At 38.0% G+C, this 270,330-nt stretch overlaps 10 protein-coding genes across 19 annotated transcripts; 6 read left to right on the top strand and 4 right to left on the bottom strand.

Moving 5' to 3' along the window:
- The first annotated feature begins 7,710 nt into the window (after positions 1 to 7,710).
- On the top strand, positions 7,711 to 13,164 carry ndufa7 (NADH:ubiquinone oxidoreductase subunit A7). The gene is made up of 5 exons (XM_079382664.1): positions 7,711 to 7,978; positions 11,494 to 11,754; positions 11,955 to 12,004; positions 12,286 to 12,423; positions 12,987 to 13,164. Exons 2-5 carry the CDS (start codon positions 11,668 to 11,670, stop codon positions 13,060 to 13,062), a joined length of 351 nt encoding a protein of 116 aa, XP_079238790.1. The 5' UTR covers positions 7,711 to 7,978; positions 11,494 to 11,667; the 3' UTR covers positions 13,063 to 13,164.
- A 15,552-nt stretch (positions 13,165 to 28,716) lies between these two features.
- Positions 28,717 to 62,667, top strand: LOC306848240 (peptidyl-prolyl cis-trans isomerase H). Its single transcript, XM_079382663.1, has 9 exons — positions 28,717 to 28,923; positions 44,997 to 45,061; positions 49,750 to 49,773; positions 50,657 to 50,701; positions 51,206 to 51,248; positions 53,869 to 53,961; positions 54,509 to 54,596; positions 54,695 to 54,735; positions 62,193 to 62,667. The coding sequence occupies exons 1-9, from the start codon at positions 28,858 to 28,860 to the stop codon at positions 62,259 to 62,261; spliced, it is 534 nt and encodes a 177-aa protein (XP_079238789.1). The 5' UTR covers positions 28,717 to 28,857; the 3' UTR covers positions 62,262 to 62,667.
- LOC306847919 (putative G-protein coupled receptor 160) lies at positions 37,816 to 42,807 on the bottom strand. Its single transcript, XM_079382162.1, has 2 exons — positions 42,695 to 42,807; positions 37,816 to 39,376 (listed from the first exon to the last, which is right to left on the bottom strand). The coding sequence occupies exon 2, from the start codon at positions 39,358 to 39,360 to the stop codon at positions 38,308 to 38,310; it is 1,053 nt and encodes a 350-aa protein (XP_079238288.1). The 5' UTR covers positions 39,361 to 39,376; positions 42,695 to 42,807; the 3' UTR covers positions 37,816 to 38,307.
- Positions 62,668 to 63,684: 1,017 nt separating the features above from the next.
- On the top strand, positions 63,685 to 72,904 carry LOC306848237 (Y-box-binding protein 1-like). Of its 2 annotated transcripts, none has more exons than XM_079382658.1 (8): positions 63,685 to 64,440; positions 66,501 to 66,564; positions 66,782 to 66,815; positions 66,904 to 66,993; positions 69,768 to 70,085; positions 70,195 to 70,280; positions 71,603 to 71,870; positions 72,578 to 72,904. In XM_079382658.1, exons 1-7 carry the CDS (start codon positions 64,332 to 64,334, stop codon positions 71,832 to 71,834), a joined length of 933 nt encoding a protein of 310 aa, XP_079238784.1. In that variant the 5' UTR covers positions 63,685 to 64,331; the 3' UTR covers positions 71,835 to 71,870; positions 72,578 to 72,904. The 2 variants fall into 2 exon arrangements, with proteins under 2 accessions (XP_079238784.1, XP_079238783.1); XM_079382657.1 differs by having other exon boundaries at positions 64,145 to 64,440; positions 70,195 to 70,292.
- On the bottom strand, positions 72,568 to 86,086 carry LOC306848236 (rho guanine nucleotide exchange factor 16-like). Its single transcript, XM_079382656.1, has 15 exons — positions 85,936 to 86,086; positions 83,722 to 84,307; positions 82,200 to 82,251; positions 81,513 to 81,673; positions 81,187 to 81,243; positions 79,704 to 79,864; positions 77,922 to 78,074; positions 77,690 to 77,819; positions 76,478 to 76,552; positions 76,062 to 76,154; positions 75,205 to 75,359; positions 74,642 to 74,779; positions 73,550 to 73,617; positions 73,305 to 73,406; positions 72,568 to 73,145 (listed from the first exon to the last, which is right to left on the bottom strand). Exons 2-15 carry the CDS (start codon positions 84,220 to 84,222, stop codon positions 73,006 to 73,008), a joined length of 1,986 nt encoding a protein of 661 aa, XP_079238782.1. The 5' UTR covers positions 84,223 to 84,307; positions 85,936 to 86,086; the 3' UTR covers positions 72,568 to 73,005.
- A 407-nt stretch (positions 86,087 to 86,493) lies between these two features.
- Positions 86,494 to 162,297, bottom strand: LOC306848742 (espin-like). 2 transcript variants are annotated; one of them, XM_079383483.1, is made up of 14 exons: positions 161,472 to 162,297; positions 154,913 to 155,106; positions 139,008 to 139,194; positions 137,710 to 137,892; positions 128,760 to 128,891; positions 126,628 to 126,859; positions 123,306 to 123,580; positions 111,971 to 112,132; positions 107,922 to 108,150; positions 103,944 to 104,015; positions 99,622 to 99,767; positions 98,489 to 98,845; positions 88,986 to 89,081; positions 86,494 to 87,866 (listed from the first exon to the last, which is right to left on the bottom strand). In XM_079383483.1, the coding sequence occupies exons 1-13, from the start codon at positions 161,763 to 161,765 to the stop codon at positions 88,998 to 89,000; spliced, it is 2,547 nt and encodes an 848-aa protein (XP_079239609.1). In that variant the 5' UTR covers positions 161,766 to 162,297; the 3' UTR covers positions 86,494 to 87,866; positions 88,986 to 88,997. The 2 variants fall into 2 exon arrangements, with proteins under 2 accessions (XP_079239609.1, XP_079239610.1); XM_079383484.1 differs by having other exon boundaries at positions 86,500 to 87,866; positions 89,002 to 89,081.
- On the bottom strand, positions 92,908 to 94,818 carry LOC306848267 (espin-like protein; the record flags this gene model as incomplete). Its single annotated transcript, XM_079382724.1, has 1 exon — positions 92,908 to 94,818. One exon carries the CDS (start codon positions 94,816 to 94,818, stop codon positions 92,908 to 92,910), a length of 1,911 nt encoding a protein of 636 aa, XP_079238850.1.
- Positions 162,298 to 174,251: 11,954 nt separating the features above from the next.
- On the top strand, positions 174,252 to 175,170 carry LOC306848075 (transcription factor HES-2-like; the record flags this gene model as incomplete). The annotated part of the gene is made up of 4 exons (XM_079382403.1): positions 174,252 to 174,344; positions 174,453 to 174,548; positions 174,656 to 174,743; positions 174,854 to 175,170. The coding sequence occupies 4 exons, from the start codon at positions 174,252 to 174,254 to the stop codon at positions 175,168 to 175,170; spliced, it is 594 nt and encodes a 197-aa protein (XP_079238529.1).
- A 13,889-nt stretch (positions 175,171 to 189,059) lies between these two features.
- Positions 189,060 to 190,349, top strand: hes2.2 (hes family bHLH transcription factor 2, tandem duplicate 2). The gene is made up of 3 exons (XM_079382404.1): positions 189,060 to 189,269; positions 189,372 to 189,459; positions 189,564 to 190,349. Exons 1-3 carry the CDS (start codon positions 189,087 to 189,089, stop codon positions 189,884 to 189,886), a joined length of 594 nt encoding a protein of 197 aa, XP_079238530.1. The 5' UTR covers positions 189,060 to 189,086; the 3' UTR covers positions 189,887 to 190,349.
- A 938-nt stretch (positions 190,350 to 191,287) lies between these two features.
- LOC306848687 (cytosolic acyl coenzyme A thioester hydrolase-like) lies at positions 191,288 to 257,574 on the top strand. 8 transcript variants are annotated; one of them, XM_079383385.1, is made up of 10 exons: positions 191,532 to 191,748; positions 200,200 to 200,317; positions 200,916 to 201,072; positions 217,300 to 217,391; positions 218,816 to 218,930; positions 219,398 to 219,412; positions 219,612 to 219,698; positions 240,770 to 240,886; positions 243,616 to 243,800; positions 257,186 to 257,574. In XM_079383385.1, the coding sequence occupies exons 1-10, from the start codon at positions 191,702 to 191,704 to the stop codon at positions 257,282 to 257,284; spliced, it is 1,032 nt and encodes a 343-aa protein (XP_079239511.1). In that variant the 5' UTR covers positions 191,532 to 191,701; the 3' UTR covers positions 257,285 to 257,574. The 8 variants fall into 8 exon arrangements, with proteins under 8 accessions (XP_079239512.1, XP_079239511.1, XP_079239510.1 ...); XM_079383381.1 differs by lacking the exon at positions 191,532 to 191,748 and adding an exon at positions 192,319 to 192,709; XM_079383383.1 differs by lacking the exon at positions 191,532 to 191,748 and adding an exon at positions 192,340 to 192,512.
- Positions 257,575 to 270,330: the final 12,756 nt, after the last annotated feature.

Genomic DNA, 270,330 nt, shown 5'->3' with positions numbered 1-270,330 from the left:
AGTATATACAGCGAATAAAATAAGTATTGAACACGTCACCATTTTTCCCAGTAAATGTTTCTAGAAGTGATGTTGACATGAAATTTTCACCAGATGTTGGCAACAACCCAAGTAATCCATACATGCAACAAAAACAAAACAAATACGTTCAGAAATTAATCATATTGAAAGTATTGAACTACTGACATGTATTTAATACTTTGTACAAAACCCTGTGTTGGTAATGACAGCTTCAGGCCTTGTGTTTGGAGAAACTAGTCGCATACATTGCTCAGGTGAGATGTTGGCCCATTCTTCCACACAGTCTTTAAATCTTGAAGGTTCTGTGGGTCTCTTCTATGAACTCTGATCTTTAGTTATTATTTTCTATTGGATTCAAGTCAGGTTATTGGCTGGGCCATTATAGCTGAAACCAATTGATAGTTTCCTTGCTGAAATGTTCACCCTTGTTTCATCTTCATCATCCTGGTACTGTAGGTGTTGGGACTGAAGCAGCTAATATTCATTTCCAATTACTAGGGGCAGGATTGCTTTCTAATTACTGATAGATTTCAGCTGGTGTCTTGGCTTTCCATGCCTTTTTGCACCTCCCTTCCTTCATGTGTTCAATACTTTTTCCCTGTGTCATTCTGTTTTATTACACATAACTTAATTTCTGAACTTGAGAATTATATTCACTGAGAAAAATGGTGACGTGTTCAATACTTATTTTACCTGCTGTACATAAATCCAAATAGGAAATAAAATAAGCATGTGTTCTATACTGTGTCCCAAACTCCTGATGTCTCATATATAGAACAGTCACAGCAATTTATGAAAGCAATCATTTAAATCTGTGTGTGGGTGTGTGTGACAACAAAAATCAGATATAACCCCCTTTGTAATCATTAACATTTTCATAAGTAACTACTTTAAATTACACATTTGTCTCAGTAACTGTAACTGATTACTATTACATTTATTTTGTAATTAAATTACGTAATTTAGTTAAATGTAACTATTACTTCCCAACACTGCATATGATAGCCATCAATAGACAAGCTGGCATGGAGCCCAGTCAGAATAGTTACAGCAGGATACAGAGACATCAAATCTGTGGATGGTTATGTGTATGTGCACAAAAAAGGTCATTTAAAAGTAGACTAATCTAAAAAGTAGTCAGAATACATTACCTAAAATGAGTAACCTAGATTATGATACTAACTACATTTTGCATCATGTAATAACGGATTACAATTTGTAACCTACCCTAGCTGTTGTTACGGAAGCAGGCGGACACGGAGGTAAGTGATAACAATGTGCCTTTATTTACAGTGAATGTGCTGGAGATCGTGCTGAGAGGTGAGTAGGTGAACTTGAGGTTGGATGCCAGGGGATCTGACGACTGAACTGATATTGTCCTTTGCTTCACAGGTATGACAGGACGAGACTTGAGAGGATAGCTGGAGCCAGACAAGATGAGTCCCCAACAGTGGCGAGACTGCAGACAGGGGAGACAGACAGAACGGAGAACAACAGGTTAGACAAACAGGTAAGTTGAAGGTAGGTATACTCATCGGCTTCTGGAGACGTAGGAGAGGAGTCCACATTGAAACAACGAGATCGGACGCTGGGGTGAATCTGGTGAGTGTCTTTATAGTGCTCCTGATGATGACAGTGATGAGGTGCAGGTGTGAGTTCAGAACGCAGGTGAGGCTGATCGTGGAAGTTGAGTGGGGGGAGAGCCTGGCCGTGCTGTTACAGCTGTATAGCATATATATATATATATATATATATATATATATATATATATATATATATATATATATATATATATATATATATATATAGTCCCCTCCAAAAGTATTGGAACAGTAAAGACAAAATTGCTCTGTTGGCTGTGGAGTCAAGACATTTGCAAATATGATTAAAAGATGAATATGAGACAAAACTACAGAATGTCACATTTTATTATTAGCCGTTTCAACACAAACACGTTTTACCAGCTAAGAAGTTCAACACTTTTAGAGTTTGATCCCTCTATCTGATGTCACCTTTTATTGATATAGTGCTTTTAACAATAAAGATTATGTCAAAGCACTTAAAAGTATCAAATTGGAGGACAGAGTGTCAGTAATGTATAATAATAAGATTAAACACTCAATTTTCAGTTAAAGGCATTTCATTATTGAATTCAGTGATGTCATTGTCTAGCTCAGTTTAGTTTAAATAGTATCTGTGAAATCAAATTTACGATAATCGCTAGAAATGAAGTGTCCCCAACTGAGCAAACCAGAGGCGACAGCGGCAAGGAACCAAAACTCCCTCTGTGACAGAATGGAGAAAAAAACCTTGGGAGAAACCAGGCTCAGCCAGGGGGGCAGTTCTCCTCAGGCCAGGAGATTGTTTATTTATTGTTTACTTATTGTTTTAATTAAAATTTTAAATGTATAAATGTATTATATTTCTATTTTATATTGTTGCAATTTCTAACAATAATAGTATTATGTAGTTAGGTATTTTATTATATTTTTTTGTTATTTTGTTTTATTTTTAGTTTCATTGTATTTGTAGTCGAGGTCTTCACTGGGGATATGTCCAGTTCCAAATCAAGAGTTTGGAAACCACCAGCAACCAACAACGACCCGATCGGCTGAGAAAACAACAGTAGTTGATGACAGACAAATCATAAAAGCTGTGAAAATGAACCCTAAAAGACGTGTCTGTAAAATCACCAACAACTTCCAGAAAGCTGGGGTGATGCTCTGACAATCTACTGTCCTCAGGAGACTTTGACACAGAATTACAGATGCTACACAGCAAGATGACCTCTGACCAGCACCACAAATAGAAAGGCAAGATTAGAGTTTGCATAAAAGCACAAAGGTGAGCCAGAAGAGTTTTGGTTCTGTGTTTATGGACCGATGAGACTAAGATGAACCTTTATCTAAGTGATGGGAAATCAAAAATGTGGAGAAAAAAAGGGAACTGAAATGATCCCAAGCATACAGCCTCATCTGTAAAGCATGGTGGAGGTGGTGTCATGGCATGGGCATGCATGGCTCTCTCTGGAACAGGCCCTCTCAACTTTACTAATGATTTAATGTATGATGACAGTAGCAGAATGAATTTGGAAGGGTACAAAACCATCTTGCCTACCAATATTCAAGAAAATGCCACCAGATTCATTGGGAAGTGCTTCATATTGCATCAGAACAATGACCCAAAACACCCTGCTAGTTCAGTCAAGGAATTGATTGTAATATTTGTGGGGAAATAATACACACGGAGACAGAGCCAAGGGTGTGGTGATTTACTTCCTAGTCACTCTCGTTCTGATACAGGAAAGCAATGCGCAGACTGGTTAATAGAACTACCGTAAGTACACTACTATCACAGCCATCATTACAAGGCAGGACATTCCCTATCAATCACTACACTCCTCCCCTCTAGATTTTAACCCTTATGACTAACAAACAGCCTGCTATAACAGCCAATGCAGTTATCAGATTTATGACATTCACTTACCCTAGGTATCTGCATAACTTATCTGCATGAATTACAGGAACTATTTGGAACTCTGAACTTTCTTACTTAACTAATGATCTCTACATAATACTTAGAGATTGAGTCTTTTTGGAGCGGTATGCTGTCTTTCAGGATAGCGGCGTGCTGGTAGGACAACTTGCGGCGGACCAGCAGCAGCATCTTGCTGTTCTATGTCTTCTTGTTGTTCCTCAGGATCTACATAGTCCATGAAATCTTCACTATCCTTTCTGCTCGACCAGCTTGAAACTTTGGATGCACGCAAATGATCCACATACCTTGACTTGACGATGACCAACTTGAACGTCATAGGTCAGAGGTCCTCTTTGCTTCAGAATTACTCCTGATATCCACAGCTTCTTGGGATGTCTGAAGTCTCGAACTAACACCCCCTCCCCGAGACTGAATGTCCGGAGTGACTTAGCACGCTTGTCATGAGCCTTCTTCTGCTGTAACTGATGCTTGGCCACTACTGCAGACATGTCAGGCTTAACTAGTGACAGACGAGTGCGTGGCTGTCTTTTTAGAAACATTTCAACTGGAGTGCGTTCGGTGACTGTGTGAGGAGTGTTTCTGTACGTGAACAGGAACCGAGCAAGGCGTTGCTGTTGTGACACCGACTGAGCTTCAAGTCTAGCCCATGCTTTCTTGAAAGTTTGTACAGCTCGCTCTACTGCCCCATTGGATGCAGGGTGGTAAGGTGGTGACAGAATGTGGCGGACTCCGTTGTTCTTGAGAAACTGTTCAAACTCTGCTGATGGAAATGGAGGGCCATTGTCTGACACAAGCACCTTTGGTAATCCATATGATGCAAAGAGGTTCCGGAGAAGTTGTGCAGTCTTCTCTGCTGATGTCTGATTTATGGGCAGTACCTCTAACCATTTTGAGTAAACATCTACTACCAGTAGGTAGTGCTGCTTGTTGATTTCGGCGAAATCGACATGCACTCTTTCCCATGGTGAAGTAGCCCATGACCAAGAATGAAGGGGTGCTACTGCAGGTCTGTTCAGAGTGATCTCACATGCAGCGCACTGACCTACGTGACTCTCTATCTCTTGATCTATCCCAGGCCACCACAGGAAGCTTCTGGCTAAAGCCTTCATCCGTGTTATTCCTGGATGTCCATCATGCAGATCTGACAAGAGTCTCTGTCTGTACTTGGGTGGTATGATTACCCTTGAGCCCCAGAGAACACATCCCTGGTCTGTAGACAACTCATCCTTCCTCACATGGAAAGGTTTCAGATCTAGGTTGGGCACAAACTTTGGCCATCCTGACAATGTAAGATCAAGAACCTTGGAGAGGACTGGATCGTGTCTTGTCTCTGTGGCAATGTCAGTCGCTGACACAGGTAAGTCATCCACATATGACACACAGAACTCTCCACTTCAATCAGTGCTCCCATCTGTGTCACCCCTGCATGGGAGACGCGACAGTGCATCTGCTTTTGCATGGTCACAGGATCTTCTATACTGGATGTCGTAATCATAGGCTAAAAGGATCAAAGCCCAGCGTTGCATGCGGAGGGCAGCCAGAGTGGGTACTGCAGATTTAGGGCCAAGGATTGTCAACAGTGGCTTGTGATCAGTCAACAGCACAAATTTTCTCCCATACAGATACTTATGGAACTTTTTGACCCCAAATATTATGCTCAATGCCTCTTTTTCGATTTGAGCATAATTTTGCTCACTTGATGTGAGAGTCCTTGATGCAAAAGCAATTGGTTGCTCTTCTCCCGAGGGTAGTACATGAGAAATTACGGCTCCAACACCATATGGACTGGCATCACAGGCAAGCCGGAGAGGTTTCTCTGGATCATAATGCGCGAGGCATTTACTGCTTAGGAGACGCTGCTTGCATCCCTTGAAGGCGTCCTCACATTGTGGAGACCATTTCCACGGTGTGTCGACTTGTAGCAATTGGTGAAGTGGGTGAAGCACTGTGGACAGGTTTGCCATAAACTTTCCATAGTAATTTAGCAGCCCCAAGAAGGATCTTAGTTCGGTCACATTCTGAGGGGCTGGTGCGTTCACAATGGCATCCACTTTACTTGCTGTTGGGTGAAGCCCCTGTGCATCTACTCTGTACCCCAGGTACTCCACTGAGTCCTGGAGGAATGCACACTTTGATTGCTTGATTCTCACCCCATACCTTTCCAGTCTTGTCATCACTTGATCCAATATTTTCAGGTGTTCTTCCTTCGTCGGTGCTGACACCAGTATGTCATCCATAAAGCACACGACCTTGTCCATTCCATGCAGTATCTGGTCCATGGTGTGTTGAAACACTGCTGGAGCTGTAGAGACACCGTAGGCAAGACGGTGGCATCTGAAGAGGCCCTTGTGTGTATTTATGGTAAGATACTGCTCTGACTCCGGGTCTAACTGCAATTGCTGGTAGGCAAAAGACAGGTCGATCTTACTGAACACCGTCCCGCCAGCCAGAGTGGCAAACAGATCCTCAGCATTTGGAAGAGGATAATCTTCTGGCAGTATGCATCGATTTACAGTCACTTTATAGTCACCACACAATCTCACCGCTTTGTCTTTCTTAGGTACTACGACAATAGGCGCCGCCCAATCACTCCTTTCCACTTGAGTGACAATGCCATTCCTCTGAAGGCGTTCTAGCTCTTTCTCCACTGATTCTCTCAGTGCGTAGGGCACTGGTCTTGGCTTGTGGAAAATTGGCTTGGCGTCACAATTGCACTCTTATGGTTGCTTTAAAATCCTTGATCCTTCCATAGCCTTCTTTGAACAGCTCCTTGTGCTTTTCTAATACTCCTTGCAGTGAGAGGTGTTCATCTCCTTTGTTGTCGTCAAGGCTGAATATTCCTTCCCAGTTCAGCTTTAGCTTCCGCAGCCAATTTCTTCCCAGTAATGGCGGTTTATTTCCCTTTACGACAACGAGAGGCAGCATCCACTCCCGTCCCTCATGTTTCACTGGTACTTGCATTTTTCCCAGCACCGGTATTGTGTCGCCAGTGTATGATGACAGACGAATGCCTGCGGGCTGCAAAGGACAGCTTTTCAAGTGCTCCTCATAGAGACACTGTGGGATTAAGGACACTGATGCTCCAGTATCCACTTGCATTTTAACTGGCACTCCCATCAACTCTAATTCAGCGAAAATGCCATCTTTGTTTCCTTGAGCAGTGTACACTGTGTACAAGTCCAGTTCGTCATCTTGGCAGTCATCAGAGTCATCAGTTTCACCATTCGCCGTTACCATTTGAGCTTTATCACTTTGTTTTATTTTCCTACAGACTCTTTTGATATGTCCGCTTTTCCACAGCCGTGGCATGTTTCGGTGCGGTAGAAGCATTCATTTGGCCGGTGATTGTCTTTCCCACATCTATAGCATTGCTGCTGTTTCCCTCTGAAGGAATGCTGATTAGTTCTTGGGTCCCCCTTGTGGCTTTGACGGGAGTTGTTTGTCTTTTTGTTACTCCACTTTTCACTCACAGCCTTGGAGACCTTATTGACTTCTCCTTTTTGTTTCTCCACATGCTCCCTCAATTCCTTAGTGTCTTTCATTGCCAACTCAAGAGCAAGCGCCATATCACAGGCCTTTATGAAGGTAAGATCCTTTACTGATAACAGTCGCTTGTGATATTCTTCTCCTGAGAGACCGCAGACAAACTGATCTCTCAGAGCATCATTCAAAAATTGTCCAAACTCACAAGTGCTGGCTAATTTCTTAAGTGCAAGAATGTATTCAGTCACTGTTTCATCTGGCTTTTGCTGTCTTTTGTAAAACCTGAAGCGCTCTGCAATCAGAATAGGCTTTGGCTTGAAATGCAGAGACAGGGCACTCGTAATGTCGTCATATGTCTTGTCTGAGACCTTATTTGGAGCAATTAGATTTTTCAACAGTCCATAGTCAGTGGCACTTAGCACACTCAAAAACACATCCGCTTTCTTTTCTGCTGGAATTTCGTTTGCAGACAGCCATCTTTCAAAACGTTCCAAATAGGAATCAAAATCTTCTTTCTTATTGTCAAATTCAGGCACTCTTCCTATCATTGACATTTTCTTTCACTTTACAATTTCCCCCTTCCAGTAGAATTCTTTAATTGACTCTGTGTTAAACTCCGTTTTGCAATTACAGTCTATTTCTTTGCGTAAGACTGCTCTTCATTTCAATTCTTCCGCTCACCACAAGATGGCTACCTTGCGCTTCCGCAACGCAGCAAGAACACAGGTTAGCCGTTTTCGATTTCTTCCAAGCTTGAAAACAAGCGAACTGCTGCAGTTTTGATGAATTTCATACACCGGGAATCTGCAGTAGTTGTTACTGTCGTGGATTCCTTACTTTATTTCCTCGTCGCCAATGTAATATTTGTGGGGAAATAATACACACGGAGACAGAGCCAAGGGTGTGGTGATTTACTTCCTAGTCACTCTCGTTCTGATACAGGAAAGCAATGCGCAGACTGGTTAATAGAACTACCGTAAGTACACTACTATCACAGCCATCATTACAAGGCAGGACATTCCCTATCAATCACTACATTGATAAGGGCAAAGAAATGGAAAGTGTTAGATTGCCCAAGTCAATCTCCAGATTTAAATCTGATTGAACATGAATTTCACCAGCTGGAGAGGAGAGTAAAGGCAGAAACTCCACAAAACAAGCAACAATTGCAACTGGCTGCATTAAAGGCTGGGAAAAGTATTTCAAAGGATGAGACCAAGAGTCTGGTGATGTCTATGGGTCACACACTCATTGATGGCCATTTCAGAACTCTCCAATGCTTTGTTTGTAACCATTTCTGAGTGCTTTTTGAAGTGCGTTTCAGGTCATTGTCCTGCTAGAAAACCCATGACCTCTGGTGGAGACAGCTTTCTGACACAGGCCACTACGTTGCGCCCCAAAATTCTTTGGTAATCATCAGATTTCATGATACTGTTCACACTGTCGAGTCATCCAGTGCCAGAAGCAGCAAAGCAACCCCAAAACATCTTTGAACCTCCACCATGTTTGACTGTGTTCTTTTCTTTGAAGGCCTCATTTCTTTTTCTGTAAACAGTGCCATGATGTCCTTTACCAAAAAGCTCTATTTTGTCTCATCTGTGCACAGTATGTTCTCCCAGAAGTATTGTGGTTTTGTCACATAAGTTTAGACAAACTCCAGTCTTGCTTGCCTTTGTGTCAGCAGTGGTGTCTTCCTGGGTCTCCTACCATAGCGTCCCTTATCATTCAGATGGCGATGGATAGTGCGAGCTGACACTATTGTACCCTGTAGATCAGCTTGAATTTGTTTGGAAGTTAATTGGGGTTCTTTATCCACCATTCGAACAATCCTTCGTTATCATTTTTCATTAATTTTGCTCCTCCGTCCACGACCAGGGGCTGTAAACCTCTTGATGATATTGCGCACAGTGGACACAGGAACATTAAGATCTCTGGAGATGGACTTGTAGCCTTGAAATTGTCCAGGTTTTTCCACATTTTTTTCTCTCGAATCCACCACTCTTTACACTTCTTTCTTTTCTCCATGCTCAGTGTGACACACAACACAAAGGTTGAGTCAACTTTTCTCCATTTTAACTGGTTGAAAGTGTGATTACTATGTTGCCCACACCTGTTACTTGCCACAGGTGTGTCTAAATACAAATTACAGGAGCAACACATGCTTGAAAAACAATTATTTCTTACAATTTTGACAAGGTGCCGATAATTTTGTCCAGTCCATTTTTGAGTTCTGTGTGAAATTTTATCAAGTTTGACTTTTCTTCTGTTTTTTTGTGTTGTTGCAGTGCAAACAAAAACAATAAGCACATGAGTACCAAAACATTTGCAATTGGAACAATTTTCTGAGAGAAGCGTTGCATTTTCTGACAGAATTGCAAGGGTGCCGATATTTTTGGCCATGGCTGTATGTGTATATATATATATATATATATATATATATATATATATACACACACACACACACAGTTGGGCAAAAAAAGTATTTAGTCAGCCACCAATTGTGCAAGTTCTCCCACTTAAAAAGATGAGAGAGGCCTGTAATTTTCATCTCAAAAGTTCATCTCAATACTTTGTTATGTACCCTTTGTTGGCAATGACAGAGGTCAAACATTTTCTGTAAGTCTTCACAAGGTTTTCACACACTGTTGCTGGTATTTTGGCCCATTCCTCCATGCAGATCTCCTCTAGAGCAGTGATGTTTTGGGGCTGTCGCTGGGCAACACGGACTTTCAACTCCCTCCAAAGATTTTCTATGGGGTTGAGATCTGGAGACTGGCTAGGCCACTCCAGGACCTTGAAATGCTTCTTACGAAGCCACTCCTTCGTTGCCCGGGCGGTGTGTTTGGGATCATTGTCATGCTGAAAGACCCAGCCACGTTTCATCTTCAATGCCCTTGCTGATGGAAGGAGGTTTTCACTCAAAATCTCACGATACATGGCCCCATTCATTCTTTCCTTTACACGGATCAGTCGTCCTGGTCCCTTTGCAGAAAAACGGCCCCAAAGCATGATGTTTCCACCCCCATGCTTCACAGTAGGTATGGTGTTCATTGGATGCAACTCAGCATTCTTTCTCCTCCAAACACGACGAGTTGAGTTTATACCAAAAAGTTCTATTTTGTTTTCATCTGACCATATGACATTCTCCCAATCCTCTTCTGGATCATCCAAATGCTCTCTAGCAAACTTCAGACGGGCCCAGACATGTACTGGCTTAAGCAGGGGGGCACTGCAGGATTTGAGTCCCTGGCGGCGTAGTGTGTTACTGATGGTAGCCTTTGTTACTTTGGTCCCAGCTCTCTGCAGGTCATTCACTAGGTCCCCCCGTGTGGTTCTGGGATTTTTGCTCACCGTTCTTGTGATCATTTTGACCCCACGGGGTGAGATCTTGCGTGGAGCCCCAGATCGAGGGAGATTATCAGTGGTCTTGTATGTCTTCCATTTTCTAATAATTGCTCCCACAGTTGATTTCTTCACACCAAGCTGCTTGCCTATTGCAGTTTCAGTCTTCCCAGCCTGGTGCAGGTCTACAATTTTGTTTCTGGTGTCCTTCGACAGCTCTTTGGTCTTGGCCATAGTGGAGTTTGGAGTGTGACTGTTTGAGGTTGTGGACAGGTGTCGTTTATACTGATAATGAGTTCAAACAGGTGCCATTAATACAGGTAACGAGTGGAGGACAGAGGAGCCTCTTGAAGAAGAAGTTACAGGTCTGTGAGAGCCAGAAATCTTGCTTGTTTGTAGGTGACCAAATACTTATTTTACTGAGGAATTTACCAATTAATTCATAAAAAATCCTACAATGTCATTTCCTGGATTCTTTCCCCCCATTCTGTCTCTCATAGTTGAAGTGTACATATGATGAAAATTACAGGCCTCTCTCATCTTTTTAAGTGGGAGAACTTGCACAATTGGTGGCTGACTAAATACTTTTTTGCCCAACTGTGTATGAATTATTATTATTATTATTATTGTTGTTATAGGAATAACTTGGGATTTTGACTACAAAAAAAAAAAAAAACATTACGAATTTCAAGCATTTCAAAGTGAAAATTGTGACCCTGGAGCAGAAAACCAGTCTTAAATCGCTGGGGTATATTTGTAGCAATAGCCAAAAATACATTGATTGGGTCAAAATTATCGAATTTTCTTTTATACCAAAAATCATTAGGATATTAAGTAAAGATCATGTTCCATGGAGATATTTTGTAAATTTCTTAGCATAAATACATCAAAACATTTAAGACTGGTTTGTGGTCCAGGGTCACAATTGCAATGTTAAACCTGTGACTGGTAGGTCCAGCCATATTCAGTTTATATAGATTTAATCTGTCCTATTCATGTTAGATCATACTCATATATATATATATGTGTATATACATATCTCTCTCACTCTAAACGGTTTAAATTGGTTAAAAATGGTGATAGTTTGTATGTATTCCAGCTAAGTTCATTAGGCAGTCGATTTTTGGTCGTTTGTGTTTGATGCGACAGATGGCGAGAATGTGTGTAGCTCTTGCGGATGTGAACCAGAGAATAAGAAAACGACTTCCGGTCCGCTGGTGCGTCCTTTCGTTGCTGCTGTGACTGACCCAGGATCAGCTTCACTCACCTCCACTAGCTTCATTATGACGAGGCCTCGTTCCGTCAAAACTGATCCCGCGACAGATGCACAGCAGACGGCGCGTTCACCTTGAAGCGAGCATGGCGTCGGCGACGAGAATCATCCAGAGGCTCAGGAATTATTTGTCAGGGGTGAGATGAGGGGGATTTTAGTCGTTTATCAGTCGTGTCGATGTAAATGACAACGGTTAGAAAAGCGTTTAAATCTCCATGTATATGCATTTGCTTGCTTGTCTTTGCGTTAGTAATCAGCAGTTGTTTTCATGTCTAACGTTGGATAATATTGTGTTTATTATACAATAACTTAATGAATCTTTCTCTTTCCTTAACAGCAAGATCTCCAGTCAAAACTACAGCTTCGGTACACTGAAATATCAAAGAGGTACATATAGTGTATATTTCACTAACTGAAACCAGCGTTACGTGTTTTCTTATACTAATATAAATCGTATTGATCATTTTAATGCTTCTACAGTAAGTTACACAAATTAATTTCTTTGTCTTTGCTGTCTAGAAGAATAAAGGCTGACCTTTTTCTTTGAGGACAGTTCAGTTGTATTGCCCACAGCATACTTCAATGTTTAGATTTAATGCAGTGCCCTTATGATGTCATTGAATGCAGTCATTAATCCATGCTTCATATTTATTTGTGATTGACGGTAGGACTCAGCCTCCACCTAAACTTCCCGTTGGACCGAGCCATAAATTTGCAAATAACTACTACTGTCAGAGAGATGGACGCAGAGAGTCTGCTCCACCAACCGTGCTCATGTCTTCACAGAAGGCCCTGACAGCTGGAAGGTGGACTGGCTTTGCTTATACAGTGCATTTATTTTATGCTGTTTGCAGACACTTCTTTACACAAGTCACTTCAATAGAAAGTACCATGATAGGCCGCTAAGACACGGCTGCAAGAAGCCCTTATGTAAATAGTGTTATTGGCCCTTTGCATCTGCTATTAAAATAATATTAATTTTATTTGCTATGTTCCTTGACAGTGGATTGTATTACTTGTTTCATGAAGATCTCTAGCCCAATACATATAATAATTCTAATGCTATTTACAAGTTTGTGTTTTTCCAGGCATGCATTTTGTTCTTTTTCTGCACACATAAAAGAGAAAACTAAACCGATTGTTCTGGAAGAGAATTTCTTGACACATTCTGTGCTATCATGATAATGCTATAATATTGGCCAGTTGGCAAAATAATACATGATAAAATATTAAATAAAAGGATTCTATTCATGTTTGAATAACTTAATACTACATATTTCTACATTTCAGTGGTAAGTGAATGAGGTTTAAATGCCACCTAATTATTCCTGTTTCTGATGACCATGTCATAAATCTCTTCTGTTGACAGTGAGGCTTCTGGAAAACCCAAACGCCCCGTTCTTCCAGGCTCGCCACCGAAGGAGCTGCCACTGAGCGTCGACTAGATTTACAGAGTAACATGTGTTATTCTCAATAAAGGATGTGTATATACAAGAAAAACATTCAGTGCACTTGTTCTGTTTATATTATGAGAAATGGATGATCATAACAAGAAAATAAATAAATAAAACTGTTTTCTTGTTTGAGTAAGACAACCCATTAACACTGTTTTGAGAAGAAGAATTCTTCACTTCATTAAAGCACATCTATATTTAAAATATAATTAACTACTGGCTCTTCAGCAATACACAAACACTAAATATGATAAGCATTTTGTACGAAAAACAAGTTAAAAAGATAAACTTTCAAAACGCTGATTTGGCCAGCTGACATTAAATTGTATATAAATGAAATAAAATGATCTAAAACAAATAGTACAAATTGCCCCAGATATAAATATGACTTGCCTGAACCAAATGCCTTATTGTATTTCATTATTATGGTTTTACTGTGATCATTAAAGCCACATCTCTAGCAAAAATAGAAACAGATTAGAATTTCAGTTTCCATCTAGATGCTTAAAACTAATATTTAAAAAACTGCTGGAGACAACAAGCACATGTAATCAAAGATAGCTTAAATGTATAATGCATAATTTTTTACAAACACAATCTGACTGAATAACACAAACAGCTTGTGTCATTGAGTAATTCATTATTGATTGAAAAAGTAAACCCATGAACCCAGTTACGTTTCTGAAATCTTAAATCTGACAATGATTTAATGGTTCTAAAACATGTAAATACAGCTGCTTAGGACTCGGCAAAATTAAACAGAAAGGGCCTGCATGTGCATTAATTTTAATAAAGGGCCAAATAAATATGTGCGCTCCATCCTTTTGACCACGAGGTGGAAGTAACTGTGCACCGTCTAGTACAGCTTCAGGCTTTTATCCCACCTTTATACACATTATAGGGTTATTATACATGTTAAAGGCTACTCATTTCTGGTGTTTGGCCCTTTATTAAGATTAATGCACAGGCCCTTTCTGTCTTGCTCAGCTCAATATGTTAAATGCAACGATAAGGAATGAAGAGATAATATATTATAACATTAACATTATTTATTCAGTAAAGCTGCTCTGAAACAATGTGACCCTATAGGACAAGCGGGTCGTACAAGGGATGAACACTATTGAGGCAGCAACTGACATCTGTTACTTTTATCAGTAAGTCAGTCACACTCGTTTGCAATGAGTCTAGGGCAAATCATGCAATAGTTGTATAAAACGGTGGAATAATTACACTTCAGAATGCTATTTTTGGAAGGGATTTAAACGATTTTACGGTCTGCGTACAAACGTCTCTTCCTGAGAATAAATCCAGAAGCCAGTTGTTCAAAACAAACCCCCCCCCCCCAAAAAAAAACAACGGGATTATTCTGATCCCAGCATTTCAGGAGCAAAAATGTAATAAAACTGGTCCAAAAAATACAACATGTGTAACATGCCACATCAGTCATTCTTGAGACATGGGACAAAACATGTCCAGCAATAGTAACTGCTATCAGGTTTAAAAAATAAAAATATTTTCAATTGTAAATGTAATGGGGATTAATAATAGAATGCATTTAACACAATTATCCCCTTCAATTTGATCAGTATTATGTGAAATCTAAAACCGTGTGTCCACAGAGAAGGGTTCAATCATTAATATGCTATAAAATGGATAAAAATGTTTTTAATGATAAAAAAATAGCTTGTTTTTATCAAAAGCAACACTTAATAATGTCTCATATCAAAGCAAGGTTATTTTTCAGTGACGCATACATGTTTCATACGGATTCAAAGTTGTGTCCTCACTTTGTGTCAACACCGTCAGACATTTATTAAAATGCAATAAAATCAGGGAATATCAGGGGCAGTTGTCACTCTAAAGGACCCCCTTGCCACAGTCTTCCTCTGCAGAGTACATCGGCGTCAGACAGGCTATGGTCAGTTTTATACTTTTAGAATATCTCAATGTTAATATTTCCTGGTCACAGTCATGATGTCAACACCTCCTGCCAATTTCTGAGGACATTATTTGAAATATTTAGATAATTTTATTCTCCTGAAGCAGGTTCCATTAGCATCAACAGAAAAAAATTAAATGGCAACTGCATGAATGTTTGTTTTGTGAAAGAAATGCCAAATTTGTCAACACCGTCAGATTTTGTGTTCCAATAATATATCAAAATACTCAAATATGAATCTTGAAGAGTGGCGTGCGGTGGTGTTTTAAAATGAGGAGGCAGTTTATATATATAAAAAAATATATATGTATATTTGTGTGTGTGTGTGTGTGTGTGTGTGTGTGTCTGTTACACTTAATGTTGTCACATTTTCCTGGGTAAATAAATATTACATAAAAAAAAGAGAACAAATATAATTATATTTTGTATTTTATTCATATTATTATTATTTTTTATTTAATTATTTTAATACTAATTATACATTTAAGTGTTTTTATGCATTTTTATATTTATTCCAAAATAATAACTAAAGGCAGTAACAATTTGAACAGTATTCTGGAAACAATAAGGTAGTTAACATGAAACTAAAAAATAAACAATAGCCTAATTCTACAGCATTTATTAGTCTTAGTTATTATGAATTTCAACATTTACTAATGCATTATTAAAATCAAAAGTTGTTTGTTAACAGTTTTATGCACTGTGAACTAACATTGAACTGTATTTGTATTAACTAATAAACAAAGATTAATGCTGTAATAGATGTCATGTTATATTAAATGACACCTTATTGTAAAATGACTTATATTTTTAATGCCATATTTAGTAATATTTGCGATTTATGTTTGTAATATTGATTATTTCTCATCTAATTTTTTGAGGAGACACTGCCTCCCTTGCCTCCTCGGAGGAAACGCCCCTGATCTTGCATCAAAGCTTTATAAACAATAACACTCACTGTTTGTTATGTTTGTTTTAATACAGTAATTGATTGATTCAATGTATGGGATAGTTAAAAAGACTACATATTCAGGTTTTAGTCACCACCGTCAGATGGGTCAACTCCGTCTCTTTATTATCTATATATTTAGATAATATTTCATTATGATATTTTATATTTGTTGAGAATGTGCTGCTAACAAGAGAATGTGTTTTGAAATGTTAAAATCATCTTGAATGCTTGGGAGGTTGAATCAAAGCATAGCTCAGTAGATTAGTACATATAAGACACATAAATGTAGTTTAATTTGTCTGAGAACAAGGTTTTATTTGTTCAGTTTCCCACTTCTCAAGAATAACTGGCATGTAACATGTTTTGGTTACACCAAATCCCCAAACAGCTGTCAATATCAAACAAAAATATTACATTTAAACGGTTACTTTCATTCCCAAAATGAAAATTGTCATTAATCACTTGCCCCTGCTTTACTTTTTGTATGCAAAGAAAACAAAAATAACGACTTTATTCAACAATTCATCTCCTCTGCGTCAGCATAGCTTATTTTACTGCGGTCAGGCCAGCCTCCACGGTAATAGCGTGTAAAAACTCAAATCAAAGGAAAAGCATTCTCTGGCATTCATTTATTCAGCCAGTTTCTCTGTCAATAATGAATAAATAAATGAATGAACGAATAAATAAATACATTTTAAATAATACAAATGTTAAAAAAAAACAAAAAAACGGTCTGATAAAATGAATGACTTCAAATGTTGAGAAATATTAAATGTAGAATTAACAAATAATATGAAAATAACTGATGAGAAATAACTAAATAAAAGCCTTTCATGAACTTGTAACCATATTTATCTGTAAATTCACATAGTTATAAAAAGAAAACTCCCTGTTTCCACAAAAAAAAATTCACTTTTGATTAACAGTACACCACTCCAGATTGTCATTTGCCCAATGTCAGGAATGTCTGATTTTCGAATTACAATATAAAAGCCCTCCAAAATCTCATATATGACCAGTTTTGGCTTTAATTTTAGGTAGCTCTAAAAAGGAAACTCCCTGTTTCCACAGACCAGTTTCAATTCAGATTAATAGTCCACTACCCCAGGGTGTCACTCACTCAGTTTCAAGACGATCTGATGTTGCATTACAAAATTAAAGCCCTCCAAATCTCATATTCTACCTGTTCTGCCTGTGATTTTAGGTAGCTTTAAAAAGGAAATTCCCTGTTTCCACAGACCAGTTTCAATTCAGATTAATAGTCCACTACCCCAGGGTGTCACTCAACCAGTTTCAAGACGATCTGATGTTGCATTACATAATAAAAGCCCTCCAAATAGTATTTTGTCTGTCAATTCTGATTGGTATAAGAGATTCCCTTTGATTTTATAAAATTAAACTCCCTGTTTCCACAGACCACTTTCACTTCGGAGTGAGAGTACACCTGCTCAGAGAGTAACTCACACAGTGCCAGGACTATTTTATGTATAATTCCAAAATAAAAGGTTCATATTTAAGATGCTCTGTCTACACTCTAAAAAAATGCTGGGTTAAAAACAACCCAGTGCTGGATTATTGGACAGAACACATGCTTGGTTGTTTTCAACCAACAACTGGGTTAAATGTTTAACCCAACCTTCTGAGCAGTAACCCAGCCGCTGGGATCAAACAACCCAATCGCTGGATTCGTCCATATTTTACCCAGCGCTGGGTTATATTTAACCCAGCATTTTTTAGAGTGCATCTATTTGGATTGGTTTAAAAAGGAAACTCCCCGTTTCCACAGACCACTTTCACTTCAGATGACTAGTACACCTCCTCAGTGTCGCTCCCACAATGTCAGGATTATCTGGTACAATATTACAAATTGAAGTCCTTCAAAAACTCATAAGATGTTTTGTATAGCAGTTTAGATTTGTATAAAATAGAAACTCTGTTTCCCCAAACCATTTTATCCATTAAACCATATCACTCACACAATGTCAGGACTTTCTAATGATTCAGATAAGTAGAAAAGAGTACCTCCTTGTTCACACAGACTACATTCACATCAGATTGATAGTACGCCTTCTCATGGTATCATTTACACTACTTTAGGACTGTGTAGACAAAACAGCGTGTATAAAAGTTTTGGCGGGCTCTTATTTTGGAATTCAACATCAGACAGTCTTGAAATCGTGTAAGTAACAATGTGAAAAAGTGTACTGTTAATCTGAGGGGAAACTAGTCTGTGGAAATCAGAAGTTTCTTTTTTACAACAATCTGAAATCACAGACAAAACCAAATTTATTAGATTTTTTGGAAGGCTTTCGTTTTGGAATTACACATCATATAGTCCTGATATTGCATAAGTGACATTCTGGGGTGGTGTGCTATCAATCTGAAGTGAAAACAGTCTATGGAAACAGGGAATTTTCTTTTTAGAGCTATCTGAAAATATGGCAAATATAGGTTATATGCAAGTTTCTGGAGGGCTTTTATTTTGTAATGCAATATCAGACCGTCCTGGCATTGGCCTAGTGACACCCTGGGGTGGTGGACTGTCGATTTGAATTGAAATTGGTCTGTGGAAACAGGGATTCCCTGTTGATACTCCACTTTGTACTGCGTCTTGTCTAAAGACGCTATGGGAAAAGTTTTTTTTCCTTCTGACTGAAGCATTCATTCGTGCAGTGTGTTAAAAACGGAGCCATCTGGCTATATAAGTGACCGTTTCGCCATAGGAACTCAGATGTCTTCTTCTACAGCGACGACGACGACTTCGTCTCTCACTGATCCAGGAAACCTGCTCGCCGTTGAAATGCCTCGCAGCTGGAACCAGCGACCTCTGCTAGGCTGGATGCGCCGCCTTCTCAGCGCCATCAGCACTGCAGCAGTTTCCGGTCCCACTCCCCTGCAGCCATCCGGCGAAGCTCACGCATTCTTTTCTAAAAGAGCAAACGGCGTTGTTGCAAATGCCGTGCCATTACTGCGGTTCGTGCAGGTCCTCCCTGCACGCCGATGATGGCCACAGCGAGTGTGTGTCCTGTTTGGGGAGATCCCATGCAGATGCCGCGCTTGCTGGATCTGACTGTTCTCACTGCGAGAACATCAGTCTCGCCTCTCTGCGCTCGCGGATAGCTTTCTTTTCACAGAGCGACACCGCCCCTTGCGCCCTGCCGTTTTCTTCCTTGCAAGGACCTATGAGGAAAAAACAGCAGGGCGGAGGATCTCAGCGCACGGCCACACAGAGAGGTTTCTCCCGTCTTCTAAGGCTGGGATGGATGCCGATCTTCTCTGCATCCTCTCGAAAGCGGTGGAAGAGCTAGGTCTGGAGTGGTCTCCACCGGAAGAGCCATCTCAATGAGTGGTGAGTGGTTCCTGCCGGGGCGCCGTCAGGCCCCTCGTCAGCGATCGTCACCGTTCTTCCCTGAAGTTCACGATGAGCTCACAAGATTATGGCGCTCCCCCTACTCCGCTCGCCTTCGTACTTCCGCTTCACCCGCCCTCACCACGGTTGACGTGCTGAAGAAAAAAGGGTACGAGAAGATGCCTCCTCTAGACGAATAAGTGGCAGCGCATCTCTGCCCGTCCTCTGCTATCGGCTGGAAGGCAAAGGCTGCCCACCCATCTAAGCCATGCAGGACCACTGCAGCGCTCGCTGGACGCTCCTACACTTCGGCTGGACAGGCGGCTTCAGCGTTCCTCCAGCTCAGAACGAGTCAGGCTTCTACAGCTATTACTTCCTCGTCCCCAAAAAGGATGGCGGCCTCCGGCCCATCCTCGATCTCAGATGCCTAAATTGCGCCCTCATGAAGAGGTTGTTCAGGCTGATCACATCGAAACAGATCCTCTCGCAGATTCTGCCAGGGGACTGGTCCTTTTCTTTGGATCTGAAAGACACATACTTTCACGTCCAGATAGCCCCCCCATCACAGACGATTCTTGAGATTCGCCTTCGAGGGAGTGGCTTATCAGTACACAGTCCTTCCCTTTGGACTGTCTCTGGCCCCCTGTACTTTTACAAAGTGCATGGACGTGGTTCTTTCCCCTCCGAGACAGATGGGAGTCCACATTCTCAACTACCTCGACGACTGGCTCGTTCTGGCCCAGTCAGAGTTGGAGCTTTTATTGCACAGAACCCTCCTCCTCTGCCACCTAGAGTGCCTGGGACTCAGGGTCAACTTCGCCAAAAGCACGCCGTCTCCCAGCCAACAAATATCGTTCCTGGGAACAGTTCTCAACTCGACTCAATTGAGAGCCATAGTCGTGCCAGAACGTGCTTTGGCCATGCGAGAACTCGCGACCTCCTGCGAGATCGGTGCCACTCGCCCTCTCAAGACATTTCAAAGGATGCTGGACCTCATGGCCGCAGCGTCACCAGCACTACAGTTTGGTCTGCTTCGCATGCGACCTCTTCAGCGCTGGCTGAAACCACAAGTTCCATCACATGCGTGGCATCACAGACGCCTGGGTATCAGGGTGAGCCAGGCCTGTGTAACAGCCCTAGCCCCCTGGAAAAACCCTCACTGGGTGGAAAAGGGCATGGCCATGGGAATGGTTTGCAGGAGAAAGGTTGTCACGGCAGATGCCTCCAACACAGGTTGGGGGGCGCTGTGCGAAGGCAAACCGACTTTAGGCCATTGGTCGAAAGCGGAGAAAAGGCTTCACATCAACTGCTTGGAAATGCTAGCAGTATGTCGAGCCTGCCAGTTCTTCCTGCCAGACCTGAAGGAACACCACGCGCTAATCCACTCGGACAGCATGTCTGTGGTGTCCTACATAAATCACCAAGGAGGCCTCTCCTCGAAGCGCCTTTGCCTACTGGCAAAACATCTTCTGGAATGGGCTCAACCCCATCTGCGCTCACTGAGAGAGGCGCACATTCTGGGCAAATTGAACCAAGGAGTGGACAAGTTATCTCGGAGCAATGTTCCCTCAGAGGAGTGGACGCTCCATCCACAGATCTTTGGCGAGGCCGAGGTAGACCTCTTCGCCTCAGGAGCCAACTCTCACTACCTGACTTATTATTCGAAGATCGAGGATGCGTTGGCCCACGTATGGCCCAAACTCCTCCTTTACGCGTTCTCCCCGATCGACCTGATTCCACAGGTTATCAGGCGAATCAGGGAGCGGGGACACAAGGTCCTCTTGGTGGCCCCCCTGTGAAAGAATCAACCTTGGTTGTCAGTGCTGACTCAGCTGCTCATAGCAGCCCCGTGGCCCATTCCTCTGAGACGGGACCTCCTGTCTCAAGCGAACGGGACAATTTGGCACCCTCTGCCTGATCTGTGGGACCTGCACCTTTGGCCGCTGGATGGGTGCCCGTGAGCTTCTCAGAGAGCGTGTTAAATACCATTTCTGAGGCTAGAGAACTGTCTACGAGACGCCTCTATGCCCTTAAATGGTCTGTGTTCTCCACATGGTGCCTAGACCGTGGTGAAAACCCGTCTACCTCTGACTTATTGGTGGTTCTGTCCTTCCTGCAAGTATTACTGGATAAAGGACGTTCCCTGTCCACACTCAAGGTCTACGTAGCAGCTATAGCGGCCTCACCCTATAGCAGGCCAGGCAGGAACACTTCGGTTGTCTGCTTCTTGAGGGGTGCCAAGAAGATGAATCCACCTCGGCCCCTCACAGTCCCTACATGGGACTTGCCCACGGTGTTGAGGGCCCTGAAGGGCCCTCCCTTTGAGCCACTACAGTCCACTACCCTTCGGTCACTGTCACTAAAGACTGCTCCGCTCTTAGCACTAGCATCGGTCAAGCGAGTAGGAGACCTGCAGGTGCTCTCCATTAGCCCTGCCTGCCTGGAATTTGGGCCTAACGACTCCAAGGTCGTCCTGAAACCAAGGCAGGGTTATGTGCCCAAAGTGCTTTCCACTCCATTCAGAGCCCAGGTCATCACGCTCTCCGCGCTTCCTCCCTCTGATGAGGACCGAGAGTTATCCTTGCTCTGCCCTGTCAGAGCCTTGAGAATCTACTTTGTGCGTTCCACCCCCTTTAGGAAGTCGGAACAACTCTTTGTTAGCTACGGTAACCGTGCCAGAGGGTGCCCGGTTACGAAGCAGAGCCTCTCCAGATGGATAGTGGATGCCGTTATGCTAGCGTACTCGTCCTTTTGCCTACAATGCCCCATCGGAGTACGAGCCCATTCCACAAGAGGCATCGCCTCATCGTGGGCGTGATCTAGTGGTGGGTCTATTACAGAGATCTGTGCGGAGGCCGGCTGGGCCTCGCCGTCCACATTTGCTAGGTTTTATAACCTGGACGTACCGGTCTTAAGGGGGTCGCACACCGAACGAGAAGCGCAGCGCCGCGTCGCGTCGCGCCATGTCTTTAAAATTCGAACACATTGTTTTCTATGTGTGTACGCACACCGGCGGCGTCATTCGGCGTCTGTCCGCGGCGCCCAGCAACGACTCAGGACACTGTTCAAATTCCTGCCGCGCCACAGCGCGCCATCTGCATTGTTTTATATTAAATAACATCATATTTGTCTCAAATCGTTGTTAATACATTAGCCTATACCAAGATACCACTGCTGCTAAATACTGTACAGCTTATATTAGTTTTACAGCTTGAATAAAATGAAAACATTAATTAACTGTATAATAAACGTAATCCTTTTAATCTTTTATATTTCTCTTGAGACATTTTTATATACGCAAAATATTACATTCACTGTCGTCGGCTGCCACCTACTGGATTTATCAGGACACAACCGTTACAACACACTTCAGGTCATTTAAATAGCGGAGTAGCGGACCGCAATGGACGACGAAAAACTAATCAACGAAGTAGGGAAATACCCAGAATTATATGCCACAAACCACAGAATCTTCAAAGACAACATAAGGAAGTCATCAGCGTGGAGGAAGATTGCCGATGTCATCGGGTTTTCAGGTAAGAATGTTTAATTTACGATCTGAGGTAAAATGTTCAGTGACAGTCTAGCAACAACTGCATGTAATTGTACAGTACAATCATAAAATAACGTACAGTACAGACATTGTCTTAACTTCATAATGTCCTTAAAAATAACAATAATGTTGACCACAAACTGACAATTGTTATTTTAAGTAAACAATCGTGTTGAATTATGACAACCTAACGTTACCTCAACAGGAATATGATTATAATTGAAGTTAACAAAGAAATAAGCATACCTTACACACAAAAATGTATCATCTTTGTTTTTATTGAGAAAAAAAATCATATTAGTAGCTACAGCATAAGAAATGTTGAAATTGCCTAGTCAACAGATACAACAAAAAAATAACAGATTTTCATAACACAGATACTTTTCATTGATTAACGTTGAAAACTCAGCTATTATCAATTAAAATAATATGTTTAAAATAATAATAATAATAATAATAATAACAAATGACGTTAAAACTCACCCATCTTGCAGCTCAGAACATGTTTCGAATTATAGAATGTACGCGTCTGGTGTGCGATACCTCGAGTTGTCCTAGACGCGGCGCTGCGCGGCGCTGCGCTTCTCGTTCGGTGTGTGACCCCCTTTACAGGCCAGGGTCCTCTCTGCTTAATGGCACATTTTTTACATGGGAACTTTCTGACAGAGAACTCTTGGCCGCACGGCGCTCAAGCTCTCTGATTGGTATGTTTCGGCCCAGGGTGCCGAAATGCAAGAAGTTCTGGAACGAGTATCCAGGCCGGGCGTGACCTCTTTGAGTTTAGCCTGCTTTAGCCTTGGAGTTATTGTTATGCTTGATGCTGGAGGAGGTATAAATTGAGTCATTCCTCTATCAGCACGGCGTGATTGAACTGTGTTCCCATAGTGTCTTTAGACAAGATGCAGTACGAAGTGGAGTATCTCAGGGAACTGAGGTTACGACAGTAACCGTGCACGGTTTCCTTTTTAGAGCTATCCAAAATTAAAGACAAAACAGGTTATATGAGATTTATTATGGATTTTATTATATTATGACACATCAGACAGTATCAGCATTGGCTGAGCGATACTCTGGGGTGGTGTACTATCAATTTAAAGTGAAAACTTTGTTTTTGTAAACAGGGAGTTTCCTGTTTGGAGATATCCAAAATCACAGACAGAACAGGTAGAATATGAGATTTTATTATGTAATGCAACATCAGATCGTCTTGAAACTGGCTGACACCCTGGGGTAGTGGACTGTCAATCTCAATTAAAATGGTTCTGTGCAAACAGGGAGTTTCCTTTTTAGAGCTACCTAAAATCAAAGACAAAACTGGTCATGTATGAGTTTTTGTAGAGGTTTAATTTTGTATTGCAACATCAGATCGTCTTGAAACTAGTTGAGTGACACCCTGGGGTAGTGGACTATTAATCTGAATTGAAACTGGTCTGTGGAAATAGGGAGTTTCCTTTTTAGAGCTATACAAAATAAATTGTATTGTAAAGCTGTAAAGCCAGAGAAACTGAATGAATGATAGAGATCGCTTTTCCTTTGATTTGAGTTTTTACACGCCATTACCGCAATGCGCGCACCACAAAATAAGGTGGTGGCTAGAATGACCGTGTTTTTCAAAGTGGAGGCTGGCCTGACCGCAGTCTGGAGAATATCCGTTGGACGCAAACTGCGGACGCTGTTCATCTATGTTTATTTACGCTCTGATTTGAGCGAAAACAGCTTATCTGCGCGGTGCGTCTGAAACAGAACAGCGTACACTATTTGCGTCCAGCAGATATTCTCCAAAATATTGCTATGCTGACACAGAGGAGACAAATTGTTGAATAAAGTCGTTACTTTAGTTTTCTTTGCATACAAAATGTATTCTCATATCTTCATACCCTGATAGCAACAGACTCCGGGGAGGATCCGCAGCTCTGCTGTACAGTCAGACTCTGTTCGGTCATTCACCCAGAATATGCCCCGCGCTGTCATTTAGCGGACTCATTACGGACACTGCGCGGATTCTCCATCCGAACGCGCTTTTTTTTGTACCGGCGGTGCCGTCTCAGTCAGAGAAATCCTCCTCAGAGTGGAGTGGCTGCAGCCAGGTTGAAGAGGACTGAACACGGTAAGAATACTGTTAAAATATTCTTTATTTGTACAGTTGTCAGTAACATTGACTTTAATAAAGCAGTTCATTGCTTTGTTGGCGTTTTTAATTTTTTGAAATTGCTTTGTGTATTGTCCAGTTAAGGTTAGCTCTTTAGCATTATAGCATTAAAGTAGATTTGAGTAAAAACAGGCCTATTTGGACCGGATCTCCTCCTTTCTGTGAGACGGGTAACTGCTAGTTTAGTTGGCTAACTAAAGCTAAATTTTAATCCAGTCCTGATCGTAATTGTAACCTTAGGTAATTTTTCACCCCTCTTCAGGAATAACTGCAGGCGAGAATAAACTTTTTTTCACTTAAATTTGGTTCTAGAATATTATTTCAAGTCTATTTTTGCTTGTATTTCGTCAAATATATTCCCCACCTCTCCTCCTAATGTTGTTTTAGTACATATGAAATAAACTAGCGGACTTGTTTTCTAACAGTCGAGTCTCAGAAAATCAATCCTCCTCAGAGTGAAGCTGCGGCCGGCAGGGGGTAGAAAGACAGAACACAGTAAGAATACTGTTTAAATATGCTTTATTTGTACAGTTTCCATTAACATTAATAAAATAGTTAATTGCTTTGTTGTCATTTTTAATTCTGAAATTGCGTTGTGGAAGGTCGAATTACGTTAGCTCTTCAACACATTTGCATTATCATAGATTTTGAGTAACAGGCCCATTTAGACGGGATCTCCTTTTTGTGAGACAGGGTAATTTTTCACCCCTCTTCAGGAATAACTGCAGGTGATATTATGCTATTTTTTTCATTGATATTTAGTTCTGGAATATTAGCTCAAGTATATTTTTGTTTATATACATCTTGACAAATATATTCCCCACCTCTAATGTGGTTTCAAATAATTTATATGAAATTGAAAAAAATAAATAAAACGTTTGTGTATTTTGTGTGTGTGTGTGTGTGTGTGTGTGTGTGGTCTTTACAGCTCAAGTGCTCCAGACTGTTTTTTGATTCTACTTCATCCATCAATGTTCTGCTTCATCTTTAAAAGTAAGATTAAATATAGTTTTGAACTTGATTTAGCCAACTATTTTGTCAAATACTGACAATGATCCACACTACAGCTTTTACATACATGTGCAATGTCAAAAGATTCATATCAGTAGAGAATAGGAATGTGGTTGTCACAATGGCAATGCATTCTGGGAATTTAGGACACGGGCTACAGCAGAGACTGGATAGTATTGAATGTAGACGTTGTATGTCATTTTATGTTTATATTATTTTAATTAAGATTGCGTTGGAGCGGTTAAGGCTTACTGTATCATCAATTGCCATAGCCCTTCTCACAGCCGAGTGAAAAAAAAAAAAGCTTTTTCCGTGATAGAAAGCTGAAAAAGCAGAGGTATTTCATGCAGACATAGTCAAGGGCTACGGCAATTAATGATACAGTAGGAGTTAATCATTCCAATGCCATCTGTTGAGTCATATAAACATAAAATATTATAAAAATGTCTACATTTTACTATGAAAATTAAACTAAAATAAAATGTGGCCTTATAATTGATATCTAGAGATCTATTATATTATAGATGCAGTGATTTGCATTAAACTGTGAGTGCTCACACCACAAATAAAGAAAGAAATCATATGGAAAAGCTATCCGCGGCAGCTTGTTGATACCTGACCACTTGTTTGTTTGTATGTATTAAGCTTATTGATTTATTTTTCTACTTTTACATCCTACATTTAACAGTAATCTTTGCTATGAGATGTCATGAAATTTGTATGCAAATGTGCTTGTCTGATTACAGGTGCTGTGAGAAAAAGTCAACACTGATACTTGTTACTTATTTCAATGTTTCTGTATCACTCTTGTCCTAAGGTTATCATACTCAGCCGGATGCGGTCCGTATCCAGACCAGATGATGGACCTGCACCTGGAGAAGACCACAACGCAGCCCTGAATGTCAGCGAAGACCACGACAAGTGAACATTACGACTGGACAGACATCAGCACAGATCCTCAGCAAAGACAAGTCCTCTTCACAGACCCCTACGGCCAGCAGTGAACGTGTCAGGCCAGGAGCTGCTAGGACCACATGTGCAGTTTTATCACGTTTACAGTCACTGTTAAACCAGTCGTCCACTACTGGCTAAACAGCAGCCCTGCTGGACAAACTACAACTTCTCCTCTGATCAAATGACAGTGTGACGTATCCTGATCTGGATGCAATAATCTGAATGACATCAGTCTCTAGTGATGCAGCCTGAAATCATAAATCACACCATCGGTGTTCATTTGGCCAGAGGAGAGCTGAGCTGACTGCTCCTGGTTTCTCCCAAGGTGTTTTTTCTTGGTTTCAGTCACCTGCTGAAGTTTGGGTTTCACTGTCACCCCTGGATTGCTTAGCTGGGGTTTAAAAGACACTGAATATTCAGGAATAATACTGATTTCATTGTATATATTTTAACTGAATTGTTGGATTATGATATTACCGTTTTCTCCAGAGCTGCTTCATGGCCGAATCGACTTTCATTATCTATTAATTTTGAAACATTTTAACTGATTGCGTTTTATTAAAATCAACATCAAGCTGACACAAAGTGAATAATGAAACTTTTATATGCTATAAAATTCCTTATAGCTGAATTGAGCTAATTCATTCATAAAGATTAACTTTACCAAGTTATTGAACTTAATTTTCTTTTTAGAGGTAAAGTTTTTCATTAAATAAAACAATGTTTTTGTACAATATGTGGTTGCATTTTATTTTTTATTTATCTTCATGTTAATGAAACACTATATAAAATGCAGGGCTCTCAAGTTTTGAAGACAGGCAAGAGTGACATCAGGCTGTAAAACTGTTGGCTAAGTAACAGACACTCATGAAAAACTGATGTTAATTATCTGGGAAACATTCTCTAACAGCAGTCAAGTTGTCATAATATTTTTTGTGTCAAACAAGTTGTGAATTTGCTGTAACAGGAGATCATTACTTACTTTGTGCTCAAAGTGATGCTTTTTCATTGGTTGTTGCGTTAAATCTTACCCAGATACAATAGTGCTATTTTCTGATTGGCTATTGTGTAGCCTATTTCTTTTTTTTTGATTGGCTGATAAGTGGCAGGCTCGACTAAGAACTCCAGGGGAGACGCGCTTGAATCCTGCCGGTTCCATAGCGAGAGCGGCGCGGCCAGAGAAATGTTGGGCGCTGCGGTATATTAAATATATTATAAATAGTTTTTTCTGCGTGAGAAATACAATGTGTGGCGGGAGTGCGTGACAATAGACCGAAATGAGTGACTGTCACGCTCAATGCGTGACACTTGAGAGCCCTGAAAATGTAGGTATTTTGTTCAAGTTGTTTAATTATTGGCAGTAAATGGGACAGTCACAAGCATCCTGGTTTTCATCCAAAACATCTTAATTGTGTTCTGAAGACGAACGAAGCTTGTACGGGTTTGGAACGACATGGGGGTAAATTATTAATGACAACATTTTCATATTGGGGTGGAGTAACCCTTTAATATAAAGTGTTTTTTTATTTGTTATCACTGATTGTAAACTACATTGGCACAATCATCAGAGATGGAGCAGTCAGAAGTAATTATTTGTGTAAATGCAATGCAAAACATTGGCTGAATCAGGGTGCTCCAATCCAAATTTGCTATGAAAAACCGGCACAAAAGTAAACGTGCAGTGTTACCTGATCCTGGAGAAACGCAGCTGAGGCGCAAATGTCCCTCGGTCGCTTCCGTACAACGTCCTTCTGGTTTCCGTAGTGAAGTCGCGCGTGCTCATGTTTGAATCGTCCTGTGAAGCTCATGGTGTGAGAACTGAGAAAATATAATAGCGCATATTTCTGCTGTCTGGAGTGATACAAGCCCGAAACCAGCCATGAACGTTCAGCCTTCAAACCCTAACAACCCGATAGTGTTTTTCGACGTGACCATTGGAGGACAAGTGAGTTTACATCCCGCTGCTGTTTATATTAGCAGACCAGCTAACTGACGCTAAATCACGCACAGCCTGTTTTATTTCCCTCACTGACTTGCTGATTGCTTTAATAGCATGTAAGTGAATCAGAGAGCACATAAGGCCGAGTTAAGGCTGCTCTGTGCCTGCTTAAACTTCAGAGTAAAGAGCCAGGCTAAATGATACCTGCTCTGACCCTGCTCTGCCTCTAGCATCAAACTATAACCTACAGCTGTAAATGCATTTATGAACCATATTAAACGGTGTAAAGACGCCGAAATGCCTCTTCAGAAGCATTTCTGTGCCACATTTGCAGTGAATTTGGCATGCCAGCTGTCAATATGGCCCTGCTTGATTCCCAAAAGTGCTTAAAGACAGCAAATCTGAGCCATATAAACAGGTTTAATCCCAGTTTTACTGTTTGATTTTCATTGGGACGTCATTCCATCCCAAGTGGTCCAGAAATTAAGATGGTTGCTTGAAAGCATTTATTTAGTGATCTGTAATGTTTTGTCAAAACCACTATTTTATTAGTTTATTTTAGTAGTAGGCCTGGTTTCACAGACAGGGCTTAAACTAAACCAGGGTTAGGCCGGAGTTCAATTAAGACATTTAAGTAAATTTTTATAAACGTGCCTTTGAAAAAAAACATTACTGGGGTGCATCTTGAGACAAAACAGAGGCATTAATATTTTAAGATCAGTCGGTACAAGTTTCTTTCAGTTGAAATCCGACTTGCATTTTAGTCTGGGACTAGGCTTAAACCTTGTCTGTGAAACTGGGGGGTAGTATTTTGCTTTACTTGATTAAACCTGGGCTTGTTGTTGTGTCATGACCCAGTTATGTGGTTGTTAATGGAAACCTCAGTATCTCAGCTGAGGATGATCTTTAGAGCACATTACGATGTAAATATATAGTAATTTAGCACATTGTTGTTGCTTAGAATGTAATAATCAGGATTATTTAGGGTTCCATATTCAGGTTCAGTTTATAATGGGGGAATCATTAGAGTCTCAGCCGTAATGCTTGTTTGAGACTTCAAGTACAATTCAAGGACTTAAAAAAAAAAATAACTATCCCTCACTTTTAAGTTGATTATATCTGTTACAGGACCACATAGTAACCTGGAATATTGGTCCTTTATCGCAGCATTCTGCTGTAAAAATGTTGAGATTCCACTGGATAAAAAACTTGGCTAGTTTAAATCTGGGGAAAAGCATACTTTGTGTGTTCTGAGAAATGAATGAGCATAACAAATATTAAAATAGAACAGTTTTGTGCAATAATTATGACTGACATACACTACCAGGCAGACGTTTTTGAACAGTACTGAGATAAGATTTATGTTTTTAAAGAATGCTCACCAAGCCTGCATTTATTTAATCCAAAAATACAGCAAAAGCATTCATATTGTGAAATATTTTTACTATTTAAAATAACTGCTTTGTATTTGAATATATTTTAAAATTTAAGTTATTTCTGTGACCAAAGGAAATTTTTCATTCTAATATGCTGATTTGCTGTTCAAGAAACATTTATTATTATTATTATTATTATTATTATTATCAATATTTAAAATTACCAATTTTTTCATGATTCTTTGAATGATCAGCATTTAACTGAAATAAAAGCTTTTGTAACATTATACACTACAAAATTCAAAAGCTTGGAGTCAGTATAATTTTATTTTTATTAATTATTTATTTTTATAATTGTATTTTTGGGGTTGTAGAAATGAATACTTATTTAGCAAGGATGCTTTAAATTGATGAAAGGTGTTGATCAAAACATTTATAATGTTACAAAAGATTTCTATTCAGATAAATGCTGTTCTTCTGAACTTTCTATTCATCGAAATAAACCTGAAAAACCTTGACTTGGCTGTTTTCAACATAATAATAATAATATATATGTTTTTTTTAGCAGCAAATCAGAATATTATAATGATTTCTGAAGGATCAAGTGACTGGAGTAAAAATGCTAAAAATTCAGCTTTGAAATCACAGGAATAAATTACATTTTAAAATATGTTCAAATAGAAAACAGTTACTTTAAATGGTAAAAATATTTTTAAATGACTGTTTTTGCTGTATTTGGGATCAAATAAATGCAGCCTTGGTGAGCCGAAGAGACGACTTTGAAAAAAAAAACCCATTAAAAATCTTACTGTAAGACTTTTGACTGGTAGTGTACAAAAGCTTGTGCTCGTCAGGCGAGGTGAGAAAAGACTAAAAATGAGGTGAGAGTAATTAAAGTCATCAATCTCCACTTGTTAAATGAAAGCAAGACCTGCTGCTTGTTGCCTAGAAGGATGTGAATCATGGCAGGAATTTACACGCATGTCACAGCATGTTGTGCTGAGATTAGCATTGTTTGCAGTCCCATTGACATTTGTGCTTCCCCTACCTTATTATATTTTCCTCAGATTATTTTAATGTGTTTCTCTGATGTAACCAAAACCGGCAGAGAGGTATATTGATGCTTTATCTCTCTGCTACACAATCATGCACTTTCAGAAATGTGCCATTTATCTAACATGATTTCAGTTTGAGAAATTCTTGTTTTTAATCTGTATTAATTATAATTATAGGATTAGAAAGGGTAATTATGGAATGCTTTAGTGTTAAAAGGTTAGTTCACCCAAAATGAAGATTGTCATTAATTACTCACCCTCACGTCGTTCCAAACCCGTAAGACCTTCGTTCATCTTCAGAGCACAAATTCAGATGTTTTTGATGAAACCCGAGAGCTATCTGACCCTCCATAGACAGCAACGCAACTGAAATGTTCCTAGGTCCAGAAACGTAGTAAATGCATTGTGACATCAGTGGCTCAACTTCAGTTTTGCGACGCTACGAGAATACTTTTTTTTTTTTTTTTTTGTGCAAAGAAATAACAATTTACTCAACCATTCTTCTCCCCCAAGTTACATCTTCCGCCATTTTGGAGAGTACCCAAGAACGTATTTGATGTAATCAGCGTTTGTTTATGTTCGGAGGGAAAGTGTGCGCATGAACGTAATCTGCGTAATAAACGTTGTTTACGCTTAGGGGAAAGCATGCGTATGCGTTGTGATGCGTCGTCCGCCATTTTAAAGAGTAACTCGGGGAAGAAGAATGGTTGAGTAAATTATTTTTGTTTTCTTTGCACAAAAAAAGTATTCTCGTAGCGTCGCAAAACTGAAGTTGAGCCACTGATGTCACAATGCATTTACTACGTTTCTGGACCTAGGAACATTTCAGTTGCGTTGCTGTCTATGGAGGGTCAGATAGCTCTCGGGTTTCATCAAAAACATCTTCATTTGTGTTCTGAAGATGAACGAAGGTCTTACGGGGTTGGAACGACACAATTTTCATTTTGGGGTGAACTAACCCTTTAATGAGTGGTTAGTGTGTATGTATTAGGTGCGAGTTTAAAAAGGGGCTTTGAAACAGACCATGGGAGCTCAATACAGTAACAACTGTGTTGACGACAATTAGTTTTTTTTTTAGTTTTTTTTTTTATGTCTGCTCCACAAACCAAAGTTTTGGATAGAGTTGCTACTTAAGTTAAATACTTGGTGTTATGGGTGGGTTCAGACAATATTTAAGCAGTAGTATTGTGGCCTTTGCAAACAATATAAATCAAAACCCTTAAATGACTCAGACACATGACTCAGTAAGGATTATTTTGTTGCTGTATTTGGTGTCTTGCCTGCTATATGCAGTGATGTTCCTTTGTGTTTGTATGCTTAAGGCTGCATGTAAAGCAACACTTGTCGTCTTTTAGCCTTTGGATGCATCTCATCAAATATGAGGACAAAGTTCATTCAAAAAGAAAAAAAAATGTTTCTTGAATTAATAAAATGAATCTTTTTTACAACAGTAAATACTTAAATTGTTGCTTCACTGCAAACAAATGTTTTATTTTCAATATGTACTCGTTTATTCTAATTACTCGTTCCCACAGAGCTTTAGTTTAGTTAAATTGCTGTAGTACCTTTTGCTTAAATGCAAACCTATAATTACAATTTAGAATGTTTTTTTTTTTTTTGTCTCTAAAGACCATCTGCTTGCGCAGAAAGCTTCATAAAGCTAATCTAATAGCAGTATGTTATTTATACATCATTCTTTGTGAATAATGATAATTTGGCTTTTGAGTGTTTTTGTAATTCTTCTCAATAAAAATCAATGTGTAACTACTGGTAACCTATTAATACATTAAAGCAGTGTCCTGCAAGCCCCCCTGCCCCTGTACATTTAGCATGTCTCCATTATTAGACACACATTCATCAACTCATCAGCTCGTTAGTAGAGACTGCAAGGCCTGAATTGGGTGTGTCTGACAAGGGAGACATACAAAATGTGCAGGACAGGTTTGAAAACCACTGCATTAAAGGAATGTTCTGGGTTCAGTACAAGCTGAGCTCAATCAATCTCATCTGTAGCATAATGTTCTCACAAAAAATGGTTTCAGTTGCTGCTTTTATATACAAATAAATAAATGAATGAATAAATAATCAAGGCAAAGTTCTGTGTCATAGTGAGACCCACAATTGAAGTAAATGGGGCCAATCAGTTGAAATACTATTTTTAATAGTATAGCCTCAAGATACAAACAATATGCATGTAAACAATATTATTTTAATGTACAAGATTATATCCAATTTTACAGCTTTACAATGTAACACCAAAAATCCTACAATAATTGTAAAATTGACGAGCATCTTTACAGTTCAAAAGATTTATTAATAAATTTCAAACTTTAAACCAAAATACTACTAATAATAATTTGTGTAGTAGACAGTGTAATAGTTAAAAACATAAACGGCACACGTCACAGTCAAATGTTTATTGATGCTTTTTTCTGTGGAATTACATTTAAGAATGTTAACCATTTCTCTTGACTTACCTGGTTTGTTGCTTGTGGCAATTAATTCTGGGATTGCATCCTTTGTGAATGCTTGTTATAGTGGCTTTGAATTTGGATTTTAAATGAGGTGTCTTAGAAAGTAGGACCAATTTTTTCAAAATTCTGTATTAGGGCTGCACGATTCTTGCTAAAATGTGAATCACGATTTTTCTCCATGGGAATTGAGATCACGATTCTCTTATACGATTGTCATTTTTTCAACCAAAATGTATTGCACTCAAGTACAAAAATAAAAAAACACAGGACATTCAGTATAATAAAGTGCTGGAGTAACAAAAAAATGTCTCTCTTCTTTATTTTAGACCCCTTAAAGTGAATAATTTTAAAGCTTTAAGTTGTTGAACATAAGAGAACATTAACAATAATAAATACAAATATTCACATTCACAAGAATGGTCCACAAATGGTCGCCTCTCGTTTACTTTGAATGGAGTGACGTCAAGCGTTGCCTCACTGGCATTGCACGCGGCAGAAGTTGAAAACTTTTCAACTTTTCAAGCGCCAATGCAGGCGTCAGCCAATCAGATCGCCTTATGCAAATAGTCAATAGTTCCAAACAACCGATAGTTTCAGCATTGAAGCCCATTCATTTCAGTGCTTCTCAAGCACAGTCGCCAGAAAGTTGAGGAAATTACAGCATTTTTTGCCATTATAACGCATTAGTTTACCTCTCGGAAATCTGACCAGTAGTTGTATTTTATGAAACGCGTTATAGTTAATGTTTATTTTTAGATAATAGGCAGTATATGCTATATTTGCAGTTAGACAACGTGGATATATTATATAATAAAATATTTTGATGAATACAGTTTGTTGCCTTTTTTATTTTGAAGTATTTGGAAAACTTAAATTTACATTTTTTTCATTTACATTTAGTCATTTAGTAGATGCTTTTATCCAAAGCGACTTACAATGTTGAAGCAAACAGACCAACGAAAGAGCAACAAAATACAAGTCTCAGTTAGTCTAGCACAGTTCACATAGCATGCTTTTTTTTTTTAAATAAATATAAATAAATAGAATAGGTAAGTGCTAGTATTAATTGGTCAGATGGTGGTGAAAAATTTTTAAATTGTTATTTTTTTTTTAAATGGCTAAAACGAATTAATCAATGGACGTTTTGTGTTAATATTTGCTGGAAAATGCTGCAAGTATACTCGCTGTTGTTGTCTGACCCGATTAATCTCATTCAAACCTATGGACAGCGCGGAGTTGTTTGGAACTATTGAGAGCTCCATGAACCACGTGACAGCGCGGCGGCGAGATCAAAGCGTGTCGCAACTCTGTTTCTCAACGGCTCTGGTCAGCACCAAGCTTCAGACACGCCCTCCGTCAAGCGTTCATGCTGACGCCCCGTTGAAGCAGCGCTGCGCAGAATGATCACCGTATGACATCAAAGTACGACAAGAACGATTTGAATGCAAAGGATCCGACTGCTTTCTTATCGCTTTCGTGGTACTTTGATGTCATACAGTGCTCATTCTGCGAACGCGCCTATTGACTCAGTTTAGGTCTGACACCTTGTTACGTCACGCGAGTGACAGCGGAACGTGGCCAATGAGGGAGAGGAGAAAAGTGATCGAGATTATGATTGATTGGTGAATTAATCGTGTTTTGTTACTGTGTGAGTGTGACCAATAACGCGTGAATGCAGCATGATCTGACTGCAGGGAAATACACGGAAGTGAATCGGCGTCATTTAGAAATGAGATCGCATTTATGTATGAATCGAGATCATGATTTTTATTTTTTTCGATTAAAGTGCAGCCCTATTCTGTATGTATGTTGCATAGATCTCACTGTAAATGATCCATGTATGCATTTAGTTTACCATGTAGTAAACCATTTTTTGACCTAGTCGTAATGTTGAATCAAAATGACTTTTCTTTGGTGACGTATGCCGGACAATCCAATCATTTAGTCTGCTTAAATCAACCCTTCCTTCATTTTTAAGTAAAAACCCACAACAAAATCCAATCACTGGATAGAAACAAGTCTTCATCCTACATTTTTTTTTTTTCCCCCAATAATTGTTACACTCAGATGTACACTGCTGTTCAAAAGTTTGGGATAGGTAAGATTTTTAATAAAGAAGTTTCATCTGCTCATCAAGACTGTATCTATTTGATCAAAAATACAGAAAAAAAGTAATTTTGTGAAAATATTTTTGCAATTTAAAATAGTTTTCTATTTTAACTGTGGCGGGAGGAGCGAACGACAGACACAGTGGGTGTGGCGTCAGGCCTCGGAGAGGTTTTTATTAAACAAAATTATCAAATAAAGTGTCCAAAAGGGGTAAAAGTGTCCAAAATAAACAGGGGGTCTGGTGTCCTCATCGTGCTGCGGGGTTCGTGAAGGAGGGCAGTGTTCGGAGGGAAGGGTGCAGGTAAGGGGCGGAGTCCGGTTGCCGCACGCGCTCCCCACTCGGGACCGGGGCGCGAGGGTGGCGGCTTCTTCTCAGCGGCTTCGTCCCTCCTAGGCGTCGCGGCACTTCCGGTGGACTCAACGGCCCGGCATCCTGGCCCGTCAGCCATCTCACGGGTGCAGAATTCCATCCAGACTACGGGTCCGGCAGCTCGTGTCTTTGGCGGTGCGGGAGTTCCTCGACGCTCCCTTCCTGGACCCACGAGGACACCAGTGTGCATGCACGGGGAAGAGACCGGTCTCTCGAGGAGAGGCACGCTCGGCATCTAAACAGCGGCGGTGATGAGGCTCTATTCACATCAGGTGCGCCTCATCACACGCCGCCAGCCCTGGCTATTTCAGCGCCCCTCCTCTCTCACACACCCACTCCCGTCGGGAGCCTGGTGAAAGGCGGTGAATACGGGAAGGGGTGGTGATGATAATAAGGAGGGAGGCAGCCGACTCGTCACCCCCCCCCCCCCAAGCGACATCCCCGTCTTCAGGTCGCCGCCCACGCAGGAGTGCTACCTTCCTCAACCAGGCTCCAGCGGTCGGAGTGGGGGAGGGGCAGGAATTCCTCTCCGGGCAACTCTCCCTCTCGCACCCCGCCGGAACTGGGACAGAGAAACCGAGTATCAGTCGACAGCCTCAACCAACCACAGGGTAAAATGACAAATAGACGGAACGTCACTTACCCCTTTGGTGGCTGGGAGGCTGTCCCCGTCGTTCCTCTGTCCCTGTGCGGGTTCCACGGCTTCTTTTGCGCGCGAGAGGGGATGGCGTCGTCAGGTGTTGCCCAACTGCGCTTCTAGCTCTGCCTTGCCCGCATTCTCCACCACTGTGGCGGGAGGAGCAAATGACAGACACAGTGGGTGTGGCGTCAGGCCTCGGAGAGGTTATTAAACAAAATTATCAAATAAAGTGTCCAAAAGGGGTAAAAGTGTCCAAAATAAACAGGGGGTCTGGTGTCCTCATCGTGCTGCGGGGTTCGTGAAGGAGGGCAGTGTTCAGAGGGAAGGGTCCAGGTAAGGGGCGGAGTCCGGTGGCCGCACGCGCTCCCCACTCGGGACCGGGGCGTGAGGGTGGCGGCTTCTTCTCAGCGGCTTCGTCCCTCCTAGGCGTCGCGGCACTTCCGGGGCACTCAACGGCCAGGCATCCTGGCCCGTCAGCCGTCTCACGGGTGCAGAATTCCATCCGTACTGCGGGTCCGGCAGCTCGCGTCTTTGGGAGTTCCTCGACGCTCCCTTCCTGGACCCACGAGGACACCAGTGTGCATGCACGGGGAAGAGACCGGTCTCTCGAGGAGAGGCGCGCTCGGCATCTAAACAGCGGCGGTGATGAGGCTCTATTCATATCAGGTAATAATTTTTGTCAGGTAATAATAAAGGAACTTTGCTGCCGTACCATGGGTGCAGCAGGTGCAGTGATATTACGCAGCGCCTGAAAGTAGTCCCCAGCTATATCATAACTGGTTACCCAGCTGGGGACTACTTTCAGGCGCTGCGTAATATATCAAGGATTTGTTAAATTGATAAAAAGTGATAGTAAAATGTGACTCCTATTGTTAGAAAAGATTTTTATTTTGAATAAATGCTGTTCTATTTATTCATCAAAGAATCAAAGAAAAAAAATACCCCAGGTTTAAAAAAATCAAGCAGCACAACAGTTTCAGCGCAGATAATAAATCAGAATGATTTCTGAAGGATCGTGTGACAATGAAGACTAATGGCTGATGGAAATTCAGCACTGCATCACAGAAATAAATTACATTTTAAAATATTAAAACAGGAAACCAATATTAGAAACTGCAATAATATTTCACAACATTACTGTTTTTGTCTGTATTTTTACAGCCTTGATGAGCATAAGAGACTCGTACTGATCGCAAAGTTTTGAATGGCAGTGTATGTCACACAAAAGAAAATATCTGTCTCTTCTGTTTAATTTGCAATCTCTAGCTAAGCAGCTCACAATGTTTGTAACAAGAGCTATAGATTTGAACTCATAACATGTATGATTGCAAGACAGAGTATCATGCCAGCCTTCAAATATTTAAGGCTAGACCTCTTGAAAAGGCACAGCAGGCTTGTGAACCATTTTGTATAATCTCGTAGTAAGCTTTCCATCCACAGTTGATGTAGTTCCTTTGCTCAAGGGCCAGTAGGTGTTCCACAAACAAGCTTCATCTGGGAATTTTCTTAATGGTCCAGTCCTAGCACCCCTAAGCCAAAAAGCAATGCCAACCAGCACACTGTTGGCACAGGCCATCCACAGAAGATTGACACTGGCATAAGCTGGCACCACGAAGCCCAGGAAGGTGCACACCAAACACATTAGCAGGTAGGGTATCCAGTTCAAAGCGAAACCTAGAGTCAGACTGACAAAGAGAGGAGGGGAACTTTCTTGAGTTTCAGAATTTCCCCGTTCCTGGTTGAAAGGGAAGTGTTGATCTTTCTCTGGAGCAAACGCCAGTTTATTGGCTCTTCGGATCCAACCAATCGTCGTCTTAAAATAAAACAGAAGTATGAGACCCACTGCAATAGATATCTGCATACTAAATTGAAACACTACAGTAGATCCGTAAACACGGCACACCAGGACTCTCGCGTTGTCTTTGTAAACCTCCATCGATTGCGTGTCCGTGTAGTTGTAGGTGTAACAGCATGCAAATGCCCACAGAAGCACAACCACGATGCAGTAACATACAGCCCTGAGCCGAGAGCTTGAGCTAATGTCTAGGTGTGGGTAACTGGCGTAATCAAGCGCCCCAGCGACGAGTATGGGCAGAGGAAGCAGGGCGTAGACGGCCGATCCATGCGCCAGGATGAAGCACATGGAGGTGGAGGTGGGTATGTGTTCTTTGAAGAGCCACGCGCCGATGACTGCACTGACCAGCAGCAGGTCTGCCACATACATGGAGACGCTGCAGAGCCCCAGCAGGGACTTGAGAATGCTGTGCCTCCAGAAAGACAGGATAAATGTGTTCAGAGCTACTTTGGAGCACAGAATGAGCAGGTACTGCAGCGTCTCGTCATGGTGGAAGTTCTCATTGACCCTCAGTGACCAAACGATGGCCATCATGATCGCTGATGATGTGTGCTGGATCACCATTTGGTCTCCGTTCAGCCTGAAAACAAAAGATTGGTCAGAGCTGATAAAATACACAGTGACACTAAGCATTATACATTTTTGAATGTAAAATGCATCATATACACAAAAATGTAGACCGCATGAGTGTTACTTTGTTTGATAAAGGTGTGTTGTAGTTAGCAGACATGGAGAAGGGAGTGTTTGTGGTGAGCAGCATTAGGTTTCGATGAGATAATTGCTTTTGGCACTCTATGGTTTGAAAAGCTATACAAATATATTTTTTTGTTGTTCTGGCTAGTGCTGTCAAACGATTAATCACGTCCAAAATAAAATATTTTGTTTACAGAATGTGTGTTTTATATTCATTTAGTTTATATTGTGTGTATATATATTTAGTTTATATTGTAATATGTTTAATATATAAACAAACTTTTTCTTAAATATATACATGCGCGTGTGTGTGTATTTATACGTAATAAATATACACCGTACACACTCATATATTCTGTAAGCAAAAACTTTTATTTTGGATGCGATTAATCATTGGATAGCACTAATTGTGGCACATAGATGACAAAAATGGGCCAATGCACAGGAGAGCATTGGGAATAGGCTTGGCTCCTTTTGCAGTGACCAAATCGTAAGAGAAGCAAACAAAGACTATGAAGGAAGAAAAAGTGTTGCTGTTTAAATAAATGATATCCCCTTGTTACTGAAGATCGTTCTTATGGATGAATTCAGCAATATGAGAACCAAAACTTAAAGATGTTTGGCCTGATATGCTGCCACACATTTACTATTTGCATGATATATCATTAATATGCATTTTTATTTATATTTGCAAAATAACTTCAGCACCTTCATGATGATTATTGATAAACGGTTGTGCACCATTTAGCTTTTATTCCAATATTAATGCTTAATTTACAACATAAAATACATCAGTAGTAGTAGCCTACCCTTTTTTTTTTTTTTTGTAGCTTGTACTTTTTTTGAAAAAGGTGGTTGCTAACAAGTCACTAAATGTGACTCCAGAAGTGTGGTGAAGTTTATAGCCTACGTTTAGCTTTTTATTGCTTCTGGCAGATGTATTTGTGTTTCAAAATACAAGTCATGTTCATTTATCCATTTAAGCTTATCATGATGAACAAAACGTGAAGGAATCATAAACTTTTGCTGATCACAGATATTATTATCTAGCTTTCTGCAATAATCCAAAAGCCAATGGTAACCTATTGTTTTTTTTGTCGAGGAATCAACAAATTTAAAGGGGTCATATGATGCCATTTCAAGTATTTGCTATTGACTGTTCAAATGCGGAGTTTCGCGTTTTTGCGTGTTTCGTCTTGACCATGGCTTGTGTTCTGCAAATACATACAAGCATCATCCCTGTGTCTGTCTGTCACTCTGTTCCCGTCTCGGGCTTGAAATCTTAAAACTAACTTGAAAGCTGAAGCTTGTGATTATGGTAAGGGGCGTTACATTTCCGACGTGTGCTTGTGGTGTTCGGCCAATCACAATACACTGGGTCAGTTGACCAATCAGAGCAGACTGCGCTTGTCGGAAGGAGGGACTTTGTAGAAAACAACGCGTTTGAGAGAGGCGGGGCATAGAGGACCTACAATAATGTACAGTATTTGAAAAATGTGTTTTTTTTTTACATTAAAGGATGTCAACATGTTGTTACACCAAATGCACAAAATAATGATCTTTAAAATAGCATCATATGAGCCCTTTAACAGCAATATATCAGTTATCCTGGCTTATGTGTGTGCACAAAACTATAATAATAGTCTGTTTATTTGTTGTCGTTTTTTTATCTAGACTACCAAAACTAGACACATTGATTGTTAGCTGGAGATTTTAGCTCAACTATGTAATCTCCACTGTCAAAACTAGTATCTCACACTAATTATACCTAGACACATGGGATATCTAGAATTAGAGCTATATCCCTGTTTAGTTATTGTGAATATCAAACTAATTTCTGATCATCCTGCGATCAGTGACGTACCAATTACAAATCATATCACCCTGACGCATAAATACTTTAACAAATACTTCCATTGGAAAAAAGCATTAATCAACCAAGATAACAAAAGCCCAGGAATGCCCTTTTCAGTTAAATGGGAAGTGTTTAAGAGAAGTAATATGCAAGAGTTGCCTGGCCTGACTTAAAGAACTGGCAAAATGAAATTAGATGCTACACTGCCCCTGATATCATCACCCAATTCACACAAACAACGATTAAACACAATATAATATTTTAAGTAACAAACATGGGAACTTTTATAAACAACTCTATTTGATCATATGAATATGGCGAAATGTCTGGGGGAGATTTGGATCATCAATGGACACAAAAGATGGCCATTCACAGATCAGTCATTGCTTTTATGAGTTCTATTCAAAATTGTAGACTTCTGAAACCCAAAGATAACAACCCATTTACTTTATTCTTTGTCAGTACTCCAGAAGGCTATCATCAAACTATTTTTGCCAGCCAATGTTGACATAGAGAAAATGGATCCAGTGCATTTTTATTTTTCTTTCTCTTGGTTTTTTTTTTATACCTGGACCTGTAAGGCCAAAATTATGTTATACAGCATTACAACATTTTTTTTTTTACTCTAATATTTTTCTTATCTATTTTGGAGCAAGTATATCGGTTGTTTTGCTATGTCATTATTATTGTTATTATAATTATTGTTTTGTGTAAAATAGCATAAAATGTTCTGGCTATGAGAAGTCTTTTATGTGCATCTCATTAGTTATATATAATAACATTCATTAATACCATTTACAAATATTATTTGTTATATATGTACAGGTCATTTGCCGAAAAACATTCAAATGGTTACAAAATGTGATTGAAATTTGATTCATATACTTGACGCTTTATATTACCCACAAATCTTACCATTACAAATTAGATTTCCAATAAGCTTAATGTTAAGTCTCAGTTTTCCAGTGCTTTTTTTTTTTTTATTGCATTGTAAAATTAACGTCCCTGTAGCTCAAACAACAAACATAGAGATGTTGTATAAATGTAAACTAACATTAGTCAAAATAAAAAAGACGAAACGTAACCAGTACTCCTAGTCAAATGTTGAACTAGCACCCTGCTGATGAGTGATATGAACCGTACAAACCTGACCAGCAGGTTTTGTGGTCTGCCACTGTAGTTACATTCTTTGCTACTCACAAATGTAGTTGAACAGAGGCTGCTTTAAAAGAAACTCACAATAGCCTTGCTTGACGCGATATTTGTTTCTTTTAAGCTTTCCAAATAGGTCTATCCCAGTCACAGAAAGATGTTCACATGACAGCAATATAATAAAAACCAGTGCGATACCTTGTGAAATTGTAGACATTGTGATCCCGAAACACATGAGCTCCATCGCTGTGATGAGTGTCTGAAACCGAGTTGTGTCTGGTGAGAAAATGAGCACATTTCTGTCAGAGCACATTCTTAAAACCACACCTATTCACCTGTAAATGCATTCTTGTCCTGTACAATAAAAGGCGGTCCTGACTTCTGTGGACTCTGCCCATGTGCCCTCTCTTTAAAACCAGTCAGAATTTACTGCAAGTTGTTGCCTTTTTTTTTTTTTTTTTTTGCCTCACTCATGTCTGCTTTTGCTATTTACATGAGGATTAACATCAAGTGATAGTTTTTGGTTTATGCTTTTCGTAATGCACTAAATCATAAAATAACACCTGCTATTTAGATAATTAGAGTGTGTGACTCGACTACTAACACAACTTGTAACGCGACTTGATGTCTTTGTATTTCTGTTCAGAATATTATGACGACATATCATATTTCAATGTTTTTTAAAGCTATGTTCTGGATAGTATATCATCATGCTGTAGTAGTACTTATCCTGAAGCATATAGAGTTTCATAGATCAAATTAATTTTTGGAAAATAACACGCATGGCCAATTTCCGAGGCAGAGTTACACCTTCAGTGTGTGTTCATTAACAAGATTTCAGTGATTGTCTGCAGTTATGTGGATAGACTGTGTGTGTGTGTACCTTACCTGCGTCTGTCCAGCTCTCAGTTGGCACTAAACTCATTACTGAGAAATGAAAGTAGTGCATACACTTCTGTGAGGTCTGTCTGTATGTATGTGTGTGTGTGTGTGTGTGTGTGTGTGTGGGAGAGACCGTAAGTAAAGGTGTTTTGGAACCTTGTAAGCAACTATTAAACAGTTCTTATGCATCAATGAAGTTTTCTGAATGCTTAACAATACAAAACCTTGTGGTCTTTATGCATTTAACTTTGTTTTCACGCATAAGTGTTAACGTGATCAGTGAATCAAATATTTACTGTATTTATACAAAAGCTTTTTATTTTGGTAAAAAACAAACGACTTTTTGGTGACACTGAACTTGTGTGTGCATGTGATTATTAACTGTACTATAAGTAGACATTTATATTTTAATAACGTTATAATGGTTTGTCATTATTCCCAATATTTATCTTTAATATTAATATTTAATCTTTCTTTTTCTTTAAAGTCAAAAATCAAATACACTTTTCCCCTTTTTCATAATTTTTTCATTAATTTTTAATCAATCGTCCTTTATGTAATTTTCTACAGCCTTTCAATACAATCTTTAAATCTTTCCAAGACATGTTTGACATTAAAACAAAAAGTAGATTTAAGTTTTGACAACATTTCTCCAAACTACAGCTCACCACTGCTTCTAGTTAGTTTAGAGAGATGTTTTTCTCCAAATTGCCCACAAGTGAGTTAGAGTTTGATCTAGTCGTGGTGTGGTGCTTGTCAAAAGTATAAACATATAGCTTTAGAGCAGGGGTCACCACACTCGGTCATTTTGCAAGAACCACTCACATTTCCTTCAAAACAAAAGTTTTACAAATTTCTCTTGATTCTCAGCTTCAGTGTTCAGAATTCTCTTTATATGAAGTGCCCATTTTTCACGGATGGATTTACTTACTTATAAATATAAGTTTTGGTTAACAGTCCATGCACATGCATTTCTTTGCTTCTGTGAGTTAGATCCTCACCAAATGACCAAGACTTATCAATTAGTCAGTTACCATTGACCGTTTTTAGTTTAGTTTAAAATCCATCCTAGTTTTTGAAAGTTGTACCTGTTACTGTTCCTGATTCAACGCCTTTTCGATGAAACCCCTCTTCCTTGTGATAAAACTGCACAGGAGAAAACACCATAACGTCAGAAGCATTCTCAGGCTTGACTATCTTCATGACTATCACAAACATCCTCAGAACAGACAAGTGCTGCAGTAAAGTGGCAGTGGATCATCCATTAGTTGAGTCCAAACAAGCAGCTCTTTTGCAACACGATGGCCAGCCTAACTCAAGCTCCAACTCGCATTTCTCATGTGCGCATATAGGACAACAACAACCTGCATGCATTCATTCCTCAAGCACACAACAGATCATCCATCCGTGGTTAATGCCTCACATCCTTAGATTGAAATTCTGTGTCTTTGTTTGTTTGCATTTAGTTTTACATATGACTAAGAAGCTCATCCTGTTTGTCACCATAGCACAGAATGCAACAACTTTGATTTGAATATCAAATTTAAATTTTTACGGTCAATGCAATTTACCTCTTTGTTTGTAACCAGCTTTTGTTGAATTATTTTTTTTTCTCCAGGAAGTGGGCAGAATGAAGATAGAGCTTTTTGCAGACATTGTTCCAAAGACTGCAGAAAATATTCGGTGAGATGATGCCGCAATCCTTTCATGCATAAACCAAGAAGTCCCCATCACCCCCCCCCCTGTGTGTGTTTGTGTATGTGTTAGGGATGAAACGATTCACTGAACTCACGATTCGATTCACGATTTTTTCTACAAAATGAGATTTAAGACAAATTATAAATTAAATGTCATTTTATTATTGCTTGGACAAAATGGTCCACGTTTCTTTGTGAAATTGAAATATAACCCTATAATATACTGATATGCAAGAGCTACATTATTGCTCTTTTGTTGGTTTTGATTGCGTCTGTTGTCCTCATTTGTAAGTCGCTTTGGATAAAAGCATCTGCTAAATAACTAAATATAAATATAATGTAAATGTAAATAACACTAAATTGAAATTTTAAAACAAGCCCCAAATCAAATAAGTAACACAAATAAAAGAAATCTCTTAATATAAACAAAAGGCTTTATCTGTGCTCTTTCCATTTAAAATTAGAGGCAACCACTACATTTTAACCGTGATCCAAACAAAGATGCTGCATGCATGCAACATGAGCAGTTTTTAATTTAAATTAGACTGTATAATTTCGAAAATTGAAGCAAAAACAGAATGCACTGTTGGACATTTCAAAGGGTTTTTAAGATTAAGATTTACAGTTGCAAACTGTACTGTTTTACAGTAAATTACTGTAAAAAATCAAATTCATCAGTATTCTACTGTAATTCATTTATTTTAATATAGATTTAATTAGATTTGAATTTATATACAATTCATTTTATTTTTTACTCTACATAGGTATTACTGGCATTCAATTAAAACAGACACAATAATTACAAAATATCAAATTCTTTGTTTAAAACATTGCATGTATAACACTTCAAAATACAGTCTTCCAATGCTGGAACAGTGCATCTTCACCATTTCTCCTGTCTTGGGATGTTTTGCAGTGCATTATGTTGTCTCCTCTGGATTTATCCTCACAAAGTCCTTGGGTAACAGAAACATAATGGGGAAAAAAGACAAGCAGCCAAAGAATGCATAGCCATCTGCAAAACCCAGGTGCTGCACCATCCACTTTGTAGTGACAGAAATGTCTTCTCTGAGAAACAAGAAATAGAAATGACACACTAAAAGGCAAACCCCATGTAGAATACCCAAACCTCTCAAAAACATAGTTGTTCTCTTACCATGAATGATCAGTCTCAGGGTGGCTGGCATGCTCATGTCTTTCTTGATGCTTCATTGCAGTTGCCTTTAAAACACAAATGAAAAAAATAAAATGCTTGCAGGTCATATTCTCTGCATCGATACACAGCGCAGATGTTCTCCGGAACTCTTCCTTGAGTTCATCCACGAGCAAAACCCGCAGCGCTGCTCCGCTGCTTCCGTTTCTTCCTCGGACGCGAGTGGCGTGGCACGACTCGATCATTTTATATATTTTATTTCTATTTATTTTTTTGCGTGAGGCTGCCCAATTTATACTTCTGCGTCGGACCTACGCCGTAGCCTCTACGCCGTAAGCTGTGCATCGGTTTTCATTTATAGTTCTGCGTCGTCGTCCGTGTCGACGTGCAGTACACACGCGGACCGCTAGTCTGCCGTGTCCACGGGCATGTTGCTGGTGTAGCCCGCAGTACTATGGCAAAAGCAGAAGAAGCGGCTCGTTGGAGAAGCCGTGACAGCGGTATATAAATAGAAAATCATTGTTAAATCATTATTTAAAACTATGAAAAGGGGACAACAATGGAAAGGGAGAAGATAGCATTCTTTCAATCTCCACAAGGACGTGTACCACGGCAGATCAACATTGTTGGTCGCGGACAACTACTTATGTATGATGATGTACTATAATAATTGAAGTTAGAATCAAAGTGTGGTGTGAAGGGAAAGGAATATGTGTTTAGTTTGTCACTTTTTTCACCCCTGACGAGTTTGCACCCCAGCGCTCGCGCTGTTTCTGACACGAAGGACAAACGGATTTTCCAATCATTACATGCGATGCAACACATCCAGTGTAGTCAGTCCCAAGCTGTTGTGGCATTGTAGAAACAGTGTAGGGCAAATCGTGTTAATCCAAATGCAAGAAATGAGGAAAATAAAGCAACCTCAATAGAATGGTGCCAAAGAGGCAAATACAGCAAAATACAGCAAATACAGTAGTATACAGCAATTAAAAAAAAAAAATACAGTAAGTCTGCATGTGGGGTCTTGACGTCAAAGAAAATTCCCATGATGCAAAGGGTATTACAGTTATTTACTGTAAAGGGAATTTGCAGTATTATACTGGGTGATATATAGTAAATAACTGCAGAAATTAAAGAAATGTATAACAGTGTGGTTTGACTTCAGTTTTGTGAAACTAAAATATCTATATGAAACAGAAACAACAGACGAACTGAATGAGATGCAGGTGGCGCTTAAATCATTTCCTTGGTTTGCGCTGTAAACAAAGCAGCGCTGCACTTATGAACTTTACATGCATTATACAGAGGCAAGATGAAAAGGGAAAAAATGCCATCTAAACTTTTCTAAAGACAGTAAGTTCCCCTCAGACTCACATTCATATAAACCCCTACCCCTAATTGAATCACGATTTGTTACACATATTTGAATCGATTTTCAACCGGCTCGCGGTTAATCATTATATCCCTAGACTGTGTGCGCAGGGATGTACCGATGCACCCCGAGTAGGGATGGGCGATACCACTTATTTTGTTTTCGATACGATAGATACCAAAGCCAGTATCGTGGATGTTGATACCGATACAATACTTCTAAACTTTTAAATTATGAAGTGTTTATATATGCTTGCTTTAGTGGTAACCATGGAAATCTACAAATATTATAGTTGAACTACGGTCACTTTAGTAAAACCATGTTTCATTTTCATAAGGGACTGCCAGTGACCGGCTGCTGCACGCATAAAATGCAACCTTTTTTATTCAGTGACAGTGTATGATTTATATTAACATTACAGAATAGAAAATGATACTAGGGGGGTAGGAGTTTATATGAATGTGTCTCTGACACCGTGTCTACACCAGACATGTGCGTCGCGACAAAGTACAATAGAACCCATTATAATCAGTGATGCTGTCTACACTGGATGCAGCGCGATACGACAAAACCCAGAGAGTAAACGGCTGCCTCATTATATTTATAACTATTGACACAAAGTTCAAATGATTTTCAACTGTCGCTTTGTCGCATCCAGTGTTGACAGACTTTAGCTATTGTGGCGCGACATGACAACTGTGTGAGGGTTGGTTTTCAAACCTTTTTCAAAGGTTTCTTTTCATCTTACCTCTGTACAATGCGGTGACCGGGAGGGGACACGTTCGGTTCACATAGTTTTGCATTAGAATGCAAATTCGAGCATGGCACTGCATCATTACATCACGTCTGTAAACATAAAGAAGTTGTCCCGGCTACTAGGCTATATCGCATGTGAGGATCCTGCAGGTGGATGATCGTTTATAGCCTTTTCTCACAGCAGCTAGAATAATTAAATGTGTCATTTTAATGTCATTTTGCGGATTGTAATCCAGAAAAGTTTGTGTTTATGAAACACATGCAAATTAAATTAAATTATATTCCAGTTTTAAATGTGCTTCTGATTACAGATAGCCTGGGAATACACAATATTTTCATTTTAAAGAAAACCAGCTTGAAGGGAGCATAATTTGCTTTTTGGGTTAAAATAATTTCTTAATATGAAATTCGAATGGCATGACTACAGAAATTGAAATCTACACGCTGATGTTGTTAACATTAATAATTTGACAAAGTATAATAATAATTTGCAAGGTTTGATGTGATATGAGCTAACCGATCTTTAGATTAAATCATCATTGGTAGCGCAATTTATTGTAATGCTTTTTTCCTCAGTTGGTCAGAACAAACGTGGCAGACTTGTTACTTGTTCAGATGGCAATATATGGTAAATTCTTATTCGGGTCATATATTCCAAGACGTAGGCTAGAATCTGTGATTGTGAAGTACAGTAAACATCCACACCGGTGCGGCGACTGACAGACTGACACAGATTCCTCAAAACATTAGATTCATCCGCGCTGGAGCCGTGCCGGAGCACAACCCCACATGAGGAAGATAATTCCACAAGCAGCTGAAAATCCAGGTTTTCAAACAGAGATAAAGTCGTGACGTATTGTCAAAGATGGCGACAAAGAGGCAAAATTTACGGACTGCAGCTTTAAATGAAAAACTGCTTGTGCTGCATGTATGCAGCATCTTTGTTTGCATCGTGATAAATACTGGTTGCCTCTAATTTTAAATAGAAAGAGCACAAGCAAACCTTAGTTTGTTTATATGATGAGATCTCTTTAATTTTTATTATTTACGTATTTGATTTGGAGTTTGTTTTAAATTTTCAATTTAGTTAGTTATTTGACATTTCAATTTAAGACGTGCAGCATTTTGTCCAAGCAATAATGAAAGGACACCTTTTCATTTATAATTTTAAATCTTATTTTGTTAAAAAGAATGAGGAAATTTGTATCGCGAATCGTATCGCATCATACGTTGAGTGAATCATTACATCTCTAGTGTGCGTTATGCAAAATTTGTTCACTACTTGCATGCTAATCTATTGTTTCTTCTAAATGTCTAGATTTTGGTGGAATTGCTTGCAGGCGTGAGATGTTTAACAGAGATGTAAATCTGTTTGTCTTTCTGTGTCTTTCAGGCAGTTCTGTACTGGTGAATTCAAGTAAGTCAGATTTCAGTCAATTTAAGGGATAGTTCACCCGAAAAATGTGCAGTTTTTTGACTCCCCCTCTGGCCATCCAAGATTTAGGTGACTCTTTTTTTTCATTAAAACAGTAAATAAGACTTTTAACTGAAACACTGGTCCTTGGTGATTCATAAAACTAAAGTAAAAACAAAAGCATACAGGCAACGCAAAATGAATGCCTGTGGCTTCTGACGATATATTGAGGTCTTGTGAAGTGAAATTAGTCTGTGCAAGAAACTAAACATTATTTACAGTGTTATTACCTGTAATCCACACTATAGTCTGAAAGTGAGTTTTGATGGAATAACTTGTAAATCTGTTCTGCTCGAGCCATGAACTATTTCACATGGTTCAGTAAATAATGTTCAGTTTCTTGCACAGACTGATTGTTTCACTTCATAAGACCTCAGTATATCGCCTCAATAGGAGCCACAGGTATTCATTTTGTGTTGCCTGTATGCTTTTTTGATTTCCAAAGTGCTTGCATTTGATCACCAGGGACCATGTTTCAGCTAAAAATCTTCTCTACTGAAGAAAAGTCTACATATTGAATGGCCTAAGCGTGAGTAAATTAACAGCAAATTTAGATTTTTGGGTGAACTATGCCTTTAATAAAGGGCTGTGCTGCTTCAACTACATGTATAGTTGAATCTATAGTACCACATACTCGAATTACATTTTAATGAGTTATTGGGACTAATGCTTTTAAGGATGTTGAGATCCTTCTATAGAAACGTGAATACTGGATAAGGTTACAGATTAAACACAGCTTGTATTTAATGGAAGCATGTCGTCTTTCTTCCTGCTCCTGCTTTTATTTGCATATACCTTGTTTATGTGCTGCTTTTATTCACTGTAGGAAGGACGGTGTTCCTGTAGGCTATAAAGGCTGCACATTTCATCGGTGAGACACTTTAGTCAATATTGTTCACTGTTATATTGTATAACAATGGTTAGTTGTGTTGGCTTAATCAAGCTGTTGCTATTAATTAGACTTGGAGCTCAGATCCATAATTCTAAGTATAAAACTTCTCTTTTATGTTTATGGCCATTGGACAAGTGTTGTAGGTTTTTCATTAATCAAAGGTTCAATGCAAATGCACCCTAAACCTTTGCAATTCAAAATGCACTGATATTGTCTATACAAATAATGGCTTTCACTGGAACGTTACACTGCACTGAAGTCGGTTCGAAGGCTTTGTATGTTTATAGTGACCAATAAAAATGTTGTATATCACAATCTAATAATATAATTCACAATTGCATATTTACAGGAATGCATGTCTTGCTGCACATTTTACTCATAGAAGTGTAAGATGTTATTACTAAATATTTGTTTAAAAAAAACAACAACAGAAGCTTGACTTTTAATTTCATCCTGCTCATGTGTGCTGTTTTCTTTCGGCAGGGTGATAAAGGACTTCATGATTCAGGGCGGTGATTTTGTCAATGTAAGTTTTGCTTTGTGATCCAGACAATGGAGCTGAATTGATCTTCCAGGTGTATGGCTCTTGACATGTTTCAGAACATTGTGTGTAAACAATGTTCGGGGTCTGTTTGTATATTGACTGGCATGCATGATATCCATCTTTTAAAACAAGGATGTGCCCTTATATTTGCACTTGCAGTCATCAGCTTGTGTACTAGTTTGATTAATTTACAGTAATAATGTTCCCTTTTCCTCTCTGCTAATTAGTTTTAGAAATTAGTTTAGTGCAGTGCCTTATCCAGAGCTTTTTAAATGTTAAAATAATTCCAGCAGTCAATTTGATGCTTATTTCTGGGGCGCTCAACTCTTTCAAACCCTTCTTTTGTTATCAGACACCAATAAACAACTAGAAGGACAAATGAATACTGCAATAAGGCTAACACAAATAACTAAAGAAAAACACAGAGCTGTATAGATAAAGCACCGAGCTGGTGGAATTACCCTTAATAGTGATTTCTGCCCAGGGCTCTGAACAAATAGCGGATAAACGGCAGGAGTAACTATGACTCTCTTAAGAAATATTCTGGGGTTTTAAGTCTCTGGTGAGGCAAATGGTAATTATATTGTGGTTACAATTATTTCCTAAATAAACCAATACCCCATTTCTAGACTGCATGGTTGAGCAAGGCCAAAACAATATACAGAAATGACTAGCTTCCCTTAAAGAAAACTAAATTAAACTGGGGGGAAAAAATGGTGTAGGATTTACTTTAAAACGGGTTTCTACATAGTACATTTCACAAATGATAACAAAGAAACCGCAAATAATGTGTTGAATTAAACATTACATTTTACAGTAAATAATGTCTTCTTGTAAAATGTACTCCAATAATATGTTTACAACTTCTAAAAACATTTTTACAGTGCATCTAAAATAGAAAAGCGAAAGGAAAAATACAGAGGACTATATGGTAGTTCTCTCTATTTTTACTTTCCCTTTTCTGTCAAACAAGAAAGAGGCATTATATACGTCCACTGTATCCCCAGAATATTGATGTTTACAATACTTAGGTTTTTATGATACAGAACACATTGGTATTTAGTAGACGAGTGGTTCTCATTCCTGTTCTTGAAGCCCTCAAAACTGCACATTTTGGATGCCTCCGATACTTGACTCCCTCGACTGTGTTCTTGGAGTCTCCACTAACGAAGCTGGATGAGGTGTGTTTGATTAGGGAGACACATGCAGACTGTGCAGTGCTGGCACAGTACTTCTCCACACACTCTTTAACACACAACAGCTGTTCGAAATGTGCAGAGAGCTCCCCTCAGTGGCCTTGAAGCTGCCCGAAACTCTCTTTTTGCTTTTGGAAACCAGGGGGGTCTAAATACTTTTGTAGTAGTTAACATTATGCTACAAATGCTGTTGACTGAGCTTGACTTATTGAACTCTTGAGTATCCCTTCAAATAAAAGTTGATATCATAATAAGCAAGTTACACAAGCTACTGCTTCGTTTTAGTTTTAATATGAAATTGATTAATAAATATATTTGTAATTGTTTAGGAAGTAGACAAATATATCCATCTTAATCCAAGATTAAGTGTTCTGTTTAGGATACCTTCACTGAAATGATGAAAATAGTGGCGTACAGCTCAAACACTATATTTTACTATGAGTGCATTGATGATTAGTAGTGAGAGAATCCAGATAATCACTTTGGCCCATTTCATTTGACTTAATTTCTGCCATTGGTCCTCCCTCCTGCTCCCCTCGTGTCTGTTCCTGATCTACTGACAGCATCTGAATTCAGATGTTCTAATTTCAAATATTAATGAATTGTAAGTATATTGTGAAAAATAACTTTGAATTAATCATGTCATCTATAAATTATAATATTATTTGATATACAGGATTTTACTGCAGTAAACATGTCTGTATTAGAAAAAAATATAAAAACATTGAAAAACCCATGTATTGTTGGACTACATATGAAATGCTTATAAATATGATAAAGAGTTATGATTGGTTTGAAAGTACATAAAGACTCTAATCTTGACACTTTATGACAGCAACCTTGACTGCAGTTTTTACTTAAATGGTGTAAATGATTAAAAAAAACTGCATTTGTCTGCCTCTAGTGGTCATGGGGCCCTACTATATATACAGTGGGTACGGAAAGTATTCAGACCCCCTTAAATTTTTCACTCTGTGTTATATTTGTCACCATTTGCTAAAATCATTTAAGTTCTTTTTTTTTCCTCATTAATGTACACACAGCACCCCATATTGACAGAAAAACACAGAAATGTTGACATTTTTGCAGATTTATTAAAAAAGAAAAACTGAAATATCACATGGTCATAAGTATTCAGACCCTTTGCTCAGTATTTAGTAGAAGCACCCTTTTGATCTAATACAGCCATGAGTCTTTTTGGGAAAGATGCAACAAGTTTTTCACACTGGATTTGGGGATCCTCTGCCATTCCTCCTTGCAGATCCTCTCCAGTTCTGTCAGGTTGGATGGTAAACGTTGGTGGACAGCCATTTTTAGGTCTATAATGCCTACATGTCTTAGAGTTTGAGTGATTCAGATTTTCTGACTGTGTGAGTGATTTTTAACACTATATTCTTGGCCATCAGGGGGATGGCACTGGTATCTGCAGTATCTACAGGGGACCGTTTGCAGATGAGAACTTCAGAATGAAACACTCTGGCCCAGGACTCTTATCATTGGTAAAGCTTCTATACGCACTGGCACTGTCAAACCCTTGATGTACATTTACAGTGTGCTTTATGGTAGCATATCAGTGATTTTAGATGAACAGTGCTAAAAATCCCCGTAAGTTATTACCGGTGTTTAAAATATGCATCTCGTGGGGAATATTTTCAATTCACACTTTACTCCACAATCTAACGGGAAAAAAGAAACCAACTTTAAAGAATACAAAATGTTACATTTTGTCAAAAAATTTCAAGATTATCTGTATTAAATTTCCACTAAGAAAAATAGTTTTATAACATAGTTTAAATTAAATTATTTCAAATATGAAATATTTTCATTTTACTTATGTTCACAAAAATGGTCAACTGTTACTAACCAAACTATCCAGTATATAGTTTATCACACAACCATGTAACCAGCATCAAGTCATTTTCTTCTGTGGTGGATATTTTGAACACAATACATTGATAAAGGATAAACACACTCCATCTAGCCCTCAGATTGTTTGTTCACTGCTGTTTCCAATCAATAATGTGAAATATTATTTTTCCCCGGCAGGCAAACAGTGGACCGGGAACAAACGGCTGTCAGTTTTTTATCACCTGCACAAAGTGCGACTGGTTGGATGGGAAGCATGTGGTGTTTGGTGAGTCAGACCAATCCTGAATTGATTCTGTCCCGAGAGAACTTGCGTTGTAGTGAGTTGCTGCTCACGTCATTAACTGCCCGGGGTCTTTCTTACAGGAAAAGTGGTGGATGGTTTGCTTGTTATGAGAAAAATTGAGGTAAGACAATATTTTAGTTTGTACATTTCAAAATGATCACAAGTGTCAATTCTTCAAGGAATTTATTAGTGATCATATTGATGATTGCTCAGTTATGTGACAACTTTTAGAGATCTGTCATGCTTAAAGTATCTGAAGAAACGGGATTGTCTGAGAGAGAATTCATGATGAGAGAGATGGAAGTCTCAAACTTCTCAGTATTTCATTGGTTTCTTTTGAATGATCAACTACGAAAACAGTCCAGACTGTTTTGTTTCACATTTCTGCTGACTTTTAAAATAAATTTAAACAACTTCTATGCTTTATTTATTTCTTAATCCCATTCTTTTCTAAGTGACTTTTCTGAACAAAGTTTGAAACTTTGTATTGCTAGTTTACTAGTATTGTGCTAAATATGACAGCACTAATATATATATATATATTAGTGCTGTCAAACTCTTAAAATAAAAGTTTGCATCCAAAATAAAAGTTTTTGTTTACATAATATGCGTGTACTGTGTATATTTATTATGTATATATAAATACACACACATGCATGTATATATTTAAGAAAAAATTTACATTTATATATTAAACCTATTTATATATGATATAATTTATATAAATATATACATGTAAATATTTTCAAAATGTATGCTGTATATGTGTGTCTTAAATATACACAGTAAACACACATATACAGGTCCTTTTCAAAAAATTAGCATATTGTGATAAAGTTCATTATTTTCTGTAATGTACTGATAAACATTAGACTTTCATATATCTTAGATTCATTACAACACAACTGAAGTAGTTCAAGCCTTTTATTGTTTTAATATTGATGATTTTGGCATACAGCTCATGAAAACCCAAAATTCCTATCTCAAAAAATTAGCATATCATGAAAAAGTTCTCTAAACGAGCTATTAACCTAATCATCTGAATCAACTAATTAACTCTAAACACCTGCAAAAGATTCCTGAGGCTTTTAAAAACTCTCAGCCTGGTTCATTACTCAAAACCGCAATCATGGGTAAGACTGCCGACCTGACTGCTGTCCAGAAGGCCATCATTGACACCCTCAAGCAAGAGGGTAAGACACAGAAAGAAATTTCTGAACGAATAGGCTGTTCCCAGAGTGCTGTATCAAGGCACCTCAGTGGGAAGTCTGTGGGAAGGAAAAAGTGTGGCAGAAAACGCAGCACAACGAGAAGAGGTGACCGGACCCTGAGGAAGATTGTGGAGAAGGACCGATTCCAGACCTTGGGGGACCTGCGGAAGCAGTGGACTGAGTCTGGAGTAGAAACATCCAGAGCCACCGTGTACAGGCGTGTGCAGGAAATGGGCTACAGGTGCCGCATTCCCCAGGTCAAGCCACTTTTGAACCAGAAACAGCGGCAGAAGCGCCTGACCTGGGCTACAGAGAAGCAGCACTGGACTGTTGCTCAGTGGTCCAAAGTACCTTTTTCGGATGAAAGCAAATTTTGCATGTCATTCGGAAATCAAGGTGCTAGAGTCTGGAGGAAGACTGGGGAGAGGGAAATGCCAAAATGCCTGAAGTCCAGTGTCAAGTACCCACAGTCAGTGATGGTCTGGGGTGCCATGTCAGCTGCTGGTGTTGGTCCACTGTGTTTTATCAAGGGCAGGGTCAATGCAGCTAGCTATCAGGAGATTTTGGAGCACTTCATGCTTCCATCTGCTGAAAAGCTTTATGGAGATGAAGATTTCATTTTTCAGCACGACCTGGCACCTGCTCACAGTGCCAAACCCACTGGTAAATGGTTTACTGACCATGGTATTACTGTGCTCAATTGGCCTGCCAACTCTCCTGACCTGAACCCCATAGAGAATCTGTGGGATATTGTGAAGAGAAAGTTGAGAGACGCAAGACCCAACACTCTGGATGAGCTTAAGGCCGCTATCGAAGCATCCTGGGCCTCCATAACACCTCAGCAGTGCCACAGGCTGATTGCCTCCATGCCACGCCGCATTGAAGCAGTCATTTCTGCAAAAGGATTCCCGACCAAGTATTGAGTGCATAACTGAACATAATTATTTGAAGGTTGACTTTTTTTTGTATTAAAAACACTTTTCTTTTATTGGTCGGATGAAATATGCTAATTTTTTGAGATAGGAATTTTGGGTTTTCATGAGCTGTATGCCAAAATCATCAATATTAAAACAATAAAAGGCTTGAACTACTTCAGTTGTGTTGTAATGAATCTAAAATATATGAAAGTCTAATGTTTATCAGTACATTACAGAAAATAATGAACTTTATCACAATATGCTAATTTTTTGAAAAGGACCTGTATATTATGTAAACAAAAACTTATATTTTGGATGCAAACTTTTATTTTAAGAGTTTGACCGCACTAATATGTATATATGTATATATAATACACAGTGCCCTCCAAAAGTATTGGAACAGTAAAGACTAAATTGCTCTGTTGGCTGTGGAGTCAAGACATTTACAAATATGATTAAAAGATGAATATGAGACAAAACTACAGAATGTCACATTTTATTATTAGCCGTTTCAACACATAGATGTTTTACCAGCTAAGAAGTTCAGCACTTTTAGAGTTTCATCCCTCTATCTGATGTGAGCATAAGTATTGGAGCAGTTGCCTCTCAGGTCTTTCTAAGTGATCAGCTGTGTCCTGTTGCATTAATTCTTCAGATATTAAAAGCAGGGAATGTGTCGTATCAGTTATATCCATTACTTCTGTATTCTGAATCCTGCATTCGACGATGACACACACAAACCAGGATGAAGACGAGGGAGCTGACTTTGAGAGAAAAGCAAGCAATTTGGATTAACCTTTAACCTTTAACAATAAAGGTGCTTCACGATGCCATAGAAGAACCTTTTTGTCTAACTGGTGCCATAAAGAACCTTTAACATCTGTTTCACAAAAGGTTCCTTGTGGTGAAAGATGGTTCTTCAGATTATAAAAAGTAAGGAAGAGATGGTTCTTTAAAGAACCTTTGACTCTGGTTCTTTGTGGAACCAAAAATGGTTCTTCTATGGCATCGCTGTAAAGAACCTTTTGAAGCACCTTTATTTTTAAGAGTGTAATCCCAGCTGAACATCTCTGGTGTGACTTTAAATTAGGGATGCACGATATGAAAAATTTTAACCGATAATTAAGTCGTTCTCATGGCCGATACCGATAAATTCATATTTTTATATTATAATTTTCATATAATCTGCAGTTTGTGCACCCAGGAGAATACAAAATCTAAGATTCACTGATTAAACTGATATTTTAGTAGCTCTGGCCTAACTATAGCAAACATCAGTCCTGACTCTTCAAATGTTTTTTAATTTTTGTGCAAGGCACCACAATACTTTGTAACAGAAATGGTTTAACAGGATTATGACAGAACTATGGTTTATCTGCAATTAACAACTCATTAACAACAAATTTATATTCAAATATTTAGGGCTGTAACGTCCCAGTCGATTAGTCGATTAATTGGTCGATATGGTCTGGTTCGACCAAAAATCTGATTGGTCGATTTTTTGCCGCGCTCATTTCATCAGTTTGGCCGCGCTCATTTCATCAGGTGGAAAGCACTAATTGCTAATGGGGGTGTTTTCAGAGCACCCCTGTTTCACAGGTAACAGTCTGTTTTCAGAACACCCCCATTGTTTTCACTTTTTTTGGATTAGCCCAACCCACTGGAGAAGAGAGACAGATAAATAGGCTTTAGAAGGTTTGATGCTGAATATTATTTATTTAATAACAAGCTAGTGTAAAAACAAGAAGCTGTCTCCTTCCAAAGAACCAGTGTTAATTTCGTTAACGAAGAGGACGACGAAAAATATTCGTTAACGAACCTTTTTTCTGTGACTAAGACGAGAAGTTGACGAGATAAAATTAATATCTGATGATAAAAACTATGACGAAATGTATGCGCGTCTTCGTTAACGAGACGGGACTAAAATGTTATTTGAGGACTACCGGACATTCAAAATACATCCTATAGGCTAAATTGACTGTCTTGTCTTTTAAAATGTGCGTCCCTGTCTCTGGATCGCAATCAGATGAGGGGCGTTTGTATATCTCACAGTATGGCAGCCGCAGTGGGCGGATACGCTACCAAAACGCAAACTAGCGATCTGAAACAATGGCCTCAGCAACTGAATGGTTATAGGGATAGGGTGACCAGACATCCCGTTTTTCCCAGGAGTCACAATTCGTTGTTGATTAACTTAAAGTTAGTGAAGGCGCGATAGGCGGAATCACTCTGATAGAAGTGCTCCACTTTCTCAGTTCTCACACAGCGCGCGATCAGTTCTCAGTTCTCACAATATTGCGCAATTGCGCTGTGCCCACTGTTTGTGATAGTTTTGAGCCTAAGATGCTTTATTTTTCAGTTATGCACTTTATTTGGTTTCTGCTCTTGTTTGTTTAATAAATATTCTTTTTTTATTAAAGTGGACGCGCATTTTGTGTTTATTAAGAGTAAAAGCTTTAAGTCTATTCGTGTCTCAGCCGCGAAGCTGAGCTCTTATGTTCAGCCTCGCTCTCGAGCTGCGCAGAGCGGCTGAAATGATAGTGTCTGACAGTTATACTTATAACATATGACAAAAATAATTTTCTAAATTATGTTGCACATTCCTCAAAAGTTCTTGTGATATCACTAGTTGACAACATAGTACTGTTTTCAGAAATCACAGGCTATGATATTGCGCAGGTGCATCTGATGCACCGCTGTCAGAGACGACAGACTCGTGTGTCAGACTCATTTCAGTGCAAAATAATTAGGTCAAAAACGATTTAATATACTGCAAATAGCCTATTAGTTTTTTATGTTTATTTATAATTAATTTAGGCAGACAACAAGGCTACCAAGTACTGAGCACAGTGCGTATCTAATTAATGTAACGTACGTTTTTTTTTCTCCACAACGTCATTTTTAGTCGATTTTTAGTCGAAAGTTTCAGGACTTCAGTCGACCAAGATTTTCTTTGGTTGATTACAGCCCTACAAATATTTCATGCATCTATTCAACGTTTTTAGTGCACGAGGATGAGAAAGTTATATAGTGTTTAAGCAGTGTTGGGAGTAAGGCGTTACAAAAGTAATGCATTACAGTAACGTATTACTTTTTGCTGTAACGCAGTAGTGTAAGGCATTACTAATCAATTTTCAGTAATATTTTACTCGGTACATGTTCAGTAACGCTTGCATTACAACACACTTTTAGCCCCCAATTATTATTATTATTATTATTATTATTATTATTTTAAATTTAATTTAAAGTCGGGCTCCTACTTTTTTATGCCCCTAGGGCCGGGCTTCGGGACAATTTTAACGTCATAGTTCAGACGCGGGCCGGGCCTCGGGCCTGTTTTAGGTTTCTCCTTATCTTTATATTTTAGACATCCATCAAATATTGATGAAAAAAATAGCCGTGCTGGTGGAAATAACATGAGTCCGTGCTGCCGCTACTGTCAAGAGCGACTCGACGGTGTTTAGTGTCCCGCAGCAGCAGGAGTCGTCAGCACAGATGAAGAGTTCTGCTTCAAATACACACAATAAAGAAAAAGCCCCAGCAAAAGTCATTACCATGAATGCGTCCGGGGGGAAATAGTAAGGATTCACCATCTCCTCGTTAGACGTGCCTTTAGAGAGAAGTGAATCTTCACGGATAACGATTGTATTAAATAGTTTTTGTTTTTGTTTTTGTTTTTATTTCTTTCTTTAAGTAGCAATTTAAAGCTTTCTTTAGATATATTAATCATGTCTGTAAGGCATGTATTTCGGTTCATTTTTGTGAACGAACGACAGTCGCGCATCACAGATCAGATTTAATTTATCACCTGAGGAGAGTGAGTCGAGCTGACTGACAAGAGTGAGGTGAAAAAGACAAGACGAGAAAAGAAAGCGCCTGTTTTAAAAAATATTTTTGAATTTTGAAAAGCCTGTTGACCTGCCATTTATCTAAGGTGATATTGGAAGGTCTATTTATTTATTTATTTTTTAAACATTAGTTTCTCATTTAGTCTATTTGGTTCCACAGTATTTGCTGATTTTTATTTGATTTAAACTGTGACATTTTTCCCATTATTTTACATCAAGGTGTATGCAGTCCGTGCCTCAAAACTTTCCATCTCACTAATAAACGCTCTACGTTTTATAATTATTTGTTCCTCAGTCTTTACTGATTTCAAATTTGTAAGTTATGTTATTTTATATTAGGCATATAGAATGGTGCATTTTTATTTGTTTTGTTAATAAAAGTTAGCTATATGTTGTAATTGATGCCGAATTGCCGTTAATTTAAAAGTGAAAATAAAATACGCACTGTGCTTTTACAAGCTATTTAAAACCGAAGGAAAGCGAGGAAAAGAGAGAACCCCCCATCCACCGAGGTGATACCGGTAAGGTGTTGACACACGGCGATTAACCAGTGAGAAAATTTCCTCAGTCACAACCCTACTTGATGCCTTTTTTTCCTCCTTTCGGACCCTTGCTGAACACGCGTTGAAATAGCAATGGCATTGTCCTCCTCTGCCACCGAGAAAAACTTCCAGACCGGCGAAGACATGTTCACAAATGATGACGTAATGAGCACAACACATGCTGAGAGTCACTGCAGTTTAAAGCTGCAATCACTTGCACTCGGAAAGAAGATGAATCTCAGATAAATCAGACTGATTGATTGATTTACCAGCAAGCATACTTTATCGGATTTAATTTATTTATCGGAGCAATAAAAATTACGTCATTTTCTCTCATATTGGTCGATAATTTATCGGTGCGATAAATATCGTGCATCCCTACTTTAAATGCAGACCTTTAGCCAAAAACTCCAATGACTTGTACATAAGGGTGCTGTCATTTTAGACACGTCCAAAACTGTTGCAACAGAGATGGAAATATAATTTTTAAATACATGAATTATGTTTCCATCTTTGTTGCCATAGTTTTGTTAGTGCCTTTTTCTGTTCTAAAGAAGGGGGTGTCCCAACACTTTTGTTCTTATAGTGTCTATACAAGTCATTGGTGTTTGGTGATGAGTTTTTGGCTCAAGATCTGCATATAAAGTCACACCAGAGGAGTTCAGCTGGGATCAGGACTTGGCTTTCTGCAGACCAGTCAAGTTCTTCCACACTGACTCAATCAATCATGTCTTTTTGAACCGTGCCTTATACACAGAGGCACTGTCATGTTAGAATAGAAAAGGGTCCTGTCCAAACTGTTGCTATAAAATTAGAAGCACACAATTCCCTAGAATATCATTATATGCTTTAACATTAAGATTTGTACTCATGGAAATTACTAAAGTAGCCAAACCTGTTCATTAGAAGGGAGTGACCCAATACTTTTGGCAATATAGTGTATGTATATGCATATGTATGTATGTATGTGTATGTATGCATGCATGCACACTCACACTGTAGACCTGTGATCTGGGTAGTTTTTGTGATATATATTTTTTTTCTTATTTCTCCCATACAGAATGTACCAACAGGACCCAACAACAAGCCCAAGCTGCCCATTGTCGTTGCCCAGTGTGGAGAAATGTGAAGTATTACACATGAGAAAAGACATATGACATTTGTTTTAAAGAAAACAGACAAGCCATTCTGGATTTTGGACTAACTAATCATCATCTCCATTGGAAAACATAATTTTTTTTTTTTATAGGTAACCTTATGGAATTGCCTGATTATTTGTGAAAAACTCTTGGCTTAACAAGTTTGTAGTTTTATATTGTTCAAAGTAAGTTACAACAAAATTGAATTTTGTCATGATTAGCTTATCTGACTCTTATCAACATTGGCATATATGACCAAACTTGAAATTCAAGACACATACATGTATTCTTTGTACATTCTGAAGGACAAGGCTTTTATTTTTGTCTTTAGGAATGGCCAGTTGAGGGTTTTCTTAACCTTAAATAAATATTGACCCATGTTTTGTATTGACCCAAGTCACTGTGGAAAATTCTTTATTACACTTCAAATTCAGAGAGAACTGAAATCAAGAGACGTTTCCTGAATCGTCAAGGGCTTTGAGTTTATGATACTAAGCCAACACTTAAAGGACATGCCACTTAATGCAAATTCCTTATGATTGTACTCCCATTGTCGTCTTATTGCTGCTTACCCTAACCCACATCCTAACCCAGAAACCCCTTCCCCCATCTGCTGGACCGTGTCCCACGCACACAAAAGGGCTCTTTCAGCTGAAGTGCAGGAAGAGTTTGGGCTCGGTGGGAGGCTTCTGGGGTCAATGTTAAAGCCCGTCTTTGTGTGGGACAACAGGGCCAGACCATTAACAATAAAACCACACTTCAACCACGTCTCCTCGACAGTGCCAAAACATATTTACATGACAAAAGCGAAGGGGGTAGTGTGGGTCTGTCTCATGTATGGTCGTTGAGTGCTTCATTTCTAATGCTGTGGGAGAAGTCAGTGATGGGATTTGTCCTTCCTGGATTGATTCAGGTTATGATTCGCTCACTGACGCAATGCATTTAATAATTCCACTCTCGATTCAATTTTATAAAACATAATTGTTTACACAAAATATTGTCAAAGAATTATGACAAGAAAGAAACAATATAGTAACAATAAGTGCTAAGTGATTTTATATATAAGTGCAGTCAAACAATTAATCGCATACACAAGTTTTTGTTTGCATAATATATGCGTGTTCTGTGAATATTTGTTGTGTATATATAAATTCTCACAGTATATATTTTGAAAATATTTACATGTCTATATTTATATTCATATAATTTATATTATAAATATATTCAATACACAAGCATAAAATTTTTCTGAAATGTATATATACATAAATATACACAGCACACATGCATGTATTATGTAATGAAAAACTTATTTTGGATGCGATTAAACGCGATTAATTGTTTGACAACACTATATATAACAATTTATATATATATATGTATATATATATATATATATATATATATAACCATACATACTGTAAATAAATGTAAATCCATTAAATTCAGAGTAGCTTTTCTGGAATGTCTAGAGAAGCAATGTATATACAAAACCATAAAACTAAAACCATAGCTGATTTACCTGCTTTTCATGTATTTATTTAATATGTAAGCCTACCATTGTACCAATATATGTCTGTTCACTTTAAAAACTCTCCATAAGGGATTCAGAACTCTGTCAAATATGCATTATCTTTCAGCTTTCTGGGTCAATATTTTCCTTTTGTTTGGGATATAGATCTGCCAGTATGTCTGGAAGGTTAAATCGGGTCTTCAATTCTGGGCGGTGCTAATTGTTTTTGTAACCAATCATGAGCAGACTTGATGTGCTTTCCGTATGATTGACAGTAAATAGGACCAATGAGCGTCAGTAAAATAATTGACGTTGACTGATCGCAAGTTAATCGACCAATTGGATTGAGGGATGGGTGGAGAGAAGTGACAGAATATTATCCGGCATCGTTACTCGGTCCGTCCAGTTCGATCGGCAGCGGGAGCGAAGAAAGCAAAGCGGAGAGCCTGAAGGCAGCAGCCCCCACCACCGCCGGCCCAGGTTACCATCTAGCACCGGGAAAAACACACTAGAGAGTCACCGCCGGCTTTACCAACAATAAAACAACATGAGCAGCGAGGCCGAAACACAGCAGCAGCCGCCGCAGCCTGCCGCCGACGAGGAGAGGCCATCCAGCCCGGCAGCCGCAGCTACCGCGGGGGATAAGAAGGTCATCGGTAAGCCTTTCAGCGACACCTCAGTTTTTTTGGATTGGGGATTCGTTTATTCAAAAGAATATATTTATTTAATACGTCGCCGCTGTAAGGTTTAATACAAATGAACGGTAACGGATTTTTCAGTTAGGGAAAGCGCTTGGCCTCACGGCAACCGTGTGGTGTCGTTATCCGGCCACCGACTTAATATTAACGTTACTGTATTGCCTTGGCTACCCGGCCAGTGCTTTTGTTATGGAGTTGTCTGTTACTTCATATATTTAAGGATGTATGTACGTTAAATTTGAGACGTTAAACGGTCTCAGTCAGTTTAAATGTTCGCTCGCGTGCCGCGTTCCATCAAACCGCCATGACGCGTGCTCGAGTCCGAGGCCTGCTTCAGTGAACACGAGTCTCAACGCGCTTCTCGCTCCGCAGAGCCGCTAGCGTTATTTACTGCCCATAAACCCACGATACGACTACTATATTATATCTATACATGTATGTTTACGGTGAATGAAGCGGACCCTTGAGCTTGGCCTTGATCGTGACATGACCCAGATCATAATTAGCTATTCGCGTGAGAAACAACGTTAAGTTACACTCCTCTATTATTCGAGTCAAACTGTCGTGTTCGGTGTGAACCGCGTCGGGTTTATACTCGGACGATTATTTCGAAGGCCGGTTTCTTGGGGGGAAGCGAATATAAGCCAGGCTAAACTCTCTCCCTTTGTTCGCGTGGGGCGTTTGACGCGTCGCGCATACGTGTCCTCATCTCCATTAACACCATCAACGCCGTCTCCTGAAGATCCCCTCAGCCAAGAGGCGATTTAAGGTTATAGTACAGATTTACATAACGATCGTTAACGGTAAGATAAGCGTCGTCTACTTCTGCATCGCGACCCTTGATATAAAATGTCCGCCATGGGGTTTGGATGATGGACGCTTCTTTTGTCTTATCTGCTGCTACAAGCTCATAGCGCTTCCAACGATTAGCCAGAAGCGCGAATCACTTGCCAGTCGAGATCTAAACAAACGCATCATCTCGTAATGACTGCTGTGTGCTGTAGTGTGGATGGAGACTCGAGACTGTTTGGCTTCGATCCGGCCACATGGCTGATGCTAGCGTGCTAACTGCAGTTAGCGTCTCAACAGCATCACTTCCTACTTAAGCTCCACATTGGCCAAATGAATGCGCTTACTAATAAACTACAGCATAAGCTATATTTTTAACCAACACCAGGTAATCTTTCACCCCAAGATTTCGTTTTTATTTTATATCCCGTTTTAGTTGTTTCATGACATTTAAGAACGTTTGTTGTTGTTGTTTTTTCCTTTGTAATTCCTATTATTCTAGGTGGCGACTACCGTTTTATATATATGAGAGATTATTTGTGTAATACTTGGTCTCTACTGTTATATTGCATTTTCCCCCTCACTCTAGTAACCCTGTCTTGTACACCCAAAAATAAAAATGGTCATTTGTTTACACTCAAGCTGATACAAACCTGTATGAATTTCTTTCTTATGCCAAACGCGCACAAAAGATATTTTGAAGAATGTTGGTAACCAACATTCTTATGCACTGACTTTTTTCATACTGTTGAAGGGAATGGCTACCAACAGCTGTATTGTTAAACACATTCTTCAAAATATGTTCAACAGAAGAAAGAAACTTAAAGATGACAATTAAAATTGAGCGACCCGTCCTTTTAAACCCTGCGTTATGTCTTGATTACTTTAAACTCCCGCATGAATATTTGTTTTCTTCATAAGATGGGTAGGGGGTTAATAATGTGAACTCTGTGGGTCAGGGCCTTTCATGGTGATGGAGGCTCTTCTGATAAGAGCAGCTGCCTTTGCATCACAGTCTATTAAAAGCACCACAGTTGGAGGTTATCAATGGAGACAATTTACTCAACTTGCCAAGGATGGCATTTTAATTGACTTGCTAATGCTATGCATCTTTATCTCAACAGTTGGAGCTTTACTCAAAAACAGTACTTGTGTAGAACAGTGTCTGATATTTCAAAACAATCTTGGTGTGGTTTTGAACTTTTTTTTTTTTTTTTTCTCTTTTAAAGCAACAAAAGTCCTGGGGACAGTGAAATGGTTCAATGTAAGGAACGGCTACGGTTTCATCAACAGGTAAATAACATTCTCTAAAGACTCTCTCTAATATGATATGTGGGTCAGGGAACATCCGCAATCCTATTACAGCCGTTATGTGCTTACAAAGCCAGACCTGACTTGCACTACCACGCTATTATTCATTCAAATATTTAACTCGCTCTTCAACCCTGCATGCTTGTTTATTCTCCATCTGTTCTCAATTATTAACATTTCACTCTCTGGATATTTGCAGGAATGACACAAAGGAAGATGTCTTTGTGCACCAGGTAGTTATTTTCTATAATTGTCACCATGGCATAAAAAAAAATGTTTTGGGGGAAATGTGTTTTCTGATTGCTTGTGCTTTATATCCAGACCGCCATTAAGAAGAACAATCCAAGGAAATATCTTCGTAGCGTCGGGGACGGAGAGACTGTGGAGTTTGATGTCGTAGAAGGGGAGAAGGTGAGCTTCAGTTTTTGTTGTTTATAGAGTTCAACTAGTTTCGCACTCCTGTGGCTTAATTAATAGTTTAAGGTTCTCATTTCGAATGGAACGATGTATTACTTACTATTATTATTATTACCTAGTTATTTATTAATGCACTACCAGTCAAAGGTTTGTGCCTTTTGTCTTTAAAACATTATGATTGATCAAAAGCCTTGACTTAAATGTTTGAATTTTGTACACAAAATTGTCTGAATATCTTCCGAGTCTTGACTGAATTTTTTGGACCTAAAGTGTCCATCATGCATGTGAACTCCTTATGTCACACTCTGCTTATTCAAGAAACTTCATATTTAAGATACTTTGCATTTGTTTGTTCACTACATAATTCCAATATCTTCATTTATTTCATAGTTTGACTTTTAATCTCGTATTAATACAAATAATGTTGTTAACTTATTTTTAAATTATTATTTTGACGTGTAGCTAGGACTATTTACTAGGGGCTGCTTCCTTAAGAGTGTTAAAAAAAACTTAGTGGATCCTAGTGTTGGGCGATATGCTCAATTGTCATATCGTCCCATTATCCGCCTATGAGATTGCCGATACATGATATTACCGTGTAATTTGTTCAAATATTTACTTTACTTGGTTTCATTGCCGGAGAGTGAACCAACTCCAGCGTAAGGCTAAAAGCAGCCTAATATTTTTAATGACTGAATTTGTATTTAAGTTTAATAGAAATTTATTAATGTACTAATTATAATGCTTACAATTCCTCAGTTATTCAAACAGCAGCTACAGAAAACGAGCAAACAGCATTTACATTGCATATACTTGTGCTAAACTGAAGTCATGATGATATTCTAGTTTAAAAACACTCCCGCTATAATCAGTGAAGCTCTCTACACTTAATGAATACATATCTTATCATAAAGTGCACAGGGTTTCCGCGGGGTCTTAAAAAGTCTTAAGGCCTTAAATTGTACAAAAAAGTCTTAAAATTAGTTGCATCACATTTAAGACTTTTTATGATTTCAAGAGGTCTTAAATTTGGAGATGGAAAGCCTTTTGAAGTTTAATAGTCATATTCAGCCATATCGCAATTCTGGTCTATGATTTCATTAAATAAACATGAGCGCTGCAAGTTCAAAGTCCGGTTCTGCGCTGCTTTGTGTTCTGTCTTTACCGGGAAAACCATTATATTTCTGCCGAACACCTCACCTGCTGGCAGAGAATGAATCCGTTAACAGGTTAAACTGGTTAAACCGGTTGCAAGATTCAGTCTATTAATGCATTTAGAATGATCACATAATTTAAGATATGGGGGAGGAAATGTATAGCCTACATTTCATATTGTGAATATCACACGAAGAGTGCCTTATTTAATTTTTTTTTTTATCAGCATGATTACAAATGTGATATTGATTTTATGCCACAGTTCAATAAACAAGAAATTAATATTAAGAGACTTGCATTTTAGACGCCATATTTCCAGCTTTTGCTCTGTCTCTCTAACAAAAATCATTCCAAACACAGCCACAGCACTGTTTTGCGTCTCTGATCAACATGACAGTGATTCGTTCCTGAACGAATCAACGTTTAAATGATTTGGTTCAATCGTAATGACTTTCTTATTAACGCTGACTTACTGCCACCTATTGGCTGTTTTAATATCACTTTTAAAGTGTCTTAATTTTTATGAAACGTTAAACGGATGTTTGAAATTGCTTCAAATATCAAAACATCATTTTTCAAGTCGTCACCTTTATTTATATAGCGCTTTTAACGATACAGATTGTCGAAGCACTTAACAGTATCCAATTGGAGGATAGAGTGTCAGTAATGTATAAAAATAAGATTAAAGGCATTTCATTATTGAATTCAGATGTCATTGTCTTGCTCCATTTAGTTTAAATAGTATCTGTGAAATCATTGACGATAATCGCTAGAAATTAAGTGTCCCCGTAATCAAGTGTTTATGCACTTGTAACTGCAGTTTAGCATTCTATGTGCCTCTGAGCTGCATTAAAGTGTGTGAATGCGTCTAAATGCCACTTCAGATACATTGCAAAGAAATTGTTGATACTGATTTAATTTGCTTGGTAACAGCCCAAATGCAAGAGTTTGACTCAAAAGATGATGCACACTTTTAGAAAAAATGGCTTAAAGGTAAAAATGCCCATCCAACTTGTTGGAAAAGATTAATTTCTATCACTGCTGTGAACTGACCACACAGAATATGAAGAACTTATTAAAAAGAATTCAGGAGTTCCTGACATGGTAATCTTTAAGATACCAGCACAATAACACACTCCGCAAAATATCGTCTAAAACTCATGACTCATCTGAACACCTCTGATTGGCCATTGCATTCAAAGTCAACAGAATCGAGTGTGACTGGTTATAACATGCTACTCTGTAAAAACGTGGAAAGAAATTGGATGGAACAAATAATCCCTAATATTTAGTATTACTAGCTTGATGATGATGATGATAATAATAATCAGGCAATAAGGCATCAGCCACAGGCGATATCGCTGACTATCGTCGATACACAATACTATTGTCTATCACAACCCTAGTGGATCCAGGGTAAAAAGAGTTAAATTCCTTACTTAAACTGTATTAACAAGATATTGATTTGAATGAAATTTCTGTCCAGACTACTGTACAGCAGCCTTTTCGAAATGACTTCCAGGAAATTTCTCCATTCTGCATCCATTATCCAAACTAAATGTGTCTCTATTGAATTAGGAGATATTCAATATACATTGTCTTCGTTCTTTCAGGGTGCTGAGGCAGCCAATGTTACTGGCCCGGGTGGTGTTCCTGTGCAGGGCAGCAAGTATGCGGCTGACAGGAACCGATACAGGCGGTACCCACGCAGGAGGGGGCCCGCCCGTGACTACCAGGAGAACTATCAGAGCGATGGAGAGACACGGGAGAAGAGAGAAGAGGAAGAACACTCCCCCGAGGGTGAGATGCAGCAACAGCAGCGTAGACCCACCTACCCCGGCAGACGGCGCTACCCACCATACTTTGTGCGCCGACGTTACGGCAGACGCCCTGCATACACCAACGCACCCCAGAGAGGAGAAATGACAGAGGTAGGTGAATCTGTATCCATGAATTGAATATTACATTATATAGTGTTTCGAAACTAAATTAATGTTGTTAGAAGCTTTTTGTCTGAGACATGCTCCTCTTGATTTCTAGGGTGGGGAAGGTGATGAGAACCAAGGTGGTCCAGACCAGGGCAACAAACCAATGAGGCAGAACTACTACAGAGGCTTCCGACCAAGGTTCAGACCCAGGTTTGCATGTTGTGTTTGCAGACGTGAGTGAGGCTGCAGCAGTAAGATTAACAAGACTGCAGTTAGAGCCAAACGATATTTCAGATATTCACAATATTTGAAATTAAAATTAGGCAATATTGTGAATACTACTTAGTTTGGCTGTTAAATCTCCTAAATGAGGGTCCTTAAAATCTGGCCCTGGAAGGCCACAGCCCTGCGAAGTTTAGCTCCAACCCTAATCAAATACACCTAAGAAAAAGCTAAGTTTTCCAGTAACTCTGAAGACTTGAGGTAGGTGAGTCTGATCAGGGTTTGAGGTAAACTCGAGACCAGATTTGAGGAACCTTGTCCTAAATTTCAGATATACAAGAAGTCTGATTTAAATTTCAGTAACAAAACAGTAGTTCAGTGTTTGCTCAGGTCTGCATGGCATCTTGCATATTAAATTGTTTTGGTAATAGCATTTTGTGTAACTGATGCATGCTCTTGTGGCCCAAACTTAACTTATGGTAGACTTCCACAAAGAATCGATCACTAACAGTAGAGTCCCTCTAGAGTAGATTATTTCTGATAACAAGAAAAATAACGTAAATTGCTAGCAAGTTAAAACGCTTGGTGTGTTCAACTTAAAGCAGACTGATCGGTGTGTGACATCAAAGTACCGTGAGAGCTTTAGAGAGCACCGTTAGAGAGATTTGAAAGCACAAACACACCTTTTGTCTTGCCTTTTAACTTTAACTGCATTTGTAGTCGGTGCCATTACTAGCCGCTGGCCAGACCGATAAACAAACCAGAAGTTAACTTCGGGCCAGGTGTGTGCATCCAATGAAACAGTCTTATGAGTGTGAAGCAGCATGATTTTTTTTTTTTTTTTTTTTGAATTACATTGAAAACATGCCTATATATGTATAAAAACACAAAAATAAAGTATTTATTTTTTTGGTGAAAATGTAGCTGTATTGGCCAGCTCGAATTGAAATGTAGTTAAGCATGACTGGTCCCTTTAACGGCTAATTCTTTGCTTGATGTTCCTCTGAGAACTTGATCCTGATGGATTCTCTACAGCAGGGGTTCACAAACCTGTCCTGGAGGACCCCCTAGCCCTGCACATTTTGTGCGTCTGCCTTCAACTCATCTGCTCGTTAGTAAAGGACATACAAAATGTGCAGGGCTAGGGGTCCTCTAGGATAGGTTTGAGAAACATTGCTCTACAGCATCTTCCTATTTCGAGCAGGTGTTTTTTTTTTTTTTTTATAAATAAACTCGAGCCTTTAAATTTTTGGGGATCTTTTAAGCTTTGCATGTAAGTGCATTATCCTATCCTGCAGGGGTCCCCCACGCCCACGGCCAGAGCGGGAAGAAGGGGAGGAGGATAAAGAGAACCAGGATGAGGGTGGGCAGAACCAGGAGCCCCGTCAGCGACGCTACCGCCGCAACTTCAACTACCGCCGCAGACGGCCCCAGACAACCAAGCCTCAAGACGGCAAAGACAGCAAGGCAGCCGACGCATCAGCCGACAAATCAGCCGCTCCCGAAGCTGAACAGGGCGGAGCAGATTAACTGCCACCGGCTTGAACATCTAGACCATCCGGCCGGGTGGGTGCTGTTGTCATTGCATATGAATGAATGTACTTGCTTATGTTGGGCTTTTGACTGGCGTGCTTTCTTAGTGAACCGTTCATGAGTCCATCCTGTAGGTATTTTCTTTGTGTTGTTTGTTTATTTGGAACATGTCCTGGTCACATTTCATGCCCCAAAACTCAAATGCAAAAGGTTTTTTTTTTTTTTTTGCTTTAAGAAAATAAAACCTATTTGTTGAAGCAAAATAAATCAATGCTTTGCCTTCGTTTTCATGATTCATTTTCACCTTATTCTCATTACTGTGTAAAATTTAAAATGTATACATCCTGGAAATGTTTTTTTTCTGATTACAAAATTATTCTAAATTTACTGTAACAATGCATAATTGCCATAAATGCTTTATAAAAGAATTTAGCATTTGTAATTTTTATTTTTTTTAAATGAATGCACTTTAGAATGAGCTATGCCTTGGATATTTTTGTGACGTTTGCTTTCTATTTGAATTGTTTTATCGGCACATAGTTGTGTGGCTGTCGAATGGGAGGGGGTGGACTCTATATAATGGATGTTTCAGCTTCACTTTGCACTTTTCATTGATGAAAGGCTAGATGATAATGCTGTGGATTTGATTTAGCAGACAGTCTGGCAGTGTGTTGTGCTACTGATTGATGGATCGTTTTAAACATGCTAACCTCTTCTTTTTTTTTTGTTTGCATTTGCAGTTTTGCCAAGCAGAAACATCAAGATCTGAGCAATAAGAAACCAATATGACTTCGATCGTCTAAGCTTGCGAAAATGCATTTCGACCAGATTACCACCAATTGCCTGCAGACTCTATGCAGACCTGTTTTCTTTTTCCATTATTTTTGTGACAGCTAAAAATTTTGGGGAAACAGCAGATGTTTTTCTAAATCGGTCTTAAGTTTTTACACCAAATGGTTTTTAAAAGTAATTTGATATCTGGTCAGTTTGACATTTTTAAATAACTTTTTATGTATCCAAACATGAATTTTAACAAAGGCGAGCTGAAATAAAAACCAGAAACCGTTCCTCTAGTATGAGTGGTGTTTGCCGTGAACCAAGAGTTCATGAGGTCACTTGTTTAAAATCATGAGTATCTCTGTAAACTGAGTGTCCTTCAGTGTATCGCTCAGACGTCGGTCTCCTTGCGCAGTCGCTCCATACGCTGTATGTTGTTCTCCATGGCGGTGCGGTTTGTGATCTGAGTGGCACAGTTGGCAGGAAACCAGCCCCTCTCACCATCTCTCATCCGTTCTCCGTGACACCAGCCTACGGCAAAACAGAGACTTGCACATTGACCTAATTCCTCTGTATTTACATATTCATTTAGTAGACTCTTATCCAAAGCAACTTAGAAGAAAACGTCCATGTGAACAGCAGTGAAGTGACACGCTGAGAGGTTGACGCCATTTCAGCTTCCATGTTTACCTTCCACTTCCTGTAAAACAATGACCAGTTCTGCCTGCTGTAGGCTCAGCTCATCTGGTGCTTTTGGCATGTAGGCTTTGGTAGCTTCATATTGAGGCAAGTCTTGGAGACCCAAACAAAATGAAGTGTTAGTGATAGAACATGCTAAACTTGAGCAGAAAAGTGGTTACTGAGAATTAATGTGCATAAAAATTATGATGCAAGGTTATTTTAATGACAAATGACACTGAATGGCTCAGACTCACCATCATTAGCGATGCTCCTGCTTTTTTTGACATCGTGGAGTGCGGTGACCCATCGAGCTCTATCCAGCCTAACAACATTTCAGAGCAATAATCTATCAATTACAACAGAAGTAAATAAGGGCAAAAACTAAATATTACGAAGTAACATTTAGTTTGTCATAGCTACTGTTAAACCAGTCTTTTTCAGTATAATTAACTAACAGCATAATTCTAGAAACATGCCCTTCAGGCTGTGCTTCATGTCTTTTTGCTGTGAAGTCTTTACATTTTTAGTAATATTTCAAGAAGACTGAAACAACCTAGGTTTACTTGATTTATCCATGCATCATTTACAAGAAAAGTCATGTTAAAATGTCTATGACAATAAATAATAGCCTGATTTTTCAAATATACTCCCCCCAAAAAACCCACATATGCAAACCTTTTTAGATTTTGTGTAAAGTTTCACTAACTTCAAATTGTGACTTATTTTGTATGTCAGGCTTTACAGGGTTAATTATGACATCTCATCACATATGTGACCTTGGAGCACAAAAGCAGTCTTAAGTCGCTGGGGTATATTTGTAGCAATAGCCAAAAATACATTGCATGCCAAAAAATCATTAGGATATTAAGTAAAGACTTAATATCATGTTTCATGAAGATATTTTGTAAATATATCAAAACTTTATTTTTGATTAGTAATATGCATTGCTAAGGACTTCATTTGAACAACTTTAAAGGAGATTTTCTCAATATTTAGATTTTTTTGCACCCTCAGATTCCAGATTTTCAAATAGTTGTATCTCTGCCAAATATTGTCCTATCATAACAAATCAATGGAAAGCTTATTTATTCAGCTTTCAGATAATGTCTAAATCTAAATTTCGAAAAATTTACACTTAAGACTGGTTTTGTGGTCCAGGGTCACATATATTGCTTTCCCATCAAAACTATTCTAACATCTATTGTGCTTTTCTGAAGACAATAAAGGGTGAGAATCACCCTAAAAAACAGTCTATGCTGGTTGTGAACCTGGAATATTCCTTAACATGTTGTGTTTAAAAGAAGAGCTCCATCTGCTGATGAACAGGTGTCTCATGGAGATCTTACTTGTTTTCCGCCACGAGTATCATCTGCTCACTGCTGGCATGCATCAGCAGCTTCAGATTGAGTTTGGAGTCCGTCGTTTCCTCTTCCGCCTCAACCTTGTCCACAGTGGCGTAGTCCAACACAACATAACTCTCCTCACTAGATAAACAGTGTTATTGAAACCAATTAATATCAATTCATACATCAGTTATGCAACATGAACAAAGTCAATGCCACAGTCACATGACGGCAAGAATAATTGGATTCTGACCTACATTTGTCAAATCACTGTGTGCTGTATCCCACAATGCAATGGGTTCGATCGATCATTAACACTGAAAAATGAACCTCCGGTATTATCAGCCATACTTTTTGTTTTACTGTGTTTATATGTTAAATAGTACAGGGTTCAGAAAAGTTTGAAAAAAAATCAGAGTTGTGTTGCCAGACTTTTGCCCCTATTTAGTGTTTTTTGTTTTTTTTTGTAATAATAGAAAATTAAGAATTTGTGCTGTGGTATGATAGAGCGGATGCTGAATACAGCTGTTATGTGGTCCGAGACTGCACGGCGTCACAGGTCTGACCTCTTTTTCTTGGTGACGATGAGCACATCATTGAAGAGGAACAGATAGTAGCTCTTAATGCTGATCGCCTTCCGGAAAATGCTCAGATCATCAGTGTACACCGCCAGCTCACCGCTCTTCTTCAGCCAGCGAGATGACGACACTAACGGGAAAGGCTAAACACATACATACACAAGCATTGAGATACTAACAGAAAAAGCTGAGAAACAATCCTTTTTATCTTAACACACATCCGTGGTCTTTTGTGTTTTTCTTTGCAGTCATCTATTAAAATGACTTATTCTTCAACTAAACTCTTGACATCTGGCAACCGCAACCATGAAAGCTTGAAGAACCTTCACTTTCAGAAAAAAAAGCTGTCACTGGGGCAGTACCGGTACCTTTTTCAACTGCTCACACACATTTTCAAAACTTTGCCTCTGAACGTTACACACAAATCCAAGAATTGCACATGCAAAATGCCTCGCACCTCTTGCAAAATATATATCACAAACCCATCTCAAAAGCAAACACCTTTACCATAATATTAATTCCTGTTAGATTTTGTGTGTGTTACATTGAGAATTATGTGTTGTGTTTTGCAAAAAGTGTTTTATGAAACTGAAAACTGAGTCAAAGGCTGATAAGTGTATGGTTTTGCAGATTTGGTGTGAGGTTCTGGTGTTTGAGTGTCAGGTTTTGTGTGTAAGTGGTTGAAAAAAACTGTAAAAGGAACAATTTAATAACTAATTCATCCAGAGTAGGATAATTATTTTATGGAAAAATACCTAAAAACCAGGCCTCATCGGAGTCAGAAACGTGAATTGCTTGCTTTAAATATGTCTCCTAAAAGTAACCTAACATGCCTAAACATGTACCTTGATTTTGCCGAACTCCATCTGTTTCTGGATGGTGTACATCTGCTCCGTCCGCTCCATCCTCCGCGCTCCATCATTACAGCACTTCACCAGCTAACAGGAGAAAAGGGAGGAAAAAAGCATTTCGGTCAGCTGTGAAAAGCTGCTTCGAGTACTAGAGCTACTAAACGTTTCTGAAACACATTCAAGAGCAGAGGCAACTTCATCATATATGGGAATATAAGTAAGTTGCAGTCACACTTGTGTACATCGTGGCTTCTACAAAAGAATATGTCATTCCTGAACCTCTGAGGTTTTGTTAAACAAAGATAGTTGTGTGCCATAAAACACTTTCATATTTATCCATCCAGATCAACTAGTTTTGAAAAGGTGTGTTTTACACATCCCTAGTTGATGTATAGTGAGTAGCATCGTACCTTACTGATAGCTTTAAAAGCCCAACAGGCAGCAAAGTATTCAGCGGTCTCTTTAGGGGTCTTCTGACAGATGGTCTGCGTAGATGTGGAAAGACAAAATATAACACACAGTTTCAGTACAAGTTCTAATGCTTCAGAACCAATCAAACACACCGGAGCCAGCCAGACGAGATCTTTAGGGTCTCTGGGAAATTACAGGAAGTGTGTTATTGTGTCATGCGCTTTCAAGATGAACATCACTGCATTTAAAGGAATAGTTCACCCAAAAATGAGAATTCTGTCATTATTTACTCACCCTCAGGTTATTCCGAACCTGTATGAGTTTCTTTTTTCTGTTGAATACAAAAGAAGATATTTTGAAGAATATGAGGGGTTACCAAACAGTTAATGGTCCCCATTGACTTCTATAGTATGGAAAAGACAAATAATTCGGAAGTCAGTGGGAAGAAATAAACTTATACAGGGTTGAAATAACTTGAGGTGGGTGAGTATATGATGACAGGATTTTCATTTTTGGGTGAACTGTCCCTTTAAGAGTTGAGCCTCAGATTTCTAATTTGCCTGTTTCTTTTATTGGACTGCATATTAAATATATATATATATTTCTATAGTTCATTAAACTGTATTAACAACATTCTATGCAAATGTACAAGTTCTAGTTATGTTGAATGCTGGCTGTACAGTTATTATGCAATAATGCTTGCAATGCAAAAATATGGGAACATGTGAAAAAGGCATTACATAAGACATTCATTACACACCTCATTTCTAAAACATTAGCAGAACAAACCATTCATAAAATCATGCTTATGTAAATAGTCCTATAAAGGAGAAGAAAAATATCCACAAAATATTCCATTAACCTCTTAAGACCCTGCGGCCTCATGAGAGGACATTATGTTTTAGTGAATTTCTCTGAGACTTGACAGTTTTAATGTCCTGTACAGAGCTCATGTCGTTTTATTTATTAATTTTTTTGAAGAAATTGAGTCCCGATGTCCTCTGCCAAGGACATAGCATAACTCATGAATGAAATATCTTTTTTTTTTCCTCAGGTCTTAAGAGGTTAAGATATATATAGCTATAATTTTCATTCCAACTCCTAAGAGAGCTTGAAGGCAGTATTGCAGCAGAGGTGGAACTGAACTCCAGGTTGGATGACTTAGAAGCTCAATATAAAGCTGCGGTTTACAGGAGGATTGTGTCTCTTACATCCAGAAGAAGTGGCAGGCGAGTGATTCTCTGCATGGGTAAGATGAGGAAGGAGATCATGGGCAAACCTCCACAAGCTTCACTGCCTTCAATCTGCTTCAGAGTCTCTCGAAACACATTGTTACTTGACCTAAACACACAAATAAAGAACCATTAATTCCTATTAACAACTGTTTCCCAATCAAAAGTGCTTGGTTAGCATCTGTTCATTATTGTATGTATGGGTGCTTACTGTAGCTTCTGGAGCGTTCTCTGCTGGAAGGTCTCATTGGAGCAGTATACAATGTACGGCTCAAAATGCTGAGTCGCATATTTATTCACTATATCACTGATGTCCTTGATCACAGGGTGTTTTTGGTGACGTGTATCCAGATCCTCAAAAAACCTAAGAAACATAGTAGCCTATAAGTGTATATTATATGCCAAGATAATTTCTCATTTAATTCCACATTTAAAAATAAAAAAGTTATCAATATCATTATCAATAGAGCGGAAATGCATTTGATTATTTATTTTAGGCAACTGACAAAAGGAAATACTAGGATGTGTAAACAGCGCCATCTGACTAGAACCAGACCACCAGGGGGCGCAAAAGCCTCATGTAACTCTCTGCGGCTCGCTGTTTGGGGAAACTCTCCAGCATTTTAAAATTAAAATTAAAAAAGATACAAATGAAAGGCATGTATCATATCTATCATTGTCTGGACTGTCTCTAGGCCTGAAATCTGGTCTCATTAGTTTGAGAAAAAATGATTTCTCCTACCGCTGGTCAACTTTAACACCGCAGCTTCTCTATTTTCAGTATGGCAAATACTCTTTAGGTAACACAAATACAAAGATTAATTTTACCCCCGAGACTTCCTCCATAAGCTCCTATCAAACAGAAGATTTCGAGCCTGTTATGTCCCAGCCCTAATGGCAACTCCCAGACTGGAAAACCTCACTCCCACAGTCCAGCTAATTGAATGCGCTTGTTTCATAAACAAGACCAAACCTCATGACACAACATGCTCTGAAAGCTTTAGCATATCTTAGAATCACTTCACTTTAACCTGTTTTAGAGCCACACCATTGAATGTCTCCAGAAGAATCATGCATTCACAGTTTCTGAGAAACAGGTATAAAGTTTCATTGTAAATGTGTGAAAGACCCTTTTTTTTGTGAAACATGAATCCAGGCAGTGGCAAGCTGCTTAACCAGTTTAACCAGCGAGTCTGAACACGTCCAACAGTGCAGATACTGCAGTCACGTCTGCTGGAAACTCTTGCGTGATCCTAGATGCAGCTTTTTAAATGACCTGTATTAAATCTGGCTCAGAAAGAGGCTGAACCTGTCTTTCCAGAATTAATGATACACTATACACAGTAGTTTTCTTGCTACACGTGTCATGCATGGTATAGCACTGAAAAAGCACCAAATGACTTCATGTACTGAGTAAATAAAATAGAATTATTATTGGTCCGCTGCAGTTTTCCCATGGGCTACTTTTATACTGGTTGCTTAGGGAACCCTTGAAAAAGATAATGACCGAGGAAAACCCCCCAGGAACATGATTTTAGAGCAATTTATAAAGCCAATTTCCCCCGGTTTTGTTACACAGACCTGGCAACCCTGACCAGTTGGCTGATAGGAGCTGCAACATGATTTAACTTGCAAGAACAATAGTGTGATTTAATTGTGCAAATCAAAGCAATTAAATCACACTATAAGAGAAATCTCTTGATTTGCATAAACACAAACTTTAACTACTTTCTAATATGGGTCACACTATTTAATGTTTCATGGTATTCACACATATGTAAATGCTGGAGACCAGAAACGTAAGCTCATGCAAAGCTGATCCACATTTTGTTGCCTTCTAGATTTTAAGTTTGGTGAATGAAATAGAGGATTAATTGCGGTGGGAGCTCTAGCTGAATTAAAAGAGCTAAATTCACTAAAATATATTTCATTTTTCAAGGGTTGTCATGTTATGATCCACATTAGAATTTATAAGATAAGAGAAAGTTTGTACCGTTTGCTGACGTCCTGGATGACGGATATGTTGGAGAACAGATGATGGTGTTCGGTCGTTGTCATGGTCTTTTTCAAATCTGCACTGTCTTTAAAATGAGTCGCCAGGATATTTAAACTGTGCTGGTAGGAATATTCTGACGTGAGGATTTCAAAGATGGCCTGCACACACACACACACAAATAAATAAGTACACAGTGTGACATGTGATCTGAACTTGTTACAGAGAAACCCTCTTATTATTGAGCCCACTCTTAAAACAGCCTCAAAGATGCCAGAAAGCAACACCCTGAACATAGTAACATCAAGAACTTTTCAAGTCGGCAACTCAAAAACCCTAAAATATATATGTACAGTATATAATATATAAAACGAAACCAAAACACTAATCTGAAGAAACTTCAATGTGACATCAATAACTTTATAAAACCAAGATGAAGAAACACTGCCTTATTAGTCAATGGTTGTCTAAGAGTTAACTGTGTGCTAATGTGCAGTTCTGTTAGAGGTGCTTGCTTAGGCAAGCATTACCACTTCTCAAACATAAAGTTACTTATTTAAACAATTAATCTTTGGCATGTAAGCTGTTCCACCCCTTCTGTGCTTGAATGCACCTCAGGTCATGTGGCTTAAGGAGAAGTGTGCCATTACTTTTCTAAGAGTCAGATGTGTAACCTTCACCCAGTGGACGATGAAACCACACAGACTTACAATGTAGGACGAATCCAACCATGTGTTCATATACAGTATATCTATAAGAACTATCAGAGATCTGCCGTGCTTCTCTTTCTCTCCTGAAAAGACCTTTTGTTTCAGTAAATCATGGTTTATAAGACATGCTTTAAAGTTCAAACACGCTTTAGGAATGAATGGCCTTTCCGTGAAAATCCACAATACAGCCTCATTTAAAGCAGCAGGTGGAACAAATGATCAGTTAAGAGTCTGATGTCTGGGTGTGTCTGTGTGTGAGTGTGCACAAAGTGAACTTTAGTATTTACACAGCCATTTGAGTGCACTCATATCAACACTACAGCCATCTGACAATGACTACATGAAAGGACGTCAGTGACTAGTGCCAGTCTGACACACGTATCTGTGTGTATATATAGATATATATAGTAACATTGTGGAATATGATTACAATTTACCGTAACTTTTCTGTTTGAATATATTCTAAAATATAATTTATTTCTGTGATGCAAGCTGAATTTTCAGTAGCCATTACTGCAGTGTCACTTCCTTCAGAAATCATTCTGATACGCTGCTAATAACAACCATTACTAATATTTGAACAGCAAATCAACATATCACAATGACTTGTGTTTTGCTACATAATAAATATACTACATTTTATAATATTAAACCTAATATTAAAATATGAAAGTTATTTTAAATTGCAATATTTTACAATATTACTGTTTTTATTGCATTTTTGATCAATAAATGCAGCCTTGATGAGCATAAGAGCCCTGAAATAGACTCACTTCTTGTCTTTTGCGTTCTTCAGGGGAGATGATATCCAAAATGCCCAAATCTTTCACCTAAGTTTGAAATAAAACAATAAATGTGCTTATTACGAATCAGCAACACTCTTTTGTAAATATGAGCCTATTTGTATTTAATACATGTAATTTTTACATTTACATGAATAATTTAATGTACTGCATCTATGTCCTAATCACAAAATAGTTTCTCTGAAGTCTCTAAATGTTATATGCTCATGCTCATTTGACACTTCTCCTCTCAGAGGTTTCAGCCACAGCTCGATCTCAAGCGAGTGGCCCTTCAGCAGGGATTTGGTCCTCATCACCTGTGGCAGTTGACTCCATGTCATGTACGCTGCCTTATAGTTCTTCACCACGATGCCCTGATCCTCTTCTCGAGGCTCGGTCGGTGAGAACTCATCGTCCTCTGTGCTCAGGTTGCTGGCATTCAGGCCTCGCTCCTTGATCTCCTGGTAAAACCGTGGCTCTGTAAGAAGATAATGAACAACGTTCAACCCGCTGCGGTTCATATAGTATCACTTTTGAAGTTTCTGGCTTTAGAAGTTCTACAACGATTATTGAAGGAATAACAATCCATCTCACTTTACCCAAAAATATAATCACTGGGATTCAATCTACGCTGGTAACATTTACAATAAGGTTACATTTGTTAATAACTACATTATATTTTAAACATTTACTAATACAATAATCAAATCAAAAGTTATAGTAGTTAATATAATTTAATGCACCTGAGCCAACATGAACTAACAATGTAGGGTTTATGTTTATTTAATTTTAAATGATTATTTCATATTTAATGGATGAACTAATGGGATTATTGTAAGGTGTTACTGCTGCATGTATAGTTTTTTGAGGTGCATATGTTCATCGAGGCAAACTTGGAAAGTTCACAATGCTATCAGCTTGGATGGATGGATGGATACTATATATAGTACACTATCTTATGCATTTAAACAAATTTTTTTTAGGAAAAACATTGAACAACAAACCATCTTTAAACGAGCCAGCTTGCTTCCTGTTCCTGATCCTTCCCAATGTCCTCTGTAAGGAAAGACAGCAGAAATACATATGACAATGTGATATTTTTTTTTCTGAAGGGTGAAAAAAACGTAAAAGGTTCTTTGATAGTTTACAACTTGAGAAAAACTGCATTAAGCTTTTATCATATCATTCCATATAAACCCCCATGATGTTATAAAAGTCTTCTGAAAGTTTGAATATGGTTTGAATATTTTTGAATTTACTGAAAGAAGAGTATAGATCTGAAAGGACCGCTGAGGGAGAGATATTGGGATTAGGGTCGGGACACGACCCACCAGAGTCACTTACGCCAACAGTTTAAACGTGTCTTATATGAGCACATGTGCTACACACTCCAGCATGCATTTATGATTTTTTTGTCACCATTTTGAGTCACCATTTGGATTTAATAAGCAAGCAAATACTGAAGAGTCATTTCTTAACCTTGTCGGAAAGACATGTCCATATTCCAAGATGACAAAGGCAAGATTCACCAGGCTTAATTCGTGAAATTGTGGTTCAGTGGAATCATTTTCATGTATGAATTGGCCTCCACAGAGTCCTGAGCCTAACCTTACTGAAAGTCTTTGGGATGTTCTGGGGTTTACAAAGTGGTTTAACTCTCCCCCTGTCAATACAAGATCTCAGCTGAACAGAAAACCAAGTCCTGATCCCAGCTGAACTCCTCTGGTGTGACTTTATATGCAGACCTTGACCCAAAAACTCATCAGCAAACACCAATGACTTGTATAGAGACTATAAGGACAAAAGTGTTGGGACCCCCTTCTTTAGAACAGAAAAAGGCAACAAAACTGTGGCAACAAAGATGAAAACAGTTAATGTATTTAAAAATTGTATTTCCATCTCTGTTGCAACAGTTTTGGACGTGTCTAAAATGACAGCACCCTTATGTACAAGTCATTGGTGTTTGCTGATGAGTTTTTGGCTCAAGATCTGCATATAAAGTCACACCAGAGGAGTTCAGCTAGGTTTCGGCAGACCAGTCAAGTTCCTCCACACTGACTCAATCGATCATTTCTTTTGAACCTTATAGAATAGAAAAGGGTTCTGTCCAAACCGTTGCTATATTAGAAGCACACAATTCCCTAGAATATCATTATATGCTTTAACATTAAGATTTGTAATCATAGAAATTACTAAAGTAGTCAAACCTGATCATTAGAAGGGGGTGAACCAAAACTTTTGGCAATATAGTAGTGTAGGATTAAATGAATCGTTGCCAAACATACAACATGCCAGAAACATATTATTTACTGCAAACCTAAAATCTTATATATTTGCTTCTTTAAATCTAGATGGCTAGATATAAGATGTTTTTAATAAGATCTAGAAATAAATGTGTTCAAAAAATAACACTCCAACAATACATTTCACAATGTCTTATAAAATCTAAATCCTGATTGTGGATTCAACAAACTATGTTCATTTGAAAGCATCCAGAACAGAATAAACCGAAAGCAAAACACTTGCCTTGCGTCCTGATTTCTGTGCTTGCTTTTGGTTGACATCCTTCACTTCACTGACCGGTGTCAGCATTTCTGTTTGGAGTTCGCTTGGCAAAGCATCAAGATTCAGACTAGTGACGGCAGCACGATACGATTTATTCCTGCGATTTCTCCTCTGTGAAAACGCACCGCCCGAATCACTGTCACAGTCCTCCCAGGAGACGTCTGAGGGCTGCAGGCTGACAGGCAGGGTCACCACGGTGGTGTGGTGGCGGTTTTTTGGGCGGCTGCTCACAGCCAGGTTCTTGGGGATGAGCTGCTGAGTGCCCTGCCTGCGAGCAGCTTCGCTCTGGGTGCTGAGCACTACAGCTTTCCTCTCATCCTCTGGGGAATCCACTCTGGACAGGTCGATGCTCGAGGACGAACGTCCAGATGGCTGGCCCAGCTGAAGGACTGAGCTGAAACGGCTCTCCGGAAGAAGGAGAGACTGGTTCCCCGTGGAGCCACAGGAATTTCTGTGGGACATGGCACCTTCACCCGGTTTCCTGATCGGCTGGAGGAAGTGTTTGTTTCACATCAGTTTGGGGTCACCAGCAGACCACAACACAAACCTGTTACAACAGAGATGGTGGAGTGGCAGAATGAAGCACAGGCTGTTCAGCTGTAATTCTGATATAATGTAATTTGAAACTGTAAGGATGGAAGCCTTTTCACGGTAAAAGATCTCAACGGAAGAAAAGGGCAGGTTAGGAGCATTTACAACACCTGCAAAGAAATATGTGACCCTGGAGCACCAGTCTTTAGTAGTATGGGTATATTTGTAGCAATAGCCAAAAATACATTGTATGGGTCAAAATTATCGATTTTTCTTTTATGCCAAAAATCATTAGGATATTAAGTAAAGATCATGTTCCATGAAGATATATTGTACATTTGTTTTACCGTAAATATATCAAAACTTCATTTTTGATTAGTAATATGCATTGCTAAGAACTTAATTTGGACAACTTTAAAGGTGATTTTCTCAATATTTAGATTTTTTGCACCCTCAGATTCCAAATCTTTAAATAGTTGTATCTGAGGTAAATGTTGTCCTGTCCTAACAAACCATACATCAATGCAAACTTGTTTATTCAGCTTTCAGATGATGTATAAATCAAAAAATGTACACTTATGACTGGTTTTGTGGTCCGGGGTCACATTCACTACCTCTTTGCACTCATTAACAAAGTGCTCAGTGAAGTCTAAATGAAAGTTATAATGATCTAGACTTTGCTAAGATAATGTAATTATCACCTGAAGATAATGAAACAAGTCCAGCTCACATATCACTCCAATTCTTGACTGCAGTAAAAATTGCATTAAAACAACGCCCATTACGTAGCATTTTATTCTTTAGAAATTCAAATCAGCATAAATGATTAACATCATCATAACAAAAACTACTTCAAATTATATATTGCGTCAAGTCACATTTATTTGGATTATCCTTGAAAGCAGCTTCACATTAAGAACCAGGAAAATAACATTTAACGTTATAAAATGTATAAATTACGAAACAATTGTAATTGTAACTGTAAAGGACAAGTTCATTATTTACGAAATGAGCAAGCAGCTCTATAGGAGGAAGCTGTCACATTAATTATATTAACTCTCTTTTAAAAATTATTATTTAATATATGCATTTGTAAATAGCCCAACATATGAAAATATAACAATTTTAATGATAGAGTTGTAATGAAATAGGCAAGTATCATTTCGGTTATATACTACACCAATGTGTGTAATATTAGATTACAGCATAACACATAAATCATCTCATCTAGTTTCATATGTTGTCTGTTTTAATTCTGTGTTTACCATTGTTTACTGTCGCTATTAATACCGCCTGTTATTTTTCCGGGAATCTCTCTCACACCTGTTTGGAATGTCCCTTGATCACGGAAACAGGTGCACAAATCATGTTCAGTTTCGTATAATACTCATATAATTATTCAAAAAATAAAAATGATAATAATAATGTATTTAAGAGGTTTTTAACGCAACCACACATGCCAAAAAAAACTTTATTTTTAAGAGACATATAGCTGTTCGGGAATATTTTAACATATAACTGCTCCTAGTCACCTGGATAAACAACTCACTGTAACTGCACTTCACGCCCAGATTGACAAATTATCAAAACAAGAGCGCTTTTTTGTTCTTTTAAAGGCCATACTTAAATACAGGATTGACTTACCCGGCTAATATCACATGCACTGTGGTTCTGAAAGTGTGCGGATGTCAGATTTCCCTGCACGGATCCTGAACATATTAAATGTTTAGCAGAACTTCAGCGCATACCTGCACCTACACGACCTCTGTCTCGCTCGCGCTCCGTCGCTGCAGGTGAGCCCGGCCACGCCCACCACTTCCTCTAAATCACACGCAGTATTGCAAACGTCTGTATTTCTGCACATACAAACGAGATAGCTTTCATTTGTGCACTTATGGCCAGACAGAAGACGTGGAGGTGTTTTATTCGTTTTATTTTTATTATAGTGGTTTTCTGGTACTGTAATTATAAAAAAAAAAAAAAAAAAAAAGCACATTGCTCCATCTGCTGGTAAAGTGTCACTACATAAGCTAAACCTTCATTGAAGTAGCTTCTATTATTTTACGTTAAATTATAACATGAAAAGAACAGTTTAAGCATGAGGAACTGGACTGTCACGTCATACAATGCAATATAATGTATTGGATGTGTTTTTGCGTAATAATTATTTCACAGGCACAGATTGTTGTTTTGATTTTTATTGCATTACTGTTGCCATTGGGAAAACGAAAGTTTACAATAGTCTGCCAATGAAAGCCAGACTGAAAACAGGAAAAACATGTAACTGACCATGATATTATTGGCCAATAAGAGTATTTCTAAATGGAGTAATTATGAATAGAAAATGTTCTAATGGCAATGACGTTCACATCTTTGTTTTCAGCATCATTATGGCATCTGATAAACGAAAGCAGAATGTTCCCAAACTCAAGGAGGACCATGCTTATCACATATACGTGTAACTTATGTAATCTTTTTTTTTTTTTTACAGTTGTACAGAAAAAAAAACACTCAAAATACATCATCTCTACCCATCGCACAGTGAAAGACTCAGGATAGACATATTGCGTTTATATGCATGTGTAAATATGCACACACATACACTTTCTCACACATCCACACACACATACAGATTCACATCCGGCACTTTTCTGATGTCTAGTTACTCTAAACACATTAATAACAATAAAGAGCAAGCTACAGTTGCCAAGCAGGGAAGGAAACGACAGCTTCATATTTGGGGAGCACAGCATGGCTGAATACACTGTAATGATTTCATGACATTTTAATCGACTTCCCTGCCAATGTAAACGTCCTGTGTAAATCTCAGTATAAAGGGTGACAGGGATTTTTTTTTAGACCATCAGATGCAATAGAATATTTAAGACATTGGCTTCTCTTGTGCAGTTATGGGTTTCACTCTGATCTTTTTTCATTAGTGTAGGCCTGAAATACATTCTGTGCTTGTTATCTGGGAAGACTTATATGGCCAATTCTAAGTTGTGATCTCTAACGCCACCTTTTGGTGAAACGTATATATAGTGCAAAGAGACTATAGGTAAAATGCTTCTTTTTTTGCATTTGTTTCTAACTTTGCATTTCCAAATTGCAGTTTTTTTTTAATGTAAGAAACATAGATGCACCATATATATGGACAGGACTATCATATCTAGGACTATCAAAGTGCCCCTATTGTGGATTTTGGAGAATTATGTTTCGTGCAGTGTGTAACAAAGCTCTAAGTGAATGAAAACATCCTGCAAAGTTTCAGAGCTTCAGAGCTCAATACAGTGAGACTGAGACGAAGCGATGCTGAAGCGGTCATCGAGCAGAACGCTGTCTGGTGACCCACGCCTGGTTTCTGGCAGATTCTGAACAGTGTCCTACAGAGAGTTGTGCGAGAGTGGAGGGGATGACTGGGAGTTTACTACTGTTTCGTTATGTCGCCTTTCTTTAAAATAATCTGCCGCTGCCACGGTGCCAGCTTGGTTTCATCATAGCCTAGCGTTCGTAGTCGCTCCAGTTCAGACTTCTCCTCATTCTCCTTTTCCATTCGCCGCCGTTCCTCCTCTTTTCTGCAGGGACGAGGAGAACAAAAGAAAGAGAAAAGCAGATGCAGTCACGTTTTTGATCAAATGACATCATGCACATTAATACAATCAAAACGTCAGAAATAGGATGTACTTCTACAACTATCACTAGTACTGCTATCACTAGTCAGTGTCTTACCGTTTCTGTTCCCTGTCCATCCAGGAGTGAATAAAAGAAATAGAGGATTACATGTATAGATGTATATGTTTACATTTTTGTACATTTGCTACAACAAAAAAAAAAAAAAAAAAAGGAAAATACAGTTTTACTTACATCTTATCACTTTGGTTTTATAATCCACACAAGACATTGAAAGGAAAAGACAGAAATTTACAGATTTGCATGGAAGAAATGTCAGGCATACTAAAGGCAGTTCTAGGCAGTTAATCTTAATCATTAGATCAGTTATGAATGATATAAATAAAGCTATTACTTGTATATTACTGATAATTGCAATATAAGTACTATTACTTACTTATGTGACCCTGGACCACACAACCAGTCTTAAGTATCATTTTTACACATGAAAGCTGAATAAATAAGCTTTCCATTGATGTATGGTTTGTTATGATAGGACCAAATTTAGCTGAGATACAACTATTTGAAAATCTGGAATCTGACGGTGCAAAAAAAAATCAAAATATTGAGAAAATCGCCTTTAAAGTTGTCCAAATGAAGTTCTAAGCAATGCAGATTACTAATCAAAAATTAAGTTTTGATATATTTACGGTAAGAAATATCTTCATGGATCTTTACTTAATATCCTAATGATTTTTTGGCATAAAAGAAAAATGCATATTTTGACCCATGCAATGTATTTTTGGCTTTTGCTATAAATAAACCCCAGCGACTTAAGACTGGTTTGTGCTCCAGGGTCACATATTACTATTACCGGTATTTGAAATTGGCAAACAAAACAAGACAAAACAAAAAACTTTATTGTAAAGGTTATGTTCATTTTTCAAGCTAAACACTAAGTTTAAATATAAATGTGCCACATATATAATCAACTTTACCATAGTAGTAAAAACTAGAGGGAATAGAAAACAGTAAAACTTGAGGTTGACGGTAAAAGAAGCACACAGAAAGACACAATCAAGAGCTCTGGCTTTAACTTACTTCTCTTCTTCCATCTTTTTCTTCATGATATCTCTCCTCCAGGCAGGCAATGAAGCCAAACGGGCCGCCTCTTCTTCAGCCTGACACACACACAGAGAAGAAGAACAAATAGCTGTAGATGAGATCAGAAAAGATTTGTTTTCACTACAGTGCCAAAAAAAGGGATGAGTCTATAAATACTCTGAATTTTTTTTTTTTTATTGAATTTACTAATTTTTTTTTTTTAAGGTAAGGAGTTGCAATCAATTTATTTTAGCTACTTTACTTTAGCTAACAAATTTAGTTGACTAGCTTTCAACATTTTTTTAATTTAAATGTAGCTAAAATGAATTGTTCGCAACCACTTACCTTAAAAATTTTTTTCAGTGTACAAACCACAAAACACTGTAGTGCATACCAGTATGAAAACATATCTTTACTTGTGGAGTACTGGAAATTACACATAATTTGTCTGGATTTCAAAAAAAGACTGTAGGGTGTCACTTCATAGGCCTACATGTGAAAAAGTGTTTTTGTGTACTGAACATATTCACAATAGCAAAGCCACTCTTACTATATTGCTTAAGTGCAGTTTTGAGCTGTTATATCTGTTATAATGCGACTAGACTCAAGTGCTCCAGCGCAAAACATCTTTGAAAAATGTCATGGTTATTGTGCCAAAACACTTGATCATGCTCCTAAAATGTAGACAGTTTCTGCTCTCAGACAGGCAGTGTGTGCACACAGTGTGAAAAGTGATCTTCTTCCTCCATTCAGATGTAACTATAGCCCAGTGGAGGAGGTGGCCTTCTTCAGCTTCTCATTTCCCCTCGGTGTGGATTGATTACCTCAACTGTTACTGTGAAGCCACATCACTGGTAACAGCCCAAGTATCTATGTAAACTAATCTGTGTCTTAATATTTCATTATTCCCCTGGGAATTATATGCCGATAAAAAAAAAAAAAAAAAAGATAAAATATAATAAAAACAGATAGATGAAGATGCTTATATGAGAGTGTAACTAGGAATGATAAAACACACTGATGGCATTTCTTTCCATATAAGAATCAGATTAAGCAATTGGGTGCTCTCCCATTAATAATGTAATACTGCAATGATGCGTTGCCTTCAGATTTTGATCAATAGTTCAAAAAATGTAAATGACCTTCTGCATCAGCTCACTTAAAGATACAATATGTCCATAAAGAAGGCTTTACTGAATCTATAGAAGGAAAGACAATCCAATGTTTTAGGGTTATTGAGTCGAAAGGTTTGTAAAAGTTACTAAAAACTGCATTCAAGAAAGATATTGCAAGAAATTCTCCAACGGAGAGATACATCTATGCATCTCGTGAAAATGATATGTTTTAAAATAAAGATATTGCATAAAAAAAAAATATTGCATATTTTTGTACCATTATACACGGTTGCATTATATGACTGCTTCCCCCAAAACTGTCTGTAGATATTTTAGAGTTTATTTGTCATTTTCATTAGACTCTTACTAACGAATCCTGTCTGGACACAATGACAAATAAACAAATAATTAGTGTAAGAGTAAAAAAATAAGCCTAATGTTCTTTGTTCAGAATAAAATTATTCTTTTCATTTTGGTTGTGGAAATATGACCTGAAATATAGCTCTGTGAAATTAACGCATTTGGGCACTTTATTTTAAGATTCAATTCAAAGTAACTATTAACTATGACTTTTGCCTAAATAAAGTGCTAATTTGCTGCTTATTAATAATTAGTAAGGTAGTTAAGTTTAGGTATTGGGTAGGATTAGGGATGTAGAATAAGATATTAATATGTGCTTAATTACTACTAATAAACGGCTAATATTCTAGTAATATGCATGCTAATAAGCAACTAGTTAAGAGACCCTATTTACTTTTACCTGAAAATATACAACACATGCAGCAGAACAAAGTTTTAACATGGTGCTTATTTAGTATCTGCAGTTACATACTTTTCCACTTTAAATTCTTTCAATGCTTGTGGAGCTGAAATCACACTTCGACCACCGTCCTGCCTTCTTAAGGAAATGCAGCTAAATGCCCTCTGGAACACAGCTTGAGCTTGACTCCAAAAATAGCTTTGATGCCACAGTTAACTCTCTAATTCTTATTTAACTCTTTAGCTAATTAAGTTCATGGAACCTGACTGCACTCTTAAAAATAAAGGTGCTTAAGATCACAGCGATGCTATAGAAGAACCATTTTTGGTTCCACCAAGAACCATTCAGTCAAAGGTTATTTAAAGAACTATCTCTTTCTTGCTTTTTTATAATCTGAAGAACCTTCTTTCGCCACAAAGAACCTTTTGTGAAACAGAAAGGTTCTTCAGATGTTAAAGATACTTTATGGAACCATTTAGACAAAAAAGGTTCTTCTATGGCATCGTGAAGCACCTTTATTTTTAAGAGTGTAAAGTTCATTATTACTGTACTAAGAGATACTATTGGTAACACTTTATTTTAAGGTCTAATTGCTTATTAGCATGCATATTACTAGAATATTAGTAGTAATATTAATGCCTTATTCTACATCCCTAATCCTACCCAATACCTAAACTTAATAACTACCTTACTAACTATTAATAAGCAGCAAATTAGGAGTTTATTGAAGGAAAAGTCGTAGTTAATAGTCAACAAGTGTTCCCTATTCTAAAGTGTTACCGCACTATTAAATGGAAACAGTGGCCTTTTTAAATATTTGTTCTTCTTATAAAGGCGTTCAATCATTTTATTAATATTAGAATAGGAAATCACAAATGAAATGATGACTGAAGTGTCCAATCATAAACTTAAGATTTATTTAATTTTGTAAATATTTCTCAAAAACAAACAAACCATCAAACTGACACGTCAAACGTGGCTAGACAGAACAAAAGTGTACCAGCTGAACAATATAAACGTCAATGTTATGTGTAAAAAAACCTCTTATGAATACCAATGGCAATAAAAACCCATTTCTAAGTAGAAATTTCTTTTTAAAACCTCTTAAAAACAACATTGCCAAAAACAATTGGTAATAAAAGACAATCAAACTGAAAGATAAACAAAAGGTCAAGAATACACATCTACAAATGTGTCATTGTTGAATGGATAAAGGCATTGATTATGTTCAGCTGTGTGTTCTTAAATAACTCAAAACACGGCAAGAACACTAAGACGTTCCCGCTTTTCCTAAACAACAACTCTGATCATTTCCAAATAATTATGCAACATGCAGAATAAACCATTTAAAACAGATGATGCAAAAACATATCGTATTGGTAATCTATGTCTGTGATACGCTCAACTGTAAGTCATACAAATAAGAAAGAACAATAGTTAAAGTTACAAAATTCAAATGGCTTTTAATAAATGAATCTGAAAGAATTCCATTAATAAACAAAATGCTAGTTTTAAAAATGGTCAGAATACTTTTATATTTAATTTCAAGAAAATGCATTTTGCGCTTCATTGATGGATGATTTAAAGCACTTTGAACAGATAGATATTACTGTTCAAATGAATTAGCACACTTAAAGCCTGAGTGTATTATTGGACTGTTTGAATCTTACACACTCAGTGAAAAGCTGATATTCTGCTTTTCTGTCACTTCACCTTGTGAGATGTAGTGCTTTCTCTGTATTTATTGTTTTATCTGCATGAAAGCAATTTACTAAATAAATACATTTTAAACAGCTGCAAGGCTATTTATTTGCCTCTGTGTATTTGTATCTCTAAAGCTTTTCATGGCTATTAAATAGATACATATTAAATTCAGCATGATGCTATTAACTTGAATTTCAAAACGATTACAGCTCAACTTTTGATTGCTTCTTCTGACATTTCCGGCTGCCTCAAACCGCTTGCTAAACTGCTTAAAGCATCTCCTGATAATTGTGTTTCATCCTTCAAATAAGTTGACCTGATTAGTCAGATGTCAAACATCTCAGCCTCCTTCTCTTTCCAGAAGGCGAAGCTTCGATCAATGTATCGAATGATTTCCTCATTGCTAAACTCTTTAAGTTCATAGATAAGCTTGATGGAGTCCTCATTGGGCTCATCTTTAATATTTTCTGGGCCCTGTTCGTTCGCAGTATTAATGCATGGGGCTTGTGTCTGGGGGCTTTCCGCTGTTGCGGTCGCTTGCGGTACAGCGTTTTCTGACTGCGGTGCATCCTGTGCTGCATGTGGTAGTTGAACTTCAGTACTACTCTTCTGTATTTCCATATCATTTATAATAGTCTCAGCTGAGTTCTCAGAAGTGCCCTGCTGGGTGGCCGCTGCAGAGTCGTCTGGGTGTCCATTAAGGACTTCTGGTGGTGAAACACTTGGGAGATCTGCATCAGCTGGAGCGTCTTGCGGTATATTCACAGACGCCTGCAGAATCTCCGGAGGCAGAATGAGCTCAGCCGCTTCCAGCAGCCCGCCGTCCTCCACAGAGTCACCGAAATAATTCACCTTGATATCTTCGAAGCCATCCGACCAATCGCGTTTCCCGCTCTCAATGCTCTCCATGACCTCTCGGTGGAACTGGCGGATCACTTCCCACGGGTGACTGCCTAGTCTGTCAAACATCTCGTAGCAAAGCAAGTGGCGAAACTTCCGTTCAGTGCGCGACATGTTCATCTCCAGAAGCTGGAAGTAGCCTAGCATGAAAAGGTCAAGGGTTAGATTCTCATATTGAACCGGAGACCCATTGATGTGGGGAAGGAAGTGCTCGGGCCAGTAGATCATCTGAGCTCGACTGAGTCTGCGGATTTGTCGCGTGGGCACCTGGCTCATAATGGTCCTCCAGTGGCCAAGAAGATTTCCCACCACCTGTCTCTGTTTCATGAAATACAGCAGTTGGTCATCCTCCATTTGCATGGTGCCTTCGGGCTTTGCCAGGTTGTGATAATACAGGGAATGGGAGTCGTTCTCCTCGACACTCAGAGTCTTCCCTCTTCCTGAGCACTTGTAGGCTTCAGTCATTGTGTACTTTCTCCAGTGCTCCAGGAACAGAAACACAATCCTCTCCTTGCGCATCTCGATGCACTCCTGGACGTAGCTCAGGTCCGTTTGCACTTCTAGACTGCGGGTGAGATGCTCTGAGGTTAGTGGGTTCATAGGGTTCTCTGAGGTTAGTGGGTTCATAGATGGTCCAGACCCAGCGTACGTCAAAGGTACATGGGACTGCGTTATAGGTTCCTCATTCACCAATGGTAAATCTCGATCTATCGGCGACACATCTCCGGCTTGCGAGAGGCTCTCACTTAAAGAAAACAGCAACTCATCCTCCAGGATAGGCTCTGATGGGTAGCTGCATTCACTAACCGCCGGCAAAGACCTCGTCCGCTTGTATATGCGGTTTGTTTTGTCGTCCTCGTACTTTGACTGGCTATGAATTTCGTAATTGGCTTTCAGGCTCTTCACAGACACGCCACACTGCTTAATCTCCTTCTCCACCTCCTCTCGAGTGGAGAATGATTGCGATCGGCCAATGTTTCCAGAACTGGAGATCCCCGTCTGGCCTTTTCCGCTCTTCAGACCTTCATATGTATATCCTTCATTGATCATTTCCAGAATATCGATCTCCTTTCCGCCCAAAGTGGCGAGCAGAATAGCCATGCTTTTTAGCAGCGTGGAGATCTTACTGCACCAGGCAGGCAAGTCTTCTGCTTGCCCATGAACCTGTTTGGGGTTGACAGAGAAGTGGTCTTGGTTCAAGGCTGCAGACACAGGTAGGAGTTGCTTCAACTCTTGCTCCAGCTGTTCCAGGTCTTTCTCCACCTCTGTCACTTTGTGCATGACCTGGAGGTTCTCGATCTGCTTCTCAATGCGGATGAGGTCGTCCTCTGTCATCAGTTCTCCAAAGGGACCCAGTATAGCATTGTGTACGTGTGAATAATGCCAGTCTTGGGCTTGATAGTATCCACTGGCAGCGAACTAAAGTAGGTTCAGAGGAGGATATAGAAGGGAACAAAAACAGAGGTGGGGTGCTCTTCAGCCTGTGGATCCGATGCGTTACATACACGCCTTTAAAAGCCTCTTCACCCCAAACGTTTCAAACTTTACATGAATTTAGTGGTGCGATGATACTGCCTTGTTTTGACTGAGTTGACTTTATTTGCAAAAGAAGCTTGAGGGGGGAAAAAACGTAGCTGAGTCTGGCAAGACTTATAAATGTATTGTATGAGTTTTTGTTACGATCGACTAAATATATTAAAAATACTCTGGGTTGCTTTTAAACGATTGCCTATGGACACAATCAGTGACATGCTGTTGGATTTTACAAATAATAATGTCAATGCAATCCTCAGTTTGTAAAAAGTAACAGGAACTATATAGTAAAACACTTACTGTAGATGTATAGACAAGCGGGCCAGTGGATTTAAAAGCTCATAGTTTGTGTAAAAGCACTTGCATATCTCATTAGTTACTATTTGAGCAGTGAAGTTACCTAAACTATCCTTTTGAGTTGGGACTACTTGGAGTTACGAGTTACCAGCATAATATTTGTGGATAGAGTGTGCATAACGCTCCATGTAAATATGTTTGTTTATGCATGGAGCTGATATGTTATGTCTCTTGCTGATATGGCAATCAAATCAAACTGAGGTTACGTTTTTTTTTTTTTGTCATAGCATGAATTAAAAGATTTTGTACAGAGAGAGGGTTGGTAAGCAATTCTGTAACAACAGTTTCATGACACCACAATGTTAAAGAATTATGGCTATACCACTGAAACTATGTGATAGCTATATATTTTGGAGTGCTGGCCACTTGTTTGCTAGTCTTTCATTGTAAGTGTATTTAAAGTAAGTCTTGTATATTGCAAGTGTATTTACAGTATGTTTTTCAAACTGAGTACAAGTCTAAATTTAATTCCTGTAATTGCACAGCCTGCCACAGATGCTGTCCATATAGACATTCATTTGAAAGTTACCCAGATGCTTCCTTTAAGTGTGAAATTCATGTGTACTTTATCTGTCAATTATATTTAGCTCATGTTTCCAAGGGACTTGACTAGATGCACATGGTCTAAACAAATAAATAAATACTGAGCCACTTTCAGGACGTTAACAAGATGTATGAAGGTATAAGATAAAAATAAAGCGCTTAATGAGTAGAACGAGCAAGACGACCAACTGCACTTCATGCCGTAAGCTCCAGTTGCAGTGTGAAGGGGCTTTGCATCACACCACTGAATCCCCATGTAAAAACTTAGAGCTGTCATGCACCATCGCCAGTAAGCCACATTCAACTAATACTTCCTTAGTAAATGTCAAACACACTTAGGCTTGTCTTGAGATGGTCACAACAGCCCCAAATTAAACACTGCATCACTCAACACAGAGTAAAGGAAAAGCCAACCAAATGTCACACTGCGAAATACTCTCTTGAAACCCCACACTGTGAAACCCAGACCAAAACTGAAAATTGAGTTTTATTTTTGGTTTTCAGACGGAGACTTACCATAAGCTGAAAACCTTGATTGAGCAGTAATATTAAACTCTTAAAGGTCTAGTTAGACCAATCAGAGCCAACTGTAACTGTAACAACTGTGTGTTTGTTTTACCTGCCATATGACTTTGCCGTCAAGTACATGCCAGAGGGACACATCGATGTGTTCACAATTAAGAAACATATATGCAAGAACAGAGTAGACAGCAAACGGGATTCAATAAGTAATCTGGCCTATCTTACTGGTACCTGATGTCATGATAAACAATGTTCAAATGGACAAAATATATACACATATACTACTCTCATATTATATTGTTCATGTCATTGAGAAATAATATCTCACCCCAACACTAATTATCCATCCTTGCATCTATTAACAACAAATTTCTAAGATTTATGTGCTGACAATTCCTGCTAACCTGAAAATGTATTTATGAAATAATTCAGAGCTGCGTAGATGTTCGCTCATTCACACCACACTGCTTTAGTTACCCTCAGATATCATAAACTTATTATACAATTTATCATTCATGGAGAAGTGAAAGATCACATGCATCATTTTTGCAATTAGTAGCTCTTGCATATAGTTTTTTAAAGGAGAAAACTCAAACAAAAATCCCCATGCAGACACCCACTGCTCCTCTATCCTCCATGTAGACAGATCAAACCTCAATTTCACAGCTATAATTTACATTTGAAATCATAAGCATTTTTAAAATCCAAAGAGGAGATAATATAGCTCACACTGCTAAAACTACAGGAGGATAGCGCTGATGTCAGAAGCTGAGAAAGTGCATTCATTTCATTTATTCATTTTAAAAGTTAAATTGTTAGAGTTCTTTTTTTTATAAACAATTAAGGTGCATTGTATGTATAAAGACAATATGCATACTGTGCGCAGAATACATCTGCTGGAGAAACCGTAGTATGAACAGTAGAATGCTAGTACGTGATTATTTAACATGCTTAAGGACCCCTTGAAATGCCTTGACATAATTTCCTCCCCTGCATTGATGGATATCCTACAGAAACAGGAAGTGGGGCAATATTGAGGAGTTTAATAGTGAATATGTGTTCCCTGATCTAAAGTGCTACCAGACACACTGATGAACTATGATTTGCTTCTTTCTAATGCTAGTCAGTGGCACATATGATTGTTTGGGAGTGGTCATTTTCATTCTAGCAAGCATTTTATGGGACAAAAATTTGTCATAAGTAATTTTTTTTGTTTGTTTAACCAGATAATAACGATTATTTTGTGCATGCATATACATTTTGTCGGCTCTTAGGAATATACAGCCCGATCTCACGGCAATTCGTACATATTTTACGAAGTGGCTAATTCGTACGAATTCGTATGACCTCACTCGTACAAATTCATACGATTTTTGCTTAATCGTACGTATTTTACGAGTTGCCAATTTGTATGAATTTGTACGAATGACCTACACCTAACCCCGCCCCTAAACCTACCCGTCACTGGGGTTTAGACAAATGGTACTAAATCGTACGAGTGAGGTCGTATGAGTGAGAATTAGCCACCTCGTAAAATACGTACGAATTGCCGTGAGATAGCGTTGGAATATACTAGCATATAAATGACCTTAAAGGAATAGTTCACCCAAAAATGAAAATTTTGTCATCATTTACTCACCCTCAATGTTGTTCCAAACCTGTATAAGCTTCTTTCTTAAGTTGAACACAAAAGAAGATATTTTGAAAAACATTTAAGAACCATACAGGTGTTGGTCCCCATTGACTTCCATAGGATTTCTTTCCCTCCTATGGAAGTCAATGGGGACCAACACCTGTTTGGTTCTTAAACTTTTTTCAAAATATCTTCTTTTGTGTTCATCATAATGGAACGATATGAGGGTGAGTAGATGATGACAAAATTTTTGGGTGAACTATTCCTTTAAACGCATGGACTCAAAGCCACAAATGTCCAATTTTAATTCTGTGGGGTCTTTAAGTATGTTATGAAGCTGTAATAATGTTGACATTTTGGATAAGAGATGCACTGCCCCAGCTTATGTTTAAAACACCCAGCTGCTTCATCACTCACCTTTCTCTTGTTCTCATCCTCCTCCTGCATCTTCACCTGTAGTTTCCTCACCATCACCTGTCTCTTCCACTCAGGGATGGCTCGGCCCTGCTCGTCATGTGTGGGCACCAGACTCTCCACGTCCACCACGCTGGACTTGCTCTGGACAGCAGGAGTATTTCCATTGACGGCCGTTGCGAGCTTCTCGCTGCTCTGTGAAGTGGGCAGGTTCTGGGGCGACCCGCCGCTGGTCGTGGGAGCGGGTGGAGTGGGTGGCGTGGGTGGACAAGCAGGCGGTGGAGATTCTGGCTTTGCAGACTGCGTGTTGTTGGGCTGGGGTTTTGGCAGAGGCTCTGGCGGCGACGACGGACGTTCCTCCTAAAGATCAATCAGAAAAGAATATTCCAGACAAAAATATAGACATGTTCACAGTTGCTAAAATGGAAGTTTATCAATGGTTCTTTATAACATCTAATGAACTCATCTAATCAACTCTCATCTTATAAAGTTCACTTGCAATGAGGATAATGATTTTTTAATTTTTTCTCCTTTATTTATACAGCACTTTATACAGTGCAGGTTTGTACAGTGCTAAACAGGAAAATAATGACTCATTGATGCAAACAGAATTTAGTTCAGCTGTAGAGCAGCTCTGAAAAAACAATCGTAAACAATAACGAGTCAGTTGAATTCAGTTCATTGTTGATTCGGTTTGGTTCAATATAACTGAGTTAAGTCCATCAACTATGAAACGAGTCTAATTCATATATAAATAGATCGATGGATATATAGAACAGCAATAAATGTGTGCTATTGTATTGCATCTCCCATACTGATTTACACAAGCCTCACACTGGTGGATAATCATTAGCGTTTCTAATGCAAACACTATTATGTCACATCTCAAGCCAAACAGTGGCAGTCACACTCAAACGAGAGATCAAAACTCGTTTCATGAGACAAAGTACTTTTAATTGATGAGATTTACCATTAGGAATAAACATAAAAGCTTAAAGCAAGCTCAAACATTGCAATAATAACAATGTCCTTGACAGACTTCAGGAAATGCAGCCTCATATTGAAAGGCTCTCCAAGAAATGCTTTCATTCCATAAGTAAGAAGTAAATTAGTGAAAGAAAGGGAGTGTGACCTACATTGTTCCCCGCTGTGCCGCTGTTAGTGTAGACGGTCGTGTAGCCTTTACTCTGAGGTGTTGGCTTCAGGCTCCTCCCAGCTTTAATTTCGGCCAGAAGCTCAGAATTATCTCCAGTGGGGGACATCATGTTGAAGGATTTATTGCCTGTGATAAAAGACAAGAGGGAAACTGAGCCAGGATGGATGGATGCATGATGAGAAAGAGAGAGACACACCGGACAAGCTTCTCTCCTAAATATTTAATTCAAAACCCCAGACGTCTAAACAAATGTCTAAAGCAGTCAGTAACTCGTGTGCTGGTACTAAATAGTTACCAATGAAAGGAATCCACTCACTGAATGAAGTATTAAAACATAGAAAAGACTCAGGTAAAGCTCAATTTGAAGAAAAACGAACAAAGAAAAGATCAGGCCTTTGTTGAAGCCATCAAAATGATTTCAAATCTATGACATATTCGATTGCTCTGACCCCTGCTATAATATGTATAATCCTTTACAGCAAATTAGAATGACAGAGGCTGGCAAATGAGGACAAACGGGATTTTATGAGACTCGTGATGTGAAAATATTGAACTTATTCATTTAAAGATTGTTATATAACATCATCTACTTGACCAATAGCGGCCTGTGCTTTAGTCCCATAATACATTACAGTGCCAGGAAACAAAAGGAGATCTTTTAACAATCTCTAGAAACAAACACACATTCATTTTGCTGCTTTAATGTGATTTTATCCACTTTATATTTACAAATGTAACAACGTGAACAAATAATAATAATAAAAAAAATTTAGATAAGGGAGAAAAATTACATTTACGCACAACCAGGATGTTTAATCCACCAGAAGAGCACAAAAGACTTTTTAAATATAATAGCTACAGGTATAAATAGAGCATAAATCTACCCTGCAGAAAACCCCTTAAAAAGAAATAATTAAATTAATGAATTAAAAAAGAAATATATACATGTATAGAAAAATAAGTTAACTACCCAAACTCTTAGCATAATTTATTTTCTTCTTCAACATATGAACTGAAATAAAGGAATATACACAATACTGCTAAAGAAATAATAAAATAAACGTACATCACCTGTTGTTTCTGATTTAAATCTCCAGTGTCTCGTAACAGACGTGCTATTGTTTTGTCATAGCTGTGGTCATGAAAAAGCCTTCTCAGACCGAGAGAAGCGTTTAGATATACAAACTCTCCTCTCTTAACGCAAGAACAAAAACCTCTGCGTTCGCTTACTGCCGGTGGCTCATCACAGAAGTCTGAACGGATCAGCGGTAATCAACTCTGACAAGAGACGGCTGCCAAACTGGAGCTGGATTTGGAGTCCGCTCACTGACCTTACGTCCTCTCCTTACTCTCACTGACCCTCCTCCTGACTCACACGTCTTCCTCCGACCAGCCGTCCTCCAGCTCACGGCCGGGTGAGTGAATTAACAGAGCTGAGCCACACATAAACGTGACAGAACCACAGGCCATTTCTGTTAATGTTCTGTTCATAAGATGCTTATAAATCCATTCATATCCTGACCATGCAAAGACATTCCCCACTAAAAATAAATAAATAAACCATACTAAGATGACCTCTCAGCTGGTTAAAACTGGTCTAGTCCTAATTAGCTTCTAGAAAACCTCTTCAAAACCAGCAAACAAGATCAGCTAAGAAAAAAACTAATGAAAACAATCAAATGGAATTAGCTATAAAATTGTGCACACAATAGCAAAACTATATGTTTATCAACTTTCAAAGGGATGTGTGTGTGCAAACTCATCTGCATTTATTTGATTGAAAATCCAGTTAAAACTGTAAAATTGTTACATATTTAAAATAACTGTTTTCTATTTATTCCTGTGATCAAAGCTGAATTGTCAGCATCATTACTCCAGTCTTCAGTGTCACGTGATCCTTCAGAAATCATACTAATATACTGATTTACTGCTCAATACACATTTCTGATTATTATCGGTGCTATTATCGGTGCTGACATGGACAGGTTGTGTGATATGCCCTAATCCTCAAAAACCATTAGCAAAACAAGAGAATATGGCCAGATTACAAATACACAATTTTGCCACTGTGTGGGCTCTCCGAATATATATATATATATTTATATATAAATTATTCAACACTGAAGAATCTAAAGATTTCTGCATTTCTATCAAATAATTTTTAGGCAAATATTGTTGGTATTTACTATATAGTGTAATATTGAGGCATATAAATGAAAATGATTCACTGTAAAAAAAAAAAAATAGTAGTTTCAACTTAAAATAATTTGTTACCCCCCTGACTTAAAATTTTTAGTTTATACAACTAAAATTTTCCAGTTGTCCCTTAAATTAACATTGCGTAACTTAAAATTTCAAGTTGACTAAACTAAAAATTTTAGTAAAAAAAGTCAGCAGGGTAATAAATTATTTTAAGTTGTAACGACTTTTTGGAAAAAATTTTTTTTACAGTGTTGTATATTATTCTTCCTTGTGTTCATTTAGCCACTTCAGAGTAAATAAGCATAGAAAGAAAATAATAAAAAACCTGAAAATATCTAAACATAATTTATAATATTTTAAAATACTTTGCCCAACATGACCTATTACTAGTTGAAATAAATCATCATATAAACACAATATGCGTTACCTTCAACGTTGACTTGGCAAATCTTCATTTATGACCTGTAGCTAAATATCACTTTAATATAACTTAAACAAAGGCAATCAGAAGAACTTGTGCCTGCATATGAGCAGAAAAAAGAGGATCAGGATGTTCACAATAGCTGTGCATTGTGAGGAATGATGTGGCGTAGGATGAAGGCGCTGCGTTGACAGCAGAGCAAGTCAATACGGCCGCCCACTGTTTACACACCTTTATACTCATTCATTAAAGCATGACTCACTATACGCAGACTAATGTCAAAACATGGCACTTTAATAGATGAACTGCTCGTAAACTCAACAGTTTATTCAAAATTGTAAATGGTTTTAATTCCACATGGATTTTTAACGAGGATGAGTCAACATGAAATCAAAATTCACACCATATTTACTTAATCTTATTGTGTATTTCATAAAATTAACTATATTTCTAAAATATAATATATTTCTCTGTGTCTAAAACAACTTTCCTTATTTTCTGATGTCATCAAGCCCTCTTAGTTGTCAACCAATCACCTGGCTTCATTCTGGTATGGCACGCCCACTTTTTTACAGTCATTTACAAAATAGAAAAGTTCCATCCTGCCGTTTTTATCGCCGTTTCACTCAGAAAACAGTGTTATGTGAGTTACGTAATCAGATTACATTTTCAGTAGTGTAACGCATATCTGAGTTACTTTTTAAAAGTTACTTTGCTTTCCCTTTTATTCACTGACTCTTCCCATGTTGAGAGAAACCGGGAGTAACTGGTGCAAAGTTTCTTCCTTCAGCCTGAGGCTTATTCATTTCACTTTTGATGTGAAAGGGCCTTTACAGTTGCCAAAAATAAAACTTTTTTTTAAAATTAAAAATACAAAAACAAGCCCAGCTTAAGTACTAAGTATGCTAAGTACCTTTAATTATATTTTCATATGTATTCTTTTAAGCATTATGGATCGTTTGTGTTTCTGATGAAGAACCAAAAGTTATTTATCTCAATTTAATGCTGTGTTGAGCAGCGAACGAAGTAAAAGCCTTATACGAGATGCATGAGCTACATTAGGAAAAAATGCATTGTTGGTCAGCGCCACCTAGCGTGCAGGCGTGAATTAACAGAAGGTGATCAATCGATTCATGCTCGGTGTAAAACGTCCTTTAGGAGACAAAATGTAAAGAAAAAGTAATGTAATGCAATACTTTTTTATGGAGTAACGCAATATTGTAATGCATTAGTTTTAAAAGTAACTTTCCCCAACACTCTCAGAAATACATCAGTAAAATTGGCTGTGAATGTCATTTCATGTTGACTTCATTGTTTTGTGATAAAGTGGTTTAGGCCACAAAACCACCTCACTCGCCGCACAATTTCATCAATCAATGTAGCTACGCTATATAAACAATCACAGCTGATGAGTCCCCGCAGCATCTGGGAAATCTGTGGGCTGATCGCAACCGAGATCACAGAAAAATCACGCTGGGTGCTGTGGTTTCTTTGGCTATCTGAAGTGAGAAGTATAAGTGCATGGTAATATTGAAAATACTAGATTTACTTCAACTTGTGGTCCAGTAGCCAAATAAACGACACACTCAATTCTCTCGATGAAGGGAAAGAGAAGAATTGGAGTAAAGAATGAGACATAAATACAAACACAAATAATGAGGCTGGGGGAAAATACTTACTCTTCCTCTGCCGGAGTGTTTCTGGAGCAGGGGTGACAGAGCGAGACAGATGCGTAGAGGAGAGATCCCCTTCTTTAGAGCGATTGCGTCATGAAAAGAGAAGAATATGGAAAGCCAGAAAGTGCCCGTGCAAAGCAGAGAGAGAGAGACAGATCCAGGCAGACAGGTGTTCAGTGAGACAGGTGTGGTGAAGACAGACAGGATGAGAGGATGACAAATACAGGAAGGAAAGAGAGGAGATGAACAAACAAACACAATGAAACACAATATTGTTTTGGCAACCTGTTCGCCTCTTACATACAATCATGTAGTTGTGTCTTTTTTATTTTTAAACTTGTGGTCAAGGGTGATATATAGGTAACAGAGTCGTATACTTTGAAAATATTTGACTGAAAATGGCAATTAAACACTAGATTTTTACATGATCTAAAGTGCTTGCTTTTTTTTGTGTTGTTAATGATACAATGGCATTGCTAAGTGGCTGCAAGGATGCCTTGGGTGGTTTCTAGCAGGTTGCTGTTTTAGAGGCTTGCTTACTGGCCCAAGACATTTTTACCCGTTTTATCATCGGGTGGGTAAAAAATGGCTTAGAAAAGGAATTGCACATCTCTTCTCAACCAGTAATACAATATAAATAAAATATGCATTATGAGTCATGCAATGAAGTTTAATAAATAGGGTTATGAGTACTACATGGTCAAAAATTTGGAATATTTATTTATTTAAATTAAATATTTAGTTGTCACCAATACTGCAATAATTTGTCTAAATATACAGCAAAAACAGTCATTTTGTGAACAATTAGATTTTATTTATTTGAATATATTTTAAAATGCAGTTTACATGTCAGATGCAAAGCTAAATTTTCAGCAGCCATTGCTCCAGTCTTCAGTGTCACATGATCTTTTAGTGATTATAAAATAAAGTATTAATAAATAAATAGATAAATAAAACGTTTTACCGGTAGTGTATATGCAATAATAATAGTGATGCTTGTCTCATCAAACAGCACTTACTGGATCTATCTTTATCATCTTAGCTGCCTTAAATATGATGATTGAATTAAGAGATTCCTGATTTCATTTTTGCAAGAGAAAGAGGAAATCAGGTGGCCAGCTAGAACGTATTGGACTTTCTGTTTGTGTATTATTCGCAGGCCACAACAAATGTGTAAAAGGACGGGGTAATTCCACAGCCAGCGTTACATTTCCCTGACATAACCCTGAATTGTACAACACATCACGGATATTGTCTTGTCCCAAAGACATGTCAAGTATCCCTTGGAGGAAGAACAATTAAGTAAATGGCAGAACACAAAACCGATTCAAAGTAACAATAGCCCATGCGCATTAATTCGTAAACAGACTTTGGAAGGAGCAGGCCGCCAGATCTCATGTTAACAGACTGGAACTTTGTGAGATTTACCTTGCGGCTGTTTCTAAGACTTCCATCTTGTGCTCGCGGAGAGCATTTGGTGATACTGAGAGTTGGACTGAACATGGACAGGTCTACTGATATCCAAAACATCTGCTTTAAATAAACGGTTTAGGATTGCAGACTAAACAGCATGAATATTTTACATTGGATGTTAGATTGGTTGCACATTCACCCATGACTGAAGATCTAAGCAAATACCGAAACGTAAACTGAACGAAATTTAGCTTGTATTTTGTATTGAGCTCGAAATATTTCTTTAGGATTACAAGTACATCCTGGATGTTGCATGCTGGGCACAACTAGATTCCTTTAGGAAGTTTTAACTGTACTAAATAAGGCTGTGGATCTTGGCCTAATGGATCATCAGGTGCTTATGAAGTTTATTTGCACTTTTGAGAGCTTCTGAAGGCTTGCGTGCATGAAAATTGTACTGTGGTCAACTGACTTTTAAATAGCAGGTTTCAAAATATCGACTGGCTTTTATAAAAAAAGGCGAAAGTAAAGTATCATGTACACATCCAGTCAAGTGTCTTTGCTCAACTAGGCTGCATTTATTTGATTGAAAATACAGTTAAAACAGTAAGATTGTGAAATATTGTTACATATTTAAAATAACTCTTTTCTATTTATTCCTGTGATCAAAGATGAATTTCCAGCATCATTAATCCAGTCTTCAGTGTCATGTGATCCTTCAGAAATCAGTCTAATATGCTAATTTACTGCTCAAGAAACATTTCTGATTATTATCGGTGCTGAAAATAGGAAACTTTGGGATAAGTAAGTGTTCTTTTGAAATTTCTATTGAAGAAAGATCAAAATAGTACGAGAAAAATATTAAGCAGCAAAAACAGTTTTCATTATAAGAACTGAGTGCCAATAGTAATTGACAATAATTGAGCACCGAATCAGCATATAAGAATGATTTCTGATGGATCACGTGAAACTGAAGACTGGAGTATTAATACTGAAAATTCAGCTTTACATCACAGGAATAAATAGCATTTTAAAAAATATATTAAATTAGAAAATATTTATTTTAAATTACTAACATATTTCACAATATTATATAAGAAGCTTCTTTCAAAAACATGAAGTATTCCCAACCTTTGACCGGTAATGTATTGTGTGCAATCTGTCAATGCCGTGGCACAACACAGATGTATCTGTCATCTCTCTGTGACACTAATACTCTGCCCTCCAGGGATAGGAGAAGATTAAAGGGGTCATACTATGAACAAAGGGTCAAACGAGTGAAAGGGTCGAACACATAACCCCTAAGCATTGTTTCACAGATGAAGAGGTCAGTCGATTATAACTTAAGGCCTTTACAAGTCTTAAGTGGTGTTCACATTGCCAACGGTTAAATTCATAAAGGTCGGGCCAAATCTCTGTGCTGTTAGGCTAGCAGGTGTTTCTCCATCAGCGTATCCAACTGTATCAGGTGGCAGATCACTGTCTACACTCCCATCAGTAGCTGCCACATTGCATCACTGCTCGTTATGTAACGTGATTTGCTTAAAGCCGAGCCTTGGTCAACCTCAAATCGCTAACTCTCTCCCAAAAAGGGTTTCAATCACTTTTCACTGCAAATTGCTGTTAGTATGAATGCCATCTAAAAGGCACCATGACAAAAAAATATATTTTTTTAAGCCCAGTTTCACTGGATGGCAGAGTACAGTGGTGGCCAAAATGATTATTTTTACAATCTAAAAAAATGGTTTGAAGTCAGTTACTTATTCCTATCTTTTGCTGTACTGTGTCAGTAGGAAATATCAGTTTAATTGTAATAATCCAGTGAGATTTTTGTGCTCCACACAGAGATCTGATCTGATCATCATCCAGTCAGTCTGAAATTACATGAAGAATAAACTGAGACAGACTAAATCCAGAAGAACTGTGGAGAACAACGTCTCCAAGACGCTTCAAGAAACCTGCCTGTAAAGCTACAGTACAGTTAAAAGTTTTAGGCACTTGTGTAAAAATGCTGTAAAATGAGGATGAGGTCAAAAATAGATTTTCTTTATCAATTAACTTCTATTAACTAAATTAAATCAACATATGGTGTGAGCGTCTTTGCGTTTAAAGCAGATTTTGCCCTCGGTGCACTTGAGAGCTTTGCAGGTAGGTTTCTTGAAGCATCTTGGAGACACAGTTCTTCTGGATTTAGTCTGTCTCAGTTTTTCTGTTTCTTCATGTCAGACTGGATGGTTCTCAGACAAAAATCTCACTGGATTATTACAATTAATGGCAAAATGAATGTTTGGAAATGCAAACTGATATTTCCTACTGACACACTACAGCAAATGATAAAACCATTTTTAGCTCATTAAAAATACTAGTGTTGTAATCATTTTGGCCACCACACTGTAACTGCAAAAGCAGGCTTGTGTTATGCTTCCACATTTACACTATTTTGTTACGTGGTGTGAAATATGCAATGGAAATGACTAATTTCAATGCATGTCCTCTTTAAATGCTTTATACTGGCAGAGAGTGCAAAAGAGGTGCTTAAACAGCATACTGTGGATGATCAGTACTCACTGCTGGAGGAGGAAGACATGCGGCGCTGGGCAGGGGCCGGTGCGGTGGTGCTGGGTGGAGGAGGAGGGGGCAGCTGTGATGGAAGAGGTGGAGGAGGAGGTGGAGTCGGGATGAAGGTGCTGGCGGGTGGAGGAGGTGGTGGAGGAGGAAGGGGTAGATCCTCTGTGTTTCCCGTCCCGTTCTCAGGTGCAGGCGCTGTGCCTGCTGCTTCCTCCAACAGTGCAGAACCCTGTCGAGAGAACAGGTAAGAGTGCCGTAGATTTTGACAGATGACCCAACAATGAAAATGCCCTTATATTTACTCAACCTCATGCAATTCTGGATGTTTGTGACTTTCTTTCTTCAGATAAACACCATTTGTACAAAAAGAACCTCTCTGTGGGTCCACATATTGCAAATGAATTGGCTGGCAGAATGTTGAAGCTCCAAAAAACACATACAGCCATGACAGTGTGACAATAATATGACCTCAGTAGATGAATCAATGTTATAGAGTGAAACAAGAAGTGTGTGTAAGAAAAACACAAATATTATAAACTTCGAATATACTTTTCCACTATAAATCATCACCTCTGATGAACTGCCATAGTCACAGTTACGAGAGAGTTGAGTTTATGTTTGACTTACTGTATGTGATTACTGTATGTCAAGCTTCATATCATGCTTACATTTACACCAGACACACTCTAGATCCTCTCTTGAATGTGCATATGAAGTTTGTCCGGAAGCAATTTTTTTATACACACCCATAATTTCGCTTCAGAAGACACTGATTCATCCACTGGGGTCGCCCTGATGTCGATGTGCGCTTTTTGAAGCACCAACATTCTGGCCCCCATTCAGTTGCATTATATATGGATGCACAGTTATATATTATTTTGCTAAAAAAGATTTGTGTTCATTTGAAGAAGGAAAGTCATACAGTTTATATAGATAGATCACTGTAAGCAAGTAAGATAATTGTCCAGCTGTTTCTTCTGAAAAGTGTAAACACTGACATACACTGGTTTTATGGAAGGAATATTTGTTTGTCAAATCAATGGCTGATTGGGCAAAATGTTTGAGAAACTTGTTAAATTAAAAGCATTACTTTTTATTTTTGCATTTTGATGGCATATCAAATATCACTCTATATTTTTTTATTATAAAGCCAAAATACAAAGGCCTCTAAATGATCAACATAATTAAGACTTTGCTGAAAAGCCTGTTGTACGCAATCTTTTACACGATTTTTGACCATAGTTCACGGTTTTTAGCAAGTAAAAGTCCTTTTAATATAATTCTAAAACATCCCTCTTCACTTTATTATCCGTACATCATTTTTTTTTTAGAATAGTCACGTGTCACGTGTATAATCATATTGCACGTGTTTTGCTGCCCACAATAAAATCTACAGAGCTTATATCATAAAACTAAACATTTAAATATCTTACTGGGAGATACAGCCCTGGTTTCACAGACAAGGCTTAAGCCTAGTCCTAGACTAAAATGTAAGTCTGAGCTGTTTAAACTGAAAGAAACTTGCACTGACTGATCTTGCAATATATTAGTGCTTTTGTTTTGTCTCAAGATGCACAGCAGTGATGTTTTTTTCTAAGCAAGTTTATAAAAATTACTTAAATGTCCTAATTGAACTATGGCCTAATCCTGGTTTAGTCTAAGCCCTGTCTGTGAAACCGGGCCACAGAGTGACAACTGACATTTATAAGCATTTTATTTCAAATAGTCTGTTATAAAGATTTCATTGATTTATAAGTAATCAGAATTTCATCTGAACTTTTTAGTCATATTAATATCAGCAACTGCTCCACATTGCATATTTTTGTTCATTTTAGTCCTCCGAATATGCAAACTGTTCCATTTCAAACATTTGATTGATTTCTTTCAAATGTCAGGCTTTACAGGCATTAAAGTCAATTTCAAAATCACATTTTGGACACTAAAATGGCCATAGGCAGAATAACATAACAAATACACTTCGCCAAAACACTTAATCTGACCCACTGCGCCCCACCATATGCATTGCAGCTGGTAATGAATACATAAATAGATCTAATTGAGTGGTTTGCTGGAATGAAAGGACATCTGCTAAGAGCCACAATCCTTCACACTCAGCATCTCCAGAGACCACCCCTACAACTGACGCTGCGTAAACAAGCCCTGACCTTTCACCCCACGCACCCCCGCCTCCTGGACGCGTGCCACACACGTGCCCCTTATCCCCTCCTCATCATCACTGTCTCCAGCATATGGTGCGTTTCTTGTCGCACACATGTCTGTGTTAATGGGTCATTACCCAGAGGGACATGTGGAGTGCCATCTGGTTCAATCAAGTGGCCAGACGCCCCACTGGGCATCTAATTGGCTCAATGAAGATTAGATCTGATAGCAGAAAGGGGCTGTATGAAATGCTGATATGTATTCTGGATCACATCGTGCATGTTCATTACAGAGGTAATGGTCACACTTTATATTAGGTGGCCTTAACTACTATGTACCAAAATAATGTACAATGTACTTATTTTGTTCATATTGTATTGCAACATACTTTTGCTGCTATTGAGGTGGGATACAGGTAAGGTTAGGGACAGGTTTGGTGGTATGGGTAGGTTTAAGGGTGGGTTAAGGTGTGAGGGATGGGTCAACAGTGTAATTATAAGTGTAATTACAGATGTAACTACATATAAATATTTAAAAAAAAATATAAGTCACTGTAAAACCCAACAAATCAAACCGTTTGAGTAAACCGATTGCCTTAAAAACCTGTTTCTCTTTTCTTCAGTGATTCTGGTTGTTAACAGCAGGTATTCATCAATAATGCTCAATCAGCACTTAATTAATCACTTAATTGGTTATTGGCTATTTCTTGTTATTTTGTTTTATTACCTGTGTCCTGTCCTGTTACTGTCTTTCTGTTGCACTGTGGCGCTTCTGTCACTATAACAAATTCCTTGTATGTGTAAACATACTTGGCCAATAAAGCTCTTTCTGATTCTGACATTACTTCTAGGTCCCAGCTGTCAGACTTACATAACACAACAAAGAAAGACTGAGCACTGTTTACCCTGAACTACAGTGCTAACTCTGGGCTGCCACACCTTGCATGGATTTGTGTTGTAATGTTACAGGTGAGGGAGTGAAGCTAGCTTGATTCAGGCTGAAGAGAGCTGGCTGTCCCCGAAACAACTGCTTTCTGTTTGGCAACCATACTATTGATGGTCCCCATTGACTCCCATATTATGGAGAAAAAATAAAAAATACCGTGGAAGTCAACTGGCACCATTAACTGTTTGATTACCCACATTCATCAAAATGTCTTTTATGTTCCACAGCAGAAAGAAACTCATACAAGTTTCGAACCTTTTGAGGCTGAGTAAATTAAACTCTCATTTTTGGATGAACTATCCCAATGGTTCACCTGACAGAGCCAACAATATTGATCTTATTTTGCCTCCAAAACATGATTTAATTTCATAATGTTCATGAAACATGCAGATGGTTGCTCTGAGTACAACAAATATCAGATGAAGTGAGTTGTACTGTTTTTTCAACTTTTAACTTTATGTCCACCCTTTGCAGAAATTACAGCAGCACATCTCTCTGGCAAAGTGTCAATATATTTCATGAGAAATTCAACACTAATGTTATCCCATGCTTTCTGCAACTCAAGCCAGCAGTCTTTCCTTTGAATGTTCAATAGATCTGTCCAGTTTATTTTCCAACTCACCCCAAATTTGCTCCATGGGGTTGATGTCTGGACATTGAGGGGGCCAGTCCATCATTTTCAATGTTCCAGCAGATTCCTTCCGTCACAGGCAGTTCACGCAATAGTTTGTTTTATGGGTATTGTAATGGCCAATTCAACAAAAACAACTGAAACCTCTTAAATATGCCAAGTGTTCTAACAATTTTGGCCACCACTCTATACCTGAGATCACTAAAACACCAGTCCAGAATCCAGCCTTAAGATGCACCAGCATACTGATAATCATTATGGATTCATACTTTTGGAGGAGATACATGACCATGAAACAGAATCTGATATTTACCTCCTCGTTGGGTGCCATGGCTCTGTTGGGGTGCTGGTCTGCGGTATCGCTACCCAGGGTTTTGTAGTAATCCCCAGTGCTGGGCTGTTTGCTGAAGCTGCGGGACTTTCGATTAGAGTCGACTCTTCGAAGTCTTTCGTGGCCCTCGCCAGGATTCAGCTGCTGGAGAAATGAGCAGCACATGTTTATAGTAATAGAAACAACATAAGCATGCTTAAGTTTACCAATCAGCCATTTAAAAACTGATTAAAAAATATTGATCAACCACTTCATCTCATCTACAGCTCTCATCAGTGGTATTAGCTGTAAAACCCAGTGAGTTAGGTTAATAGGTAATTGCTTTAAAACATTTAAGCAGTGTTGAGTGTAATGCGTTACAGTAATTAAATTACTTATCCGCTGAAAATGTAAAGTAAGGGATTACTGTTCATTTTTAGGTCATTTAATTACAGTTACTTATAAAGTACTTGTGTTACATACTGTAAATAATTTCAACAGTCCTAAAATCAATATTGAATTTGAAATCTAAATTTCTAAAGATAAAATTGAATGCAGCGTCTTTAACCCTCTGCGCGCCGACGCGTTCACTTTCAGTTTTTCCTAATTCACAGAGAAACCTTACATAGTCAGATACAGACAAGACTAAAATCAGTTCTAAAATCTAAAAAGGGCCTACTTTTATTTGTGTGCACTGACAATAAGAACAAAACTTTGTGCTTTTGTAAAATAAACAAAACAAACAGGTTGCGCGTTCTGCCATCTAGAGAATATCTAGATTTAATTATCTACATGATAAATATGGGGAGAAAAGCTTGAAGTGTCTACTTTTAAATGAATGACTTCAAATCGAAAATGAATATTATCTGATTATGTAATCCATATGAAAGCGAGGCACAGTCTTTCCCGTATCTGAAAGCTTAGTGTCTACTTTTAAATGAACGAATATAAATCGAAAACGGACATTCTTGATTATGTAATCCGTAGGAATTAAAGCGAGGTACAGTCTTTCCCATATCTGAGCTAATTATATGCAGTCACCTGCACGCAAATACCCTGACCTAGATACAAAAAAATAGATAAAAAAAATAAAGATTCATCTAATTTTTATTGTTTTTGAAAAGACCTGCTATGAGGAATAAGCCGGAATTGACCTTAGAAGAACAGCACGATTTATTCAGTGGAGGAAATCATTTCTGTAATTTATTCTTACCTACATTAGTTAACGTGTTATTTTTACATAAACCTGTACGGATTTTACTAGTTGGGCTTTTCTTGAACATCTTGCCAAACTAAAATGTATTGTTTAACTTAAGCTTTTTTGTTATTCAGATATTTTGCAGAGTATTTCTATTTGTTAACCAAAGAAGGTTACATTTTTCATAAACAATTTAAGTATTAGAGTTGTTTTAAAGCTAAAAGGCTAAACTATTCTACATTTGACTCAAATTGAAAGGATAAAGACTTTAATTACTATTGTCTATGCTTTAATATTTATAGGGATTTTAAGATGTAGCCTAATTAGCGATTTGAATAATTAAGTTACTTATTGAGTAAGTAAATTACTGTTCAGACAGAGTAATTAGTAAAGTAATTTAAATACTGGTAATGTAATTAGTAATAGTAATTACTTTTAGAAAATAACTTAACACTGCATTTAAGCTTAAGAACTATTTATGAGTGCTGTGAATTTATTTCAGGATCCTACTAACAATAGTATTTTCTTTTATTTTATTAAATTACTCTATGGACTGTAGTCAAATACTTTGTGCAACTAAAATCTGAACTGAAATGGAACTGAACTAAGCAAAAACATCATTAAAATTCGAGACATCAAATGAACTTTGCATCAGTTGCTAGCAGTAGTGCACACGACTGTGTTAATATAATATTATCACTACATTGGTATGTGTACAGTTATTGTGTTTTATATATGAAGCAGCATGCAGCATAAATAAAGTAATGTTTTTGGCCCTTCTTTGACGTAATCTAGGCTCTAATCTTCAGTGCAATGATAACCCTCAAACTTTAACACAGAAGAAGCAACTTTAAATCCTGACAAAACAGAACATTATCACTAACACATTTTTATTTATATAATTCTTGTGTAAAAACACATTTCATAACACAACATTTACTCTCCTCATACAGTCTAAAGCAAAGCATTATGGGAACTAGGTCAACTTTTTTAAAATTTACTTTATGATGATTATTTTACAGTGAATAGGTAACAAAAACTATGGTTTATTTTCAGTACTTTATTAGCTTAGAAAAACAGAAAATTGATTAAACATTTTATTGAATATATCAAATAGATGAAAATACACTAGAACATGGGTAGGTGACAAATAATGTCTACAAACTGTTTTACCAACATCACAATTTTAGGTTTAATTTCTTATATATGTCGGGGAGTGTATATTTTAGACATCTAATGACCATTTTACACCATCAATTTGTAGCTTATTTTCACTGTAGCAAATACATTATGTAGTCTCTCAAATATCATGTGCTTATAAAAACAAAACAAAAAATGTGTTATAATACAGGAAATGTTTAATATATGAATTATAGCATGTCACACTGAGGAAACTACTGTTACTGAAATGTCATGTCACCTTCACATATTTGAATACCGCCTTCCTGCCCACACACAAACACGCCATACAAACAGGTTATATTGACTTTTTATGAGACAGGCATAAGAAATGTCAGTGTGAAATTTGTCAGAGACGATTCTCCTTGAAAATGGAACAAACCACTGCTATTTTTAAACACAATTCAAGGACAATAAATCAGAATTTTCATCCCATATTGCTTCAGGCAATCCTGACACATTAAGCCACATAAACTCTTAATAATTCCTATTGTGTTCATGTGCCAAAGCCTCATGTGGCTCCAGCTGATTTGCCTGAAAACAAAAAGACTTTTCATTGCACAGAGCTGAACTTAACATAGATTTCTAAGCTTCACAGAGGCAAATAACACAGAGAGGCACCGGCTGACCCCTTGAATGCTGTTTCAGTGTCAATGCACCGAATGATTTCACTTTCTGCCGCTGTCACTCACTTGTGCATGATAGTGATTCTTCATCACCGATCTAAAACCAGTTTTCTCCACCTGCCTTTAGGAGTACAGAAATTTCATTACAGCAATCACAGATGCGGTTTCGAGAGTTTCGAGAAATTTCCAACACAAAAAAGGTAATGCTTGGTTTTCCTGTTCTTAAGATTTTCCTAATGCAAAGTCCTTGAATTTGCATAGTAATCAACCTTATGCAATGCCTTTCTAAAACAAATAAAAGTCACTGGATAGTGAAGCAAAGCAACAAATGGCTGTCAATCAGCTGTTTAATGTGATGTTGTCATTTAAAAAAAATCATGGTACCTTTCGTATAATAATAAATAACAAAACCATCCATTTCGGGCAAACAAAAGCAATATTGACTTCTCTATTGATATCGATCTCTATATGAAAGCAAATACACCCAATAACAAAAAACATCCACGACAAAGAATTTGAATTCTGTCATCTGTGGCTTTTTATTTCTCACGCCGGCCCTGAGGATGGTATTATCCATTCATGTCCTCCCAGCATACGATTTGCATTGTTGTCTAAAGCACTGTCCTCTCTGCAGAGTTACTCCCAGTGTAACTCGAGTCAGCCCGGTGCAGATGGTTTGATTATTACCTCAGGGAAGTCGCTGTTTGAAAGGCTAGCTGACCTCTATACAATGTGGATGGACCCGAGCCTATTTCAAACCTGCTGAATTTTTCATCACCAGTCACCAATACGTATTCTTCAGGCTTCTGCATCGTGCAGAAAGATCTAAAGCGTGTGCAGTAACGTTAGCTGAAGCTCACTTGAGTGAATTAAACGAATGCAGTGCTATTCATGCATTTGAATGTTTATCTGATTCTGCATGCAATGCATTTGAAAGGTTTTCTAGGTTATCGCAGTAGGCAAACAACCTGATCTTACATAACTCAACACAAATAATAAACATGTTCAGGAAGCTATAAAAAAACCCACAGCCGGTGCATAGACAATTATATAATCACAAACAAAGGTGAATTATCACAAGTCAACCAAACCAGCACAGTTTAACTTCTTATTACTTCATCTCAAAATAACACTGAATTGCAATCTCACCCTTTCCGACTGCCCTTATTTCTTCCCACAGCGCTGCCACCCTACGCAAAGCTTTAAACCGAGAGCCGGTAGATGCACAGGTGTCACTAGATCTCCATTCTGCTGCGCGTCACTCTACCTGACGCTCGCTTTGCCTTTCCCCGCCCCTCAGCCTCCCACCAAACAACCGCATCCCAGAGCGATGACTTCACTGCTCACCTATTATCCAACCACAGGTCACAGTGCTCGTGGTTTCTTATGCAAAGCATTGTGACACAGTGGCCAAGCATGGTGGTCGAAGAATTGCATTATGCAGACCGGCCACCAAAGAGAATCTGATTACAAATAAATGTGGAGATCGCGTTCAAACTAGCTGATTTACTGTGTGGAAATAGCAAGTGGCAGTGGGTGATAAGACTGCAGCAGAGCCGTGTGGATTAAATATGAAACCCAAAAGTGAATCCAGGTGGACTTATATAACATTCTAGTGTGTGTGGAGCGAATCATAGCCTAATATGGGCCTGGTGTGGTATTCAAATACATTAGAGCTCTATAAACAAACTAACCTTAAATGACTCAAACTATTCTAAACACAACCCAGAATTGTGCCAGTATGCGGCTGCTATGCATACTTATGTTTCCATGGTACCCAAAGAAGAGGATGTTTTTCCTTGAGCACAGTGTTTCTTCCCATGTTCTGCCCTCTAAATAATGATAGTCGATATTTGTGTGAGAATAAACTCACACAAATATCTATATTATAGTCTATTACACCTCTTCATGTAACATGAGCATTATAAATCTCTATATGTCATTATATTTTTTTGTATCTATGTTGATGACATTCTCATTTGATGAGAAAAATGTTCAAATTCTTGGAAAATTGTGACATTGTTGAGATCTATTATAAGACTAAAGATGCTAAACATTCTCTTTGCTCTGCATTTAATCCTATTGTGGTCTCTACAAGAAACAAATAAGATGAAGAAATCTCTGTGATGTGCTTACACCACCTGAAAAGAAAGCACATTTAATCTATTAAACTAGTGTTTGATTGACAGCTCTAAATCCCGCCTCACGTTCAGCCCCACCCAACAGCATCACAGCTGCTCTGCAGCCTTAAGTCTTTGACCATAAAAGGAAAAGCAGACTGCATGTGGTTTGAGTCGACAGATTCTAGTAGTTTTCTTCATGACTTATTGAAGTATTCCTTTTCATTAGAAGTTGAATGTATTTCAACTTCAATAAAGTTCATTATGGATGGGATTATGTCAGTCTAGGTCATAAAATATCACTATAATGCACTTATACACTGTAAAAAAAAAAAAAAAGAAAAAAAAGCTACTACATATTTTTCAGTTTACAGGACCTTTTGAGTAACACAAACACACACGTATATGTATAAATTTGTACTTGCCATGATGAATTCTAGGCTGAATCAGGCATTTTGCATTTGGAAAATGGACAAACTGGCAAAACAGAGTAGTGTTACTTATAATTATTAAGACAGAAGTTGAAAGATCTTTCAGACAGAATCTGCATTATGTTTCCTTGACTGATGCACAGTAGTGAATGACTGTAAACGCCACCTTTTTTAGGCTGCCGACATATTTATTTTTATTATTTTATTTCTGTGCCATTATGATATGATCATGATCATCTGCTAAAAAGAGGGGAATTTTCTAAAGTTATGAAAGCTGCCACATGCTTAGGTTATGCTAAACTTATGGGGACACTTTTCTTCAGGAGACTCAACATTGTTCTGTGTCTCAGTGGAAGAGATACTGTCTGAGAGAAGACAGTGGGTCGTTCCGGGGGTCAGAGGTCGTGGACAGGGTCTAGCTGAAGGTCTCATTACACCTTGAATAAAGTAATGAATGACACTTTACCTGCACTGCTCAAGTGCTTCAAATTGGAGAGCTGAACTCATCATACAATGTGTGGTGAAGCAAGCCAATGAAAATGAATTAAAATGACATTCAGACGTTTTAAGAAGTCAAGATACTTTTGGGGGCCTCTGAATACTTATATTAATTGCATACTAAGTGAAGTGTTAAATTCTGCTGTGTTTCTCATCAGTTAGTCCAGCGATCATCCAAACAAGTTTTGATGGGAAGATCTGAGCTACTACTTCAAATACTTTGCAAACACAGGAGACAAAAAGTGCATTATCTGCTCTTCATACTCCAACAATAGTACTGCAACACAGCTGAACTCCCTGTAATGATCAGAGAATGTGTGTGTTGGGATGTGCTGCATATCTGACAGTTTAATTAGTTAAATTAATGTCAAGTCCATCATGCAGCACATCATTAGAGCTTTTGGGAGGTCAGCTCGGCTAATGGAAGCCCTCATTAACGGGAACACACAAGTAGCATTGTGTTTTTGTCTATATGAGTGTGCACACCACCTCTGGGCTGTGATTAGCGTGCACAGGGCTGTTTTTTAATGCACAGATTGAGGTTTGTTGGCCAGACAACAGAAGATACATTGCTGGTCTGATTCTTTCTAATGGCCGCTGTGCACCACTGTGTGCTATTTATGAAAAACCGCTGTGATTAAGTTCATGTACGATTAATTAGACCATATTTTGCTGCTTTACTGTCAAAGCTAATCGAGGTGTTATTTTACACCTACATATGTATTCCATGCCAATTAAAAAAGGATGAGCTGACGGTAAGTGTGTGTTAATTAGACGTTTCAGTGTTAAATCCACAGGGAATGTTTTGCTATTATAGGCCTATACACAGAATGACTAAAGCTCTATGGAATATTTAGTTACACAGGACTCAGATGGGATGAAAGCTGGTCTTTGCAATTAAGTGAGCTGTATAATCATCATATCATATTGCCTGAATGCACTTTTAACTTTTTAAGACGTTCAGTCATTAACATCACAATGGTGGTTGATATTTCAAAACGGCATTCACAAACCAGTTTACTTCTGTATTGTGATGTATTTTACAGAATGCATTGTGAAAAGCTAAAAACATAAATAAATAAAATAAGGTCACACTTTAGTTTGGGGACCAGTTCTCACTTTTTCCTTAATAAACTCCTAATTTGCTGCATATTAATAGTTAGTAAAGTAGTTGTTAAGGGATGCAGAATAAGGCATTAATATATGCGTTATAAGTACTAATAAACAGCCAATATGCTAATAATATGCATGCTAATAAGCAACTAGGTAATAGCGAGAATTGGTCTCTAAACTAAAGTGTTACCAAAAATAAATAAATAATTAACAATGAAGGATAAGTCAAAAGTAGATTATAAATATACATGTTGTTTCAAAGCAGCTTTATAGAAAATTATGCTAATGTTTATAACTTAAATATTGTCATGCCTTATAGTCTAATTTAGCAGATCAGTGTTGGACGATAATATAGTTTACATGATGCAAGGATCAAATCAATCAAGCACGCCCTACATGAGCACAGTCAACCGTATGCATGCAGATACTCACACAGGGCGATATATATTTGACAAAGCAAGTACTCTACCGCAATCAATTCTGTGAGTTATGTCTCTTGTGCACTTCACATGAGTAGTGCTATTTTGCGTCCCATGCAGAGCATGCCTATGAGCTTTTGAAATCTGTCTCCATTTCAGCTGGACTGTCTTTGTGTTGTGGTAGAAGTCATTTGCAGTTGTGTTCTGATCATGAGCCTGACACGCATGACAGACAATACGACGCAGTCCTGGATTTAAGCAAACAGGATTATAGACTGATTCACTCTTGTACAGCATTTTCTGTAAAGGCTTTTATTCTATACTGTCCATTAATATGATATGATTCCTTTATGTTCTGTGAATAAACATTGTGTTTCAGGTCTTTAGTCGTCATGGCTTCATATCTGTTTGGTCAACAGCAACACAGCAGATGATGACTCACTAGAGGCCATGTGCGCTGCATTTATGCTGCTCAGAATTCAGCGCAGGGATTGTAGGTGGGGGGAGTGAATGTCCAGCGCTCTCTCCACCCTCAATACCACGACTAAGGTGCCCTTGAGCAAGGCACCGAACCCCCAACTGCTCCCCGGGCGCCGCAGCATAAATGGCTGCCCACTGCTGCGGGTGTGTGTTCACGGTGTGTGTGTGTGTGTGTGTGTTCACTGCTGTGTGTGTGTTCACTGCTGTGTGTGTGTGTGTGTGTTCACTGCTGTGTGTGTGTTCACTGCTGTGTGTGTGTTCACTGCTGGGTGTGTGTTCACTGCTGTGTGTGTGTGTTCACTGCTGTGTGTGTGTTCACTGCTGTGTGTGTGTTCACTGCTGGGTGTGTGTTCACTGCTGGGTGTGTGTTCACTGCTGTGTGTGTGTGTTCACTGCTGTGTGTGTGTGTTCACTGCTGTGTGTGTGTGTGTGTTCACTGCTGTGTGTGTGTTCACTGCTGGGTGTGTGTTCACTGCTGTGTGTGTGTGTTCACTGCTGTGTGTGTGTTCACTGCTGTGTGTGTGTGTGTGTTCACTGCTGGGTGTGTGTTCACTGCTGGGTGTGTGTTCACTGCTGTGTGTGTGTGTGTGTTCACTGCTGGGTGTGTGTTCACTGCTGGGTGTGTGTTCACTGCTGTGTGTGTGTGTTCACTGCTGTGTGTGTGTTCACTGCTGTGTGTGTGTTCACTGCTGGGTGTGTGTTCACTGCTGGGTGTGTGTTCACTGCTGTGTGTGTGTGTTCACTGCTGTGTGTGTGTGTTCACTGCTGTGTGTGTGTGTGTGTTCACTGCTGTGTGTGTGTTCACTGCTGGGTGTGTGTTCACTGCTGGGTGTGTGTTCACTGCTGTGTGTGTGTTCACTGCTGTGTGTGTGTTCACTGCTGGGTGTGTGTTCACTGCTGTGTGTGTGTGTTCACTGCTGTGTGTGTGTTCACTGCTGTGTGTGTGTGTGTGTGTGTGTGTGTTCACTGCTGTGTGTGTGTTCACTGCTGTGTGTGTGTGTTCACTGCTGTGTGTGTGTTCACTGCTGGGTGTGTGTTCACTGCTGTGTGTGTGTTCACTGCTGTGTGTGTGTTCACTGCTGTGTGTGTGTTCACTGCTGGGTGTGTGTTCACTGCTGTGTGTGTGTTCACTGCTGTGTGTGTGTTTACTGCTGTGTGTGTGTTCACTGCTGGGTGTGTGTTCACTGCTGGGTGTGTGTTCACTGCTGTGTGTGTGTTCACTGCTGTGTGTGTGTTCACTGCTGGGTGTGTGTTCACTGCTGTGTGTGTGTTCACTGCTGGGTGTGTGTTCACTGCTGGGTGTGTGTTCACTGCTGTGTGTGTGTTCACTGCTGTGTGTGTGTTCACTGCTGTGTGTGTGTTCACTGCTGGGTGTGTGTTCACTGCTGTGTGTGTGTTCACTGCTGGGTGTGTGTTCACTGCTGGGTGTGTGTTCACTGCTGTGTGTGTGCACTTTGGATGGGTTAGAGCACGAATTCCGAGTATGGGTCACCATACTTGGCAGTAAAATAAAATATATATATTTTTAATAATATATACCTAATTGAATATCTTGTTGCTAATTATAAAACTTACAGCTATATGATAAACTATATAATATCATGTTAAGAATAATTAAGAAAAGAGTGTGTTGCAAAATGATACAAACAAACAAAAACGGTAACACTTTATTTGAGGGTCTCTTAACCAGTTGCTTGTTAGCATGCATATTAATAGAATATTAGCCATTTATTAGTAGTAATTAAGCACATATTAATGCCTTATTCTACATCCCTAATCCTACCCAATACCTAAACTTAACAACTACCTTACTAACTATTAATAAGCAGCAAATTAGCACTTTATTGAGGGAAAAGTCATAGTTAATAGTGAGCAAGTGTTCCCTATTCTAAATTGTTACCACAAAATCATTTTTGTTAAATCACTCGGGCAAAAAAAATAAAATAAATAATAATAATAAAAAAAATAAAAAAATAAAAGATAAACTTCATCCATGCATTTCTAATAGATTAATCTTTTCGAAGGGTATGCACAGTTTTTGGAGTCTCAGTTTGTCTACATCCAGGGACAGAACGTGTCTTGCTCTAGTGATTGATTGACAGACATGGATTATTAAGAGCACACTACCGTGATGTACATACACATGTTAAGGGGAGTGTAGAGGACAAACGTGACATCATGAACAGAGTGATTTCAAATCCTGGCATTTCAGAAGGGTGGACAACAAAAACATTGTATTTTAAACCGGAATCAAGGATAATATGTTTCGTTAAATCTACAACAAGTAAATCCACTTCAGCTAATTACTCTTCAGCAGTGATATTACAGATCTACCGCAAAAACTGAAGTTCAAAGACCAAAGGAAGAAATTCTGCACACTTGTTTCTCTGACGCATAAGGTCTATAGACAACATTAATCATTCTTAAATGTGTCAATGTTGAATGAGAATTTTCAGTTACACTTTATTTTGAGTCCACTTTAGACATTTTACTAACTATAAGTAACTTTGTAACTACATGTCAACTAATTCTCGTTAATTCACATACTCATGTCTACTAACTCTCAGAGTACTGTTAGGGTTGGTTTAGCGTTAGTAGAATAAGTTGACATATACTCTGCAAAGTTTCTGATAGTCAGTATGTTGTGGACCCATCAAAAGTCTACTAATACTGAAATGACTGCTAGCTGACATGTAGTTGCAAAGTTACTTACTGTTAGTAGAATGTCTAAAGTGGACTATCGAAAAGTGTTACCGAATTTTCCAATACTGTATATTTTATTGTGGACTTTTGTTTTCTGCCTGTACAAGGCATAATTATTGTGAATGTAGCAATAGCAGAGCTGTGTGTTCATTAAAAAAGGGAAGGAGACCACAAACAGAAAAAGAGAGCAATCATAACATTCAAAATTGGAAAGATCCGGTTCTTTGGGCCAAATTGGCTTTTTGAATCTAAATGTATTTGTTGATCTTTTATAAGTACACTTGCAAAAAAAAAAAAATGCCTTTATAGTTAAGAGATATGAACTTGAGTCACAAACTCCAATTTTGATTTCATTCATACAGCAGTCACAGATTTCAGGAATGAGTCGTTGGGTACTGGGGAGGAAACTCTAAAAGTACATTTTATACTTTAGTAAGTGGAATAGAACTCTTATATTTTTATAAGATGAAAGAAACTCTTATATTTTTATAAGATGAAAGAAAATGCAGGATATTACAACTTTATGACTGATGTTTTAAAAAAAAAAAAAAAAAGAAAATATATAGCATACCTCTTTTTTGACTACATCATTGTCCACTCGGCGAAGGTTCCTCTTCACCTTCAGGTACTCGGCGGACACCTCCTCCTCCGGTGGTTTGGGTGGGGGGTAGGCAGGTGGAGGAGGGGGGATGTGGGAGGAGGCTGAGGGAGGAGGGGGAGGGGGAAATGTTGGAGGGGGCGGCAGGTGTGCTGGATGTTCCTTTGCATTCTGGGAACCGTCTGCTACATCAGGGTTCAGCATGTCCATATAGGCCTGCATGTCCGTAATGGCCGAATCTTCACCTCCTGCAATAAAACACATTTCATTAATCATTTATTAAGACAAACATCACCCAATCAGATAGATAGATAGATAGACAGACAGACAGACAGACAGACAGACAGACAGACAGACAGACAGATAGACAGATAGACAGATAGATAGATAGATAGATAGATAGATAGATAGATAGATAGATAGATAGATAGACAGACAGACAGACAGACAGACAGATAGATAGATAGATAGATAGATAGATAGATAGATAGATAGATAGATAGATAGATAGATAGATAGATAGATAAAATGTTGAAAAAATGTAAAAATGAGATTCCACATGTGTCTTTTACAATCGTCAATAAATTAGCTTGAATTCAATGTAGTTATTTTTATACTTTTTTCATTTACCTGGTTTTATTTCAGTTTTTGTTTAATAAAAGTACATTTCATTAATTAATGAATTAATTCATTCATTCATGTAGGTTTTGGAGTGTTTCACACTTGAAAAATCTCATTGCCTTTTATTTTAAAGACCAGCTAAATGTATGGTCTATTTATGAATGATATTCACAAGTGCTGCTCCAATCTTGAGGTCATATACTCTATAATAATCAAAAGTCTGGGCACACCTCATTTGTTATTATTACAACTGATCCACAATTAAGAATAACAATCCTGTTAGAATGTTAGAAAAAAGATTCTTTGATCATTGAAAGATTAAAATCATAACATATTTCAGTCAGGTGGGTCTGCATTTTTGACTGGTAGTGAAAGTATAATCATGTAAGGCTCTGCTGTATGTGGATGTCCTAAATGTGTCCACTAGAGGACATTACTGGGACGCCTCACAGCAGGTTGCCTGGACAATGCTATTGCAACATTGTTCTGAATGAGTTCTGCTTCAGCGAGCTCAGCTTTTCCCACCATTGTTAATATAATGCTTCAAACACACTGCATTGAGCAAACTTATGTGCTGAGACGGTAGCTATTGTCAGTTTAGAGCGGGGAGAGCAAAACACACAGGGATGCAGGAAGAGGACATTTTGTATCAAGTTATTTAGGAGATTTTATATGAATGAATTTTAATTAATTGGATCAAAAATATAGTAAAAATAGTAATATCGTTACAATTTAAAATAACTGTTTCCTGTTTTAATATATTTAAAAAATGTGTTCCTGTGCGGACAAAGCTGAATTTGTCTCCAGTCTTCAGTGTCACACGATTCATAAATTATTCTAATATACTGATTTGCTGCTCAAGGAACATTTCTTATGAAAACAATTGTGCTGCTTCATATTTTTGTGTAAACCATGATACATCTGTTCAGGATTCTTTATGAATAGAAAGTTCAAAAGAAAAACATTCAGTCGCACTTTAGTTTAAGGACCAATTCTGTCTATTAACTATGACTTTTAAGTCATTAAAGGATCATTAAGCGATCTAAAATATGGTTACGCAGAATAAGGCATTAATATGTGGCAATATGCATGCTATTAAGCAACCAGCTAATAGTGAGAATTGGTCCCTAAACTAAAGTGTTACCCAGCATATATTATTTGTTTTATCAAAAGCAACACTTAATAATATCTCAAATCAAAGCAAGGTTGTTTTTCAATGACACATGCATGTTTCATAAGGTTTCAAATTATTTGAAATATTTAGATGATGTTATTCTCTTGAAGCAGGTTTTATTAGCATCTAGCAACAGAAAAACAAAACTAAATGGCTGCTACATGAACTCCATTTGTTTTCTGAAAGAAAGGCCACATTTGTCAGCTGTCACCACCGTAAGAGTTTCTCTCTGATGGTGGTGAAGGGCCAATGACAGAGTTGACATTCAATGTGAAGTCAAGTCATTTTTAATCAAATATAAAATAGTGTTTAATTTTTATAATGTATAAATACTAAATATGTGACCTGACAGCATATATTGCTTCTGTGGATTGATAGTCACTTCTAGCAGGGTTAGGGTTGAGGAAAAACATAACACTGCATAAAACATATCTATACATAATACAGTTCGTACTCTGATGATTCGTATCTGTTCTGATTATTTTTGGATAATTTGTTAAGATGTTGAAATTTGAGTATTAAGACGCTGGTGAATGTAAATGGATAGAGGTAACGACGATTTGTTTTATTTGATCATTTAACTGTTTGAAAATGTTACAGAAAAGAGAAAATAGATCATTTCTGTTCCAATGATATATCAAAATGTGAATCTTCAATAAAAGCTTTATACACTGTTCGTTGTGTTTGTGATACAGTAATTGATTGATTACCACAAATTCAGATTTTCGTCAGATGCGTCAACTCTGTCAGATGAATATTTTGATAATATTTCATTATGATATTTTATATTTGTTGTGGAATTGTTCGTCACATGTGAAAGTGAACTGCAAAAAATAGCTTATCTTAGTATTTTTGTCTTGTTTCTAGTCAAAATCTAGTCTACAAATTCTTAAATCAAGATACTTTTACTAGATAAGCAAAATGACAAGATCTTTAGTCTTGTTTCCAGGGGGGAAAAACTAAATTAAGCGCATTTTGCTTAAAACAAGTAACATTACCTGCCAGTGGGGTAAGTAAAATATTCTTAAAACAAGTCATTTCATACGGAAGCGTATTGCATTCACTTGAGGAAAAAAATCTACTCTGTTTTTCTGAATTAACGAGTTAATTATCTCAGAATTACGAGATAATTAAGTCATTAATTCAGAAAAACAGAGCAAAAACTTTTTTTTTTCATTAAAAATTATCTCGTAATTCTGAGATAATTAACTCTTTAATTCAGAAAAACAGAGCAAAAACTTTTTTTAATGAAAAATTATCTCGTAATTCTGAGATAATTAACTCGTTAATTCAGAAAAACAGAGTAGATTTTTTTTCCTCAAGTGAATGCAATATGCTTCCGTAATTTCATTTGTCTGAGTACAAGGCTTTATTTTTTCAATTTTGCACCCTGTTTTGTCCCACTTCTCAAGATTCGGTGATACATATATATTAGCATAATATTAGCAAAAGTAGCGCAAATACAATTATGCCGAGATCTCATCGGTGTGTTTCTCTGACCTGTCGGTACTCGGGAGGGAGGCGTGCCGCTCCTCTTCTCTCCAGTACTGGATTGGCTGGAGTTTGCCGAGTCGTAATTGGACAGCGAGCTGGAGGGTGAGCAGATGTCGAAATGGGCCGCGGTGGGGGCTGGGGTGGGCAGGGTAGCATTCGGAGAAGAGAGGCCTGAGTCTGGCTGCTTGTACTCTAGATCTGCTGAAGGGTCCCGGGACAAGACTCGGTGCTCCACACTCTGAGACGAAAGCTAGTGTTATTGACAGGTGTAGAAAAGTGTCTCTTATTTTGGCATGTTGAGCTTAAAGGGATAGTTCACCTAAAAATGACAATGTTGTTATCATTTACTAACCCTTGTGCTGTTCCAAACCTGTATCAATTTAGGTAACACTTTATTTTAAGGTGTCCTTGTTACACGTTACATGCACTTACTATTATAATAACAAAAAATGATGCATAATTACATGCAAGTAACCCTAAACCAAGCCCTAATCCTAACCATAACCATATAGTAAGTACATGTAGTTAATTAATATTACTAAGTACTTAAATGTACAATTACACTGTAACAAGGACACAAATAAAGTAACCAAAATGTATTTTTTTGAAGAATGTTGACCAAATAGTTGACAGTAGCTACTGAGCATGGGGGGGGGGGGGGTACTATGGAAGACAATGGCTACTGTAAACCAACCTGTTTGGTTACCAACATTCTTCAAAATATCTTCTTTTTTGTGAAGAAAAAGAAAGAAACTCATACATGTTTAGAATAAGATGAGGGTCAGTAAATGATGACTATAATTTTCATTCATATAGTCATCTTCATGACTATATTTTCATTTTTGGGTGAACAGTCCCTTTAAAGATTTTTTTGCAATTGCTTTCATTTTTCATTTTTGCATTTTGCTTTCATTGTGATTAATGCTGCATTCATGTGCTATCGCAATTAGCATAAGTACAAGCTTCATAGTCGGAAATTGGACATGCACGGTCTTAGAGAGGCCTTATATGGCCAAATTCCCACAAGGAAACTTGTATTTACAATAACTGCGATAGCACGTGAATGCAGCATAAGGCAGAGAATTTCTTTAATTACACAAAGGTTAATTATAGGCAATAGTAACAAATGAGTAACAGCTGATGAGCACTACAGCGGGGGCATGCAATTCTCTACATACTAACAACAATCTACTGAACCTAATTAAAGGTGCACTTAGTTATTTTTCCTCATTAAAGTTTTACACATTAAGAAGTAAACAGTACTGTAAAAATGGATTAACCCTGTAAAGCCTGAAATATGAAATCATAGATCTAACACTGTAGCAGACTACTAACGTAAAATGCATTAATATCAGTCATCACTCAATAACTCCTCTTATGTCGTAGCAAGATGATATTTCAAAGCATAGTTTTATGATCAAAGCCCTGTATTTATTGTAGGGGCAAAACATATAATGCAATGCAAAACAATGATGACTGAGAGATGAATAAATGATCCTCAAAAATCTGATGTATCATATTTAAGAAATGTTGCATGATTTTTCTAAAACAAAAAGGAGGGTGTTTTATACACAAAGTCCTTATACTTGCTAAAAATAATAATAATAAACTATGAATCACCAGTCATGACAAAACACCAGCAGGCATATAGTAGATTACGTACAACAAGTGTTTCAGCAAAGTTTTGATCATGTTCAATTTAGAGGCCGGACCTTGGAAATTTGCTAATCAAATCAAATATGATACAGTAGAGTCGACTTTATAACGTTAAAACCTTGTACACTAACACAGGATTAGATGAGATGTTGGTAATCCCCATTACTGGACAATGAGGGGAAAACTGACTGCATTTCTACAAGATGATATCAGGCGGCTAAACAATCAGAAAATGACAGAGTGCACCTTAACACTTGCCACTGTAAATGAAAGAAATCCAAAATATTAAACCACAAACATTATATGCAAATATTAAAGGCTAAACAAAGCAAATTACAAAAAACAAACAAAGAAAACATTGAATTAACATATTTTGTAGTACTGAGAATGTAAACAGAGATAAGTGAGCATTTATAATAAGAATTTAATTAGCTTTTGTTGTAAAACCCTTGCTTTATGGTTGTGTCTGTGCTGTTTCTCACCATGTTTTCCACAGTGCGGATGTACTTGGCACACTGCTGATGCCCGTTGTATTCAGCCAGGTCTGCCGCTGAGAATCCATCCTGGTCCCGTATCCCCAGATCCACTCCATTCACCACCAGAATCTGACAGCACTGCACAGAGATACAGACATTTACAATAACCACCAGATAGACTAATCTTGGGCTGTGTTATTAAATATATTTACCGCTGTCTGCTTGTCAGGGAACTGTTGTGTGTCTGTCATGTGTTCCTGCCCCTTGTGCCCATATTTGGTTTGTTTCCTGTCCTTGTCATATGTAATCATCAGTTAATTCTTGTCTAGCCGTGTTCGTCTCATTAGCGTGTGTATTTAAGTTCCTGCCTGTTGAGTTTCGTGCTGTCTGGTCTACTCGTTACTCCCCGGTGTTTGATGTCTGTGTCTTGCCCTGCCTTGTCTTGCCCTGCCTTGATGTCTGAAGTAAAGTATGTTATTTGAGTTTACATCCTCGTCTGCGTGTTCCTGGTTCCTCCCTCGTGTGTGCACCGTGACAGAAGACCAGACCTAAACAGTAAGCGGCGCCCCTTCACCTCGTTTTGTTTTCCGTTTTTTAAAAAGTCTTTTGTTTGTTCCTGTTTGGTCTGTCCCTCGCGGCATGGAAGTCGCCACTCCTCCTTCTGCCCTAGCCCGCGTCAAGTGGGCGTGGGAGTTCGGCAGGATTACCGCGAGTGCCGCGAGTCCGCTGGCCGCGAGCCCTGCAGTCTGACGATCGCGGGAGAAGTTCGCCGTTGTCCGCGGCTCATCCAACCCGCCGATCGCGGGAGATATCCGCCGCTGTCCGCGGCTCCCAACCTCGCCGCTCACACCGAGCCCGCCGTTCGCGGGAGTTCACGCCGCCGTCCGCGGCACACCGAGCCCGCCGTTCGCGGGAGTTCACGCCGCCGTTCGCGGCACACCGAGCCCGCCGTTCGCGGGAGTTCACGCCGCCACCTGCGGTTCACCCAAGTCCGCCGTCCGTGGGGAAAGCCAACCCACCGTCTGCGGCTTCACCGTGCCCGCCGTTCGCGGGAGATAAACGCTGCCGTCCGCGGGGAAAGCCAACCCGCCGTCGGCGGCTCCCCCTGTTCACGCCGCCGGTCCGCCTCTGACTCAATGCCCGCCGGTCCGCCTCTGACTCAATGCCCGCCGGTCCGCCGCTGACTCAAGCCCACCGGATTGCCGCTGACTCAAGCCTGCCGGTCGCCGATACCCTCTCCGTGGATCAAGTCCACATGTCACGGCCAGGAGAGCCGTGTTTGTGTTCGTTGTGCCCACAGGAACATTTTAAACTTACCTTGTCGTGTCATGTCTTGTCCATGGAGACTCGTTTGGGGCAGGCGGCTCCTTGAGTTGTGGCCATGGAGGCCAGTCGCAGCCGCTTGCCCCCCCTGTCGCAGAAGTGGAGGAGGTCGCTGAGGGACCCTGTGAGGGCCCCTGACTCCTCGTCATGCCCAGAGGAAGACTCAGCTTCCTAGCCAGCCCAGGAGGGCTTCTGGTTCCTGTGGGATGTCCTGTCGTGTTTGTCTGACCCTGGAGGGTTTCTGTCGTGTCTTGTACTGTTTTGTCTGTCTAGCCCCGGAGGGCTCCTGATACCCCCTGGATTCCCCATGGAAATTTTGGGGGGGGGTAGTAGAGCTCTGGGTGGAGTGGGTGGGCCGAAGAAGGATGCCATGGCCACAGTTACCACCTGCCATGGCCTCCTGAGCTCCCTGCTCCGCCATGGGTCCTGTCTGTCTGTTCCGCTCTGGAGGTCCCCGTCCTGTGGTCCGTGTCTGTCCTGAGAGGCCTCCAGAGCGCCCACCCCCCCTCCCCGATGGAACTGTTAAGGCTCGGGACGAGCCTTTCGGGAGGGGGGAGTTATGTCAGGGAACTGTTGTGTGTCTGTCATGTGTTCCTGCCCCTTGTGCCCATATTTGGTTTGTTTCCTGTCCTTGTCATATGTAATCATCAGTTAATTCTTGTCTAGCCGTGTTCGTCTCATTAGCGTGTGTATTTAAGTTCCTGCCTGTTGAGTTTCGTGCTGTCTGGTCTACTCGTTACTCCCCGGTGTTTGATGTCTGTGTCTTGCCCTGCCTTGTCTTGCCCTGCCTTGATGTCTGAAGTAAAGTATGTTATTTGAGTTTACATCCTCGTCTGCATGTTCCTGGTTCCTCCCTCGTGTGTGCACCGTGACACTGCTAAAGCAAGCATTACTATTCCTATTGCACATATTTATGACTAAACGACATCTGCTGAAAAAGTGTGCGCTCGTCCTGAAGGGTGTAAATAGAAAGAGCTTTGAGTAAAGTATGAATGGTGTTCATGAATGCTGTAAAAGGGTACTTTGTTAATGACAGCTGTCATGCGTTTGGCCCTCAGGTGGAGAACAAGAGACAATACCCTCTGACTGTTTCTGTGGGCTGCTCTTTCTGTCAGCAGCCTTCAGATGGATAATGTTACAAACCAATAAAGGTGACGCAAGTCTGTGGAAAGTTCCAAGCAGCTCTAAAGTTTACAGCACTTTCACAATAATCTCATACAGGTTATGGTATAAATCTTTTTTTTCTTAATTCTGTATTAAGAATGTATTAATTCTAATTATAGTAAATTCTAATAAAAGTGTTTTTCTGATTAGTGAAGGATGAAGGTGAATATAAATGTTATATCATCAAAAAAATCAACAAAGATCACAAACCAGGCATCATTTAGCCATTGAACAATACGACAAAAGGACAGAATAAGGCTCAGGCTGCTGAATAAATAAATGCTACAAATAAGGGCTATAACAGTTATTAAATATAACATAAAAATGCATAATAATTGCAATAATAATTCTTTATAATATATTGTACATACAAAAAGGAAAAGTAATTTCATTTTTATCTCAACTAAACTTTCTATTGAATTACTATTGACTTGCTGAGAGTGTATACTGTAACGGTCGGTGGTTGTAGAAATCAGAGCGCTCGACGAAGAATAACAAAAAGCGACTTTATTAGGCATCAACACACATAAACCATTGTAAACTTAAGATCCGACAAGGATTGGGACAAAACTGAATGCATATAAAGAAACGGGAAACAAAGGAGCAAACTAGATAATTAATCAAACACAGGTGACAAGACTAAATGATGATTACTAATTAACTAAATAAGAACAGGAACTACCAAATAAGGTCAAAACAGAACTGAAAGGAAAACCGACATGTGACAGATATCGCCCCCCTCCCGGTAGGTGCGTCCCGCACCGTAACAGTAACATCGGGGAGGGGGGGTGGGCGTCCTGGAGGCTGGCATAGGATCAGGACAGGGAGGAGAACAGGGAAGCCTCCAGGGCGGATCAGGGGCCTTGGGAGGCCATGGCGGGACTGGAGATTCGGGAGGCCATGGCGGGACTGGAGACTCGGGAGGCCATGGCGGGACTGGAGATTCGGGAGGCCATGGCGGGACTGGAGATTCGGGAGGCCATGGTGGATCTGGGTCCTTGGACGGCCATGGCGGATCGGGGTCCTCGGACGGCCATGGCGGATCGGGGTCCTCGGGCGGCCTTGGCGGATCTGGGTCCTCGGGTGGCCTTGGCGGATCTGGATCCTTTGTGGCCTTGGCCTTTGGCCTGGCCACACAAACTGAGGCTATATGCCCCCCCCCCAAAATTTCTTTGGGAAAGTTCCCCTCAGGCGGCCATATTGGAGGAGAGGGCTCTTGGGGGCGCTCTGGAGGAGCGGGCACTTGAGGGCGCTCTGGAGGAGCGGGCACTTGAGGGCGCTCTGGAGGAGCGGACTCTTGGGGGCGCACGGGAGGCGTGGAGCTGGACGGAACCAGCGGAGACGAAGGAGAGCTGGACGGGACCAGCGTAGATGCAGGAGGGCGCTCTTGCAGCGCGGACACTTGAGGGCGCTCTTGCAGCGCGGACACTTGAGGACGCACGGGAGGCGCGAAGCTGGATAGAACCAGCGGAGACGAAGGAGAGCTGGACGGGACCAGCGGAGACGCAGGAGGGCGCTCTTGCAGCGCGGACACTTGGGGGAGCTCTGGCAGCGCAGACACTTGGAGGCGCTCTGGCAGCGCGGACACTTGGGGGCGCTCTGGCAGCGCGGATTCAAAAGGACGCTCTTGTAGCGCGGACATTAGAGGGCGCACGGGAGGCGCGGGGCTGGACGGGACCAGGGGGAACTCAGGTGAGCTGGACGGGACCAGCGGGAACTCAGGTGGGCTGGACGGGACCAGCGGGAACTCAGGTGGGCTGGACGGGACCCTCTTGCGAGGTGCAGGGATAGGAGGGCACAGACGAGGAGCAGGCACTGGATGGCACTGGCGAGGAGCAGGCACTGGATGGCACTGGCGAGGAGCAGGCACTGGATGGCACTGGCGAGGAGCAGGCACTGGAGGGACTGACATGCCCTCAAACTCTATCAAAATCCCTACCGGCACCTGTTTTTCCTTCCTCGGTGGTTCGGGGTGAACCGTTATAGGCGGCGGGATCCTCTTCAGCGCGGACGGCGCAACGTTCATCGCCCCTTGCGGCGGAATCCTCCTCGCCGTGGGTGGAACATTCATCGCCGTGTACGGCGGAATCCTCTTCGCCGCGGACGGCGCAACGTTCATCGCCCTTTGCGGCGGAATCCTCCTCGCCGCGGGCGGAACATTCATCGCCGTCTCAGGCGGGACGAATTTCTTTTGGGCGGTGGGTATGGGCGAGAGGCGAATGGCGACCCGTTCTCCCCAAAACGGGTGGCCTGGGTAAGCCGCGACAGGCAGCCCAACATCCCACGCAGAATGGGCAGGGGCGAGCCGCGAACGGCGGCGTGAACCCCCGCAAACGACGGGCACAAGCTCAAGCATCTTGAGCGTTGATCGCGTCTTCGGTATGTGGTCGGATCTTCTGTAACGGTCGGTGGTTGTAGAAATCAGAGCGCTCGACGAAGAATAACAAAAAGCGACTTTATTAGGCATCAACACACATAAACCATTGTAAACTTAAGATCCGACAAGGATTGGGACAAAACTGAATGCTTATAAAGAAACAGGAAACAAAGGAGCAAACTAGATAATTAATCAAACACAGGTGACAAGACTAAATGATGATTACTAATTAACTAAATAAGAACAGGAACTACCAAATAAGGTCAAAACAGAACTGAAAGGAAAACCGACATGTGACATATACTAACCAAACCTTATATGAAATGCTGTAATGTCACTTATTTCTCATAAATAATCTATTTTATTAAAGCTATGTATTATGCCAAGAGTTCACAAATGTCATATTTATGAATCTTTCTTGATTTTTCAAGTCAAAGTCAAGACATAGATGCTGTTATAAAGTAAATCACTAAAACAGATGTTTGATAATATTAAACTATACTGCAAAATACTGCTCATGATTGTTGCTCATATAGCACACCTGGCTAAAATGATGCATCTCTAGTTTGTAATGCCAACAAACAGTTTTGTGCAATGTTAAGTAATCACATAGAATGAAGGATAAAGCAGGACTTCTAAAGAACTAAAAGTATCCAAAATGTAAAGTTTTAGTTACACGTGATTGTTAGATCAAATCTCCACAGCAGAAATATAGACAGAGTTTTTTATTTTATTCAAGTAATAGTCAAGATATAGCTTCTCTTTTTATATACAGTCATGGCCAAAAATATTGGCACCCTAGGTAAATATGATCAAAGAAGGCTGTGAAAATGAATCTGCATTGTTAATCCTTTTGATCTTTTATTAAAAGAATTCACAAAAATCGAACCTTTCATTAAATGTTTTTCTCAAATACACGTTGGACACAATTATTGGCACCCCTAGAAATTCTTATGAGCAAAATATCTCTGAAGTATATTCCCATTCATATTCACAATTTTGAGCACTCCAGGGTGATTATGAACATGAAATAATCCAGCCATGGCTTCCTGTTTCACAGAAATATAATTAGGAGGGAAAACAAAACCCAAATTGCCTTAATCATCCATCACAATGAGAAAAACCAAAGAATATATTTCTGATGTGCAGCAAAAGATAATTGAGCTTCACAAATTAGTGAAGTGGCTTTAAGAAAAGAGCTAGAGCAGTGAAAATTCCCATTTCCACCATCAGGGCAATAATTAAAAATTTCCAATCAACAGAAAATGTTAAGAAACTGCCTGGAAGAGGACGTGTGTCTATATCGTCCTAATGCACGGTGAGAAGGAGAGTTTGAGTGGCCAAAGACTCTCCAAGGACCACAGCTGGAGTCTCGGGGTCAGAAAACCTTAAAAAATATGGTCAAACAGCACCTACATCACCACATGTTGTTTGGGAGGGTTTTAAGAAAAATTCTCCTAGCTCATCCAAAAACAAACTCCAGCATATTCAGTTATCAGACACGACTGGAACTACAAATAGGACTGGCTTCTATGGTCAGATAAAACAAACAAAAAAAGCTTTTTAGCAGCAAACACTCAAGATGGGTTTGGTGAACACAGGGATAAAAATTTCCCCATGTGCACAATGAAATATACTGCTGTATTTTTGATGTTGTGGGCCTATATTTCTGCTGGAGGTCCTGGATATCTTGTTTAGACGCATGGCATCATGGATTCTATCAAATACCAACAGATAAAAAATCAATAAGTGACTGACTCTGTTATAAATCTTCTAATGGGCCATGTTTGGATCTTCCAGCCATACAATAATCCAAACACAAACATCAAAAACACAAAAAATGGGTGACTGAGCACAAAACCAAGCTTCTGCTGGCCATTCCAGTCCTCTGACCTGAACCCTGTAGAAAATGAGTGAGGTGAACTGAAGAGAAGAAGCACCGTCATGGAGCTGTGAATCTAAAGGATCTGGAGTGATTCTGGATGAAGGAATGGTCTCTGATTTCTTGTCAGGTGTTCTCTAACCTCATCAGGCATTATAGGAGAACATTTAGAGCTGTTAAACTGACAAATGATGGTTTCAAAAAGTATTGAATAAAAGGGTGCTGTTAATTGTGGCCAATGTGTATTAGAGAAAAACATTTATTTCATAATGATATTTCCCCCCATTTTAAATTCTTATTCTCCAATGAAAGGTTAGATTTTTGTGAATTTTTTAAATAAAAGATCAAAAGGATTACTATGCAGATTAATTTTCACAGCCGCCTTTGATCATATTTACCAAGGGTGGCGATATTTTTGGCCATGACTTGTAATTATACAATACATTACTAAAACAGAGATTTGCTTTATATTATAGATTAATTAGAACATTAGCTCAGTTTATTTGTACATCTTGGCATTCCATCTCAGATGAAACGGTTTGAGTTGAAGATCACATTAAATTATTTGTACGACAATGACTCTGTTATCAGAATCAGAAGAATTCAGATTCAGAATCAGAAAGAGCTTTTTTGGCCAAGTATGTTTACACATACAAGGAATTTGTTGTAGTGACAGAAGCTCCACAGTGCAACAGAAAGACAGCAACAGGACAGGACACAGGTAATAAAAGAATAATATACAAATATCCAAATAGGCAATGTACAAAGCAGCAAAAACACAATATATAATATAGACAACTATGTATGTACAGGTCAAGTATGTGCAAATTAGAAATGAGAAATAAAAATAAAATTAGTGAGTGTGGTGAATGGATAATGTATTATAGTTGTGTGTTCCACGTTTATTGTTGAGTGTTCATGAGATGGATTGCCTGAGGGAAGAAACTGTTCCTGTGTCTGGTCGTTCTGGTTCTCAGAGCTCTGTAGCATCGACCAGACGGTAACAGTTCAAAGAGGGAGTGTGCTGGATGTGAGGGGTCCAGAGTGATTTTGCCACCCCTTTTGCTCACTCTGGATAAGTACAGTTCTTGGAGAGTGGGGAGGGTTGTACCAATGATTCGCTCAGCAGTCCGGACTACCCTCCGTAGTCTTCTGAGGTCAGATTTGGTCGCTGAGCTGAACCAGACAGTTATAGAAGTGCAGAGGATGGATTCAATGATGACGGAGTAGAACTGTTTCAGCAGCTCCTGTGGCAGGTTGAACTTCCTCAGCTGGTGAAGAAAGTACAACCTCTGCTGGGCCTTCCTGACAATGGAGTCAATGTGAATATCCCACTTCAGGTCCTGAGAGATGGTGGTGCCCAGGAATCTGAATGACTCCACTGCAGTCACAGTGCTGTTCATGATGGTGAGTGGGGGGAGTGCAGGGGGGTTTCTCCTGAAGTCCACAATCATCTCCACAGTTTTGAGCGTGTTAAGCTCCAGGTTGTTAAGACTGCACCAGACAGCCAGCTCCTTAACCTCCTGTCTGTAAGCAGACTCGTCGCCGTCCTGGATGAGGCCAATCAGTGTGGTGTCGTCTGCAAACTTCAGGAGCTTGACAGAGGGGTCTTTAGATGTGCAGTCGTTGGTGTAGAGGGAGAAGAGCAGTGGGGAGAGTACGCAGCCCTGAGGAGCTCCAGTGCGGATGGTACGAGTGCTGGATGTGAATTTACCAAGCTTTGCTAATAATCATATGCTGTATATAGTCAACATTAAATCAGTTGACCCCATTTACTTACTTTCTTTATTTACCTGATCTTATTGCGCATGCACAATTTTTGTTTTCTTTGTTTCTAAAAAAAAATAACTGTTTTTCATTTGTCTTTGAAAAGAAATATTCTTTTGGCAGTGAAAATATTTTGGAAAACATAAATAGGAAAATATATTGACCAATAATAACTACAATAATAAAACATTGTTAAATGTACTGCAAATACATTTTCCTATTTTAACCCTAAATACTTTATACTAAAAGCGTGTTCACAATTTATGATGTGTTCACATTTCACAAATACTGCATGGAGTTTTATATTCCTATGGTTGTAATATCACAATATAATTTCTCACTGATGAGTTTTAGATGTCAGAGCTGTAATTATAATTGCAATTGCATTTGCAAGGCAAGAGAAATGTAAGAAACATTCACATACTGTAGTCTCTCTTACATACCTCCAGCTCTCCGTTCTCGGCTGCGTCATGAAGAGGTGTCCCACCCCAGCTGTCCATCACTATCTCTCCGCCGTGAAGCAGCAGCCAGCTGAGAACCTTGGCATGGCCGCGGCTGGCAGCAAAGTGCATGGCAGTGGCCCCATCATTGTCTCTGTCAGACAGGCTGATTTCTGTGAAACTCATCTATACAAGACAAAAAGTTATAAGTAGTTTGTACAGATATGATAAAATGTTTCCTTTCCCTGTTTGTTGACTTCTTAATATGCAGGTCATGTAAACATACAACAAGTCTGATCAAGAACCTACAGATATTATATTAAACTATACTGCAAAATATAGCATATAACTCATATAGCACGCCTGACTGAAATAATGCACCTTTAGTTTGCAGTGCCAAGTAATGTCAAGTAATTAAACAGAATGAAGGATAAATCAAGACTTCTAAAGAACTTAAACGCTCCAAAATGTAAAGTTTCAGATCCTGCCAGGAGAGATCTGTTTTTGGATGAGAAAGCCAGGAAAGAGCAGAAGCAGGAGACAAATGATAATAACATAATGGCATTAAAACAATGAGCAGATTTTATCTATCAATATTAATTAATATTTATTGCACATGCATCTGATCAACAGAAACAAGTGTTTTTACACCAAATTGCTTCACATTAATATCCCACTCCATTAAACCTTGAAACTGTGACATTTTGCCTTATCTTTTATTCGTGAAGATAAACACTCCATGAAACGCCAAAATCACAGACTGAACAACAATAACAAAGAAATTAATAAATATAAAAAAAAAACATAATAAAAATTATGATAAATGATATAAATGAAATGATAAATTACATAAACGACTAAGGATTATAAATTTAATGATAAATAATATAAATGACTAATGATTACAAAACAAAAGAAAAAAGAAAAATCAAACCAAACAAGTTTCTGGTTGCTCTCTTGAAGCTACACACACATAGGTTGCTACTGAAACAGATCCTTAGATCTTTCAACATTAACTAAATTATTTGAAATGCTCACAAACTTGGACGCTTTTCCGTAACATTTGGTTGTTGTTGTTGATGGAGAACTTGCATATGTGCTATTTATGTTTCATTTTTGAAAATTATTTTCTGTGACAATCAACATTATGTTGATGAAGCTTAACTTGTGTTAAACCTGGGAGCATTCCGTAGAAAAATACTGGAAATCGATTGCTTTAAATCATACATAAAACATTACGTTTGCAGTACTATGCTCATCCATTAAGGCCAACCTGTGAATAAAAGCTGTTTTTAGCTCACCAGCCAGACAATGACAGTGTTGTGTCCCATCTGGGCAGCAGCGTGCAACGGTGTCATCCCATCATTGGCTCTGATACTTGGCTCCGCCCCGCAGTCCTTCACTAGGTACTGGACGACTTCCAGGTGGCCCTCCTGACATGCAAGGTATAGTGGTGTGGCACCATTCTTAGTTTGGAAATTGACAACTCTAAAACACAAGCAAAAACATCCTTTTTGAGTGTAAAAACATGGAACATGAGCAAAACCCTGACCCTTCAAAATCATATCATATTACTGCTTTCAATTACAGCATTGCCTTGTGCTTATACTGTAATTTAGGTAACACTTTATTTTAGGGTCTCGTAACTAATTGCTAATTAGCATGCATATTATTAGAATATTAGCCATTTATTAGTAGTAATCAAGCACATATTAATATCTTATTCTACATGACCTTATTCTACATCCCTAATCCTACCCAATACCTAAACTTAACAACTACCTTACTAACTATTAATAAGCAGCAAATTAGGAATTTATTGATGGAAAAGTCATAATTAATAGTGAGCAAGTGTTACCGAAATTGAATGATAATGTGACAGCAGAAAGAAGCTAACTTGCCTAACAGAACCCCTGATAATATTTCATATTATCTCACCACCATGAGACAATGGTGTTTTCAGTGTTGAGCCAATATTTGCTAAACTGTTAGCATCTTCCTGTCGGGTCACTTGGGTTTTTGGCTTGTTAATGCACTGTTATTGTGGTTTCTTGGTGGATGATTTTTGTCTGAAGTCAAAAGAAGCCACCCTCAAATCTATGATATTCAGGACCAGTATTCACAAAACATCTTAAGGCTAAAACTATCTCATAACTCCCCGATTTTGGAGAAAATCTTTGCTCTAAGAGTATTTCACAAAGCATTTAGTTTAGCTCCTAAATCTGTGAAACTTTAGGAGTAGTGAAGAGGACTCCTAGACCGAACCACAAACTATCCTAGAATGGCTGTTGCCGGCAATCTGCCTTGGAATGTAAACATTTTAGAAACATTTGATAATAATGAGCTTTTAAAAATGAATCGCCTTAATCGCGGGGGTATTATGTCTGTTGTAGAACTTGTCGGGAACAATTTTCCTTTGATTACCCTATTTCCTTGCTTTCATTAACCAGTTAGGCAAGAAGTAACAGCTCTTCTTGCGTCCAGTTTGGTTTTCTTATTATCAGCCATGATTATTCCACTCTGTTAATTAAAAGGCTGTTTATATGCATATCCGCTAATTGTTTACAAGAAGCATACATGTAAGAGGCTGACAATTAGCTGAACATATACTTGTTTAATTAGTGACTCTTAGCATGCATTTCAAAATATTTATTTGAATGTGGCAATTAACATTTTTATTTTTAAACATTTATTTGAATATGGCAACAAAAAAATATTGCTCTACAATATTTCTATGAATACATCTCTGACAGAGACCCCTCCTTTATCAGCCAATCAATGTGCGCATAGCTAATAAGCATGCTGACATCATCCATAGCAACAAGGTCAGCCCCGCCCCCTTTGTATTAGATTAAGATTTATCTCTATACCTCAGTAAAAGTTTGTCTCAGCAGCTTTGTGAATTGGTTTTAAGAGAAAGCTCTTAGCTAAAAACTCTTAATGGTAAGATAAAATGTCTTGTGAATACGGGCCCTGGTCTTTAGATATGACTCCGATGCCTCCTTCAGAGTAAATCTGTCTAATCTAATTTCCTAATCTTTACCTTGTTATATCATCATGGCGGGTCAGACAAAGATGAGATGATGTAGATTAAGGTGCAGTTTAATTACTTTAACCAAAATAAAAACAACAAAGGCAATCCAACTTAATAGGAATCAACCTAAGAGCTTCACAGCTGGTGAAGACAACACCAGACAGAGAACTAAACCAAACGAGGGAATATAAAGCTGCGTTCACACCATGTCGTAATTACCATAATTACGAGATTACAACACGTGACATTCTACTCGGAGCTGAATTATGTGTTTCTATAGCCAAAACACAATAAATGCTGTCATCGCTTTCGGAGATGGATGCCTGCTATTTGGGCAGTTGTGTAACAGTTCTGGGAGGCAATAATAAAGAAATACTTTGATGACAGACTTCGCAGACTTTCAAAATGACCAATACAACATTTCAGATGTTGATCGGTCCGCTGGTTAGTCAGGATTTGCCATCCCATAGCGCAAAGTCACATGACTTTTTTTGATGCGCATGGAGGAATTTACTTGGCAAATGCATTTCCATCTCCCATTATTCACATTAACCCTTTTTCACACAAGTTAAAAACCACCTCAAGCGAATGTAAAAACTTTTTTGCGAATTAAGGGATTTTTTATTCGAAATTTGGCGTTTCCATCACTCATTTCTGATGCGATACTTCAAAATGTGCATAAAAACAGGGTGATAGAAACATAGCTATGAATGACTGAATGATGCATTTATATAGCGCTTTGTGTATTGCTGTACACCCAAAGCGCTTTACAATCATGTGGGGGGGGGGGGGGGGGGGGGGGTTCTCTCCTCAACCACCACCAATGTGCAGCATCCACTTGGATGATGCGACGGCAGCCACAGCACAACGGCGCCAGTGCGCTCACCACACACCGGCTACAGGTGGAGAGGAGAGAGAGATAGAGCCAATCAAGTGTATGGGGATTAGGTATGGGGATTAATAGTGTTGCTATTGGCAACACTATTAACGCCAAAGCCTTCTCATGCTCCAGAACTTGCAAGATGGGAATGTTCTGAAAGTTACGTCTTGGACCAGTGACAGCTGTACCACCTGACCACCGACAGATTCATTTAGGTGCTACTTAGGCGTTAACTCAGAGTCCGAGGACTTTAAAAGCTATGAGTAAAATGTCACGTGTTGACATGTCAGAATTACAGTAATTATGACATGGTGTGAACGCAGCATAAATACGGAAGACAACAAGGAGTGAAACAAGGCATAGGTGGAACTGATCAATAACCAAGGCAACAGATGACATTCTCACAGAATGGAGAAATTGTGGCATTAATCTTCCAACTATGCTTGGACTTTTGTTTTTCCAGTGGCAGATAATAACATATGCAAACATGAGTCTCATGCACATACATTGAGGGAGAGGCCCAAACCACACAGCCAAGAATATCAGAGACTTAAGAGAGGACTTTTGACTATAGGAGACCACAAAGATGACAAGCACCACTCAGAACATGTCCAACTGTTTGCGTTTAAAGTGTACAACAAATCTGACACGTGTGTGCACTTAAAATGCAAATCAAATTTTTTCTGTCTATTTGTATATCTGCTAGTTCAACCAACATTTAACAGCAATTCTCTAAATTTTTGCACCTTGATCAAAAGGTAGTTCAAAGAGTTTCAATCCATACTCCAGATTAAAACGGGTTTACTGGAGGATCGCATATTAGTGTAAAGATTCCACTGAAGGCACGCGCAGTAATGAACCCAAGTGCAGTTTATTTACAAACAAGAAATCCAAAATTCAAACATTCCAAACAGACGAAGGCTTGACATGAAACAGGCTTGACTTGAAACAGGCTTGACTTGAAACAGGCTTGACTTGAAACAGGCTTGACTTGAAACAGGCTTGACATGAAACAGGCTTGACTTGAAACAGGCTTGGCATGAAACAGGCTTGGCATGAAACAGGCTTGACATTAAACAGGCTTGGCATGAAACAGGCTTGGCATGAAACAGGCTTGGCATGAAACAGGCTTGGCATGAAACAGGCTTGGCATGAAACAGGCTTGACATTAAACAGGCTTGGCATGGCATGAACGGACTAAACTCACCGACAGCAGGTTACAACATTAATACACGACAAGAACTAAAAGCAAGGGCATGGCTACTTATAACAAACAAAGAGGAACACATGACATGAACAAACCAATGGGAAACAAGACACATGACTAGGACAACCAATCAAAACATGACATGAGGGCAAGGGACGCATGAAACAAACAGGAACTGTAACTAACTTCAAAATAAAAGACATGAAAACAAGAACATGAAACAAAACCCAAAACAGACCTTACAATTAGATTCTAATTATTGATGACATTATTATTAAGACTCGTGACACCCCTATACTCTCCCCCCAACACCACCACCAAATTCTCCTCTGTGATCTGAGATTTTCTTTAGTTTTCCTGACCAATTCAACTCGAAACCTAATAAAATATTATGAATCCTTATTACGAGGTCCCAGAGACATTGTTGACCCTCTGAGACAAAGTGATACAGTGTTTGTTGTTCCTAAGGGAAGCATCCAGCATTAATATGTCTGTCCCAGATCCTTCCTCAAAGTCACAGCAGGAGTTCTAGAAGAGAACGGGAGTCTTCCTATAAATACTATAAAGCTCAGCTTTATTTGGACACAGACTGAGGAGGCATCAATGCGTCTCTTAAGAGGATCAGTGCTGCTTCACTCGCTGTATTCTCTGGCTCTGTACAGGAGACAAACTATGTGGAGTCTTACTAGAAGAAAAGCGATTGTTTTTCTTTATGGCTTGGATCCAACCTTACATATTTTGCTCTTGTATCCCCTCCTCCCTCTGGACAATCTTTCTTTTGATAAGTAATGCAAAGAATATAGTTACAGTATGTATGTTTCATGTGGTTACTCTTAGTATTTCAGCAATAACAGTATGTATACACTCTTAAAAATAAAGGTTCTATATTGCCATAAATGGAACCTTTTCATTCCACAAAATGTTCTTTACAGTGAAAAAAGGTTCTTTAGATTATAAAAATGTTCTTCACACTAAGATAAAAATGGTTCTTTTAAGAACTGTTCACTGAAAGGTGAGTTTAAGAGTGTATACTGTGCATAGTATGCAAACTTTATGGTAACACTTTATTTTAAGGTGTCCTTGTTACACGTTACATGTACTTACTATTATAAAAACAATTAATTATGCATAATTACATGCAAATAACCCTAGACCAATCCCTAATCCTAACCCTAACCATATAGTAGTTAATTAATATTACTCAGTACTTAAATGTATAATAAAATGTAACCAACTTTATTTATCACTATAGGCTAACATTTCCAATGTAACATATAAATAGTACTATGTTAAGCATTTTTACACAAAATTGGGTTAAAATTGCTAAATAACATTTCCAAGATGATAATCGGATGAATTTACCTCTGTTTAAAAAGTTTATCAATGCATACTTTCATTTACTCAATGTTTTGTCTGTTCATCGCAGTAAGGAGTACACTACTGTTCTATTCCAAGCTTTATCATGGCATGGAAAATTTATATCACATTGATATTTTGATATTTACTACTGTTATAGTCAACAAAGGCAACTATATTGCAAGTTCACAACTTCCCATTGCAGTTTTGTTGAAGTTGTGCACTCACAATGCAGTCTTGCTGATTATAACAGGAATGTTCTAGTTTTGCCAGATTGCATTGTGTTGCTCTCTCGATCTCTTTGCACACACACACACACACACACACACACACACACACACAGTCAAACACAGGATTAAAGAGCAGAGTTAAAACCTGCCAGTAACCAGGTAAACAGTCTGACTGCGGGAATCATCTAATTCAACAATCAGACAAAACAAGGCGGTCAATTTAATAGCACTGCAAATAAATTCTGCATACAATGGATATGTTTCACAGTAGATATTGACATTACTGAATGACTCAGATGATGTGTTGTTAATCTAATAAACACATCAAAATAACAAACACGTGACTGTGGTGGAGAGGTTTCCAAATAAAAATAAAGAGATGCTGAATTTTTAAAACAGGAAGAGGAATTAATCAGGGGCTCAGTCATTAGGAAGTGATCAGACATGTGAATCTTTCATGAGTGTAACCCTAACAGGCACAGTCACCCGTGTGCTGGGGTGTGGGGGGGCAGAGCACCACACACACACACACACACACACACACACAGAGAGAGAGACAAACCTATAATGACTACAAATAAAACACACAATGAAACTTTGGTTATTTATATGGCTATAATATGGACAAACTGAAATACATTACATTTAGAATCATATTCAAGTGAGAGTCACCAATGAAGCCAATGTAGCGTATTGATGGTGTAACATGTTATTTTCATAATTTACAGTCTAGACTCGTGGAGCCTAGGACTTTCTCAACTCTACGGAAACAATGTTTGTAATGACATCACGACACTATTGTATGTTCACAAAGGTCCCTGACCTGATACAGCCTTATTTGCGGCACAGCTGTCCTTCCTGTATGAATAATTTAGGCTCCAGTGAAAAGGTAACAGAAGCAGCTGTCAGAAGATGTGTGGCAGAGCAAAGCACTTCAGCCAACAAAGTCCCACTTGACCTCTTATTCACAAGACAGTCATGCGGCTTTTTTGATGGTTACAGTAGTGTTCTTATATGAGGAAGACCTTGATAAACAAGAACAAGTCAACCGACTGTAAATGATCATGCAAAATAATGGAAACAGGCTGAAGTTGGACAAAAGGAGAATTTGGAATAATGTACCAGTAGCACTTTTCCATGTGCTCCAATCCAAGTCGGTAAACTGAATTTGAGAAAAGCACCAGTCTTGAAAGAATAATTCAAATTCTGTGAAGTGGATGAACAGATTCTTTGAGAAAAATGAAAGAAAAAAAAAAAAGAATCGGATGCTGCTTCTCTCAGAGGAGGGCTTAGAGAAAGTGCTGAAGGGAGAGTCACATATTCACATATACACAATACCTTTAGACTGAGAAAAATGATGAAAATGCCCCCTTTTTACTGCTTTACAGTCCCATCTAATAAACCGCTCTGTATTTATAGCTGATATGCACTGAAAAAATGGTAGCCTAAAAAGTAACATCTAAACTAAAAATGTTATTTAACATTACTCGACCAACCTAAATATATTAGGTTACACCAAAAAAGTGAATTTAAGGTGAGATCAGGTAAAAATAGCTCTTTAATTGCAGGTTACCACGTTTTACAGTGTATCATGGTGAATATTCAAAACAATTCCTAAATTATACGGTAATAGAAAATCCTAAATGATACTGTATATACATTAGTAAATTAACACCTCAGTAAAAAATTACTAAATTTCAAAATAACTAATTACAAACAATATAATTTTTTTTAAATAGATTATTAATATTGATTGATTGAAATGTAAGTAGTACTTTCTATTTCCTTTTGGCTTAATTAAAAAAAACAAGATTGTAAGGAATCAATTTTGGTCTGTTTCTCATCATTTGGTAATCAATCTAAATCATATTTCACAAAAATACACCAACAAATCTGTCACCTTTGATTCTTACAATTTGTGCAAATAAGAGTCCATCCTCCCATCTCTGACACATGAGGTCATTGAAGCGAGTTAGTGCCCCTAATCTGCATTAGCTGGTTGTGTAAACTGCCTCCCACCCCCTTTGTGCACCTTATGTCTACACTGAGTTTTATGACCAATGCATTCATGTGAACCATTAGCTTTATCACAACAGAACCACAGCATGTCCTGCATGGCCTGTAAGAACAGGATACGCATGAGCAACACCCCCATTTGAGCTCTTCTCATAAATCGCTGGTTCATTCCTTTTTATCTACATCTGTCCCGGCACATATTCTCCTTTCACAAAAGACACTGATACCCTAATGAGACCAACAGTGCGCTCCATTGAGCAGTCAGTCTGACCGGAGTTGATAATGCTCGGTGTGTCCCACCACGGTCAAAAGACAGTGAGATAGCAGAAGAAGACAACATTTCTCACGTGCAATCGTATTATGCTTTTTATTTTCTATTATATATTACAGGGTAAATGCAAGTTGTCACTGCCACAAGCTATTTTGTGTTCATTTAACAGGTAACAGAAGTATTAGTGCCTTTAAATTTGATGTAATAACTCTTTAGGGTAACACTTTAGAATAGGGAACACTTATTGACTATTAACTACGACTTTTCCCTCAATAAATTCCTAATTTGCTGCTTATTAATACAAACCCGATTCCAAAAAAGTTGGGACACTGTACAAATTGTGAATAAAAACAGAATGCAATGATGTGGAAGTTTCAAATTTCAATATTTTATTCAGAATACAACATAGATGACATATCAAATGTTTAAACTGAGAAAATTTATAATTTTAAGGGAAAAATAAGTTTATTTTAAATTTCATGGCATCAACACATCTCAAAAAAGTTGGGACAAGGCCATGTTTACTACTGTGTGGCATCCCCTCTTCTTTTTATAACAGTCTGCAAACGTCTGGGGACTGAGGAGACAAGTTGCTCAAGTTTAGGAATAGGAATGTTGTCCCATTCTTGTCTAATACAGGCTTCTAGCTGCTCAACTGTCTTAGGTCTTCTTTGTCGCATCTTCCTCTTTATGATGCGCCAAATGTTTTCTATGGGTGAAAGATCTGGACTGCAGGCTGGCCATTTCAGTACCCGGATCCTCCTTCTACGCAGCCATGATGTTGTAATCGATGCAGTATGTGGTCTGGCATTGTCATGTTGGAAAATGCAAGGTCTTCCCTGAAAGAGACAACGTCTGGATGGGAGCATATGTTGTTCTAGAACTTGGATATACCTTTCAGCATTGATGGTGCCTTTCCAGATGTGTAAGCTGCCCATGCCACACGCACTCATGCAACCCCATACCATCAGAGATGCAGGCTTCTGAACTGAGCGCTGATAACAACTTGGGTTGTCCTTGTCCTCTTTAGTCCGGATGACATGGCGTCCCAATTTTCCAAAAAGAACTTCAAATTTTGATTCGTCTGACTACAGAACAGTTTTCCACTTTGCCACAGTCCATTTTAAATAAGCCTTGGCCCAGAGAAAACGCCTGCGCTTCTGGATCATGTTTAGATATGGCTTCTTTTTTGACCTATAGAGTTTTAGCCGGCAACGGCGAATGGCACGGTGGATTGTGTTCACCGACAATGTTTTCTGGAAGTATTCCTGAGCCCATGTTGTGATTTCCATTACAGTAGCATTCCTGTATGTGATGCAGTGCCGTCTAAGGGCCGAAGATCACGGGCATCCAGTATGGTTTTCTGGCCTTGACCCTTACGCACAGAGATTGTTCCAGATTCTCTGAATCTTTGGATGATATTATGCACTGTAGACGATGATAACTTCAAACTCTTTGCAATTTTTCTCTGAGAAACTCCTTTCTGATATTGCGCCACTATTTTTCGCCGCAGCATTGGGGGAATTGGTGATCCTCTTGCCATCTTGACTTCTGAGAGACACTGCCACTCTGAGAGGCTCTTTTTATACCCAATCATGTTGCCAATTTACCTAATAAGTTGCAAATTGGTCCTCCAGCTGTTCCTTATATGTACATTTAACTTTTCCGGCCTCTTATTGCTACCTGTCCCAACTTTTTTGGAATGTGTAGCTCTCATGAAATCCAAAATGAGCCAATATTTGGCATGACATTTCAAAATGTCTCACTTTCAACATTTGATATGTGATCTATATTCTATTGTGAATAAAATATAAGTTTATGAGATTTGTAAATTATTGCATTCCTTTTTTATTCGTAATTTGTACAGTGTCCCAACTTTTTTGGAATCTGGTTTGTAGTTAGTAAGGTAGTTGTTAAGTTTAGGTATTGGGTAGGATTAGGGATGTAGAAAAAGGTATTACAACCAATAAATTGCTAGTATTGTAGTATTATGCATGCTAATAAGCAGCTAGTTAAGAGACCCTAAAATAAAGTGTTACCCACTTTGGTATAGGGACCAATTCTCACTATTAACTAGTTGCTTATTAGCATGCCTATTATTAACATATTGGCTGTTTATAAAGCGTGTAGTCTGCAAGACCATATTCTACATCCCTAATCCTACCCAATAGCTAAACTTAACAACTACCTTACTAACTATTAATAAGCAGCAAATTAGGAGTTTATTGAGGCAAAATTGTAGTTAATGGTTTGTTAATAGCGAGAACTGACTGTTCGCAATCGTTGCTATCTCCAACAAACAATGTCTAACAAATCATGTTCTCAAGCAGTGAAAAATACATCGCAGAGCAAAGACGAAACTGACAACGTGCCGACAGACAAGACAGACAGGTTACTTGTGGTATGAAACAAGGTCTCAGGACTCTAAGCTTTCAAATTTAGTCATTTTTAAAGAAATTCAAACAATAAATACCATTTTGTGGCTCTTTAATGTGTTGAGATGAAGAATTCATCTACATATTGATGGCCTGATGGTATATAAATGTTCAGCAAATTTTAATTTTTCGGTGAACTATTCCCTCAATTATTGCTTACACTCTTAAAAATAAAGGTGCTTCAAGATGCCATAGAATAACCTTTTTTTGTCTAAATGGTTCCATAAAGAACCTTTAACATCCGAAGAACCTTTCTGTTTCACAAAAGGTTCTTTGTGGCGAAAGAAGGTTCTTCAGATTACAAAAAGGTAAGAAAGAGATGGTTCTTTAAAGAACTATGCTTCTTTGTGGAACCAAAAATGGTTCTTCTATGGCATCGCTTGAAGAAGCACCTTTATTTTTAAGAGTGTAGTTTCATTATGAAACAGTATACAGTTTTTTAGTAGTACACTGGGAGGCATTGAAGAGTAGTTGATTAGCTAGTAAACTACCAAAATGTTCAGTAACACTTTATTTTACAGTGTCCGTTACATATGATACATGTACTTATTATAGTAATAACAATGAATTATGCATAATTACATGCAACTCACTCTAAACCAAGCCCTAGATAGAAAGACAGAAATCTCTTGAATTGTTTTTTTTTTATTGTTTTTTGTGTTCTGAAGATGAAAATTTGGGTAAAATATTATTTTAAAATGGTATGAAATACCTTATTCAGTCAGGGGTGTGTTTTCCATACAACAGCAGCACAAGTTGCTGATTAACTACCATTGTATGCATCATTAGACCAAACTAACCAGCTAGTCATGAGTCATGACTCTGTTATTTAAACCACATTGATTCAAAAATACAGATCTGTCGTTAATGATGTCACATGCAGGTGGTGGAGTAATTACTTCTACTAATTAATTGGTTTGAAATCTTCGAGATGCTGCTGTAACAAACATGGCACCAGATGACTACGTTGCAATTTTTCCTCTATGTCATGCTTCATGACGTGACCACGGGTCGAGAGCTGTAGTTCCAAAAATGCAAGATTGCAATGCTAATTTGAACCAGTCAGTCATCAATCCAGGCAGCAATGCCTTGCTTCTCATAACATAAGAGCTTGGCTATAAGCATGCTGTAAAAATGGAAAAATAGCTAGGAATCGGTTACTGGGTTCACACACCCTGAACTAATCTATACATCTCCTTTAATTCCTTTTGTCAGATTTAGAAACCTCTTTCAACAGTGTCATTCTCTGCATATCCCATTAGACCAACCATTGTGACGGAAGACTGTCTATAAATCATCCCACTTGCGTAATGTATCATTTTAACAACTATGTCAAGATTCATGACCCTTGACCAAGAGACCTTCCCTGTAACAAGAAGAGAAGATAATACCCAGTTACAATACACGTGCCCTGACCCCTCTGCTATCAGAATGCTATCTCTACCCTCCAAAAGCAAGCCTATCATAACAATGCAGAAAACTCCCACACAGCAGACTTCTATTCAAGAGTATTTGTTTACCTCATTAGTTTATCACTTGTGTGATACTGACAGTCTCCATTGAGACGAGAGTACACAGTGCTGAATGAGAATAAGCAATATCTCTCTTCCCGATTAAACTTTCAGAGGGGATTTACTAAGAATCAATTGATAGCATTGTTTATTTTCACTCACGGTGTGTGCTGTTTTAGCACCCGGTTCGCAAAAGAAATTGTTCAAATCAGATAACAACACAAAATGCTGAAATTCAATTTACACAGCACAGTTCTCTGAGGTGTGTTTTAGGTTGTGCGGTGTAAGAAAAAAAAAAACATTGTCGATAAACGGAAAAGGTACTCTGCCAGGACTTCATCTATGAAGCATACAGACATTTCCTTTTAACCTAAAACACAGTGCAATGTGTAATTCAAAATATGAATTGGAAAAAAGACCTGGGGAAATTTATATGGAAAAGTCTTTCATACGTGTTAATATTTTTACAGATTTTTCTTAGAGTGTGAAGGATGCAGAGGACTACATGATCTGAAATGCTTGCTCTGTATCTGCATCATTTCAACATTACTTCCATCCTTCTGAATCAGCTCTTCAAAACTTACACTAGCAGAAAACTTTGACCTTTAAGGGTACAAAGACAGAAACTACAAAGGATAAAAGGTGTGGAAATAGTTTAGGGACCAATTCTCACTATTAACTAGATGCTAATTAGCATGCAGTTTAGATATTGGGTAGGATTAGGGATGTAGAATAAGGCATTAATATGTGCTTAATTACTACTAATACATGGCTAATATTCTAGTGATATGCATACTAATAAGCAACTAATAGATGTAACCGTAAAATGAAGTGTTACCCTACCCCATACCAAAACTCAACAACTACCTTACTAACTATTAATGAGCAGCAAATTGGGTGTTTATTGAGACAAAATTCGTATTTAATAGTTAGTTTATAGTTAGAATAGTCACACTATTTTAAGGTCCAAATCTCGCCATTATTATTAATGACTTATGACTTTTGGCTCAATAAACAACTAATTTGCTGCTTATTAATAGTTAGTAAGGTAATTGTTAAGTTTAGTTATTGGGAAGTATTTGGGTGCAGAATATGGTCATGCAGAATATGTACTTTATAAGCAATAATAAGCATCCGATATATTAATACTAGGCATGCTAATAAGCAACTAGTTAATATTGAGAATTAACTAACGTGTGACCAAAGCTGCATATAAGTCCCATAGAGTAAGGGATCACTACGGCCCTAAATACTGTGTAATAAGGGTACTGCCCTATTGACAAGCAAGATTCATGCTTTTTGTCATGTGCCTGGATCTGCTGAAAACTTTCACTTGGTGGAACTCACTCAAACTTTGTTTAATGCAAAAACATAGCTTACATTTTCTATCGACATTATAGACAGAACAATTTGTACCACCACAAATACATCCAGCAGTAATAGCTGCTGATGCTGGGTTTAATGATAGAGGACATTGATCTTGGCAGCAAGCTCCAGTGCAGATTGTCTGGCAATAAACATGGCAGTCCTCATATACAGCAGGAAATGAGGTGTAATCATATCTGTCTTTAAAAATCAATTAAAATTAGTATTTATTAGTGTTTACTAAGCAGTAAACACTGTGCATATACTATAAGCATTGCTTATAAATATGCACACAAAAGCTCATATTTAGGTAAACACGCAAATACAGATGTTTACCTTTTGGATGATTAAATGAGCAAAAATAATTCTCATTTACTGCTATTGCAGGAAACCAGAGCCATGTCTATATAGAGAGACCAGCAGAATATCATCGAGTCTTAGTGGATGGACTCTTTACTTGGACCAGCAAGTGACCACCTAGCAACCACCCAAAACACTCTCTAGCAACACCCTGGCAACCACACACCTCAATATGTTTTGCACAAACATGCACAACTCATGTTTTCTGCTTCTTAAAAAGTAAAAATCTCTCAGATGCTGCTGTTAAATTGGTTTAGAATAAATAAAAATGTTAACATGAATCTTTCCTTTATTGTAATCAATGAATTGGCCCTAAGCTTAAAAAAACATATCAGAATCTGTTTGAATATTTAGCTTGTATACCTCTGTCAATAACAAGGAACATGAAAGAATATAAATGTGAAACAATGCCTGTGTTATCTACGACAATACTGATGGTTGTACATCATACATCGTGTGTGTGTGTGTGTGTGTGTGTGTGTGTGTGTGAGAAAGCACGTGTTTTCACCAGATTTCAGCATTTCGTACGTCACACCATCAGATCCACTTGCTTTATTATTTGTAAATTAATAATCACTTTCTCTACCTCACCAACACTGATTGCTTCTTCCCCTCTCCCCATAATGATGAAGATCGAGGCTATCAGATTGATTGCAATAGCCAAAATTCAACATCTGTTTATGAATGTTCATATTCCACAATGTGCACTTTCAATATTGAATGATGAAATGGTAAAGCTAGTGAGAAAATGGCTCTGTCTCAATAGCCATACAACTCGAGATATTATTTTCCAGTCATGTCGAGACGGAGGTATAATTTGTATGATTAAAGCACGACTACAATGTATTCCAACTATGTACAATTTGTCAATATGGTACCCGTTAAAATACAACTCCTACTGTCTGCTACATCAAAATCAACAGGAAAACAAAACAGCTGCTCAAATCTTAAATGGATGTTGTTGTGTCTAGACACGATCGCCTGGTTGATTTGATTTTAAAGGATTTGAACAACAATATATAAAGACAGTAAGATTTACCAACATACTACTGTTGAATTGACCTGGTTTTATCATAACACATCTGACAGAGACTATTTTAAAAACATTCCAAACACTCCTGACATTGTGATTGTAAACGAGGCTTTGAACTCTGTATTATTGAAGTTGGCTGTTGTTTTGACTTGTATTTGGATACCTGTAATCTTTCCAAATTGTTGAAATATCAGCCATTGGTTAAAGCCATCCATCAACGTGACTACTAGTGTAAATTAATGATCCTAGTATTTGGAAGTTTAGGTCATGTGCACAAGAATGTGATTAAAGGACTGCAGTTGGGTGGATTGCAAAAAAAGAAAGCAAAAAAAAATAATTTTGTTCAGTTTCAGCCATTATAGGGAGTATGCAAATATGGAAACGAAGATGTTTTGTCTATCCTTGAGTGTTGATTGTCATAAATATAAGGACTTGTGAATGTATGTTAGCCATGTGTACCTGTCATCTTGCAAACTGACTTCCCAAAGTATTTGGATTCCGTTTTTTGTTGCTTGTCTTGTGGATCCAAATAAAAGAAGAAAATGTGTGTGTGTTAGTGCGTGTTTTTGTCACACAGTCCACACAGATTCTAATAAAAAGAGTATCTATAAACTTCTAATTGTTTGCCCTACTTTTGCTATATCTTTATACATTTCCACTATGTTATTATAGTTGTGATTTATTTTCATGAATTTCAATCATTTGAGAGAATGTGGTAATTTGTTCCAGCGTGAAAAGCCAGGCTGGGCTTTTTGTTTTTTTGTAGGAAAAGGGGTCCTGTAGAAACAACTGAATGACAAACAAAGGAACAACCGAAAACAAACGTTGTGACCCAAATGACTTACTATATACTATGTACTTATTCTATGCACTATGTATTCTACCGTCTAGCCCTCCAGTACGTTTAAAGCAAATGAAGTGTCCAACATTCCACACTCTTTCCACTGATTTTTTTTTCCTGCACGTGCAACATCTAGGCCAGGAGGTCACCAAGTTCGGTCCTGGAGGGCCAGTGTCCTGCAGAGTTTAACTCCAACCCTAATCAAACACACATGAAGCAGCTAATCAAGGTCTTACTACGTATACTTGAAACTCCCAGGCAGGTGTGTTGAGGCAAGTTGGAGCTAAACTCTGCAGGACACCGGCCCTCCTGCATCAAGTTTGATGACCCCTGATCTAGGCATTTGAAGAGCACTTTTACTTTTTGGAGTTTTCAGTGTGAACACAATGATCACAGTATTTATAATAAAGTGGCATAGAATAGTAAAAAAGTATGCAAATATGATGCACCTAGAAAAAAACCTGCTGTTATTTCATATCCAAAACTTACACCTAAGGATCGTTTAAGAACACTCATTTAAAGATCTTAACATTCACGAGTCCTGTATAGTTGTGACATGGTTAGGAAAGTGTTTGAATGATTAAAAAAGTTGAAAAAATGAAAAACAAGTTCCCGATACTTTGGTTAAATTACACCAAACAAAACTGTCTGCACTGTATGATCTTACTGTGGGCTGTGTTCCAATAGCAGCCTGAGCGATGGTAAGTCCCCTTTAGCTGCAGCATAATGAACAGGCAACGCCCCCGTATCCGTGGCAACAGTAGGATCCCCAACCCCACTTTTCAGCAGCCAATCAATGATCTCATGATGGCTGAAGCGAGAAGCCAGATGCAGGACAGTGGCCCCTGAGCTGTCCTTTTCCTGTAAACAACACAGAACATAATAAATAAAGCATATTTAAATTATATCATACGATAACTCACATGTGACTGGAATACAGAAATATCAGTAGATTTCTAAATGTTTCAAGGGCAACAATGTGCATGTTACATGCTATAAAGCACTGACAGGGAACATGGTGCATTTTAACAGATTTACTTATTCGGAGTGTCTATTTACACTAAGTGCAAATAGCCCGCCTTGTTTGGCAAAGGCTATTTACACTAACTCCGCCCACTAATGTGTGATTGGGTTAGTCAGCATTGAAAAAAGACACAGCAGTTTCAGTGGTGTAAATGGTAAGGCGCATGCTTTTAGACGCAATCGACCAGAGTTCAAACTCGCCTTTTGCCAAACTTTTTTTCTACCTTTCCAAATATCATATCGCATCAGAAAGGCATTTATTTTCAATAAAAATGAAAATACTTAGTGTAAATAGCATCGATAGCTATTTACACAGTGCAAATAGCTGCCGCCTTATTTATACTGTATTAAAATTAATCATTTTTAGTGCATAAGTCTCTGCTGCAGTGGAGGGTATACGCAGGTATATGGCGTATACCCACTTCTTTATCAGTCGGCTTTGCATATACCCACTTCTAAATACCTTCTGATGAGCAACATTCAGTAGCCAAAATCATGACAGTTCACCACATGAATAGCTAATCCAATCGCATGTGAATAAATGCAAATATTTCCTAAAAACACCCAGTAAAGACGGTCAGGACCGTGACGCCGGTTTCCTTGTATGCTTGCGCCCGCTCCCGAGAGAATGCTGACAGAGACAGAAATGCTGCCTGCTCATGCGCGAGAGCATTTCAGGGGATGCACGCAGAGTGGTAATAAATTATTACTAATTTGAATCAGTACATTAGGGACTATAATGAAAACAATCTTAAAAGAAACAGGTTTTCACGATCAGAAATTTCTTAAACTGGTGATCTCCTGTAAACGTTTCATTCAAGGATCCAGTTGTCGCGAAACAGGATAGGAGACACAGAGGTATGTGGCCAAAGAAGGGTATTTATTTGAAAGAGACTGAGGAGGAACGAGAGGTGACTGAAGCACAACGTGACAAGGTCCTGATGACTTAGCTTACAGTGACTAACTGTGATCTCTTGCAGAAATCCGGGGAGCGGTGAAGAAACTGGAACTTCTGAGGTAAGAAAACACACGCAAGTACAAAGGGGTCTGGCTTGGTTCAGGTATGTGAACGGTAGACTGGACGAGGAGGGAGTGTTGAGAGAGAGCAGATATAGACGGGCTTGATGAGGTGCAGCAGGTGCGAGGAATCAGAAAGCAGGTGAGGAGCAATATCAAGGAGATCGTGAACAGGTGAGTGTGGAGACTGGGCTGATAACAGAGACTCCCTGACGGCACGTCCCACGCCGTAACAAATCCACCGGGGGGTGGGCGCCCTGGAGGCTGGAGCAGGCGGATCTCGGGGGGCCATGGCGGATCCAAGGCGGAGCAGAGACCTCGGGAGGCCATGGCAGAGCAGGGGAGCTTGGAAGGACATGGCGGATCCGGTGACTCGGGGGGCCAAGGCTGAGCAGAGGACTCGGGAGGCCATGGCGGATTGGGGAGCTTGGGCGGCCATGGCGGGTCTGCCTCCGAGAACGCAGCCCCCTCCTCGGTCTCCATGGCAGGAACTCTACTACTCCCACCCAAAAAAATTATTGGGGGGGGGGGGCTGGGGAGAGAGAGTAGGGGCTTGATCCGGCTGGCCTTTTGGAAGTGTGCGCTCGGGCAGCGCAAACTCGGGATGGACTGGCTCTGGAGAGGTGGACTCTGGAGGGACTGGCTCTGGAGAGGCGGACTCTGGAGGGACTGGCCCTGGAGAGGCGGACTCTGGAGGGCGCTGTCGAGGAGCGGGCACAGGTTTGGAGGGAGCTGCGACCGACAGGCTTGCCATACTCTCTGCCGGCGGGCTGGGGTTGGCCGCGAACAGCTGCGGGCTTGCGTTGGCCATGGGCGGCGAACTTGCGTGGGCCGCAAACGGCGGCGGGCATGACTTCGGAGCCGCGGACAATGGCGTTGTTTTTCCCGTGGACGGCGGGCTAGAGACAGCTGCGCCAGACCTGCTTGACTGGGCAATGGCAAACTCAGGAAGAGCTTCCTCTACAGTATACGTGAACCACACAATCTCAGGATATAATCGAGAAATTTTTTAAAAGAACCTGGAGTGGTACTTGCTGGAACTTGCTGATACAGGTGTTCATCCAAGCCGCACCAGAAAACGGTTTTTAGTATGTCATCGTTCCTGGGTACTTGATGTGAGAGCTCGAGGAGCTCCTCCACATAGTCCTCAATCGGGCAGCCATCCTGAACGCAGGAGAAAATTAGGGTTGCAGAATCTTGAGGGGTGAGGAAAATGCTCATTGTGTCAGACAAAAGTCCTGGTCCGGTCTTCTGTCACGATACAGGCTAGGAGACACAGAGCTATGTGGTCAAACAAGGGTATTTATTTGAAAGAGACTGCGGCGTAACCAGGAGGAACGAGAGGTGAGTGAAGCACAACATGACAAGGTCCTGATGGCTTAGCTTGCAGTGACTGACTGTGATCTCTTGCAGGAGTCCGGGGAGCGGTGAAGAATCTGGAACTTCTACGGTAAGAAAACACACAGGTAAGTACAAAGGGATCTGGCTTGGTTCAGGTATGTGAACAGTAGACCGGACAAGGAGGGAGTGTTGAGAGAGAGCAGATATAGACGGGCTTAAAATTGTTCCAAACAAAGATCACTGCAGAACAGTCACGCATCTCAGAGCAACACACCTTACTGAACTAATAATTTGAGTCATTGATTCAGTAACCCATTCATAAAGGCGCTTGCTTCATTCTTGAATGAATCAGTTATCTGATCAAATCGTTTGAATAAATAACTCAATGACTCACTCATTAAGACAGTCGCTTGCTGCCACCTACTGACGGTTTACTTTCATATTTAAAAGTAGCTTACTGTATTTTCCCCAACATTTCATATTTGTATATTAAAAAACTAATTTTAAAACACATAGCATTATTTATGCAGTTGTAATTTTGGAAAAAGCATTCATGTTACATTTCAGTGTCATTAAACTGTCTGTAAATGCAAATAAATGCCATTGACTTCTGCTGCCTCTATTTTTTCTGCAGTGGAAAGATCAATTTTTGTGGAGGCTGATTTCATTTGATTAATGTCTTATATTAACTGGTAATTATTAATAAAATGTAAAAAAATGTTGTGAAACAATGGTTGATTAAATAATTAATAAGGTTAAGAAAAACTGCCCTTTATATATGTTGTTGTAGGCTTTCCTGTAGCTCAAATAGTACAGCATGGTGCTAGCAACGCTAAGGTCATGGGTTCAATTCCCAGGGAAAGCAAGAGCTGATAAAATGTAAAATAAATCTGTAATTTCAATGCAATGTAAGTCGCTTTGGATAAAAGCGTCTGCTAAATGCATAAATGTAAATGTTTCTTGGCTAGTAGACGTTGTGAATGGCCGGTAACTTAAAAATGTATTAGCCAAATTGTCTGGTGAGTGAAAAAGTTAATTTCAAACCCTGTTGCAGACCCCTGGTATAGTAGCATGTACGGGCAGGTCAAGGCAACAGGTTTAGTTGGCGTTTCCCTGGAGGATGGGGGAGTATACCCACTTCTCCAGGCACCACTACACCACTGCTCTGTTGGATCACATTTAACTGGCCAAAGTTTTTTGTAGTCATTCAACTTGCAGTGCAGGTATGAAACACAATAATGTAACGTGACGCCCTGCTGTAGACGTCGCGCTCCACATCAACGGCAGAGATAACTCCACTACTGCAAGTGCACAGAAGAAAAAAAGGACAACAGAAGGAGCTCTAGTTACTTGTTCATTGCAACAAACACTTTTTTGAAGTGATGAGGTGAGGTGTACCACTAGACCTAGAACTAAATCCTAGCAAATCTGCAGAATATTGTTTTAAGTGTTTCATTATAATACCAAAAGACAAAGGTTCATACTTTCGAATGAGGACTACTAAAAGTGCTTTTTGAAACCTTACTTCAGGCTTTAGATCCTGCTTCAACTAAATAACGATTTATGACAAATCCACTATATTTGAAACAGAAAATATGTTCCACCTACTGAGAATGATATACAGTATGAACTAGCTATCAACTCTCATGACTGTATCCAAATTATTTACGGTTTACAACCTGAATAACTACGCAGACACGCAAATAATTTACTGACAATTTGAATGTAGTGACAATTTTATTTAATCTTACAATACAATACAGTAATCTTCCCCTGAGGTTTTTTAAACTTAAAATGTCCTTAACTTGTAGTTCATGGTTATCCTGATTATACAAAACACATAAAAGAATGCAAAACAACAGTTATATGTATCGCCATGAATTTAATCTGTGTTTTTATTTTTCAAAGACAAGCAAGTTGTTATTCTATTTACTTTTTAAGGGAAAAAGACAAGGTCACCTTTGTAAAAAAGAGATACACTGTAGCATACTTTAACAAAAATACTTTTTAAAGTATTTATTACAGATATAATATACATTACAGGATCATTAAGTGTGAACTGCATGTAATGTTTTTGGACACTTAATTACAAGCTATTTGCAATGAAATTAAAATAGTGTGATATAGTTTAGGATTTAGATTATGTTCATTTTAAATGCAATTAGTTGAAGTTGAGTCCTCCTCTCATTGTTTTGCATGGGCAGGATAGAACTGTCGGCTCTTAGCACTAAACAAACATACTGGCTTCATTCCATAATTATACTCACTGCATGAATCACACTCTTGACTCCAGCAGGACGGTATTATCCACGGCTCGGGTCAAGCGGCTAAACTGAAGTCACACTCTTAATAAGACCTCGGAAACACTGTTGAGTAAATTCTCTGACCATGAGACTGAAGGGTAAATGAGTGTTATAAGGATCTGCTACTAATGAGATGAGATTTCTTAGCATATAAGGTATGCCATGGAATCAGTTTATAGTGCTGAGCATACATTGATGGGCGTCTTTCAATGTCTCCATTAGACTGGTTTATTTATGTTTTGTCAGGTAAGCTTAATGATTTTGGCAACACTTTATTTCGATAGTCCACTTTAGACATTCTACTAACAGTAAGTAACTTTGCAACTACATGTCAGCTAGCAGTCATTTCAGTATTAGTAGACTGTCTGCTTAACACTTTATTTTGATGAGTCCACAACATACAACATACTGACTATGAGAATCTTCGCAAGTATATGTCAATTTATTCTACTAACCCTAAGACTAACCTAACAGTCTACTCCGAGAGATAGTAGACATGTAGTTGCAAATGAATGAGAATTAGCTGACATGTAGTTGACATGAAGTTACTTATAGTTAGTAGAATGTCTAAAGTGGACTATCAAAGTAAAGTGTAACCATGATGTTAAAAGCCAAATTAAGCATGACAGCAGGGGCGTCGTTAATGAGGGTAAAGGCATTTTACATTGTACTTATATTTAAAAAAATACCTGCATGTAATTGCATATGTAACTGATTTCTGTAATTACATTTATAATTATATTGTTGACCCATCCCTTATACCTTAACCCACTCTTAAACCTACCCATACCACCAAACCTGCAATACAATATGAACACAATAAATACATTGTACTTATTTTTGATGTAAGTACATAGTAGTTAAGGCCACCTAATATAAAGTGGGACCGTCTGTTTTCATTAAATATGCATGTACTTATATTGCATAGCTCCAAAATATACAGTTACAAGAGTACTGTACATGGTATAAAAAGACAATATTCACTGAAAGTAACCAGAAATTGTACACCCTTTGCTCAAATGAGTGTTTCTTTCTTCTTTTCTTTCCTTTATTTATTGTTTTATCCATTCATTCATTTTCTTGCTATATCAAAAGTATTCACATTAGGTGACTATTTTACTCCAAGTTTGCAAGTTTACATAAAAGCAGGCTATAGCCTATATATCATCCACAACACATTTTCCACAGAGCACCCACTGTACCTTACTTTATATGTGCACTCTTAAAAATAAAGGCTCCAAAAAGGTGTTTTTGCATTGATACCAGAACCATTTTTTGTTCCCCAAACAACCTTTCAGAAAACAGCTCTTAAATGAATCATTTTGAAGAACATTTTAAAAATCTAAAGAACCTTTTCTGCATTTGAAAGGTCCCATGGATGTTCAGGGTTCTTCGTGGAATCATCAATGCCAATAAAGAACCTTTTTTTAAAAAAGTGTAGTGTATTTTGTTACTGTTACTGCTACTGGAACTGGAACTGGAACTATTTACACAGACGCGGACGTTGTTGTTACCCTTTAAAGAGTGCGTAAAGATACTCACTGCCGCTCGACATCCTCCGTGCGTCACGAGCCACTGAAGGCAGCTCAGGTTTCCCGTGGCTGCGGCGTCATGCGCGGGACTTGCGCCGTTTCTCGCCAGGCTGCTCGCCGGTAAACCCGCTTCCTCAACCAAATACCGCAGACAGGTGAGCTTCCCCGCTCGCGCGGCGTGATGTACGGGAGTCGCTCCCAGCACATCTTTCACATCGCTGTTGAGTACTTTCTCCGCTAACTGTACTTTCAGAGTTTGCACATCCCCTTGCCTCGCTGCGAGAAGTGTCCTCTCGACCACCATGATGATGCAGCGCCTCCAAACAAATGACAATTAGCGCACCATTAAGCGTCAGCTCACAGAAGTCCACGACGCAGAACGCGTATTACTTTGTTCTGTCCATCCCTCTTTGTTTGAATCACCATAAAGGTATCGACCTATATCTAAGAAATATATTCTCTTGATCTATTATTATTCATTATATGGCATTTTAACAAAATGTTACCTCCATTCACCGCGTAGCTGCTCCCTAAAGAAAACCAGCCAAGCATTTCGTTACGGTCTTACTAGTCGTCTTTGAACGTATCCATTGGCTATACTGATCTTGCCTGTACACTCACAGTAGCCTATATTTCACCTGTCACGTTCCTTAACTAAACACAAACTAACAAGACAATAAGCGTAAAAGCAATGCGTCCGCTTTGGATGAAGTATATGGCCTGTTGTCAAACGGTTCGTTCAGAAGTCTTGAGGGACTGAACTTGTGAATAATCCATTAAGGGGAGGAGAACTGTAACATGTTGGCCCCACTTAAATCGGCTCAGATGTTAAAGGGACAGCGCATCATGATGGCGTTGTAAGAGTAGGGTTCTCTTGTCTGGTATAATTGTTTCTGAAACAAGGTTATTAGGCTTTTGTGCATCATGTATGCATATTTTTTATTTTATTTTATTTACGTGTCTTTAATCTACATTATTTTTGATTTGCAGAAGAACGTTTATTTTTCTCTACTTTCTCTTATTTAAAATTGCGATTGCTACAAAATGCAAATTGCGAACTCTAGCGTTTTACTAAATCTCATCTGTATTCGATATCAATATTGTGGAACAGACAGGTGCAACCTGTTGATTTTATTACCCCAAAGGCCTTACACTATATTACCAATAGATGGCAGGCTCGCGCAACACTTGTATATCACTGTACACCTGTAGAATCTTTTCTATGCGTCTGAACATGAGTGTTATTGAGATTTGATGTTAATTGATTGTAAGTAATTAATATATATATATATATATATATATATATATATATATATATATATATATATATATATATAGTAGTTCCTCGTGGGCGGTATTCTAGACCCTTTGGGGCCCCTGCCCCTTTAATCGCCGCTAAAGTGCCCTTTAGGTGCCAGTGGCACAGTTGTTGAAAATATTATTTAATTTCAAAAAGTATACTGAATTTTAAACATATTTCATTCAATCATTAATTTTTCATTAAATCTCAAACCATGGTTTTGCTATAATGAGTTTTACTTTTAAATAAAATAAAGATTAATGCATAATTCATCATGTGATTCTGTTATTTGATTTTACCTAAATTATTTAAATGCATCATTTTACATAGAATGCGGTTTAATAAATAGCCTACATTAATGGCATTATTGTTTTTTTTTTTTTTTTTTACATTTATATCTTAAAAGCCTACACTAATAAAATTCAAGGCATTGACGTTTGCCTCCAAAACCAGCACTGGCTCTCCTCCCCTTTACCTCAATTCACTGCTTCAGACTTATGTGCCTCTAGAAGCTTGTGCATCCCAAGAAGACACTAAATCACTCTCACGGACTTTTACATTTATTGTTCCCTTCTGTGGAAATTGGAATGTCCTACCAACTCAATCCCAGCAGCTGAATCCTTAGCCATCTTCAAGAAACGGCTATCTCCTCCATCTTTATTTGACCATCTAACTCTATCACTCTCTATTCTATTTCTATTATTTGTATTTATGTATTTAAAAAAATAAACACTTCATCCTTTAACACTTGCACTCTTTACAAACTTGTTTTCTTTTTATTTAAAAATGATCCTCTAACACTAACGTTCTTGAGATGGCACCAGCATGGAGCAAAAGGCCCACGGTATTGATACAAATACTTCAGCTAAAATAATGTTTTTTAAAACAATCACTTTAGCAAAGTTTGTACTATTGCTTATTTTGAGATATTTTTTTTGTTCAGTAAATATACTGTAATTAAAATGTTAATATAAAAAAATATATTTTAAAATACCGAAACAGTATTTTAATAAGAAAGGTTTCTGAAAGCATTAAGGAGATCCAATAATAATTGAATATACATTTACAGTAGTAACAACAAATTATATTTTATTATATGATATAATGATTAACGATGTTAGAATTATAGATATAATGAATATTATTAATAGCATGTTTTTAAATATGATAGTTTTATTCTAAATATGGTGGTTATCTCTAATATGGACACCCAACATAATATATGATATTTACCATCTGAATCTAACCATGTCATGTCAACAAATGGAAAAGTCAGCGATCTATTATGATGTTAATTACTGCGTCTTTAGCTCCAACAGCGGGGGCACTTTTTACCCCAAACACCATACTTTTACATATTCTTTCGTTATTTAAAAACTGTTGCTTTAATTATCTTAAACAAAACTGAAAATTATAAAGACCTATGTCTCAAAATATATGCATTAATTTTAGCGATTCTTATTTGCTACTTAAATCTACAATATAAAAAAACAAAAAAAACATAAAATATCAGATCAAGTAAGCACAGAATCAACTTTGCGCTGCTGCGCGCGATCGCGTCAAAGATCAGATAAATATACACGTGCATCTTGAAAAGCGAATGTTTTGGAAAGTCCTATGCCATGTTTTTGTGCCATCTAGTGGTTTAGATGAAAATAATATCAAATGCGTTTTTATGCCTTTTACCCCGGAGCGCCTTTAGCCTCGTTGTACCCTACTTTTAACGTTCTAGACTTCTTTTTATGTAACCGATACGCAACACCCATCGTCTCCATATGCGCAACAGCAATTGCTGGAGCTGGCGCGTGATTTATGCTGACATCTCCCATATGGCGTCAGACGCGTGCCTGACGCGTGCCATCCTCGTCTATTTAACTATACCGAGAAGCACGAGCCAGGCTTATTAATGGATAATCCCTCAGGGGCTGTGCGGGACAAGTCTCACAGGACATCTTATCTTTGGCTGACTGGTCGTTTATTGTCGAGCAATGCTTACAAATAGTCCAAAACGCATAAAAATAATCCTGTTACTTTTGTCACATTTGTTGTTTTACAGCTTTAAAAAACTCATATATATGTTTTTTTAATGTTTTATTAAAAAGGAAAGTTGCTTTTACCTTAGTCTATCGGATTTCAAATTCAAAATGTAATATTTGAAAAGCATTTAATCATACTTAATCTTAGCTACTACGAACGCTTTATAATATTTTTTCGTAAATGAACTATGCTTTATCGTCTATATCAACTTTCTAACTCAGAATATTGTACACAAATTGTAACCTGCAATTGTTTAAGAATTTAAGTTTAAGAATCTATTTCTGACTGATAGCTTTAGGCTATTTATTATGATCATATTTTGGTCAAGAGTAAAATAAACACATTTAGGCTATGTTAAAATTTTTCTGTGTATAGGCCTACCCTGTTAGATAGTTTAGGCATAGGCTATAGGCCTATTAACTTGTCACAATTATTTCCGAATGCATATTTTAAATGGGGTGTTTTCTGTGACCCGCGTTTACTTTTTCACTTTCATTTAACATCATGTTGTCAACATCTTTGTGTGGCTTATCAAAGATCTAGGTCACGCCAACAGTTAAATGAGCTTTGTCTCATCTTTGTCTAACGGATATATTCAAATTCCTCACATTACTCGTGTGAAAGTAGGCTACCAAGTGCAATTCAGAGAGATAATCTAACGGTCATTCCCTGAAAGGAAGAGAGCATGGGAGGCTGGAAAAAGTGGCATATAAACTGCACGCGTCGTACGTGTGACAGTTATTCAAATTTCCCTCCAATTAGACCAACCGAAACTCCATTGTAGTGGCCATCTGCTGCCAATCCCGCGTGGGACTGCTCCAACACAGTGTTTGAGCTCATCCGCAAAGAGTGGGAAAATCAGACAGTGCACTTTGGCATGCGCAATCTGCACTTTGACACACATTAACATGCATCACATAAACTACACATTGATTACTACTATTCCAAGTTTATTTTTTATGAAGGACAGACTATTCCAGGACAGCTAATGAATGAAAAGCTATGCAAGCTATGCATGCATGCACTGAACACCTTTCTTTCTTTCTTTCTTTCTTTCTTTCTTTCTTTCTTTCTTTCTTTCTTTCTTTCTTTCTTTCTTTCTTTCTTTCTTTTAACATGGATGCAAAGTGCCAGCGCGTCATGATGATAATTGTTTATTAAACCATACATATATGATTATTATCGTTATTTATTATTTATTATTATTATTATACAGCTCTAAGTATATTTTGGTAGTGCGTTTTTCTGCTCCATCTCAAAATTCCTGCGCAGGTTGTTTATCTGCCGTTCCTTCACACATGGCGGGCTGAGCCCATCTGCCACCCCTGCGCGTGCCGTTCATTAGCACCGGTTCAGCCTCAAGATACGGGAATTAATCTAGAAGACTTCGTGGCTGTGTTTATATGTATACATATGACCTTCTTTATTCATCTCTTTTATCACTGTTTGGGTAGTTGTTGAACAGGTTTATATGTATATAATACAAGTTATTGTATACGGTGTTTATATTAGGCTATATGATAGTTACCTCAAGGAGCTATTTCAACCTAGCCTGGCTCTAATAAATCATTGGTGTATTTTCCCTGAAGTAACATTCACCACATGATGTTATCTGGCTGACATTTTGACAGAGCATTGAGAACAACAACGATTAAGATTACAGCAAAATATATCTCAAGGACACAATGAAGCAGATATTTAGATCTAAATGAAATAAGACAACACAGAGGAATGCAAAGTCGCTTTATTTTGTGTGCATGTGTGTTTAAGGTCTTAATGAAGACTCAGAAGCCAGGTGGTAAAATTCCTTTATTTCGCATTCTCTGTTCACGCATGCCGCACAAACACACACACACACACACACACACACACACACATGTTGGTTTTTGTGGTTTATGGGGACTCTCCATAGGCGTAATGGTTTTTATACTGAACAAACTGTGTGTGCTATTGCCCTACACCAACCCTACACCTAAACTTAGCCCTCACAGGAGACTTTGTGCATTTTTAGATTTTCAAAAAAACACCATTTAGTATGTTTTTTAAGCCTTTTGAATCACGGGGACATAGGCAGTGTCCTCATAAACCACCTTCATATTGTAATACCTCTGTCATACCCATGTCATTATACAAATTTGTGTTCTCATAAACCACATCATCATGCACTCTCTCTCTCTCTCTCTCTCTCTCTCTCACACACACACACACAAACACATGCTTTTATATCATTAGGCTGACTTTCCATATAGGCTTAATGTTTTTTTTTTTTATACTAAGCTAATCATATTTTCTATCCCCCATCCCCACCCCCCACAGAGAGCTTTCTGCATGTTTACATATCCCTTACATACGATGTATAAGCTGTTTTCCTTATGGGATCCAAAATGCTCATGATTGTGGGGACGTTTGAGCCTCACAATGTAGGTTAAGTACACACACATGGTGGGTTTACATGTTTTATGGGGACTTTCCATTGACATAATGACTTTTATATAGTATAAACTATAGGCCTATATTCTATCTATTCTATCCCCTAACCCTACATCTAAACCCAGCACACACACATTTACTTACCTAAATGGTCAGTGCAAGTTCCGTGGTCAGGGAAAACACTGACTTAATTCCTGTGACTGATTCTGGCAAATGACGGATAAAAAGGTTTACTGTGTTTGATTGCACAGCACTTACGAAAATTAACCATGGGTTTACTAAAATAAAAGTGTAGTAACCGTTATTTTTTTGTAAGGAAGTGCAACACTGGAACAGCATGTTAGTGACTTTTACCAGTCTGCTCTGTACTCCCCTAAAACAACAGGCACGCCAGTGCTGGAAGCATCGCAGTGCACACTAGAGCGCTCTTATGCGCAACAGAGCAGGAATGTGAGATTGCCACTCACTCTGAATTTCATTTACTGTTGTCTGCAATCAAACAATCCAACCCGATCTCATGAAAGTGCGTATTTTATGTATCTATTTGACGCACTATTTATATGCAGAAATGGACTTTGGCGTGCATATAATATGGAATGGGATTAGGGGTGTGGATGCGTGTTATATGTACGCGAAAACTGCGTATCATGCACGCCAAAGTCAATTTTGCATATAAGTAGCACCCCCAACTACAAACGGAAAACCGTACTATTGATAATAGGCTTTTCCCAAATTCGGTGTATACTTAATGTGTTTGCTTTATATAACTGTTCATATTGTTAGGTAGGTATGGTTATAGGCTAAATTATTAATGAAAGTAAATACAATATTAATACATGTATTTTGATATTACAACCATAATGTAGTCACATTGCAAAAAGTTACGAGTCATAACATAATTCAGTTTAGATGTTTTTGTTTTTTTTTGTCCTGTGGGCCACAAACGATGCACTTAAACACCCAGAAGTTACGGCTCTATTGGGAAAATGCCAATACTATTTCCCTAAGCTTACGATGCTTTATGGAAATGCATCACACGTGACCACAGCCCCCAATTAGTTTAAAAGAAACTAAAAGAGTACTTTCATACCGTGAATTCGTAACAGTGTCCTGGTAATTCAATTAATATCCAAAGATACAAATAGAGCGCTTCTGACTTCTATGATCCTGCATAAGTTAGAGTTGGTCTCTTCAAAACACCGAAAGACCAGTTTTACTTGGTTTTAAACTAAAAAGCAGCAAGGTTATAAAGACAGGTTTACATGCAGAATTTGAAGTCTTACATTGAAACTAGATAGCAAATTATTTCTTGCTTAACATAACTAATAGGCCTAGTTATTACACGCGAACATAACTAATTTTGAAACAATGTACAATGTTTTATGATATTTAACACCTGTAATAATCAAAGATTAAAATACTTGATCCTGATAACGTCACATGCATGCAACATTGTTCGGCCACGTTTAAATCGATCCGCGAGTAACGTGTTGGCATATTAAATGTTTTCAAAGCATAACGATATATAATACCTTTTAGATTGAGGAGATGAGAATGCCATGATCTCACAAGACAACAATGGTTATGTTTATATGAAAAAGAGATTACAATTAGCCTATAATTTTGGCTACGATTTGAGACTAGAATGATCATTGAAATCTGGCCATACGTTTCTAGTAAACGTTCATGGTATTATGTACATTATATAGAAACAATTTACAGTAATCCGTTCAGTATTTACAGTCGTTGGACATTGTGGCTTCTAAACAACCAGATCTCATGAAAGTGCGTATCAATAGCACGAGTTTATGTTTCGATTTGGCGCAGCCTACTGTTTATACGCAGAAATGGACTTTGGCGTGCGTATGATACGCAATGGGTAGGATTAGGGTCGTGGGGTATATGCATATCATATGTACGCGAAAACTGTGATTTATATGCACGCCAAACACGTGCGTATCATAAGCACGCCAAAGTTTTTTTTTTTTTTTTTTTTTTTTTGCGTACCAGCAACACGATTTTCAGTTTTTATTTGGCGTACTATTTATACGCATTTTCATGAAACCGGAAGATTACGCCAGAGAAACATTTTTACTAAAATCAGTTCATTTAGATGCTACTCGTGAAACACATTTTAGGTTATCAGACAAAACATTTTAGAGTCAAGTGACAATGATCTGAAAATTGAAACAAAGGTTAAAGTACTGCAGCGTATTAACAAGTTTTCTCTCTTATCAACAAAACTTTAATTGAATTGAGGATTAAAACGCTTACCCGTGCTGTAACGTACCTGCTGTCAAATACGAAAACATTATGCAGGTTGTGCTGAAGCCTCTATGCAAGCGTGTTGTGAAAGCTCAGCTTGTATTGAGCGCCCATTTACTCAGAAAGCCTGCTCTCGAATGAAGAGGAGGCACGCGTTTTGTGGGCGTGGAGGGTGTCCGCCCTTTCTGAGCTCGCCACGCTATCAAACTCATGTAAGTGTCTAGCTAGAACTGAACAATGCAATTTTTTAAGCACACAATATGTACAATTTAGCAGGTATTCGTATCATTGCACTATAAAACATATAGCCTACTCCTATATTTAACAATCAGATTTTAAATATGATTCATAATGTAAAATTCAGCCCTTTCGTATATAATTCATTATAATTGCACAGCCATCTGGCCTTTTGTCCCCATGGCTCGTGCCGTTCTCGTGCCTAGCGCGAGCGGGTACCCTAAGGGCCCCGTGCGCACATTTACAAAAAACGCGCCTTTGTCCCTGCATTTCTTTTGGGGCTGGGGAGGTTGCTAAAAATCATATATCCTAGTTTAAGAAGACGCACTTGAAACATGCACACCTCACATCTACCCTCCATCTAATAGACTACATGTGCAGATGCAGTTCTCACTCACAATATTAAAACGGGGAAGCTTTTCACGTACTGCTACGTCACAAATACGTGCATCATAGGGGAAAAACAAGTTCCATCACCAGATGTACATTCATGGCTTGGCTTTTAGCTTGGGTATTTGAATTAAGACTGAATGTTGTTTGTGCTAGATATATTATTGATGGATTTTGCAATATTTGGGTTGAGATTCATAGCCTAATTGTTTGGCTGATAGACGCGCAATGCTCATCCTTCAGCTTTTGTCTGGGTTTTGATGGTTGCAAACACTTTTGAAATAGCTAACTCTAGCTACTACTAGCTGATTTTTACAATCAAGGTCGTAAGTAAAGTATTTGAAATAGAAGTATATTCAGGTTTGGCAGAATATACCTAATCAGAAATATAAAGAATACGCATTAAGATTTGAGTAACACTTTACAATAAGGTGTCATTTGTTAACATCATAGTTACTAACATGAACGAACAATTAACAATGCATTTATTACACTATTTATTAACCTTTGTTAATGTTAGTTAATGAAAATATGGTCGTATTCATGTTAGTTTACAGTGCATTAACTTATGTTAACAAACACAACGTGTATTATTAATAGTGCATTACTGAAATTAACATTAACTAAGAATAATACATGCTGTAGAAGTATTATTCATTAGTTCATGTTAACTTGTGTAGTTGACTCACCAATGATTTTAGTCATTTCTTATGTAATGACTCGCCAATGATTTTAGTCATTTTACTATTATATTTGGGCTATTAAACTCACTGGATTAAATCGACTTCGCTTGCACAGACAAACAAATACTCGGTCTGCAGTATCAGCGTGATGCTGAGAGAGACGCGCGGCTTTGCGCAGCTCCGCATGTCCGCCCATCCAGTCCACATGCACTCATTTGGGTTTAAGTTCCAAACAGCGCGAATTACGCAGCAGTATAGGCTAGCAAGTCTATGCAATATTGCATGTCAACAGCTGTTTGCCAGCAGCGTTGGTTTTGGCTTGGGAAGCTTACTTTATTTGGGCTTTCGTATGTCTGTCTGTCTGTTTGCATGTTTTTCAGGTGAAATAAACAGTATATGATTCAATCCACAATGTTCCTTGACGCATAAGCTTTACAAATTAATGTTTAGTACTGTTAGTATTCTAACGTTTCCCTATATCTTCAGAAGTGATTGTTTTGAGTGATGAATTAGATTATTAAACATAAAACATAATTTATGTTTTTTGATTAAATCTCATCACCTGATTATAAACTTACATTTTTCATTAATCTAATGTAAATAAATGAATATGTCAAGACAAAAGTCCCCATAAATGACATTAGGAAGCAATACGTATATTTAGATAATATAAGTTGATTAGTATATGGAAGCATGCGTCACAATATGGTAATAAAAGATCCTCACACTAAATAACTTTACTTTGTAGAAATGTAAATGTATATCAATATAAATGTAGGCTACTATTTGTATACATGAGGACATTCATTAAACCATAAATGGTAAATTCATGGTAAATTGTTGTTGTAATGCACTCTAAAAAGTACATTTGTAAAATGTCTAAATGTTAAGTGGCTTATAAACGAGTAGAAAAAAAAGAACCTTAGTATTTTACTGCATTCATATTCATATTTGTCTGATAAAGACACAAATGAGACAGCAAACCTCTGAGCGAAGAGGATTTCAAATCACCATCATACTTTTAACTAGAATTCTATCTTAACTGACCTACATCATATGAATCATTATTAAAATAGTTTAAAACGTCTTTATGAATACGTAAAATGCGTAAAATCCATTATGCTTCTTTTAAGTTTCCGAAGCAAGCTCTGTTGATTGGTTCTAAAGCATAGTGCTGTCACTGTACAGCAAGACAATTATTGTTTTATTTTCAAGATCCATTGAAACCACGATGTTTTTGAACCGGAGGATAATCAGATTTGAGAGACTACTCAGAAACATAAAGAATTATTATTATATAAGCATTTGCTTAAAGATTCATCTTTAAATAAACTTTAAATCATTAGCCAAGTGCAACCATCTCGTTGACTGTTGCTGCATTCATACAGCCTTAATCTAAAATGTTTTTGACTCATCAGTGATTTATATCTAATAGTTCAAATTCTTCAGTTAAACTCGTATGCCATTAAAGCGACTATACGATAAACATATAGACTCGATCTGCTGCTGCAGCATCGGTGTGATGCTGAGACACACGCATTCCACACTGAAAAGGTCATACAGAATTGAAATGTTAGTGTTAGATTGGAGACTATAATTATTACAAAACATGACAGACAGGGTCAACAGGCTAAACTAAGAAGGAATCAAGCACACCTCACGGTCAGCATTGTCAAACAGAAAATGAGGGCTCTGATCATCTGTAGTAGTCTGCCCTTGCAATTGTCTTTCAGGTTACCTAATGATTTATCAGCAAGTTTGGCCTGTAATTCACTGAATGTGTGTCATGATATCAGTCGAATGAACCATGAAGACAACACTTGGCTATTTTTTTTCTTCTTCTTTTTGGACCAGCACAAGCCTACATTGGAGGTTAATTGATGCGCTCTTGGAGACTGTGACGCGTGTCTGGTCCATTGAACATTCAAAAGCTCTTCAACTCAATCAATAGTTTTTACTCTTATAACTTGCATACCGTGTAAAAAGTAAACACGTTATTTTATTTTATTACACACTTTTAGTTTCACTAGTTAGTTTGACTGCAACACCTCAGACAATAGCACACCAACAGAGAAGGAAAAAAACTGTCGCCATGCATTTTTGATGGTGGTAGGCCTATATGATTGTCGGATAAATTTTTTATGCGTGTCACCCTATTCCCTACGTCCCCACCCCCACCCCCAACCCCCCAGAACCCAGAATTAAACAAAGAGAAAGAAAATAAAAAAATACAGTTATTTTTGCGTCAGTCTGTGATGCTTTATTGCCATATTAGTCAAATGGCTCAGACACAGACGCCAATAGTTTGGAAAGACACGCTATAAACGAAGCAACGTGATAGGATGATAATATAGCAAACAGGTTACTGAAGAGTTTGGCAGTCTTGACTCGAGGGGGTTGGGATTCAAATTAGTGGCGCGCTTTGGTGTGATTGGAAGAACAGACATCCATCTGTTACATTGTAACGCGCGCGTGTCAGACGCGTGAGATCACCGCTGCTTTGAAACCAGGTGTTTAATAGAACCACCGAACAACTAAAATGTCAGGTCACTGGAAAATACAAATAGAAAAAAGCAGGAAGAAGTGTTTAGGAAAAGAAACATGCAAAAGCGGTTTAACCTCCTTTGTATAAATACAACCTTATTTCTAACATTTTTATTTTCATCTCTAACCTTATCCTTTATATATTGGTGATTTGTTTTTTTTAAATTATGTTGTATTCCAACCCTTCCCACTCCTGCTTAATATGAACTTAAATACAGTCTACATAATTTTCCAAGGTATGGTTTTGGAGTAATAAGAAAGTCGGCTATATCGAACATGGTCCCAATGTAAGCAGCTGTTGACACTAAAGCGTGGCTTGGTTAATTATCGCGCGGTCATCATGCTCTGTATTACTTACTAGATTTCCAATATTAGGCGGGTTTCATAGTGAAACAAAATATTTTAAAGCACAAATTGTAATAAAACAAAGACAAGTTAAAGTAACCCACAACTTTAAATGCCTTTTAGCAAATAATAGTTTATTTAGCAATAAACATTAAACCAAATTGCGAAATAGAAATGAACTTGTATTTTGTAAATTATTGTGCTTTAATTTCCACATTTTATTGTGTATATATGTATACCTATATGTATATGTAGGCCTATAGAGTTTATAAAACACATGTGGAGGTCTACCAGACAATAGAAATAATCATCAGTCACATGCGCATACCAGTGGTTTTGGATGATGCTGACATCAATCAACAGATGGTAACTTTTGGGACAGTCAGATCAGATCTTCTCCCTTTGGCATCCCCCTCTGCGTCCAACCGAAGACACAATAGAATAGAAGCCCTCCCTCCACGCCAAAGACCCCTATAAAAGACCCCTCTCACACACCCTGACCACAAAACTCTCTGCTCCTCTCTCAAGAGCACATCTAGAGACACCACCCGATCAAATCATGACTCCAAACATTATTAGCGAAGCTCATTCCCACTCATTCGGTTCTCGAATGACTGTGGCTCAGAGAAAAGAGGCACACGAATTGAGAAAGGTGAGGATGATTCTGGGTTCCTTTGAACACCCCTGAAACATTTTAACGGTTGTGCTTGTGGTGTCTATAAACTCACACTCACGTTAACCGATTTCTGTCTTTTTCCAGACTCTCAAGCCATTGATGGAAAAAAGAAGACGGGCACGCATTAACGAGAGCCTCAATCACTTAAAAACACTTATACTCCCTCTGGTCGGCAAAGACGTAAGTATCTTTGGCACTTGCATGGTCATACATTACTTACATTCAAACATAGACTATGTTAGTGTCTGAACAATACCGTAATGTGTCGAATCACTTTCGATTTGTAGGCTTCACGCTATTCAAAGCTGGAGAAAGCTGACATTCTCGAAATGACCGTGCGGTTCCTCAGAGATCTGCCTTCCTCATCAGCTAAAGGTGAGTGCTTTCATTTACTTTGGTTTTCACCATTTTCAGAGTCTAATTGGCAACTGTATTTATTTTAATTGGTCCAAATGTATTTAATATTTGTCTCTCTCTCTCCAAAGGTCAAACAGACAGCTGCAAAGAGGGATATAAAGTCTGCTTGCAGCGCATCTCTGCAATGCTGCCGCAATCTAACCTCGAAACAGAAACCCGTCAGCGCGTCAACGAGTTCATCCGACACTCGATGGTGTCTGCGACGTCCTCCTGCCAGAACTGCTGTGCTCAGAACTCCAGAATGATTTCACAAATGCACCATAGACTTGCGAGCTTGAGAAACAGCAGCTGTTCAACGGAGAACCACTCCATCGGTACCGCGTCCGCTCCCAGGCAACCTCAGCCTGTGCCACAGGCAGCTGTGGACATGTGGAGACCGTGGTGACCAAACACGCAACAGAAGTCTTCAGGGATTGTTTATAATTAACTTTGCATATTATTTATTTGTCATAGTAGGTTTTAGTTCAAATGTAAAGCCTGAGACGGAGATGTAAGGTATTTAAGGAAATGTTGCGGCTTTGTAAATGAAGAAAGCCAACGAGCACAGATCATGTTGCCTTCTATGAACATAACATTATGCAATCCTCGCTGGGGGTTTAAATACTATGGGTTGTAATCAACAAACTTGTAAACCCCAAGGGTTAAAATGTATTTCTGAGGTTTGCACAATTGACTTTATTTCATTTGGTCTGTGCAAAGAAATCGTAAACACTGTGTGTTAATAATTAATGGCAAATTTAATGTCCCTGAAGGAAGCATAATCACAAAATGTTATTGTGAATCAACAGAAGAATAAAACCATTTTGCTTTGAAATTCTTGAAATCTTGTTTGTTTATTTGTTGGAAATGGTTTTTCAGATTTCTCACTAGAGGAATAAAGCAGCTGGAAGTTGTAGACGGAAAAAAAAACTACAGAAATGACAAACAAAAAAAGAACACATAAATAGAAAACTATTAGGCACACATATGTACTGATTGATCTGGATAAGAAAACTGAGAAACAACAGCAACAATTTCCCATTTAGCATCTGTTATTGTAAGAGGTCTCCTGAGAGACCATAGAAATGATCTTCACTTTAGCATCACTTACAGCTCCCTCAGTCTTTTGCGCGGGAAACAAGGGTCGCCAAAGATAGTGTTAAGTCTGTTTCATGAAACATTAAGTGGAATCGTAGCTATTTCTATCAAAGGAACGTTAGCATCTTTAGGAACAGTGAGGAACAAAGGAACAGTTTCTTATTGACAGAGGCACGCGCAAAGCTCCCTCAGCTTGGTGTATTGCGCGAGAAATAAGGGTCGCCAAAGATACCACTTGTTTAACTTCAAATCTGTTTCATAAAAGCGGAATAGAAGCTGTTTCTATCAAATGAATCGCTATGTTGCCAATGTTTGACATAACACATTTATAAAGGAATGACCATACATCGCTGATATAGGAACCGCTGAACACTGCTCTGGAAATTGTAAAGATAATAAATTATTGACCATAAAATCTGTTGATAAATAAAATAATTGTGTGCAGGCGCAGCAAAAGCCATGCAACCGCTTTTTATAGCTCATCCACATTGAACGTTGTTCAACAAGATATCAAGCCCAGTAATGTGTTTATAATGTGTTTAACATAATTCTTTGTGAAAACCACCCAAAGCTGGTTATACAACTGTGGTTTGACGGTCGTTTAAGCTGGTCTCCCAAACCAACAAACCAGTTACCAGACCAATCTGGCCAGCAACAGCAAGCATCAGCAAACCAGCATATACTGTAGACTTGCTGATGCTCCCCCCAGCAGGGTGTTGGTGCCTTCTTTGTAAGTCTATGTGGCTTTTTCAGGTCTATTGTTGTCCACAAATCATAACCATATTAGCTAAAAGAAATAATAAACAAATAAAATAAAACTAAATAGTAAGATACTTCTCTTCAATGAGCTGTATGATTTCAGCCATGTCTGTAATCCTACTAGCCCAAATGGTGTGGAACAAGGCAGTTTAATTCATAGTGTCAGGGGTTTGTTCAAATCATTTAAAAAAATGATGAAGACCCTGGTGAAGATCCATTAATTGTCACAGTTATGCACATCTGAGAATCAGCACTCACTACTACTCAGACTCACTTTGTGTTCTAACAAGAACTCCAGCATATTGATTGCATGACTGTAATTAGAGCTTGGCCAAGCATCATAATTATTGTTGATCATACTTAGGGATTTGAATAACTGCCTAACTATTAAGCATATGGTGTATAACTCAACCCACTCTGCTCCCACAAGACTGATATAACAAATCATGCAGCTTGTTGTCACGCTATTGTGGAATGAGGAGCGCACGAAGAAAGAGTTGAATTCAAACAGTATTTAATATAATCCACATGAGGGTAAATCCACAAAGACAGACAGGAGACACACGTAGCACATCACATACAGCAACATCAGACATTCGATACCAGACGAAAACTAACGGAACAGACTGGACTATAAGTACAGAAGCTAATGAAGATAATTAATGACACACACCTGAACTAAATGACACAATCAAACATGAGGGAAAACTAGGTCACAGAGGAAATATTTAAAGAGGAAATAAAGGCCTGGGGTTTTTATTGTTGCATATAGGTTTTGGTGAGTAGCTGCTGGTCCTCTTGAGAGAGGGGGTTGGGTTTGCTCATTGAAATGCTTGGGTTGAGCGAAGCTAAGAGAATAGAGAACAATGAGTTCAGAGTTTAGACAATTTTGGTAAGGAGGTCTTGTCCCACACAGCAACATGTCAAAAGCAAGGAGGGAGGTTGATTTTAATACAAGCTACATCTCACAACCACCCAATACTCAAAAACATGCACAGTTTGTATACATCTGTATGAAATGCGTGTCTGCAGAAGAAGAGTAAGCAATTGGGGGATTTTTTGTTTTTCAGAGTTTATACAATGAAACTTGAATTGATGTCAAATGACTACTGAAAACTTTTAAGAGAATACATAGAGATCGCACAGTGAATTTAAAACACCACAACATTAACCATTGTCTTACAGTTTTTTTTTTCAACTGCTTACACACAAAATCTTCACTTGTCACACAATTTCTGAAAGCTGACACTCAAACAGCAGAACCACACACCAAATCTGCGAAACCATACACTATTGGTCTCTTTATTTCATAAAGCACTTTTTGCAAAACCCAACACACAATTCTCCATGTAACACAAAATCTAACAGGAATTAATATTATGGCAAAGGTGTTTGCAAATGTTTGCTTTTGAGATGTGTTTGTGATCTTTTGAATGCAGTGCTTCATTTTGCAAGAGATGTGTGTGCAATTCTTGGATTTGTGAGTAAAGTCTTGAAAAAAGAGGCAAAGTTTTGAAAAACTGTGTAAGCAGTTGAAAAAACTGTAATACATAATAGTATGACGGTGAAACCACTGGTTCACACAGTTTCCAGGGTTTCTTTATACAGAAAACAGACAAGTATACCAGACTGGCAGAGTGTACTTACTGAGAACCTTTCATTAACAATGATTCAAACTAATACGTAACAGTTAACTCTTAAGAGTTAACAGGGTTAAGACTCAAAGAATCAAAGCAGTAATTAATCATTCAGACAGATGATTCATCATCCCTTTATACACAAAGAAGTAACTGCATGATATGATGAACTAAATAAAGAAATACTAAATGTCATGACATTATGTATTAACAGGGAAAAACACTTTTTAAAATGAATATTCTGTCTCTTGGCAAATTGAACTTGTTCCTGAAATTGGTACCATGAAGCAATTTCAGGCTTGGAAAAACAGAAACAAATCTTCAACATATGGTCAGCCCTTTCAAAAAATATATACAAGCCATCTGGCATGCAGCGTGAGGGAATATAGAGAAGCAAACAACATTCAGCTCTGCCTTTTCATAGATTGGACTCCTTTTGGTTTCAATTTGACTATTTTCATGAATTCTGAAGAACTGGTGCTGTATTTATTTCAAAATCTCCCAACTCACTGTTATGAGAAACACATATTCAAAACAATTCATACTGGAAATTGTTTGACGTGCACAGCATCAACAAGCTCACAAAGGCTGAGTATGTTTACCATTTCATGCTCAGGCTGTAACATAAATGTGTCCATTATGACTCCTGATCATCTTTGGGCAGAAACGTGGACAAAGAAGCTAAATCCAAGCAAAAGCTTGAAACTGTCAGACTAAAGATCCAAAATGCACTGTTGAAATATGGGTGAATTTATCTTCAGATTCAAATTGTGGAATGATAAAGCGGTCACACTTTATTTTAAGGTCCAATTCTCTCTATTAACAAACTATTAACTATGACTTTTACCTCAATAAACACCTAATTTGCTACTTATTAATAGTAAGTAAGGTAGTTGTTAAATTTAGGTTTTAGGTAGGATTAGGGATGCAGAATAGAGTCATGTAGAATAAATACTTTACAAGTACTAATAAACAGCCAATATGTTGATAGGCATGCTAATAAGAAACTAGTTAAAGCTTTAAATGACATAAATAAAATTCTATAATATAATTATATTCAAAATTTATATCAAATTACTATACAGAGGAAAAACGTACTGTGCCATGGTACAACAGTTATACCCATTCTCTCAAGAAAGAAACTCGTAATCTTGAGCGCAAATGCAGAAAAACTAAATTGGAAGTTTTTAGAATTGCGTGGAAAAACAGTATGTCCAGCTATAGACAGGCTCTAAAAGCTGCCAGGGGAGAGCATATCCGCAAACTCATAGATAATAACCAAAATAATCCAAGTTTTTAATTAGCACAGTGGCTAGATTAACAAACAAACAGACACCACCCGATCTAAATATTCCCTCACAGTTTAATAGTAATGACTTTATGAATTTCTTTACTGATAAAATAGATAACATCAGAAATACAATAACAAATGTAGATTCTACTGCGTCTAGTATTTCAGCTTCATTCATCGCACCCAAAGAAAAACTGCAGTGCTTTACAACTATAGGACAGGAAGAGCTAAATAAACTTATCAGTGCATCTAAACCAACAACGTGTTTATTAGATCCTCTACCCACTAAACTACTGAAAGAGTTGTTACCTGTAGCAGAAGAACCACATCTCAATATTATTAACTCATCGTTATCTTTAGGTCACAACCATTCAAGCTGGCGGTTATTAAGCCTCTTATTAAGAAACCACAACTAGATTCAAATGAACTGGCAAATTACAGACCCATTTCAAATCTTGCGTTTATGTCAAAAGTTTTTGAAAAAGTTGTGTCTGCTCAATTGTGCTCCTTCTTGCAAAAAAATGATCTCTATGAAGAATTTCAGTCAGGTTTCAGGCCTCACCATAGTACAGAAACTGCACTTGTTCAAATTACAAATGACTTGCTTCTTGCTTCAGACCAAGGCTGCACCTCATTGCTAGTATTACTTGATCTTAGTGCTGCGTTTGACACTATAGACCATAATATACTCATAGATCGATTACAAAAATATATTGGTATTCAAGGGCAGGCTTTAAGATGGTTTAGATCCTACCTGTCTGATCGCTACCACTTTGTTCATTTAAATGGGGAGTCATCTCAATTATCACCAGTAAAGTATGGAGTACCACAAGGATCTGTCCTAGGTCCTCTGATATTTTCGATATACATGTTGCCTCTTGGTAATATTATTAGAAAATACGGGATTAGTTTTCATTGCTATGCTGATGATACTCAACTATATTTCTCAACAAGACCAGATGAAACTTCTAAACTAGCTAAACTAATCGATTGTGTAAAAAATGTAAAAGATTGCATGACCAATAATTTCCTCCTATTAAATTCAGATAAGACAGAGATATTACTTATTGGACCAAAAAACAGTACACAGAATCTCTTGGATTACAATTTGCAACTAGATGGATGTACTGTCACGTCCTCTAAAGTCAAAAATCTGGGTGTTATATTGGACAGCAACTTGTCCTTTGAAAATCATATTTCCCATGTTACAAAAACAGCATTCTTCCATCTTAGAAACATTGCCAAGCTTCGAAACATGCTACCTGTTTCTGATGCAGAAAAGCTAGTTCATGCATTCATGACCTCTAGACTGGACTATTGTAATGCACTGCTAGCTGGTTGTCCTGCATCTTCAATAAACAAGCTACAGATAGTCCAAAATGCTGCGGCTAGAGTTCTTACCAGGTCAAGAAAATATGATCATATTACCCCAATTTTACAGTCTCTGCACTGGCTACCTATTCAGTTCCGTATAATTTACAAAATATTATTACTTGCCTATAAGGCCCTAAATTGTTTAGCTCCTGCGTACCTGCGTTTCTCTGTTTCTGCCACGGGATTAACATTAACATTGAAACTCTCCCTAACAACATGTGGGGATGTAGGTGCTGTTTGACTTTTTTTTTTTTAAAAGGTTTTCTGACCTTGAGACTTTCTGCAATTCTTCAGCTGTGGTCCTTGGAGAGTCTTTAGCCACTCAAACGCTCCTCCTCACCGTGCATTAGGACAATATAGACACACGTCCTCTTTCAGGCAGTTTCATAACATTTTCTGTTGATTGGAAATTCTTAATTATTGCCCTGATGGTGGAAATGGGGATTTTCACTGCTCTAGCTCTTGTCTTAAAGCCACTTCACTAATTTGTGAAGCTCAATTATCTTTTGCTGCACATCAGAAATATATTCTTTTTCTCATTGTGATGGATGATTAAGGGAATTTGGGCTTTGGTTTCCCTCCTATTTATATTTCTGTGAAACAGGAAACCATGGCTGTTCATAATCACCCTGGAGTGCTCAAAATTGTGAATATGAACGGGAATATACTTCAGAGATATTTTACTCATAAGAATTACGAGGGGTGGCAATAATTGTGTCCAACGTGTATTTGAGAAAAAAAAAATGATACCCCCCCCCCCCCCATTTTAAATTCTTATTATCCAATGAAAGGTTAGATTTTTGTGATTTTTTTTAATAAAAATCAAAAGGATTAACAATACAGATTAATTTTCACAGCCTTCTTTGGTCATATTTACCAAGGGTGCCAATATTTTTGGCCATGACTGTATATACAATATATCTACAAGTCTTGTAAGCGCACTAATCTTTTAGTTTCCTTCTTATATCTAATAATAAGGAACAATCACTATTAATTGTTTTTTAAGTAATTGGAGGAACAGAGTGCCAACACAGTCCATGAATTGCAAACAATGAGTAATTATTGGGCATTATAGCTACATTTACATCATTACATTCATGGCCTTTTATAGATGCTCTTTTATTTAAACAAGGTAACTTACAAAAACACAGTGCACATTTCAAAACCAGAAAACACTTAAATCGGCCTATGAAAAATGAAAATTACATCATAATTTATTCATGCTGAGCGGTGACTGAGAGGGTCTGAGCCATGTCAGGGCCTCTGGAGAATAAATATGTATTTGTTTTGAAATAATTCATCTGAATTATTATATAATCTAATGTTGCATTTTATAGAAAAAGGGTTATACTGTAAGTTTGAACTTTGTTCTTATTTATTTTCTGCTCTCCTGATGAGACATATAAAGGCTAACTCTGCCTAGGGCCATGAAGGTCACTGACACACTGTGTATACACTTACTCTTATACACTTAGTCTTATGTATGCTTAACATTTATAATTATTTTATATTTTTATTTTAGGGTTTATAGCACCATTAATTGCTATATGTTAAACTACGACAAAGGCTCATGTATGTCAGTGCTCCATGTGAACAGAGAAAAATTCAAATTCAAATTCAAATTCAAATTTTATTTGTCACATACATATACATACGTAGTACGACATGTAGTGAAATGTATTGTACGACTGTCCAACAAATTGTCCAACAAAATTAAGAAAAACCTCAAGTTTACAAAAATACAAATAGAAAAAGTACAGTAAACATATATTCAGAAATAAACTAGCAATAAAATAAAATAACAAATAGATATGAGAATAAAAATAGATATGAGGAATAAAAAATAGAATATGATTCTATATAGATTCTATAAAAAGTAAAGTGTATGTCAGTGATAAAGTGTCCGTGTGCTGTGCAGTAAAGTGTATAGTGAGTAAAAGGAATACTAAAGACAAAGACAAATGGTATGTAAGTCCCACTCATTTATCCTTACGTAACCTTCTACAAATTAGTGCAGATTGTACTTGAAAAATGTGCAAAGTGGAAGTGTGGGGTGATGTGATTAGAGTGGAGAGAGGTTAAGACTCCGAATGGCCTGCGGGAAGAAGCTCCTCCTCATTCTCTCTGTGTTCGCCTTCATGGAGCGGAAGCGTCTCCCTGAACGCAGCAGAGAAAAGAGTCCATTGTTGGGATGGCTGAGGTCCTTCACTATCTTCCTGGCCCTGGTCAGGCACCGCTTGCTGTAGATCTCCTGCAGGTCAGGGAGCTCGGTGTGAATGGTACGTTCCGCTGAACGCACCACCCTCTGGAGGGCTCGTCTGTCCTGCATAGTGCAGTTCCCGAACCAGGAAGTGATGCTGCCCGTCAGGACGCTCTCGATGGTGCAGGTGTAAAAAGTCTTAAGCACCCGAGAGGGAAGTCTAAAGTCCCTTAAGCGTCTCAGATGGTACAGACGCTGCCTGGCCTTCTTCACCAGGGTGCTGGTATGACAGGACCAAGTCAAGTCCTGCGTGATGTGAACACCCAGGTATCTGAAGCTGTCCACTCTCTCCACTGGAGTCCCGCTGATCGTGATCGGCTGGTATGACCGCTCCTGCTTCGTACTGAAGTCCACTATCAGCTCCTTAGTTTTGCTGATGTTCAGGTGTAGACTATTCACCTGGCACCAACTCTCCAGGTTCTTAATCTCCTGTATGTAAGCCGTCTCGTCGTTGTCTGAGATCAGGCCCAACACAACAGTGTCATCAGCAAACTTGATGATGGTGGTGGAGTTGGAAGTGGCCACACAGTCATAAGTGTACAGTGAGTACAGCAGGGGGCTCAGAACACAACCTTGAGGGGCTCCAGTGCTTAGGGTGATGGAGGATGAGGTGTGTTTACCCATCCGTACTGCTTGCTGTCTGTCCTTCAGGAAGCTGGAGATCCATTGGCACAAGGATGTGCTGAGACCAAGGACCTCCAACTTGGAGGTGAGTGTGGAGGGAATTATGGTGTTAAACGCTGAACTGTAGTCCACAAACAGCATTTTTACATAATTCCCTTTTCTGCAGTCCAGGTGACTTGTTGTGGTGTGGAGGAGGTGTGAGATGGCATCCTCCGTGGAGCGGTTATGCCTGTATGCAAACTGTAGTGGATCCAGTGTGTCTGGTAGTGATGCAATGATGAAGTCTCTGACCAGTCTCTCAAAGCACTTCATCACCACTGATGTGAGGGCTACAGGGCGATAGTCGTTTAGGCAGGTGGGCTGCGGGGACAGGCTTCCTGTTTCTTGGGGACAGGAACAATGGTGGACTGCTTAAAGCATGAGGGGACTATGGACTGTTCCAGGGAGAGGTTGAAGATCTCGGTGAACACCGGTGCTAGCTGGTCAGCGCAGGCCTTCAGAACCCGACCTGTGATGCCATCTGGTCCTGCTGCCTTCCTGATGTTCACTCTCCTGAATGCCCTCCTCACGTCATGCTCCGTGATGGTGAATACGTTGTCCTCACCGGCTTCCTCAGCGTGCATGCAGTTAGCACTGCTAGCGCCGTTAGCGTGATTAGCTGCAGCCTCGAAGCGAGCATAAAAAGTGTTCAGCTCGTCAGCCAGAGAAGCGTCCGCATTCCCCGATCTGGAGGGTGGTGTTTTATAGTCCGTGATGGTTCTAAGTCCCTGCCACAGGCTCCTAGAGTCGCCATGTTGGAATTGAAAGATATTGCCTATGTTTTATCTAATGGCGTATTGTTTAGGAAAATGACAGGCAAATGGCCATGCCAAAGGAACAGTCATCAGCTGCCCAGATGAAAAGTACAAATATGCATGCTAATAAGCAACTAGTTAATAAAGAATAGGGTTCCCTAATCCAGTGTTACCAAAAACAAAACTAAAACTAAACTGAAGGTCTATAAGATTATAATTTTCTAAAATGGTATAAGGCATTGATAATGTCAAACCTGCTGTTACATGTGTAGCTTATACACAAAAGAAAATAAAGTTGAAGCAGACAGAGAATTCAGGTGGAAAATGAAGTGAATAATTCAAGAGTGAACTTGCTGAATATAGAAATAAAATCTGGTTGTACCAGAAAAACACTAAATTAGTTTTGACCACAGGTTAAGCAAGGATTGGCTGGTTTATTAAAAAAAAAAACATTCCCTATCACCATTTATGTTGATAAAAGCATTTGATTAGTAAATGGCATTATTGAAAATATAGGCTCATATAAAGTCCTTTGAAATGTACAATGTAATAATATACAGTGTCCTCCACTAATATTGGCACCCTTGGTAAATATGAGCAAAGGTGGCTATGAAAATAAATCTGCATTGTTTTATCCTATCTAAACCTGACTGCCTCTGTTAGAAATCGTATAATGGCTTGGATCTTCCATCAGGACAATGATCCAAAACAAACATTAAAATCACCTGAGCACAAAATGAAGCTTCTGCCATGGCCGTCTCAGTTCCGACCTGAACCCTGTAGAAAATGAGTGAGGTGAACTGAAGAGGAGAAGCTGTGAATCTGAAGGATCTGGAGAGATTCTGTATGAAGGAATGATCTCTGATCTCTTATCAGGTGTTCTCCAAACTCTTCAGGCATTATAGGAGAAAACTCAGAGCTGTTATCTTGGGAAAAGGACTTTGCAATAATTGGGTGCAAATAATTAGGGCCAACGTGAACTAGATAAAAACATGTATTATGAGACTTCCTCTCCACTTTCTCTTGTTTTACTTCAATGATAAAATTTAGTGAATTTCTTGAATGAAAGATAAAAAGGATAAACTATGCAGATTTATTTTCTCAGCCGCCTTTGCTCATATTTACCAAGGGTGCCAATATTAGTGGAGGGCACTGTACATTAATATAGATTAAGAAGCATAATATACATATAATATAAACTCTTTCACTAATATAAACACCTTCTTATGCTTCTTATTCCTGTGCTCTTTAATTATAGTATGGAAAAATACTATGGAAGTCAAGGGGGACCATCAGTTCAGCTGTTTGGTTACCCACATTCTTCACAATGTCTTATTTTGTGCTCAGCAATGGAACGAAATTCATAGCCTACAAGTTAAAACAACTCCAGGGTCAGTAAAGGATGATATAATTTTCGGGTGAACCATGCTTTTAATGGCACTTTAGTATTGTAATGATATATTATTATAATATATTCTTGTGATCTTTGCTGTTTTGTTATAGTGACCCAGTCAGCTCCTGTCATTAGTTTTCTGCTATTTGCAAATAATATTTCAATGTATATGCAACTCAAGGTTACACTTTTTATATTTTGCAGCTGACATCACCTTACTTTGAGTGGGAAACAATTCTGTCAAAAAGAGGAGAAAAGACAAGGTTTACAAGAAATCAGTTAAGTAGAGCGTCAAACCATAATGTTGTAGTAGGGTAAAGAACAGAAATTAGCAAATAATTTTCCAATATTATGCATATGGTTGATATGTCGAGGAGACACCCCCCTCACAATGTGGAGCGCTTTGAGTGCTTAGAAAAGCAGAAAAGCGCTATATAAATGTAATGAATTATTATTATTATTGTTAATATTTGTCTCCTTAATCATAGCGGGGGGAAAAAACCAACAACTTCAAATACAGTTTCTCACACATGCTGTATTTTGTTTTTCTTATTGTAGTAGAAAGGATGAGATTGGGTAATAACAACCCGATCTCATGAAAATGCGTATAAAGAGTAGGCTGTTGTGGGGTAGATGCGTATCATATGCACGCCAAAGTCCATTTTTGCATCTCAATACCACGAGTTTTCGTTTTTATGTGGCGTACTATTTATACACATTTTCATGAAGTGTGTAAGATGTTGCATATCAGATTTCATGTGCACCCTTGATAATAATGGAAGGCATACTAAGCCTAACAAATGTAAAGATATGTTTATCAAAAAAGCCCATGAAATAGTACTGCACATGTAAACCAAGATACTTCTTCTAAATAAAAACATATATTTGAAAAATGTTTTTTTTTCATTGGCTTTTTTTAATGCAACAAGTTACAATGTTAAAATAATCGGCTTATTTAGGCTATGTAGTATGTAGTAGAGCACAACCAGACCACAATCCAATTCTAATAAGTAAGCATAATTTACAATATAAAACCAGCAGTCAGTGTTAATGGAATAAGATCAGTGAGCAATTATCTCTATGTAGACTAGCAAAACCAACTAACAAAAAAGTAAAATGCTAAATATCGTTAGTAACCTCCCCCTCTCGAATTCAAAGGGTTTTCGAGCAGCGTTTTGTGCATCTAGCTATGGGCTCATCTTACTCGAATTTGCTCCTAGAAACTACTTTGTTCCCACGTACCGGGATGAGTTTAGACAAAAGGTCTCTGTTTGAGTGTACGCTATGAAGGCACAGATGGGGCACCCACGCTAAAATTCAAAAAGGAACAAAAAGAGTTGTAACTGAACGCATCTTAAGTGAAACACTGGCTGACACGCTCCCTAAATAAAGGACCCATGGGGAACGGGACGCGTGCAGGGCACGTACTGATTACCAAAAGCGACATCGCACTCTGACGCTCCCTTGTGTTCAGTTTCTCATTCGCGTAAAGCTCAGAAAACAATAGTGAAAATAAAAACGCATACACAACGGGAACTGCATATCAATATTTTACAAACGTGTACATTTTAAATATGTTGACGCGTTTTGCATTCCTGGTTTCTTCCCGCGTTAGTCCTTTGGTCTTTAGTTTATTTTGCACACGTTCTGCATTAATTTACATAACATTGCTACATCTGTTATAAATTCTGCAACAAGACGCGTCTCAAACAACAGGATATTAATGGTGCTTTTTATATTCACCAAAGACGTTCAATAATATATGGAAGCGACGGGGACTCGTCTGCGCGTAAAATAACTGAATCCCTTTTGTTTGACTATTTGTAATTCAAAACCATTGACGTGGCGCCTGCAGATGGGTCAACGACGCCAAAAAAATGTTTTTAAAAAACAACGAAAGACTAGGAACTTAAGGGAAGATGAGGGGCACAAGTTACAGCATCATTAAAAGGGGGTTGGTAGAGGCCATCTGGAGACCTCTCCATGACGCGTGCTGAACGCGTGGATCCCATGGGGCTCCGAGGACCCCTAGCTGAAAATATTTGACAACCTATCAATGCTCAAACGTCCTTTTGTGTTTTCATGCAGTTAAACAAAAGTTCAACACAAACATACAACAGACATACATACGCGAAACTACATGGGTTTTTGCATAGCTCGCGTCCCATTACGCTATAATGTAAAACAAACTAATTCATGTGGATTCTATGTGTAAACACAAACGCTATACATTCAAACAGTGTTTGTTGAATGCAGTGATCCCATATTGGTTTGCATGGCAGTTTGTCGGTCTGCTGGGGGACGCGTGCACGCAACCCCTCCCCATAAACACCAGAGGTACAGGTGTAAAACACACGTCATCATAAGAGAGAGAGAGAGAGAGAAAGAGAGAACTATTGTTCTTCACAATTTACAGACAGATGTTAGGTTAAAACGGCGTGGCTTGGGAATCTGTCTGTTTAATTTAAATTATGAATACTTATCCCGCCCTAAAATGGATCCCAATCCCGTGTCCTTAATGCGTCACCAGCATCCCTCTTCTTTTCATTAACATGCTTTCTTCTCTAGCATTTATTTGAAAGAATAATAGAAAAGTATTGACGTTATGGTGTAGCGTAAAATAATAGACGCAAATTGTTCCAACACAGTTTTCAGACTTATTTTTTTACCGTGTTCAGTAGTGAAAAGCAGATGTGGAGAATGGCTATTCAATATGCATTAATATATGTTAAGTTTGGCCAAATTAGTAAAATAATACATCTAAATAAACTATAGTAGTGTAAAAGCATTCAATTGATGAACTATAGTAGTGTATAAACTGACTGTCAAAATTAACCATCAGGGAGGAAGGAATGAGCAAAAAATTAAATATATCGGATATAAACAATATGTTGGTTTATAAAAACTGATTTAGAGAGGAGTATAATTTATACATGCTACAGACGCGTCCTTTTGTTCGTCAGTCTGAAGTTATTTGAGCAGAGGAGTTGTCTGAGGCGTGGGGGCGTTCCCATGACGCGCCGGACTGGAATATAAACCCTGCGCGGAACCTCAGCTCTGCACAGACGACCTCTACCCACAGCAAGCTCAACATGACTCCTAACGCCACTGCTGTATCTGCTCTGACTTATGCGCCCCGCACCGTGGCCATGAGAAAAGAAGCAAACGAACTGAGAAGAACTTTAAAACCCTTACTGGAAAAGAAACGACGAGCGCGCATCAACGAGAGCCTCGACCGATTAAAAGCGCTCATTCTCCCTCTCACTGGCAAAGATGTAAGTCCTTTTCATAGAATAAACACGCTGTTTTTGGATAGTCTGTATGAAGTGCTCATGCGTTTTACGTTTGTTCTTACCGTTGCCTGTTTTTCATTTCAGAATTGCCGTTACTCTAAACTGGAGAAAGCTGATATTTTGGAGATGACCGTCAGATTCCTGACTGATACTCAATCCAGTCCGTCTAAAGGTCAGTATTCTTCGGATATCTTTTCTATTCTATCTCATATTATGGTCGTTTGATGTAAAATAGTGTCTAAGCAAACTAAGTTGTATATATATTTCTATTTACAGATAGCGCTGATAGCTTTAAAGAGGGGTATACAGCTTGCCTCCAGCGCGTTTCAGCGCGCCTACCGCAAACCGGACTCGACACAGAAACTCGCCATCGCATCAACGAGTTCATCCAGCATTCAATTATGCCCAAGACCCCAGCCTGCCAGAACTGCTGTGCACAGAGCTCCAAAATGATGACACAAATCCAACAAAAACTCCTGAATTTGAAATCTAGCAGCTCAAAAATCGTAACCCCGGAAAAAAGCAACGCTGCGATTCCCAGTCGACCTCATCAGCCACTGCCACAGATCACCGACGCCAAAGTCTGGAGGCCTTGGTAGATCTACCTGCTGTTATGATCCTTAAATGCAAGCTTTTTAGAATTGTATATATTTGCAAACTAGTCTTTTAAATTTGATGAATATGTGTCATCAAATCACATGTGAGTATTATATACTTGGTTTCCAGCGTATTGTAATGGAACAGACCCGTTCAAATCGTTTAGTTTGCATTAAGATCCTGCGCGTAACCTGTACATAACGCGGTTAGATTTATGCCCTTCTGCGGGTTAAATCGTCGGTGGCTCTTGTAAACCGAAAGGGTTGTTAATTGTAAAATATTTGCACTTCATGCTTTATTATTCTGGATTGGTGCAGATGCTTAAATGTAAACACTCTGTGTTGTTGTTCACTGAAATATCTACTTTTATTTTTATTTCCCTGTTTATACAATGTGTTGTGCTACATTTATGTTTATACACTTATGTGCTATGCTACTTTTTATAATAAAAGTTGTAGGCTACCCAGCTAGTTTCCTTTCATTATTCTCTCTGAACAAATGAAAATAACAGCGCCAGTGCGCACAAACACAATGGAGAAACGCGGACTTACTATCAAATATAACAATGACATGGATTTGGGCGCGCAGATGTGTGGCGGCGTGGTGATGCTCTATAGGCCTATAATAACAGGGCACAGTGCACACACATCCTTACGAAAATTAACCATGGTTTTACTGTAGTAAAAGTGTGGTAACCACAATTTATCAGAATCGGAAAGAGCTTTATTGCCAAGTATGTTTGCACATACAAGGAATTTGTTTTAGTGTCACAGCTTCCAGTACACAGAGAAAACAACAACAACACAGATAATAAAAATAAGATGTGAATAAAATACAGACACACACACATGTTTACTTAGCTATCTAAATGGGGACATCCCGTATGCGTAATGGGTTTTATACTGTACAAACTGTATGTGCTATTGCCCTGCACCTAAACTTAGCCTCACATGAGACTTTCTGTATTTTTACAATTTCAAAAAAACTTTGGTTTAGTTTATTTGTAAACCCGTTTTACAAATGAGGACGTCCCTAAAGGGAGGTTTTTAGAGATTTGTCAGGTTTACCTCACTTTTGGGTACAAATTTGTCCCTAACATATGGTTAAGTAGGTACACACACACACACACATATAAATAAACCACAATAAAATAAAATAATATATATCTACAAATAGCATGGTTAAACTATGGTTAGTGTAGCAAACCCATGGTTCATTTGTGGTTGCAATGGTTTATAGAGTAGCCATGTTTTTAACCATGAATGCAATACATTGAATGCAGTAGGCTACGTTGAGGAAAAAGCGTCTGCCAAATAAATAAATGCAAACATAATCACTGACAGCGTCCTTTTTATTAATGTGAAAGGTGCAGGAAAAGCTGGTCTCTGCTGACACCTTCCGGTGGTTCAGTCACAGCGTGAATTAAACGAGTGAAGTGTGTAGATCATTTGTAACCAATTTCAGCGATTGATTAACATTTTAGCAAACCTAAGGAATAAAGTCTACAAAGCAGAAACGGCTTTTGTTGTTGTTTTATTTTAAATAAAAAGTTTTATAGAAAAACAGTGAAGGGTCAGTTTATGGCTGTAACCTACTTCTGTTAATAAACGGAAGTGAACTATCTGCAATCGATAACCTATTCACGCCCCTGCCTTTTCTTCAATGCTCTACAGCAGGATCGGTGTGTGATTTTCACCACGCATTTTACCAGAGTACTGAAGTAGTCTAGCCAATCGATTACCCTCCAAACCTGCAGCTCCGCCTGATTCAGTTCATTTCATTACGACAGGCGGATCCAGCCTCGACGCAAGAGCACGATGTCTATTTCTAATGCACAAGAGACACCATCCATCCAGATCTGCAGGTAAGACTCTCTAATGAAGCGCTAACCTTTTTAATGACTCAACGAATGGATCTTAGTTCACGTGCGATATATGAAGCGGCCCTATAATCCGAAGCCTGCTCCACAAATAGAATAAGATCCTTTCCGGTCATCACTAATGCGTTTCACAATGAACGGAGATGTTACTTTTGTTCGTTTAAAATGACTTAAAATGAGGTTGGGATGCTGGGGCATGTTTTCACACCCGGTCACACGTGTGTCGTATGTGATGACCTCAACAGTGATGCAGATGCAGAGCAGTGACAGGAACGCAAGGTTATAAAGGTCGTCAGGACATAAATTATATATATTCAAGGCTTAAATATGTTAGATTCGGTTATGATGATAGTTTAGAGAAGCGGATCCTGTGATAACGGGGTGAATAAAAAGTAAAGAGAAAATGAAATGTCGTGCATGATGTTTTCTTAGCATGGATTGTTGCGTTCATTTGTTAATCGCTTTATTTCAGGATTAAATGTTAAAACAGGCTGGCTCGCGCAGAATGCTCTTGTTTTTCGATGCTCCGGCGACTGCCCTCTGGTGCTTGCATGCATACGCGCAAATTACGCCATCGCGTTAACCACGTGCACCTTTCGTGAGACTTTTGTCTGTGTTTGTAGTTGTCGCGTAAATCTGCAGATCTAACCTGCATGTCACTAGCTAATAATGGCGCTGAGACAGAACCAGCTCCTCCACCATCTGTGGAAACAGAACTGCGCGGCCAGAACGCGGAATACTACATCGAGGTCTGTCCTTCGGCCGTTTTTAATCTGCTGGAAACTTTCTGATGCTAATCAGTCGTTTGATTGAGTTTATTCCGGTGGCTGGTACCTGATTTACAAATGAAAATCCGCTATGGTAATCTCTTCAACATAACTTGGTCTGCTGCTAAACCGAGCGACTGTGATTGGTCCATCCTGATCAGCGCTGAGAAAATTAACAGGTATCACGTGACAACACTAATTTTGTGCTTCAGCATAGGTATGGACAGTGACAATAACAATGAGAGACTTTAATAGTTGTTTACAGCTGTACAGAGATTTAGACTAGACGATTAATTGGAACTTTGCATTTTTAACATTCACATCCATCCGACTCAAAAAGTTGTCCGGTTGCATTCTTGTAAACTGACAGTCGTCAGCTCTGTTAAATCACTAAATCTCTTTTTCATGGTTATATGTTGAAAGAAAGCTTTTCGACTTTAAGAGTGCATTCTTGGATTGTAACTGTGGCTTAATCTCGACAAGTTTTGACCCATCACTATAAGCGAGAGTAAACAGTTAGTGCTTTGCATCAATGGCACATGCTTCATAAGAAGTGTTTTTTATTATTAATTTATTAATTTTTTATTAAATATGTAATAAGCTTAGATTCAACCATATGAGAACTTTTCTTGAAATGCATATTTCAGTATACTGGTGCATTAACACACGTTTACTGTATTTTCCTGTCTCTGACCTGGACATCCAGGGCTACTGATTTGGCATAAATGTTCCTATAATGCCTTCAGTTTTGTTTTTTGCTTTGTGTTCGTAAGAAACCACATTTTCAACAATAAACAAATATTACAGGCATATATCTTTTAACCTCATCATTGTGTGTGGCATTTATTTTAATGTTTTATATGGTTCAGTATGGCATTTTCCCTCATTATACTCAAGTATTATTACTATTAGTATCAAATGGAGCCAAGCAGTGTAACCACACTTACACATTATATTCACATGCTATTGTTGCGCAGATACCAAATTTACTCAGAGGTTACCAAATTTACTTGGTTACTTGGCAGCCAGGGTGAATCGCTTACGGGGCGAGATCCATTTTGTTGGTGCTTAACAAATTGGGTGACTTCGTTACCTTCTCGCTGCAAACAGGACAATATGCTACATTATTTTATTGAGACTTGCGTTTTGTTTCTGAGAGAGATCAGATGTATTCCTCATCCTCATATTCTTAGGTAGGATTGTTGTTGTTGTTGTGTTTTTTTTGGTTTGTTTTTTGAAAGATGCCATTTAAAGTATTAGTGATTAAACACCTTGTATCAAATTACTTCTAATATTTTATATAACGTGTCCCTTTTTAGCTATTTTAGTTAAGTGATGCAAACACAAAACACTTTTTTGATGCAATGTGTTGAATATAGTTAACAGTACATCATAGAGACACAACATCAAGAATTACTCGATCTTTGATGCCTTGGTACTTTTTAAACTTTGTTAATTTCTCAATATTCAAAAGTGCACAGTCCTATCCGCCATCTTTTAATACAGAAAACTTGTTTTAGGTAAATGTTTTAGTGTAATGAAAAGGGAAGGTAGAGAGAGATCTTGTTTTTCCTGTTAATGATAAACTCGCTGTTGGATGCAGTCAGATAACAGAAATCTGACAGTTATCTTTCTCAATCTTGTGGTAACTTAAAAAAACAAAACCCTGTATATCTGATGTTATGATGTTGGTTTTCACATAAATACAATAAATATTGTGGTTGCACTTTATTTTACCATACGTGCACATGTACTTACAGTGTACCTACCTAAGAAAGTACTGGTAATATAAGGTTACCAGTACTTTCTTAGGGGTAGGTAACATGGGGTAGGTTCAGGGTTAGTAACTGTTGTTACATGGCAAGAACATATTGGGATACAAAATCACAACTTAAAGGGATAGTTCACCCAAAAAGGAAATTCTGTCATCATTTACTCGCCCCTCAACCTGTATGAATGTCTTTGTTCTGCTGAGGAAGATATTCTGAAGAATGTGGGAAACAGAGCAGTTCTGGGGCACCATTGACTTCCATAGTATTTTTTTTTTCCTATTATATAAAATATCTTCCTTTGTGTTCGGCAGAACAAAGACATTCATAAAGGTTGAGGGGCGAGTAAATGATGACAGAATTTCCTTTTTGGGTGAACTGTCCCTTTAATCTTATTTTACCTAAAGAAATTGAAGCCAGATAGTTTTTTCCCCCCTTTGAATTATGACTTTATTTACAGAATTGTAACTATTTTAGTTGAACACATTTGGGTAACAGATTTTAGACTATTAGTTTTGTTCATTTTAGTGTGTTCTAGAGCCTTACATATTCAGGGCAAAACTGTGAATACTGTCATTGCTAGCTCTGAGAGTCGACTGAAGTCCTGCAAAATTGAAAGGAAAGTAGGCGGAGTCTGAGTCAGTGAAACACTCACACTAGAGGGTGATGTCATAAGTGATGCGTGTGCAGTGATGGAGGAAATGAATGAAAGACTGTCACTGTCGCCGAGACACTCACTGTTGTGTTGGGAACTTCTCAAGTCTCTGTCGTCTCACTTTTAAGGAGTCATGGCGTCTCATTTTGAACTCAGCAGGTAGAGTTGTCTAACGAACACATGTCATCATAGGCGACTCTTTTAGACAGACACATAATTTCATACGTTTCATTCATAGACACACATCCTCATATTGTTCCAAACTATTAGATTTGCGTGTTTGTAACATTGTGTTTGATATTGATTTGTATGCTCAAGAAAATAATTCAGTGAATTAGTAGTTTGTTGTTTCATGGTGGTTTTAGGAAAAGTTTGTTATGACTTGGCTGTTCAAAATTTCTCACCAAACTGGTTGTGTATGCTATCACGTCTGTTTTTGTGTTAACTAATGTCGTGTCATCATGTCTATTTGTGGTTGTTTTGATTTATGATTGATACAAACAACAAAAAAATTGGAAATGCCGCTCAGCCAATCGAATTTAAGGATGTGAACTATTATAAATATAATTACTGGCTATAGTAATTCTATGGAAGCAGAATAATGCCAATAGTTTTTGAAACATAAAGCATGCTGAATTCCACAAATCGAAAAAAAAATTAACATAGTTGTTTATTTAAACTGTGAATATTTCAATTCTAAATATTTCACACACATTTTCATAATTAAAAATTCAATAATTCATATTCACCTTACAGAATTCACTTCCAAAATATTCAATCTGTTTAAAAATGCGATGTATAATATTCGACAGGCACATTTCGGTCATTTTATTTCACTTTCCGAATTCGCTGCCACAAATTCAGTGGTTAAAATTCGGCAGAAAATTCGGCGTTGCACATCCGGGACCCGCAGGAATAGCAGTAGAGCACCGATGCATGATCTCCAGCTGATGTCAGCCGCTCACCAGCAGGTGGCGCAATCGGCTGTTGATGAAGGCCATTCATTCACAAAAACTGATTTGCAGAAATGGAGCAAGCTCTAAGTAGAAGTTTTGATGATTTTTAATTCTTTATTTCGGTTGCTTAGCTTCTGTAGCTTTGTATCATGGCTTGTGTGGCTGTGCTGTAATACTGGGGTTCCCCGTCACACTCCAGGATTGCGTAACCGCCTCAGTGATATATAACTAATACAGTGATACAAGACCTCAGATCTCAGAACACTTTACTGATGATTATGCCAACTATATACAGTGAAGCAGATGAGGAATATGAACTAACGTGCAAGGTTTCACGCTGTTTCCCTCAGAAATCGGCTAAAGAAAACACGTAGCAATGACAGCTATTATTAGGCTTGTTTGCGATCAAAGACGGATATCGCGTTATTCATGTGCTGTGCTGCTGATAAACGTGATATCATTTCAGTTCTGTTGTTTTTATATGTGTATAGATATGATGAACAAGACACTCAAAGTGCTTGCTATTTAATCCCATACGAAAGAAAGGCGTATTTATCATCCATTTCTACTTTAATACAAATTTTTATAGAAATATGATAACAATCACATCTCACACAGAGTCATAGTGTTTGGGAATATTCAAGAATAATTTAAAATACACAATCACAAGAAATCAGATAAATAAATAAAACAATTTAGCAGGAACGCAGCATCACAGTTGTGTGAACAATGAGCTGTGTCTCAGTCAGTGGTTTCCCATCATGCTTTAGAGCTCAGTCGGTGGAGAGCAACCCGACAGCCGCCTCGTCGTCACTTCAGCATGACATCAGAGCAAGGCGGAGTAACTCGACACGTTTTATTTATTTATTTTAAAATGTGTTTATGGTAACTTATTTATTTGTTTTTCTCTTTATATTTCTTTTTTGTTATTACTATTATTTAGGTATTTACTGTTTTGTATTCTGGCTGTGTATGTATTTATTGACTATTTCCCTTGTGAATGTTATATGTTTAATAATAAAAAAATACGAGTAAAAAAACTCGGACACTTTTCTAACTGGCATGCATCTCGCGGTGATCAATGGTGATGCAGATTTTGCTCATCTCAAACAAGCCTATTAAAAGACCAAACTCAGATCTTACTGATCATGCAAACAGATGAGGATATGAACGCAAGCTACTGAACAAAACCGCGGGTTAATATCCCATAAAGAAAAAACTTAATGTGGTTTGTTGCCTCAGTGATGATTAAATTCAGCATCTAATTAATCAAATTTGTTACTGTATATTATGTACATTTAAGCAGATGAGCCTAGAATATAAGCCCCACAACCAACAAGTTTCACCAAACTTTTTTTCTCCCACAGAAAACCAAGCGCGGTAGTTTAAGGTTTGATATTCGCCAGGGACCGTCTGCACATTTATCTCACAGTACAAAACGAAGTAATTTATTTAATTTAAATGTAATTATTAAATTTCAATCATTTATTCAAATTATTATTTATTCAAACATGTTTACAGTAAATGAATAATTTACTCAAACTGACTAAATAAATATTGCAAGTATCTCACCTTAGACAATACTTTCCCTAAGTATGTACACTACACAAATATTTAAGAAAAAATTACAGTAATTCACCAAAATGTAATTTTCCTGCTCCAAATGTTGTATGTTACTAGTAACCAGACTGACTTACTACAGTTGAAATTTTGCCAACATCTTCCTCGCTGTACATGCAGTATATAATTATTCTTAAGAAATTACTGTAATTCACAAAGCTTTTTTTTTTTTTCTCCAAAGTTTGTAGTACACTCCTAGTGACTAGACTGATTTACTATAGGTGAAATTTTGCTAATACCTCGCTTAATGTAAATAAAGTACATCGATATTTTATACTACAACCTTTGGAACATGAACAATTCCTTTTTTGGGTTCTTACTGATTGTTTTTGTTTTAAATAATTGTAAATTGTACATACAGTAAGGGAGATATTGGCAAAATGTCAACCCACTACAACCTGTGGAACATGAAAAACCCTTATGTAGTTTTAAAAAATATATATATTTGTGTACTGTTCATACCATATGGGAGATATTGGCAAAATCTAACCTGTAGTATGTCAGTTTTGTACCTAGCAACGTACTGCTGTTGGAACATGAGAAAAAAAAAAAAATCTTTCCAGGGATTTTTTTTATATGTAAATAATTGTGTACTGTACATATATAAAAAGGGTGGTATTGGCACAATCTCATCTGTAGTAAATCACTATGAGCAATACAAGCTTTACAGTTTGAAAGCGTGTTATTTTAAATGTTAAGTCATTTTAATTGAAATACATTGGACGTTTTAACCCAGTCGGTGGAATTGTCAGACGGCCCCTTACGTGCGAAAACGCGTCAATGCTTTCTCCGGTTTACATTTGCAGCAACAATACACCTAGGTGGTTTTGAACTCCTTTTTTATGTTGATATAAAGTGGTTGCTTACTGTTAAAACTAATCGTGGTAGTGCTATATTTGTAGGACTGTCGACTCTATAGATCAGTGGTAAGGGAAAGCAACGAAATGCAGCGCGTTGCGTTCTTCTGACCTCATCTGCTTGCCTGTATATAGTTGGCATAATCATCAGTAAAGTGTGTTCTGAGATCTTGTATCACTGTATTAGTTATATCACTGAGGCGGTTACGCAATCCTGGAGTGTGACGGGAAACCCAGTATTACAGCACAGTCACACAAGCCATGATACAAAGCTACAGAAACTAAGCAACCGAAATAAAGAATTAAAAATCATCAAAACTTCTACTTAGAGCTTGCTCCATTTCTGCAAATCAGTTTTTGTGAATGAATGGCCTTCATCAACAGCCGATTGCGCCACCTGCTGGTGAGCGGCTGACATCAGCTGGAGATCGTGCATCGGTGCTCTACTGCTATTCCTGCGGGTCCCGGATGTGCAACGCCGAATTTTCTGATGAATTTGTGGCAGCGAATTCGGAAAGTGAAATAAAATGACCGAAATGTGCCTGTCGAATATTATACATCGCATTTTTAAACAGACTGAATATTTTGGAAGTGAATTCTGTAAGGTGAATATGAATTATTGAATTTTTAATTATGAAAATGTGTGTGAAATATTTAGAATTGAAATATTCACAGTTTAAATAAACAACTGTTAAATTTCAGGACTTAAAAATGCAAGCCCCGGAAATACAAGGCATTCAAATGCAAGCACTGTTAATTGCAATGCATCTTTTTTTTCGATTTGTGGAATTCAGCATGCTTTATGTTTCAAAAACGATTGGCATTATTCTGCTTCCATAGAATTCTTATAGTCAACTGACATTATATGGATCTTGTGTCAGTGTGACCTATGCATGTCAAATTAATGAGTATAGTTTGGTGCCACTTTATATTAGATGGCCTTTACAACTACATGTACTTACTTCAAAAAAATAGGTACAATGCATTTATTGTGTCCATATTGTATAGCAAAACATGGTAACATTTTATTATTATAATTATTTATTTTACACACTATTTCCCTGTTTAATACTGTAAAGCTGCGTTGAATCTGTATTGTAAAAAGCGCTATAGAAATAATGGTGACTGGACTATTTTAAGGTGTCTTTGTTACACAAGACATATACTTACTATTATAACAACAACAAATGAAGCATAATTACATGCAAGTATGCGTCACCTTAAGCCAAACCCTAATCCTAACCATGTCGTAAGTACACGTAGTTAATTAATATTACTCAGTAGTTACATGTGTAATTACACAATAACAAGAACACCTTAATATAAAGTGTAACCTCAAAACATTTTTGCTGCTATTGAGGTGGGATACGGGTAAGGTTAGGGCCAGGTTTGGTGGTATGGGTAGGTTAAAGTGTAAGGGATGGGTCAACAGTGTAATTACAGAAATGACAGATGTTTTTTTTTATTATTTTTTAAAGAAGTACACTGTAAAAACATGTATGAACATAATTAAGTGCATTGTATACATTTAAATGTGAGTACATGGTAGTTAAGGCCACCTAATATAAAGTGGCACATATACAGTTTAATATTATTGTCAGATGTTTTTTTGATGATTTGTGAGCACTTGATTTGTTAGTCATTTAGCATAGGTGAGAAAGAAGTTAAAAACTTATACTTCGAGATTTAAAATATACAAAATATTGGTCTATATGGCCAATACTGAATATGGTTATAAATACACTATATCACGCATCCCTATATAAAACCTGGAGATTATATGCAAAGTTTTCTTTTTCTTTAATATTTCAGGATCATGCGTCCTGATGATGCCAACATTGTTGGCAATGTTCATGGTGGGACTATCCTAAAGATGATTGAGGAAGCGGGATGCATCATTGGCACACGCCACTGCAATACTCAAACCGGGGTGAGTTTTAGTCTTTCAGTCCGGAAACCAAGGCTTTCGACACTGTCGTTTTTTAAATATAAAGTGTGCTGTGTTTTTCTAGAACAGATGAACATGATAAAGATGTAACTGAACGTACTGATTGATTTGATAAGTGATAGACAAAACTCACCTAACCTGTCAAAAACTGAACGGTTATATTTTACTGCTAAATCTGAAAGAAATAAAAATAAACATGGGCATTTTTAAGACCATTTTCATTTGCTTTTTACCACAGATTCTCATTACATTCATTCAAAACACTATCTATTACTGTAATGTGAGAAATGTATATATTATTTAAATTGTACAGTATTTGTCACAGAAGTATAAAAAAATACAAATATTGTGTATATATATATATATATATATATATATATATATATATATATATATATATTTTGTCTTTGACCTTCTGCTTAAAAATGCCCATTGTCTAGTGTAGCCAGTAGAGGGCTCTGCAAAATCATAAATGTAGCACAACATACACACAGTACAAATGTGTATGCAGCTATGAGCTGTAGTATCCTGGTAGTAATGCATAAAGTGCAATTAAATAACAATTTATTTTGGCAAATAGGACCGCTGTGTAGCTGCTCTGGCCCGGGTGGAGCGCACAGACTTCCTGCACCCAATGTTCATCGGTGAAGTAGCCCACGTCAGTGCTGAGATTACCTACACCTCCAAACACTCGGTGGAGGTTCAGGTCAATGTTCTCTCAGAGAACATAGTCACAGGTCAGTGAACGGTCATAACGGATTGTTTAATGGAATGGTTTCTCCAAAAATGCTTTGTTTTTCATGTTCATGCTGCAGTTTCCCATACAAGGAAAGCCTGTAGTGAAGGAAGGATTAAGAGCCTCAAACAATACAAGTATCTTTAGAGTAGTCCATATGATAAATGCATTGTATTTCAAGTCTTTAGAAGTCATGCTAGTGATTTAATAACAGCTCAGCCACAGCTCTCGTGCCTCATTCACAGTTTAGGCATAATCAAAATGGGCAAGCCATGAGACGCGTGAGGACCAATGGCGGTCCATTTTTTTTTATTATTATACAAATGAATACATATGTAATCCACAATTACTGTGTAACATAAATCACAATAGATTCAACTAAACAAGACTCTAGGAGTGAAACCTAAAAAAACCCACAAAATGCAAGGAAGTTTGTTTATAATGATAACTCTACAATGACTTCTTCATGAAGTGAATTCATCAAAAGATTGCATCAGACATCAGCCTGCATGAATAATTGAGATTCCATTGAAGCTGATTAAAACAGGTGTGGATGGATGCCATTGTGTACATTCATTTTTCTGGGTTAAAGGTCGGCGTTTATTTTTCAGGAGTTCTGTGTCAAAGTTCATTGTGGTTTGGGAAGCTGGCAAATGTGTGAATGGTAACATCCTGTGGCCTTAACATTATCAAAGTAAAATGAGCTTCAATTACTGTTTCACATTAAAATAAGAATTTATAATTTAATTTCAAAACTGGCCAACACCCTATTGCATAATTTCCATGTTTAATGCTGTAAAACAATTTGCATTGTATAAAGCACTAGATAAATAAAGGTGACCTGACTGCAAACATTGGGCGCTTTGCCATATTCATATTTGCCATATGCGTTAGGCAGTTTATCAGCAGCCTACGATTATTTCAAAAGCTGATGCTGCATTATCCCTCTGTCTCTGATCTCATCTCAAGATGAAGCTATAGCTCAATAAAACTAATCTGAATATAATGTGATTGTAACTTAAGACTGGTGTTTTATCATAAAAAAGCAGACATGATCTCCTTAAGATTTGATTATTTTAGGGATCGTGTATCAAAGACAAAAAAAGCAATACAAGAGAAGAAGAAACAGTGCGGCTAAAACAAAAGCACTTTCCCCAAGGCACATGTAGTTGCCACAGCAACAGAGTTGTCATGTGGCAAAAAGCGATCCAGCTCGGCGTGGGCGAAGTACCCAGTCAGTAGTAGTGAAGGAAGTGACTGCGGAAGTCATTATGAAGAAACTCCCTCTGCTTAGGGAGGGACTTCCGCAGTCACTTCCTTCACTACTACTGACTGGGCCACATTTAAATGCTTGCAATGAATCAAATGTCAGTAAAAGAACATTTGTGGGTCATATTTCACTCCAAAATCAAAATAAAGAACTAATATTACATTAGAACATGTCAGTGAAACTTAATTATATGAATTTTTGTCAATTATTTTGACTATACTTTATTATTTTAATTTATTTATCATCACCTAAATACAGAAATAAATAAATCTCATTACAAATACAAATAAACTGATTTCATTTTTCTTATATACAATATACACGGACATGATAGAGATCATTGCTTTTGTTTTAAAGAGTTTTATTCAAAACACAAAGTCTGAAGGACTCTTGGGTCAAGCTCACATACTGTAACACACGAAGCCTTTTAGGACCATTAAGTAAGTTTGTTTGTTTATTTATTTATTTACAACCCGAATTCTGGAAATGTTGGGACGCTTTTTAAATTTGAATAAGGAGTATTTATTTATTATTATATCTTTGTGGTATTATTTTAATGACTAAGAAAATTTCTCAGCAAATTCTCATTACCATAATGGTATTTTATTAGTTTAATTAGCGTCAGATTTTTAATACTTTAATACAAATTGTTATTTATATTTATATTAAAATCAACAATTATTAAATTGATTTAAGTAATTATCTTTTTTTTCAAAGCTTTACAGAAAATCATGATATTAATGTTTATAATTTCTCAATATATTCACACCGTGTTGTATTTAGCATTTTAGAACTGGAGAATAGTACAGTTTTGTTTTTATATATTTTGTGACTACATGCAATCAAGCAGCTGAGATATGCTATATTGGTGACGCTTTACAATAAGGTTACATTTGTTAACTATATTTAATGCACTAACTAACATTAACTAACAATGTGCGATATGTGTTTCAGTATTTATTAATCTTTGTTAATGTTAGTTAATAAAAATACAGCTGATCATTTTTTGTCTGTGTAGTTCAGGTCCATAAAATAACATTAATAGATACCACTTTAGATTTGAATAAGGTTTTAGTAAATGTTGGAATCATTAATAAGTGCTTTAGAAGTATTTTTCATTGTTAGTTTATGTTAACTACTTTAGTTAACTAATGTTAACAAATAGAAACTTATTGTAAAGTGTTACCTTTATTTGTTGCCCTGTATATAATTAAATAAATTTGGATATAATATATATCAACCTTTATATAGAAAGCTGTGCAATAATACATTTTATATTTGTGCAAGGATATAACCAGTCATATATTAAAGATTTACTTTATAGTATATATTGTCTTATACGTGAGTATACTGAATATGCAGGTAAAGTAGAATGTACTATACTGTATATATATATTTACATAAACTGGGTGATAATAGTTTGCATTTTTTGATGAAATAACAATCGAGTAGTTGAGATTTTCTGTATCTATACACATCTATACACTCCATTTAATCTAAGTATACTGTATGTATCCAGGCAAGGTTGGATATAATAGTAACACTTCACTGAATGTGCAGAACACCTTCATTTATTGTACCTTTACACATTGTATTGTAACGACAATTTTAATGCATTGTATTACTAACCTATTAAAGGTCACTCCTTTATAGTGTATTATAACATATTAGAATGTGTGTCTTACTGCATTATACTAGCAAAAAGCATAATTTGGTATCTGTGGAAGAACTGATTATTAGGTGCATAATAAGCATTATGAATGCTTTATATTGCATTAAGGCCTGTATATAAGGCTTCAAGTGATACTGTTAGAGTCACTCTTAAACAACTGTTACATTAAAGCTTTTTATTATTATTCCTGGACAAGCAATACCGTTTTTCTGTAATTCATTCTTTGTAAGCATCAGTCCACGCGACCAGGGTGTCCTGTTTTAAGGCAGTTCTGTCGAGAGGTCTCAGGCTCTCTCAGCGCTGCCCCTTTAAAGGCTCGTGCTGAGCCGCGGGGAACCGCGCGGAATGGGGGCAGACTTTATGTGCTTCTGTCATGTTAACTTAACGTCACGCGTCACCAACACAGGCAGCAGTTGCAGAGCGATACCTGCATAGGAAAGCAGTCTACTCTGCAAACGCATTGTCTTCCTCCAGAGTTTAAACAGAACATGGAGCAAAACCTTTGCTGTGCCAAAAAAAAAAGCCGTACCTATATACAAACAACAACATATGCAAGTGCATTGCTTGTCGAGAAATAAATGCAAGCATGCATCCAAGAATGCAAATGAACCATGGCCTGGAAATCACTGCATTAAGATGCCCTCATTCTTACACACTTTGGGCTATTATTGGCTGGCTCCATTAAACTGGTTAATAATAAGTGCATAATAGCAACAGTAACTATTCCCATAGCAGATGTGGACAGTATTAAGTCAGCTGTCAGGGTAATATCCTTGTCTCTTTTTCAAAAATATACATATTTTCCCCCATACCTATATGATACATAGTAGCTTTCCTGTAGCTCAAATAGTAGAGCATGGCGCTAGCAACGCCAAGGTCATGGGTTCGTTTCCCAGGGAAAGCAAGAGCTGATAAAATGTAAAAACTGTAACTTGAATGCAATGTAAGTCGTCTGCTAAATGCATAAATGTAAATGTATAGTGTTCAGCTTTACGTAGCATCAACATACAGCAAAGAAGCAAGGTTCCGGGTGAAAAAAAACAAAAAACAACAACTTTCGATTAACCTTTGTTTCCTGGTCTGATGCATTTGCCGTGGTTTATATACATGTGTGAACTCAGGCTAGGCCATCACATGACTCTTCTCTTGGGTTACACACACACACAGACAGTCAGGGCCAATCTTGTCAGCCTGGTCTCGCTCACACTCCTCAGGGGTCTCCTGCCTCTGAATGCAGGGGCCTTGATGATTGCATCGGCAGGGCAGCCATCTACACACACACATTATACAGATGCAAAATCACATTAGAATGAATGCATTTCTGTCATTCTATTTAACGACAATCAAGGACTTTACATATGCTTTAGTACGTTAGTCAACACATGAAAATAATTTCTTTAAAGCATGTCAAAGAAGAAAAAAATAAATAAATTGGTTTCCTATTTTAATGTACTTTATAATATAGTTTATTTCTGTGATGCAGTGCTGAATTTTCATCAGGCAGTACCCCAGTCTTCATTGTCACATCATCCTTCAGAAATCATTCTAATATGCTGATTTATTATTTTTATTTTTTTGGAACCGGTGATACTTTTTTCTTTGATTCTTTGATGAATGAAAGTTAAAAAGAACAGCATTTATTCAAAATAGAAATCTTTTCTAACAATATAAGTCACTTTTTACTATAATTTTTTTTTATCCATTTAACACATCCTTGCTGAAAGAAATTATAATTTCTTAAAAAAAAAAAGAAAAAGAAAATGAAAGAACAAATTTACTGACCTCAAACACTTGAATAGTAGTGTAGATTGTAACACAACATTTCCTTTCAAACACTACATTTCCTTTTATTATCAGTGTCTCCAACACTGATAATAAATCAGCATATTAGAATGATTTATGAAGGATCATGTGACACTGAAGACTGGAGTAATGATGCTGAAAATTCAGCTGTACTTCACAGGAATTAATTATATTTGAAAGTATATTAAAATAGAAAACTGTTATTTTCTATTTTAGTTAAGTTGCAATAATATTTAATAAAATTATTATTTTTTTTCTATATTTTTGATCAAATAGATTCAGCCTTGATGAGCATAAGAAACGTATTTTAAAAAATATTACAAATCTTACTGATCCCAAACTGCTGTTCAAAAGTTTATATATATATATACAATCATGGCCAGAAATATCGGCACCCTTGGTAAATATGATCAAAGAAGGCTGTGAAAATTAATCATCATTGTTGATCCTTTTGATCTTTTATTAAAACAATTCACAAAAATCTAACCTTTCATTGGATAATATGAATTTAAAATGGGAGGAAATATCATTATGAAATAAATGTTTTTCTCTAATACACATTGGCCACAATTAACGGCACCCTTTTATTCAATACTTTTTGAAACCTCCATTTGCCGTTTAACAGCTCTGAATATTCTCCTATAATGCCTGATGAGGTTAGAGAACACCTGACAAGAGATCAGAGACCATTCCTTCATCCAGAATCACTCCAGATCCTTCAGATTCACAGCTCCATGATGGTGCTTCTTCTCTTCAGTTCACCTCACTCATTTTCTACAGAGTTCAGGTCAGAGGACTGGAATGGCCAGCAGAAGCTTGGTTTTGTGCTCAGTGACCCATTTTTGTGTTGTTTTTGATGTTTGTGTTTGGATTATTGTATGGCTGGAAGATCCAAACATGGCCCATTATAAGATTTTTAACAGAGTCAGTCACTTATTGATTTTTTATCTGTTGGTATTTGATAGAATCCATGATGCCATGCGTCTAAACAAGATGTCCAGGACCTCCAGCACAAATATAGGCCCACAACATCACAAATACAACAGTATTTCATTGTACCTTTTATTTCTTTGTTCACCAAACCCATTTTGAGTGTTTGCTGATAAAAAGCTCAGTTTTTAGTTTCATCTGACCATAGAAGCCAGTCCTATTTGTAGTTCCAGTCGTGTCTGATAACTGAATATGCTGGAGTTTGTTTTTGGATGAGCTAGGATAATTTTTCTTGAAACCCTCCCAAACAACATGTGGTGATGTAGGTGCTGTTTGACCATAGGTTTTAAAGGTTTTCTGAACCCGAGACTCAACTGTTTACTGCAATTCTCCAGCTGTGGTCCTTGGAGAGTCTTTGGCCACTCAAACTCTCCTTCTCACCGTGCATTAGGACGATATAGACACACGTCCTCTTCCAGGCAGTTTCGTAACATTTTCTGTTGATTGGAAATTTTTAATTATTTCCCTGATGGTGGAAATGGGAATTTTCACTGCTCTAGCTCTTTTCTTAAAGCCACTTCACTAATTTGTGAAGCTCAGTTATCTTTTGCTGCACATCAGAAATTTATTCTTTGGTTTTTCTCATTGTGATGGATGATTGAGGCAATTTGGGCTTTGTTTTCCCTCCTATTTATATTTCTGTGAAACAGGACGCCATGGTTGGATAATTTCATGTTCATAATCACCCTGGAGTGCTCAAAATTGTGAATATGAATGGGAATATACTAATAAACTAATAAAATATCTGAGATATTTTACTCATAAGAATTTCTAGGGGTGCCAATAATTGTGTCCAATGTGTATTTGAGAATATATATACATGCACCTAATTTTATCAAATGTACAATTCGCATAAACCACTGTCCTGTATACTTCATGTAGTTTAAAATCTACATTAAACATGAGACAAGTTCATAGGGTGAGTGAGGGTTGGCAGAGCCTTTAAAGGCAAGTCCATCTCTAAACAGAGTGTGCAGCACACCTGCAATCACTCATGTTTCTGTACACAGCTGTACTGCACAACATCTTTCCTCTTCGTATCTGACCAGTGGGTTCATATTTAAACCAGTAATTACTGTTGGCTGCAGTAATGGAAAATCTGAGATTGTAATCAAGAGTAATCTACTCTGGTAGACGTAAATCACTGAAAAAACATTTTAGATTATTTTCCCCAGACTTTGATATAGTTAACATTTAAAGTCAGCAGTATTAAAGTGTCTGTGTATTTACAATGAGAATACACATTTTAATCATTAGATGAAAAAGACAGTTAACAGAGAGTTAACAGTGTACAAAATCAACATATGATGGTGGTTGGTGGTTGCTAAGAGACACATTTGTCAGATATATCAGAGTGTGACTAGTTCCAAAAACTGAAAATGTGCAGTAGGTTCTTTAAAAAGCTATACTTTGAAACTTACCTTTGTTGGTGTAACCTAATCACTGCTGGGGAATGTTAGGTTATATTATATACACTACCAGTCAAACGATTTTAGAACGGCAAGATTTTTAGATTTTTAAAAATGTTTTCCACAATGTTTTAAACATGTTACTGTTCTATATTATATTATATTATATTTAGTGTTGTCAAATGATTAACCGAATACAAAATAAAAGTTTTTGTTTACATAATATGTGTGTGTTCTGTGTATATTTGTTTTGTGTATATATAAATACACACACATACAGTATATATTTTGAAAATATTTACATGTCTATATTTATAGTCATTATTCAATTTATATTATAAATAAATACATTTAATATATAAACATAACCTATTTTTCTGAAATATATACATGCATGTGTGTGTATTTGAAGTGACATACTGCCAAGTATGGTGGCCCATACTCGGAATTTGTGCTCTGCATTTAACCCATCCAACGTGCACACACACAGCAGTGAACACACACACACACACACACACACACGGAGCAGTGTAAGCAGCCATTAATGCTCCGGCGCCCGGGGAGCAGTTGGGGGTTCGGTGCCTTGCTCAAGGGCACCTTAGTCGTGGTATTGAGGGTGGAGAGAGCACTGGACATTCACTCCCCCCACCTACAATCCCTGCCGGCCCGAGACTCGAACCCGCAACCTTTGGATTACGAGTCCAACTCTCTAACCATTAGGCCACGACTTCCCAAAGTATGTATTTATGTATACATAACAAATATACACAGTACACACACGTTATGTAAACACAAACGTTTATTTTGAATGCGATTAATCGTTTGACAGCACTAATTATATTATATTAATTATATTATATTATATTATTCTCTGCTCTGTCATACACTAGCCCTAGATTTTACCCTCTACTAAGTAGTTGAAACTCATGAGGTGAAAAATATAAAATCCTTTTACAATTAAAGTTTTAGATTCTATATTGTGTATTAGATACATTTTCAGATTCTATCTACTTCAGAGCATTTCTGAGTATAAAGCTGTTGAATGGCTGTTAGTAAGTCTACATTTTATACATTTACTGTAAGACAATAATATTCAAAATTGAAAACGATATATATGATATCTTCGTGTCCAGAGAAGAGCTATTTTTTGCCCATGAGTCTTTGCTAGTGGAAAACATGTAAATATCCTGCTGTGTAGAACCATTAGACAAGCTGCTGTGGAAACCAATTAGAGAAGCCATTCTCTCACCATGGTAGCAGCAGAATCCCTGCATGGTTGTCATAGCAACCGGCTTGTCTGGATGACTTCAAGAGAGTGTAAAATGCAAATGCTTTTCCCAAATGCATTCTGTCAGAATTAATCCTCCTCTTTCTGCTGAATTGGTACAGTTCAGTCTTAAATTATTTGTTTTGTGTTCATAAAATGTTGGAGAAACAGCTCTCATTTATCGGGCATATTAATCTCTGTATTGCAACCTTGTAACATCTGTCAAAATGGGCAGTGTCTGCGGTACCATAACACTAACCATCTAAGATTATACAGTGTTTTGTAGCGTAGGCATTACAGAGAATACAACATTATTACTATCATTTGGAAAATTTTAAGCTTGTCAAACCTCAGGATTCCCTGTGTTTAAAGGAGACATATTATTGTTGTGTTTAAACTGACTGAATGTAAAATAACTCAGTTCTACACGGGAGCTTGAACTGGTGCTTCTTTTCTTTATTCACTCTCTGTCTCACACATGTAACTCATGCACGTGCATGCACTTCAAGAACTCTCTGTAACATGCGGAGCACAACAACCCCCCCCCCCCCCCAGAACTTGATGAACTTAATGAAAGAAGTTTCATTGTGGCACTCGAACCATAAGAGATAAAAACATATAACCCCGATGCATGAAAGTCTGTGACATAATCTTCCAGGTAGGCAGGACGAGCCCTTGCCCGAACTGGTCTTCCTCCCAAGGTTGCCTGCTTGGGCATTTCCTGGCCATTTTGAGTAACATCAAGCAATGGCTGAGGAGGGTGAGGTCCATCTGCTGGCAGGAGTGGTGGCGGATCAGGTCCTGGCTGTTGTGGGATCTCCCTGAGCTGGAAACCTTGAGGTGCCTGGTGCGGCCATGGCTGTACTGGTTCTGGTCGTGGGACTGGGGAACTGACTCCTTGTGCTGCTCCTGCGTTGGGCTCTGTTGCCCACTGACCTCTTGTAAGAGGGATGGGCACTTTCTGCAATCTACTATCATGCCTGCGTGAGCCATCAGTTAACATGGCGGATCCTAGCTGACGGACCACTTGGTGAGGTTCAGACCAAAACGATGCCATTTTACTGCTACGGTGAAGTCTGCGGACTCGCACCCAGTCCAGTACCTTGATGTTAGTATGCCTGACCTTGTGTCTCTTATTGAAGTTATCCTTCATTCGCCCCTGGCTTGTAGTTACGGCCACTTTGACTGCTGCTTGGGGACCAGTTACTACTGTTGCTGACAAGCCCTGTGCTCTGAGCCTGTCTAGGGGCAATACCGTCTCCCGGCCGAGCATGAGCAGAGCAGGTGTAGTGCAACATGGTTTAATTAAGTGCCATTTAAAATGAGTACTCCTGGACCAGACGCGCCCAAATTCCATTCTTAAGGCTCTGATTAAACCTTTCAACCCCACCATTTGCCTGGGGATGGTAGAATGCGACACGAATATGCTTAATTCCCTTATTGCTGAGGAAGGTGGAGAATTCTGCAGAAATGAACTGGGGCCCGTTGTCAGTAGTTATGGTACGGGGCATACACCAACGAGCAAACAGAATTTCCAGTATCTGTGTGATAGTCTGTGATGTAACTGTCCCTGCCGGTACTACCTCGGGCCGTTTAGAATGGCGATCGTAGATGACAACCAGAAAGCGCTGATGAGGAGGAACTCCATGGCCATGAATTTCCCCACAGATGTCTAACTGTAGGTGCTCCCATGGACGTGAAGGCCATGGGACTGGCTGAAAAGGGGTTGAGGCTGGTTGTCCAGTCTTTCCACTGAGGAGACACGGTTCACAGTCCCTGAAAAGCCCCTCAATATCCTGGTCTATGCCCGGCCACCAGACCAGGTCCCGGCATCTTTGCTTAAATTTTACAATGCCCAAATGGCCCTCGTGCAACATTGATAGGACACATGCTGCTTGGCACTACTGTACAGAGACCCCTGGAAACACATACATCACCCCAACATGACAGTTCATTTCCGCATCCTCGCAAATGGCACTAGCTCCTCAGGCACTCGCGCTGGCCCCCCTGAGCGTATGTAGGTGCGGAGTGTTGTTAACATGCTGTCACGCTCAGATTCCTTCTGCAGCTCTTCCAAGGAGACAGCAGATTGTAAAGGTGCATGGAGTATCTGGATGAACTCCGGCTCCACGTCATGGCTGCTTGGTGAGGTTGCTGGTGCAGGTGCGGTAATGGACTGAGATAAGAGATCAGCAACCACATTGTCCTTTCCTGGCATGAATTTCAGATGGTAATCGTACTGTCTCAGGCGCTCACCACATCTGTGCAGGCGCAGGGGTTTATGACATGAGCCAGAAGCTGATAGAAGCGTGGTTAACACCTGATGGTCTGTGCGGAGGGTGAAATGCCGCCCGTAAAGATAGAGGTGCCATCTCCCAGTGGCCCAGACACAGCAAAGGGCTTCGCGTTCACCGACTGTTCCGTGGGGGTCAGGGCCCTGGAAGCAAATGCCCCAGGCCTTTTTTTTTTTTAGTCGTCGTGACGTATTGTCAAGTATGGTGACCCATACTCGAAATTGGTGCTCTGCGTTTAACCCATCCAAGTGCACACACACAGCAGTGAGTAGTGAACAAATCCACACACACACACACACACACACACACACCGTGAACACACACCCGGAGCAGTGGGCAGCCATTTATGCTGCGGCGCCCGGGGAGCAGTTGTGGGTTCGGTGCCTTGCTCAAGGGCACCTCAGTCGTGGTATTGAGGGTGGAGAGAGCGCTGGACATTCACTCCCCCCACCTACAATTCCTGCCGGCCGGAGACTCGAACCCGCAACCTTTCGATTACGAGTCCGACTCTCTAACCATTAGGCCACGACTTCCCTTTCAACACCGTCCTGATCCTGTGAGAGAACTGCACCCAGTGCTTGTGTGGAGGCATCACAGGTGACAATAGTCGCACTGTCCGGGTCAAACTGAGCTAGAATGGGTGGTGTGGTAAGCTGGGATTTTAGCATTTGGACAGCCTTGGAACATTCTGCAGTCCAGTTCCATGACTCATCTTTATTTAGTAATTGACGTAGGGGTGCTGTAGTTTAGGAGTACTGAGGCAGAAAACGAAGGTAGTAGGCTGTCATGCCCAAAAAACAAGGCTACCTGGGAAGTGTAGGAAGGTTCTGGGATTTGGTGAATAGCCTCGATATTTGACTGGAATAGGGCGATGCCTCTGGGCGTGAGCCGAAACCCCACAAAATCAATGGCTTAGTTGAACGTGCATTTCTCTGCATTCAGTGTAAGGTTATGCTCCATGAGAGCACTAGCCACCCTATTGAGACGGTCATTATGTGTCTGGGCATCTTCTGAATGTACTACCATGTCATCCAAGAAAACGGCTACTCCAGGAATACCAGCCAAGATGGTGGTCATCACCTTTTGAAAGCACCTGGGGGCGGAGCTCAAGCCAAATGGCATGCATGTATACTGATATACCCCTCACTTCACCTTTGAGAAAATGAAAGCTCAGATGGCCCAATCTGGAATCTTCCCTTTATGTTGTCATACGGGGAAAGGTTACCTCCCCTTTCTCTGCTTTGCCCACCCATGAGAAAATGAGCTACGACCGTGCGAGGTGAGCGAGGGACATCATGGCTTGCAAACGAGCGAAGCATTGTTTTTTGGCACTTCAGGTCTGTTCTACTCTATGAACTGTCACATACTGTAATACAACTGAATGCCAAATAAAGCTGTTCACATTTACATATTTTCTGTTGTCATACATAAAACAAGTATAAATAGTAAACACGATCCATTAATAATACATGTTAACCCTGAATCACTCACACTATACTCCTTAAATCCTGATTTATAATTGCAACATCGTCTGATAAAATCAATATACATCTAACTTACACTAAAAAGTGAAAAAGCGGGAGCTGATGGCAGTGGGCGGTGGATATTGTTGCGGTCCGCACAGGTAAAGTCTATGTGTGGGAAACACTGACCGTATCCAGACATAATATTTTAAACTAACCATTCGGAGACGTCCTGCTGTAGCCGCTGAGTTGCAACTTCTTCATCCGGTGCTTCTCCATCCGCATCAGATTCTGGGTCAAACTGAAAAGGTTGAAGGACTGCGTGTCTACGAGCCATTGTGATACATCCACTGTCAACATTAGCACATGGTACCGTGGCAGCAAGCTGCACGCCACACATCCTCTGCCGCTTCACAGTGAGTGGGACTCCTGTTTTGATTTCTGCAAATCAGTTTGGTCAAATGCAAAGACGTGATTATTGATCAGAAGCACAACATCCAGCTAGAAAACATACTACCTTTTACCTCTCTACCTTTTACTATTTGCAATAGTTGTACCGAGGCTATGGAATAACTTTCCTTTATCTGTGAAAGCTTCAAATTCTGTCTATGAGTTTAAAACTAAATTGAAATCTTATTTTCTTACCTTGGCTTTTTAAACTTTGTATGTTAAATTATCTTTTGAGTTTACTGATGTTATTCTTTTTACTGGTTTTTATTTTGTTTGTACAGCACTATGGTCAACTGCTGTTGTGTTTATCGGTGCTCAGTGGTGTCAAAAGTATTCACATTCATTACTCAAGTAGAAGTATAGATACTAGGGTTTAAAAAGACTTCTGTAGAAGTTGAAGTATCAACTCAAGTTTTTTACTCAAGTAAAAGTGTAAAAGTACTGGTTTCAAAACTACTTAAAGTATAAAAGTAAAAGTAATGGAAGGAAAAAAAAATGCCATTAAGGACGAAAGCTTAGGCCGCGGCACAGGGGCCTATTGTGCACTACCCCACCTCCTCAAACAAAATTTTTCTAAAGGCCATAATGACTATAATGTTATATTAAAATGTTAATGTTGAAAAATGTGGGATGCACTAGGCTATGATATGGATATGTGCCCACTGAAAATGAACGCATTTTAGTACAATGCAAATACATTAAAAAAACATATGTGTACTACTGAGCATTAACGTGTTTCATGGAGCGGAAGATATGATGACTAGTTGCCTGTAAGTATTGTAATGGTGCAAAAAGTCAAACTTCAGAGGCATGTCATCAATAACCTTTATTGGAATGTAAATGTACATCCAAGCTTAGCTGCAGGAGTCTGTGAGGGCAACGGACGAAGAGAAAGCACCCGTTTGATTAATGAGCCAGTAGTGGAGAAATAATAACTTTTAAGAAATAATCTTTTTTGAGTGTGACGTGATTTGTGTCATGTGCAGGTGTGATGGATCGCGTACAAACCAATAGGGTGTCGGAATGGTATAGGTTTATATTCTCATCCAACCACAATTCACTCTATCCGGATGGCGCGATTTATCTGGATAGGTTTTTATTTTTATTTTTATTTTTTGGAGCGATGACCAAGGGCAATGCTAGGATTTTCATTTTAGGGGGCTCAGCCCCCAATGATGCTATAATAATAAAAAATAAATATTTACAAAAATATATATTAATAGGGTAGGATGGTATAATAAACTTATTGCAGTATTCCACTGTATTGCATAGATGGGTATAACATCCGAGTACAAGCCAAATACAAGTCTACCTGATCTCACACACACACACACACACACACACACACACACACACACCTGTTTACTGTACAAACCAAAAATGTTACTGTTTGCAATACTAGTACAAATCTTTTTCTATGCTCAAGTACAAATGGAAAATTGTAAACATAAAACATCATATCACTTTAAACTTACACTGACTATCTATATTAGCAATATAAACAACACAGCTATAAGGCTGGACAATGGATTAAACTATGTGGGTGCTGTGATTAACTTTTAAAAGTAAAAAAATAAAAAAACCCCGCAAAACTGAAGCAGTCTGTGAGAAGGACACAATGTTTCAATCTCTGTCAATCACTCTGATATGCAATTAAAATGAGTGCACTGACTGAGTGCTGTCTGTCACTGTCTTTAATCACTTCTATGCATAACTGTATGGTAGTTAATGCCACATGCACTGTAATATTAACTTCTATATTGAAAGCTAAATTTTCAAATGAAAATGGCAATAACGTGATCGTTTTATAAAGTATGCGTATAATGTGTTAAGGGCTTTCGCTGAAGGAAACAGCTGTGGTGTGATGAGTGCTGAATGCAGCGGAAACTTTACAGAAGATTGGAAACCGATTGCTCTCCCATGACTTTTTGTAAACTGTATTTAAGACAAAGAACTGCACAGATGTAGATATTATAACAATCTATCGATAAACACGCACCTTGTCCTCTCCTCTGCGCCACCGCAGTCTGTGGATTGAAGAACGCGCAGAAAGATGGAAGGAGTAGAAGTAAAAAGTCGGCTGAAAAATAATTACTCCAGTAAAGTATAGACTTTCAAAATTTCTACTTAAGTAAGGTAACGAAGTATTTGTACTTCGTTACTTGACACCTCTGCCGATGCTTAATAAAAACAAATACCTGAGGGAAGATGTCGTTCACTATTGTAAGTTAATGTTGTTAAATAGAGAAACAAAAGTATACATTTTTTAAATATCTATAACTTCTAGCGCATTATAACAAGAGTAGGAAGAAGCCCTTTTAGTGGTGTGGAATATTTAATTTTATTTGCTGGGTTGTTGCTGATTTGTAAAACTATTATTCTATAATTTTGTTTAATTTATGTACATAATTTTTTTTGCCTCCTATGGGATTATTATGTGCGCAGAGTAATTAATGACAGAATTTTAATTTTTGGGTGAAATATCCCTTTATGGGGCAGTAAAATTATAATAAGATCCCCTTACCACATCACAGCCAATATGCTAGTGATATCCATGCTAATAAGCACCTAATTCATAGTGAGAATTGGTCCTTAAAATAGAGGCTTACCAAATGTTTTAACACTCTATGTGTGTGCAATCTCTATGAAATGATTTAAAAATCCTTATCTAGTTTATGATTAGAAAAGTCATTAAAATTCACCATAAATCTATCATAATACATACAGAACATATTTTGTTCTCCTGTAATTGAAATTGTTATTATGTTTCATGTATGTGAGGATTATGTGAGGGAAATTAAATCTTCACGTCTCGATAGAAATGAGATTTTAGAATGCAGGATTTCCTTATTTGGTGTGTCATTGTCACACTCATTGATAGTTTCATTAATTCAAGCTTTGCCATTCTCTGTGACGGCCTTAATTGTGTACTTATCCGCTCAAGCGCACAGTTTTCCTCTCTGAAATTTCTCTTGTGTCTAATAAACACAGTCTACCCAAAATAGCCTCACTTGCTCTTCAGAGAGCAAACCAGTTTAACTATGAGATGCTGAAGTCTCCATGACAACACCAGAAACTTAGCGGCAACGCATCACTTCCCTAAGAGTTCGTCAGAAGACATGGTCTTTTCCCATGATTGGAAATATTGAACAAATTCATTAATTAATCAATAAAGCTCATGTGTAGTGGCACCTGAGATATGAAGATCGATAATATCTAGTGTTATTATAATTATAACCTTTTTTAATTCAAGTCTTGTTCTAGTAGATGTGTAATGCACATAAATGTGGCCTTCAACTGGGTCTCAAAAATGTAAAGTGTTTGTCCAGGTATCAGCTTATACAAGCCTGGATTTTTTTCAGTAAGTTTTTGTGGCTGTATCTGTTTTATGACCCTTTTGAAAAATTCTCAGCTGCTCCTGTGCTTTTTGTGTACCTCGGATGTAACACACGTTACTCATACTCATAGTAACATACTCAGGCAGTTACTGTACTTTTTCTGTACTTTTTTAACCTTTCATTACTCTATGTATTAAATGCACTGCATTTGAAGAGATTCACATTCTTTCTGATTATACGGAATTGTTGATGTTAGTTATGCATTTTTGTAGGTGCCAAAAAATTGACCAACAAGGCAACACTATGGTATGTCCCACTGTCCCTTCAAAACGTGGCCAAAATCATTGAAGTTCCTCCTATTGAGGTAAGAGTCTGTACATCAATGAACACATTGTCTTTTCTCTAAAGTTTGACATTATGCAATTTGTATCAGTTCAAATTTCAATATCTATTTCTTATTACTGTCACTATATTTCAACTCCCCAATGATTTTTCAAGGTGCATAATGCACCTTAGCTTCATTTTCACTTCACTAAACTTCTCGTTTGGCTCTCAGCGAAGGCGGACGCTTTTTCTCTCCTCTCCTCCCCTTATCTTCCCTGCTTGCTCTCTCCTCCTGCACTGCTCTCCAAACCGAAAAATCATGGATTTGATCAACTGGTCTCTCAACGCAATTGACACCATATTCTCTACAAGAGCCCTGGGTTCGGGGGAGCCCAATTGTCCGGACGGGACGTTCGCTACTGGCTATATGATGGACGCATGGGAGAGATGGCGGGTCGTGTGTCTGGCGGCTCTTTCCGTGGAGGACATTGAAGACATCTACCTATTCGGAACCATGATAACGGGTTTTCTGCTGATTGGATTAGGCTTTGCCCTGGGTTATCAGAGAATTCAGAAGATGGGAACAGCTGTCCAAAGCCTCACAAGGCTGCCCGTCATGATTGAAGCAGTGGGCAGAGCGGTCAGCACTGAGACTGAAACTATCAACCGCAATATGGATTCTATCACGGAGAAGCTCACGGCTGTGCTGTGAAATTGGTATGCAGCTGCTCGCACCAAGACCAAACAATTGCAATCTTATCTTCTTTTAGCTTCCCTAAACAACCAGAACTGCCTCGGACAAGGTGGTGCTGAAAACAACCCCCCGGAAAAGAGCACTGCAGTGAAGACGCTCTTGCTTCCTGACCCCTCCCACAGACACCTGGTTGTCGACTCCGTCTGGGTCCCGATTAAGGCCGTTTCCATGGCAATTGCTGTGTCGCTATCACAATCTGCGGACTGAGACAACTTGTTTTGAATACCAGCGTGGCGGATCTCCAGGCCTACAAATACACAAACTCACATACACATAGACACACGCACATATATACAGATATGCATTCACCTCCCAAACCCCCATCCAACGCCTTTGCCGCTTTGTACCGCCAGTCTGACAAGCGGGTCTGTGATTAGCGCTGAGAGGCTGCAGGTCCGGATGGCTGCTCGTCTGAGCTGGATTACCCAGATGATGCACTTAAATTTTGAAGCTTTAATTACAACCTGGAGGGGGAGGGACTACAAGACTTTGATGATGAATGACAAATAACTTGTTTAGAATTCATACACTACACGATTGAGCACATTGTGCATGAGTACATAGTGTATAGTGCATCATTTGGGAGACAGCTCGTGTATTGCCAAATCATTTTGCTAAGATTTTCCAACATTTCTCAATCTAGTTGACTTTTTTTCTTTTTACAAACAAGTTGCTTGTTGTTTACCAGAGTGTGCTTTTGTCCATTGCAGTATTCCAGCCCAGAACAAGAAGAAGCAGGTAAAAAGAGATATGATGCTCAGAAATTTGAGCGAATAGAGACCAAAGAGAGGAATGGTGAGATCATCATGCCTGTCTCAATTCCAGGTAAAACTTCCTCCTTTATGTCCTTACACATGCTTATCCTCACTGAACTCATGTGTTTGATGTGTTAGTCATAGCATGGATCTTACTTATCTGGGTAAATATATAGCAGATGTAAAACATCTTGCAAAAAGTACATACATGGCAATACCATGGTGCAGTAATGGTATCAGATAGTAATACTGAATGCTGAATGATTAGCATACACATTTACCATCATCTTTAAATGATGTACTGAAAATGTACTAAAAATGATGTACTGTAAAGTATACCATAGACTTTGTCCAAAAACATACAGTAGTATTGCCATAATACATGTCCAACAAACATCATAGTTCCGTAGCCATTTGTAATATTTTTGTTAGTGATTGCTCTGCTTGTTGGACATTTTATCTTCCATCAGTAAGAGTTTTATGAATAGAGTCTCACCTTGATTTCATTTTATGTTATTTTGCTCGGATGCTCCACAGATAGACAAACAAAAGGTATGTATAATTTTTTCTCTGAAGAACTATGAAGTTAATTGTTAAATAATGGAACATGAAGAATAAATTGTCTGGCATCAGGAAAATATGTATTTCTTGCTCAGAAGTTCTGATTTTTGCTTTTATTTGCAGATCTTAAGATTAAATTATATTGTGTATGTGTGTTATGTTTTTCTCTCTTCTCTCTTTTCTTTCTTAGAGCCCTACACTGTTGCATTTAGTCAGTCGAGTCTGATCCACCTCATCGGCCCATCTGACTGCACTCTGCATGGCTTTGTACATGGAGGTAATAATTTTTCCTTTTTTATTATTATTACATTTGATTAATACTATTCAAATGGTCTGATAGAATGTTTTAGAGTAAGACTCTCACATCTGTGGATTTCCATCTTATTTTAAACACATGTAGCTCCCTTTCATCAGAAATTAGCTGCTTTTTTCACACATATGACAATGTTATCATTGCCTGAAGCACACTAACCAAACCTAGACATCAGACCAGTATTGAACATATGGTTACACCCTGCTTCAACACTGAAAATATCAATAGAAGTTTCATCAAGGTAAAGGTTATCTGCTTCACTCAAAATTGTGTTAAAAGTCTCTGTTGGTATATCAGCTGTCTGTTTGATTGAACGAACGAGCGATTGAAATAGTATTTTCTTATGAAACATATTTTATTAATCTCTGTTTTATTTACAATTCATGAAATCCTTTTTTACAATGAAAGACAAAACGGGAGAAATGATTGATTAATTCACTATTCAACTGTAGTTGTCCCAAGTCAGGTAATGCAAGATTAGTTCACCTCCTGGGTCATTTCACTCATGAGCAAAGGAAAATCAATCATGTGTGGTCACCAAACAATGAATCCACTCTCTGAGAGAACTTCTTAATGCTGAGTCATATAAAAGAGTCGTTCAAAAAGCACAAATGTTCATGACCGACCCATCACTAACACTCAGTCAGACTGTTCTAGTGTAGGCAGTCATAAGGTGGTCATACACAGTGAAATTATATCGGCTCTAAAAGTATTCTTAGCCTCTAACTCAATCACTGGTGAGTGAAAGCAATTTATTAGTTAATGGCTTACAGACAGACATTGCATTAACTTGCAATGTAGAGGGTTGGCTGTAACTACCACAGCCTCATTTATACATGTATGACAAGTAGTCAGCTCACTGACCTGAATGAGTTACATAAACACAAGAACATCAGCAGCACAGTCCGTGTAGAAACTGACACAGGGAACGTATGACACATACAGCTGAATCTAAACCTTAATTTTCGATCTGGAACATGTCTCCTACCAGGCATATGTATCTAAGTAAAAATCAATGTTTGGTTTTTATGCTAAGCTGCCTGATAATTGAGGTTCTAAAACTGGTATGCTGTCATTTACACACACACACGCAATCATTTACAATCCATTTATCACATGGATTAATCACATGTATGTAAGAAGGAAGAGATGATAAAAGTCAGATGAGTAGTGTTGCATCAATAATGTGAGATAGGGGAATGAGAAATGGGAGGACCCTGACGTCAATAAAAGAGAGAACCATTTCATATCTAGTCAGTTATTCATATAACCACTTGCATGAATGTTGTTTTTCCGTAGTGCTGCATTCAAGCCAAAGCATGTCTGGTGATCACTCAAATTCATGTTACATTTCTATTTGACGTTTACACAGTAATGGAACACATTTACACTATTTACGAGCAACCGATTCCATTGCATCTTTATAGTAAGATTTTATTTGTACAAAGTCACATAAAATCTCTTTTTTATTTTGCTATCCAGAGTAATGCAGCAAAATTCATATTGAGTGCTTTAAACGAACTGAGTGCTCACAAAAACTACATCACAGACAGATCAGTAAATTCAAGTTTATTTGAGTCAGACGTGATTGAAAGTAATTGGTTGAAGTGTTTACTTTGCAATTAGTCTGTTTCTGCCAGTTTGACTCATTGAGGTTGATTTGTGGACTGTGAGCAGAAAGGCATTATTGCATTGTCAGGATAATCATCCAGTTTTAGTGCTACAAAGACTATTGGCTATTGCCTGTATCTAGCGGTTCCCCCTCAAATTCATGCTTGAAGAGTTTGATGAGAACACAATGATCTCCAGGGAGGCAAAAGGGACACTTTCTTCCTCTGAAACTTCATTCGCTGGTGTAGCTTGGTGGACAGTGTTATTTTAGTTGTGCTTTACTATTTTATCTCGTATTTCATACTACTTTTATCTTATCACTGTTTGATTTTCTCATCTAACTTATTCTCTTGCATCCTTGGAGAAAACACCTTTGCTAGTGACATGAACATCATACAGTCTCGGGGGTGGACCAGTATAAAACTACCCATCACACCCTAGCATCTGCAGAGCAATGCACCAGCAACCACTCGAGAATACATTATACTAGCAACTGTACAGCAGCCATCTACAACTCTTTTTTTTATTGAATTGAGGCCAAAAAACACAAAGGGCTGTATCCATCATATATGCCCTTTGATTGACTTCAAAGTGAAGTTTTTTGTTTGCAAAAAGTCATGAAAAGACTTTCTTTAAAGAAACTCATGCACAGAATCATAACGAGAAATAATCAGCTGACTTAGAAATTCCAGTTCATTCAAGTTCATGTATTGATCACCCGTCACTGTGGCATTAATCCACCTTCTTTTCCATTGTAGTTTATGGGAGAACACTCCTCTATTGCTCTATAGCACTTTATATAATTCACATTGTTTCAAAGCTGCTTCAATAAGCAGGAAAATAACAGGTGCAAACTTCTTAAAATATGAGAAAAAATGAAATTATGCTCTAAAAACAGACGGTGTCATTATTCAGCTCAAGTCAGTTCAGAGTTAATTTAGTTGAGTTCAGTATCTATTTAAAGTTAATCAATTATGAAACAAGCTCAATTCAGCTATAAGCAGATCTACATAAGGCAATGTTGTATGGAATGTTGTAACTATATGCATGGACACAATAAGTATATTGCATCATAATTTTAATGCAAGTTCATAGTAGTTAGAGACACCTAATATAAAGCAGGACCAACAGAGAGGACCAAAAATGGCTTAAACACTTAATTTTAAGCAATTATCGGCAAAAATATGAGCCCTAATGCTTTTTCCAGTAAAAAAAAAAAGTTGTTTCATCTTAATCAGGAGAGAAATATGCACAGGTCAAGCTCCGTTTACAAGTGGAAACAGTACAAAACCTTTCTAAATAGGTAATGAGCTAAAGGGGGGGGACATTTTCAGCAAATTATCATTTTTGGGTGAACTATTTCTTTTGGCCAAATTTTTTAAAAGTTCCACTACCTACAACCCGAATTCCGAAAATTTGGGACGTTTTTTAAATTTGAATAAAATGAAAACTAAAAGACTTTCAAATCACATGGGCCAATATTTTATTCACAATAGAACACAGAGAACATAATAAATGTTTAAACTGAGAAATGCAGGGATCATGTTTGTGACCGATCTTATTAAAGACATGTTAACATCTCAGACAACGCACAGAAATGTCATAGCGCCAGAAATGGACGTGCCATCTGCAGATGCCAACTAAAGCTCTATCATGCAAAAAGGAAGCCATATGTGAACATGGTCCAGAAGCGCGTCGTGTCCTGTGGGCCAAGGCTTATTTAAAATGGACTGTTTCAAAGTGGAAAAGTGTTCTATGGTCAGACGAGTCCAATGACTCGTCTGACCATAGAACACTTGTCCACTTGCATGTTTTGGAAGGCACTATGAATGCTGAAAGGTAGATAAAGGTTTTAGAGCAACATATGCTCCCCTCCAGATGACGTCTATTTCAGCAGGACAATGCAAAACCACATATTGCAGCTATTACAACAGCATAGCTTCGTAGTAGAAGAGTCCGGGTGCTGAATTGGCCTGCCTGCAGTCCAGATCTTTCACCTATAGAGAACATTTGGCACATCATTAAACGAAGAACTCTTCAGCAGCTGGAAACCTATATCAGGCAAGAATGGGACCAAATTCCAACACCAAAACTCCTTTTTGAAAAGAAGGGGCGATGCTACACCATTGTAAACATGCCCCCGTCCCAACTATTTTGAGACCTGTAGCAGGCATCAAATTTGAATTGAGCTCATTAAAATGGAAATTTCCCAGTTTAAACATTTATGTTCTCTGTGTTCTATTGTGAATAAAATATTGGCTCATGTGATTTGGAAGTCTTTTAGTTTTCATTTTATTCAGATCTAAAAAACCTTCCAACATTCGGAATTCGAGTTGTACAACAGGAGCTTAGAACAATGAGAAGTAGCTATTTGGTCATTGTTATTTTCTTACAGCTAATAATATATGAAGAAGACATAGGGGATGTCCATTGAAAATGGAAGTTGTTTCAGAAGTGGAGTAATTAGAAAAACATTACATGCTTTTTCTTCATGATTCACCAGTGCATGTTCTAAATAATGTGCACTCGTGAGTCACACATAATAGGGTTGTAAATGAAATATAAAAAAGTAAATTGATTTGATGTTGACATCAAAGACAAAAAACGTGAATTAAAATATAATTAGAGCACTCATTTGGGGAGAAGGACTAATTTGAAGTGTCCGGTTTTAATGTCATCTAAGGTCTGCTCAAAATATGAAATAAATTACCTTTATCTTTATCTGTTATCTTTATTAATCTAGAGGATTAATTTGAACATTTGGTATAGTAAGCCGTAAAACTGTTTGCTAGATAAACATGCAAAGAGTTCTCTCCTAGATTAGACACTCTTCATTTACTCTTAAAACACCAGTCTTCTTCCTTTTCTGTACAAGGCTTGTAGCATCTCAATCCTCGACACATTCTCAAAGTGGCTGTGTGTGTGTGTGCTTGTGTGCTAGTTTGTGCACAGAAATACATCAGGGATAATGAATGGCTCAATTACACCAATTTATTATTCTGCTAATAAGGAACGTTCAGGATAGAAAACAGTGAAAAGCCTCCTGGCTGAGCTGGATCCATCAACAGCAAATGTTTGTTCTTATCGTCTCCCGCACTCATCGTTCCCCCACTGTTTCTGGCTAATGATTTTCTTGAGGATGGAATGATGGCAGCTGAAATTGATCTAGTTCATTTGCCCTTGCTGAATACAGAAGATTGGTTCAAGACAAATTGAGCCACACTGAGGTAATTCTGCTAATGGTTAGTTGAAAAGGACAGGAGAGGTGACTCCAGTTTAATTTTTATGTAAGATGATAAAGTGAGATAAAGTGATTTGACTCATAAAGTGAGAATTGAATGAAGGTCAGGGAATAAGCAAGTGAAACCTGTCTCAGGGTGGAAATGTGTTTAAATGTTCATTGCTTGTTAACAGTGCCATTAAAATGATTATGATTTAGTGACGGATGGGTATTTGTGTCACTCAGCACACTTAACTATAAAGTCTTCTTAAAAGGAGACGCATGCAGTTTTTCAGTGTTAAGATAATTAAAGGAATACTCCACCTCAAAATTAAAATTGTCACTATTTACTCACCCTCATGCCAGTATTAGGGCTGTGCAATTAATCGAATTCGATTATCATGCGAAGCTAGTCAGTAAAACCAGTTTCTTGATTAGTAGTTAATCGCCATTGCCTGCTTTCAAATGGAGCGGGAATTACTACACAGAACCGTAATTCACTGACAAGCTAGGCAATTTCGTGTTCATAATCAAAGGCGATTCGTCTGCGATTATGAACGCGATATTGCCTATCTTGTCGGTGAACTACGGCTCTGTGTAGTAATTCCCGCTCCATTTGAAAGCAGGTGATGGCGATTTACTGCCATGCACATGATAATCGAATTCGATTTAATTGCACAGCCCTAGCCAGTATATGACTTTCTTTCTTCAGATGAACACGGATGAAGATTTATAGGAAATAGTCCATCCATATAATGCAAATGAAAAGGAACCTCGCTCGAAGCTGATGTTTCAAAACACACACAAAGCAAACACAACAGTAACCTATGTGACCTCAATTGATGAATTAATGTCTTCTGAAGCAAAACGTTAGGTACATGTGAAAAATGCTAATATTTTAAACTTTAAGCTATAAACCATAATTTTCAAAGAATGTTTTTTCTCTTTGCCCAGTGTCTGTTGCACTTTAAGATGTATGACTGATAAAATGTCTAGTACTTAAACTTGTACAATCACGAGAATAGAGTGCTGCAGTGATGTCACACTGTAGGTCAAAACTTGTAAATGAGGGAGCATTTTAATACTTCCAGTTCATTTTTACAGTGTGAAGAGAAAACTTAACTGTCATTTTACAATGCAAAATAATGGTACAAAATCTGCCATTTTCTTGTTTTATTTTTAATTTTTGTGTAAAACTGCAGTAACATAAATATAATAAAACAATAATAAAGGGTATAAAAATAATAGTGTTGTCAGTCGATTAAAAAATTAAATAATCACATTTTCACATTGAATATCCAAATGATGTAAAAACAGCATAAAGATGGTATATTTTAAATACAGTATTTCACAGAAGCAAGTACACCCCTCACAATTTTGTAAATATTTTATTATATATTTTCATGTGACAGCACTGAAGAAATGACACTTTGCTACAATGTAAAGTAGTGAGTGTACAGCTTGTATAACAGTGTAAATTTGCTGTCCCCTCAAAATAACTCAACACACCATTAATGTCTAAACTGTTGGCCACAAAAGTGAGTACACCCCTAAGTGAAAATGTCCAAATTGGGCCCAAAGTGTCAATATTTTGTGTCACCACCATTATTTTCCAGCACTGCCTTAACCCTCTTGGGCTGGAGTCCTCTTCCACTCCTCCATGACGACATCACGGAGCTGGTGGATATTAGAGACCTTGCGCTCCTCCTCCTTCCGTTTGAGGATGCCCCACAGATGCTCAATAGGGTTTAGGTCTGGAGACATGCTTGGCCAGTCCATCACCAGTCTTGGAGGTGTGTTTGGGGTCGTTATCATCTTGGAATACTGCCCTGCGGCCCAGTCTCTGAAGGGAGGGGGTCATGCTCTGCTTCAGTATATCACAGTACATGTTGGCATTCATGGTTCCCTCAATGAACTGTAGCTCCCCAGTGCCGGCAGCACTCATGCAGCCCCAGACCATGACACTCCCACCACCATGACTGACTGTAGGCAAGACACACTTGTTTTGGACTCCTCACCTGGTTGCCGCCACACACGCTTGACACCATCCAAACCAAATAAGTGTATCTTGGTCTCATCAGACCACAGGACATGGTTCCAGTAATCTTCAGCAAACTGTTTGCAGGCTTGCTTGTGCATCATCTTTAGAAGAGGCTTCCTTCTGAGACAACAGCCATGCAGACCAATTTGATGCAGTGTGCGGCGTATGATCTGAGCACTGACAGGCTGACCCCCCACTCCTTCAGCCTCTGCAGCAATGCTGGCAGCACTCATACGTCTATTTCCCGAACACAACCTCTGAGTGCAACGCTGAGCACGTGCACTCAACTTCTTTGGTCGACCATGGTGAGGCCTGTTCTAAGTGGAACCTGTCCTGTTAAACCGCTGTATGATCTTGGCCACCGTGCTGCAGCTCAGTTTCAGGGTTTTGGCAATCTTCTTATAGCCTATGCCATCTTTATGTAGAGCAACACTTCTTTTTTTCATATCCTCAGAGAGTTCTTTGCCATGAGGTGCCATGTTGAACTTCCAGTGACCAGTATGAGAGAGTGAGAGCAATAACGCCAAATTTAACACACCTGTTCCCCATTCACACCTGAGACCTTGTAACACTAACGAGTCACATGACTCCGGGGAGAGAAAATGGCTAATTGGGCCCAATTTGGACATTTTCACTTAGGGGTGTACTCACTTTTGTGGCCAGCGGTTTAGACATTAATGTCTGTGTGTTGAGTTATTTTGAGGGGACAGAATATTTACACTGTTATACAAGCTGTACACTCACTACTTTACATTGTAGCAAAGTGTCATTTATTCAGTGTTGTCACATGAAAAGATATAATAAAATTACAAAATTTGTACTCACTTCTGTGAGATACTGTATGTGTTTAATGTCAACTTTTTACTAAGTAGCCTATTATTAATGAGGACCAGTATCGTTGATACCAATACTGCTACTGATGTCTCTATTAAATGTATTTTCCCCTCGATTTTAGCCATCAATTATAGTAATTCAATGTTACAGTATAATTTAAAGTCATTATTTTTAAACACTTAATAGACTTTGAAAAATAAACTTAAAAACAGTCTTCACATAAACTATAAATGGTATATACATAAACTATAAATTTAATATTGATGAATCTTTATTCAACAAAGATTAACAAAAGTTAATCAGTGAGCAGAGCAGTGGCCGAATTCTCTTTTTCTTTTGTTTTTGATTTACATCAATGACAGGCTGCAGCAGGTTTCACTTTAAAAGTAGCACTGCCTCCTTAAAACTTGATGCTCATGACGTGGATCTGACATAAAATTGGTTTTCTCCCAACTCTTTACTGTTATCTAGGTGTTTTCCAAATCATATGTGACCCTGGACCACAAAAGCAGTCTTAAGTCGCTGGGGTATATTTGTAGCAATAGCCAATAATACATTGTATGGGTCAAAATGATTGATTTTTCTTTTATGCCAAAAATAATTAGCATATTAAGTAAAGATCATGTTTCATGAAGATATTTAGTAAATTTCATACCGTAAATATATAAAAACTTAATTTTTGATTAGTTATATGCATTGCTAAGAATTTCCTTTGGTCAACTTTAAAGGTGATTTCCTCAATATTTAGATTTTTTGCACCCTCAGATTCCATATTTTCAAATAGTTATATCTCAGTCAGATAATACCATACATCAATGCAAAGCTTATTTTTTCATCTTGCAGATTATGTATAAATCTCAATTTAAAAAAAATTTACCTTTTATGACAGGTTTTGTGGTCCAGGGTCACATTTAAGACTAAAGGTCCTTGCACATCAAGTCAAGTCACCTTTATTTATATAGTGCTTTTAACAATACAGATTGTGTCAAAGCACTTAACAGTATCAAATTAGAGGATAGAGTGTCAGTAATGTATAATAATAAGACTAAACACTCAATTTTCAGTTAAAGGCATTTCATTATTGAATTCAGTGATGTCATTGTCTAGCTCAGCTTAGTTTAAATAGTATGTGAAATCAAATTGACGATAATCGCTAAAGAATCAAGTGTCCCCAACTGAGCAAACAGAGTCCAAAATTTTCGTATGCATTTTTTCGTATTCGTCATCCTTTCCTATGCTTGTTATGGATGTGAAAATGCAGAAAATCGAACCTGATCCAAATTTTTTTTATGACGGACGAAAGTTTTGAAGGCAGTGTGTAAACGTGATTGACACAATGTGAGGTCGTATTCATTTTTTTTAATGTGCAAAAAATTTGGACAAGAATTTCAGACTCAGTTTGCAATGACCTTAAGACTTTAAGGGCATTTTGACATAATTTTGTGTTTTTGTCTCCAAAAGAGAACGTACTTTCTGACTTTGCTTTCTGTGCATGTAAGTAAGTTCTTGTTAAGTTTGTGTCTTATCATGCTTGATAGCGTGTACATATAGTATACTGTAACACTATACAAAGGATGCCAGGAAAAGGTGGATGCTGCATTAAATATTTGGTCACACTTATTTTTAAGGTATAATTTTTGCTATTAATAAACCATTAACCATTGCTGCTTATTAATAGATAGTAAGGTAGTTGTTAAGTTTAGGTATTGGGTAGGATTAGGGATGTAGAATATAGTCATGCAGAATATGTGCTTTATAAGCACTAATAAACAGCCAATATGTTAATAACAGGCATGCTAATAAGCAACTAGTTAATAGTGGGAATCGGTCTAAAGTGTTACCAAATATTTTAATGTGTTATACTGAAAAAAAAACTAAAATAATAATAATAATAATCACACAGTGAACACTTTAATTGTGGCTGCCCAAAAAATATTACTCCCAGTAATCGATTTTAATTTAGTTCATTAGCATAATTTGGTGATATTGTTGATACATATAGGTCAGAATTTAGTTGGTTTAGGTGTTTTAGATTGAAAGACAGTTCAATCAGTCCTATGATCAGAGCATTGCAAGAGAAAATACAATAACACATTTCCCCCCAAGCTCTCTATCACAGCTGTGTCTGTATGCAAGGACATTTGGCTTACACTCATGCACATACACTCGCTCTCTGCCTTCACCGTCTGTTTCCACGTCTGCTTTTCCCCATTGCGCATGATGAAAGCAGACCGAAGCTACTGAATATCCTGAATGGATTTCTAAAGGATCAGAGACGGGCTGTTTATCAGAGGGAAGAGGGAGGTCCTTGGGTTTGCGCCTGACCCTTGGCAACCTCTGTTGCACGACACAAAGCAATATGACAGCTGTGATTTCCCTCTTTGATATGGAACTGTCCTTTCCCCTCCATCTCACTTCCTTCTTAATAGCATTTATCTCATTCATAATTTGTCTGGCATTCAAATTAATCATTTTACTTTGGTTCAAGATGCATTTTTCCCCCTTCCCTGTGCTATTAAAAGAACAGTTCATTTAGAAATGAAAAGTCAGTTATCTGATCTTCATGTTGCACCAAACCTGTGTGCTTTTATTTTTTTCTGAGGAATATAATAGGGAAGATTTTGAAGAATATTCAGGCTGCTTTTTTCCATGCAAAAACTGTTCTTAGTGACCAGCTGTCAAGTCGATAACACTTTAGTATAGAGACCGATTCCCACTATTAACTAGATGCTGATTAGCATGCCTATTATTAACATACTGGCTGTTCATTAGTATTTATAAAGCACATATTCTGCAAGACCATATTCTACATCCCTAATCCTACCCAATACCTAAACATTTAGTTCACCCCGAGAATGAAAATTAGCCTATGTTTTACTCCCCGTCAAGGTGTCCTAGGTGATATGACTTTCTTCTTTTAGACGAGTCCAAGCAAAGTTATATTTAAAAAAATTCCTTGCTCTTCCAAGCTTTATAATGGCATGGGCGGATGTTTTTGTTCAGCAGTACAAAAGTAGTCAAATAAAGCGCATCCATCCATAATAAAACATGCCTCACACAGGCCTCCTGCAGCAAATCAATGCGCTTTTATAAGACAAAAATGTTTTCTCATCTTTTAAAGGTTTGGTAGAATGTGAATCTGTCATCCTGCATGGCCATAGTACACAGGTCTCACTGAGACACATCAGAGTCTTCAGCGCTTTACAGTCACATGTTACACGTAGAGGGGTTTGCCTGACAAACAAAAGATTGGGAATTCCTACTCTAAACGATGGAAAGACTGCACATTTTACTTAGTGTATTTATAGACCTTATTTGATTTAAAACGCAATTAAAATGAAATTGGAATGAACTCATGAAGCATAGCTAATTAATCAGCACTGTGTTGTAAACTGCACTGTCACAAGTCAAGCATGCATATTTTAAATGTGAACGTGAGTACAAAACAAGTGTTTTAATGGGGTCATAACATAATAAAAAAAAAAGTCATATTCACAAACAAATTCAAACCTCATTCTGATGCTCTTTTTGAAATGATATTTTTAAGGCTTGTCAGTAAACAGCCACTGTTGTGATTGGCTAACATCATTGCATAAGAAAAAGTATGAAAGCCCCCTCGCTGTTGCACATGTTTTGAATACATAACCCGTATAAACCCTTATCTACAGTCAAAGCGTTGTTAAATTGTGATTTGCAGTGTAGTTGCTGTCAAATCCAATATAGTTTGCAGCTTCATCTTCTTGAGGTATTCAGCCAATCGCAACGCACTGGATAGCTGGCCAATCAGAGCACGCCTCGCTTCTCATATCGATGAGCTTTGTAAAAATCGACGCGTTTCAGAAAGGCAGAGTTGCAACAATAATGTACAGTATGTGGAACATAATGTGTTTTCTGAACCTTAAACCGCATAAAAACATTGCATTACACCAAATACACAAAATAATGTTATTTTTAGGAATATCATATGACCCTTTTAACCTTTGCAAACTCTCCATTACACTGTGCCAAAACTAATGGAACAAAGATCTCTTATATATTAAAAGATTAGGGATTTAATTTATTAGTAAAAAGATTTTAATTTAGCATTCCATGATCCCTTTTAAATATTATTCGATGGTATATACTAATATAGAATATAGAAAAATAATTAAGCTAATAATCATATACACTCGCTTAATAAATGTTTTCCACCTATTAAAAAAAAAGTTATAAAGCAAGATGAAGACTAAACCTAAAGATCTTTTGATCCTCACAAATGCCATAAGAGTTGAAGTTGTGGTCTAGTGGCTGTTTAGGATCTGCATTCGCATGGGAGACCATATATGAGATCATAGAAAAACACAGACTGAAAGAGCTGCCAGCTGAGTTGTGGGGGCCTGAGCGATGTGTCTTTTGGGAGAGTGTGTATTTGGGGACGAGAGAGTATGTGTGTTAATGGACGGAGATGGAGTGTGTGCGTTTGAGGAGAGGAGGCATCGATAAAACTAACAGATGGGTGCATGAATGCATCTGAATTTCCTCCAGCCGAGCTCCAGCAGGAATGATTATAGAGTGCAGACAGGTTACATCCATCACAGATCAAGTGTGAGTGTGTTTATATCTGTGTGTGTAACTCCGAAAGAAGGGCTGTGTGCCAATATGGCACTGGTGTATCTGTAGTAAGGCAGTGGGAGTTTTGTGTGAGTAAACACAGCTGAGTCTTTCCCAGATATTAAACTACTAGATATGTTAAAGGAATATTCTGAGTTAAATACAGCTGTGGACAGTAACCATTGTATGAATGGAAAATGCCTAAACAGTGATGCGCTTATGCTTAATGAACAAGCAGCGCTGCAAATTAATGTTTAAAATATGAAAAGTGTTTGCAAGACCACAAACATTACAAGATTGATGCAAATAGATTACTAAAAAATGCTTTTGAACTTGCAGTCATCCACTTAGCCAACTTTACAACTCAAATAGCACACATCTATGTGATATAAGCTTCACATCATAAGCCTAACCCATTGGTCTTCTGTTGTATTTACAGTGGGGGAAAAAAAATATTTGATCCCCTGCTGATTTTGTAAGTTTGCCCACTGACAAAGAAATGATCAGTCTATAATTTTAATGGTAGGTTCATTTAAACAGTGAGAGAGAGAGAGAGAAAAAAATCCAGAAAAATGCATTTCAAAAAAGTTATAAACTGATTTGCATTTTAATGAGTGAAATAGGGACCAATTCTTACTATAAACTAGTTTCTTATTAGCATGCCTATTAATAACATATTGGCTTTTTATTAGTACTTATAAAGCACACATTCTGCATGACTATATTCTACATCCTTTCTGTTACCACTTATTCTACTAATCTTAAACAGTCATGCTCTACTAAGACTCTAGTGAGAGTTAGCTGACGTGTAGATGAAATGGTCAATCAAAATAAGGTGTGACTGTCTCCCATTCAAAGGAGTAATATTTTGAGTTTTTGCGAGGTCACAAGTGAATTACTATGACTCACAAAGGATTTAAATGAAGTAAAGCTGTTGATGCAAACTGCCGTGCTAACTAGCAGCTGGAAATACTCAGTGTACAAATATACAGGAAATATTTTTCTCTTTTGAGCATGTGCAAAAATATCCCACAACCTGTTTCTATGGTAACACTTCATTACAAAGCCATGTTTTATTTATTTTTTTATTTTACCATTATGATTAAAAGAAAGAGAGAGAGGGTGCTATACTTTGAAGTAAAGAGATAGTTGATTTTGCTGTTGGTACAGTTGTTTTTGTAAGTAGACCTAAAATTGTTTAAAATGTAGTGGAGAGAAAGACAAAAGCAGAGCATCTAGTGTACTAAACTGAAGAGGAATATTTCATCATCTATCATGGTGGCTCTAGGCTCAGCCTGTTCAGAGGAAAAAGTTTGGGTAATCGTCACAAGAAATCTAATCATTGAAGCACTTGCTAGCAGCAAAGGCTCCTCTGGGATTGGCTTTCTAATTGCTGTTTTTCCATTGAGTGTCCAGTTCTCCTTCTCAGAGCTGGAGCCCAAGAAACTTACATCATTCTTTGACTGCACAGCTTGCCATTATGGTCATTTGCATACAGGCAAATATTCAGTTTTGCAAGCATCTTTCTGACTGAAAAGAGTGCAGTCTTGCTGATGTTGAACCATCGTCAAGTTTCTTTCTTTGTTTAAAAAAAGCAGCATACTATATAATTATATGTACTTAGGATATCAAAATAAAAAGACACATTGTCTCTTAAAAACAAGGAAAAAAGATTTGAATATAGCCAGGCAGTATTGAGGTCATATTGTTGCTTATTCATTTATCAGATTTTCAGTTTCCTGTTCAGTCCATATGTTAGTAATTAAGCAGATATAGGCCAGATTTACTATCTGTTTGCGTCAGCGCAAACCCTCATTTGGTGTTAAAAAACTACTGTCAGGATTTACTAAGGACACACAGTGGGAAATTAGCGCTGAAAAGGCCTGGACTTATTTTTGCGACTCACCTTATTGAATATGCATTTGTAGGAGTCTCTCTTTTGAGCTGTAAATTTATGGGAGGAGAGTATTCAAATGAATCACGCAGTGTGATTTACTAAGATTCATTTGGATTTGCGGCATTATTTAATGCCCAGAAAAGTGTTGTCTGTGTCCTTTAATGTGCGCATTGTCAGTAAATCACCTGCAGAATTTTCCCTCCCATCAGTGCTTTTATGGAATTGCGCTCTAAAGCTAATTTGCCCTGTTTAGTAAAACTGGCCCTATTTAATTACTGATAATATTAATACATGGCCGTGTTCTCTTTATGTATTTATTTATTTTTTTATTAGCGTACAGTAGATGCGTGTTGTGTTGGCATAAATTATCCAATGTAAAATCTGGATCCTGTTGCAAAACCGGTGGTTCAGAAATTCTGAATTAATCGATTTCAGTCATACTAGGGTATGACATCAGGACTACAGGTTTGTTTGTCTCTTCGGTGGCGGGAATTTCAAAGGCTGAGGTGAATAAGTTGGTGACTTTTCAATTGACAAATATTCTTCGTATGAGTTTGCTTACTTGCTTTGCCAAAGCTTAACATGTCCACCCTGTCGGCATAAAATATGCCAGAAGTGATTCAAATACAGTATTTTCAAAATATGTAAGTTTAAATATACCAAATTCTCTTCAACAACCAGACTAAATATTTAGCTAGTCACAGTTTGTTGTTTTCTAATATGCTAATTGAAGCTCAAAATGTCCACCCTGTCGGCCACTTAGACTCGATAGAGTGGACAGAAACATGACAAGGTGGACATAGCATTCATTTGTAGTTAATATTGCTAAAAACTAAAATGCATGGGGGGGGGGGGGGATTATCAATGTGATTGAGGATGTAATTATATTATTTATTATTATATTATTATTATTTTAATAACCCTGTTTAGGAAAGGGACATCATACCTTTCAGAAAATATAATTTGCATCTTAATTTTGCAATGAAAAAGTTTTTTTTTTCAGTAATTTATACAGTCCCCTCCATAAGTATTGAGACAGTAAAGACAAAATTGCTCTGTTGGCTGTGGAGTCAAGACATTTGCAAATATGATTAAAAGATGAATATGAGACAAAACTACAGAATGTCACATTTTATTATTAGCCGTTTCAACACATACATGTTTTAGCAAATAAAAAGAACAGCACTTTTAGAGTTCATCCCACTCATTGATGTGAGCATAAGTATTGGGACAGTTGAACATAAGGGAGATATAAAAGATTAAAAGCTATTATTTAGTTGCAGATCCCTTGCACACAATCACAGCAGTGAGTCTGTGACCCATAGACATCACCAGACTCTTGGTCTCATCCTTTGAAATGCTTTTCTCAGCCTTTAATGAAGCCAATCCCAATTGTTGCTTGTTTTGGGGAGTTTCTGCCTTTACTCTCCTCTCCAGCTGCTGAAATTCATGTTCAATCGGATTTAAATCTGGAGATTGACTTGGGCAATCTAAGACTTTCCATTTCTTTGCTCTTATAAATTCCTTGACTGAACTGGCAGGGTGTTTTGGGTCATTGTCCTGATGCAATATGAAGCACTTCCCAATGAATCTGGAGGCATTTTCTTGAATATTGGTAGGCAAGATGGTTTTGTACCCTTCCAAATTCATTCAGCTACTGTCATCATACATTAAGTCATCAGTAAAGTGGAGAGGGCCTGTTCCAGAGACAGCCATGCATGCCCATGCCATGACACCACCTCCACCATGCTTTACAGATGAGGCTGTATGCTTGGGATCATTGCAGTTCCCTTTTTTTCTCCACATTTTTGCTTTCCCATCACTTAGATAAAGGTTCATCTTTGTCTCATCGGTCCATAAACACAGTTCTAATCTTGCCTTTCTGTTTTTGGTGCTGGTCAGAGGTTTGCATCTTGCTGTGTAGCATCTGTAATTCTGTGTCAGAGTCTCCTGAGGACAGTAGATTGTCAGAGCATCACCCCAGCTTTCTGGAAGTTGTTGGTGATTTTACAGACACGTCTTTTAGGGTTCATTTTCACAGCTTTTATGATTTGTCTGTCATCAGCTACTGTTGTTTTCTCAGCCGATCAGGTAGTTGTTGGTTGCTGGTGTCGCTGGTGGTTTCCAAACTCTTGATTTCTCCATGCCCTTTGTTTTTGCTAGAGCTCTAATTGACTTCCTCTTTTCTTTTAGCATACAAATTGCTTGCTTTTCTCTCAAAGTCAGCTCCCTCGTCTTCATCCTGGTTTGTGTGTGTCATCATCGAATGCAAGATTCAGAATACAGAAGTAATGGATATAACTGATACGACACATTCCCTGCTTTTAATATCTGAAGAATTAATGCAACAGGACACAGCTGATCACTTAGAAAGACCTGAGAGGCAACTGCTCCAATACTTATGCTCACATCAGATAGAGGGATGAAACTCTAAAAGTGCTGAACTTCTTAGCTGGTAAAACATCTATATGTTGAATCACCCAATAATAAAATGTGACATTCTGTAGTTTTGTCTCATATTCATCTTTTAATCATATTTGTAAATGTCTTGACTCCACAGCCAACAGAGCACTTTAGTCTTTACTGTTCCAAAACTTTTGGAGGGCACTGTATGTCCATGACAGGGTGGACAAATCTTATGGTTTATGCTTTGAATAATGGCCCATAATTATCTAAAAAAATGTGTGGGAGCTCAGCTAATATGTTTCTATAGTACTTGAGTGTCTACTATTTATGATATGACATAAAGTGAATGGGAAATTAAAACCAACATTTTTGAGTATTGTGAGGGTTGAAAGGCACTCTGATTTTGACCCACCAAGACATTTGCCGTATTATTGACTGTGCCACCAGACTTAGATGCATTTGTCTATGTAAATAAGCCGATAGAAATCATTCTGACTGACAATTATGGAGGCATATAAATAACTCCTGGAAAAAAGAAAAGCAGGTTTCAAATGTCGCTTCCATAATTCAACTGCAGTGGCGAAAACTCTCTACCCATCATGAGAGTGAGTCAGCTCGACTTTCATTTCACCTTACCAAAGGCAGATGCAGACGAATAGAGAGAGCTTTCATGAATTTAAATAACTGTAATGCACAGTCGCACTGTTCTGTATTTATGTTTATTCTTGGATTATTTTTTTCTTGTTTTTTTAATTTTTTTTGCTTTTCTTGGATTTTATTACAAATTAACATGCCCCATTATAAGAGGGTGTGCACGCTTATGAAACCAAATAATTTTGGTAACACTTTAATTTAGGAAGTCATTCTCAGTATCAACTGGTTGCTTATTAGCATGCATATTACTAGCGTATTGTTTTTTTTTTTTTTTTACTTAATAAAAATAGCGTATTGCTTTTTTAAGTACTTCTAAAGCACATATTAATTCTGCATGACCATATTTTACATCCCTTAATTCACCCCATACCTAAAATCAGGGCTGTACAGTGCTACATATATGTTGCACGTGCTATGAAAAAACTGGTCTGTGTGATGAATAAATTAAATTTACCTCTGTAGCACACGTACGATACAGTTTTGCATGTTCATAACACAGGCGCTTAATAGTGTGAAGTGATTTCGTTGTGTTTGTGTGTAAGAGAGATTATACTTGTTAGGGGTATGACGATTTTTGATGGTGGATGATTAAAATGTCTCCATGCCACGGTCTGCTTTTGAATAAATATCGTAGTATCGTGCTACAGCACACATTATCAGCTGCAGTTCTGGTGCCGCCTTATCAATACAATGCGACAAACATTCACCTCAAACGTTATCTCAGCTGTATCACAGCACTTATGCACAATCACAAAAGTGCATTATTTGCATCTGCTTTAAAGCCTTGCCAGTTAAACATTTAATTCACTTTATGTTCAAATGAAGAAAGAAACTAATTCAGGTTTAAAACAACTTGAGAGTGAGTAAATGATGGTATAAAAATAAAACATTATGGTAGAATTGACAGACAGATGACAGAATTTTGTACTGCTCAGGCAACTTGCAAAATAGTAAAACCAACATGACAAAGAATTGTGATATTCCTGAATAAAATGGTGCTATGATATTTTTGCCATATTGCCCACCCCTAACTTGTGCTACTACAACTGTTTTGCCTGTGCTACAAAACTTTCAGCTTCTGTAGCATCAGTGCTACAGTATGTGCAAAAAAGTTAACGTACAGCCCTGCCTAAAATTAACAACTACCTTACTAACTATTAATAAGCAGCTTTTTTTTTTGTGAATTAGGCCAGAAGTTGTAGTTAATCATGAGAATGTATCCCTAAACTAATGTGACCATCATTTTATATATTCCTAAAAGTTTCTATTTGTTTATTGCATGCATTTTGTTGATTTCTGTATTACATTAAATGTGATAAAAAAAGAAATAATTTTACTTGGATGAATTGTTTACATCTGATAAATGTTGCAATTTTAACAGGGGTGTTGTAGACTTTTTATATCCACTATAGATTTGTGTCAGATGAAAAAACAAACATGAATTATTTGTAACTCAGGGTAGACAAGGTTGATCGTGTTGAACCACACTCGGATCAGGTGTGAAAGCTTGCAGAAGGAGACTCTTGCCTGACAAAACTCATATCCTTGAGTTCAAAATGGCCCCTTTTATGATACTCGTGCAAAACCTCAGCAGCCATTTCATGCTTCTGCCATATTTTTACACCGCTGCACATCCAGAGATGACGCTTTCTCACTAGCTGAGATTTGTGAAGAAGCTTTGCCACAAATTGTCAAGAGAGAGTTTTTGAGGGTGGAGTGCGCTTTCAGTGCCATGTGTAAATTGAGGGAATCTCACTTGGAGATGAGAGTCCCCAGGGTCCATCGCTAAAACCAGCTCATACAGTGATCCAGAGTAGTCAAGTGTCTGCCTGTTTGGTGTCAAGGGAGCTTACAAAACATGCACTGGCGCTGTGAATTGCACGTCATCTTGGTATAGAGATATTCCAAGGAGTGTCATTCTGTTCTATTTCTGTGCTATCTGCTGACCCTCTCGCTAAATTAATCATCTGTTCTGAGGGTTTTTCTTGCTTAACATTCAGTTTACAATACTTAACTCTCACAGTTTTCTACTGTATAGGGTTATAATGCTCCTGATCTAATTGATTGTCATTGATCTAACGTCCTTACAATGATCTAAGGGTCATTACAAAGGTCATTCTAAGGAAACATTTGTGTGCTTTGTTCCCATGATATACTACTGACATATTTAAGATACTTAAGTCACATTATTTGATACATTTTATGTTTAGCATGAAAAAAAAATAAAATAAATGTCCACAGTGTACACTGAACTCTTTATTTCAAAAGACCCCTTTATCCCTCGGGTCCAGGAACAACGGAAATGGTCGTTAAAGGCCTTTATATCACATACAGTCTGCTTCCATTCATCTCTGTTCAGATGATTTACCGCAGGCCATATATTTGTCAAAGCTGGGCAGCAGCAGGATCTTCCATATATTTTTCTGAGTTAGTGCCTGTATTTAGCAAACTTAAACCTACTGTAGTGACTTCCATGAGCTGACTATTCATACCAATACTGCTTCTCAGCAGTTAGTAAAATACATATTTACACTCAGCGATTTTAGCTAAGCATGTTGGTTGATACATTATAGAATTTAGCTAAATTCTAAGGCAGCACTGCATGTATTTTTGAGGAAAAGACAATCCCACAATACTTTGCAACAGTCAGATTTTTTATTGATTGATTTATTTTATTATGTTCATTATTACTTTAGCATGTTTGAAAATCTGGGGTATATTCAGTGCAAGATACATCATCGACTTCAAAAATAAAACTTCTGGCATTATGTACTCTCATCTAGAAATTCTGTAGAATCTTCGCACAGAAGGAAAATAAAGAATTTTGTCATTCGCTGACAATCCTCCCTCTTCATTGCAGCTCTCAAATGTCATTCACCATGATCCAAATTCTTTTTAAAATTCCAAATTCTAATAAGACGATTATGAAAGAATAACAATTTATCAACTTATCTAAGTTCCTCACACAGACCTATTGTGTGAGGACAGTGAAATAGTGAAATTTCCAAGTCATACAGATATTGTGATTCAGAACAAGTGGTCTGATTCTCCTGAGACTGACCTGTTCTGCCCAGAGAGATGTATAATTCATAAAGCACTGAAATTTGTCCCAGCCGTGTGCTTTGCAATTTATATGATTATAGTTACAGTGCTTACTAAGCAGTAATCATGCTGCATCGTTTGTGCTTTAATGTAATTTTCTGTCATATAACATCAGGTTTTGCATTTCACTGCCAAATGTGTATTCATTTGCGAAGATAGCAATGCCATATCAGCCAAAACAGCGTTGATAATGAAGGATGGTAATGAAATGTAATGTCAGCTATTAGCTTGCATTAGCTCTTATTTCCCTGCTGCTGTTAGGTTGTTTGGATTTAAATTATAGAATTGCACACATTTAAATATCACTGAAACACGGTCATAGCCGTCCAGCCTGACACTGAGCTCTTGTCCTGACAACAGGGTCAAAGCAGTCATTTAAGTGGAAACAAATTTAGTGTTGTTCCTGTTGAACATTAAAGTAATTTGCCACTTTATTGTGAGGATGTTTACTGCTCATATGTGTACAGTGGATTCTGGTTATATATGCACCGTCAGCAGGAGATCATGACTCTTATTATCACAAGCGCCTTTGCATTTTCTTTCAGCAGGACCAACAGTTTATGTGAATGACTTCTGAATGGCATTTACTCTGATGCTTCAGGATAAATTTGACTAATATGCATATTCTCAGTCTGATTGTAAGTCAGTTAGTAAATTGCCCTGGTATCTGTCATCCTCAGGTGTGACCATGAAGCTGATGGATGAGGTGGCAGGGATTGTTGCTGCTCGTCATTGCAAGACCAACATTGTGACCGCATCTGTGGACGCCATTAACTTCCATCGCAAGATCAAGAAAGGTAATTAAAAAATACACGTTGCCTCTTTTCATTGTAACATAGAGAATATTGTTGGTACGTGGTTTCTGATTCTCAGAGAAATCTCACAGACATCTGATTTCCTTTATGATTGGAAAGCTAAACTTAGTTCATGTCATTTCCAAAAAAATGAGTTCAGTTGTGAAGTTAAAGATAGACTGTGGACAGCCTTTAAGTAGCTTGGGTTGTAAATAGGTTAGTGGAAAATTGCATGATGTATTGCTTAATACTAGTGTAGTTTGCCAAACATAAGGTTTGAATTGTCATCTGAGCAATTCTAGTGATTTATTCTCAGTTCTTGTTTTGTAAACGATAGGCAGTTGAAAAGACATAGCGTATTATGTTAACACTTTTTTTAGGGTTTCTTAACTAGTTGCTTATTAGCATTCATATTACTAGAATATTAGCCGTTTATTAGTAGTAATTAAGCACATATTAATGCCTTATTCTACATCCCTAATCCTACCCAATACCTAAACTTAATAACTACCGCACTAACTATTAATAAGCAGCAAATTAGGAATTTATTGAGGGAAAAGTCATAGTTAATAGTGAATAAGTGTTCCCTATTCTAGTGTTACCCATATAATTTATCATACTGTAGCACATTACTCTTGTTAGAACTTGTTGCATCCCGGATTGGATCTGGGATATATACACACACACACACACACACACACACACACACACACACAAAGAGAGAATTGATTTAGATAAGTTACCATTTTTTCAAAGCTGTATTCACAAACCTTTTAAACATATTATATACAGAGCAAACTCTGATGCAGTGTACATTATTTGCTGATGCAGTGTATTTTATTATAAGAAGTCATTATTTCATTATTAGTCAAAGTCAATGGCGCAGTATTTTTTTTGTTATTTAAAGAGCGCGTTAGTAATATGCGCCTATAGGCGGGTCCACAACACACACACACTCTGCTTATTACACACGCAGGGACGCACAGCAGCACACCAACATGCCAAATATCAACAGTGAAAGGATTACAAGGTAAAAGATTATTATTGTGTAGGCTACATTTACATTTAGTCATTTAGCAGACGCTTTTATCCAGAGCGACAGAGGTGCGACTGGGTGCAGAGCCAGTGGTGGTTTTGTAGGAAACATTAATGCCTTGAATTTTATGCGAGCAGCTATTGGTAGCCAGTGAAAATTGATAAACAGAGGTGTGAGGTGCATTCTACATAAATATAAAAATGCCTACATGTCATAATGGATAGTCATTGCATGAATCAGAATGACCTATTTGCTCGCGCACGAGCAGCTCCGTTTCCTCTCTGGAGACGCGTTCAGTCTTTGCTCTTGTAAATTCTGCTGTGTAAATAGCGAATCCACCATGGCACGAGTGCAGCTGGCTCTTACAGGGAATGGGAGATGAGACTCTGATTGGTTTATTGCACGTTATGCCCAAAACACACCCATAGGGATAACCCTTTTAGAACATGCGCCAGGCGCGGAAGGGGGTTTTCCCGTCATTAAACTAGCAAAAGTGGATTCGGACACACCCTAAGTGCACCTGCGCCGTGCGTTTTAGACCATGCGCTTATAATCGTTAAAACAGGGCCCTCAGTGTATATACAATGGATGACACTGTGACTGTGCATAATTTCACTGAAGCATCCTTCCACTAAAATAAACTGAGAGCTTGACCCAGCCTCCTTCAGAACGCATGAAGCCTTGAGGTTTACTATTCTTTCATATTAAATGACTGAGCAAAAATGAATTATTCATTGCATTAATTATTGTGCTTATTACTTTCTCCATTCATTCATTTCTCATCGGACTCATTCATGTTTGCATACTCTAAAATATTTTCATGTGCTAATACTATGGGACTAGACAAACAAATCCATGCTCTATTATAGAGGTGTGTAAATATACAAAAGGCACATACTTTTTAGTGTATTATTCTGAAACCTTGCTCGTAATCAGTCTACGTTCAAAGCCATTTGTGTCTTTCTGACATGAACTTGCTAAAGCTTTCAGGATTTTGAATTATTCAGTTTTCTCGGGCTTATTTCAGCGGCAGTGACTTTGGTTGGGTCTTCACTTTTCTCCATTCATTTCTACATCAGTAGTGTCACCAAACAGAATTGCAACAGTAATAAAAACGTCTGCAGTTGGCAGGGAAAACAAAGTAAACTCGTCAAATATGCAGTCGGACAGAGCAATGATCTGATGCCACACAGTCTGCTTATTGCTCTGGAAGAGGAAATGGTTGTGTAAATGTGCAGTTAACTGAGAGTTTTACACACCAGGAACAGTGTAAGTGTCCAAATATATATGGACCTGACTGTATATGTCTGGTATTGTATATGAAAACTGTTCATTTTTCCTAAGAGACCAGATGAATTGACCGGAAAGACAGTGAAGGAACGATAGAATAAAATAATATATCTGCCCTCAGGCTCTGTTTCCATGGAAATAAAGATTAGACGTATACATCAAAGAGGGCAGGAAATGGACCTAACAATTTCAATCATTCTCTTTTTCTCAGCCTTGTTCTAAACGACAAATTGCCATGAATGTTTCTTTTTTTTTAAATGGGTAAGATCCACTTTCCCACACTGTAACTAGCAATTCAGAGTCCCGAGGTCTTATTAACCCATTCTACATCTACTTCAGAGCTCCATTAAATACGGCATCATGTAATATATATAGATGTAATACCTGACATTATGTGTCCCTGCAGGCTGTGTCATTACTGTTTCCGGCCGAATGACCTTCACCAGTAATAAATCAATGGAGATTGAGGTTTTCGTTGACGCTGACCCACTGGTGGAGGCTGAGAAGGGAAAATATAGGGCTGTCACAGCCTTCTTCACCTACATCTCCCTGGACAAAGAAAACAAGCCCCTTCCTGTGCCACCACTGAAGGTGAGTAATGCAGAGTTTATACATGTATGTACTGTGATATAGGAATATTGATGAATATAATGTGAATGTAACACTTTTGAGACAAAAAAATAAACCTTTTAGTGTAAAAAGCGCTGTCTAGTATGTATTCTGAGTCATGTGCGGGAGACAGGATTTGGTGACCTACATTTCAAGATTTTTTTCCTAACATGAGGCAGCACAAAAGACTATGGATGATTATTTGAAATTGATCAAAATCAAAATATAAGTTTACATTTATTTGAAATGTAGTTACTGCAGAGTGCTTTTTTGATGCACTTAAGTGGGACTACACATACACCTTCAGTGAAAGTCTATGGGATTTTTTCCTCCTATTTTATCATTCCACAGGTGAAAATCATGAGTCTGATCATAGTCTACCCCACACTGACCAAAAAGACCCTGTGTTGAAATTTAGGGATACCTAGTTTCCTTGTGTGTTATTTGGTTTGTAATTTGGTTGTGAGAAAACACCTGAATCAGTCATTATATAATAAATATTTTGGGTCATGTAATGAACTGCAAATTATATGCTAAAACGTGTGCCCCAAGACCCTCATGAGCACATGACTTATGCAACAAATGAAGAATTTACATAAGATTGGCCTCAGGCAGATATTCATCCTTGAACAGAAGGCCAATCAATCATAATTTTGGCTGCAAGCAGGCATGCAGAGACGCGTCCGATATGGTAGTAACAGAAGGTAAGCTCCATAGGTGCTGGCATTCTCAGTTCCCTACTGAAAACTCATAATAGCCACACTGTGCAGCATCGATACACAACCTACTCTCAGTTTTTTGTGCACACTGAGTCCAGAAGCAGCTGGGTGATTCTATAATTTGGGGTAAAATTAAAGCTTATTCCCAAAAATTATCACCATATTTTTTTTTTTTTTTGCCATTTTATTTAAATGATCATGCTTTTCAAAATGTCAGATTTCAAAAGGAACATAAAATGTTAATAAACATCTGTATTATTAGTTTATTTGTACAGCTCTGGAAAAAATTGAGACCTGTGCTAAATTCTCAGTTTCTCCAGTTTTACTATTTATACCCTTGTGAAAAAATATGCTTAAATGTATTTGAAATACATTTATTTTGTGCTAAATATACTACAAATATATTTACATATTTATTTTCTTAATAAAAATACCCTGCAGTTGAACTTTTGGTAAACTAAACTCTACTAATACTTAAAGTCTGCAAAATTGCAACAACTAATTTTGTGCTTAATGCACTTTAATTGTGCGGGAATTTGAACTAAAGATATACTTGAGTATATTTTATTGTGCTAAAGTGGAACTATTGCAAGTATACTTCAGGTACACTTTAAATATCTTGCATTTTACCTTGCATACTATACAGAGATCATACAATCCTTATTAATAGTGATATTAAAACTCATTTTAGGCATAATATTAAATGTGCATTGTGCAATAAAGAAAAACCAAATAAAGTTTAATTATAATACATTTTATATCAATAAGTCTTAAGTAGATTAATATGTTAATGTATTTGAAGTATACTTAGTATGGAATAAATGTATTAAAATATTGTAGGTATGTGTTTTATTAAAATTAACATTTATATTTTATTCTTTAAACTACTGACGACATTTCTCCCAAATTCCAAATAAACATATTGTCCTTTAGAACATTTATTTGCAAAAAAAGACAAAAATAACAAAAGAATGCAGTTATACAGTCATGGTCAAAAATATCGGCACCCTTGGTAAATATGATCAAAGGCGGCTGTGAAAATTAATCTGCATTGTTAATCCTTTTGATCTTTTATTTAAAACAATTCACAAAAATCTAACTTTTCATTGGAGAATAAGAATTTGAAATGGGGGGAAATATTATGAAATAAATGTTTTTCTCTAATACACATTGACCACAATTAACGGCACCCTTTTATTCAATACTTTTTGAAACCTCCATTTGTCAGTTTAACAGCTCTAAATGTTCTCCTATAATGCCTGATGAGGTTAGAGAACACCTGACAAGAGATCAGAGACCATTCCTTCATCCAGAATCACCCCACTCATTTTCTACAGGGTTCATGTAAGCGGACTGGAATGGCCACAGCAGAATCTTGGTTTTGTGCTCAGTGACCCATTTTTGTGTTGTTTTTGAGGTTTGTGTTTGGATTATGGAAGATCCAAACATGGCCCATTATAAGATTTCTAACAGAGTCAGTCACTTATTGATTTTTTATCTGTTGGTATTTGATAGAATCCATGATGCCATGTGTCTAAACAAGATATCCAGGACCTCCAGCAGAAATATAGGCCCACAACATCAAAAATACAGCAGTATATATCATTGTACTCATGGGGTACTTTTTATCCCTTTGTTCACCAAACCCATCTTGAGTGTTTGCTGCTAAAAAGCTATTTATTTTAGTTTCATCTGACCATAGAAGCCAGTGCCATTTGAAGTTCCAGTCGTGTCTGACAACTGAATATGCTGGAGTTTGTTTTTGGATAATTTTCACAGCCTTATTTGATCATGGAAATGCTCTCTACCAGTCTTTCACATTGCTGTTGGGTGACTTTATGGCACTCCTGACACACAAATTCAAGCAGCTCTGTTTGATTTGGTGGCTTGTGACCATCCATCTTTCTCTTGATCACATTCCAGAGGTTTTCAAATTCAGGTCTGTAGATTGAACTGGCTATGACAGGGTCTTGATCTAGTGGCCCTCCAGCCATAACTTGAGTGACCTGGCTGTCAAGTCAAGTCAAGTTACCTTTATTTATATAACGCTTTATACAATAAAGATTGTCACCAAAACTTGGCACCGTGGTATCATAGTAAACCACTATCAGAAAACCTTAATGGGCAGACTTGGGTGTAGGGATGAATGAGATCTGAAATGTACTGAGGGACAAGACCATGCGTTAGATTTCTTGGTAAAGGTTATGACCTGGGATACAGAATTCTAGATACATTGAAGCTTATTAATTGGTTTGATGGGCAAACCATAGAAGACAGAATTACAATAATCAGGTCAGGAGGGGATAAAAGCATGAACTAGAATCTCATCACCTTTGATATTTAGGGAGGGATGTAGATGAGCAATAACAACAGGTAAAAAGCAGACTTAGTAAATTAGGTAATGAGAGGGAAGAAGAGAGAAGATTAAAATATTATGCCAAGTACATTGGGAATAGATGTAAGGTTGGGTGTCATCAGCATGGCAATGAAAGGTAAAACCATGTCAATTAATTATGTGACCTAATGGAAGCATATAAGTGATGAAAAGTAATGAACCAAGCACAGAACCCTGAGGAACACCATGAGTGAAAGAGTTAGTGGACTTAGACTGACGGATCGAGATATAATGTTGATGTCAGACAGATACGAAATTAACCAGGAGAGAGCAGCTCCAAATATGGCAAGAGCAGAAAGATGTGAGATGAGAATGCTATGAGAGATGGTGTCAAAAGCAGAGGAGAGGTCTAAGAGAATTAGGATACTGATGGAACCAGAGTCAGTGGTCATGAGGAGATCTTTGAGAACTCTACAAGTGCAATTTCAGTGCTGTGAAGGGAGCCACTCAAGAGTGTAGAGACACTCAACGAGGGGGTACATATAATAAACTGTAACAACAGTATATAACAAAACAATGGTGCATATAAAACACATCTGTCACAGAAATCTGTTACAGTTCCCATTTATCTCAAGATAAATATTAGATAATAGACCATAGACATTCAAAGACAGCACACATAACACAAAAAACAGTAGCAGAAAGAAAAAAATGGAATTTAACTATGATATGTAAATTGTTTAAAATGCCATAGTGGTCCATATAATCCCTGTTACTCATAGTTTCAGTCTAAAGTATTAGTCATATACACAGATTTTAATTTTAATTTAAGTTTATATGCATAATTCACAAAATACAACTTTATTTTACAATTAAACTATAACATTTCAAATACAACTGTAATTTATAAAATAAAGGATTATTGTCATGTAAATGTGTCTGGTTGACTATGTTACTCATGTTACTATGTTACTATATGTTACTGTCAACTGTTTAACATTTTGTAATATTATATAGAACTTAAAATGCTGCTTCTGATATTCTTTGTCATTATTTAGCTCAAATGTACAGTATGTAAATGATCTATAATGCAGATTTTTAATACATCATGTTACTGTCTTTAATGACCATACAGAAAATATCAGACATACTGTATACCTGAAAAGAACACTTTTAAGTGTTTCTCTAAATGCATCACTTCAGATGTAACAGACTATCTAGTGACTATAATATAAAAAAACTGCTGTTTAAGTTTTGCAATTACATACAGTACACTGAAGGCACTGCTTGTTTTGTTTAGAAAGTTCATTTCATTTTTTGACTTTGGTTGATGTCAGCTGTATCCCTAAATATAGAATCGTCCAGCTACTTGCTTTAGAAATAACTTGATTGCTTTTCAGCCCTATTTGTTTCCATAAATGGAAATGCAAGTCAAAACTGCATGAGTATCAGTCATATTGTGGCTCTTCGCTCTTATGTTTCAGAATATAAATAGTATATTGACAGACTATTCGTGCTATTTCAGACTTCAGGTGTTTTTTCTTCCTTCAGTGAAAGATCTTTCATTCTATTTTTAGGATTTCCAGTTTTAGCTCTTGGTAGAGGGGAGTTATGGGCTGGGGGAGGGGTGAACAAGGCTGGCGGAGTGAAAGCGCAGAGAAGTGGGGGATCATGGGATGGGTGGGACTATTGAATGGCATGCTGCACACAATAAAAGCTGCAAGGATCACCCAGACTTTCAGAGGTTTGCCTTTTCAGAGTGAGCATTATGACAGAGTCTTCTCAGGAAACATTTCAGAGAAATGAGAAGGAGAGCATCGTGTTCTAATAAGAACAATATATGCAGTATTTTTGTCTTTTTTAAGTAACAATATCTAAAGAATTTTAAAATAAGGTGAATTTACTTAGGGAGCAAAATGATGTAAAATAAGACATGTTTTAAGAGAATGTATGATGGAATTAGTTTTCCTAACAGAAAATACACTTAAATAACAAGATATTTTAGTAGCTTATATTACACAATTTTGCATCTCTACTAAATGCATCTTATTTTAAGTGTTTGGATATTTTTTACTAAAAAACATGACAAAAATACTGATTACAAAAATGATTTTGCAGTGTAGTCATAGACTTTCTGGACCCATTAATGCATTTGACAAACACTCAGCTGGTCCATGCCACACAAAACAAGTTGAGTTACCCTAGTAACCACTGGGTTTGCAGCGTGATAGCTGTGTTTATTTTTAGAAACAGCGCGTGATGTGTGTGCAATAAGAGGTTAAAAGCGTGATATCACACATCAAACATGAATACAAACAGAAAAACAAGATCACTCATTCTTGGTAATGAAATTTCCAGTGTTTCCGTGTGAAAACATACTAATAAGATTTCCTGAATTATACATTTCTACATATGTTTGTAAGCATTGCATTTGCGGCAATAGACTTAAGTAAGGACCCAATAAAAATGCATGTTCTGTCAGACACTCATAACACTTGGACTGAATATAGATAGAGTTTGGGTTACGTTCCAATGAAATAGCTGGGAATTTCTGACACGGCCTCTTGTTCCAAACCTGTATCTTTCTTCTGTGGATCTCAAAAAGAGTTGTTTTGAAATGTGTTCCCTATGTCCATTTTCATACAAATAAGCATGTGATGACTAGAGGCTATAGAAAAAGGTATCATAAAAGTAGTTCATACTGATTGTACTTTATATTCCAAATCTTTTGAAGCCATAGCCTTGTGTAGCAAACTGTCCACAGTTTGTACTTCCATATTAAAATTGGCACATCAAGATGTTTCTTTGATGAATGTATGCAGAAGATTTGGTAAAGGGAAGATTTTCTGTAAATAACAGAGCTGGCCTGGGGCTCAATTTCAAGCTTCCTTTATAGTGCATTTATGTTCTGTTTGAAACTTTATATCGTCTGGTCATACTATGGAAAAGAGCAGCATGAACAATCTTCAAAACATCTTTGAAAGACATGAATATGATTAAAGCGCAGCCTAATCATTTCTATTTTTAGGTGAGCTAAATATTAGCAGCTGGCGAGGCCAAGATATCATGGGTGTTCTGGCATATATCCTGAACTCTGAAAGCCACCGTCTTAAATTCAATGAATATTTTAATCAGAGCACCTTTACAAAGTGTGATATTTTAAAACTGTCTCAACCCTGAGATAACGTACAGTGGATTTCCAAAGAAATACTTCCAAAGAAGATACCTGTGTAGTGTTTAGTTGTGCACTAACATGGAGAGGCATTCTGGGAGCAGCTGCAAAGGTCACAGAACGAAAGGTTAATTGAGACATTGTGGATCAGAGAGCTAGTTAAAGCACTTCTCTACTCTATAGCTGGATTATCAGCACAGTATAGTAAAATGTCACTTGTAAAATAAGAATAGTGATTTGATACTAGATAATTCATCAATAGGATAATGTTAAAATTTCAGGTAAGTTTGGTTCTAGGCTGAATCGGAGCCATTTTGCAATTGTTATAAATGCAACAAATGTCTTGTTTTCTGTTGGATGCGTATGAGAATTGATGTAAAGATGTTTATAGATGTAAGAAATATAGATTTTGAATGGCAAGATCTAAAACAGGAAGCACACTACAATTTGGCTGAAAGCATCTACAAAATAAAGTGTAAACAATGCCTGGACGTTAACTGTATACTGTAATGTTGTTTTACCAGGGAAAAATTTTGCTGTGTTCTTAATAGCATAACTAGACTGCTTTTCCTTCACTCACCATTAACCAACAGTATAGTTGTTCTTATTTTGCCATCAGCCAGTCTGCATTATCATGACATAATTTTCCTGTTTCGTGATCAGTTACATTATGCTTAAAGCATACATAGCAGCCTTCATGTCACATACTTCTGATTTTGCATGTGCCAGCCAAGCAATTGCCATTGAGATAAAAGCTTACCGATAGCATTCTCCTTGTGTATTGGCTATATTTGGGTAGTACTTAATACGTACTTAAGTACTTGGGTAGTGCTATACGTAAATACACCAACAGTAAATAGTACACTTCTGAATTACTGCAAATGTTCAAAGATTCAAAGTAGCAGCAAACTTTAAAATGATTTTGCCTTTAACCCCAGGTTGCTCTATTTGCAATTAGTGTACTGTTATGAGGAATGTTCTCTACATGAAAAAGGCTTAAAAAAAGGTGTATTTCAGGCAGACCACAGAGTGACAGCCAGCCATCAGCTGATGTTTCTTTCGTCCCATTGAGCAAGTTCTTGTTAACTGGGGAGACTGGTACCATTTCTTTTTTTATTATCATTTTAAATATAATAAATTGAATCAGTTGTGTTATTGTGGTGGGTAGTTAAATTATTTTGTTTTTGTAAATGTCTGTAAAAATCCCAAATATCTTTTTTGACTTGGTTCTGTTTATTCTGTAAAGCCCAATAAGCATATTTATTTAAATATTACAGTTTTGGATCAGACTGCTCTAACAGTTGAATTAAAGCAGATAATATTGTTGACTTTTGAATAATTAGGGGTGTTTTTTATTAATGATGTTTTTTTTTTTTTTTTTACACTTTATGTAAACATGCTAGTCTTAGACCATTGCTCTTACGCCTCACACATTAAACATGACATTCCAAATATATGGTGCTAAAGTTAAAATAAGTTTTATATTTAAAAAACGCATCTCAGATCCTTGCCTTTATTTCTCATTTTACTACTCGTCTTCCATTTTTCAATTTGCATTTTTTGCGTTTTCCGTTTTTGAAAACGTGTCCTGTACTGGCACCTTGATTGGCATGGATCTATAAGCTAAAACAGTAGGCTTTGTAAAAAACTACTTGCACGCTGTCATTTCCCAATATTCTGTATCATGATCTAATTTAAATTCTTTTGCAAACTGAAGTAAAGTACAAATGATGGGGACACTGCTAAGCAGTAATGCCCTTTCAAGTGTCTAATCACAGTTGCTTGCTGACAAAACAGCACAGATTTGCTGGACCACAAAACCAGTCGTAAGTAACATGGGTATATTTGTAAATATTTGAAATAGCCAACAATGTGGGTCAAAATGATAGATTTTTCTTTTATGCCAAAAATCATTAGGATATTAAGTAAAGATCATGTTCCATGAAGATATTTTGTAAATTTCCTACCATAAATATATCAAAACTTAATTTTTGATTAGTAATATGCATTGCTAAGAACTTCATTTGGACAAAAGGTGATTTTCTCAATATTTCATTTGTTTTTTTTTTGCACCCTCAGATTCCAGATTTTCAGATAGTTGTATCTCAGCCAAATATTGGTCCTATTATCCTAACAAACCATACATCAATGGAAAGCTTATTTATTCAGCTTTCAGATGATGTATACATTTAAATATACATATACATGATGTATAAATCAATTTACAAATATTGACCTTTATGACTGGTTTTGTGGTCCAGGGTCACAAATGTGGTATCATGTCATCTGTATCGAAAGCTGGTATATTAGTAGCTGATTATTTGCCTTCGTGTTGCATAACAGTGGCACTTCACTGCAGTTTTGTCAGACAAAACACTTTAAGTGTAACTTGTGTAATTTAAGATAAAGTGAAGAGTGAAAAGGGCTTAGGCACTGCTGCAAGAGAGACCCTGTCCCAAACCACATTTGTTTCCCTCATTAATAGGCAGACTCTTCAGCTCAAGTTTTCTACAGCTTGTGTGTTTTTGATGGACATTGGTAATAGATCACCCCCACACAAAATTGTCATTATCTACTCACCCTCATATCTGTCAGGGAGTCTGTTACCAACCCAGTCTCCACACTCACCTGTTCACGATCTCCTCGTTATTGCTCATCACCTGCCTTCTGATTCCTCGCACCTGCTGCACCTCATCAAGCCTCGCACCTATATCTGCTCTCTCTCAACACTCCCTCCTTGTCCGGTCTACTGTTCACATACCTGAACCAAGCTAGATCCCTTTGTACTTACCTGTGTGTTTCCTTACCTCAGAAGTTCCAGTTTCTCCACCGCTCCCCGGACTCTGCAAGAGATCACAGTCAGTCACTGCAAGCTAAGCCATCAGGACCTTGTCACGTTGTGCTTCACTCACCTCTCGTTCCTCCTGGTTACTCCTCAGTCTCTTTCAAATAAATACCCTTGTTTGACCACATACCTCTGTGCCCCCTAGCCTGTATCGACACAGAGGACATTTGCCTGACACAGTGGCCATTTTCTTCCCCCCTCAAGATCTTGCAACCCTAATTCTCTCCTGCTTTCAGGATGGCTGCCCGATTGAGGACTATGTGGAGGAGTTCCTCGAGCTCTCACTTCAAGTACCCTGGAACGATGACATACTAAAAAACTTTTTCTGGTGCGGCTTGGATGAACACCGGTTATGCAAGTTGCAGCAAGTACCACTCCAGGTTCTTTTAAAAAAATTCTCGATTATATCCTGAGATTGTGTGGTTCACCGTATACTGTAGAGGAAGCTCTTCCTGAGTCCGCCATTGCCCAGTCAAGCAAGTCTTCCACCGCTGTCTCTAGCCCGCCGTCTGCAGGAAAAGCAACGCCGCTATCCGCGGCTCTTCCTCGTCCGCCGCCGTCCGCGGCTCCGAAATCATGTATGCCGCCATCCGCTGCTCTCCCAAGCCCGCCGTCTGCAGGGAAATTCACGCCGCCGTCCACGGCTCTCCCATATCTGCCGCCGTCTGCGACTCCGAAGTCAAGCCTGCCGCCGTTCGCAGCCCACGCAAGTTCGCCGTCCGCAGCCAACGCAAGTCAGCCGCCCGTGGCCAACGCAAGCCCGCCGCCGTTCGCGGCCAACCCCAGCCCACCGGCAGAGAGTATGGCAAGCCCGCCGGTCGCAGCTCCCTCCAAACCTGTGCCCACTCCACGACAGCGCCCTCCAGTGTCCGCTCCATGACAGCGCCCTCCAGTGCCCTCTCCGCGACAGCACCCTCCGGTGGCCGCCTCTCCAGGGCCAGTCCCTCCAGTGCCCGCCTCTCCAGGGCTAGTCCCCCAAGAGTCCGCGCTGCCCGAGCACCCCCAAGAGCCCACGCTTCCAGAGCGCCCCCAAGAGCCCACGTTTACAAAAGGCCAGCCGGATCAAGCCCCTACTTCCCCCAAGGATTTTTTGTGTGGGGGGGGGGGGGGGCAGTAGGGCTCCTGCCGTAGAAGCGGGGGCTGGGGCCGCAGTCTCGGAGGCACACCCACCATGGCCTCCCGAGTCCCCAGATCCGCCATGGCCGCCCAAGCTCCCTGATCCAGCCTCCAGGGCGCCCACCCCTCCTCTCCGGTGGATTTGTTACGGTGCGGGACGCTTGAAGAGAAGATTATCAGTGAATATGAGCTTCTGGCTCCTTTTGTATCACTTCAGAAGATGGACTACTCTACCTTAACCCAATTTTATGCTTTTTGGAGTTTTTGTTCATTTTGGAGCTGTACAAAAAAGTGCAGTAATGTCAAAATTAACTGCTTTTATTCAAGCCTTAATGTTAACTTTCTCATATTAAAATGCACCAACTAAAGTATTTTTTAAGGTCGAACCAGGCAGAAATAACTGTTACTATGTATTTTCAATTTCAATTGTGTTGAAAGTGAAGGTCAGGTTATCGTTACTCGTCTAAAACATGCTTTATTAAGGAATAAGCTCGTATTTGCATGGCTGAAGAAACGTTGGGTATCTACTGTAATGTTCATTATGGATTCATATTCATAATGGATTCAATTTCAGCGTTGACTGTCTGCTGAGAAATTGTTTGCAGTGACAGTTAAGCGAGTGACAGATGTTATTCAGATAATCCACTTATTAGACATGCAAGCCTTGATTACACACATTACTCAGTCAATGTAAAGAAAGTATATTGCTCTATCTGCTGAGAGCTTCATTGAGGAGGCAGATCTGATGTAGTAGTCTGACTTTGCTGTGCTTTTGTGGGCCATTGCAAATGAAATGTTTGCAAAAAGTTTGGTCAAGTCAGCAATGAGTGAGATCTACAAATTCATACCATTTCCAGATTGCTCTATGATGTCCTGTCTGTTTATAAGCTACAATACTGTTTTGTTTTTTTTGTTTAATGGAGTCCTTTTCCTCATGGAGGCCTGAGCAATTACATACTACTAATTTTAAGTTGGTAATCTCGAGTAATTGCGAGTGTGCGGTCTCATTGTAAATACTGTATATCAAATCATGCCAACTTTCTTCAGCATCCATATTGGCTATTTCCATTTGCAACTACTGCTGTTTTTGCTAAATTGTATATTGTTTCACACTCTGGTGGTTTCTGCTGGAGCAATCACTGTGGTCTTCTGCCAGTCAGTCTCTCTGTGACTGAGGCACTGCGGTTCCTTCCAGCTTAATTTAATTTGTTCAAGACAAGCACTGCTGCCATGGCCCCATGTCTTTTCCTGGCCTCATCATGAGCCCTGAGCAACAGGACAGTCACTGACCCAGCCGGGACTTCCTTCAAGGTCACATGATGTTGTTTTCAGATAGAAATAACAGCGAGAGCTGTTTTGTTTTGCCTTTGTTGCAAGAAACAGCTGTTCACACACAAGTTTCATTAGTTAAACCAGGTTATTACTACATAACCTTTATGGAATATTTCATTCTTGTTCGCCAGTGAACAGTCAAATATGTTTCTTTAGTGACAGCCAGAACTGCCACTTAAATTAAATTAAAATGAAGTGCAACAGTTCATATGCTCTCCGTTAAACTGTCACATCAGAAGCATAAAATGAGCCTCAACATCAGCAGCCCTGTGAAGTTTAGTGTATCTGCTTGAGCTTATATAACCTCGCTGTGGATATGCATCCTATATCTGTGATCTTCATTTGTGCACATGCCCTCATCAGCCAGACTGCTTCAGTTGTCACTGCACAGTTTGTTCCCTAAGGTTGGCCGCCATCTGCCACTGCCGCGCATGACTAGCTGGTGACCTATAGCCAATGATAAGAATAGCCGTGGTGTAGTGTGCAGCTGCAAGATGAAGCCTAACGTCAACTGACATCCTGCTCTCTTGCGTATTGTTGTTTGTCCGTGATGAAGCTGTGCTCCCAAAGCAAACATCTTTTGCCTTGTTTTAGATCTCCAAGAATGTTTCTGCAACTGGCAAATTTTTCCACAAATTAGTTTAAAACAAAAAAAACAAGAATTCGAAAACATACCATCTGCTGTTATCCATTTTCCCATAACTTTGCAAACCTGCATCTTTTACATTCATGTTCCTTCAGTTCGGCCAAGAAGTCGGTCTGTGACGTTTAGAGTCTCTATTGGTTAGACATCTTCTCGTCATGTGAATTTGGATTCATACACAGCAGAATGTGCATTTGCGGTCTCTTGAGTTTGCATGTGTGTGAATGAAAGTCAGTTTAGCGGAAAGTCACAGAGCACAGTAATCGTAAAGGGTTACATTTTTATGAGGGCCACTTATAATGTTAGTGATGTTTTTTTATGACAAAATAATTCTCATTATTTTATGCCAAAATAACTGTCATAATCTTAATTTTTGAACATGACCCTCAGACCCATTTAATTAACCTTTTAAGTGTAAAAGCCATTTTAAATCAAGAATTCCTAGTAAATTTCACAAATAATTACAAAGAAACAGCAAGTAACACAAATTAAACATGACATTTAGAAAGACTGTAATCAAAGACAGGATTTTATTGCATTGCAGCAGGTTTTCTGTCAGACCCCCATCCTATTTGTTAACCTTAATTAATGCATTAGCCTATACCTCACAAACAAACTCACAAAAGGCTTTCTTTCTTTTTTTTACAGCATTCATTAATCTTTGTTAGATTGATTAATGCATTATCTAACACAAACTCACAATAAGCATTATATATTACAGAATTAATTAATCTTTGTTAGTTCATGAAATCCAATTGTTTATTGTTTGTTCATGATATTTCACAGTGCATAAACTTTTAATGCATGTTCAAATTCACACATTCAAACAAAATGATGGTTTTTGAATAAATGGACATGACACGTGATTAGCAATTAGACATTGATACCGTCCAGCCAGACTGGCAGTGCTGTGAAGACAAAAGGTTAACATGTTTCCACCAGTAAAGTTCTCTTGTGGTTACTTTTGCATTATTTATTGTGAAGTACAGCAAGATAAACACATCTACCAACTTTCACTGCCGTTGACAGGTTGTTTAATGTTCAGGTGGGAGAACATAAAATGAGGAAGTGCTTATGTGAACATATTCTGATAATGTTCTTAACACTTCAGTGGTTTTCCCTGATATGTGTATGACCTTCAAAAGTGCAGGGTTTCCAGGACACCACGATATCCAACTTCACTGTGCTTTTTTATCTTCTTGCAGCTGGAAGGTGAAGAGGAGCAGAAGCGGTTTGAAGAAGGCAAAGCACGTTACCTGCAGAACAAGACAAAGAGACTCACAGATAAGGAGCGTCAACAATGACTTTTACCATGCAAGCACCATATTGTGTTGTAGAAGAAAAGTCTTGAATAATAGAGCCTCAACATACTGTATTAAGAACCTCTGCTTTATCTTACATGTAGGTCACTGAATAGAAAGAAAAATATTTAGGTTTATTTGACTTGTCTGAGTTTACCAAAGCACTTTGTGTGTATATGTATCTCAAGTGAAACAAAAAGGTAAATATATATTTATGTTTTATTGTAACGACTATTATTGTAAATGTGCAGAACTGTATTATGCACTAATAAAACCTGCTAATGCAGCTACAACTGGTTTACAGTGACATATCTGTTCAGTGTACCATAATCCTACATCGACAGGACAACCTAATTGCTTTTGTGACAGACATACTGTTAGATAAGAAGACAGGCGTCTGTGCACCAGTTCACTATTACTGCCAGAGAGAGAAAAGATCATATATTAGCTTGGGATGCTACTTGTGCAAGATTTATATCAGGGTGGGAGTTTTTTCTGTTATCAAGTGAATTATTCTGAGCTGGGAAGATTTATAAAAGCCTTGTTAGTTTTTTTCTTGCTTTGATGTGCAGGCAGAACCCTAAATCTTTTCAAAAGTGACTTCGACAAATAATAGCACTCGTCTCCCCAATAAGCCACACGAAGGTGATACGAAGTATTTATGCAGTAAGTTATTTGCTCATAAATTGCTCCAAATAGCATATTTTGTGCTGTGTGTGATCCCTGCATGATTTCATTTATTAATTTCAGTTTATCATAAGGGTAGCTCAGTAAAGAAACAAACGCTTGACTATATTATTTTTCTATATTATTTGACTATATTGTCTTTCATTTGACTATATTACAGATATAGTTTTTTTATTATTTAATATGACACACGATGCTATCATTTTGTTAAAAACACTACTGAAGTTAGATTTTATTTTAAGGTGATGTTGTTACAATGTAATTACAGTAAGTATGCAATTAGTAATTAAGTCAGTCATATTACTGAGTAATATTAAGTAACCACATGTACTTACTATAGGGTTACGGTTAGGGGTTTGGTTTGGGGTTAGTTGCTTTTAAATATCTACTGCTATTACTGTAGAAAATACTAAAATGCTCAAACTGGAGTTAGGCTGATATAAAAGTAAACTTCAAATGAGTATTTATAGCAAATACTGAATGTTCACGCTGTAAAAAACATCCAATGTACAAACAATGTTAAATCTAAATTATCACGGGCTCTGTGTTCTGCCATAAGCTAATGATTTACTGTTGTAAATGTGGAGGGGGCATCTTCTGTCATTAATGGAATGTACTCCATACAATAGTTCAAAATAGTTCTGCAAGCAACCAAAGTAAACAACTTGAACTTATCCATATGAAAAATGGAAGCCTGTTGTCATAATTTGTACAGCATATCTAGTCATCCCAAATTTAGTCCAAAGTAGGGAAAGTGGTGTTTACACTGGGTTGAACTCTGTTCTCATGGGAGTACATGGAATGATATAGGGATGAACAAGGAATTTATTTTAGCTGGGAAACTGCACCATGTGACAGATGGTAGTGAGTGGCATTATTTAAACTGTCTGTAATCCTGATTTATATTGTAATATTGTCTTATTTTAAGTACTTGCATACACTGCATTTATAGTGCTCCCAATGGAATGAAGTACTATATCATGGATTGTGTTAATCAATGATTTGTTTGGTTAGAAAAAGGCTCAGTCATTAAAAGCTTCTAATGCATGTTTGCCTAACAGAATAAATAATTCAGGATGATTTAAAATTGGTTTAAATTGGTAAGATTCCCTCTGTTCTTGCTAGTTTGCAGTTTTGCTGATGCTACAAATTTAAAGCTCTTTTATTCAAAAAAAAATTCTATCAATAATTGCAGTTAAAGTCAACTGATAATGTTTAAATTTTCTAAACAAAATGTGAGTGGTACTTGCCATTGCTAATATTTACAGCAATATGCCAGTGTGTTTTGAATCATCTGAAATTTGAATAAATAAGCTTTCTATTGATGTACGGTTTGTTAGGATCGGACAAGATTTGGCCGAGATACAATTATTTGAAAATCTGGAATCTGAGGGTGCAAAAATATCTAAATATTGAGAAAATCGCCTTTAAAGTTGTCCAAATTAATTTCTTAGCAATGCATATTACTAATCAATAATGAAGTTTTGATATACACTATATTGCCAAAAGTATTGGGTCACTCCCTTCTAATGATCAGGTTTGACTACTTTAGTAATTTCCATGAGTACAAATCTTAATGTTAAAGCATATAATGATATTCTAGGGAATTGTGTGCTTCTAATTTTATAGCAACAGTTTGGACAGGACCCTTTTCTATTCTAACATGACAGTGCCTCTGTGTATAAGACACGGTTCAAAAAGACATGATTGATTGAGTCAGTGTGAAAGAACTTGACTGGTCTGTAGAAAGCCAAGTCCTGATCCCAGCTGAACTCCTCTGGTGTGACTTTAAATGCAGATCTTGACCCAAAAACTCATCACCAAACACCAATGATTTGTACATAAAGGTCATTTTAGACACGTCCAAAACTGTTGCAACAGAGATGGAAATACAATCTTTAAATACATGTACTATGTTTCCATCTTTGTTACCACAGTTTTGTTGCCTTTTTCTGTTCTAAAGAAGGGGGTCCCAACACTTTTGTTCTTATAGTCTCTATACAAGTCATTGGTGTTTGGTGATGAGTTTTTGGCTCAAGGTCTGCATTTAAAGTCACATCAGAGGAGTTCAGCTGGGATCAGGACTTGTCTTTCTGCAAACCAGTCAAGTTCTTCCACACTGACTCAATCAAATATCATTATATGCTTTAACATTAAGATTTGTGCTCATGGAAATTGCTAAAGTTTTCAAACATGTTCATTAGAAGGGGGTGACCCAATACTTTTGGCAATATAGTGTATTTATGGTAGGAAATTTACAATATATCTTGGAATATGATCATGGAATATGATATCTATTTAATATCCTAATGATTTTTGGCATAAAAGAAAAATCTATAATTATTGTTGGCTATTGCTACAAATATACCCCAGCGACTTAAGACTGGTTTTGTGGTCCAGGGTCACATTTGTAGTAACTACTTTAGGTATTGAGATTAGTGAAAAATGACTGTAATGTGATGTCAGACAAAGACCATTTAACACTCCTAAATCACAGACTTCATTTTAGTTCAGTGTATAGACTACTAGGCCATATCCATCTGCTCTTGTTTTTTGAGAGATGTGCCAAAGATGCCAGCATTAGAGAGGGAAGGAATCATGCTGGGTTTCTCAGCGTGTAGAGAAGCAGGTAGGAGTGCTGCTGTCTGCTCTGACGCTGAAGTTCTGGAGATGTCCCCAGAGCTCCACGAAGCAGAGCAGAAGAGCCTGAGGCCGGGGGGAATGGGTAAGCTGGATGTTTGCGGTCATATTTTACTTCCAGGTCACCTCGCTCAATGCAGAAAAGAGGGAGGCATTGTAATCATTTCCTGTTATTCCTTATATATTACTGCTTCTCTCGCTATTGATATTCAGTGCAATGTCAGGCTCCTGCCTTTTACTTCCCTGGAATCAAATGAATATTTCATGTGTCATAAGAAACAACTTCTTTATGTAAAAGCTGTGCAGATGAACTAGAATCAACGCTAATATTTTCAAATGAGAGTCAGGCTAATATAGCTTAAGTAAACTGCAAATGAGTCTGTTCACCCTATATAAAATGTACAAATAAAGTTAATCTGGGGCCAATTCTGCAAATGCTAAGTGTCCTTTATCAAGTGTCCTTTAGAGTGGGTGTCTTCAATCATTAATGATTTTTTTTTCTTTTAACAGGATAGTTCAACAAGCAACCCAAGTTAACAGCTACAATGTATTTATATAAAAATGAAATGTTTGATGATGCAATACTGAATTCTAATTTATGTAATGTAATATGTATTTAAATGAGCATTGTAATTACATCTGTTTATACGAATGATACATGCCCTGCAGAATGCTATAAGGAACAGGTAGCACTGCTATGTGTTTATGTAAAAGTATGCGCTGTAATTTTCATCTCAAAATGATTTCGTCCATGTGATTCCTAGAACGTTATTATGTAATGAATGTGCTGTCAGGCTTCAAGAGATGTTTGATTCCATAGTACAGCATCCAATTCTTACACACTGTAGCCCAGGTCAACACAGAGCATCAAAAGCTCCCATTTCAAAGCAGGATCTTTCCACATCCTTGTAATCCTTACATTTTTAACACAAAGTAGCCTATTACTTTTCACAGTGATCACATTTACATTAAGAGAGTTACAATAGGTTAGGTTCTTTTCAAATCAAATCCCTAATCAAGGCAATTTGATGGATGAAAGTAAAAAATTGCCACTGATGGAAACAAAAGAAAATACTATAATCATTAAGCACCTTAAGGCAAGGGACACTTAAAATCACATATGCATAAAAACTGTTGACATTTTTCAGAACATGGAGTATTTTTTGACTGTATGTACTGCTGTGATTGCCTGGCCATCTGTCCAAGGTGTTTCCCTGCCTATGGCCTGAGATGAAAGGCTAAACAAGGCTAAAGACCCTACACATGACAAGCGGTTGGGAGAATGAGCTTCTTTTTTTTTTTTTTTTTATGAGATGATGTATTTGAGTGTATTTCCATAATGCCTGGCTCTAAATAATTTTTTTAATTTATTTTTTATTTTTTGGCCATGGTTGATACATTGAAGTGGACTACTATAGCAGTGGGAAGGAAGGTCTATTCATACATTAAGCAAGAATGAAATCTTCCCAACGCGTGTTATGTAACTGCCATAATGTCAATGAAATAAGAAGGACAACATGATGGCCATGGTTCGCTGTTCTCACAGGAGTAATGTAGGCTAGTTCATTATTTTATGGCTCTCTTGTTTGAGAATGGTCAATGCATATGCAGGGAGAGATTGATTTGTGTGTGTGTGTGTGTGTTTATTGATTTATTTAGTTAGTGAGTTAGCATAATGATGATGCTATAAGTGTAGGCCATAAGTAACAATTGTACCACACAATTATTCTCACATTGTAAAATATTTTTTCCAAATTTATTAATTAATGAATTTATTTCCTATAGTCGTGATTCAGACTTTAGTGCTGGCATGTGTTGGTTTTATTTATATTAATTTTCCAAAAACACTAAAAACATCAGTGTGACCGGTGAAAATCACCATTCCACAAAAAAATAAATGAATAAAATAAAAATACAGTGGTGCGTTTTTTGTTGAGCAGTATAACGGCAATATAAAGCCAATTATAATCCATATCACATAATAAAAATGGATGTAATGTAACCTGGGCGGGTTTTAACTTCTTAAAAAGTTGACTGACCGTTCAGAAACCCTGTATGCGCTAGAAGTACAGATTTTCGCACCTCATTTGGTTACAGTCACAGAGAGAGAGAGAGATCTGATCCCATCCTCCCATCATCTGATGCTCATTCATCCTCCTCCTCCAGTGAGACGCGCGATAACCATTGTTGCATCGCTCTCCTCCATCAATTCATCTTCTGTTCACCTCTGGAGGCGTAAATGGTGGTCTTTCTTCCACGGTTACTGCCACATTTAGTCATATTGTTTCCGTTTCTGAAGCGCTGTTCTCGCGTTTGGAATAAAATAGCCTCTCAAACCGAAACTGAGGGAATAAAGGCTGACAATGAAGCAGCGATACATTTGATTCTGGAGATATAGACGGATATCTACAAAAAAGGTGGGTTAGCAGGATAACATTTCCTTTCGCAAACCACTTAAACAGTCGATATAATCCGCGTGGAAATGTTTTATGATGCATTTTTGAGCGTAACACGTTCGGGCATTTGGATTGAATGCACAAGGTTTAAAGACTGCTTTAAAGCACGGGTTAACGTGATTTCGTTGTTTTAATAGCCTGCGAGTTGAAGAGAGGGGATATCACTGAGGCTTCATTTAATACAGTTCAACATCATCGCATGTGACATACATTACAAACAACATCATCACGACTGAAGTCAACTGTTGCAAACGTCGTTTATTAAACTGCTTTATTTGCATTTTAACGATCGGCGACGAACTGTTATTTCTGCTACAGGGTACAAAAGCACGAATTTCTGTGTCACTCGAATAATTAACAGTTTGCTATTAAGACGTCTCAAATGGCATTAGGATTATACACGTCTAGTGTAAGCATATGCATCAGTTTATGCCTTTAGCCATCATCTGCGTGACAGTATTAATATATTACACATCAGGTAGTATTACATATTCCCATTTTTGGAAAGTCAGCTGCTTTAATATGCGACAAATAAAAACGTTATCTTAGATTATGTCATCTGATCTTGTCATCATGGATGGATAAATACAATAGCTATCCAAAAATATTATTCATGACAGAACAAAATAACAAATAAATTATGGACTGATTGTGAATTTTATCTTAAAACAAAGCATGCTTGCCAAAGTGACTGGCTAATATAGCAATGTAAACATTAATGAAAGCACTTTACAATCTTGCCTTAAATCTAGTTAATGAATTACCATGAACTAACAATGAGCAATATACTGCATTTATGTAATAGTTCGTATTTATAAGCAACAACATGCCTACAGGGTGACCATAAAGTAAAATAAAGTGCTACCTGCAATTGTAACAAAAAAAAGAAAGTGTGCTCAATTGTATTGATGTGCATTTGTGGAGTACTTCAGATCTTATTTGCAGATAATATAATTTTAATAATAAAATTAAAGACAAGTGTACTTGGAGAGAGTGCACTTACTTTCATGACTGTTTCTTGAGTCTTCTTACACTTAAGTACATTTTAAAAATGTGCACTTTGTAATAATTAAAGATTAAAAGTTTTACTTTAAAGTAACTTTAAAACATTATGTTTTCATATATTTTATCATGCTTTAAAGAAGTACCCTTATTTTGTATGCGTTGAGTAACATAATCAGACATACTTGAAGTACTTGATTATAATTTCAGCTGTAGTGTGTCTTATTTTTTTTTTTTTAAATAATCTTTTCACAAAATGAATAAGCAATTGGATATTTAGTCATTGTTTCAGACTGTTGTGCAGCCTTTATAAAACTTTGTTAAAGTAATTTAATGCAGTTGATATTACAGTATTTTTGTGATGCTGTTGATTATACATTCACCAATTCACTTTTTAAAGAAAGATTTTAGTAGTTTAGCCAATTTTCACATACACTACCTGACCGTATAATGAGTTTAAAATAAATTGAACACGTGTTAATTATTGTGTGCAATGTCCTATACTGCCCTGATCGTATGGCTTTTTCAAAAGTTTGAAAATATATTTTATGTATTTGTTGTACAGTATACTGTCCAGTGCATTGTAAAAAGTGATAAGTTGACTTAACTTAAAAAAATGGAGGAAACCCCTTGCCTTAAAATTATCAAGTAAATAATAATTTTTAAAAAAAATAACCTGACTGATCACTTAACTTAATTTTTTTAATTATTATTTACTTGATCATTTTAAGGTAAGGGGTTTCCTCCATTTTTTTAAGTTAAGTCAACTTATGACTTTTTACAGTGTGGCCAGAATAACTTTGAGACCCCCTTTGGAAACATTCTGGACTTCTGCATTGCTCAATCATAAATGTGGACTGGGGCTGGTTGTATAAACTGTTTAGTCTTAAAATGTTAGTCCTCTATTTTTTCCCCCTTCAAAACTGGTCATAACTTTTTTAATTCAGTTATGAAAAGACTGGTCTTATTTGTATTGGAAAAGTAAGACCCCTTGGAAAATGCTTGTTGGTCAAACTAGTTCTTAAGACACAGTCTTAACATGGTGGCTAACTTTAATCAACTGGACCCTGATCTTAATTTAAGTCACATTTATAGACAAACACAATGTGCCTAAACTAATAATTGAAGATACTGAATAATCATTCACAGTGCAGGGTGGAGAAAATAAGTGAACCTCTGTGTTACTTCTCCAAAAGCTAATTGGAGTCAATCAGGAGATGATACTGGATGTGTAGTTTGCACCACTAGCCTTTAAATAGAGGCAAACAGAAAAAAAAACATGTTTTTCTGAGTCTTGACTTTAATCCAGTTGAGGCTTAAACAGTAGCATAACCTCAAGAGTGTTATCAAGCCAACCAAGAAACTAAAATTTTCACAAACAAGTTGAAAGTTGTTTGGTGGAGGCTGTTGCTAAATGAGGATCTATAAGTTCAAGGTTTCACTTATTTTCTCCACCCTGCACTTTGAATGATTGCTCAATGTATCAATAAAATGAAAAGTATGATGGTTTGTGATATGATTTCAGACTCTTTGTGTAATTGTGACAGAAATTAAGATCAGACTACATTTTGTGTGTAAGCAATACAAAAATCCTGATTTTCCAAAGGGTTCACACATTTTTTCTAACTCTTTATGTGGCTTGCAGTCTGGAGTATTAAACTAAACCGAATGCCTTGCCGAAATTCAACTTTTAACTGCCTTAACATTATAAGCAGTGCTTTACCGTTCCTCTAAATTAATGCCTAAAGGAAATATGAAATAGAAAGTTCGCTGAATAGTATAAACACTTTAGGCTGTGCAGAATAGTTTCTTGCAAATTAATATACAAAACTCTCCCACAATATCTGTTATTGTGAAACGGTGGAGACGTTTCTGGCCTCCGTAAGTGATGCCTGGTGTACCCTCGGCTCTGCTCACAGGCCTGCTCATTGTCAGACGTTCTCTCTTTAATCATGTTTTGGAAACTTGTTCAACACAGCAATTATGTGTGAAGTGTTTCCACTGCAGACCATTTATACTGCAGCAGAATTGTTCTGTTGATCCTTTACAAACAAGATCAGTATGACATGCCACAAGTCTCCTATAATAATGGAAACAATAATACAAATAGTGCTACTATACTGACATGTGCAAATGCGTTGTGCCTAGTTTAACAGCAAACAGCATTCTTGTGTCACATGACCCACCTAGTTTAATATATGCATCTGCAAAATGAGAGTTGTGTTTCTTCATATAAAGCCAACATTTAAGGAGACAATTCATTATGATGCTTTGGTGCATTTTAGTTCATTTTGGAGCTTGGCATTCTGTTTCATGTCCTTTTATGTTTTAATAATGAGTGTCAGGTTTTTTATTATTATATTATTATATTTAATTGAAGAATTCCTTGCAACTGAAATAGCCACAAATACTAACATGAGTGTCACAATCTCGGAAAACTGTGCTTTATGAAAAAAACATAGAGATCCTTCTAATCAGCCTTTCTCTCAGCTCAGATGTAAGTCAGCATTACTGTACACCTCTCTTTACACAGAAATATGAACATATGCACATTATGCTTGATCATTGGGTCAGACCAGTCCTGGCAGTAAATGTGTTTTAAATATGTATGTATAAATGTTTATGCATATAGAAAACCAATAAACAGTATACAAACACTTCTAGAGCTAACCAAATGCTGTTGCTTGGATTTCATGTTTTACTCGAGTCGGTAGTACTTGATAATCATTTTGCTGCTTGCTCAGTTTACTTTGTAAAAATATCTTTGCATCACAGTCCTTGAGTCAGATCAATTTCATTGCATGCAGTCAATTTAGCAATACAAATGATAAGTTCAACGATCTGTTGATCTGTCGTTTTGTGTTGAAACTACTCTGAACGAATGATTTTTTGATTTTTTTCATTCTGGATATCCAGCTTTGCATGGGACTATATGGCTATAGTTTGCAGTTCTCGCTTAGCAACACAGATGAGATGGGAGTGGGATATGCAGCTAAATCAAAGCTGAAGATGACCAGGTTCTAGTGACTTTTAAGATGGGTATCCTGAGGTAGAAGCAGGGGAAACAAATGAAATAGTTATGTTTGTGAAACATAAAGTGTCTTTTCAAAATAAGGCTTTAAGGCATAGTTCATCCTAAAATTTAAAAATGTAAAATTATTTTGCATTTATTTATTTAGAGATATAACATACAGTGCTAAAAAAGAAGAAACATATATCTTTTGTGCTCTGCAGAAGAATGGTTATACATGTTTGGAACAACATGATGTAATCATTTTGTAAATGACAAAATCTTCATGAATTTAAATTTTCACGAGTTTAGCATGCAACAAAGATTTCAAAGGTATTTGTATTTCACAAAATTCAGCACAAAATGAATACAATACCTTGAATACTGAAAGCCGCAATAATGTTCTGTGTGTTTGGTTGGATTCTTTTTTTTTTTTTATATGTGCAAGTGTATGTCAGGACACACTGAAGTTCCTTCTGGTTATAGCGGTCAATTATTAAACATCAGATACATTTTGAATGAAGGACATGCAGCACAGTCCTTAGTCACTTTAATGTCTTAATCAGGAAACAGCTGGAATTGATTTTTCCTAAAAACACTGTCAAAAGCTAGCATGAAGTATTAACAAAAACTGCAACTGCTATTCGTTTCTAAGTGCATTGAGCTTGATAAAGATTTTTTTATTTTTTTTAGCTAATTCATTCTGGAGGATTTTTTTCTTTGATGAAAAAAAGTTTGCGTTCTTTTATCGAAACTGTTGATTGCATATATCTTGTTAAATGTGAGCTCAATGAGTTGAGAAAAAAATGTTCTCAGGGGTCTTTTTCTCAGAGGAAATGTCTGAGAAATACAGTAGGAGATGCAAGAGAATGTCTCCTTTGCCATCCATTCAGGCTGTTTAGGAGAAACTATATACAGACGCCATCTTATCATCTGTACTGTTGATAAATCTCATCTTGAATTCCCCTTCAACAGCAGTGGATTCTTCCATCGTAAACTCACATGTAGGGTGAAGCTGCGTGGTCTCTTTTGGGTAGTTGACTCATGCACTTTGACATTGACTGAGGCAAGATGTGCATCTAAATCTTGTTGTTATCCTGGGCTTCTTGGAGATGTGTTACAACATCTTTATTTCTATGCTCATGGGCAAAATTTAGTGGTCCTGGATAGATTGTCAGTGGATTAAAATGTTCTTAATTTTTTGATGCTTTCAAACAGTGGTGTGATTCATGGAAATGGTTTTAAAACGCACAATGATGGACATAAGACACCTTTCTTCTAATAGACTTTTTTTAACATTTTATTTAAACAACACACTTTTTTAATGTTTTGCTCTGAATGGTATTTGGTAGATCTGATCAAAATTGTAGGCATTTTGAGTAATAATACAGGTCTCCTTTTTATGCACAATGGGATTTTATTATAGATATTTTGAAGTCATCCTGTTAACTGGTACCAGGTGTAAAAAAAAAACTTTGTAAAACCTGGCTAAATGATTTTTACCTAGATTTTTGTTCTGTGTGAAAACTAGGTTCCTCTGATTAAAAAAGAAATGAAACTTTGAGCTATTTTTAATTCAATCTGAGTCCACAGAAGCCCAACGTTCTTCTGTGTGTTACACACCAGCCTAAGAAATGGTCTAGCAAGCCTTCAATCAATGACAAGGACTTGAAAAGATACGGAACAGCATTTGGTTTACCATATACCCTTCATAATAAATAAACATTGGCATGATATTGGTTTTGTCAGGCATCTTTGGCAAAAAACAAAGAGCAAAAAAATCTGCTCAGATGTTTGTCTGCTTCTGTGTTAACACACACACACACACACACACACACACAGAGACAGAAGCACTGGTGCTTATCAGATTTGTTTGAAAGAACAAATCTGTGAATAACACAAAAGCTCTATGTTTCTCCTATTTTATTATCTTATTTAAATGAAGGGTCTAGCCATGAGAATCTGACAGTGTGATTGACCGTTATTATGGCCTGGTTTTCTGTAATTTGCATATCAATTATTGTGGTGTCTTGCAATTTGAAACAGATGATTACAGGATAAATTAGATTATATGTTCATTTTATTATCTTACAACATGAAAGGAGTGGTCGTTGTTTCTTTATATCATTATTGCTCTTTTGTATACCACAATGCATATCAAGGTTTTTGTTTTGGAGATTTGGAAATGACAACTCCACCACATAACAATGATAAATACTTGGATATATCATGCTGTAGAGTGTTGTGTGTGTGTGTTTAATTCTTGTTTTTATTTAAGATTATTATTAAGCTTATTTCATATTGTAGCTTATGATCATTTTGGCAATTTTTTTTAATATACAATGAATATACAGCATGCATTGATTTCACAGTGCATTTCTGAGTACAGTAATTTATTGTATAACAGTTTTTTTTACAGTGTGGGTGTCAGTCCTCTGCCGTGTGTCCTGTTCCTGCCTCTTGTGTCCATATTTGGTTTGTTTCCTGTCCTTGTTTAATGTAATTAGTTAACTCTTGTCCAGCTGTGTTCGTCTCGGTATCTATGATTTACCTGTGTATTTATAGTCCTGTCTGTTGAGTTAGATCCCCGGTGTTCCTGTCTGTGTCTTGCCCTGCCTTGATGTCATAAAGACTATTATTTGAAGTTATATCCTCGTCTGCGTGTTCCTGTGTTGTTCCTGTGTCCTCCCTCGTGTGTGCACCGTGACAGAGGGCTTCTTAGAGTGTCTTACAACATCTTCATGTCCGTGCTCTTAGGCAAAATGTAGTGGTCCTGGATAGACTGCCAGTGGTTTGAAATGTTCGTCATTTGCTGCTGATTTCAAACAGTGCTGTGACTCACTACAAATTGCTTGGAAATGATTTTGAACCGTTCCCACTCCCATAGACATCAGACACGTTTCAATTTTTATTTATTTTTTGTTTACCTAATGAAGCTGGACATTCATTTAGTGGTTTGGTTTTGATTGATTGATTGCCCGATCGGCATGATTTTGGTAGACCTAATCCTAATTTTAGTGTAAGCAATAAAAAAGGTAATAAAGGACTCATTTTTATGCACAAAGCTGGAGCTGGGTATCCTGTTAACCTACTCAGGTGATATATTGCATATTCAATATCCATGATGTTTGTGATTAGTTTATAAATAGTATCAAAGCTATGATTTTAAACCTCAGTTGCAAATGTGGTATTAGAGTTGGTAAATAGTGGCCATGTTTCAATGGAGCAGGAGCTCTACCTTCTACCAGCTCAAC

The sequence above is a fragment of the Barbus barbus genome, assembly GCF_936440315.1.
Source record: "Barbus barbus genome assembly, chromosome: 28".
NCBI lineage: Eukaryota > Metazoa > Chordata > Actinopteri > Cypriniformes > Cyprinidae > Barbus > Barbus barbus.
The sequence above is the reverse complement of the archived record's forward strand: the minus strand, read 5'-3'. Positions and strand labels throughout refer to the sequence as shown.

Coding starts and splice junctions, on each gene's coding strand:
- ndufa7 (XM_079382664.1), top strand. CDS start 11,668: ATGCACAGCAGACGGCGCGTTCACCTTGAAGCGAGCATGGCGTCGGCG. Junction 12,005..12,285: donor TACACTGAAATATCAAAGAG/GTACATATAGTG, acceptor GATTGACGGTAG/GACTCAGCCTCCACCTAAAC. Junction 12,424..12,986: donor AAGGCCCTGACAGCTGGAAG/GTGGACTGGCTT, acceptor TTCTGTTGACAG/TGAGGCTTCTGGAAAACCCA.
- LOC306848240 (XM_079382663.1), top strand. CDS start 28,858: ATGAACGTTCAGCCTTCAAACCCTAACAACCCGATAGTGTTTTTCGAC. Junction 49,774..50,656: donor TTCTGTACTGGTGAATTCAA/GTAAGTCAGATT, acceptor TATTCACTGTAG/GAAGGACGGTGTTCCTGTAG. Junction 54,736..62,192: donor TTGTTATGAGAAAAATTGAG/GTAAGACAATAT, acceptor TCTCCCATACAG/AATGTACCAACAGGACCCAA.
- LOC306847919 (XM_079382162.1), bottom strand. CDS start 39,360: ATGGTGATCCAGCACACATCATCAGCGATCATGATGGCCATCGTTTGG.
- LOC306848237 (XM_079382657.1), top strand. CDS start 64,332: ATGAGCAGCGAGGCCGAAACACAGCAGCAGCCGCCGCAGCCTGCCGCC. Junction 66,816..66,903: donor AAGATGTCTTTGTGCACCAG/GTAGTTATTTTC, acceptor CTTTATATCCAG/ACCGCCATTAAGAAGAACAA. Junction 66,994..69,767: donor ATGTCGTAGAAGGGGAGAAG/GTGAGCTTCAGT, acceptor TCGTTCTTTCAG/GGTGCTGAGGCAGCCAATGT.
- LOC306848236 (XM_079382656.1), bottom strand. CDS start 84,222: ATGTCCCACAGAAATTCCTGTGGCTCCACGGGGAACCAGTCTCTCCTT. Junction 81,674..82,199: donor AGCTGGCTCGTTTAAAGATG/GTTTGTTGTTCA, acceptor ATCTTCTTACAG/AGCCACGGTTTTACCAGGAG. Junction 75,360..76,061: donor TGGAGTTCGGCAAAATCAAG/GTACATGTTTAG, acceptor GTATGTGTTTAG/CCTTTCCCGTTAGTGTCGTC.
- LOC306848742 (XM_079383484.1), bottom strand. CDS start 161,765: ATGGTGGTCGAGAGGACACTTCTCGCAGCGAGGCAAGGGGATGTGCAA. Junction 155,107..161,471: donor ACGGAGGATGTCGAGCGGCA/GTGAGTATCTTT, acceptor TGTTGTTTACAG/GAAAAGGACAGCTCAGGGGC. Junction 123,581..126,627: donor TCCCTCCCGAGTACCGACAG/GTCAGAGAAACA, acceptor GTTTTATTGCAG/GAGGTGAAGATTCGGCCATT.
- hes2.2 (XM_079382404.1), top strand. CDS start 189,087: ATGACTCCTAACGCCACTGCTGTATCTGCTCTGACTTATGCGCCCCGC. Junction 189,270..189,371: donor TCCCTCTCACTGGCAAAGAT/GTAAGTCCTTTT, acceptor TTTTCATTTCAG/AATTGCCGTTACTCTAAACT. Junction 189,460..189,563: donor TCAATCCAGTCCGTCTAAAG/GTCAGTATTCTT, acceptor TTCTATTTACAG/ATAGCGCTGATAGCTTTAAA.
- LOC306848687 (XM_079383381.1), top strand. CDS start 192,609: ATGAAAATCCGCTATGGTAATCTCTTCAACATAACTTGGTCTGCTGCT. Junction 200,318..200,915: donor ACTGCAATACTCAAACCGGG/GTGAGTTTTAGT, acceptor TTTGGCAAATAG/GACCGCTGTGTAGCTGCTCT. Junction 201,073..217,299: donor CTCAGAGAACATAGTCACAG/GTCAGTGAACGG, acceptor GCATTTTTGTAG/GTGCCAAAAAATTGACCAAC.